This window comes from Sturnus vulgaris, chromosome 3 (genome assembly GCF_052056855.1).
Source record: "Sturnus vulgaris isolate bStuVul1 chromosome 3, bStuVul1.hap1, whole genome shotgun sequence".
Lineage (NCBI taxonomy): Eukaryota > Metazoa > Chordata > Aves > Passeriformes > Sturnidae > Sturnus > Sturnus vulgaris.
Window position 1 is genome coordinate 18515684 of NC_142245.1, and position 203604 is coordinate 18719287.

At 40.1% G+C, this 203604-nt stretch overlaps 6 protein-coding genes and 1 long non-coding RNA gene across 13 annotated transcripts; 3 read left to right on the plus strand and 4 right to left on the minus strand.

The window, feature by feature from the left end:
* Nucleotides 1-28761: 28761 nt before the first annotated feature.
* On the minus strand, nucleotides 28762-73613 carry CNIH3 (cornichon family AMPA receptor auxiliary protein 3). 2 transcript variants are annotated; one of them, XM_014877392.2, is made up of 6 exons: nucleotides 73411-73613; nucleotides 52608-52676; nucleotides 49656-49703; nucleotides 34298-34410; nucleotides 31717-31860; nucleotides 28762-30008 (listed from the first exon to the last, which is right to left on the minus strand). In XM_014877392.2, exons 1-6 carry the CDS (start codon nucleotides 73489-73491, stop codon nucleotides 29981-29983), a joined length of 483 nt encoding a protein of 160 aa, XP_014732878.1. In that variant the 5' UTR covers nucleotides 73492-73613; the 3' UTR covers nucleotides 28762-29980. The 2 variants fall into 2 exon arrangements, with proteins under 2 accessions (XP_014732878.1, XP_088017256.1); XM_088161130.1 differs by lacking the exon at nucleotides 73411-73613 and adding an exon at nucleotides 67309-67332.
* LOC148224207 (uncharacterized) lies at nucleotides 73376-75193 on the plus strand. Its single transcript, XR_015802181.1, has 2 exons — nucleotides 73376-73480; nucleotides 74350-75193. It is a non-coding gene; the product is annotated as an uncharacterized LOC148224207 (long non-coding RNA).
* Nucleotides 75194-106208: 31015 nt separating this feature from the next.
* Nucleotides 106209-109352, minus strand: LOC148224208 (uncharacterized; the record flags this gene model as incomplete). Its single annotated transcript, XM_088160715.1, has 1 exon — nucleotides 106209-109352. A coding segment is annotated over one exon (777 nt), but the record flags the coding sequence as incomplete, so codon positions are not given.
* Nucleotides 109202-136879, plus strand: WDR26 (WD repeat domain 26). Its single transcript, XM_014877401.2, has 14 exons — nucleotides 109202-109812; nucleotides 111348-111447; nucleotides 111564-111620; nucleotides 118165-118301; nucleotides 118878-118975; nucleotides 119786-119942; nucleotides 124577-124715; nucleotides 128199-128339; nucleotides 129607-129726; nucleotides 130495-130640; nucleotides 131146-131224; nucleotides 131824-131953; nucleotides 134569-134754; nucleotides 136154-136879. The coding sequence occupies exons 1-14, from the start codon at nucleotides 109451-109453 to the stop codon at nucleotides 136177-136179; spliced, it is 1878 nt and encodes a 625-aa protein (XP_014732887.2). The 5' UTR covers nucleotides 109202-109450; the 3' UTR covers nucleotides 136180-136879.
* A 7354-nt stretch (nucleotides 136880-144233) lies between these two features.
* CNIH4 (cornichon family member 4) lies at nucleotides 144234-152400 on the minus strand. Its single transcript, XM_014877404.2, has 5 exons — nucleotides 152273-152400; nucleotides 150946-151014; nucleotides 150050-150162; nucleotides 145893-146033; nucleotides 144234-145318 (listed from the first exon to the last, which is right to left on the minus strand). The coding sequence occupies exons 1-5, from the start codon at nucleotides 152339-152341 to the stop codon at nucleotides 145291-145293; spliced, it is 420 nt and encodes a 139-aa protein (XP_014732890.1). The 5' UTR covers nucleotides 152342-152400; the 3' UTR covers nucleotides 144234-145290.
* A 10-nt stretch (nucleotides 152401-152410) lies between these two features.
* On the plus strand, nucleotides 152411-189860 carry NVL (nuclear VCP like). Of its 6 annotated transcripts, none has more exons than XM_088161135.1 (23): nucleotides 152411-152520; nucleotides 154395-154468; nucleotides 155021-155068; nucleotides 155159-155255; nucleotides 156097-156151; nucleotides 156690-156956; nucleotides 157774-157897; nucleotides 158185-158261; nucleotides 158541-158675; nucleotides 160141-160242; nucleotides 162035-162152; nucleotides 162650-162794; nucleotides 165086-165356; nucleotides 167578-167796; nucleotides 168354-168458; nucleotides 169214-169276; nucleotides 170442-170561; nucleotides 171233-171332; nucleotides 178910-179016; nucleotides 182413-182489; nucleotides 183962-184050; nucleotides 187865-187935; nucleotides 189600-189860. In XM_088161135.1, exons 6-23 carry the CDS (start codon nucleotides 156702-156704, stop codon nucleotides 189642-189644), a joined length of 2223 nt encoding a protein of 740 aa, XP_088017261.1. In that variant the 5' UTR covers nucleotides 152411-152520; nucleotides 154395-154468; nucleotides 155021-155068; nucleotides 155159-155255; nucleotides 156097-156151; nucleotides 156690-156701; the 3' UTR covers nucleotides 189645-189860. The 6 variants fall into 6 exon arrangements, with proteins under 6 accessions (XP_088017261.1, XP_088017263.1, XP_014732882.2 ...); XM_088161137.1 differs by having other exon boundaries at nucleotides 152412-152520; nucleotides 187868-187935; XM_014877396.2 differs by having other exon boundaries at nucleotides 152416-152520; nucleotides 155016-155068.
* A 5431-nt stretch (nucleotides 189861-195291) lies between these two features.
* On the minus strand, nucleotides 195292-200211 carry DEGS1 (delta 4-desaturase, sphingolipid 1). The gene is made up of 3 exons (XM_014877403.2): nucleotides 200017-200211; nucleotides 198510-199252; nucleotides 195292-196286 (listed from the first exon to the last, which is right to left on the minus strand). The coding sequence occupies exons 1-3, from the start codon at nucleotides 200096-200098 to the stop codon at nucleotides 196140-196142; spliced, it is 972 nt and encodes a 323-aa protein (XP_014732889.1). The 5' UTR covers nucleotides 200099-200211; the 3' UTR covers nucleotides 195292-196139.
* Between the last annotated feature and the right edge of the window lie 3393 nt (nucleotides 200212-203604).

The window sequence follows — 203604 nt, forward strand, 5'->3', positions numbered from 1 at the left end:
TGGAAAATAAATGAAAATTGAGTAACTTATAATGCAGCTGTCTTTCACATAGCCATTTTGGCACCAGTGTTAATTCCATTTCTCCTAAATTATGGCTTGCAGAAAACTAGTGAAAGAATCAAGAAAAAAAATAGCAATCACTTTCAAAAAGAATTTGTCAAGCATTTCCAAACCTTCATTACCAAAGACTAAAAGTATGAATACTGATGGCCACAGTGGTGACAAAAAAATCACTGTTTTATTTTGCCTACCAATGCAGTTTTTGTTTTTTTGCACAAGCTTACAGCTGCTACACCCAGAGGGTGATCACCTTAACACCTTCTGGCAGCAAACTCCAAAAAACCTTTTCTTGAACCTCTGCCAGATCTTGCATGGCAGGCAAACAGCATCTGAGAACAAAATCAACAACAGGGTAAGAAAATCGAGTTCAATTATCCAAAGGGAATGTTCACACCTGTGTGAAAGGAGATTAAAATGACAAATTAAAGTAGCATCATTTTCAAATTATGGACTGGAGCTTGACTGGCAAGAATACAGTAAAGCAGCAATGGGTAGATGTACTTTTGTAGAAATCTTTCTTATCTTTCATGGCAGAAGGAGAGAAGACTGGATACTAAGCACTAATTAATTATTTTGAATGAACTAGCTCTGTCCTTTGGCCAAAACAAAAAGTAGATATTTTATTGCAGACATTTTGGAACACATAATTTTGTACTTAAATTAAGGCTGTACCTAAAATCCCTGTACTACAGTAAGCATTCTCAAGGCAAAGGAACAAGACTGTAGCCTTTCCCCCCCTATTCGGATTCCCAATATTTATTCTTTTCTACCCATTTAGTTTTATAAAAGTTTAGTATCTCCACTGGTAGAAAATAAGCTTGCCCCTTTCTAACAATAGTAATTGCAGCAATTTCTGAGCTATACCTGTGATTTTCTGACTTTCAAGTTAAGTATCTTGTATATATAACTAGAAGTTTAGCATCCAGCAACAATACAGTTGTGTAAATGATGCAGTTGTCACTTAATCTATGCGAGTTTAGTGTCATACTAATTCCAAAAACCATTGATGGACTTCAAAGTTGACTTGTCTTCAGAGACCATATTTTTAAGAGGTATTATTTTTATTGATTCTTTTAGTATTATCACAACTCTGAGCTTCTGGTGAGATGCCTTAGCTCTCTAATCTGACTGAAAACTAACCTGGCAAGGAGATAAACACACACAAAGTACTTTAATTAATTTTCAGCTAAATTAGTGAGATGGTCTAACATGCTCGCCACGAAATCACCAATATGGCAGAGAGGGTGTCCTACAGCCTGTTGTGTTCAGGGTATAGAAATTCAAACTTTTAGACCTTAAACTCTCCTGTGCTCCAGCTGGTTTTCAGAGATCAGGGAGCTGTGATTTCTGATCACAGCCAGTTCAGCACTATAACCCTGCTCAGTAAGGACCTGCATGATCCAGATCCACAAACAGCACAGATTATTGAAGGAACAGAAAAGCATGCTCAGAATTCCTGGTGATCAATGCACTAACTACAGAGATTGCCACAGAAACTATAGTAACAGAGATCTACTAACAATATAAATATAAAAATAAGTATTTCCACCTCTGCTCCAATGCAGTTGGAAGGACAAAGTTTCACACCTAAGAGTCCCTTCAGGAGAGGAAGAAGGACACAGTCTGTCAACTGATCCCAAGCCAAGATGTTTTTCCTCTCTATTCTTTTTGCCCCAAATTTCCCCTTTTATACTATTAATTTTGACTCTTGCCAGTGGGGTGGAACATTCACATCTGACAGCTGGAGTTTTGGGGACTTTTGTCACACATGTGTTACATGCCTTTCTTTTTTCACTTGCATTCTTAGGAGTGTGAAACTTAGTATGGAAATTGAGTTTAAGGAGGGTCTTGGTTACTTTCTGTCAGAGTTGATACTCGACCCAGAAGGTGGAATGAGCACTTTGGTCCTCTTCCACATGCTGGGGTGGCAGTAAAGGCTGTCTGACCTTCACCAGAGAGCCTTTCTGCACATCCGTATCTCCTTTTTGGACCAGATTTACAACAAGACTTGTTACACACAGTGAAGGGGCTGGTACAGATGTGCAGGTGCTTTTCAGTGCCTCACATTCCAGACATCCTGCAGTCCCCAGCCTTTGCTCAAGCCCTGCAAGATAAGGAAAGGGCTCAGCTCAAGTTTCCCTAGACCAGTCTCCTCAATTCTTCACCAACTTAAACTGTAGAATTCTGACCATTTACCACACCAGGAAAGGCTGAAGGTCCTTATGCAGCCACTGTCCCCTGCAGCCATCCATCCATCCATCCATCCATCCATCCATCCATCCATCCATCCTCCTTGCACACTGATTTTGGGCAGTTTTTTCAGAGCCCCCTAACTCACGGCAATGGAAGTGATTGACTTCCACTCAGAGCAGTGGAAATGTGTCAGCTCACTCTAAAAGCTTTTGAAACAGCTCCAACAGCAGCCAGTCTGCTCAGGCTTTTGTGCCTGCCAGTGGGATGCAGGGGATGCCCACAGTCTGGTGGAGGAGAGAGGAAGGATGAGCACTCTCACAGCTGCTTTGCTCAGTGGTGCATGAGTTACAGACCATGGGCTGAGAGTTATGAATTAGAGAACTTGTCACTTAGAGAGAGGATGAACTAAGTGGTGAATTCACATGAAAAGAGCCTTTGTTTGTCGTGTTCTTCTTTCCCAGCGAGCTGATGAGAAAAGTTTAATTCACAGAGTGTCTTGTCCTGCAGATTTGAGAGCTCCAAGCACATCATGACATATGGGCCTTTAATCTTTTCTCTTGGAAGAGGAGACTTCATTTGGCTGTGTGACAGAGGATCTGTTGGGGAACAACCTCTATGTCACATCCATGAAGGAGTTAAATTAATGCAACCTGAGCAGTGTCACTGCCTTCCCTGTGAAAGCACTCCAGCACTCCTGACAGGACAAGAACCACCTGGAGAAAAGCAGAGCCAGAGGACAGGACACTCAGATGGCACAGGTCTGGCATGTGAAGATTCAGCAAGACTTGAAGGTGCAGAGGAGCAGCCATGCAGCAAACCCAAGGGGTGTTTGGGCTGGCTGGGCTGGGAGACCCTCAGGAAAAAATTATCATCCATCACTTTTTTCCTGAAAATCAGTGTACAATTGTTATTGCCAATAACCACACACAAAGGTTTCTTCAAGAAATCTCTTCACTGGAGAAGAGAGGCACTGAAGCACGAGTTTTAGAATGTTTTGGCCTCAGAAGTCAGGCCTATGTTTGCACAGCCTTTGCTGTTCAGGGTCATACCTTCATCACCACTGCTGGTTTTGCTGTAAATATACACAGGATTTTTGAAGTGCCTTCATTTTGTAACGGTGAGGAAAACTTTGCTCCATCAGTTGCTATAGTAGCTGGCTCATAACTCATATAAATCCATAGATATTTATCTGTGTTATTCTTGGGATTACCAACACCTTGGGACCTTTATGAGTTATAGATATTCCTCCACATGAGCACAATACAAAAAAGTTCTGTGAAAATCTGTAGGATTCAGGTGGATCTAACAGCTTTGCTGCTAAATGTGTTCTAGGGGTTTTTTTTGTTATATACACTGAATGAACTATTTAAAGTTTTAAATACTTTTATTTAACCATATTTGAACTTATGTGTCATACTGGAAAACTGTCATTCCTCTTGACATTCCCCAGCCACTCCAGAGTGCCCCAAGATTAGATTTGCAATGTTCTAGGGTCAAAATTCTTCTGGAGACATTACTTCATGTCCTCTAATGCAATACATTACTTTAGGAAACTGTGCATGTGTTCATTTGGAGTTTGTTGGCTTTACTTGGTTAGGAGTATGTGATCCTTCAATCAGTTTTGCAGAAATGTGATTTACCTCAAAATGAATTTCCCATACAGGGGGAAATTACCCTGCATAAATCTACAAAACATTGTGTCAATACAGTCACATGTAACAAAAAGAGATGAAACATTGGAAGCTCATTTCAAAGCCACATGGAATGTTCCTAGTTACAGGTATTAACCAGATTCATTTAACTGCTTAAGCAAAAACTTCATCAAAACTGCTTCTCAAATTGGTTGCATCTGGATTCATAACAGCACTTATCACAGAATTTTTTATTATTGGATTAAAGTGGTACATTTTTAGTTGAATCTGTCCTAGAATAATAAGATGATACTGAAAGTCTCAGTTCTCAGGAGCTTTGTACATAAACCCAAAACTTTTATAAGCATAAAAATCTGCAGGTCTAATTTAAGACATAGATCTTAACAGCTGGAAAATACTGTTTTTTTCCCCCCTAGCATTTCAATTTTCTGTGTTCTTGTAAGTGCTTAATGTTAATTACAAGTAGCTTCAATACAAGCTTTGCATGTAAATTTCCTCTGGGTAAGTGGGAAAACAGACAAGTTTCCTGCAAGGACTTAATTATTTGTTATGTCTCTTGAGATTCCATTTTCTTAGTATGGCACTTGCAACCGATTCACCAAGCCAGATTTATTCATATTAATGTGTTTGAAGAAATAATATTTTATTTGAATGTAAGAATTTCAGATTAACAAATAAAGGCTTAGTCACCATTGGCATCTTCAGGGAAAGCCATGTATGGTCAAATCAAGTATGGATGAATTAGTCCTGAGCAAAGTTTTATTTTCCTTTTCAGATTTCTGACAGTCTGGCAGTTCTGATAAAATGACCCTACATTTCTTAAAGTATATTATGTTCTTTTAATGATGAAAAAGTATGATGATTAATAAGAAGCCAGTTGAAGGCTATAAACTGCATGCACCGAGACTCAAGAAAACTAATTAACAGATTTATTTGAAGACACTGAAGTATCAAATAGTTTTACATTTAAAAAATCCACTTTGGTGGATCATCACTTAGGTGAGGGGGTAGTAACATCTCATTATTTCAACTAAGTTTTTGCTTTATTAATGGCATCTTGAACTTCCTGTGGCTTGAAGTGTCTCCCCACAAGGGAGAGACATACTACAGACATTTTTGAAAGAAATTAATGAACTTATTTACTGCTGGCTTTACTCAGCATTGCTATGGAACAGTTTTCACCAAAAATTTACATTCATCTCTCAAGTGCAACTTTACAATGCTGCAATGACCACCCTCCAGTGATGAACCCAGGAGATAACAAGAGTTTTATGTCTTTGATGTCATGTCCCGCTTCATTTCAGCATCAAATGTGCATGTTTTGATTATGTCTATTTTTAAATTTTGACCTGCACAAACCAAGGTATTTACAATGCAGGTAGAGACTAAGAAATCGTGCATTTTTCAAGCAGACATGCATTTTATTATTTTCTCCATATTTTTTTTGCTGGCAATTAAACAAATGAAGTGTTTTGATTGACCATCAGCTGGATTTCTTGTAGTGATTCCTTTTAGTATTTGGTCAATTAAGTCCTTAATAAATTATTGATTATTTTTTAGACTTTGACTAGTCAGTTTTGATCCTTGTGCCTAAACAATAAGCAGTTTTAAACAATGTTTCTAGTCAAGAAAAATGAATGGTGTCTTCAGTTTTCTTCAGTTTCCCTTCGTATTTTAGCTCTCCCATCTTTCTGTGCTCTAAAAGTTAATGAAATGAGCGAGCCAGAGTCATCCCCTCTGTATTTCCCAACGATGTCACACCTCAGGCTTTAGCACAATGAGCTTGGGGTGTATCTGGAAGAAGTCTGTCCAGATCTGTAATAGCTGATTCTTAGCAGAGATGTGAGATACCACTGTTAGAGACACTAATTACTTCTGCATGGTCCTGCCACTAGAACTGCTCCTGTATGAAGAAAATGTTTTACATATATAAAATTACGAGTGAATTTGCCCCCTCTTGGCATGATTGAAGTATTTTTGGATCTGGATGGAGTGGGAGAAGAGTTCATTACTTCTCATTTGGAGCTTGACACTTCCACAAATGAGCTAACTCTGCCCTGATCAATTCTGGGGCACAGTTGCTTGTTGGATTGGTTTGAGCCATCTGTTCTATTCTAAACAGAGTGAAGAACATGCAGGTGATGTCTGAAATGGTGTTGATTGTGGGAACATTAGCTCCTGCTCGAGTGGCAAGAAGTGGTGAGGAAAGAGCAGCACATTGGTGTCTTGGGATGTGAATGGATCAAGGAGAGGTTTGAAGGGTCAGCATTGCTTTCAGCTGTCTCAACAGCCAATTCTCAAAGCTCTTCCCTGCAGAAACTGCTTCAGACTGTCAGAAACTTAGTTTATGAGGTAATACTACAGGCAGGGAATGTGCCACTTCTCAAAACAGGATGAGTGTCAAAAAAAGTAATCTTACCAACCCTTCAGAAACAGGCTAAACTTCCACATCAATGCTAGATCAGGATTCAGCAAAACTAAACCTCCACATTAATGCTACATCAGGATTTAGCAAACCCCTTCAGCACAGGGTGAAATTTAAGGTATGAGTGTGCTTGCATACCTTGCACTTCATCTTTAATCCAGTGAGCACAGGGACCTGCTGCCACTGTGGGAATACCCAGACCTAAAGAAGACTGTGGGTTTGGAAGATACCCCAGCCACTGGGAGAAGACAAGTCCTCTCTTCACTTGAGAGTTTCAAGTGCCCTAATTGTGGATCCTAGAGAAACAGGATAAGGAAACTGAGCTCAAGGGATCAGCTAAGTTTGCAGCCTCATAATTTTAAATTCAGCTGTTGTTTCCTTAACTCCCACAGGAATGAGAAAACCTGTCTCATTGACTTAGTACACTGAATTTCAAATCCCAGACAATGATTAAGCCTTTTGCAATTTGAATGTGACGCAAGGCAAGATCTTCACCTCTATTTTCTCTACATCACACTTTCTTTTTACATAAAATACAATAGAAACTAACACTTCAAGCAGCATTTATTCTTCTGGGTACTTTGTTAACATCACTGAAGATGTAATATGCAACACAGTTTCAGTGGTCCATTCTGAATTTAAGTTTGTCTTGGTTTGAAAGACAGGTGTTTGTCAAGGGAGGCAGGAGCCTCTCTTGAAATGGAAGAGAGAAAAATTATTATTATCCCTCCAAATTATTATAGTTTTGAAATTAAGGAGCTTTAGGGCAAAGATATGGGAATAGGAATAACAGTTCTTTACTAGGAAAAAATTAAAATAAAAGTACAGTAACACGAAAGAAAAAAAAAACCAACCCAAAACACTGACAGAGTCAGAATACAACCTGACACCCCATCAGTCAGTCAGGGTGTTGGTAGCAGTCCCATTAAATGGTGGCTGCATCCTCCTGGATGACAGATGTGGTTCTGTTGAAGCAGTGCTCCTGTAGAAGGGTGCAGTTTTCTCTGAAGGTCCAGTGATGATGTGCAAGGGTCTGGTTTTCCTCTGGAATCCAGTGGAAAAAGGCTGCTCTGATGTTCCAAACTCAGATTTTATCTAGGTAGGAAAGGCTTGGCTCCTCCCCCTGGGTGGAGCATCTCCCAATGGGATGATGTAATTTTATCAGTCATGCAGTGGGACTCAATGGCCCATTAACAGAAGATATTGCCCTGGAGGAAGGATGGGTTGTGGAAAAGATAAAGAACACTGCCCCACCTGGTTTAACAGATGGTGACAGAATACATACTTTTGGTTACATCCTGCATTGCAAGCCAAGACTAATTTTTGCCTTCAATAGTCCCCAAGATTTAGAATGGAATGCAAATGAACTTTTTTTCTTTTTTTTGCTAGAGAGAAGCTATTGGAACATGAGTCCCTTTTTCAGCGGGAAGTGGGATTATTTAATTTTGTGAGACATGGGCTGGAAGCTGGTAACATGAAATAAAGATGATGGAGCTGGAAATCCTGTCAAACCACTTCCTCCTATTGCACATCTGTCTCTTGTCCACCACGAAGGCCAAATCAGAGGAAGGAGAGAGAAGCTCTTCCTTGACACTTTTAACCAGATGTCAGCAGAGAGCAGCATTTGCAAGTGGTGGATACAGAACAGGCTGGGTTTTGCACTGAGGTAGCACAGACTGAGCCAGATCCTACCCCCACTTTTGCAATGCTGATTTGCAGTAATCTAATTTGATTTATTTTTAAAAATTTTATATATATTTGCAGTTCACAATGAAGTACATAACACCTGACAGTTCTACCAATTTATCTATTATCATGGTTGGGAGGGCTTAGATGATGCTGTGGTTTTGAAGCATATTAAGGAAATGGAAAAGGAGAACCTAGACTGGAGAACTAAGCAAATCTGATATCTCAGTAATACTTGCAAATCAGGATCGAAAACCTCAGTTCTTTCTTGGTTTTCAATGCTTTTTTCCCTCTGTATGAATATTTAGGTGGTTAAAAAATACAATAATCTTACTGAACTGGATTTTTTAGATGACTATTTTTGTCTGGATTTAGGATTTTAAAAAATCCTCAAAATATCTTTTCAGACTCCTTCATACTTTCCATAGGTAGTGTATATAAAATACAAAGATTAAAATACTCAGAAATTCTTGTTTTTTCTTGTTGACCTCCTTACAAAAATGTGTCTTCTTTTATCTAAATTGTGCTTATTGCAGTAGGTGCACTTGCCTTTATATTTCCCACTATTAATTTTTTCAAAGCAGATAACTGCTTAATTTCCCACTTAGTGCACAATTAACTGTTTTTAATTTGTCAACTACTTTTAATTTTCAAAGCTGCAGAAGCAAATACCCAGACACCACCTGATTTCTAATGAGGCATGCTGATCTCGAGGATGCAGCTCACACTGGGGGCATAGTGGGGAGACATTGCTGCAGATTTAATTCAATAATTACCTTTTTACTGCTAGGATGAAGGATATCTTAAATTAAAGAAAGTGCTGCTGCAGTTCAGGGCGGATCTCTGGGCCTGGGCAGCTGTGGCTGTTGGAAATGCAGCACCACTGAGAGGTTAGAGGCCTCTCTTTTGGGTTTTGTCCAAACCCAAAATATGGTAGTAGAGTATTGGAGCCTTTAGAGACCCTATTCAAGTGTTAATGTTATAGTAGTTTTTGCATAACTTTCTTTTTTGCCAGTGAGGCTTTGTGGAAATTGGGATGTTTTGTATGACTGAAAAGTTCATGTTAGCCTTTCGTGCAGGCAGGCAACCTTGGCTGGATGACTTTGGTATACAGATAATCCAAATTTACAGTATTTTTATGTAGGGAATTTTATTTTATTTTTGGCTGGCTTGTGCCTGGAAAAATGTTATATGTGTACATTTTGATTACATATTTAATGTCTGGAAGTATTTGATACTCAATAACAAAACATGGGCACTTAGAAGAAAAGTGGTTTTGCTTCAAGTCCAACTACAGAGCTGCCATCGTTGGTGCTTTCTTACAGGACACCTCAAGACTTGAATTTTTTAGATTGGGTTAAAAACTACATGTAGGGTATTTTAGTCTAAATTCTTTATTTAAAAGTTTGACGTTTCTACTTAATGAATTTTGAACTAATTGATCCCTTGCATCTAAACTTATACGAAAGCTGTAGATGTGAACTTCTCGGCTTGTGAAAAATCAGGTTTTGTGTAATGGAACCTCAATTTTTATCTGTTCTGAGCCATGAGAATGGTTTGCATGCCATATACAATAAAGTATTTGACCAGTAAGGACCTGCATTCTGGCTTGCATCACAACACTTGCTGCTAATAGTCTTGTTTAATCAATAGGTGACTTGAGAGGAAGCTGAGAGGAGGAATCCAAGCATGGAAATTGAAGATGGGAATATTTCTGGGGAGTGATTAGGGAGTATTTAAGCACAGTTTAGGAAACTGACAGTGTTAATTAGTTTCAGTACAACTTACTTTGTATTTGAGTATTTTGCTCTCTCACCTCTTTTCAGAAAGCAAAGCTCTTTTTAGCACAGAACTATACCATCCACTTTTACAGTCTCATTCTCCACTCCTTTTTTAGATTTTTCTGACAAGTTTCTGTAAGAACTCTAACTGTGAGACTGTGAAGAAGGGGTTTATGGAACAGTTAGCTCCTACTCCCAAAACCAACCTATATCTTTGAAGATAAATTCTCCATTCATAGACTCAAATACAAGATAATTGTTAAATACTACAGTCCTTTCCAGACAGGTTTGCAGTTGGATTATATTTTGGAATAACTTTTCATATAGGATTACATGTTATCCCACAGAAAATACAATTCATAAGGAATGAGGGCTATTACTGAGGAAGATGCTAGAGATCTACTGGGCTAAGTAAGATGACAGCAGACCAGTTGTACAGTGCTATGTCTATTTAAAAAAAAAAAGAAAAAAAAAGCAGTCCAGTCTTGACCCAGGGAAGAGTAAACATGCAAACATCAAGCTTTATTCTAATGCAAAAAATTGTAATTTACAGAACCACGTTAACATTTGGCCAATTTATACTTCTTCCAAGAATTCCAGATTTCAGTTTCTCAATGTGACAGATGGAGATGAGGACTTGCTTGTCTATTCTGGGCCATGTTGTTTCCTACATCTGTGAACTGCTGTGGGACAAATTTGTCCCAGATATGTGCAAGGAAGTTACTGTGGTCTCTGCCAGATAACCAGTAAATTTATTGATATCTAGATAATAATTGTACACTGTTATCTAGGCAGTCACTGGGTAATCACTGCTCTGTTATCAGCTCCTCTCTCACTTTCTCCCATCTTCCTGAAAAGTGGCTGCTGTTCCTGTTCTTCCTGATTAGACCCTGAATAAAAGCACGGAGCATTCATGGACAGCTTTGAGGCTGAATGTCTCTGAGAGAGCCATGCTCAGGATGCTGAGGTAGCTGTGACATCTGGCTCAGACTGCTGGCATGTCAGAAAAACTGCTTTTGTTTTGGTCAAAGACCTGAAATCACCCTTCAAAAGAACAGGCTGCTAAATGTGCATGTATTAGGAGAAAGAAGTTATGGCAAATAAATGCCAGGAGAAGAAAGAAGATAAGGAATAGAGTGACTTTTTTGCAATGTATTCTTTATATAACCAGGGCTCCCCCTGTCCTTCTTTTTGTGCAATGGAATTCTGGCCTGGAAGAGAAACTTCATGAATTGTGTCTTGATCTTTCCTGCTCCTGTAGGAAGTGCATTTATACCCTGTGTCTGCTGCTAGAGCAAAAAGAGAGTGGAAGAGATACAGAGACTTGCGAACAAAACTCTAAACCTGCTGCATCAGAACTCACAAGACAGTCTGTTCCCTGATCAAAATATTTGCCCTTATGGAAGTTTGGCAGTACTGTTCTGCACTCTTTTTCATTTTAACTAAATGTCATTATCATTCCTTTATTAAAGCTTTAATCAAATTTCAGTATGTCAGTGTGAAATTCATATAAATCCATTTATTTCTTAGTTTGCAGGTACCAGCAGCACAGAAAACGCCCTCAGAACTGGGCAACCTTGTCACCCTTGTGGTCAGCTGGCAGACAATTTCCTGCTGGGAACTGGAAGGCTGCCTAAACATTATACAGTGATTAGCAACAATTAGCACATAATATGGTAACTCTTATTTAAAAAAAAATTAAAAGTAGAAAGGGGGGAAACCATATAGACTGTGATTTTCAAAGAAGCATCACTTAGTGATGTTAAAAATTTATATCAAAATTTTCTATCTCATGAGAGCTGAGCTTTTGCCCTAAGAGGAAGAAAATTTCTTTTAAAATAAACTGTTATGGCTGTTGATGGCCTTGCCTTGTGCAGGATTCATTTTGTCTTCTGAGTTTTGTTTAAAATGTACCCACAAATGCTGATGTTCATCAGCTCTACAGACCTGAATCTGAATTTCTACTGATCTGCAGGGCTAATCTAGAACACATAAAAGGAAGTCTTAGGATGTACTTCAAACAATATTAACAAAAAAAGAAAGATGAGTTTTATTTTCTTTAAAAGCATGGATTTCACAGACTTTGCTAAACAAGTTACTAATGTTGGACTCCACTAAAATGTTCTGTGTTGGAATTTTTCAAAAAGCCAGAAGAAGCACATACTGGCAACAAATCTGCAGACATGTCCCTGGTCCAGCTTTTGGGATTTTTTGTTTCAGAAGATGAATGTATTCCATGTAACACAATGATATTCTTCACAGGAAGGTGTTTTGCCAACATATTGGGAAAATGTTGTAGGTCCACAGCTGACTATGGCTTTCTTTATTAGTGAAACATATTTAAAACAGCAAATAAAAGCAGACAGCTTTCATTCCACAGAACTTCAAGAGGTTCTGAAAGAGCAAAACTAGGAAAAATATTCAGGAGAAGAGGAAAATTTAATAAGTTGTTATCCCAGGATTTTATTTTGAGAAGACACTATTGTAATCCTCCCATGGATGGTTATGGAGCTATTTGCCTCTATCTCTCAGCAACTCCAGGGAAATCAATAGCTGTCAGAAAATGCCCTTTGCCATCTGTCATTACAGGTTATTCATAACCTGATGCAATGCTGGAGAGTCTGGGCAATGATGATGACTAAATGCCTGGTGCCTTGAATAGAAATATTAAAGAATAATTAAAACTGTCAGCCATTAATGCATAAATACAAACATGCTCATAGAATTTTTTTTCTCATTTTCATTTCCAGATTGCTGAAAAAATATTGAGCTGACAAAGATATATACCACTGATTGATTATTCATGCCCATCAATGTCCTCATTTCTCTGGACTGGAAGACTCGAGCTGAAAGCAATATCATGAATAATTTTTATATTCATAGTGCAAACTGTGTATTTGCAATCCAGTAAAAGGTTGCTGCTGTTGGCATAGATCATCCATAGGAAAAGGGAAGGGCCCAAGGCTATCTTGCTTTTATTATCCACATATTTGTCTCAGCTCTAGTCTTTCTCCCCCACGGTACTCAGTGCAGCTGACAGACAGGAAAATTCACCTAAAGAGTAACTAGCAGGTACCAGCAACTTTTCCCATGCAGGGTGATGATAAATAAACACCCACACGTGTTCTCTCAGCCAGAAACACCCGTGCATGCACAGGGTAGCACCAGCAGCCTCACCCTGCTCCCCTCTCTGGAGGCTCAGGAGGAAGGTCCATCAGTGGGAAATGCAAACATGCATGGCCCCAGCAGCTGGCCCTTGGATCCTTTCAGTCCCACTTTCCCCCCACACAAAGAAACAGACCTACAAATTGGTGTCAGCCAGCCCCAGACACCAGGGTCTCACCAGGAGCTGGCTTGGACCTGCTGGTCCCTACAGTGGCCACCGTGTGATGCTGATCTCAGACTCACAGCCACCACAATGCCTGGCTCCCAAACCCTTTGCCTTGCTTGCCACTGGTCCTGCTGGATAGCTGCTGGTGATCACACCTGGCACAGTGCACCCAGACAGCAGCTATGGACCCCACCCACTGTGTCCATCGTGGTCCCTGCTGTGACCCGTGGTCCCCACCTCAGCTGCTGGCAGGGAAACACACACACACACAAACGCAGAACAGCTTGCCCTCCCTCAGGAACAACAGTCAGAAATAGATTTTAGTGTCTGCAATGTGCCACACAACTCCCAGGCAATAAACCTTGAGTTATTTGGGCTTCCCCCATCTGCCATGGTGCTTCTGTGATTGGTTGTGCCATAGAGATGAGCCTTGGATCACATAACCTAAGACAACCTGTTTAAAAACTCCAAAATTTAATTATGATTAATGTATTGAGTAAACTCTTATTAGATAGTAAATGATTTATAGCTGCTTCCACTGGAAGATGTATATAAAGGTCACTGCCTGAGATACTGATATTTTAATGTAGAAATCTGACAGGTTCTCATTAATATTACAGGTATATTCTTAAAGGATTTCACCATTTGAAACCATAGAGAGGACAAGGAAAGGGGGGTTTTAATATGAGGAAATAATCCTTGAAATAGCATGACAGACCAGCTCTGCATAAAATCACCCAGTGAGAGAGTGATCATGGACTCACTTTTCTCCCAGGAACACTGAGTAGTAATTTAATTTCTTTTGCTACAATTTTTTAGTTAAATCCTGTCTGAATTGTCTCTTTTCCAGTCTTGATAATTACTATGGGCATTCCTAATATAAATTACATCCCAAATTGTTGAATGCAATGCCAAACTGTTGCTAATTAAGGAGCTTCAGACTCACAAAACATTAATTAATCATGAAGTATCTGGGCAGTGTGTGAGTGTGTGTATGTTCATGCTCAAAACAAAGCAGCTAGAAAATCTTCCCTTGGTAGTTGTTCATTTTAGACAATTCATTATAACTATCACTAGTTCCTGAGTGCAAGAGTCATTGTTTTCCTGGCAAGTTTGCCCAGACAAAAAAGATCCACCCAAGTGCTCTGCAGCATCTCATTCACATTTGCCAAGAGCCGGCAGGAGAGCAGCTTTGTTGGGTGGCAGTGTATGTTGTCAGTAATGTACACCAGAAAAAGCAAAATGTACAAGAAAAATTATGAACTGTAATGTCGGGGGGAAATAGATTGAGTGTGAAAAACTGCCTCTAGGCTAAGTTAAGCAGAAAAGCATGAGGGTTTTTGGGGCATTAGAAATAGAAAAGTAAATTTTCTAGGCTTGACCTGGACACATTTAACAAAGCCACTGTGCTAATTAGAGAAGAGTACAGGAGATGTGGCCAAGGTGGAAGTGAAGTTAGAGACAAAACTGAAGTTGTGCCTAATTTTGTCATTTAGTGTTGGTATTCATTGAAAATGATAGGTTTCTCATCCAAAATCTCATCCTTATTTTATTGTGATTTTGCTCACAAAGAGGACAATATATTACTGCAATTATGCAATAATCTTCATTATAAGATGATTAAAGGGGTTCAATAGCATGCTTTTCTTTACAAAACAAGAAACTTGAGTGCAAGCTGTAACAAATAATTTTGTTTTATGGACACTAGTTAAACAGAGACTACATTAATTAAAACAATGCATAGTCCTGTACTCACATCTCATATATAAATTGGTTTTAGCTAACTGAAATTGATATATCAGTGCAGTTAAATTATTATTAAATCCCAGTGCCAATTAAAATATGAACATGTAGAGCAGTAGCAGGGGTGTGACAACCTCTGTGCTGCCACGTGTTAATGAATTCTAAGAACAAAGGTTATTTTTACTTGAAGGACCCTTTGTAATTAAGAGAGACTGTATCACATGAAACCCATAAAATATGCCAGACCACCGTGAAACCCCTGTGTATTTCTCACAGACCATCACAAATTCTTATCAGCTCTTTTCCAATCAAACAGCTTTCGATAACAAACAGCACCAAATGCAGAGTAAGGAACTGGACTTAGGAACAGGACAAGGAGGAATGCTTTTAAACTGAAAGAAGGTAGGTTTAGGTGAGATATTAGGATGAAATTCTTTGCTGTGAGGGTGGTGAGGCACTGGAACAGGTTTCCCAGAGAAGCTGTGGATGCCCCATCCCTGGAAGTGTTCAAGGCCAGGTTGGATGGGGCTCTGAGCAACCTGGTCTAGGAAAAATGCTCCTGCCCATGGCAGGGGGATTGGAACTGGATGATCTTAAAGGTCCATTCCAATACAAACCATTCTATGATTAATATTAGGAAAGAGTTTTTACCACAAACTACCATTATGTAAAATTAATTTCAATTAGTTGATGTGTCAGAATGTATTTTGCTGGTAAAAGAAAAAAAAAAGGGAGTTTTATGAAGCCATGTACACATTAGTTGATAGTTTGCATTTTGTGTTAGGGAAAAAAGATGCCAAAACTATAAGAAGATTAAAACAATTCTAAGTCAGTCTAGGCAAAAGAACAATAATATGCAAAAGGTAAATTAATTATTTTAAAGAAAAATGTTGGCTCAACACTACCTCTAGGGACATAATTTTGGATTTTTAACAAAAGGGAAATCTGGGATGTTAAGGCTTCTCCTCAAGAAGGCAAGAAATGGCAGCATCTAGTGGTCCCTGATGCATAGAAGCCCAAACCCCTCCAAGTGGCCATTTTCACTGCTGAGTCCCTTAAATTCTCTGTGTAAAATTCAGACCATGTTGAAGTTAACGAACACGAAAACAAAGGGAGGAAAAAGGAAACACCAAAAAAACCCCAGAGGCCCGAGTCTGAGCAGTGGCAGAGCTGAGCCTAATTCAGTTCTCTGAACTCTTCTTCTGCCCCGAATTTTCATCTACAGATCTTTCTTGTGAGGTGCTTTTACATGCACGATTTCTGTACAGCCTCTGAGCTGTTAAATCTGAAGTCAGAAACACAATCCCCCAAGGCTGGAAATCCTGATAATTTTGGTACTGTTGCAGGTATTCAGATGCTCTGCACTAGTGGCTGTATGATTGCTTCCATAAATAGCTGATCAGACTCATTACACTTAATAAAAACAAATCAAAGTTTAAGTCTCCGTGGAATACTCAGCCTTTGGCTTCAATGCATGAATGAGTTTGAAAGGAGCAGGCTGTTACATTAAAAATAACAGATTTAGCTACTAGCTGGTTTTTCCAGGGAAGAAAGCATGATGAAGCAGTTTGGGCCTAGAAGTTTGGATGGATTAAAAGAACAATTTTGGGTCTTATCTTCAATGTCACATAATGCGGAATTTATAAGCAAATTTAGTTAAATAACAGATACAGAATGATCAGACTTCAGTCGTGACAGCAACAAGCTCATGCAGTGTTTATAATTATCATTTATTCTATGCCATGCACAGGTCTGATTAGAAATTGAAATGAGCAAGCTCCAATTCAGGATTATACTTGTAACGATTATTTCGCTCCTGTGCCCTGAATAATTGCAATTTTCCCAGTCTCCACACTTGGAATTGTGTTTTCCTGGAACTCAGATGAGCAGTGAGAAACATATAATGGACAATCAACAGATTTATTTATAATTTCAAATTCCCCCTGCTATCTGTTCTGTCCTTCTCCATTGTCAAGTGGATTTTTGCCTCTTCCATCAATTAATTTTGCCTGATTACCTGCCTGCTTCCCTCACCACCTTTATTCTTTCCTCCTGACTCCAGAGCACAGATGCTGAATAAATGCCTTTATCACCAGGTCCTTCTAGTTCAGTGAGACAATATGAAGACCCACCAAATATTTATGAGCTCTACTCAGCTATGGTGGTAATACATAAGTGTGACAGCAGCTCTTGGAAGCAGCAGCTGCTGACCCTTGCCAGGCAGCTCCGAATTCCACTTACACAGTTCTACATGCCAAGAAATCAGCCACAGTCTGGTGCACACGCTGGTTTGTGAACAGATTTTGCCATTCACACAAGTGTTCTGTCTAACAGTTAACTCCCTGTATCCATCACTGTATTAGTGATGCATTAAGGTATCCACTTAATATAGATCACAAACTTAAATTCCATTTCATCTGTGGTGTTTCCTAAATAATAAAAAAAACCCGACAAACTCTGATGTTTTGTTAAACATGTTTCCTCTTATTTGATTTACATTATAATAAAGCTGGCAGTGTTAGTGCAGCACTTAAAAGGTTTCCTGATCCCTCCTCCTCCTGGAAGCCTCAGTCAGGAATATGAAGCACAGCATCTGCATTAGTATTCACTGCATGTATGGCAACATTGACCTTGTGCCTCAAGTGGTTTTAATATTTTAGAGACATGAGGATTAAACTCCATGGGAACATGGAATGGAATAGTGGCAGGGCAAAAAGTGATGAATTAAAAGAGGTAAAAAAAAAATAAAAATCATGTCCTATGTGATCAGACATCTTAATGAAAGTAATTTTACTGTCAAAACAGTTAACTAAGCAACAAGTAATTAGGCAAATAGCGTCATTATTCTTAAGTCTCTCTGAGAATGTTTGATGTGCTTAGTGGATAGCTGATAGTGACAGAGTGATAGTGACAGCTCAGGGGATAGCTGATGGCTTTGTTTAGCTCCTGCACTACCTGCTGTCTAATGCACAGCGTGCCAAACGTCAGCACCTCAAGGGATGAGGGAGCTGGATCATCACGGTCCTCAAACAGGCAGCAAATATCTAATCAGCAAGGTGGAACTTTTAAAGAAGTTGGAGGGACATATTTTGAAGTCCAGAGTTTGTCCTTCACCCCCCTGACTTCCTAAATCTCCATCCTGAAACAGGGGTAAAAGTCAATGTGTGGTGTGGCAGAGACCAGCACTGCTCCTGTGTGTCACACCTCTGGTACAACACCAGCACAAGCTGGAAGGCCCTGAGATTCTATGAAGTCATGTACAGGGCATGGTGTGTTCTGGTGTTTTAAGCAACTTTTGATGCTTCAGTGGGTTTTAGAATGTTTTATCAGGTTTATCAGAGCATCTATAGCTTTTTTGTTTGGGGATTCTTTTGTGCATGTGTGGTTTTTTACATTTTTTTTCAATTTTTCAGTGGTTTTAGCAGTACAGCTTCTTCCTTTTGCCTTTTCCAAGCTTCTTAGAGGCAATAAAAACAGCAGGGAAGTGAAACTGTCCTCTGGCTGCACCAGGCTAATCATCAATTAATTCCTATGTGAAAATGAGCCAGCGTATTTTCCCCAAGATATTACCAAAGCAACAGAAAAGAGTAGAGAAAACATTTTAAAGAACAGCATATCTTTTAAATTTATAAACAGAAATTAACATTTGTTTCTTATTTTTCACCTCTTGTCTCTAGCAAATGTTTATAAACTTTTCCCTCTTTAAATGACTGGAAGGAACTTGGAAACAAGAAAGCCAAATTAGGACCTTGGCAGAATATTCTCAAATTACAAATAACCCAATGAAGAGTTTGATCTTGTTGTGAAACCAAAATTGTCTGAAAACACAGCTTGGGCTCAGACAGTAAATTTAATGTAGAAAACTAAGAGTAATTCTACACTTACAACTGTGTCAGAGAACAAGGTAAGTTAAAGTTTATAGATATTGCCTTTGAAATATTGGCTGCTATGGAGATAGGGACTTGCAATTCCTACAATAAATGAAATCCAAACCAAATCAACTTTAACTCAATTATGTTCTTTACCCCAGGATTTTAAAGAGCTCTGGAAATTCATGCTTTAGCACATCACTGGTGAGAATCACCCAGTCTCACCCTGGGAGCTGTGGTTCAAAATTCAGAGAACAGAACTAGAACATCTCCTTATGGACTTGTCAAGAGTTAAGCAGAACTTTCTGACAGCATAATAAATAGCCAGTATGTCATGGTTTTTTTGTTTTTAACTGCAATTTTTTTAGCTAGAAATATAATGGAATTGCTATCCCACTGTGCAAGCCCAGCTTGTCTAATAAATTAAATATCCAAATGAAAATTAATGGATTTTTGATCCACTATAAGAAATTGTTTCTGTAAGTCAGAACTCAACCTGCTGTGCTGCTGAGAGCAAAATGTGCACTTTAGTAATTGAGATGAGTGATCACTTGTCAGGCACCAATACTGGTAACGTGAGTTTCATTCTCAGACTCTCCAGGAAATTGATCTCACCAACCTGAATTACAGGATTACATGAGCACTATTTTACAGAGGGTCTCCCCCTTCCCTTGATGAAAGTGAATAAAACTAGGTAACTCTGAGAACAGCCAGCCAAGTATCATAGCCCTGGAGCCATCCTGCAGTCAGAGCTGGAAAACTTCTACTCCTGAGTGTTACAACCCACGTGTCTGTGGACTGCTCAGAGCACCAACAAAATGCACTGGTTTTCTTGCAAGCAGGATCTGAACAGATGAACTTGCTGGGCTATTATGCAAATAAGGACTTACAATTTCTTAAAAACAATGCCATCATTTTCACAGTGTCATTTTTAAGACTTCTGCTGCCAAAGCAGTTTTCATAAGAAGACATGCAATTTGTTAACCATTCAAAATCCTTTGAAGGGTACACAGAACTTGTGAGCTGTGATAATGTGCTTTCCTCTCTGGTATTTTCCATCTGGAAATTTCCTTATGCATTACAAAACAGGATGTTTGAACATTCAACTAAATTTAGAGAGAGGGGAAAATCAGTGTTCTTAAAAATGAAGTGATGCCTCATTGACAATAAGTCATTAGGGTAATCAGAAATAAACCGAGCTGCCCTGACAAGTATTTGAAATATTAAAATATGCTGCCTTTCTTCATTAGGAAAGGATTTCTTTTATTTGTGAAATGTGTCAGATGTCAGACCTGATGCATTCAAATTCTTCTACAAGCTATAGAGAAACCTGACAATGTGGTGTTGAGACACAGTATTTTAATCTCCCTGGCAGGGATGAAACAACAGCCGTGTAGAAATTTTTAGGCCGATTGGCCATGATCACACACTGAGCCTGTGTCAGAGTACAGTAGTTCATCTGCTTCTCACATTTGCAGCAATGACACAAAAAATCTACCCCAAAAAAGGTCTGGTGGGCCTGTTCAGATGACCACCTACCCATAACATTGATTATTAAAACAAAGTAGCCTCCTCAGGTTGGAGGAACAGAAGTGGCTGTTCGAGAAGAACAGATGTTTTGCTTTTGTCATACCTGTCCTGCTTCCCTTCAATGCTAATTTTCTTCATCCACTTCTGTGTGCCCTCCCTCCTCCCCCTCTTACAAATCTGTACCTCTTGGCTTGAGAAATTGGGATGAGCAGTATTTCCATTTGGGGGTGTACCTCTCTGCTTCTGCAGAATCACAGACCAGAGCAGAAGGTATTGCAAGGTATTCCAGTGCTAAAAGTAGCTGTTTTGAATTCCATATCCAAGTAAGGAATTGGTCCAACCTGACATCTCAGTTCAATCTGCCCAGCTGGATTCTGCCCAGCTGGCTATCAGAGTTGGAGAGCTCAGGGAACACTCCTGCATGACAGCTGCAATTTAAACATAAAAAAAGAGAAAACCACGCACAGTTGCATATGAAGTAGAACAAGGAATAACACAGAGAATACAAAAATGTTGTTCATATCATCCCAGCTAAAAATATATGCAGCTGTGGCATCTCAGAAAGGGAGAAGAGGCATAGAAAAATAGGTGTATAAGCACACAGAATTCTGGTATTACTCACTATGAAAAGATGTTGTTATTCATCACAGAATTTGATAATGAATACTGTAAAGGTGATACATCAGGATCTTCTGTTTTGCCAATCTCATAGCCAGATTACAAGGACCAACACTGTTTTCTGAACATTCTGGAGAAACTGCACACTCAAAGTCAGGCTTAAAAGAGAACAAAACACTTCCAGTACCATTTGATCACCTCTTTCATCCACTATTGATGAAGAAGTTTCCCCAATATATTCAACTCTGCCCATACAGTCTTGTTAAGTCATCAGTGACTGAAACGGAAACATTCTTATTTGGGTAGAATTGATAAATACCTGTCTGCCTTGAGAGGATTTAAGGAGTCTGCAGGCTCCCCACCAACCAGCAGAAACCCACTGAACAACCTGTATATTTTTGCTGCACCTCTCCAGTGTTACTCTATCCCTTTGATGTACAGCAGAACTGAAACACGGGAGAAACACAGCTAGAACTGGCAGAGTAGCCCATCATTTAACAGGGTAAGAGAGCTGATCCCAGCCTGGGCCAGCAGCTCCCTCTTGGGAACCACTCCAGCAGTCAGGATCAGCAAGGCAGGATGGAGTCCTACCAAGAGCACATCGCCCTCAGTCACTGGCAAGGACGTGGCAAAGCAGCTCTGCTCCGTGTGGGCTTTGCAGAGTGCCAGGAATATTTTATAGATCGGTTCCTCTGTCTTTTTGAAAGGCTTGAAACACGGCAGCCAGGCAGGTGTGCCTTAATTCACGAGAAAAAAATATATCCAGAGCTTCTGGAGGTCTTAAAGTTCCAGGGCAAACTTCTTTTTAAAAGGACAAGTTGTTTTTGTAGCCAACAATACTGGTGACTGCAAAGGTTGTGTTAAGAGTAAACAAATTTCCAGGTCTTTGAGTGCTCAGTAGTTCCGACTCTAGCCTCTAGCACAGCAAGGCACAAAAACAGGATGACAAAACAAGAAATGACAAAAGTAATGTCCTCATTTGAGAGCACACTGTTTATCTCTGATAAAACCTGTACCCTTATCTGCTGGAGATAGAAGTGTGTTTCAAGGGTGTCAAAACATGCTGCAGAGAGAAAACAGAGCCCTACAATCGAATGGAAAGAAGCATCATCAATTCATAATTAATCCCAGTGCTCCAGGATAAGAGATTGTCTCTAGATACTGTCAATAGATTTTATATATATATATATATAAGGATTTCTGTGGTCTGGCAGCTTTTATCGGGATTTCTCTGGAGAATATACTTGTAGCATATGGTACATAGGTTTTCATTTACACCAGAAACACAGGGACAAGACTTTCTAATCTGGTAATGTATCAGTGCTGGGCTGAGTGCTCATAGATTAAAAGAAAGTAGATACAGTCATAGCAAACTACTTCTGAACTTCTCTGAAGCTTATAAAACTGCTATTACAATCCAAAGGAAGCATGACAAGGTTCATCAAAGATTCATTGCTTGTTGTTGTAGACTTCAAATGATGAATGAGAGAGGGCACATTAAAATTCTGCTGCTGCCACTACCACTTCAGGAAGCTTTTGGAGGATAAATACTGCTTCTACTTAAAGGCAACAGGTTTTGAAAGAATGAATCACATTTTCCAATACAGCTTAACAATCTTATTTAATAATTAACATAAAGGGGCACTGGCTGCTCTCATAAGGCAAACACATTCTAGAAAATACAACAGATTCCTCTATAGATATTCAAATCCAAAGCACTGCGTGCTGCTGGGATTATGACAGTGCTCTGAGTGACAGGCAGGACTGATAAACTTTTGTTTTCTCCTGCATACCTTGCTAACTGCATCTTGGTTTTCAAGGCCAAAGAGTCACAGAAGGAGAACATTCAGGGAATATCTTTGACATCCCTTGAAAAAAGGCTCTCAAATGACCTGAGGTGGCATGGCTTACATTGACCCCACAGCAGCAACTCTGAACCTGCCAGCAGCCCTTGTCAAAAATGTATTCTAAATTAACATGCTAGAAATACAGCTTCCTTTTCTTGCTCAGTATAACCCCATAAGTAATGTTATTGTTTGGACCTGCTTTATGTGGCAGATAAGACACAAAGATACCAGAAGAGCACTTCCTTTGTTCAATATATTAACAGACAAGAATTTATTTAGCTTTTAGATGGCCTGTGTGGGTATGTGCATATCAAGGAGCACGTAGTTAAGTACTAAAGTATTTAAAAGCCTATAAAGAGACAATTAAGGGGGATACAAAACCCATTTTATATTCCTTTAGAGTTCATCTCATGCAATGTCTTAGACAACATAAATATGTATCAATATGTATTAAAAAAAGTCTGCTTCAGGGCTGAACTCGAGGATCTAGAACCAAAATGTTAGGTGGCAAAATTCTAGGGTGATATAATCTGTAGTGGACAAAACAAGAGTTAAAACAGGCCAAATGCCCCCCAGCCACCTGCACAACTCAACTCCACACCATGAAAGTTTACACCCGTGCCTGTAGGTGGGACATGCTCCCCCTGTGAGCACAGCTCTGCTGTTCTGCACCTGGGTTATGCCTACAAAAATACATCATCCTCTGCCACACTGAGGCAACTTCCATGCTGTTGATCTAGGTTAGTAACAAATTTGTGCTAATGCACCTTTAAACATCAAACTCCTGCATGAATGCAGCTTTAGTCACTTTCCAGGATGAAAAGGATGTCTATCAAAATAGCTAATTTCCATTTGCACCTAGTTACAACCACACTAGGATAAATTTATTCTCAAATAAATGTTCACAAGTAGATGAAGGATTTGGACTAGAACCAGTGCCACTGTTTTAGTCTGAGCTTGCACTTGGTTTGCTTTAAATGCAGCACTGAAAGACGAGTGAAATAGGATCCACTGTGTGATAAAGAGGAGAAATGGGTAAAGCCAAAACGAATTAGAAGGGTGCAAAATACTGAAATGGGGAGCAGTTTTGATCACTGTTCTTTAGATCTTAGTGCTTTCTGGCAGCATCAAATTACAGCACATGTGCATTCAGAGGCTGAAGCACACTTCAGTTTGTCAGTAGGGCCTGAGGCACAGCCCAGGTCAGGTACCAGTGGAAGTGGAAAAAAATGTGTTCTGATTAATTCCACTGAATTCCATTGTTTCCTCCCATGAGAAAAAGTATGCATTATTTAGGATTATAATACCATCTAGATGTGTAATTCCCAATTTCAGCTGTGCAGTACCAGGCACTACTCAGAGAGAGAAATGCCTCCATCTCACAAGACCTGACAGAACACAGAGAGAAATCCTGCTTTGCTTGTTCTACAAAATTTGTACTATGTATTACTTTTACTATCAAGTACTGGGACTTTATATTACTATAAAAATAATACAGCAATATAAGTAATAAAAGTAATAGCTCACAGGTGGGAGCTAGTCCATAAGACTGGATGACTCCTGTGTTATTTAAGATGTTTTCATAAATCTTGGGGTGGTCTGTAAAAGTTGTTCCTTCCAGTCAGTGTTTCCCACTAATGATCAGTGGCTGTAAATCTGTTTAAAAAGACTGAAACTGTCAGAACAGTAGGACAGGCAGATTTCTTCAGGTCTGTCAGAAGACTGGTGATATTAGGGATAATTTATAGGAAAAAAGGAGCAACATCTCTTTGAGATTCAGACTAAACAGGATATTTTGGCTTTTAATGCTTTATTCCATTGCCATTACATATTATTCAAATATGGGGTCTCATAATTAGAAAAAAAAAATTAAAAGCACTTTACATTCCTCAGAGTTTTACTGAGAGTTTGACTATGAAGAAAGTCATGGAGTTGGGCCACAGAAGTATATTTTCTCTAACATGGGAAGTTGTCCAGCAAATAGAGGTAGTAAAATAACTACTGCAAGTGTGCAAGCACTAAAAAATATTTCTAGACCTGTGGTTTATTAAATTGCATCAAAATACTGTCTGCAGCAAAGAACTTAATTCTTTGGTTGAGGTGTACCACTGAAACACATCATCAAAATTTTGTTACAGCATGTTCACATGTTTTCTGGGAAAAAAGAGGGGGAATATGGTATTTCATGGGAGAATTTTCCCTCCTTCCACCTACTACTGTGTTACTGAGCAGAACAAAAATAAATCAGAACAATGTGTTCATGAGCAATGGATGATCAAAAAACTCACCAGAGCAGGAATCTGGACTGAGATCATCAATGTAAAGTTCAGTGCAGCATGGATGGCAGCCCAATATTTGTTGCTTCTCAAAGAATAAAAAATCCAAGTTTATTTTGACTTTTTAATCTCCTGCTCTATTTGTAGAAACCCAAGCTTTATTGAACATCCAATAACATTTTTGATGAACTAAACATATTGCATTTGTTTGGGTTTTTTTCTATTTTTAATTTTCCACCAACCTCTTGGTAGAAATTGTGCATTGTAAAATGGGGCTCACATGAAACAAAAGGTATGAGTTCCATCAACTTCCATGTAGCCAGATTTTTACCAAGTTGGTATAACTTTCTGTGGTAGTTTGACATGAGCATTGAAATGTTACCCTTATCCCTCAAAAATGCAGGTTCCCTTTCCATTAACATAATTCAGTTAAATGGATATGGTATCAAGATTTAAAGGATGGAATTCCTACCAACAAAAATCTAGAGACTTTCCAGTGTGAACCTATTCTCCATGCAGAACGAATGGGCATTAAATGGAAACATTTTGTTTGTTTTCTGTTGGAAACAACAAATAACCTCCAGTAAATTCAAGGATTTTGGATCATGTGTTGTGATTTTTAATTTTTTTTGTCAAAAATATCTGTGTGGAGATGGAATGGAGAAAGGAAAAGCAATAGATTGCTAATACCCTTGCTAATAATGTAGGATTACTCATGACCCCAACAGCAGTGCCAGATCATAACAACCTCACAGCAGTTTCTGTAAGGTGTAGGTTGAAGAACTTTTTCTTTCTCTTTCAGGGGCTTAGTGCAAAAGGAAGAGTATGGCTGAAGGAAGCAGATGGAAAAACACTTCTGACAGCTTAAGTACAGTTAATTATTTGTAGGCGAAGCATTCTGCTATCAGCACTGATTTGCTGTACTTGAAACTGAAACAGTCAGAGCAGCAACAATTTTATTCAGCATCACTGCAATTACCTGACTATAAATAGGAGACCTTGCCTTTCATCCCTTCCAGGAACAAGCAGCTAAAGGTCAGCACACTGTGTAGATGCCTTTTTGGTAAGCAGCTCATGTAGGTCTCCTCCTCTCCCATTTTTTTCCATCTCTTACCTTTTTCCTTTAAGTAGATTCAACAGCTATTGAATAAAAAAAAAAGTACATCATGTATGGGAAGAGTTCACAAGGTAAGTATCACCTTTTTCACTTCACAGAAGGTGCAGTTGGGGAAAATGAATACTTATTTAAGAATGTTCTCATTTCACACCTGCTTCTGAAGGAGCAAAGGGTGATGATGTGTTTTCTTATGTCTTCTGGGATTTATCTATACCGTCAGACTTGTGAGAGAAGAGAACTCTGCTCCTAAATAATGACATTCACCCTTCTGGAAAAAGAGACGGGAAGAAAGCAGGTTTGCACAGGAAATCTCCAGCATCCACTAATCAACAAGGAGGAACTGGAGACAAAAACGATAGCACAGATTATTTCTCTCTCAGAAGTGTGACATGGGGAAGACACTTCCTTGTGACCAAAGACTACAGTATCGTTTTCTATTCTTTGGCAACAACTACACAGTTTACTTCCCTTGCTTTGGTTAAAGCAGGATCTCCTGAGCTGGAAGGGACCCACAAGGATCATCAAGACCAACTCTTGGCACTGCAGACTAAATTCAATGAAATGGAAAGTATTTTTAATTAAGTAATATTAATCAGTTCTTCCATCATCTTTAAGATTTATCTCGAAGACAAACAAAATGCTATTCAGAGCTGTGTGGTTGCTTTTTTGAGTAAGTATTATTGGACAGAACTGAGACTGTTAGCTTTCATTGTCCATTCACAGCAAGGACTAATTAGAGCAAGATACTCTCCAGAATACTCTGAGCAGCTGTGATAATCCACTCTTAAGAAAGATTAATTCTACTGGAAAGACAACAGAGAAACCCTTTAAAGAAGACATGGAGAATAGAGTTTTCTATGGGAGGACATGAGACAGCTCACTTTTATCAGAGTGGAGGGTGAAAAGGACTTCTTTCTCTATATATTGAAATCTTAAGTGGCATGAGAGAAAGTGTACTTAGGCTAATGTTGGCTCAAAAGCAAGTGGAATAAATTATCTAAGAATAAATTAACTCTGGAAATGCAAAAAAAAATTTCTAGTACCAGAGCAGTGAAATCCTGGAAACACTCACTCAAAGCAGCAGTGGGATCAAATAAAGTGTTCTGCTTTCCAGTGGAGTTTGGGAAGTGTATTGGTAAAGTTGCCTGAAATAGAGAACCTCTTTCAAATGACCAAGCATATCCACTCCAGTCCTTGAAGTCCCCTGAGGTTGCATTCAGAAGACTCACATATACAATTGCTTTTTGTGCAAAGAATTATAGGCCAGTGCCAGTTACAAAAAACTCACAGAGCTTCTACTCATCCCTGCAGGCAAACAATTGATCTGCTGGCAGTCCAGCTCACCCCCAAACCTTACCACTTGAAAACTGTGTGTTTTCAGGCAAGAACGATCATACTTTCACCCATCCAACCTCACAAAATTCCACGCTTTTCAATAAAATGGAACTTTAAAGCATGTATTTGGAATGTAGGGAACCTGAATTAATTTCTTTTCATCTCCTGTGAAATCCTAGAAGATGCATGGAAAGATTCAGTCACCTGCTCAGAGATGAAACTTTTATGAGGTAGCAAGACATCTAGAAGTTATTCACTGCGATTTGTTCCTGTGAATCTAGTTCCTACACTAGATTGCAGAACTAGAACTAGATGCTTTAGTTAGGATGCAGAGAAGAAATTCAGTTACAGACAATCACCAGCTTTTCATGGGTTGTGCATTACTTATTCCACTGCAGCAGAGCTTTATCAGTTAGGTCTGTAATGATCCAGTGAAGTTTCTTAGCTCAGGCTCACTCCAAGAGAGCACATCTGTATTGCATGCAGGGTCAGTGTGATTTCAAGAGCACTTCAGCCATCTCTGTGGTGTGTGCAATCAAAACTCATGAACCATCAGAGTCCAAATCAGCTTCCCAACATTCCACTTGGCAGCCTGATGCTTCTAGAACTGGGTATACACGAAGATAAATGCATGAAGATAAAACGTATCCAATAAAAACTACTGAAAATTCATGAATAAAACTATTGCAAATTAAAGAATGTCAACCCTTGCAACAACTTCATATAAATGTTGTTAGAATGACCCAGTATTGTGCTTGCACCTAGCCCCATTCCAAGCAATGCCCAGGCAGGATTTGGGATTTTGAGAGCCCAGGCACAGTCCAGGAGCAGAGTTAGCATGCAGCCACCGTGCCTTGCTGGTTAACAGGATTTAATTTTGCTCACATAGCCAGGCCAAAGCAGAGTGAGTCCTGGCACTGCAGGCACACAGTAACTCCAGCTCCATAGGGAACATGCCAGGGATGGGATGAGTCAGCAGCCAATGTGAGACTGCATGTCTCCTGCTGAAATGCTGTGCCCAGCCTAACAACACCTCAGAGCCTGGTACAGGATCAGTCTCTTGGCTCTCAGCAGCCAGACCAAACGTGGTGAGCAGCAAGCTGTGCTAACAGGACCAGCTGTGAACAAGCCAGGGGACAGATGGGCCTCTCCATGCTGTTCTCTGCCAGCCTCTGCTAGAAACCCACCTTATTAGCTCAATCCCAATGCAAGAGCCAAGGTGTTAGTCTCGAGTTTACAGCCTTGCTACTACCCACAGCACCAGTGACTTGGAGGGAATGAGTCTGGGTTCACCTGGATCAGCACTGAAATATATTTATTTCAGAAGCAGCAGTTCTGGACACTTGATACCTTTGCCCTGTCAAACAGATTAACCTAAAATGTAAATAGATTGTATTTATGCAGATGTGTATTTGTATATACATATATACGTATAAAGATATGCAGCCCATATAAATGAATTTGAATGAGAATTCTATGACAAAATTTTAAAACCTTTAAATTATAAAAAACTGAACATCTTTCCAGAGGAACCTCATACAAGACAAAGACATTTTGTGTATTTGTTCCAGCTTAAATTTTACAGCAGAAGTAAAACTGCAAAGCAGAATTACAGACCACAATTAGCTGGCCCAGTATTTGCTATCCAGCATTGTGATGAATATAATAGCTACTCTAAAATCCTCTTTAAATATATGCAAGTTTTTACCTGGTTTGGGGTTTATTTTCAGTCAGAGGAACACTATTTTGATAAGTGCTTGGCCTGATTAGGTTAAACTCAATGTACTTCTACATCTCACTGTATGGTGTTGGTGCATCACAAATGAAGTACAGAAACATACTGGATGTTTGCCTGCAGGAAGAGCATATAGTTAGAATACAGAACACTGAAACTGCAAATTCTTTTGTTGTTGTTGTTGTGGTTGGATTAAAAAAACCCAACAAACCAAAACCACTGAAGCAGTTCCATGAGATTTGACATCCCTGTTTGACTAGTGTCATGAGAACAGCCCTGCAGGACAGTCACACATCTTATCTGAAGTCCACTCAGTGCTCATTTTCAGAATGTGTTGTACAGCTCTTCTTTCTGTGCAAGATCATCTTGTCCTGTGCTTCCTCAGTCCAGAACAGTCCTTAAGAACAGAAATGTTGCTTCCTGGAAGACAGCAGGGACTGTAGGGATTACAGTTTTAATGAATCCACTAAACCAAGCAGCATTATCCCTGGAGAGGTGAATAGTTGTATAATTTGGCCCACGTCGTTGCAATTTTTTTTTTATTTGCTTGGATTTTGAAAATCATTTGCTGCAATACATTGAGAAACAGGAGACAAACACAATTAACTCAGCCCTTCTCCCATGGTATTCTGCTTCTCTTTGCTGGATCTCTTTCATGTACCGTATTTACTGCTTGGGTTCAAAGTTTTCCTCTTTGCTTTTTTTAATCATGCATCCCTTGGTTCACTCGTCCTTGCACCTCCAGCCTTTGTTGTTTTCAGTCTTTAGTGATGATCTTTCAGTTAAGAGCTCACCAGAGTGTAGATCATGCTGGATGTAAAAGAAAGACACAATATGAAAGTATCCCTTTGAAGCATGCAGAGCACTTTGATTTTTATAACCCTTTGCTGTCTGTTCCTCAGGTCTGACTGTATGGCCTGTGCTTTCCTTTGCATTCTTTCTATCTCTCTAAAGCATCTTAATTATGGTGTATTCAAGATGGGTTTCAAAAGGCACTCAAGAAATAACAAATTCATTATCGACATCCTCCTGCACCACAAGCTGTGTTTGAGCTTTTTAAAGCTCAGTCTGATGTCTGGATTTGAACAGTGAAGAAACAAAACCATTTTGTGTGTTTGATCTTTAAAGCTTCAACCAGCAACTCTCGGCAGGGCAGGCAAGGTTTTTCCATGGAATTGCATTGTTTTGATTCCTTTGGAAAAGAACTCTGTGCACTAGAAGAAACATAAAATGCAGCCACCAGCTGGACCGAATGCATACATATTAAATGCAACTCTGGAAAGCATAGAAAACTGAGTACGTTGCCACAGCTCCATTTTGGTGCAATTCTAATTCTGCCAATACCCAGGAAAGCATTGAAAAAGAGTCTGTAATTTTTACTATTTTATCTAGCACCAGGCAGTGGATTTTGGATGGTGGCCATGTTTCAGAATGAAGAGCTCAGAGGAAGCTGCACAGCAGTAAAGTCTCAGGAGAAATGCTACACCACACTACAGACCTGACTTTGATCCCAACACAAAAATGTGAAGTTAAAAAATGCTTTTCTCCACAAACCTCAGCAGCATTCAAAAGGAATATTGAGAAACAACGATGTGCAGCAGTGACTCCTCAAGATGTGGGGAACAGCAGAACAGGTAAGACACCAGTAATCAGAGGAGAAAAACACATTTTTCTTTCACCAGCACAAAAATCTGCCTTGCAGAGGGATTACTACTTGCAAGACTGGCTTGAAGAGGCAACTCTATGCAGAAACATCACCAGGAAGGAGTAGAAGAAAGACAGCTAAAGCATCACCTCCATTTCAAGTGTGTTAGAGTTTGCTGTCCACTGGTTTTTATGGTGTGATTACAGGGGTGACTAAAAGCACTGGGATCCTGGCAAGGCCTTACCTTAAATGATCCTGACATTTTTTTGCACTGGGCATTTGTGCCAGTGCACTGAGGACATGTGACAGCTGAAAGGGGCAGGGGGACAATGCCCAGTTGGTGTGCATATTTTATGAATGTACTTTAATTAGGGGTTTGGATCATGCACAGGCTTTCTCCTGTCATGAAAGGGAGCCTGTAGGAATGACTACAGGCATGGTGCATCCCATGTTCCCACCCCACACCTTCCTACCCATTTATTTACCATCTTGGTTATTACTACACCAGAGGTGTAGTATTTTTCTTATGATTCTCTTGAATTATAAGGAATTACAGTTTTTTATTTGATGTAATGCCATTAGCATAACATTTACTATTTCACCCATCCTACATCCTACCATACAGGGAAGCAAAAGTTATTTCCTCTGGTTGGTGCTGGGGCCTGGCTCAGGCCTTAGGTAAACACTAAATATTCTGTACTGAAGTGCCAGCAGTCAGTGGGAGTGGTCCTCTGAATCAATATTAACAACAGAAGAAGCAACATTTTATGAGACTAAGGAAATTGTCCAACTGGTTCCAACCATTCCTAAACGCAATTTCACAAGAGAAATGGAAAGCAGCTGCTATTCTCTGAGTGAAATGGCCAGACTTACCAGTAGAGATAGTAGAAGAAGGAAAGGAGGTAGAAGGCCAGCTTACACCAGGCCTCTTTTTGGCAGTAACTCAAGGTATCTGCGTTCATGACTGCAGGTGGATCATATGCCAGCTCTGAGCTATCTGCTGGGCAACGAAAATACCTGAAAGAGCAGGAGAAGACACCTGGAATGACTCTGTAATAATCTGTATTAAGTATGTGCAGATACACACCTGACTACCATCTTCCATGATATAGGAGGAATTCCCTTTTCTTTCTCATGCCTCTGTTTCCAGACATTGTAAAAATCAGGATGCTAGCCTAAGCACTTCTTCCTTACAGAACCAAGCAATTAATGAATGTGGATTTTCTATGTTCTATTAATTCTTCAGATCAAAACATTTCCCCTTCCTACAGAGTTATTTCTGGCTTATCCACTAATAACTTGCACGTTGTGAGTGACAATATATGGTGGTTTGTGATCACAGACTGGAGGAAGGATTACTGGGCTTTTACTGCACCTACACAACTGATTTCAGACATGATGAAAGGTGACAGTCCCAACCAACTGATAGCTAAGTTCCTCCAACTCTGAAAAGGAAAAATGCCAATATGGAGTAATGTAAAAAGTGGCTGACTAATGTTTTATACATGTGGCACTGCTCAAGGATTTATCATCCAAATAATTTTCTTCAGAAAATATTTTTCTCCTTACATAGGAGAAATTTCTAATTATTCTCAGCAAATGACTAAATGTTTAAGAAAATCATGACAGAGTAACTTCTTTGGCAAAGGAGCTTTTGTCTCAGTTCGTTTGCAGTAAAGAGCAAAAGCAAAACCCAAAAAAAAAGAAGTCCTCACCAAGGTAATAAACTGCTCTAAGATCAGCACAAGTCAGAGGAAATATTATTTCTGCTGCTTTGACAAAGTAAGCAGAAGATTGCTAATTGCTTACAGATGGATAAACAGATATATAGGAAGACATAAAAACACCAAGCAAGTGACCAGCAGCAAACTTTGAAAGGAGATGTTCTCAAAATAACTTTGCCTTTCTCCCTTCCAGAGTTAGTACACCCGCTTACAATCTCTAATAAGATCACAAGTTCTTTTATGGGGAATCACAGGTGAGATCTTGCTTAATTCTCTTGGATGAGGACATTACACAGTGTCTTCCTATGGTTCTGTGCAGAACTTTACACAATGAGCCCAAACTTGTCTGCGGTTAAAGCAGGAGTAATTATGGAGCACTTACAGCAAAGCATATGAAGAATCATAGAAAAAAAAAATCAAAATTTCTCTCCAAAGGTTGATATCATTACTTAGAATCTGACCATTTTCTTCTTGAAAAGTTTAGAAAGTTTTAAAAAGGGTCTCATTGTCACACTAAGGGTTCTTAACCCGTAGCAAAAGAGCAGCATAAAACATTATCATTTTTATTGCAGCAGAACAGTAGGGAGAAAAGCACTTGTAGCTTCATTTCATTATATTTCTGAGAACTATACTGGCACTCTAATTTCTGTATAATACACTTTATCATATGACTCTGCATTACTACCAAGCTTTTGCAGGAAAAAAAAAAGTGTAAAAAAGCGACTGCTTTTTAGTTCCTGGTTGAGATGATGATTTTGACTTCTTTACAGAATTATTATTCTGCTACCATATGTACCTTTGTAACACAAAGAGACCCTGACAGACAAAAATCATCTGTGCTTTTACAAACATTGCGAAAATGCAAAACTAGGGAAGTCTCCAGACTGACAACCACTGATGTCTCTTGGTTATTTTCAGAAGCAACAGAAGGCTGATCCTCCACTAGAATGCAGAGGAAGATGCAGCAGCAGCAGCTGCACTGCCTGTCTGGAAAACAACAGCAGGTCTTACGTGATCAATTCTGGAAGCCCCTCGGTGAATATAAACACAATTCAGAGATCCAGAGTGGGAACACACCCACTTCTTCATATGGGCAGTGTGCAGAAACAGTTCTTCACTTACTCCACGAGTCTCTAAAACAGAATTCCCTTGCAGAACAGAAATTCCCCACTTTACTACTGTTAAGAAACAACTTACTTTACACTGCAAAAAAAAAAAGCCAACAAAATGCTGCCAAAGAAGATGGAACACAAAAATCTGTCAACTCTCCCAGTCTCTACTTCACAACTACAATGGAAATGTTTCCTTGTTAGAACTGAATGAAGAGGTCCAAGAGAGGTCTGTCTCTTTTAGATATGAATTGTCTTACAACTCCCCATCTGATAAGTATTTAGAGCCTTACTAAGTTCCACATTCAGATTCCAGCCCATTTCACTTCCACGTTTTCACTCACTTGCAGTGAGTGGATCATGACACCCTTCAGAATATTCACCTAAGTAACTGAAAGCCACAGTTGTATTATTATATGTTTTCCTTAGCCATCCTAAGTTATAAAAAAATTTCCTTTTTCTCCAGGAATATAAGTTTCAGCTGCTCATAGGCAGGTGCCTCGAGGCAAGAGATGCTCATCTACACTCCTATCACTGTCCTTCATTGTTCACACAATCTGCATGTGTGCTGAGCTGGCAAGCAAGGCTAACAAGCAGTCAGCATAGAGAAGAAGGGCTTACCTCCACAAGTGATAAAAAAGCAAAGGAACATTCAACCCCAGTGTGAGCCACTCCTGAGCACATAAAAACATTATGCAGAAAAGACTGTGGATGGAGTACTCCGGCAGCACCAGCTAAAAGGAAGGAACAGAAATAACAGGAGTCAGTAAAACAAACACCTCTCTGATTTTAGTCACCTAAGTTTTTCAGGGAACAAATCAACTCTGCAAGTCTTGCAAGTGTCCTGTGTGTCTGTCCCTAGACACACCTCAGCTGGCAGACAGCGTGGCTTTGAGCAAGAAGCACAAGACCCAGGGCCAGGTTTGTTAAGGTTCCACCCAAGGTTAAACTCCAAGGGCTTGCTGAGAGACATGGGACAAATCACTCACTGTCCCATCTGGTGTTCCAGATTTATGTCTACAGAACACACATTACATTACTGCCTCCCTCACAAAAACATTTTGAGACCAAATGAATGGCAGTAAAAGAGCTTTCAAAAAAAGTGAAGTTTTATCACTGAAGCATTCAGAAAGGAAACAAAACTATTCCTGAAGCTTTGCTTCTGTATTGGAGGAGTGCCTTTGGAAAAACAAAGTGCTGTTTCTACCATTTTGATATGTTATATACACCATAAAGAGATCAAATCCATTTCCAAGTCAGTCTTGCAAGCACAAACCCACTAAGACAGGAAACTCACTTCCTAAGAAAATCCATGGCTCCCTACACTATTTGTTTCAGAATCATGACGATTCTTTCTATTAAAAGAGAAAATGAGTGGGCAGCTGGCAGAAGCAGAAATGTATGTGATGTTGATTCAGAGCAGTTATTTCAAAAGGCACTTTGCTTTCTTCTCTGCTTTCCCATTTCTTAGCTGTCTTTCTTCTCTTGTTTTCTTCCCGTGACTTTTCTCAGCAATCCCTGTTTCTTTACTTCAAGTCACAGAAAAGACTAATTTCCAGCAGTACATATTTCTCATACACAACTCATCTGCATCCACTGCTTCATTTTGGAGATACATCAACCAAAATTAAATCACAAAAGGCATTTGGGAGCCTTTTTTGATGACAATTCATTATCACCTGTCAAATAATTAAAGTGAGCCCTATTTTTTTTTTGAACAGGGTAAAATTTACTATACAGCTTCTCCAAATACCTACTCCTATACAGCTGTGCTGCAAGGAATTCCATCATCTTGGTTCTAGGAGTCTTTCCTCCTCACATGGAACATACTGTTTTAATTCATTTCACTTCAGTACTTGAAGAAGTTAACAGATTTGGGTACCTCTTTGACAGTGCCTTCAACTTAAACATTCTCAAGGGCTTATCTTACGTGGATGACAAATCCTAATACAATTATATAGTTCAGATTCCAGATGGTACTTATTTATCACTGCTGGATTTTTTTTTTTCAGTTTTAGAATGTGATTTACAACATGACTATAACCTTTTCCCAAAGAATGATTCATCTTCATAACAAATTGTAGACAAGAAAGGTCTTTATGATGTACGTCTGCCCACTAAACACCACAACACTTAAAAGCATTACATTCATTTTCACATATTTGATTTCTGATTCCAACACAATACATAAACTGAGCGAGACTGCAGCCCTGGTGCCTGATCAGTGGGCTGGCTGGCAATAACAGGGAAGGAAACTCACAGTGAATATTTATGCAGAGCTTGAAAAACAACACAAAAACCTGCAGTGAAACTAGAAAGGAAACAAAGGAAGCAGAAGACTCTCAGAAGCAGGCTCACTTTCCAGTCACAATTTCTGGTGTAAATTAAATCTATCTACACTTTTGGTAGAACAGCAAATGGTCATTTATGTCTCTTCACCCTTTTTGTGGAGTGGTATTTTCCTGTAGACATAAATAAAGGATCATCACTGTTTCTGGAGAGAATTCATGCAAAGAAGCAAACAAAGCCCAGTGCAAAGCCAGTTATATTCAGCTGATGTACTTCTGAGACCAAATCTAAAAGGAGGTGAGAGACTTTGAAGCATAAAGTATAGAAAGGCACTAACAGCAAGGCTTATGAGGTCAAGTAAACAACTAAAATAAAACAGTGCCTCAGTTCTCAGCTATAAGAATCATCCTGCAATTTGACACTCTATCCTCTGAAAACAATGAAAACTTAATATCAACTTCAGCAAACACAGAATTCAGCTCCTGGAGAGAAGAAAGCTGGCTGAGAAACAAGCAGCAGTCAATCCTTGTTGTTCCTGCTGAGGTACTCAACTGAAGAGCAACTTCAGTGATACAGATAACTGCAACAGGAATTAAACCAATGTCTTTAATTCATTCCTGTGAGAGCATAGGAAGCTGTCAGATGGTAAACATGTTAGGATATAAATAGTCCACTTCTATTTTGAACCAGGAACATCCTGATTCGAATAACGACCTCTGCTTTCTGACACAGCTCAAGATAAAGCCTCTGATGGTTATGAAACATGGGCAAGAAGGAGGAACTGGCATAGCAGCACAATTCTTAAGGGATGCCACTTGGTCACTTGGAGTCCCAAACTCAAATGACACTACATTTACCACCAGAAATTCAGCTGGCTGATATATCTCGGTGGAAAACCACAGGAAAGCCTGAAAAGGAAGTCAGCTTCTAGACAAAAAAAAAAAAAAAGGTGCTAATCAAAAATGCCTTTTGCTACAACATAAGCAAGGGAAAATGAAACCACTGTAACTTTCTTAGTTTTGCTCGGATATAACTGTGCAGTTAAGTAAATGTCCACATCAGTAAACCCTTATTCACAATTCATCATTCGCATTTACAGTGTAAAACCTAAGTTGGGTATCATACTCATTACCATCTCACCACAAGAATTCATTCTCATACAAAGTAGTACACACACACTGCACATGTAGATTGATCCTTCTCTAATTCCAAAGTAAATAAGGCAGGTTTTGCTATGGATAGATATCTAGGTTTGGCTGAACTAAAGAGCAGGAAAACAAGCACTGAATTTAAGCACCTATCTGCAGCTTCTTTCTGTTTATAGAAATATGAAGACCTCTTTAGAGAAGCTCAGTTCTCAATAATGTTGTTCTGTTTCCTATTTCCTAAATCCATTCTGTTGTTCTTATACAGAAGATAAATATGTCTTTTTCTGTCTGTATCTTTCCTCCTTATTCTGTTTATTACATATGGATTCCTCCTCCTCAAATATAATTTTGATTTTACAGGGCACTGTATCATTTTTACATGGAATGACTCTTGCAGTTTGTCTCACCAGTGAACAGGGCCCATAAAATACATCACAGAAAACAGAACTGGGAAAACAATATAGCAGGAATAATAACATCCCTTCATCAATGCTATTAAATTCTCAGTTCGAAAATAAATTGCAACAAGTGAAATCAAACAGTTTTCCCACTCTTAAGCCACAGAAACATGAAGATGCTTCTCTCCAGCGCTTTGCTTAGACCAATGCTCCTGCGTGCTTCACAATAATAATAATTCTCACAGAATTGCTGTCCCTTTCCCCAAAACACTCAAGAGTCTACATCAGTCTCCATCTGTGCATGTCAACCTCCACACTGCAACTGCAGATTTTACACTGCACCCAAAAATTGCCAGCCATTACACACTCCACCCTACCAGAGCTTCTGAGAGTCTTCATTACACTGCTAGAGGCTGAAACAACCACCCTTCCTAATGCCTGCCTTCTCCTCCTACAGATAGCAGGAAAATCCTGGAGGGAAGTGGGGGCTGAATCTCCTTCATGTAATGTGAAAAACTCTGGTGATTACCCCAGAGGAAGCGAGTTGTTCACCTTAAAAACACACAAAGCCCTTTCCATCCACCTGAAAGCAACAAAAAGCCTGAAAGCATCATGCATGTGTGGAATCACTCCCAGGCCCCACATTAGGTCTGATCTAAGTGCACGCTGCTTTATTGCAGTGGTTATTGCTACTGCATCTGCTTGCACTAGAGGATGACTGCAGCTTGTCTCTATAGTGCTCATTTGCTGCTTTTTCCACCACATCTCTCAAAAAAGCTGACAGAAACTGTCCTCCTCAGTAGCAGGGAAAGAGGGGGTGGAGGTGTACCCAAGGTTTTCAGGACACAGGAGTTATTGCAATAACACTTTAAAATCCATCCCTACAGAGCCTGCCAAAGCTAGCCAGGGTTACTGGGGAGTGTCAGCTGAGTTAAAGACATTGTGAGATCAAAGGGAGATTATCTAATGGCTCTGAAATCCCCCTAACTGAACAGCACAGACCAGAAAGATCAGAAGTGCAGTGCAAAAAAGTGAAGAAAAGAAAGCAAAACTACACAAAAATAGTAGTAGCATGTGCCTTAGCCCAGACTGTGTGTATGTACATACTCTGAAACAAATAATCTGTTTCCTCCTGCTGGTGCACGCACTAAGGAGAAGGGTCAACTGTGTGCAATTTAAATACACAGACCACATGTCTTGATAATTCCAACAGTTTTAAACATACTCTTTTCACTGATCAAACACACAAACCACTAAATTTACTCTTGAAATACATCAACTCTTTCCACTTTTCTAGTGTATCTTTCTAATCTACTTTAAATGATTTGAGTTACTTGACTTCCAAAACCTCTTCTGAAAGGCTGCCCTAGAGCCCAATACAATGCTGTCACAGTAAATATACTGAGGTTTTCTGTCCAAATATTCAGGTCCAATTTATTTCAATTCTCCTGTTAAAATCCACACTTGTTCGTGTCTCTACAGACTGTTTGCTAGTTGCTAATTCAGTAGCATCAAATTGTTATAACATAAACAGGTAACAAAACCATTTTAAGTAATTCAAAACCATGTTATGCAAACCTCTAGAAGTATTTAGCAGTTTGGTAGGTAGATTTGTGCAGTTCAAAAGAAAATGCCTGGGAAATGGATTCCAGATCATCAAAAGGACAACATGCAGTTGAACCTACTAAGTTCATATATACAGCTTTACATTTTATCTGGGGGAGAGCAGCAGCACACACATGCAAGACTTAATGTTACAAACCAAATGCAGGACACAAATTAAAAAAAAAAAGGATATAGCATCTGTGTTGTCACCCCTTCACCCACTGCTCAAGATCACAATGAAAGCAGCCAAAAAGCTTTGTAAATGTAATTCAATTATTCTAAAGAGCTATTGGAATTTCTTTAAACATTTCTTATAAGTGATGTGAATGTAAGTCACTCCACAGCACAAATACCAGACAATGAAATTAATAACAAAAAGAGCCTAATTACTATTCTCACTCCATATCCATCTGTGACACAGTAGCAGATCTAATATTAAAATATAGGATTTCTGGATGCTCTTTCCATCTCAGCCACTAAACACATTTATATTTAGACCTATCATTTCACTTCTCATTGTCTCTCTCTTCTGCAACATGGGGATAATTATATTCCATTCTATATATTCCACTGGAGCTAGTTTATGACTAGAATATTTGAGCTTTTTCTTAAGATCAGTAATAACTTCAACGGGAGTGACAGACGAGAATCAGGTTTTTACAGGACACTCATCAGGAATATCTATAAATATTTCGGTATTGCAGAGCCCATGGGAGGTCACAGCAGCCAACAGGTAAAAAGGTTATGAAACAGATTTAAAAAAAGACTGAAAGGTCTGCAGGGCACCAGCACAATTCAAGAAGCGCCCCATCCTTGGAAGGCACGTCATTAGGGCAGATGTGCTGTGATCTTACAAGTGCATCTCCTCTGCAAACTGTTCTTTTCCACTCAGCAGGGATCAGGAGACATCTTCACGACCTTCCTTTTTCTAAGCTAATTCCGAACCGTAAGAGAAGCTGGGTTAAGCAACCCCGGAGTGCCAACTCCTCTAATTTCCACAGCACCGGCAGAAAACAGGGTAATAAACCCCTTCTTGCCCTGCCTCTCTTTGGTATTTCAGGCACAAGCAGCCAGGCCACCCCACAGCTGGGCTGCTCCAGGAGCTCCTGCTGCCTTTGTCTGCTCACCCCAAACCAGGAGAGCGGCAATTAGCGCAGCAGCTGCTCATTAGAGCCACAGAACCAGCCCCCGGCTCACGGGCAGGGCTACCAATGCAGAATCCTCAGGGGTGATCAAAATGAGGTTCAGCCATCTGCACGGCTCAGCCAGGGCCTGGGGCCTGCTCCTGGGGGTCTGCCCGAGACTGACACTTCCATAAAATGCTGGAAAACAAGTGCTCGCTACAGGGCTGCTCCGTATGAGAAGGAGATTTGGTGCAGTGCAGGCGTGGCAAAGACATTTCCTTCCCTGGCACTACAACAGCTTTATAGAAAACATCAGCAACGAGAGGCAAGGTAGGACATTTAACTCACAGCAGAAAAAACCCGCATCCATAAACAGACGCGGTGTAAAATCACTGTGCTCTGCATTTAGGAATTATATTGCTTTTTGTAATTGCATAGCAGCTTTATAGGGTGTGATCCCAACTTAAACCCACATTGAACACTCTGCCAAATATAACGGTGACCTTTGGTTTAACTTCCTTCGTTTTATTAAAATGCAAGTACATACTTTATTGCATACTGAATTAGAGCAAATATAGGCCATTAGCAAGTCAAATTCTGTCAATATTTCAACACAGCTCTGAGGAGCAGATGCATACGTCCCATCACCCCAAGTGGCTGAGAAGTACACTGCTCTCAGGAGCACAGTACAGACAATATTACTCATCTACATTTTTGCTGCTGCATCTTCAGCTTATTCTGCTGTTACTCTTGATGTTCTCCCAGTGTCAGGACTTATGTTTACAAATCCCGCAGGACAGCACTGGGAGAAGCTGAATTGTAGAGCAAGAGGTCATCAGTTAGAGAGTGACACTTTGTTTGGCACTTTGATTATTGACTAAACACTCAGAGATGAGATTAGCGGCAAAATACAGTCAGTTAATCTGAAATAGTTTTGCACATAAATATTTTCATAAGCAATAACACTATGAATATCTCCCTGCAAAGGATATTCCAGTTTTCATCAGGCATCACTCTGGCAAATCCTACTTCCCCCTAGAGCAGAAGAGAGATAAGGACCAAACTGTGGCTGATTCACAAGACTGAACTTTTCACTCTTGCAATAGTTTTTATAACTTCTCCCCTTAGAAGCTCCCCCTGCTATGAGCACCTGGCAGACACAGCAGGATCTATCTTCTCATTATCCCTAGGTAAGCACACAGACATCCTCAGGCAATTATTGCTAAAAATAACAATTGTTATGCTCTAACTTTTGAAAAGTTTCAGGAACTTGTAAAATTGACTAAAAATAGCGTTGGCACAATTCACTTAATCAATGAGTGTCAGTAGTGAATGAATTGCTTGCCAGAAATACTACATTTCCTCTCAGCTCTTTAGTCCTATTTTAAGGACTTTCTTTCCAGATATGATACTGTACCCAAAGAAAAGACAAAAGAGATTATATTCAGTATTTTTACTGCAATGGTAATATTTTTTTAGTAAATATGAATGCAATCTCTTTAAAATAAAACAGAAAGTGTGAAGAAGAGATGCACCACTTCTAGTCAAGCGACATTTATGGGAAAATTTGTGTACAATGTATAAATACTGCCAGCTCTTTGATCCCAATTCTATTATTAGTTCTGCAAAACAGCTCCTGTGCCAAGTTCCAGTCTTTCTGATGAAATTCAAACTATGTGGGTGCCCGAAAGACTAACTGAATAGGGAATGCCCAATTTCATCCCAAATCACACCTCATAGATAGCAGATGTAACAAAGAAGTAGGCAGAAAAGACTTAAGAGAAGTGAAGAGAGAAGCTTTTAGATGATCTGTACTAAATTTCCTGTCAGAGTGCAGAATTGAAAAAGGCAGCTCGGCAACAAAGGTACTGAAGGCCCAGGTTTTGTCTGGAAATCTATTACACGATTCAGGGAAAATCATTATGTCCTTCATACTTCTGCTGCGAACAAAACCTCTACCAAGTGTGAATCACTGTGAATACATTAACTCCCTCCTCATTTAGGCAAGCTGCAGAAAACAATTAAACCAGCACAGAGCTAGTGAAAATGTGTCATATTTCAGTTACAAATATTTTGCTTCCTTTTCTTGTATCTCCGCTTCTCCTATCATCATTCTTCTTTCTTCCCCTTGTCCAGCCTAAGGATAGCCCCACTATTTACATGAACAGGAGATTTAGAATTTATTTCCTGTCTCTTTTGAGTAACGAGAGATGCTGTGTGAAAGTTGTCTAAAAAGAACTCCACCATAAGTAATGATTTTCATAAACTTAAAATTGTGTACGAATGTATTTTTAGCTAACTTCAGATTTTATCTCTGAAGTGTAAAAATACTCTTTCCTACTGTAAAAATATCTTGTCAGAGCCACTCTGAAGGCCAGAATAAAGTTGGCATTATCATGCAATAGAAGTTTAGCAGTATCTTTCACATAAGGATGGAGTACTGAAATACAGACCAGATTTGGGTTTCTCGCACATGCTCAGAGTCTAAGGTAGTTTTAAAAGTTTTGGAGTGTTTCAAACAAAGCAGAACTTAAATGAATTTAGTTTTATGAAGCTTGATGCAATCAAGTCCAACTCCTAATTACAAAGCATGTCAAGCTTACATCCTCCAAAATCTGCAGGTATAATTAATGCCTCGGAAACAGCAATATCCTTCATTCCAGTGGCTGCATGCAAACTCTGGAGTTTCTTCTGAGGCAGTTTGGAAGCTAATTTTGTGTGTGTATGTATAGCAGAGGGGTGTAGCTCATACTCAGTGTGATGTTGACAGTGATCTATCTCATTTTATTGCCTGTGTTTATCAGTATTTCTGCAGAGCAAACATCCCAAGCCTCTAAGCATGCAATACCAGATAATTTCACTCCCAGCAATCCTCAGTGTGACCACAGCAGTTTGAGCCTGACTCCAAGCTGGGCTGGATTTGAACAGCTGCTGTAGAGATTCAAGATCCCATGCAATTATTGACACAACAAAACATCAGACCTCTCAAAAGCAGCAAACAAATGTTTACCTTCAGTAAAAAATAAAATATTCAAGCTCTGCCTGCTAACAAGAAAACTAAGTAGGTCTCCAAAAACAAGATTTCTATCATCATAACAACCGTGCAACCTTTCCTTTCCTGTTCTGTACATGCCTTGTGAGTGTAAATAAATGTTCTTCGTATTTATTACCGTGTGGTTTTTGCAGCATCTGGCACAACACGGCTTTATTCTTTACCTGAGACCAAAAAGGCTGTTGTAACACAAACACCAAAGAAAACACTATGGAAAAGGAGAGCCAAGTCTTGCTGAAAGTCATCTTGGCTGAAACACAACACAACCTTTAAAAGATCAAAGTATCCAACCTGAGAACAGAATGCAAAATTCAAAAAGTGGGAAAATGTAAGACAACAGAACATCCACCTAAATACAACAGAAGCAGAGTTGCTCCTCTATCATATTTTCTTCCAGAAAGACAAATGAAGCGGCCTAAAACTATCCTTTTGACTTAAGACAATTTTAAAATGTGAAGTTTTCATCTGATAATGTTAACTCAGAATATCACTGTAGTCCCAATAACAGATCATATGTTTAAACCTCAAAAAGGATGAATGAACGCCTGTTTCAGATTCACTTTGCTCATCAGGCCACTTACTATTAAGTTCATGTCTTGACAAAACTCTAATGTGATCCACTCAAAAGGATTCAACTCTTCTGAAATTGAAGTGCAAAGATTGAGGAGAGGAAAAAAAAAGAAAGGCATTTGAGAGGATAAAAATAATCTTTAAAGTACATAGGATTTACTTAAATAGTTTTATACACTGCCCGGGTATAACCTTTCTATTGCACTGAGTCACAGGGAGACACTGAATAGCAACCTTGGTATCTGCAGTATTTTTTCTACACACAGAATTTTATATTCACTCTTCAGAAGATATCCACATTGCCTCTTGATTGGGGTTTATGCTCCCAGCCACTCTGTGGGAAGGATCTCCTGACAGTTTTCCTACTGCCCAGAAGATTACTCAAAGCTCAGCAGTTTCATCACAATGGTGAGGTGTGAAAAGAGAGAGATTAGATACATCAAGAAGCACATCATGTACTGAGAAGCCAGTAACAATGATGAACTCTTTGGTCTCTAATGAGAGTGGACAAAGTTCATGTGCTCCATCATTGTAACAATCACTATTAACAGGAAAAATGTCACACGCTGCCATTTTTTGTTCCCTTTTGTGATCTTTGTTTGAGCAGCAGTTAATCAGAACTCTGGAAACATCAGCCTCTTTCTCCTGCAAGGTAGAATATCACTGCTATTTCCACAGCCCAAAAATGCCTTATGATTAGACTGAAAATTCTGTTTTCCTCTTAGATAACATAAGCACCTAAGCTTCAAAGAGTAAATGTCCACTACCAATTAAGAGGAAACCTGGGATATATTAACCCTGCAGACTTAACCCTGTAAGTGTGGCTATGCTGCAACATTATCTTTTTCGGTTAAGTCCAACTTAATGAGGAATTAAAACATTTTTATTGATGTTGTAAAAACTGTACAGCACTACCAAGGTAAAACCATTGCTGCCATTCCCAGTTTCACAACAAACTAATTGTCTTGCTGCTGTAGTTTCCACCTGGGAGAATTCTCAGCCCCAGGGAGAAAGTATGATTCCTTCTTACAATATGGATGGTTGTACACCACTTTCAAAATTCCTTGTGATTATGCGTCACATTTGCTAAATTTGCTTATATAACCTCACATTAAGCATTTTAATGAGCCATGCTATAGGCTTACAGAAGTGCTCTGCTAATGACTATCAGCCTGCAGACTGGGTAAGAGAATGTCACACATCCATAAATCCCTAAATGCCCGACGAAGCAATCAACACACAGACCCAAAAACACACTCTTAAAATCCATCACATCATCTCAGTCTTGCCAGTGACTATGAAGCAGAACAACAGAGAGAGTGATCCTCGCAGTAACCAGCAAATTTATCAAGAAGAAAAGAATATGATCACTCACTGGGACACCTGACACCCCTCAAAGGAGAGTGGCCACTGTAGCTGCTGCAAGCAGGGAATGGTAGGAGCCACTGGAAGGTGAAGGTCTGGAGCCTATCAAGGTCCAAGTAAAAAAATTACTCCATATGGCAATTACTCTAGTGCATATTGGTCAGCCTCCTTCAGCCAAAATATGGGAGGAAAAAAAGTCAGCTGGATTAGGGTAAACAAGGAGAGATAGGGCTTTTTAACAAGGTTGATTTCACATACTATTTAGATACATACAAAGAAAAATATCCCCATACTCAAATAATCGTCTTCTGCTATAAAGGAAAAGCCTAAAAGCTAACTTGTTCCCTGTTAGCTGATCCAACGAGCTCAGTAATGTTACACTGAACGTTTTGTGGGGTTTTGTCCAAACTTTTGAGAGTCTCTATTCAGTGCTGACAAAGAGGCATGACACAGACACAGGACCAAGCCTTATGTTCATCCTCAGAATGCTCTGCCCACAGCTGAACCCGTGGTGTAAACCCATAACCCTTCAAGCTCCTGTTTGCTCATCTCTCTGGGTTACTGTTCCTTGCACACACGTGAGCAATTTTAACTTTTTTTTACAGAACACATAAATATTGAAATGTACCAAAACAAAACTGGATAGACACTCTGTGTCTGCCATTCTGTATTACACTCATTAGGTTTTACACTTTATTTACACTATCTCAGTCTGAATGGAATGGCTTCTACAATCACTCTTTGAGCTAATATGAGTTTTGGTTATTTACCAAAACCTGTAAATACAGTTAAAACATAACTATCACGAGTATTAGGGCATATACAATGAAATACAAATTTAAAATAGACACTTACTTTACTTTTGCAAAGAGGTAAAAAGCAGAATTGAACCTTGTAAATACCAGAACTACTGAATACAGAATAAATTTCCACCATTACTACAGCAGATCCAGCTCCACTGGAAACCACAGTGACAGAGGTACAAGACCAGACCAAGCACTGGCACTGCCCAACCACTTAACTAAAACATTAAAACTTGCTTCAAAAAATATTAGGTGAAGAGGATTTTAGGTTTGTTTTGTTTTAAACACCCCAGCTCCTGATTCACTATCTACTTTACTGCTGCTAGTACTGGAGTGCTGAACTGGCTGAGTTTGGTTACTCAAATACAATCTCTGCAGGGGTTTTTGTCTGCATATTTGTTTGTATTTTTCAAGACAGTTCAAGTTCATCTGGAACATCTTTGAGATTAATGTCACCTTGCCTGTGGTTAGAATTCTTGCTGAATTTACTCTCTTCCCATTATCCCCTCAGGAGTTGTCAAAAAAAAAATTAAAAAGCCAAAAAACCCCAAACAAAATCAAGAAAAAGGATTGAGCTCTGGTACAGTGTTTTCTTATATTTGCAGTTTTAGGAATTTTAGGCATAACTTAACTAAAATGCTGCACTACATTAGAAAAATGAATAAAAGCCTATCTTTTATCTACCTCAACTCCCTCGCAGTTAAGTTCCAATTCTGATGTTCAGAAATCACTCTTACTTTAGCTTAATGGGCTTTATAAACAAATGTTTGCTGATAATTGGAGAAGGGCTACTTAAATTGTTGATCAGTGTCTGGCATGAGCAAACTGAAATCTAAAATGTGTTCACTGAACAAGAAGTTCAATCAGCTCTCCTCCTTAGTAAGGATTTATTGAATTAATTCAAAAATTATGATGAATAATCTAATCAAAATTTAATTTAAATTTCCTCCAAGGTAAAGTAATAATATTACAGTGCTTGATTAATGAAACTGACTGTATTTTAATCTAGGAAATTCCTAATTGTCCTTAGTGTTAACGTAAGTATCAATTAGGTATCAATAAATAAGGAATCAATGGGTTAGATAGATTTCTTGAAATACAGCTGCAAATACAATTAAATAGTATTGCTGCCATCGGTAACTGAATATATTTTAACAACCCCACCAAAATATTTGACTGTAAAAATCCTGGTGGACCTCACAGGCACATCTTGCCTATTGCACCCCTCAGCAGGGCTGATAAGCACAAGAAGCCTGAGCTGCTCTGTACTGCCCTGCTCCCACCCACCACTAGTTTGTGTCCTCTGGGCAGCACTGCAGTGAGCCAGGGAATCACATCCTCAGGGAAACAAAGGCAATTTACAGCACAAGAGCCTCCACAGCATTTGCTCACACTGGTGTGTCTTGTGTGAATCACCTGGCACTTGTATGGCAACCAATGTCTGCACCATGGGATGTGCCACGGACACAAATCCATCCTGGAAAGCCTCACAGCACCCAGTCAAATGAGGCACCTGAGAGGACCCCACATGGTGCTGGGTTCAAAAAAGAAGCCTTCTTCTCGTTTACTTCAGGGCAGGAGAGGTCTGATTGTGGCTATAAAATGTTCATAGCTTCTTTATGCCAAATCGATCATTCTCCAGTAATCAGAAAATTTGAGCTTATCTAATCCTACAGCACCATAGAAACAAGGACCCATGTGTTCCTGCATGCCAGCATCATATATATCAGTTTCACACAAACCCTGCTTGCTTTAATGATATAGAAACATTTTCCCCAAACCAAACATCAGAAAATTCTGCCTGGCTGCAGAACAGTTGACTCCTCCATTCTGGTTTGGAAATAAGTTAGATAAGTGATATAATATCTGGTGAAATGTCACACACCTGGTCACAGTTTCTCAATAAACTTCTCAGAGTATTTTGGAGATAAACCCAAAAACACATCCTTAAAAAAGTCTTTGCTCACTGGGATCAGATTTCTATGACATATTTAACAATTTAACAATTCCCAAGAACTCCTTCTAAAACTGGCGTATAATGAAATTGAACATACTTTTATAGCCCACCTATAACCTCTTTAAAATAATAAAATTAAATCAGCTCTTAAGCATTAAGTTCTAATGTCATAAATAGCAAGATACCTCTATTTTCAAAGCCCTATAAAAGAACTTCCTCACTTCAAAACAGGTATGATGCTGTTTCAGAGAAATAGAAACAGACCCTAAAGCCACACAATATTGAAGGATATATTTAGTACTTGCTGGAAGAATCCTAACAGCTATTTTCCTGTATCAATATAGCTGGCACTCAATTCTTTACTGTTTTTCCTCAATTTTCCTCTAAACTACATAAAACACAGCTATTTTTAGTGGTTGTCAGATTTGAAGGCTACAAATCTCTGTAGTTATTGCACCCTCCTCTTCTTGCATATAATCTCTCAATTAAAACAAATGTGTCCCCAAAGAACTTCGAAGAAGAGGCTGAATTAACAAACCATTTAAGTGAACCAGAAGCAAGCCAATCCCTGATGAATACAGAGTCTGCAATTAGCCAAAATGCTCCATTTTGCCATTCACAACAAGGCCGAGGTGCAATAAAAATTAAACATTGATGCAGGCAAGGCATTCCCATGGGGCTCACACATATTATACCATTACCACTCAAGAGCTGCTTTATGTCCAAGAAACTGGGGCACAGCTTGAGACTGGCTGGCTGCCTATTTGATAAACTGGGAAGCTATTGGTGAAAAGTATTTTCCCTTATTTTCATGTTTTCAGGTTCTGACTGAGCAGAGGATGGCAGCCCATAGGTTCTGCATGGAGTCACAGTCCAAAATCATAATCCCCAGCACTGGCTTTCCCAAAACCTCTGAGGATGGTGCCACCAATTTCTTAAAATCCTATCTGAATTTAGGTCTTAGCTTGATTAGGGTGTGTGCAGCAGTCCACACTGCAGTGATGACCTTTTGAAGGAAAAATGCAGGATTTAGGTGGCTTCGTTACCACTCTGCAGAACACAATGTACTTCAATGAGACACAGTCAGGAAAAACAAAGATTGCTTATGAAAATCCTATTTGAAGCCACAAATAAGTAACCCACAATCTATCAGCTCCTTCGAATTTCTCAGAAGCTGAGGCACTCAGCATCTCACCTCTGCCAAGCTAAAATACATGCTGTTATCAACTTTTCTATTGAATTAACCATAAACCTTGAACATTAGCTATGTAACTAATAAAAATGTTCAGCATGTCAAATAGTAAGCCACTATTCAGAAAAAAGGGTATTTTAAAAGCCTGTACTACAACAATAACAGCAGTTTTACAGGACTATAAAAGAACCTCCAGCTGAACTGTAAAAGGACTCACCAGCTTGGAAAAGCTTGTTCCACAATAAATGGGCTGATGTTCTGAAGTTCAGTTTTTATCCAGACATCCTCTATTATGTCAACCTTTTATAATTTGTCTTACTCTGTCCTTACAAGGTCATCCTGACTTTCACTTCTCAGTAGAATCCAGCTTTCCATCAATAAAATATATGAGGATCACACAGAAAATAAAAGCACATTGCCACTGGATGGCTTTAATTCCCATAAACTTCACAAATCCTTGGCTGGTTCACGCTCACCTTTCGCAGGAGGAAGCAAATCCGCTCAATATTCCTCAGCCTCTCCCTCTGTCAAGAGAAAGTGGGAGAAAGGCAGGAGATTAGCTGGTGTTACAAATGAAGACAATATATTGCAATTTCAAGGGGTCAATGTTTTAATTAATGGCTGCAGTGAAGCAGCCCATGTCATTAATCTGAATCGACAGCATTCACTTCTTACCTACTGCTTGCAAACCCAATGATTTTCCCATTTCTTATTTCCCTATCAGTTATTTTTCATTTGTTTACTGGGCATAACAATATCAGCTGGGGATTCAAGTCTATGTTAGCCTTCAGCCAGAGGCTGCAACTATTTTTTTAGTCAGCATTTGTGGCTGTATCCAGTTGTGCCAATTTACAGCACAGAGACTTGGTCTTGCATTTTCAGGCACCCAAGCTCTGGCTTCAGGATAGACCTGAATGGGAAAAACAACAATGAAGTTTGCATGGCAGCTCCTCCTCTATCACTAAGATGGTGCCTGAACATGTGATACTAGAATTTAGCATATTAGTGAAAAATATCTGAGATGGCCTAGAAATGCCACTTTAAACAACAGATGCATTCATAAATACTGAAAATCGCTGTAATTAAGCATTGTGACTCAAACACGTTCTAAACTCAACTCAGAGAAAGAAGTCAAATCAAAGCCAGGCTTTCTTTTCAATGGCTCATAATGAGAAGCTCACCAGCAAAACCAAATTTCACTGCATAACCCCATGACTGGAGTTACTGTGAAAGATTCTACTGTTAATTACACTGCAGAAGGCAGAGAGTGTTTGCTGTCCTCAGATACGGCAAAAGTATTCCAAACAATGAACTTTTTTAAACAGGTAATGTATTATAACAATGTAAGAAGCAAACTTTCCCTAAGCTTTTTGCTTTTCAAATGTTTTAAAACTCAAGCTTGTGGCAAATTTAATTCTAGTCTCCAAATGTCTTTTTTGCTTTCCTGTCCCCAGGTTTAAACCATTTTAAAAAAAAGTATCAGCTTGGAAAGACAATGAGGCAGTAGCAGCTTGATAGGCACCAGAAAAATACTGTGCCTCTTTTTGGAGTGTCTAAGCTAAAAGAGAGTCAGAAATTTCAGACTCACAGTTGTGAACATGAGCATGGATGTGTGTGGATGTGTGTGTGTGGCCTGAGAAGCTGCAGAAAGCTCCTTTGCTTTTCAAAGTGGAGAGGGAAAGACAGATGCCAACTGCAGCTGGCCTTGGACAAGCAAGAAGTCTGTCTCTGAACTGAAGGTAATAGAGAGCAAACCAGGAAATTGGAATTAAATTCTCAGTACTGACATTGCTTTGCCTCTGATTTGTCTTTCACTCAGCCTTCTCTTGTCAAAAAGGCTCTACCCTGTGTCATGAAAACATTGTGGAGGACACACAGGTAAACTTCAGACACTCCTACAGTGCAATAGAGAAAACTACCCCACCAAATAAATGGAATATGGGCACAAGCAATGGAGCAGAGGGAAAAAAGAAAATACACTTGACCAAAGAGATAAGAAATCCCTTCCAAAAATCTTCCTTTTATGACACTATAAAAGGCATTGACCTGTATACTGTGCAGAAAAAAGCAATCTGAGATTATTGCTTGAATTATCACAGAAGGTTTCGTGGAAGTCAAGTATGTGAACCAACCCCAGAATACTCTGCTGTGCTTTACTTTACGATTCACTTTTTGATTCCTCGACTAATACGACTGAAAAAGGGAGTTGTTAACTTTTTTTTATCTTGGAGTCCAATTCCATCACCATTTTAAAATAAAATGAGATAATCTCCATAGAGCATCTCAAATTTTAGGAAGTGAACAATTTACTGGAATTTGGTACCTATAAATTCAGTGTGCAGTTCTCGGATAGGAAGTAAAAACAGATAAAGTGGATTGGAAATCAGATTACTTCCAGTAAATTCAAAACCAGATTACTTCCACTGATGTCCTCTATAGGATTTTTTAATATAATTTCTTTTCTTCTCATTCTTTTCTTATGTGCTAGTGAACAGTAAAAAAAAAAAATTTATTCTAGGATTATAAAGTTTATGCTTAAAATCATCAGTGGTCTAAGCAGTACAAGTCCTCAGCCGAGTTATGAAACAAGGTAAAGTACTAGCCACTGAATCTGGTTATCAGTTGTGGGCAATTAAAAAACTTGATACTCTGCAGAGATCAAATTCAGCACCTGTCATAATCGTTTCATTGCCAGTGAGGAGATGGGGAGCCAAGTTCTGCTCTCAGTTCTGGTGGTACAAACTGGCACGTGTAGCTTTAGTCAGCTAAATCACCCTAGATTACAGCTTTAATTAGCAGAGGAATTTGGATAGGCTTAAATCTAGACGGCCTTTCTGGTTCATTAGTTAAAACCGAGTTTACAGTCCCAGGTATTTAATGCTCACCTATAGCAGATGCAGCAGAAAATGATATTTACTCCTAAAGCATCAGAGAATCCAGACCCTGACATGGGACAGAGAGGTCAAGCCATGCACCTCTTAACAAAATCTTTCAAGTTTTTGGCTCATTGATACAGATAGTATGGGAGAAGGTGGTCATCCCATGCTTGAGAGCACAGAGAAAGCAAAGTATTTCAAAAAGGAAAACTTGTGCCACAGAATGAAAAAGTAAAAAAGAAAGCATTAGCATCACATGACATCCTTCGCTTTTTGAATTTCCAAATTACTTTCCTGCCTCCTCTAGCAAAGAGGAAAGCCATTAACATAAAAATCACCATCTGGCTTCCTAAGAATGGCCCAATAAATCAGTTTTCCAAACTGCAGCTGGCTTCACAAGAGAGTCCCTGCTCATTGCCACGCTGATTCCTCACTGACTGCTCACTGATTCCTCATGGATTGCTCACGGATTCCTCACTGACTGCTCAAGGATGCTCACGCTGATTCCAGCCCGGCGCTCCCGTCCCAGCCCCAGCCCCTGGCTGTACTCACTGCGTGTGCCGGGTTGCACTGGTCGATGGGGCTCTTGAAGTCTGTCCGGAGCTCATCGAAGGCAATTATCTGAAAAACAGTTTTTTTTCAAGCCCTGTCATGAATGCTCCTTCCAACACTTATTTTCCTTAAGAGACTGTTTTGGTTTAGTTGGAATTTTTTTGTTACAGTTGTTACAGTTTAGGTTTGCCAATTTTAATATACTTATTTTTTGTTGTGAGATAGAATTAGGAACAAAAGCTTAAAACTTATAAGGGTATAAAAAAACTTTATTAACAACATAAAGAAAATAATAAATTCAGAATAAGGTTTTCAGACTATTTCCTTCTTCCCCCTCCCACACTTTTTTAACAATAACATACAGAGACACTTTAGTCAATTTCTAACTTAAATAATTTTTTTCAGTTTACTTCAGGAGAGGAATTTCTTCTCGTCAGGCCATAGGGACTTTTTCACAAGAAGAAAAACAGTTTTCTCGTGGCTTTATTTTTACAAACTTTTCTTATCTTCACAGCTTTTCTAAAGCTGTGCTTATGGGTGATGTTAAACTCTCGGGGTATTTACTTTTAAGAATGAACTGTTTAAAAGTTTTTTTATTTCTCCTTCTTTCTGTTCATGCTTCCTCCCCAAGAACAGAGATTCCCTTCTTCCCTCGGGGTAAAGGATTCTCAACACAGGTGCTTTTGGTCAACGATTTATCAAATTGAACACTACAACACCCCCCCCCCCCCCCATGTCTTTTTTTACGGTTTATAGGAATTTTTAATGTAGTACAGTCTATTCTTAATAGCTTATAAAAATTCTTACAGATAAAAATTTCCTCCCCCCATGTGCCTTCAATGCCTAACCAGCACAGGGACTGATGAGGTGCATTGCCTTCCTTCCTCGCTTTCCGGGGAAAATATGGGAAAATAGCTTCCCTGACAAAGTCCCTTTAGAACTAAGTAGTTAAAACAAAACATGGGATACTCCTACGTATGACACCTAGAACTCATTAATCTGTCACTCTGCAAAATCACATCTAGAGCCTTTGCAGTGTTGCTACTTTCCATATTTCTTCCCTCATATCGGCAAGATTTCTTTTCTCAGATTTCCACATGACACAGAACTACTTCACAAACGAATACATTTCCAAATTTTACAGAAAAATTCATTAGCTGCCTAAAACACAGAGATGCATCTGACATAAACAGTCCATTTTTCTTAGTTGCTAAACCTACCTCAGTTACTAATTCTGAATTCGTATCAGCTTCACCATTAAGCTGCTATTCATTAATAAGCACATTCCTCAAAAGGTAAAGCACTATAGAGCAAATGTGCCCTTCCTAAATTCCAGCAGCTTTTAGAACTGTAGACCTCATAAATGGAGAGATGTCTCTTGTTCAGGTCCTTCAGTTTCCTCCTTTAACAGATGGATTGAGACACCCTGGTAATTTCTGGTGCTTTTAAAGTACAGCAGATAAATTGTCTATAAAAATAATAGTGTTTGATAGCATTTTCTTGGAAGATCTTGTGTTAGATCTAGTGAAGAGCTAGCGTTTTCTTGGAAAGAAAACAGCTGTAAGAATCCTCAGCACACTTCATTCAAAGATCTCAAAGCACTTTCTTAACTTGGTGTTTGCATTCTAGTAATACCTTTGCTGCTGCTTTTGTCTTGCTTCACCCAAGGAAGGGAAGCTCACTGACAGGCACCACATAAACGGATGTTAAAACAATGATTCCTTTTTAGACACTTTACGAACCAACGTGTCTGTTCTTAGTAAAAGGTGATGGGAGTACAAGGCAGGAGTCTGGTAATTAGCAAGTGAGTGCAACAGCCATTCCTTGCTGTCTAACAGCGTGCCTGCAGCCGGGCTGCTCAGGAAAGAACCAGCTGGGTGTTGGTCAGCACAGACCTGCTGCATAGCCAAAACACATCCATCTAACAGAGGTGGAAGGCAGGAGCAGGAAACCTGAAAATGACCTGTTCCTGAATCATCATAATCTGGTGAGAGGCTCGAGAATAAAACCCAGAGCAACAATCCATGCGTTTCAGCACCACTCCTCATCCTGCTCTAATGCTGCATTCATGCCACCAAAGCACATTTGAAAATCAAAAGTGTGGCATTTTACAAGAGCACTCCACAGAATTCAATTTATTCAACTATGACAAGTTAAAGTGGCAGAATAAACCACAAAGGGAACTATAAAATGTGATTACAAGTGAAGCATTTCTCCCTATGGATGCAGTATCTCTCCAAGTTAGGAATTAGATCTGCAATGGTAAAAGAGCAACTAACAGAAGCTGGGAGGGGCTTGCAGCACATTTGTGAAGAATAAGGCTCATGACACATCTGTATTTAATATTTCTTGGACAGGTCTTCATATCCTCCAGCTGTACTGCTAACAGGGTTACATGTGAGACACACATAGATTTCAGTATCTCTTTGCAACTGGATAATGAGCATCAGCACTAAACAGAAAGGGGGAAGGATGGAAAAGAGGTTAGCTTCAAATACACTGCACATTTATGTTTACTTGTATTTTTCTTTCTTTTTCCTCCCTTTTTTCTTCTTTTTCCACAACATTCCCAGCTCTGTAGCTAAACCTCTACTCTTTACGTGCTGGCACATAATTTATATTATGCTTGCATTATATGTAAGTGCATTGAAACACATCTGACAGGTATTTAAGCACATGATTTTCACAGAACCAGTAAGTGTAAATGCAACTGTCTCACAGACAAACCTTTTGAGATGCTTGCAAGTTATGGCAATGTTAAGAGACATTCCTGCTGCACCTGAAAGAGACTGAGGTCTGGTTTCAAGCACACATGACTGGAGGGAAGTTTCTTCAATAAAAGTTTCAGTGTCTCTCTGGAAGGAGGCTGACAAAAATTAATCCTCCTCAATTTATTTCAAAAAAAGTCCCATAATAGTTTGTATTTTGTTAAATCTTCAGAAATAGAAGTCTAGTGATGACATGAAAATATCTATTTTAATTTATGAAAAAGCATATTTCTATTTCCAATTTCTCAGTTACAGTGAAAAAATGTAAAGCATAGGCAGGCTCAGAATTAGAGGAATATAAAGAAACTCCCAAAGCATTTTAGGGGCATGGTTTTCTTCTGTTTTGTTGCTGGGAGTGGGGTGTGTTGACAGGATTTTTTTGGTTGTTTTTAAATCTTACAATGTTGTTTGTGCTAAATCTAAAGCCACAACTGAGTAAAACTGTAGCTTCTTAAGATTAGCAGTTGCTCACAACACACTGAGTAACTGTGCAACAGATGATATTATATTACTGAAAATACAGCTGGGCTGTGCTGCAGCAGTGTTTACATCATTAATTAGGAAACATTTTCCTCTTTCAATTATAACTCGCCTTCTGTAGCAGTTTAATGCCCTGGGGCATCGAGTGGCTGGAGCTGCCATTTTTCCATCCAGCCCCCAAATAACCAAGTGCTTGTCTCCATCAAGTATTTCCACAAAGCTCTCAGGGGAGCTGCAGTGCCCTGACCACAGCCAGAGGAGCAAGCTCCTGCCTGCTCCCTTTTCAGCTCCTTCCTGCTCCCTTTTCAGCTCCTGCCTGCTCCCTTTTCAGCTGGATGCATTCAGCTGCCTGATTCCCACACCTCTGCTGGGCAGAGCTGCTGAGTGCCCTGGGACAGCACCTGGACATGCTCGAGGGCTGCTTCACAGAAACTGCCACACTGACAGCACCTGGAGCTGAGCAGCTCATCTCACCTTGTAAAGAGATCCCAGTCAGGGCACTTCATAAGAAATTATATCCTTTCCCCTTTGTAAATGAATGTATTTTGTAAAGCATTCCTCATCTTTTAGCTATCCAGTCTAATCTGATGGGGGTGGCAATCAAGACTACAAATCATGCACAGGCATGGACTTCAGCAGCCCAGTCTCTCCAAAGGCCACACAACAAACACACTGCTCAAAGAAAAATGACCAGCCCCTGGTCATAAAGCTGAACAGAATTTGGAAACATGTGCTAGGGACTGGCCAAAAAGGAGAAATTTATTTCTGTTAATAAATATTGACATTGTACACAGCTTCATAGACAGAGAATAAGGACCATCTGACATTTATTTAGGAAGATGAGGGAAAAAAAAAAAAAATACCAAGGTAATTGTTGACTTGCAAAGCCTTATGAGAAAAAGTGCATCATATTAAGCAATATTTTTTATAACTACTGCAGAAACAGGCCAGGGATGGAATGGACAATGGATAATGCACTACCTTCTGTCCTGGGGAATTTTCCCTGTGAATCCACACTGCAAATCACTGCAGGAACTTTGTTCTGCCTCTGCCCTAGCCATGCTTTTTCCTGGTGAGAGAAGTGTACTTGTGTGTATTTTCCACCTAATAAAACTAAAGTTGTAAAAAAATATTGCTTGCTGTCTCTGGTGATTCACACCATCTGCAAATCTCAAAACTCCCAGTACAGGTCAGCAAGGAGTTTGCCCCAATTTATACACATAATGCATCAATGAGATCATGATGACAATACATGTTTCAATTGCAAGTATATTTATAATTTTTTTTTAATTACCTACACTCTCTCTGTTTACCAGAGAGACCATAACAGCTTTGAATTAGGAAATATTCACGTAAGATTGAACATGAATTTTGCTTTCTTTCTATGCTTATGTACCCACCAAAATGAAAATTTCACTTGATGCTAGAAATTAGCTATGACATCTCATTTTTAGGGAAGATACTTTTTTTTTTAATCACTGAGCTCTTACAGAAACATATTTTAATTGAGAATGTGGTGGTTTAAGGTGGCAGTGAAGTTGGTGTAGGTGTGAATGCAGTGACAGCAAAGAAGTTGGATATTATTGCCTACTGGCATCTCAGGAAAGTTAAGATAAAACAGAACTTGATGACAACCACACCAACCCCAGAACAGAACAGAAACACCTAACATATGCTTCCTTGCCACCACCCTGTCAATGCACCACCATCCCATATTGGAGGAACAGTCTTTAATGGTTCATTTAGGCAATTTGTCTCCCCCTCCCCTCTCCCAGGGGAGTCACAGGCTGGGCTGTGACTGCAAGCAAGCACATGGACAGAAGGGAGGAGCAGGCTGTGCTCCTAAAGGCCATGCCTGCCCAGCAACTGAGGCACAGACATATTAACTGTGTCAGGAAAATGTGTTTGAACCACGAGCTGATCCATTTGGATGCAAACTGGCTGAGGTACTTTGTTGGGTTTTGTTGGGAAGAGGCAGCAACTGAAAAAATGTCAGTCAGGTAAGAGTCAGTCAGGTAGGAATGAAAAAGGACCTGGAAGGGAAGAGGAGTCACTGCCTTGACATGAGGGAGTGAGGAGCCCATAAAAGCTACAGAGAACAGGGACAACAACAAAATGACAGATTGAGAGAACGGGTGTTTTTGCTACCCAATTCTTATCATGATATGAAATGAACCTGAACAAGAAATTTACTTAGGAGGTGTTCTTCATCTCTCTTTGTTCTCTGGTTGAATTGATCTGCTTAATGCTACTAAGCACAAAAGATAATTCAAAATTGTATGAATGGAGGGGTGACCTGCCTCAAATTCCAGCGAATTTTATGCTCTTAATCATTTGTATTTCCTGTCTATATCCATTTGTGAAGCATCCTCTATTAAAAAAGGAAGGAAGTCTCAAGTCTTGGTTTTCATGACACCTCTGCATGCAACACCGTAGCTTCCCAGACAGTGGATCTGAAATGCTGGTGATAAGAACCTTAGCAATAGAGCCAAATCAAAGGCAAAGAAAAAAGTGAGGTGGAAAGTATTCCTTTCTTCTCTTTTCTCTTCCCAAAGTACTTAATCTTCTGAGAATTACAGTTATTAATTCACCACATATTAATAAAAGTAAACAACAATAATAACAATGCTTTTCAGTTAAAAATCTGCCTCCAAGGCAATGAAGGTCTTAACAAAGGAAAATATATTGTCCATTTTTTATACAAGGGAAAAAATGAAGTTCAAAGAAATTAAATGATTTACAGAATCAGTGGCAGAAGAACCAAAGCCTCTGGATTGTTGCACCCTATAAAGTTTAGGAGAAACAGAGAATACTGTCAGTACACTAATAAAGTGAGAAATGAAACCATGCACTTGTGTCTAGATTATTTTGCTGTTGTTCATCTCTAGAGCAGAACACTGCTTTAAGCAGAGCCTTTTTGGATTAAGGTTGCAAATGGTTTTAAGTCACTCAAGGTAGAAAATTGTTCTATTTGTCAGATTTCACACTAACAATTGCATGGCATTTCCTTGCTCTACTTAGCTTGAACTCCACATGCTGCCACCATCAAAGAGAAATCCAAAATGTGGCTCCATCCAGGGCTGTACAAACACCTAAGCACCCAGTCTATATCTCTTTACTGAAGTTCTTTTTTCTGTAAAAGAATGCTACGTTTAGGACAACATGATTTAAATTTTTTAGGCTCTAACTGGAAGCTTAAGCTAACTTAAATCATGGAAACCTTAGTAATTTATCAAGTTTTTAAGTCAGATCCTAAAGCCTTTCCAATAGAAAGTCCAATACGCAAATTTAAAAATGCGTCATTCTAAAAACATGACTCAAAATTATTTTTCCTATCTACCTATGGAAATATGGAGGTGTAATTGTACTGCTCTGAGTAAATGCTGACAAAAATCCATAGAGGAAGGCTCTTCTGCTGAGAGCATGTGTGCACAAACATGCCAGCCTGCACTGCTATATTTACACCTCTGCATTTATTCCCCTGCATAGATAAAAACGATACGAGTGAAAATGTAACAAAATTTAAAAACACGCCAGCCCTATACAGATAGACAAAAGCAATATCACTGCATCAGCTACACAAAATCAGATTTCCAAGCCTGCAGAGAGGTGCAGGGGAAACCACTAAGAATTCAGTCCACACCCATTAGTACAAGCATTAAAAACTCCATCCACACGATGAAAAACACAGAAATTTATCTTCAGGAATACAATCACACTGTGCAGAGCTTTGAGTGCCTTGACTGGAAAGTTACTATGTCCATGGTACCTGTCATTATTGCAGCACTGCAGATCACGGTTTGGAAAAGCAACCTGATTCCTGAATGTAAAGAATTCATGTTATTAATTTTGACAAAACCACTCAAAAACCCTCAGCAACTGCAAAATTCTGCTGTGCACACGTTTTCAGAAGGATGATATGACAAGCATCTACTGACAGATTTCTACAACTGCTATGAAATGGGCTTTTAAAAATAATTTCATCTAACTGCAAGGTGAAACAGTTTTTACTGGCTAACAACAGGATTCTGGTCACAGATTTCACTTGCTCTCCAGAGATACTGAAATATCTTCCCTAGTCATCCAGAAACTGAGATGTCAACCCCCTCCTGCAGCAGAGAGACAAATGTCCCACTGATTCACCACAGACAGAGATGACCTGTGCTTTTATCACAACTTTATACCCACTCACTGTCTTCCAGTCTACACCAGCTGAAATCCAGCCAGACAAAAATCAGCTGTGCACATATAAAGTGCATTTTGTTAAGAAAAGGAAGACAAGCAGCAAGCTGTGCAGGAGGGATGATGCTAATATAGCTGTACAGAGCCTGTTTCTAAATAGGTTAATAGTTTTGCTCCCTGCAGCTAGAACACATTTCCAAACAGACCACAAGTGGAGGAGGAATTTTTAAGGTAAGTCCAGACTCCCACCCTTCTTTCCCTCCCAAAGGATTTCATCATTTTGTTGTCACGATTCTTCTTCTTTTTTTTTTTTTTTAACCTTACTTTACTGCATTCACTACAGGGATCCAGTTCAGAAACCAGCAGTGTTCTGTGAATCAAACACACCCCACAACTCACCCCTCAGTGGGACACAAACACTTGCTACCAACACGAAGGAAAAAAACCCACATTTTCAATTAGCACCTCAACTGGTGAATACACCACATGGTTCTGAACAGAATGGGAACGTTTTTCTACGTAGAGATGCAATACTTCAGTTTAATTACAGTCAGTGTGGTAGAAACAATTTCTTCTACCTCAGTTGACTGCAGACTCCATGGGTCAGTGGTGAAGTTATTGCCAGGGTCTGAACCAAAGGCAGCAGGATGGTTGGCATTCCCAAGCCTTGTATGTGTGCTCTTCTTTCCATTAAAATCTTACAGAGGATTTGACTGTTTCCCACCAGCCCCAAAGGCACAAAATCTATGCATCCTTGTAGGCTGGGGGAAATAAGGGTGGAATGTCTGCAGCAATAGGGAACAGAGTAGAAATCTCCCACACTCCTTGTACTTTTGACACAAGTACGCCGCCAATATTCTCTGCCTGCATATGGTCTCCTCCTCCTACATGCAATGGGGTATTTAATGTGGATTCCTTATAAAACAAACAGGTTTTTCGATTTAGACAACAAGACCAAAACCTTTTAAACATTTCAACATCTAACCACTTCTGATCTCCTCAGTTCAGCACCAAAACCACAAGATCAGTAATTCACAGAAGAGCAGTGACATCAAACTGAGACATCATTACTGGGAATGCTGTCACTTCTTAGTTAGGTATTAACTTGATTTGATGGCCAGGACTGGAAAAGCAAACACTCTGCTACAACGTGAGGATTCCCAGCCACAGCCACACATTCAGCAAACTAAGAAAAGGGATCACAGAATCACAGAATGGGTCAGATTGGAAGGGACCACAGTGTGTCCAACCTCCCTGCTCAAGCAGGATCACCCCAGAGCACACGGCTCAGGATTGTGTCCACGCGGTTCTGGAATATCTCTAGTGAGGGACACTCCACACCTCCCTTGGGCATTCTGTTCCAGTGCTCAGTCACTGCACAGGAAACAAGTCCTTCCTCATATTCAGGTGGAATTTCCTGTGCATCAGTTTCTGCCCATTGCCACTTCTCCTATTGACTGGCACCACTGAGAAGAGCCTGGATCCTTCCTCTTGGCACCCTCCCTTCAGACACTGACTGACATTGATGAGGTCCCCTCTGTCATCCCTTCTTGAGGCTGAACAAGCCCAGCTCTCTCAGCCTTTCCTCATGAGGGAGATCCTCCAGTCCCTCGACCAAAGCAAAGGTCATTGTAACAAAGTCATACAGATTCTTGCACGAGCTTTTTCTTCTGTCCTGGAAAGGATGTAAACAAGGACCACATCTGCAGATAAACTGAACAAGCATGTGGATAAAGTTAGGCCAAGACTTCACCCCTAGTCTTGATCTCTTTAATGGGCCAAGAGTTTGGATCCAAGCTGTACAGCTGAGGCGTCAAACTCAGATCTGTGGCTCTGATTCAGAGAATATCTAGTGCAAATGAATTGGTTTGCAGATCCCCCAGCCAAGCAGGGGGAGATGAAAGCAGTATTATTTTCTATCCATGCCCAGGAGAGGCTGGGAACTCTGCTTTCAGCACAAGAGCACTGCTTTGCCCTTTTCTTCCCTTTATACTAAATTCCGTATCAACTAAGAAAACACAGTAAGAAATTAAACAACTCTGATGTCTTTCTCACTGCCTCTGTATCACAGATACATCACTACAGATTTAGATATCTGCTACTTGCATAGGCCAAATTCTTCACTATCCAGTTTTTTCCACATCAGCCTGGGGACAGGCTAGACATGAGCTGGTGAAACATTTGTACAAGAGGCTGGCCAGGAGCAGAAGGTAGGAGGAAAGGTGGTCTGGTTCCAGTGGACCAATAGCTGGTTTATTCTGTCTGGAAGCAAGATAACTGCCTACCTATAGATGTGAGAGGATTTATTTTTCTGCCCTTGTTTTTCATCAAAATTACAAATAATTTTAGTTTTTCTCACCTTAAATTCAGTGTGCTCCAATGCAATGTTTCTACTTGTCTTTTTATTCTCATCAGAATTACAGTATATGCAAGGAGAAACACACAGATGCATTACAGGCACAAAGCTCCATGTTCATAAATTATTCTCAAAATGAACTGAAGCACTTTTTCTATTACTTAACAGCCCAAAGCTGGTAATCCAAAGCTAGGAATAAACAGGCTGTTTCTGCAGAATAAATTCAGAGAAAGGGTAGTAAACAGATGGGAGAATGTACCAAAATAGGTACAACTAGAAAAAATATTTGCCCCAAAGAAGACGGTAAGAGAATGAGATCAAAAGAAAATATTCTTTTTGGTATCAGTAGATAAAAGTCATGGGTGGAAGACTGGCCAGCTGGCTGGTGCTGTCTCTAAGCAAGTATCCAATCTTATCACCACAACACAATTTGTTCTTTTCTTGAGCTTCCAAAGACTCCTACATATTGCTACAAGTTATTATTTTGATATTTTAAAGTTCTGTTATGCATGTTATACATGCCCGGGAGAAGCATTACCTTCCTTTCCCCCACACACTCCTTAGTTTTCCTCTCAGGTTTCTCATTGCTGCTGATACTTTTTCCCCCGCTCCCGTGTTCTCCATTTGTACCAGAAGCAATTTATGCACATTCACCAAAATCCAGAAGTCACATAAAGGAATCTGGGTTCTGTCACTAAAAAAGCTGTTCAAGCATGTCACACATTTCACCATACCCACACACAAGACTCATGACACGGGCTGTCCAAAAACATCCACCACCTGAATTAACCATACCTTCTGGATTCAGGCAGCCTCTTCTGCTCAAATAATTGCCTCCCAAATGAGAATGAGAACACAGCAATCTTCCCTCGTTAGTCCCTTGTTCATAGGCGGATTTTCTTCCTCTCATTTCCTCTTTCCTTCACATTTTTCTCCCTGAAGTCCTCCCTCCTACAGTTCCATTTTCCCCCTTTCCACGTCATTTTTATTCCCCATTACCCACTCAACAGCGGGGGTTCTACTAATGCTGTCTCAGAAGCCTGTGGCAGGCAGAAATTCTGCTGGATCTGTGTTTCCTGACTTTCAGTGGCACAGTAGGAGCCCAGCTGGACCAGCAAGAGGCAGGACAATGGAACAGGGGCTCTTCTAATGCAGGCAGCATTAGGCAGGGGTGACCACATTAAAGACCTTCCCAAGTTTTCTTTCTTTGCCAAAAAGAGGCCAGGCAGAACTTGGAGGAAATAACTCCAGGGCTAAGACACACATACACACACATGTGAAATAGCCTTCAGCCACACAGCTGTGTTTGCAGGGCTAAGGCAAGGGGAAGCAATAAAGCAGCACTGGAGCTGTGGTTGCAGAAAAGGAGAAAGGGAAAGGGACACAGCAATGTGTAGAAGTGATCAAAAATTGAGATTAAAAGAACAGCAACCCAAAAAGCATCCTCATCTGCTCAGCCATGTTCTCATAAAACTCCTTAGCTTAATTACAGGAGCATGATTAAAGATAAGGATACATTTCAGCATAGCTCCAAACAGGCCTGTCACTTGGATGATCAGCAAATCAATTTTCTAAAGGATCTGCTAATAGTGTTTATATAATACTGAGGGAAGAACGACTCTGAAGTACAGGCAATCAAATTGATTTCAGTGGTGCCTTCATTATGTTTGCTTATAAATGCCCATTCTGTGAATGTATAAAGAAGTTTCTAGTTAGATGGTGATAAAATGTGAACTATTTAGCCCAAACTCATAGCGTGATAAAATAATAATGCAACAGAAGATTGACTAAACAATTACACACTTGAAACTGTGACTCACACACAGCGTGAAGATGGTTGGCATTTAAATGCATTTAAAAAATCATTCTATTAAATGTCATTCTATTAAAAAAAATGGTGCTTGTATCAACAATGCCTGGCACTTGCACACTATCTGGTATGAGATAATTGCAAGGGCTATAAGTTACTAATTATCACCATTTCACTGTAGGTTTCCTTAATTCATTAAGCTTTGGTTTCTCCAGCAACGTGCTTAGCCTTCCGGATGTATTTCAAAAAACCCAACCTATATTTGACAGCTAGAATATGACATGACCTGCAAAAGCATAGAAATACAAAAGGACCCAAAACCAACTCAGATTTTTCATGACCTGTTACATTGGTGAGGGAGTTGCAAGCCGTGTACAATGGAAGAATTCAGTGATGGGACTACTTCTTCATCTCCCTTACATTCTGCTTCATGTGCTCACATTATCAAAACTGGAGCCACAAATTCAGCACTCCTGCAGTATCTTGCTGAGAAAACCTACTTCCATTGTAAATGTTTTGTGATTTTAATGTAACTTTCCACAATGACATTCCTAAAATAAATCCTCGCTTTATAGCAATACCTTTTCAATGGGAAGTAGAAAAAGGTAAAGACTTCTGTCCTGCTTTCACAAGGTGCACTGGTGCCTCTCTGAATTTAAACCTACCCTCTGTTTAAAGCCATTCCCTCTTGTTCTTTCACTACATGTCCTAGTAAAAAGTCCCTCTCCAGCTTTCCTGTAGGACCTGTTCCAGCACTGGAAGGTGCTACAAGGTCTCTCTGGAGCTTTCTCTTCTCCAGGCTGAACAATTCCAATTCTTTCAGCCTTCTCAGGGTGCTCCAAACCGCTGAGCATCTTTGTGGAACTACACTGGACTCACTCCAACAGCCACGTTCTTCTTATGTGGATGGCCCCTGAGCTGGACACAGAACTCCAGGTGCTCTCACACCTGGAATCCCCTCCCCTGCCCTGCTGGCCATGCCTCCTTTGATGCAGCCCAGGACATGTTTGTCTTTCGGGGCTGTGAGCACACATTGCCAGGTCATGCTGAGCTTCTCACCAACCCACACCTCTGAGTCCTTCTCCTCAGGGCTGCTCTCCATCCATTCTCCTCCCTGGCTGTGTTTGTGCTTGGGATTGCCCTGACACAGGTGCAGGATCTGGTCCTTGGCCTTGTTGACTGTCACGAGGCTCACACAGGCTCATCTCTCCAGCTGCCAAGGTCCCTCTGGATGGCATCCCTTCCCTCCCACGTGTTGACCACACCCCACAGCCTGGTGTCATTAAACCCACTGAGGGTGACCTTGGTCCCACTTTCTATTTCACCAGAAAGGTTTAACAGCACTGGTCCCAGTTCTGACCCCCGAGGAATAACACTTGTCACTGGTCTCAGCAATCCAGCTGTTGACCTCAACTCTTGAGAGTGCAACTATCCAGTCAATTCCTTATCCACTGAGTTTTCCATCTTGCTAATCTATGTCTCTCCAGTTCAGAAGCAAGGATGTCATTCAGGACAGTGTCAAATGCTTTGCACACGTCCAGGCAGATGACACCAACACTGAAATCCTGTTGTAAAAGGTCACCAAATTTCTCAGTGTGATTTGCCCTTAGTGAGGCCATGTTGGCTGTCACCAACCATTTCGTTCTTTTCCATGTGCCTTAGCACGGCATCTAGGAGGATTTGCTCCATGATCTTGCATTCAGTTTTTCCTGAGGTGGGTTCCACAGAATTCAGCATAAAACCTTTCCCAGGGGAATGCATCGTGAGGATGACATAAAAGTCAGAAGCTGCACCACAGAAATTCCAGTCATGTGTAAGAAAACAATGTTCACAGTGCAATGAGTAAAGTACTGGAACAAGTTCTCAGTCTTGCAGAATCACAGAGTGGATCAGGTTGGAAGGGACCACACTGGGTCAAGCAGAGTCAAGCCAGAGCACATGGCACAGGATTGTGTCCACATGTTTCTGGAGTATCTTCAGTGAGGGGCATTCCACAGCTTTGTACTGAAGAGCCCAGAACTGGACACAGCTCTCCAGATGTGCCTCACCAGGGCTGAGCAGAGGGGCAGGATCACCTCCCTTCACCTGCTGGCAACAGTTTTCCTAATGCATCCCTGAATACCATTGGTCTTCTTGGCCACAAGGACACACTTCTGGGACACTTGTCAAACCAGACCCCCAGGTCCTTCTCTGCAGAGCTGCTTTCCAGCAGGTCACCCCCAGCCTGTGCAGTGCCTGGGGTTACTCCTGCCCAGGTGCAGGACCCTGCCTCTGCCCTTGCTGAACTCCAGGCTGTTCTTCTCTGCCTATTTCTCCATCCTGTCGAGGTCCTTCTGAAGGGCTGCACAGCACTGGGGATATTGGCCACTCCTTCCAGCTTGGTGTCATCAGTGAACTTGCTGAGGAAGCATCTGCTCCTTCATCCAAGTCATGGATGGGTTAATTAAAACAACATTGGGCCCAGGATCAACCCTTAGGGACACCACTTGTGACAGGCCTCTCCTGTGGCATGGCTTACAGCCCTCTGAGATCTGCCATTCAGCCAGCTCCAAACCCACCTGGCTGTCCACACTTCCTGAGTTTGCCTACGAGGATGTTGTGACACACAGTGAGGAAAGCCTCGCTGAAGTCGAGGTGGACAATATCCACTGCTCTCCCCTCATCCATCCAGTCAGTGTTTCATCTCTCCACCCATGGAGAGTTCATAAGTGATCTGGATAGCACCTTGAGCAGCCTGGCTTATCTTTGAAATTAGGCCTGCCTAGAAGAAGAGATTTGACTGGATGATTTCCTAGATTCCTTCCAAACAAAATTATTCTGTGAACCTTTTATTATTTCTTGTAACAGGAACAGGACATTTCTGAAGTTGTAATTACTATCAAGGAACACAGGAACCATTCTGTTAATAAAATTTCTTCTTGCTCTCTGCACACCATCACAGTTACAAGTTGAATTTTTAACGGGGAACTTCCAACTGTGAAACACTGGAAGGTGACATAGTAAATCAAACCATATTTGACATTCTTCTGCCTTTACCCCATCAGCTGACTCTACCCTGTGACTTTAAGTGACTCTTTTCAGAGTGGAAATAACAATAATTCTTACCTGTTTCATGTGAGAGAGATACTTAATTTCCACAGAAATTGGAAGCATTTTCCAAACTACCATGGCCAGAAGAGTAAGCCTACCAGTATCCCCAGTTTACAACTTAAGTGAGACCTGGTTCCATTGCCTGGTAGAGTCACCTCCAGCTGTCAGCAGCCACGCTGGCTATGAATGAGGGGCATGTCACAGGCACTGACAAAGAGGAATGGGTCAAAGAGATGTCTATTATCTGTAGGGAAAACATTCTCTGCCGAGCTTCTTCCTCCTTCTGAAAAATACTTTGCTAAAATGATATTTATGTTGGGTTGAGGGTAATCCACTAAGCCAGAGGTCTGAGGGCTGAATTCAATGTTTTAAATGTGATTTAATGTAGTATGTGGTGGCTGAATAAACAAATACATGTAATGAGCTATAAACTCATGTCTCCAACTCAAACTAAGAGTTTTATTCATGGTCTAATAAAATATGACAGCTATATTGCCTTGCTTATTAACAACCCTAGCAGTTATCTAAAAGCACTAGAAATACATTATTTACCAATTTGGATACAAATCCCTTTAGTAAGTAGATTTTACAACTAATCCTAAGACCAAAAACCCCTCAGACATGCAACAACCAAATAACATTTAAATAGCACTCTGCACATACTGTGGGAGGCATGAGACTCCGCAGAATAATTTATTTTACACAGATAATGGAGTCACGGTGACTTGTGAGGCATCCAGAATTACAGCCAGTGGCAAACATACACAATTTAAAAATCTTTCTCCAAATAAATCTCACAGTGAGAGTTCAAGCATACGCAGAGATCCTGCTTAATCTTTCCATAGCATTTAAGCTTGTATTGGAGCCCATAGACTTCTGTGATCTTTTAAATTATTATTTGAGCACGGCAAGGTTACTAAACTGAGATATACCTCTTTCCCAATATATAAGATAACAGTTTGCTCCACAGCCTGTGCTGCCTGGCCTAATATCTGTCTGTCAGCATTAATGTGACAAACTTCTGAAAGAAAAGTTGTAAGGGAACTGTCAAGCTATGTTATAGCCAGGGCAATCTGTGCTCTGTCTTTAAAAAGAGTGGAAATATCAGACTCATTCCTTAAACTGTCTTGACTATAAAACCTTCAGGGACAATGCGCTTAGCTGCTTAGGCAAGAAAAGACATTTTCAAGAAATATATAAAATATACAGCAACAGCATCTGTGCTCCCCTTCATCAAGCCTTAATCTGATTTTATTTTTAAGCACCTAATTATCCAGTATCCTCAGAGAAATGCATTAATGACTCATTAAAGAACAGCACTGAACTTCAATATCTGAAAGAAATTCAGGCTTGACCGTAAGTCTGTAAGGAAATTACTTTCCTCCAAAAACTTCTTTCTAAAGCATTGCAAAGAGGTTAAATTGAGATGACTGGTAGATTTCACCAGGGAGAAGTGAAGGTTCAAGCTGGATCATAAATCTCTTCACAGGTTTCAGGTAAGGCAGAGCTCTCCTCCAAACCTATGTCACAGAAACAGTAAGACACAGATACACAGAGAACATTGATAGATCAGCACACAATTTGTGACCAAACTGTTTTGCTCAACTGAATTTGCTATCAAGCCAAGCTTATTTGCTTTTTATGTATCTTCACAATTAAGGCTGTACAATTTATCAAAACTTAGGCTAGGAATTTTATGAGGAAGCCTAAGTAAGTCAGAAACCAAATACTCACCAAATTCCACATCCGTAACTCTTTGAGAGCTTTTGAATTTTTTACTTGAGCTATTGAAACTTGAGTGTTAATAAAACACAGTCCACATCACCCGGACCGTACAGTGACAAAAACCAGAAGTGGCAACATGTTATATGTGTATAGCACCTTCTGTCAGAAAGCAAAGACATTTTAGGGATAGCTCTTAAATAAAGTGACAGACAGTACTTGCAGTTTAGTTCCATTATTCAAACTTAGCAAATGAGAAAACAAGGCATAGATAACTCAAGGTGTCTGATAAACATAGCACACAAAGCCATTAGCAGAAACAACACTGAATACAGATTCCAACGGCTTCATTCCCTGGTGTTTGCAAAAAAAGGATGCTTTGATTAAAACTACAAGTCAATCTTATCCTACATTACTCTGTTCAGTCACTGCCTACCACTGTTTTTAATTATACTTGTGAACTTTTAACTGTTAAGTGAAGCCAAAGTTATGTTAAGGTAGTTTATCAAGATTAATACTATCCTCACAATTCAAAAGAAAAATAAGGTGGTGTGGGGGCCATAAACCAAAAAAGCTCCATCTTCTGCTGCTTTATTCTTCTTATGCTTGGCTCAAGTAGCTGCCATCACTTTCAACACACACCGCTCTTGTTATGCCAAAGAGCTGTTCCTGGATTCATCTGCACTCACAACTATATCAAAACACTCCAAAACGCATCCAGTGTGGTACAACTTCTCAGGCTGGCACTGACAATTTTTTCACTGGCATGATACCCCTGATACCTTCTGGCAATCCTTAGGTTACAAAGCAGTCACATGCAAAGATTTGCTTGTATGACTTGAAAAAGAGATGGCCCACCATGGAAATTCTTTTCTTTTTAACAGTAATGTTCTTGGTATTTATTAATTGTTTTGACGTGGTATTATAAGATGGACCACTTTGAAACGCTCTTTTCTTAAAGCTTTCCTTTAAATCACAAATCTCAAAGCAAGTATTCTTATCTTAAAATATCACCAGAAGGGAAGGACTCAGATTACTCCAAAGCAATATGCTTTAAGATAATATAGTGCTGCAGGACTCAACACAAGCATATCCCTTTTTAGCTGAGAACAAATAAAGCACAACTTGGTCAACTTTAGTTAACTTCACTTGAGACACAACTTCGTGGAGCTACACTAGAGATGAATGTGGTGTGTCAAGCCTTGTTGGGAGCTCAAACAGACTTGACACAGCTCAGTCCAATATTAACTAAACTAAACTAAAATCTTAGCTCAAGATCGTTCAGGAATGGAATAAAACTGATCAGTAAAAAGCTGTATATAAAGAAGAACAAGAGCTGAGGACGCCAAAACAGTGTCTGTGATAGTTAGTAGGAAGACTAACCCTGTTCTTGAGCATACAACAAGATCAGAGGATGATACCAAGTTACATAGTTAGTAGACAAAATTCTGCTGATAGTTCTACATGGTGTTTCTAATACTGTGACATTACAGCTAGAGGTAACGTGGTCACTGAATAACCCAAATGCTTTAAAAATTCCTCTACCACCGAGTGTCACATTGGTTTAATGTAGTACATGGAAGTTTTCAAGTCCTCTTTTTCCATTTAATATATATGTGTGAAATTACAGCAATAATACATAAAGATAATTCTTGTGCAGAGTTTAAACAAATGTTTCTGGGAATATCTGATCTGGTTTTGTTGGGAGGTTTTTTATTACAGACACCTCTGGCTACCTATACAAGAAGATCACTCAGAGGCAGGAAAAAAATTATGATATATTCCAGATATCTGGAGAACTGTGTGCATTTTGTTTACAATTCCTTTAAAATGCTCTGACCAGCTTCATTCTATCTGCTTCAAATGAATAAGGAGCACAGGAATGTATAGACAGTCTTTAGCTTCCTAGAGGAAAGGCACCAGATAAGCACAGTGTCCAAAAATAAAAATCCTCATCTTACTCTCTTGTTTTGGTTGTACAGCTTTTATTGAACCTATTAGATCAATATGAATGAAAATTATAATTCATCTGACTTGCCACCAGGAAGAAAATTAAGTTTTATTTGCTCTGCTGTTAAATCATTCCAGATATATGCCTCAAACCTCACTCAGCTTCAGGTTAGAACACTATCAAGTCCAAACGCTATAGTTTTTTCTTATCCTTTAAAATAATTTACAAAATATAAATTCTCATTCTCAGAAATCTTCCAAAGTGATGAGACGTTCAGATTATTCACTAAATTACTCTTAGCAGCAGAATGTCTTAAAAAAAATAAACAGGAAAATATAATTATTGAAACACTCTTCTGCCATTATTAGAACCTATGTACAATATATTCATTGTCCCTTACCAGTATATTATAGTGGAAATAAAATCAGGTCACAGGGAAGGAGTAGGAGTTTTGTTTCTTGGGAAGATTTTCATAACTGAGATGTTTAAGGTAAAAGAAACTCCTATGACTCAATACATAACTTACAGAAGAAACCAGACTGTACCAGTTCTTATAGAAAGGATAATAAAAATCCTTGTGTTCTGTCTACATGGATAGCATGGATGCCTAAAAATTTATTTTGGCAGGGTGTTAAATCTGTTAATCTATGACTTTCCTTCTCAAACATTATATTTTAATAGATTTTTTTCCTATTTATTAGGAAAGATAGTGCCAGTTCTTCCTCTCTTACAACAGAAGGGCATTTCCAGCCATTTTCCGTTTCAATCCCTCAACAATTTTTTAACAGATGTAAGAAGCATGCAGCATAGACATACAGGTATTGAGAAAAGGTTTTCTTTCCTAATTGCCTTTGCAGAGCTCTTGTACTGAGGGATTGCTCTTCATGAGTTTATAGACTGGAAGTTTAAAAAATGTTTCACTAAGAGTAAATTTGCAGTAACTGCACTTATTTATGGGAGAATAATTTGCCAGATTTGCTGCAAGTCCTTTATGAATTCATATGATGACCACTCCAGACCCAAATAAAGAGGACACAGTGACAGACTTCAAATACATCAAACAACCATTAAAATTGCTGCAGTTTAATTTGTAGCTAGAGATTCAAAGGAGAACACACTTCTAACTCTAAGCCCCTTGAGGAAGCTGTGGAATTCTCACTTTCAGAGACCTAAAGGTTTGCAGAAGAGGAGGAGAGAAAACATGAGTAATAATCTAAATTTTACTACTCTTTTTTTCAGAGTAGTGCAGTAGCTGGCTGCAAGAGATCCTTTCCAGCTTTGCAGTACTTGACATCACAACAGCACTTGGCACTATCATCACACCTTTGTGGTTTCCTTAATTTAAAAGAAAAAAACAAACCAATAAATTCGTAACAGTCCCACAAAGAGTACAAAATAATTACATTTCAAAGCATTCTCATAACAGAAGGATTTCTTTCATAGTGCTAATACAACTAAGCTACCAGCTTTACTTTCATTTCAATAAAAATAAATTCTGCATCTCCCTTGCTTGTTAGTCAAAGGAGGGTTTTTCTTTTAATCATACTCCATCAGGTAGCTGTAGAAGCATCCATGAGACTTGCTCTATTTTCCAACTTACCCTGTTCCATCCTGAATGCTTACAGCATGGAGTTATTGTGTAGCACACATAAAGTGGAATTAATTCTAAAATATGTAACAGTTCAAAAGACTTGCAAGTTATGCATTAGAATGATCTCATCTCTTCTGACTTACACACTTAAGTCTACCACAGACACTCAGTGAACAGGAAGGAACGAGCACCAACCCCGTGGAGTTCAATTAATGAAGGTGGACCACAATATGCGGGTCACACATCAGCAGGACGAGCGAGTTTCTCATTCAACCCCGACTTTTTAGGAAGTTATTAATGTAGTAATAATTGAAGGGAAAACACCGTATCTGCTCCATCACACACGGGGCGGTTTCCCCGTCTCAGCGCTCTGCTGGCAGCTGTGGATACCTGGAGAGCTCCCGCCGGGCACGGCCGGCGCGGAGGAGCCGCGGGCAGCGCCCAACTCGGCCGGCAGCGCGGGGCTGGGGCAGCGCTCAGCCTGCCAGCGCTCCTGGAGCGGGGACCGAGCTGCCACAGAGCCCAGGGGTCACAGAGCCCAGGTGCCACAGAGCCCAGGTGCCACAGACCCCAAGTGCCACAGACCCCAGACTGTCACAGACCCCAAGTGTCACAGACCCCAAGGCATCACGCACCCGCGGCCACGGCTCCGTGCGCTCGCAGCAATGTAACAAACACCGGTGCCCCACGCACAGCTCTCACAAGCTCCGTCTGCCCCGGCCCCGCCGCGGGACGCTGCTCCCCGGCTGCCCGGGCTCAGGGCTGCCCGGGCTCGGGGCTGCCCGCCCCCGCCTCAGCCCCGCTCCTTCACGGCCCGACCCTCCGCACCGGGGCTGCCGGCTGGGCTACTCACATGCCAGATGGCGAAGAAGATGAGGGCGGCGCAGAGGACCAGCGACAGCATGTAGCAGAAGGCGGCGAAGGTGAAGGCCATGGCGGGGAGAGCCCTCCGCGCCCCCCTCCGCCGGGCGGGATGTGCCAGCGGGCGAGCGGAGCCCCCGCAGCGGCGGCGCGGCGAGCGGGGCGGGCAGCGCCTCACGCACCCGGGGCCCGGCCCGCCCCGACCCCCGCAACGCCCCCGGCCCGGCCCCTCCGCCGCGATCCCCTCCCCGCCGAGGAGCGGCGGTGGGCGGCCACCGGGGGCGGGTCCGGGGCTCGGCGGTGCGGGGAGGGATGCGCTGGGGGTCCGGATGCGCTGGGGATCCGGGGCTCGGCGGTGCGGGGTGCGGGATGCGCTGGGGGTCTGGATGCGCTGAGGATCCGGGGCTCGGCGGTGCGGGATGCGGGATGCGCTGGGGGTCTGGATGCGCTGAGGATCCGGGGCTCGGCGGTTCGGGATGCGGGATGCGCTGAGGATCCGGGGCTCGGCGGTGCGGGGTGCGGGATGCGCTGGGAGTCCGGATGCGCTGGGGATCCGGGGCTCGGCGGTGCGGGGTGCGGGATGCGCTGGGGGTCTGGATGCGCTGAGGATCCGGGGCTCGGCGGTGCGGGATGCGGGATGCGCTGGGGGTCTGGATGCGCTGGGGGTCCGGGGCTCGGCGGTGCGGGGTGCGGGATGCGCTGGGGATCCGGGGCTCGGCGGTGCGGGGTGCGGGGCTCCTGCCGCCGCTTGAGCGTCTGCAGCCAGAGAGAGCCGCGTGTTCCTGACTGAAATCCTGTCACGACAGCGTGAGAGGAAGGAGCGTGGGCTGAGATCAGTTCAGGCCAAATCTTGAGAAGATAATTGTGTGCCTAAACTTGAAGTGCTTTGATGCGGTTTTAAAAAGTTTTTGTTTTATTTTTTTCCTCTCAGGGTCAGTTAAATCGGGTGAAACAGGCTCAGTGGGTGGAGTGTCCATCCTCTGATAGAGAAGGGACAGGAACCCAGCCCAAGAGCTCATGAAGCAAAGCGGAGTAACTTAGCATAGCAGGATCAGTCTGCCTATTCCCATCAAGCGAAAAAGACATTTACTGTTGGAGTAAATAAATAAAGCCTTTCTTAACAGTTACTGCTTTCACGTATATGCAATATCCAAATTGCTGAAGTACATATGTAAAATAGCAAGGGAAGAGCAAGCTCCTGGCTTATCTTTAATGGATGGATCCCTTCTTACCTTGTCTTTAATGGCACCCACAGTGTCTCCAGATACAATTTAGCCATTTCTGCAGATCTGGTTTAGATTTACTGTCAAAAGTTCTTCCACTTCTTTGGAGCACATCAGCTGGCACGATACAGCAGGCTTGCAAGCAAAAAGTTTTCATGAGAAAATACCAGAGAACCATCAGAAGTCCCATTAAAAAATATCTTGAAAACCACGGATGAAAGTTATGTATTTGAAACATCCTTATAAAACTGAAACAGAATTTCAGCTCACAGCATTTTTTCATTCCTTTTATGATTTAAAGGGATTCAGTAACAACACTGTTCAGAAATTTGCCAGTGGCCACCTGTGAAAGTCAGATTTCATGGCACAAGAGAACATAATTCCATCAAAGCCAAGTCCATTGGAAGCTTTCTTTGTATATGTTACCAATGTATTTTTGTTTAAAAGTACAGTATATTATTTGTAACATAATATGCACTTTTATCTTGATACAAGAGTGTTGACTTGAATCAAGAGTCAAGGCCAGTAATTAATAAACCAATCAGGAATAAACTGATGGATCTAACCTTTCATAATTGAGCTGCTCCAGACTGTACGTGTGGTCTCATATTTTAATTAAGAAGGACAGGACATGGCAAATAGAAATGAGATTCATGTTATACAGGGATGCAGTAAACCTATTTATTGTAATTCTCTGACCTTTTAATTTTTTTGTATCACAAATCCTGCAGAGCATATACTTGTGGAAGTAAATGGTTTATTCATAACCACACATTTTGAAAAGAGCAGTAAATGAGGTACAGGAGTCATCTTCGGAAAGATTTATTTATTTATTTAGCCATGGTTTCTTTAATATCTGGATATATATTGCCTATGCTAAGATTCAACACAGAAAACACCTGATGCTTCTAAGAAAATGAAAATAAAACATTTCTTTCTGGAGAACTAACATTTATACACCTCCACAAATATATATGCATAACTATGAAAAATATAAATTTACTGTAGCTATCATAAATTACTGAAACAGAAACAACCCTTAAATTTCAGTTTAGCACCACAATCAAGGTAAATACTCCCCTGTTTTTAACTCTCATCTTCATTAATATTCCAGCTATTTATTTGGAACTCTTCAAGGAGCACACAGGCAAAATACTTGTTTCTGATTTTGCAAGGAGACAGTTCCACAGCCAAAGACTTCCCAGATCACAGAGGCTTTCCTGATACTGACTTTGAAACATACATTGCCCCTAGCCATATTGCTAGCCATTAATCACTGTTAGTGGCTGTCAAATTACGAAAGTTTCTGACATACACCGAAGGCAAAAAATCCATAAAGATGCATTTAGGACGTTTTTGTCTTACTGAGTTCTTCTTACATAATACCATGAGAATACCTTAAGTATCCTCAGATGTTTAAGCCATGGAGGGTGATGGAAAGATATACCCCTCTGATTTACACTCAGAGATTTATCTGAGTAATCACTAAAAATCTTTCTTATCTCCATCTCGTTACAAACTCATTACAGCTCTCTGTGGTATGAGGACCTCACAGCAGGGAGCTGTTTCTTTGTCATTTATAAATGAGACTACTGCAAATTGGGAAGCACAAGGCGAAATAATATGGATGTGCCTGACTATTTTCTCCCTGGTTTAAGCCCCTGTGAACACAACAGGAACACCAGTCTGTCTATTAGCTCCTCATGCACTTCTGTGGTCTTCAAATAAACTAATGGACCTGATCTGAGCTGCATGAGAAATTACAGTCCAGCACCCAGCTGTGCTCCTTTGAAATAATGTACAGCACAGTGGCCAGGATGGAGGGTGAGGGAGATGAGGGTGGAGGGTGTGAGAGATGAGTGTGCAGCATTATCTGCTCGGGGGACCTGCAAAGAGCAAACCAGATAAACGGAGAGCATAGGGTATATATTTTATATATATAAAATAGATTTTTGCCTTTATGAAAAACTGCTGCTTTCAAAAACTGTTATTTTAACACTTCTTGAGACCCACATGGATTTCTATTACTAGAAATAAAAGGCTCAGAGGTTCTGCAGCACTCTTAGGAAATGCAGTAATTCCTGCTCTCTGATGTTCAGTAGCTCATTTTAGCAGCCACAGTCTCAGATTTAGCACCTCATCTTTCACTCTTTCCTCTTCAAAATCCTATCAATGCTCCTGCTTCCTCCATGGTATTCCCAAGCCATTTCCAGAAGGGATTGCTGCTCTCTCTCTCTGTGGCTCCCACCTGTAAGCCAGGAATGCAACAGAAAAAAATAGAAAGCTGAACCATGAGATGAATTGCAGACTAAGCAGAAAGTCAGTAAGAAATGGAAAGTAAATTCTGTTCATTTAGACTGATTTAAAAAGGGTTCATATTCTCTGCTCTCATATTTAACCAGAGGCTCTTTCTTTTAAATATATTTGATGATGGGTACACAAGGCATTTGAAGCTTGACAGCAGTTCCCAGCACAATGAGCTGGCTTTGTCCCACAGTACCCACAAACAGATCGTGACGATGCATTTGTAAATCCTGCGGAGAAAAGGGTTTTACAAAAGATTGTGAGGGCTCTTGATTTCCTTGAGCAGATTAAATTTTGGAATGCTAGTTATCCCTCTTTGGATTTAGTGATTGTAAACAGAAAGAATTTCTCTCTATTTTGCATATTTGTTGAAAAATATGATTCCAGTACAGTCTGATCCCAATTTCATAGAGTCATCACAAGAGGATAGATGGTGGTGCTGCATTTGTACAAGTAGTACTGAGATGCTGATTTTCAAAGCTATCACTCTGCAAATACGACCATATCTCAAAACACAAACAGGATTGGGAACTTTTTTACTTAAGGATGGTTTTTTACTTTGTGAGGACCTCTATGAAGGGACCATAAAAATTCAGTCACTAGGTAAATAACGACGAGAGTACATCTCGTGAGCAGCAGACAGCCCTCAAAAACAAACATCCAGTTGTGAAAACAGATTGTGAAAACAGATTTAATAGATTCACGAGTTCAGGACGTCCTTAGATTAGCAGGTCTCAGAGCACTCGATTTTATGTGAAATGACCTTTTGTGCTAGATAATGAAAGAATTCGAAGGTACTTAAATTTCCAGTGGCTAATTTACAGAACGGCATCAGAGATGAGAAGGGACTGCTAATGAGTCTTTCAACTCCCAAATAATTACCACAACTGGATAAACCTAAAGGAGAAGTCCTTATAAGGCTTGTAGTCCCTGAAGTGGGAGGCTAAAATCGCAGTAAATCCACCCACAAGGTGATACACCCTCAGCCAAAGTAGTTCATAGCTTTAAGATTTGTACATTATTGCTACGTTCTTGTTGTTTAAGTGTAACATGTGAGTGTAACATGCATTCTGAAAGGCTGTTAGAGAAAAAGCCATTATATTAATTGTAGTAGAGAACTCTCATTCATAGATTATTTTTTAATAATACACGTGACTCTCTCTTTTGTGAACCTTAAGTAATACTAAATTATTAACAATGCTTATATAAAAATTGCCATCATTGGGCTTTACTGCTAATATCCCACAGAGATTAATAGAAGCATTTCATGCCCTTGTGCGTTATTATTTCAGATTATCTACAGATTCTAGATGAAATTACTCTATTATTTCATGGTCAGTTCATTTTCAAAAGGTTACCTTCGCAATAATAAAGGCAAGTGACATTTTGTTAATGAAGTCTCATTTTCAGATACCAAGAATAAGATAGTGCACAAACCCACTGACAATAATCTCATTTTACTGCCAGCTGTTCCCACTTTTTTTGGTAGGACCTGGATGAATAAATTTTATGTATATTATCATAAGATCACAGGAAAGTTTATGTCAGAAGGGACTTGAGGCCATCTCTAGTCCGACCTCCTGTGCAAAGCAGGGACAAATGCGAGCTCAGACTAGGCTATAGACTCCATATTATTGAAATCCACTTTTAAAAGCATGGATTGATATGCAATACAGAAATGTTCCTAAAGAGCAAAGTAAGACTGTTCAGAGCATGACACCATAGTGCTTTTCTTCTGCTCTTCCCTTGCCAGCCCATATTAGAATTATATAGGATCCCACTCGTGTCCATCGTGGCCACTGGCAAAACTGGGGCTCAGGTTTGCAGCTCAGATCACTCTCCTGAACTCAGTGATCTCAGTACTGTTCTGTGCCATGCTCTGACAACCAGCACCACAGAGGCAGGACACACATGTTGATTCTTCATGTCACCAAAGATCTCCTAGCAAATAGAAGAGTGTTTGTCATCAGGGAATCTGTGACTTTTTCCCTTACCTGCAGGGTTAGTGGAACAACTTTGTGAGCATATATATCATTCCACGTCTTAATTCTTAAGATATGCTTTTCTCCTCTATTGCTTCAGCCACCTCTGTCCCTCTACTGCATAGTTCTTTCCCATTAGCCCATTTTTGCCTTTTCTTCTTGTTAGCTCATAGTCTCAGCCTGGTCCATCTACTGCCTCTCACTTCCATACATCTTCCAAATCCAGCTTTTATCTCCTGGGAGCTCATCAAGACTGCTTCCTCACCAGTGATGAAATATCTGACGGGATATTAATCCCCCCAGAAAGACAGGATCTCTGCCCTTAGTTCCAGGACAGAGCAGAAAAAGCAAGTGGAAAAAGCAATTGCAGGGGAGGTCCTGCTTTAAAGTGAAATGGATTGGGGAAAGGATTTTCTTAATTACAACACATCTCTAATAACTATGTATGGAATTTTCAGAAGGATTAGAATTAGACAAAACCATAGTTATTCGTGGCAACAGTAGAAGTCACCTTCATCATACAAAAGTTACCTCCCTTCAGATGTGAAATCCTTCCAATATATGGAAGGGAGGAACCTTCCATAAATTAGTAACGAGATTTTCAGCATTGGCAAAATAGCATCTCTGTGTTTTTCCCGAGCAGATTTTTCTGAACTGGTCAAGACCTTTAGTCTGAAGGGGAAACCCAATGTAGAATGGGAGCCCATGAAGGGAAGAGAAAGTAAGATCTTAACATGGAATATCTGAAACAGTCTTAATTGCTTATTTTGCTTCAAATCAATACATGGAAAGCAAAAAGAAGTAATTCTTGCTAACATTGCTTAATCCTGCCAAGAATGAATTTAATTTGTGTCTGTGCTGGGGAGAGAGTGGGTTACAACTTCATCAATTCTGAATAACTGAATTCCATCAAATAAATGAAAAAGGAATAACAATTTTTCTGAATAAGCTTTTTCATAAGAAATCCTTCATTAGTCACTGAAGACCCTGTAGACCTCTAATAAGACAATTTGCATAATATATGCCTTTTTCCAAATTCTGAAATAACATTCTGGGACAGATTCCTCTGATTTTGACAATGTTTCATTTTTTCCCACCCGTAATACTCCGCTAATCTCCAAGACCTGCTGGTGCTCCCACCCACTGCAGGCTGTATCAGATCACACTCCATGGCTCCATCATTCTGAACAGAGATGCCAGAACAAAGTCAAATATGCAATGCCCTTCAAAAGTTCTCCTTCTCAGAGGATGATTAAATTATCTCCTATTAAACCAAATGCTCTCCCTCCTTGTCTTTCTGTACTGCGATTGATACTGAATGCTCATCCCTGCTGTCCCAAAAACAACAATCTGTTGCAGAAAACCTAGACCTGGTGTCTTTGCTATAATTTAGGAAAAAAATCAGTATTTCACCAAACTGACATATGTGTTCTCAGTGAATTAATGGTCTTAGTCATTTTTAACTTGCACGCATATGTGAATAGCTACAATATGGTCTGCATAACTAACAGTGTTGACTAATGAATACATAAACATTAAATTATGGCTTTATTTATTCAGAAGAGTTGTTTTTGATGCAGTTTTATGAGAGGTGAGCTCATCTGTGGTACAAAAGGAAGGTGAGGCCATATATATATATATATATATACATATATATATATGTACCTGCCTGATGCTGCAGGTACAGCAGCATGTGCTGCAGTAACAGTAGGAATGATCTGGTTGTGATCAGCTCAGGACCCGTATAGCTCTGTCTCCTTGTCCTCTAACTCATTAAATTAGTATCTGGTTTGACTGTCCTCTATTTAAAGGGAAAAATAAATCAGTTGCCAAAAAAACCATGACTTGTATTATTAGCGCATCAGCAACGCAACTCTCTATCAAGTACTGAATTTAAACCCTCTCCAAACTGATCCCCTAAGCTTTTGTAACTTTGAAACATATTCCTCATGTTAAACCAGAGAAAATAGAAGACCCATAAATAGGGATATTTTTAACTGTAGGAGTAAAACTAATGATTATGGCACTCTGTATCACTTAGAATTTCTAGTCACTTCAGCTAAAATCCCTTATAAAAACTATTTTAGCATTTGACAACAAGTACTGAAGAATTCATATTGTAAATTGGAAAAATACCAGAAGAAAAGGTTGGAGGTGGCAATGGAGGAGTTGGGAACACGTTTAGCAAGAAATCTCATGAGAACGCTGTGCTGAAAGATCATTTTTATTCTAAATATAAGTCTTTAATATATTAGCAATCATGGCTTTAACATCCTAATATATTTTTATTGCCAGTCTGAAGAAGAAAAAGCAAGACAAGGTGATTCTCTGCAATTTACCTATCTCTTACAAGGAAGAGAGTTTGAAATACTGGTTGAAGGTTCTAGTGCATTTTGTACTGCAAAAATATTTAAATTTCTGGTCTGCCTTCTACTGATGCCAAGCAATAGGACAAGAAGCAAGAGGCAGAAACTGGAACACAGGAAGAGGCAGAAAGTGGAACACAGGAAGGCCCCCTGCACATAGGGAAGAACTTCCTTACTGTGCAAGTGACAGAGCACTGGAACAGGAGGTTGTGCAGTCTCCTTCTCCGGAAATATTCAAAAGCCATCCAAACACAATCCACCTGCTCTAGGTCGACCCTGCCTGAGCAGGGAGGTTGGACCAGATGACCCACTGTAATCCTTTCCAGCCTGACCCACTCTCTGATTCTTTTTCTTTCTGTAGCCTTGAAATGCCTAGATAGACTTGCCTAAACTACAAGATAAATTTGGGTCTAGATCCTTAATATATTCAGTATGCCCTCTGAAATACTCAGTTTAGGAGTAGTAAGGAGAAAGAGTTTGTGATGTCATAAGTAAAAAACCTGCCCTTGTTGCGCCTATTTTTATTCTGTGTCATTCAAAGTCTTCTTTTTCCTAATCCCGTATGTTTTGTACCCACATTAAACACTTAGTACAAGCTTTCTTTTGTTAAACCAATTGTCACTTTTATGTGACAAAAGTGCCTGAGCAGTGACAGGTTCCAGCTCTAGTCATCTATGCTCTCCAAATGGAATGATCTGTGTTGTTTCATAAAGCTTTCACTTGTCACTCAGAGCTCTGAAGCAGCTGTTCACTGCAAGATCAATGAAACACAGATCTCAGAGATTACTAGAGAAGTGGAAGAGCTAAATGTGATCTTAACCACTCATTACCTGGGAAGAGAACAATGACTCACATCAACTTCAGAAAGTTAAACAGTCTTTTAGAAATTATCATGACTCACAAGTACTGCACACACACGCACTCATACACACAGAGTCTTCTTCTCTGCTCAAGGCATTTAGTTCTTCTATAGAGAAACCCAGCTCCCATCTCCTTGAACCTACAACAGCCTTATACCACTGTAATGACCTTGGCATCAGCCAGCTCTCTGACTCAGAGAAGTAGATGCTATACATATGTGTTTCTTGCTGACTGGGCTACATAAATTGTTGACCTATAAACTTCTGTGAAACAACACATAACAGAAATTAATTTTTCTTTTTTCTTCCCGAAGAGATTTTGTAAGAGTTTGCTTTGTTTTGCAAGTAAAGCAACTCTCAAAATCAAATGAACTCCAGGCAGGTTTTCTTTGAGGACATAGTGTTCTACAAGAAAAATATTTTTCAACAATTTTTCCAGTGAGGGGTTATTTTGACAATAATTCCGTGTCCATTGAAGGAATTAACACAAGCAAAGCTATTGAGTTAAGCAAAGCTAGACAAGCTGTGGGACTCAAGCTTGAAATGGGAGCAAATATGACATTTTAGCAGTACTGTTGTTTCCAATCCATCAGTTACTGTTGTAATTTACATGCTTGCTGCATTTTGAGAGGTACTTTGAACTTTCAGGTAACTGAAAATCAGAAAGCACTTTTGCTAATTTGAACTGCAAAAGGGTTTTCCACCCTGATGCTCTCAGTATGACCCACGTGCACTCAGAGATCATCCTGTAGGAAAAGGCAACACACTGGACAACCTTCTTAGTTTATTCACATATTTGTTCTGGCCTGGATGGAGAAGCTAATTTGTGATAATTAGGGTGTCAATTTCCAAGCACTGCAGCTTAGCTGCCCTAGTTCCCACTAAAGCCACTTTGTCTTGCTGGCAGAAAGTAGTCTGTCTTTGAAAGTACTGTAAGCTATTTTTCCTTTAACACTGAAGTGTCCCCAGCAAGAATCGTGTGAATTAGTGAAATAGAAATTCACACCCAATAAGAGTTTCTATTAACTTCCTTCTGTTAAAATGCCCATAAAGAGGGCGGGTGGCTGGAGCATACTGACAGGGTAATAGATGCCCAGAAAGGAAAAAAATATATATCACAAAAGTAGCATATGTCACTAGGAAAATAAATTAGGATGAGCTATGTCCACAGATGGTGTTACTGAGCTCATTTCACCTTGAAGAGGAGGGAGGAGTGCCTCCCAAGGAAGGAAGGAAGGCAGAATGACTGCAAAGGACCTGAAGTAGCTGAGTAAAGAGTTTGATGTGCCTGCTAACTGACTACTCACCTGAGGAGCCAGGAGAGCTGAGCAGGGCAAGGTGTGCCCTCCCTGCCTGACACAGTGGCTGGCAGAAGCTCTCCTCTGATGGTTGTTCACCAGACTGACTGAAACGAGCAAATTCAATTCTTATCAGAAAAGTGTCTGCCTTGCAAAACTCGGAAGCATGAGATTCCCCTGCTAATCATCCTGGTGCAAACGAAGAGGAACAAAATCCTAATTATCCTTCTGCTCCAACAAATGGTACCTCCACACTAAAATCCAGAGACTGCACGTGTATGCCTTTGCCCATTCCAGAATTATCCTACAGGGATTATTTCATCCTGCAGGGCTGCCAGGCCTGAATTGAACCCAGACACATTAGACTGTTTGCAGTTCTTCGTTTGTATTTATCAATATTCTTTGTTGTCAGCTGTAGGACTTTATTTTAAATCAATAAAAATACGCTGTTAACTACAAAACCACATGGAAATTGCATGAAATCTTCCACTGTTCCCCTCTACACAGCCAGGATATTCTTTAAAAAGATAACTGTGAGTTTAGAAATTCCAGTTGTAGGAACATTAATTTAACAGTGCTGCAAGGCAAAGATACATTCAGCTTGTTTGAATTCCTAGGCAAGGTGTGAAACCAAACTGGAGGGAGTCTCCAGATAAACCAAGAGCAATTTCCTGACTGTATTTCAGTCCAAAGCTGCACAGATCATAGTTATATAAACTCATTTTATGCACAGTCACTTTTGTTAATTTATTTAGTGTGTTCTGTCTCTGAATTCTAAACTCTGCAAATCTGAGGCATCTGAATTTACTGTCATATTATGTTGTGAAAGTGCATTGCCACACAACTTCAGTCTGAATATTTCTCAAATTCACAAGTGCTAACAGCAGATATTGTCCCTTTTGTCCATACAACTTCTTGAATGAGATTCTGCTTCAATATGCAAGTTTTATGGCATCTCTATATACTGTGAAAATGTGCTTCTCTACAAAAAGTAATATTTTACTATCTTTGACAGCAATAAAAATTTTTCTTACATACTAGAGAACATTGTGAGGCAGTCTGAGATATGCATGAAATGTCCCTCCAGGAAAGCAAGTTTATTTAAGGAGTCTGGCACATATTTCTAGTCTGGTTTATATTTTAGAAGTTGCTGTAATCTCAGACTCACTACATATTTGAGAAATCCTGAAAGACAGATGAAGTTCCAGAAGACTGGTAAAGATAAAAACCATCTTAAGAAAAAGGAATGGCCTTGGAATGGTCAACATTTTGGCATATTTAATTGTTTATTCCATTATTTTCCTCTTGATTTAAATTAAACAAGTATCCAGAAGAGAGCAATAAAAAAATAGCAAGGACCAATGATTAATCAGATGAAAATTGTAAACTAAACAAAAAACTAAACAAAATTCTTTCTATAACAAAGTAAAAGGTCTTGGGAAAAAAGAATGAGCAATTAAAGCTATATATGCTAGCTCTGCAATCTGTTTCACAGTGCTGCCTGATTGTTCCCACTCTTACTATTGTGTATTTAATTATTCCTACCTAAATGAAGTAGCTCTCAATTTTAATTTTTTGAGTTGTGTATACCTTTCACACTGATATCTTGAACCCTCATGATGATTCTCAATTTACATCCTCCCTTTCATGGGCAATTAAGGGATCCTCTGCAGCTGATGCCTGGGTGCTATTTAATAATCCTCTCTACTGTGCTATCCAAAATATTAATGGAAGTCTTGACTAGTGCTAGACCTGAGGTAAGATCCTACACAACCCCATGTGCAGAATCCTTTCATTTTGATGATGAATCATGGTTAGCAAAACCAGCTGCATTTTCCCAACACGATGCAGCACTACTCAGAAAAATAGCTGCATGTTTTATCACAAATAGAACAAATGGAATAATATCAGTCCAGAATGAAAACCGAAAATATTGTACTGAGATGCACCAGCCAAAATGTAGCACTGAAAATGCAAAGAAGTGATATTTCAGGACATTACACTTTTGAAAGCTGCATGCACATGTTTGAGATAATTCAGGGGATATTAGAGCTATTGGCCCTGGAGATAAGGCAGAAAGAACTGAGCTCATTCCACCAAAAGAAAACTCTGGAGACACACATGAAAACATAAATGTAAAGCAGTAATGAGTGTGGAAATATAATATTCTCTATCCACCACAGAGAGGGTAAAATGTAATGCTCTGAAACTACAAAAAGTGATTTAAATTAGGAGTTAGAAAGACTACAAAGAAATGGAAGTGAGAATACATCACTAAACTTGCACGTTCCCAACATGACATTAATGGTAATGTAAAAATGCCAACCAAACCATGCTTCTATAACCCACCTTTGAAACTGTCATGCACATGGCATCCAAGGTCTAAGACTACATGTTTAGCTAGATTTTGGTTATAAATTACAAACCAGAGATTTGTTACCTTACCTAACACATTTAAGTTATAGAATAATAGAAAGGTTTAGGTTGGAAGAGTCTTTCAAAGATATCCAGCCCAATCCACCTGCCAGGGGCAGGGATATCTTCTGCTCCGTCGGGTTGTTCAAAGGCCCATCCAGCCTGACCTTGGATGCTCCCAGGGATGTTCCAGCTGACAAGGTTTAAGAGCTATGGAGACAGAAAAAACACAGCAGCCCTACAGATGATTAAGGAACCATCCAAATCTATTATTTATAGTCTTACACAGTTTTTGACAGGTGACTGTAAAATATGGGTTTGAAATCATTATTTTAACCTGCTATTGTGAGAAGCCAAAAGTTCAGGGGTGTAAACTTTCCCTAAAGAAATCAATCGTAATGAAGAGTCTACCTACACAAGATATTTATGCAATCCCCATTATGGCAGTATTAGTACTCTTCCCAATATTTAATGTACTTCTCTTGGGGGTTGGTTTTTTCCTTTCTTCTTTGCCTGTGGAATTTTTCCCATTGACACGCTAAGAAGCGCTGATGGCTAGGTCTTTGAGACAGGGGAGGGGAAACCCCTCTGGTTTTTGGGAGTTTCTCTCGGAGGGACAGAGACACGGCAAGATTAGAAGCAGGTAAAAGGGGAGCAGGGTCAGCTGCTCTCTCTCACTCACTCTTGGCTTTGGAGGAGGAGGGTCACTGCTACCACCGCCATAGCCCAGCCAGGAGCCGCCTTCTTCTTCTGCTGCTGGACCTCGCAGCCCAGCCCTGCCAGGACGCCCTGCCATTCCAGCTTGCTGTTTCCGTGCAGCCTGCTGGAGCACCGGGAGCGATCCCGCCCCAGGGTTGGTGAAGCAAATCCTCACTTTTCCATCCCTTCCCATTGGGACACAGCCTCCATCGCCACAGCGCCCCCTGCAGGCGTGGAGGAATCATAGCACCTGCCCTTCCCGCCGGCAGCCACCAGCGCCCCTGCTGGATGTGCCGGGAACTGCACCGAGGGGAAAGGGCCCGCGGCCGACAGGGCTGAGCTGGGTTACTGCTCTGTTTGTTATTAATTCCATTGGTGGTGGTGCTTGTTTGCCTTGTTATACATACTGGGAAAGAACTGTTATTCCTACTCCCATATCTTTGCCTGAGAGCCCCTTAATTTCAACGTTAGACTAATTCAGAGGGAGAGGATTTACAGTCTCCATTTCAAGGGAAGGCCCTGCTTTCCCTAGCAGACACCTGTCTTTCAAACCAAGACAACTTCTCTTCACAATAATGCTGTAAGGTCAATGAATCTGTGAAACCACACAATTATAAATACAAGATTTGCAAGCCCAAAGAGAAAATGCCCAGTAAACCATACTCCATAAATCAACCATAAGAGTAATCCAAGTGGTATCTCCTTGGAGGTAATCACACTTCTAGCTCCCGCTTTTAAAATTTCAGATCTGCCCAAATCACTGAATTCCAGTAGATTGGGCGGACTGTACATGCACAGATCAGTGGAGCGTGTGCCATCAGTTCAGCACAGACAGGACAGGTGCTGTTAGACACTTACCAAGCTGTTAATATGCACATTAATTGCTCTCACCTGAGAGCATCTTGGTCATCTGACAAGATGTTATTTTCCTGCTGACTGAAACAATAGCAATTGCCTGTAAGAACATGCTGTTCTGGAAAGCTTAGCAGGTCTGTTGTTTGCCTATTTTATCCAATGAGTGATTACATTTAAAGTAGATAAATTAGCCTGGAAATGCTACTTATTTAGGCATGCACCTACCTAGCTTAACTTATAATTCAAATAACCAAATTATTTTATGAATCTGACACTAAAATGACTTACCAGAAGCTACAACATGAACAGTCATATCTCAGACCTAGGTTCTCTTCTTGGTCGTATGACTCGTTCTCTCTCTTTATGGTCTGATTTTTCAAAGAAGGATTTTAGATACAGGAGAATAGAAATCCAAGACTGGGCATGCAGGGCAGAAAAAAAATCATGTGATGACCATTTCAGCAAGGCTTGAATGTGTTACAGAAATACACTATTAGTAGCTCACAATTAATAGATTTCTCAAAGTGTCTGTCAAACTGCAATGTTACTTTTCTTTGCATGTTATCAACTGAGGATCCAACCCTGAAGCACTTCCAAAATACAAATAATACTTATGTGTTGCATACACAAATAATAGGGTTTACTTCTTTGAGTGTACCCACTGCTGCTTCATGAGTGTGAACCAATCAATTTAGGAAGGCTTTTGAATCAGATCCATGCTCACAGATTACTTTTAAACCAATACTCAAAGAAGAATGAGAGAATATATTTTGTGTTTCAGCTTTATTTTTCAGAGGATTTTTTCTTAAAAACCTATAGGACAGTTGAGTTCCAGCTTCTCCAAAAGAACAGAGGCAGCTACATTGCTTATTCTAGGCTTGAAAACATTTTGCATGGCCATTGAGATGTCCTTTATGTAGTCCAACACTGATTTCAGCACCAAGTCTTTTCACAATGCCAATATCAGGATACTTTGGAGCTGAAAAGCAAAGCCTTCAGTTAATCCAATTTTGCAAATAAAAACAGCTTCCTGAATTAAGTATTAGAGACAGTATCTTCCTGGGCATGAACTCTGGAGCCTGCAGCACTAAGTAGGGAAGGAAATGGGATGACAATGGCAGGAGAAAAGTCTGCTACTGGCCCAAATGTGTACTTTTGTGGAAATTCAACCCCAACATCCACCACTGCAACTCTTGAGAAGCAAAGAGGTATCTTAGAAAATATCAGTGCTAGAATGAAATTACCGATGTTAAACTGAAAGTATGCATAATAACTTAAATTTTATGAGCATGGACCTAGATGTTGCAATTTTAACAGAATTATGCAGATTTGGTGCCCCCTGCTGTCTTTTACTACCAGAGTGACCCATGAAAAATATGAGTGATTAAACACACTGAACTGCACAAAACATCCCCAAAGGGCAAATTAAGGATGCTGTTCAAAAAGGCACATTTAAACTGGAGTGTGAGTTCATAGACTGCTTTGGTAAAGCACCCAGGAGCTGAGAAGAGCAGAGCTCTTTGTTGGGAATGATCACAAAGAGGAAAACCTTTGAGTGCACCATGGCCAACAGGAACCACACAGGGAGCTGAGCTTCAGCCTTGGCACATCTCCATTGCTTCAAACCAGGACCACAGAAAAGACTCCGTTTCTTGTGGGGATAAAACCACTTGAAATCTCTGTGGTCTCTCTTTTCTTGCTCAACACTGGCTCTGCTATATTGCTGCCTCTCACCCCCAAACAGGAGAGTTTAAATAGATTCTAAATACTTTTGTATGATGGGAGCATCTCAAAGTCTCAAGAACTATGAGTTCCAGTGATGCCCCCAGGTACACACTGGATGCATCTACACAAATTTGTGTTATCAACTGAAGTGGAAGACACGCTCCAGGAGCACACCAAGTGCAGCAGGCTCCTGCATGGGACAAGCCCATAGCTAACCTGGAGTATCACCCCTCCAACACACTCAGCACCACTGCTGGTGGGGCAGCACAACCCGCTCCTCTCTCCAGAGCAAACCTTCTTGGGCCACACTGCATGCTAAAGGGACTTCAAATGAGACCCATCTGCTGAGTCCCACTGCCTCAGAGGTGGTTGTCTCATCTCTCCATCCCCCTAGCTGTTTTTTGCCAGTCCACCCATTTCATAAGCCACAGCAACCTTCTGGCTTCTTGCTTAACATTCTGGCTTTAAAAAGTAATCTCTCCCTCTTTTTCCCCTGCCAGGGCTGGTTTTCAGATGGATCAGTTTATTGCATGGTCATGTGGGTGCCTGGTCTGATGTAAAAGGGGGAGGAATGTCCCTTTGGAAGCAGTACAGTCTCAGATTAAGCGAATCATGGAACTTGTGTCCTAAATCAAACAAGGCTATGAGGTGCCAATGGATGCAATGGCTTGTCCAAACTATCAGAGCACATTTCCAGCACAGCTGGGTTGAAATCCTGCTATAATCAATGGCTGAGATATTATATCACTAACTTTAAAAAATTTCTGTTGGTCTCTTGCCCGTTCTTTGCACTCCTATAGGAGTAAGTGATGATGAAGCAAAGCACACTGCTCCATCTGAGCTGCTGCAGAGCAGCAGACAGGACTTTTCCAGGAAAAATATCTATTTAAGTAATTTCCTACTGCAAATCAACAGGCTATCAAGTGATGACTTTGTCTGCCTAAGCTCAAAGACATTTTTTTATAGGGACCTTGATTCAGTAGTCACAAGTAATCAATCAGTCAGTTACTTCCTCCCTTGTCTATCTGTGTTTGAAGATGGGGAAAAAAAAAAAACAAAACCAACAAACCAAACCCCAACGAAAAACTCCACAGAAAAGAGAGAGTCCTGTCTTGCCACAACAGAGGTGTTCAGTGGCTTGAGACTGGTGTCTGTATTCCTGAAATCAGGGGTGCTCAAACAGCACTACGCTGTACTTCCAGCAGATGTGCAGCAGAGGATGCTTCATCATTTCATATTCTCCTCAGGTTGGAAGGCTTTTAGGACTGACATTGAGTCTGTGAGTCACTGACTGCTCTGGAAAGGCTTACCGGTGAATAAGATTAAATTTCTGTCATTTGTAGTGTCTGAGAAGGTTTTTCGACTTCAAGAGAAGAGAATGTATTCAGTTTCTCTGACACTTATTTATATACACAATTTTTAAATGGTCATTTTTAACTCTTGAACTCCTGGGACTTAGTGAGATGGTATGATCTGTATTACATCTGCTGTAGCAGTATTTAAACATCCTTAATAAAATCCTGCTCACTCCCACCATCTAGAAATCCTGTTTTGTACTTCACACATTTTATTTTCGTACCTCAGAATTCAAAACACCAGAAGGCAGGAGTTTTGTCTGGTAACTATTAAATTAGTTGAACCCTGATACAAAATCAACTTGCTTACTACATCCTTTATACTCGTCAGTTTACTCAGTGAACTGGCTGCAGGGACTGTCCAAAAATTCACCTCTATCTCCTCTAAATGTTGTTTAAGTCAGCAGCCTGTCCTCTATTCACCTCTTTTCAGCGTGAAACACAGCCACACACAGCCATGTCAGGGGTTGTGCAAGAAGAAGATTATGAGGGTGGATCCACTTGTTTTGATCTCCCGCCAGAGCACTGTGGCTCACCCTGCTACCACCAGGCTGTGGGGCTGCTCCTGCAGCCACCTTCTTGCTCTTTTTCCCCTCCTAAGCTCTCTTCTTTTTCCCCTTTTCTTGTTTTTCTCTCTGAAATTAATAAATTAATGTGCATGTCTAACAGCCACCACTCGCAAAGAGACAGACCTCAATGTTCTTGAGAGCAAGGAGCCAAATTTTAACTACTGAAATGAACCTGAGTGCTGGAAGAGCAGCTTTGACATAGAAGGGAGGCATGCAGAGGGATGAGTGTGGAGGTTTAAGTCAGATCTTATTATCACAAGACCTCAGGGCACTGGCTAATCAGCAGGGGTGTAGCTTTATTGGGAAAAGTGTCTTTTATGATATTCATGTCTGTATCTGAAACATTCCATTTCAGTGAGACACTAGAGACACTCCATGAGCCACTGCAGTGCAGCATCATAGCAATTAATAACAATTACTGGGAGAATTTCTTCTAGGGCATGCCAAGCCCCAGTGTGTGGGAAGGGATAAAGCACATCACTACTCATGTCTTTCAAGCATGCTCTTCCCAACACAGAAACTAAGGTAAATATCAACATACATGGCAGACTTCTTTCTTCTCTCAGCATACTCTTTTTCCTGTAATCCAAGTATTGGGACACATTTCTTCCATCTACTACATATCTTTTACCTAAAAACGCAGATTTGTGCACTCTGAGTTGTAGTTTTCTCCTCATAGGATAAAAAATCACTTTTAGGATAAAGAATCCAGAACAGGGAAGCAAAAAACTCCAAACTCAGTTCACAGTGTAAACAAAAGACTGCATTTACTCCACTTGTTGGACATCCTGTAGAGAATAGGATGGCAAATTGCCCTAGGCTTTGTTTATGCTGGCTAGCAAAATATGCTATAAACAAAGCAGAAGACAAACTGGTTTCTAACATTATTTGTCCAGTCTTTGAGGAATAAAACCAAACTTTTTAAGGCTTTTTAACCCAATACAATCAACCAGCCAAACTAGTGGAAGGATTGAAATGAGCTGTGTATAATTCAAAATACCAAACCAAGAGTAGGCATCAGTGACCCAGAGTCAGAATTCAAGTCATTCGAATATAGAATAAACAGTGGAGGGACACCAAGCAAAACCAAATTTCTGCATATCTCTATTTCAGGGCTAGGTTAAAGAGCAAAAGATCTGCTCACCATCTCCTTCTGGAGACTAAACCAGAATTGAGCTAAGTGTATACATACGTTAGTATATCAGTAAGCACCAGGATATATTCTTATGTTAGAACAACATTTTATCACATACATTTGCTCTTATCAGAAGCTGGAAGACAAAAGAACTCTTCATCCAGCAGTTAACAACAATGGGTGACAATCTGTTAGCAACAGAGTAAACAGTGCACTTCATCAAGCATTACTTCATTTTCACTCTTCTGTTTCCATCTTTTTGTGTCCTTGTAAAGACTGGAGCAGCATGTGTGAAACAAGGACTACTAAATGCTACAGAATTCCAAGTAATAACATCCAAACCCTGCTCTTTTCATAATAAACAAGTTTAGCTCCAACATGTGCAGTTGTTTAAAGGTATTTTTATCCTGAACTCAGTATTTAAGGATTTTAAGACAATTAGATATTTTATGTGATCCTATTAAATATGAAACACTGATGATCATAAAAAATAGTGTGAAATAGGTAATATTGATGTCCTTGCAAAGTGATGCTGTAGCACAGCCATTCAGCTTGTGTGTGTCTGTGTGTGTGTGTGTCTCGGTTCTCTCCTCACCCTGATATGGCAGGACTTGCCAGAATGTCTCATTTCTCCCTTTCTGGCTGTAGTTTCCCTGCATGAAGACTGGGTAGGGTAGGGATGAATAAAGGGTGGGAATACAAGTGTCACCCCAGTTCTGGATGACGACAAGGCACACACAGGGAGCTGAAGAGCACTGCTGAGGCATGCAGTACAACCACAGCTAATGCAGCCAAGACAGGGCCTTAGGCAGCAAGTGACTTTGCAGCTCTGTCTCATCTCCAGGCTTATAAGTGGATGCCTTCTGACATTGCTCCTTTTGCTATGTAACTCTTCTTACCTGCAAGAAAAAGCTTCAGCAGTTCCCTGAGACATTCCCAAACAATACATATAGTAATCTATTTATAATGGGCACCTGCTGCTTGGTCCACTGCAATTAGATATTCTGAATTTTGATGGCATTCCTTTATTTTAAACATACCACCAAGAGTAAATATTTAATGGTCAGTGATCCCTAAACAATAGGGTTTAATTTCTCATTTACTAGGTATATGGGAGTAAATCCATGTTCAGTGCTCTGTAATAAAACACAGCTCATAAAGTAATATTATGCTTTGGAATATAAATATGAGGCATTACACACAGCATATAACTTAATCATTCTTGACTCTGGCATAAACGGTCGCAGGTGAATGCCACCTAGATTAATACTAATTACACCTTGCACCTTTATGAACACTGACTACAGCACTTATCAGCCATGCACACAAGCAATTTGTTCTAAGCCACACAATGAGTCAGTGGCAAACAAAGGAGAGGAAACAAGGTTCCTTTATCTCCAAGACTTCTTCTGAGCCAGCTTCTTGCCAACAAGAAATAAAAGCCATTTCATACTTCATAGCTGCTTCTTGTCAGTGTTTCGCCAGATTTATTACCTCAGCCTCACAATGTATGAAAAAAGCTTTGTACAAGTAAATACATAAATATATGTGTGTATATATGTGTGTGTGTGTTTTAAATATGGCAAAACATAAACCTAATGGAATAAAGCCTCACAACTCCTGAAATAGCTTGTATATAGTATCTGTACACATTACCAAGGAAAAGAGTGCTCCTCTAAAAGCACATGTTTATTGTATAAACCTCATTTTGTGCAGCCTTTAGGTTCACTGCAATCCTACTGTACATTTTTATACTTCTTTAAATAGCCACTGGGTGTCACAGTTATCAACAGAAAATGCTTGGGGGACTTCTCCAGGTTCATTTCAATTGGGATTCATATTATCAGAGATAATACCTGTTCCTATACCTGTAATGTTAATTCCCCACTCCCATTTCAAGATGAGAAAATGGCTTCCTAAAAAAAAAAATTCAGAGTTAATACAAACTGTTCTTTTAGAAAATGTAGCAAAATGGAGATTTATCTTTCAATTTTAGCCTACAGGAAAGATTTTTTTCATACTGCACATTTGTGAAGTTCACTACTGGAGTCGAATGAGGCAATTCTAGACTTCATGGACTTGAGGAAAAATTTCTATAGGCTTTCTCTTTCAAAAATTAAGTTATGTGAGATACAAGTATTTCCTCTCCACTTCATAAGAATCCCATTCAATCGAAATATTTTGGCGTTATAAAATAGCACTATAGCCTTATGCTTCAGGTCTCAGCTCTCAGAATCACATAACTAGCAGAAGAACGTGAGTTCTCTTAATTTAAAAGTACATTTATGGTCTTCATCACAGAAAAGGTGACCCCAGTGACTAGCCAGGTTTGCAAACAGCTTAAAATCATGCAAACTGCTCTGTGTCTTTGTTCAGTTGTCAGTCCCAAAGTAACAAAGCATTGTTCTTTGGGAGCCCTGGAACCTGCCCAAGGGGCAGAAGCTTCTGTGCCCTGGAGAAAGAGGCCCTAAGCTGTTGGAAGGACATTTAGGACATGGAGAAGAACTCCTTCCTCCCCACAGTGCTTTGCAGTTTCATGTTAATGTACCCCAGTTCTGATTCCCTGGTTGGCCCATTGGCCTCTCCAGCCCTTTTTCCCCTCATATGTATGTTCCCTGGAATGTTCTCCCCTCCCTGCTCACCCATTGGCCCCATTTTGCCACAGTGCCCCGCCCCCTTTTAGCCTATTGGTTGTCACCCTTTGCCCTGCCCCTGAGCCCTCAGCCCATTGGCTCTGATGCTCTGCTCCACCCCCTTGCTCCTCCATATTTAAACCTGGCCCCTCAACTGATCCTTGTTCCTGGACCCTTCACTTGTGTGTGGGATAACCCTGCCATGTGGAACCCCATACACAGACCCTTCTTGCCTCTCCTGGATTATCTGGAGTGTGTGGTTTTGTTTTTCCCGTGAGCGAGCCTGTGCCACCGGAGCGGCTTCCCTCCTTTCCTAGAGACGCTTTCAGGAGGTTGTGGCACCTCACCACCACTTCATTGCAACACTGTTCACCCCACAAAATCCCAGAGAAATGAGGATTTCACCCACTCAGGTGTGTGCCTCACACCTGGCGAACTGGAGAGCTGCTCCGTGCTTCCACAGCAAGTAAACCAAGCGCCAAGTAAACTTGCAATTTTAGAGACTGCATCACCACATACGTGATGCAAATGATTCATGAGGAAAGGCTGGCATGGCTGGGACACCTGGGAGAAGACAGAGTGGACAGCCAAAGGACTGGTGCTCCTAAGTGCCCGGGAATGTCTGCAGGATACTTGGGAAACCTCTGTTGTACTCATACTAAGGGAGTCTGGAGCAGATGCTAAGAGCAGTCAGGGATTCATGTTTGGGATAATTCTGTTTTGGGGATCTTTGCCAGGACCTGTAAAATGTGAAGAAAGAAGGACGAAGGTATTTCATGGATATCTCCTGTATCTTGGAGTATGACTTTTGAGGGCTGAATTAAGGAGTGTGGGCCAGTTACCAGCTGCAACATTTCTCATTCCCTACTCATTCTTACTCAGAGATTCTGAGTTTAAAAATGGAGACAACTAAAAATGGAAGTAGAGACTAACCTAATCCCTGAAAATCAGACTCCACAGAAGCACCTATGGTTCCTGGCCACAGTTCAGGTGACAGGTGAGAGATGCAGGCTGAGACATGGGCAGGTGAGACAGAAATGCCAAACAGGCACTGTCATGAGAGATGTGCAACACATGGCAGGCATCAGCCTCTCTCTCATGCACTATGTTTAGGGCCTCAGATCGCCTTAAGCAAATCACCCTGCCCTGCCCAGCATTTTCTAACTCCTCCATTACAGCCACTTGCTGCCTGAGCAGCTAAAATGACTGTCTCAGCCAGAAATTTGATTTTTTTTCCTTTTTTCCCCCTTTAATCTATATTCATCCAAGTCCAGCTGCACAGAAAAAGGCACATGCAGGAGAATGCAAGCATTATCTAATATATAAAAGATGGATGCAGAGAGGAAGAGAATTAAGCTGTTCTTCATGCCCAGCATGGCATGATAAGAAGTAATGGGTGTGAACTGCAGGTGGGAGTTTTAGATTAGACATTAGAAATGGCTTCTTTTAATAGTAGGCATAATAAGGACTTGAATAGATTGCTTGAGGAGGCTGCAAAGGATTTCAAAAACAGATTAGACAAACGTTTATCAGGAATCATATTGGTATACATGTTTGCAGACTGGAGCAAGGAATGGATTGTTCAAAGTCCATTTCAGTTCTGTTTTCCTGTGATTTTTTGATCCAAAGATGCCTAATGACCTATATTTTTTGCTAGGGATTCATCTTAAACAAATATCACAATCTTAAAAAACTTGTCAACAAAATAATAAGGAGGATTTCTTAAAAAATAAACATTATTCCAATTTCTTCTCTTAGTCAAAAAGCCCTCCCACTCTGCAACACATCCAACTACAAAGCTGAATACAGTCAGTAAAATACTGAAAGCATTAGCAGCACTGCTAACACCATAGCAATAATAAAGCAAGTGATCTGAAATCCCCATTTCTTTTGACCAGCTCCTTGCCACTTGTACCTTTCTGTCCTTCTTGGCACCCCAATACAATACATAATTTTCTAAATTACTTGAGCTTTTCTGCACACTTTCATTAACATAGCAGGTGCAGTTATTTAGACCATTAATGTCCTAGCAGTAGTGGAATTTGGGAGTGACCCCACTGCAAATTAACAGTTCAGACACAAGAGGCAAATGGTGCTTTAAAATACAGCTGGAAATCTTCCACTGTACCCAAACAGGACTTGGTCCAAGGTCCTTGTCTGAAAGCTGCCCTCTTAACACAAGTCACTTGAGTTGGAGGAGAAAAGCATTACAGATTAATTCTGGTTTGTGGAGAAAAGAGGCTCTTTTCTTCCAGCTGAAGTTAAAAGCTGCCAGCAAACATCAACGACCTATTTGGAAATTTTGGACTGACTCCTCATGTGATTTGCCCATGGACTTTTTTCCACTTTCTATTCTATTATTTCTATGAAGTCAGTCACCAAAAGCTTCTCTGAGTCAAATTCATTCTTTCTGCCCTTTCCCTTCACACTACTGTGCCACTATTTGTCTTTCCTTTCCCATTCCCATCACTTCTCAGCAGTAACTTCCCTTCCAATAGTTTGAAAGACCGATAACAACGTTAAGAATAAACCTTCAAGGGAATTCCCCCTATTCAACCTCTTCTGTCCATGTTACCTTTCCATTTTATCTCCTCTTTCTAAACTGTAAGCTCGCAGGGGCATGGATAGACATAAATTCAAACTAAGTAACTACAAAAGTAGGGCTCACTTTGCCTGGGCCTGCTGGGATTACTGGTACATTAATGGTTAAAGGCATTGCATTTATGTGTTGTAAATAATGTCAGGTTGTGGCTACTACTGCATACCTCAGGAAACAGAGAAAATAACCTCCAGGAATTCTTCTTGAAATATTACCAAAAAAAAAAAAAAGAAAAAAAGGAGATGCAAAAAAGGGACAGCATGATAAATCATATTGAGAATGTGCTGGTCACAGGTCAAACCACACTGACAATTACTGAATACAGAACTGGCCATGGAGTGGGGTCCCACAGCGTGTGTTTGGTAATTGCATCACCTGTGATACATATTCGGAATAATTTTGGTTGAACTACCTACCTCATTACTCATGTAACCCTATGGTTAAATGCAGGATATGGCTGCACAGCTCAGCGCAGCACCCCTGCCAGCTAACTCCAAAACAAGATGCTGTAGAGGTGTGTCACCAGGGCGCTCCACCCCGGATAATGAGCACAGCAGCCAGCCGGGAAGGCAGGCTGAGGTGGGAGACCTGCATCTTCCATAGCCCCAGCCCACAGCCCAGTGTCCCTCTGGGAATGGGAATGAGGAACAGGACAATCATTCGACCTATCTCACTTCAAAGACTTTAAGAAACAGCCTTTTGATGTCTATGTAGCACATATGGATGTAAGGATAAGATCTGCTTCTCTTTCAACTGAGAGACCTCTCTAAGTCAGATTCCAGTCCTTCTTGTTCACAACCACCCAAATTGCTCTTCTTCTGCAGAGCTAAAATGATGGCAATGTGGTCAGAAGTCACAGCAAATTGAGCGTTACTTTGTTGTTGATTAATTACACCATTAAACATAGCCTAGTTTGTTTCAGTGGACCCTATGTGGCCCCACATAGGTAAGAATCACAAAAAACATGCACTGAAGCCAGCAGAGCTTACACCAGTGTAAGCCAGTCTTAAAACAATGTAAATCTCATTTAGGTAAACAAAGAACAGGTCCAATATATCATCTACCTGAATTTATTAAAATAGCAATCTGTACCAAATATTACTTGGGTTAATGAGTCACACCCCAGTGAACCTCATTCTGATATTCCTTGTTCTTCCTCACATAAAAGTTCCACAGTGTAAAGAGAGCAGGATTAGGCCAAACAATTCCATGAGCTCATTAGCTTCACACCACAAACACAAATCAGACACGCGTAAGAATAAAGAGCCAGTTTGGCAAGATACCATGATGCCAAGTCAGGTCAGTCAGGTTATAATAATTTTTAATTAACACTCTTCCAAGTTTCAGTGTTATTTATTTGCATGCCAGTGTCACTCAGAACAATACAATCCTCTTTCCTCCCTATGAAAACCTTGGAAAAAAACTGAAAGAAAAATTTTCAGCCTGATCTAGACAAAAAGAAATCCAATGTAATGACAAATAAAAATGATAGGTGAACTTGAAAACCCTGAACATAAACATCTCTAGAGATGAGAAGACTGGTATCAGTCCAATATCCACTGATAAAGAAACAGAAAGCATAAATCAGCACAGGTTGAACACCACAGAAGACATGATTTCTACTGTTCTATCTATTTTTGATTATGTTTATCCAAGCAGCAAAAATTCCCCATCTCAGAGGCCTTATATTGCCTTGCCCCTGAAAATGCTCCCTTTTGAAATATCACTAACGTTATTCCCTAAAGAATACAAAGGTCCAATGCAAAATTCAGCAAGTTGAGTATACTAGAAGGTTTCATTAAAAAAAATTAGTATTTAAATTAGGTTTTGAAAATGCTTGATAGTGCAATAACTATGCAATATTATTCATCAAGACTTGTTTCAAAAGCCAAGTCATGGAAGCAGTTGCTGACCATCTGAATCTGCCTCAATTTACTGTCTTTTAGTTGAAAAAATCCAGACTGAATATCCATGGGCTTTGTTCCATACATTAAATTATTTACAATTTAAATTAATATTTATAGGTATTTGTGTCATATAAGTAAAATAATAAAAACCATTAAAGGTGTTGAAGGGCATAGTTAAAATTTCTATTCCTATGACAAACTTCAGAACAGATGTGAAGTAGCATAATCTCATTTTTCGCATAATATTTGCAAAGTATTTCATTATTAGTATTTTGTTAACAATATTGATAAAACACAAATATTTAATACGTTATGAAAGATGTAGAGTAATATATTAGTTCTGTGTAAAAGACAGATTAAGGATATTTTAGCATCATATAACTTGTAAGATTTCAGGGAAATCATAATGTGTTTATACCAGACATTTTGGGATATCTGCATGGTCAGACTTTTTAACAATGAAGTAGATGATCCTAAGTCTCTTCTCAGTGTTGAAATAAAGCTATCAAAGTACTATTGAACAAGGCATGCACGTATGTGTTATGGGGTAGTTGACTTCATAAAATACAAAAATTAATATGAAAAATGAATGGGTTTAGTGAACAAAAGTGCTTATTTTAAAGTTTTGTTGAAAAGGTTTTGTTTTCAAGGTGGGACACTTGTATTTCTTTATTTTTACAAAGGATAAGAGATGATGGGAAGAAAGAAACTGCTGGCAGTTCTGTATACACAGAATGCTTACTGCATTTAATCAGGAAAGGTTTTTAAGCTTTCACCTTGCTTTTTGTTCCTCTGATAATATCCCCATAATAATTTTAATAGTATATATATTTTTATAACTAATTAAGCATAAGTGACTACCCTTTACTATCTAATGAACTGCACACAGGCTCTAGTTAGGCCCAAGAGTCACAAGACAAATACCCTGAGGAATCAAGAGGAAGGAGAGCTCTGGGAGCAGCTTCAAGATAAGATGTGGTACATCCAGACCTTCAGAGATCCCCAAAGGTCATCCTCAGATCCTTCCTGCTAATGTCCTTGGAGACCTTCTGCTTCTTCAGGTGACCTGTCAGTACTGGCCTGAACATCCCTGTCTGTCTGGTTTCCTCCCACAGCTGGGTCTTAGGAGCCATTATGACCTTGAGGCCAGACGATGACAGATCACCAAGAAGGGATGTGATGGTACAGCTCTGTGATCCATGAGCCACAGGCTGGCTTCCCAGTAACACGGGAGTAAGTGCTCCACTGCCACACCTCACTGTGGCTGTCAGTGGCACCGTTTGGATTTCCAAATTTACAATCACACTGGTAGAATGTAGGCCAGAATTCACCTCTTTTAATCCTGCTCACCTATGAGTGAGTGATGTACTCTAACAGCGCTGAGCTAGGCTCCCGCAGTGTCACTGCAAGACACCAGAAAGTGGCACATCCCATCCTATGATAAGGATCTGGGATGAATCACCTTTGTGGCTGCCTCCACTTATTCAGAGGAAGCCTAGAAAAATAGCTTGGGCCAACTGCTTAACTTAGAGATGTACAAAGCCAGGCTAGATTAATGCCATGAACTATGTTTTTCTAAAAGAAAGTTCTATCGAGGTTTTCCTGCTAACGCTGTTGTTACAATAATAACAGCAAAGCAGATTTATCAAGCTACCTACTTTGCATTTGTGTCAATGCTCCTGGCAAAATGAAATTAGTTCTGTTCAGCTGTGTCTTTGGCACTGCACATCTTTGGCAGGGGACTCCTAACAACACATGGGTATTCTTTTAGCTTCAGGGAGAGGAGTCTTTGTCTTTTAGGGCAGAAAGCTTGAGCTCATTTCAGGATGCATTTGTGAGGTTTTGAGATGCCATGGTGTGCAATATAATTAGTTACTCCAAGGTGATAGATTTGTTATAATTCATAAAACCACGTTCTAACTGTGAAAACGCAGTAAACAGTACTGCCCACAGAAGTATGCCTATGCATGCACTGAAATATTTAAAAGACCAAGCCTTTGATGCTAATTTTAGAAAACTCCCCTTTCCTCCTTCCAGCTGGAACTATTTCCCACCATGCCTCCCAGCACTGACAGTATCCAGCAGGACACACTTCTCTCTCAGATGTGGTGCTCTGAAGAAGTGCTATTAAATCAGAGTTACTGACAAAGAAGGTGTTCGTATTTATAGAAAATGAGGAACTACCTTGGAAATTCTACAGATGTAATTGTGTGTATTGTATCAACTTGTCCTGCTGGATAAAAATAGGAATGACAATATCTAGGGTGTCCTGCCCATTAGTCCAACTGGTGATGAGTAATGCAGCCAAATGCATGTCAGTAAATCCTCCCTACCACACCATGCTTCAGAAACCCTCTTGGCACCCTTCTTTAAGAGAGAAGCCATGAAAGCATAAAGGTTTAATCTGCATGTATTTGAAATTATTATGTTATTTATGAGGCAAAGATTCAAATAAGGTATATTAGTTGTTCCAAATATGTCTCAGTAAAAAACTATCTCTGCCTCCATTCCAGAGATTGTACCCTCTTCAAAAAACCCCCAAGTATTATAGAAAATTTGGTGAATATTACACTTTCAATTGGAGAAATCAGGAAATACAAGAAATACATTAGTTAAAGACAAAAAACCGAAACTGATACTAAGAGCCTTTGGAAAAGGATCTGAAGAAACTCTCCTGGAAATCAAAATGTAATGTTTAGAGGTTATTGGATCACATGAACTTAACACCTTACAGCCTGGTGTTAGTCTCAGACAGAACTTGTGTCTTGCATGAGTGTCCTCCTGAAAGCCTGAGTGATCAGTCTTCAGTACCATGCAATCCTCTTGCCCACTCCTGCATCTCAGGCCAATCTAGGTTTGGAACAACATCCTTTTTCAAGCATGCAGAGAAAGTATTTTTGTGCTAGACTAGTGGTGATGTCTTGGGTTCTTCATCAGAGTAGGTATTTGAAACTTCCTGAGGTCTTCAGTCTGAGAGTAAGTGCCAGAGCTGATGTACCAGAAAACATTAGATGAAGCGGTGAAAACTTTTTACTACAAAAATGTATGGAGCCACACAAAGGAATCTTTTCTCTAATTTTGTGGCTCTTTATTTCTGATGTAAATACTACACACCAACAAGGAAATAGGAGCTTGTACAGGAAATTGCATTTTAAGTAAAGGTACAGTTACAAAAAAACCTAATGATTTCCCTTAAAATAAAGGGCACTAAATAGTGCAGTGACATTCTTGTGACACTAGCCTTTAATCTCTTGCCCAAAGTAAGGTGGGTCTGGTTCACTTGCTTTTTTAAACACGGATTTGGAAAACCATATATTCCTGATTAAGAAGGGGAAAAAATTCGTAAGTAATCTCAGGGCTCCAAGGAGCTATTCACAAGCTTGATGTTAAGATGTAATCTTCTGATGATTACGTAATAATTTCCCCTCTGACCGTTCCAGAGTGCATATGAGATACTACAGTCTGCATGCCTGGTCTTGAATGTTTAGTTCCAGGTGTGAGAGCTCATTGCAGTTGCTTAGAGAAAGGCCAAGTATACATGTCATTCTGGGAGAGACAGGTCCTAATTCCAAGGATAGGCAATAGAAGGTGGTGTCACCCCACTGAGGGTTAGGCTCTAGGAGCCATGTGGGAGTTGGCAGACACAATTAACAAGCCTGAAATAACAATTGCCTTGAGTGCCAGCACAAAATAAAAGGCAGGGGAGCAGCCCTCAAGTAGGAAAAGTAAAATAACTGCAACAATAGCAGGACAAATCTAATCTCACATAATAACCCATCTGAGACCTGGGCATGAAATCGACACGCTGATATTAAGGAACAGAAACCACAAGAAACAACAAGCTTGGAAACCTCCAGGGAATAAAATCAGTGATTGGCTTTTCTGTGGAATATCTGCCAGCTCCTGCTGCACACAGTGGTCAGAAGGGGATTTCATAAGTGTTAGAGTGAACATTTGCACCTATCAAGATGTGGAGAGAAAAAAAAACAAATCAGAAAGATCCAAGCATGCTGCTATTCTGTCCATTGTAATTCATTGAAGCACTGACATGGTGGCCTACTGTCTTTCCAAATCCTGGCTACACATAACTTCTGAATATATCTGAAAATGCCTTATACATCACAGCATACATAGACAAATCTTGCAAGGTGATATCTAGGATAGTCCCAGACAGGTAAATCCCTAATGCAAAGCAAGTCTGACATGTCAGATTCACAGCATATGCAATATTGTCTTGCTCAGAGAAGCTGCACCCTGAAGAAGTACCCATCTGCCAGCACACCCCTTGCACATGCATGTTTTATCTGTGCTCACAGGGAAGTCTGAATTCTCCCAATACATCGCATCCTGCACATCCAGAGACAGCTGTGGCAACGGAAATACGGGGGAAGCCATGCCATGTATGCTCTTCCTATGAGAAACTGCACTGACCATGTAACAATATGACACACCCTGTATTAAACAGGACGTTCTGTACCACACGGGATCCTCGGCCCTTTCTGACATTTATTTTTGTGACCACACAACGCTGTGCTTATCCAGGAGAGTGCAGAGGTCAACATCAGTGTATGCACATGAATTTGGTGGACAGAAGACACTGTGTGATTACCTAATATTTAATTAGGCTGCAACAATAGCACCAATGCAAGCTCAGCTACAAAGCAACAGGATGGCTGTACTGAAGCTTTGGGATATAATATCAGTAATCCCCAAGACATGATGATTATCCAGTCACCAATACTGTTCTTCCCTAACACAAGAATAGTCTTGTAGAAAGTATATTTATAATCACATCAAAATTAAAGTTGGGCAAAATAGTTTGCAGGTCACTGGTTCACCCTCCTGCTCCCTCCATAGCTAGTCAAAGATAAACTAGGTTGCTCAAAGTATTTTCCTGCCTAGTTTTGTTTCCAAGGATGGAAAATCCACAGCCACTCAGGGAAAGTGCTCTGCTACCTGACCACTCTCACTTTGAACAATTGGAATATCTCTGGGTGCAGCTTCTCACTTTTGTCTCTCATCCTGCTGGTGATCATGTCAGAGAGAAGCCTTGTGCCATCTTCCCTATAATTCTCTCCGGGAAGGTGCACATTGTAATTAGATCCTGCTGTGGCCAAATTCACTTCCTCACACAGCATGTGCTCCAGCTCCTACCACCTCAGCAGCCTCTGCTGAACTGGCTGTTCCCAAACGGGACAGTGTGTATCCAGTGTGGCCTCACCAGTGCTGCACACAAAGCTTGTAACTGCTGGGTATATGGATAACGCAGCCCTGCAGGTGTTGAAATCCCATGAGGAGCTCCTTTTGTCCAGCAGGATTGCCAGGCCCTTTTCTGCTGGGCTATTTCCAAGCCAGCTGGTTCTCAGCCTGTAGCGTCTATGAGGATAGTCTGTCTCGCATTCAGGACTTTGCCCTTGTCTCTGTTGACCAACACAAGGCTCTCACTGGCCTGCTCCTGCAGCTTGGCAAGCCTGCTCTGGCTGGTGGCCTCCTGTGTATCAACTGATCTCCCCAGCTTGGCAAAGGGATCAGCTGAAAACTTGCTGAGGGTGCACTCTGTACCACCCTCTGTGTGGTGACCTTGTCAAACAAGACTTGCTCCAGTACTGATCCCTGACCCCTCCTAAGCGGGCATCAGTCAAGACTTCAAACCATTGAGACACAACCTCCAAGCCTGGGGGTACAGCCAGTTTTTCACACACACAGTCTGCCCAGCCCACCCTCATCTCCTCAGTTATAAGGTTATTGAGGAAGTCCACCAAAAGCCCTCATAAAGGTAAGCTTGAATGGCATCCTTTGCTTTTCCCATGCTCACTAAGCCCAAAGTCAGTGACAATGGGTCAGACACAACTGAACTTAAACGTGTAACATTAGCCTTTGTTCAGTCACCTGCAGTCTTTTAAATGCCATGGACTTTCAAATGTCACAGGGTGTGAGCACAAAATAAAAGTGGCCAGCTCCCTCAACACTCAAATTAGTGTCATGTGGTCCAGTGGACTTGTATATACCCAGTTTGAGAGAGTGGACTTTCTGTGGGTAGTTTCCCTCCTCTGCCCAAACCCTGCTACCACCCACAGAAGCTTGGGAGATGTGGAAGAGCTTTTTCCCAGCAAAGTCCAAGACAAAAGAGGTCTCTTCTTTTTCTTGACCTTCACGGTCAGTTTAATCACCCAGATCTGCAGCAGGCCCACATTTTCCCTGGTCTTCCTTTTGCTGCCAATTCACCTGTAGAACCTCTTTATGTTGCCCTTCATGCCCTTCAGGTGCAACTCCAGCCAGGTTTTGGCTTTCCATATTCCACTCCACTACTAAAATAGTAGACCATCCTCCTCTGCATGAAGTAATGGAATCTCAGACCAGTGTAATTTGCTTACTATCTGCTGAATAACTTATAGAAATGCTGTTCAAAGAAGGTGCTTATCTTTCATCCTTATCTTGTTTTTTGGAAGTTGCAAGCATATCCAGGTGCCTGTTCAAGCATTTATTTAGCTGGTACTGTGGAGAACGCGACTGTTCTAAATTATTCTTTCTTTGTTCTTTGTTGTTAGTTGGTTTGTTTCCAGTAACCTCAAATTTGGTGCAGAAGAAGAGGGAAAGTATACACACCTGATAGAGAATCAAAAAATTAATTACCTTCAGCATGCAGCTTTGACTGCTAATCTATCTCTCGAGGACTTTCTCTAATATTTTGTAGTATTATAGCTCTGCTGAAGCAGCCTCACATGGTTATTATCAAATAACCCAGGCCCTTAATGAGAGTTCCTTCCTATTATTCAGATCTGGACTATGTGCTCCATCTCCTCCAAAGCAAAAAAAAAAAAAAAAACAAAAGGGGAGGGGGAAGAAGTAAAAAAACAATAAAAACTTAAATTAGCCAAAGTTTATTAGTTCTAGCCAGCTCATAAACAATAAATTCAAAGGTTGTTTTTTCTGACTTTACAGACAGAGAAAATTGAAGTGTTTTTTGCTTTTCAAGCTTTTTTATTTAGTCTAGAATGTCCCAAGACAGGTTTCTTACACTTACGAGATACCACTAATTCAAAATGTTCTACATTGGTAATTTCATTGGTTGCTCTTGACAGGGAGTGATTGGTCTCTTCAGTTTTCAAAACTATCACAATAAATGCAACGTTTTTGCTATTAAAGATGTGGATCTATACAATAGGAAGTTGTCTGAATTACAATAAAGTCAGAATTGTACATATTCTGCACAGTTATGTATGACACCTCTGTTTCAGTAACACGGCTGGTACTACAACTGTATTTAAGGTTGTCAAATTTCTCTTCAAAATTCCTCTTCTGGGTATTTATAGGTTTGTCGTTTTTTATAGCTGAATTGTTCAATTAATTCTCTATTTTTGGGAAACTTTAAAGATGCCTGAATATTATGAACTCACACTTCTGATACTATAACAGAGTAATCTGTCACAAGTGAGACATGTTTTGTATTTACCAGTTGATTCTCTAATTGGTCAAAAAGCTGCACACTTATTTGGATTATTAAATTTGCCCTCTCTCATCTGGCTGCAGAATAGAATCGGATCCAAATCAGGGCTTAGCTGATGAAAAACTGACAAAGCATGGTGCCATCCCCCCTTTCACAATTCTCTTTTTTTCCTGTGGCTGTGCCAGCCCCAGACCTGTTTTCCAAGATCCCCTCCTGGTGACTAGGGAAAGCCATGGGTGACAAAGGACCACACGAACAGACGGTGGGAGGGGTTTTACCATCCCCTTCCCCTGGACACTGAGACACAGGGCAGGAAAGTATGATGAACAACTTCACCTGCCTAAAAACCTAATCTTGATCTTTAAAGTTCACTTTCAGGTGCCTTCACAGGCTCTGTGCTGCTCTCTGTAACTGTTCCTGCCATCTTTACCCAAGTATTTGTATTACAGATCCAATGATGGCATCTAGGGAAGATCAAGAAAGAACTCAAGAATGCTGAAAACACAGAGCAATGGAGAGTATATACAACAGTTAAGTGGCTAAAACACAAGCCTTGTGTTCTCCAGAAATGGCTGGTGAGCTAAAAACACATAATCAACATTCCCCTCTCTGGAAGTCCAATGTTGAATTTAACCCTACAGCCACACCTGGGCAGAGGTCATGGACAAAGCTCTTTCCAACTTCTCCCTCTGGTGCAAGAGTGCTTTGGCTGTTATCAGCCAAGTATATTCTGCAGCCTCTAAATAGGACCAAGGTATCTACTTCAGCTGGCCAGATCTGCATGAGGTCTCATCTCCTCTGGTTTCACTCTTTTCATGCATTTTGTCCCTCCATGGAGTTCTCCACTGGTCTTGGGCCTGTGGTTTCCCTCAGCTGGACTTTTTCAAAGCTCCACTCGAATCAAAGCACTGTTGGTCAAATTTACTAGTTTAACCTAAGCCAGTACTCCTAAAACCTCAGCTTCTGAAGGAGAAGATAATTAGATATTAACCTCAGCTTTCAATAAGGAAAAAAAAAAAGTTTTGTTATTTCCCTTTGGGTTTCGGAGAAAAGTTCGAGCATACCAAAGATAAAAATTCTAGGCTCTAAACCAAATAACATAAAATATATTATTTCAAGATGCTATTTTTAAAGACCAAGATTTCACTCATCTCATGACTTTTGACCAGAGGCTTGGCTCAGGATTTGAGTTTGCCTTCCACCACACAGGAGGGTTAGCAGGGAGAAACCATGGGGCAGAGACTGGGACACTCATAATTCCCACTGTCTTCCGACAGCCTGTCCTGACAAATGTGCCCCAACTCTCAACATTCCTGAAAGATCTACAGCAAAACTGCCATTTCCCCCCTTTTTCCGTGCCAAAGCATGCAGTAACTACAAAAGATAAGGCTGTCAGCAGGTCTGAAACCTTCCAGTAACCAACCCGTGCAACACCAGAATGCAATTTCATTAAGCATTTTCCTCTATTAAAAACTCCCAAACACAGAACGACAGAATCAGGGTTGGAAGTGACCTTAAAGCCCATCCCGTTCCAAACACCCCTGCCACGGGCTGGGACACCTTCCACTAGGCCAGGTTGCTCAAAGCACCATCCAACGTGGCTTTGAACACCTCCAGGGCTGGGGCATCCAAACCTTCCTGGGCAACCTGTGCCAGTGTCTCACCGCTCTTACATGAAAGAATTTCTTCCATGCACCCAAGCTAATTTTCCCCTCTTTCAGTTTGCACCCATTTCCCCCTGTCCAAACTGCATCAGGAAACTACCTGAGGCCGCAAATTACCCGGTCACCTCCAGGGTGTCACAGGGACAGCCGGTCCCACCGGGACACGCCGGGGCAGCGGGCGCCCACCACACCTGCTGTCCTGCGCCACCACCCCGGCCTCTGTCCCACCCCGGCGCTGCCAGGCGCGGGCACACCCCGGGACCCTCGGGGGACCCTCGGGGGACCCTCGGGAACCCCTCGGGCACGGCGGCCCCGGCCCCCGCAGGACCCCGCGCGGCCGAGCGGGCGGCGACCCGGGCGGTGCCGTTGGGGCGTCCCCGTCCCCCCCGGGGGCCGCCCCGCCACCGCCCCCCGGCAGCCGTGGGGCCGTGCCCACCGCGGCCCCGGGCGGCGGAAGTGTGTGTAGGGGGCAGTGCAGGAATTTCCTGTGACGTCCCGGCCCGGACTCCATTAGGTGCAGCTGGGCTGAGAGGAGACAAACCCGGCGGGCAGCGAGCGGAGCGGGCCGGGCGCCTGGGGCTGCCGGGCGGGGGCTCAGGGCAGCGGCGGCCGCCATCGCCAGAGGGAGCCCCGAGCGGGCGGCGGCGCTGCCTCCGGGACCCCCGGCGGGCGCAGGGCCCCGCTCCGCCTCCCCTCGCCCCCGCCGCCTCCCCCTCCTCGCCCCCCCGGCTTCCCACCACGGCCGCTCTCGGCGAGGAAACTCTGGCCTCCGCTTCCTCCTCCTCCGACTCGGACACCGGCGGAGCCTCCCCGCCCCCGCGGAAGAAAGCCCGGGCCTCCCCGGCGGCGGCGGTGGAGGGAGCAGGAGAGCCCGGGGCTTCCGCGGGCAGAGCAGGCCTCACCTCGTCCCAGTCCCCCTCGGTGCCCGCCGGGCTCGCCCCCGCCGCCGCCCCGCTCAGAGGCAGCAGCAGCAGCGGCGGTATCGCCAGCAGCGCCATGCAGGCCAACGGGGCGGGAGGGGGCCAGCAGCAGCAGCAGCCGCCGCCGCAGGGCCCGGAGCTGGGCTGCCTGGGCGCCCAGAACGGCGAGGCCTCGGCGGGCACGGCCGCCACTGACCAGCTGGCCCACGCCAACGGGCTGCTGCCCTCGGCCAACAGCGGTGGCCCCGGCGGCGGCGGCAGCCCCGGCGGGCTCGGCGTCAACAACGGGGTGCCCGCCGCCGGGGGACCCGGCCCGGCCGCCGCCGAGCTGGGGGGCAGCGGCGGCGGCAGCGCCCTGAAGAAGAAGAAGCGGCTCTCGCAGTCCGACGAGGACGTGATCCGGCTGATCGGGCAGCACCTCCACGGGCTGGGGCTCAAGTAAGTGGCCGCGGTGGACGAGGGGCAGCGCGGCCGGGATGGGGGGCAGGCTCCTTCCTTCCTTCCTTCGTTTTGTACGGCGCCTTGAGCGGAGAGACCCCCGAGGCCGGGGCTGCCCCGCACACACGCCCCGCCGTCCTCCGCTCTGTCCGCGGGGAGAGTCCGGCGCAGGGTCCCTGTGGAGGATGGGCAGCCCGGAGCGGGGAGGAGGGGAGAGGAAGGTAACCCTGGCGGGGGGTTGGTGGCCAACACTGCCCCGTCGCAGCCCGGTGGTGTCCAGAGAAGGGAGAGCAGTGCCCGGCTGCCAGGCAAAGGCATTGGGGCAGGCCCGCTCCCGGAAAAATGGAGCCGGAGCTGTGTTTTCCGAGCCTGTGCCGGTGTCTAGCGAAGGGACAGGACAGGAGCTTCCCCTGCCAGGGATGGCAATATGGAAGTCGAGTTGCACACCGATAAGGGTAGATCAATACAAATGTGTTAGTGGGAGAGAAGTTATCTGGTAAACATAATGGAGCCCGCAGCTGGGCGTGGGGGGGGGGCGGCTTTTCGCAGATGAGCTCCAAGATTTGGCTTGTCAGCTCGGAGGAAGCGACACAAAGTAAACTGCCACTTTAACAGGCTGTTCGGTTTCACTCTGGAAACCTTTGGCCCTCTAAATGGTGAAGGCCTCTCTAGATTTGTGCTGGACACGTGTTTTTGCTAATAATCTTACTTGTAAACAAGAAATGAGAATGTTGGCCCTTTCTTAAAATCAGAATAGAGAAAATAATTTCCCAGTGGAATAGGGGAAGTCTTAAGTATTTAATCATAACGCTTTGTGAGTAAAGCTAAAGCTAGCCAGTATGTCATCATTTTGGAAGGAGGGTAGAGAAGACCTGCAAAGTGCTTATGTAGCCACAAAATAAGTCTTCAAAACACTGCAGAATGGGTCAGCTATAAAGAACATATTCTATAAAATAAATTGCCTCTGACACAAGAGGCAAGTTTACAGCAGCAGACAACTCGTGACTATTCATAGACGACACCACAGTAAATAAGCTATTTTTAGTATAAAAGGGGGAGGGCTACAGGTTCCTGAGTTTGTTTATTTTTTTTTAAGGAGCCAGTCTTTTAAGAAGTGATGAAGAAGTAAAAACTAGGCCTGTGCCAGATGTTGTAGCTCTCCTTGTTCTTTTAGGGGGGAGGTAGGGAGGGGGCAGGGGATGGCAGCCAGTAGCTAACAGCTTTCTAGACTGTATCTTCCTTCATGAAGTTTATCTTCTGTGCAGGGCTGGCTGTTTGTGGTGGCTGGTAAGTCACATACTTTATGGTACTTCAGCAAAGCTTTCAAGCTCCTTGACAATTTGCTTTAGGTATAGGTAGCTTTTTACATGTCTCAGGCAACTGAGATTGTCTTCTTGAACAAGCATCTGAATCTGGTCATCGTATTCTTGTTTTATTAAAGTTACTTTAAAGTATGGTAAACTGTTATCATGGCAGGCGGTGTATTTGTGAGGGTGAAACTGGTCGGGTTTTTTTACACTGTATCTCTCCTGCAGCCAGACTGTTGATCTCCTCATGCAAGAGTCAGGATGTCGTTTAGAACATCCTTCAGCTACCAAATTCCGCAATCATGTCATGGAAGGAGAATGGGATAAGGTAACGTAGGGCTTATAGGACTGTATTAACCACTGTTGAAATTTATAGTATCTATGAGAGAATTCAAAATTCATCCTCCTTATATACTTTTTTTTTTCTTATACTGATTTCTGCAGGCTGAGAACGACCTGAATGAACTTAAGGCCTTAGTGCATTCTCCGCATGCAATTGTGGTAAGAGGCACGCTTGAACTCTTTCAGAGCTGTGTAGTTGGACTACTTGTAGTGGTGTGATCTTTCACTATGGAGTTGGATGTCCATAGTTCTTGTTTTTTCTTTTTTGTTTACTTTAAGATGCTTGCATGCTATCTCAAATGTCATACTAATCTGAACTTTTTTTATTCTGTTGTAGAATGTGAGATAGGCAGCCCAAAAGGATTGAGGCTAAGATTTGGTGTACTGAATGTTAAAACTCTATTAAGCATACCTAACTGATAAAATATAAATCCTGTCACAGACTAAAATAGGTCAGTTTCTGTAGAAACTGCCTATGTTGAATACTAATTTCAACCTTGAAATACTTCTTACAATCTCTGTGTTTATGTGAGTTAGGTTTTCTTGAGGGAAGAGAAGTTTATAAATAAAATGCACTAATACTAATGTGGAGTTGGCATTGTAATAGCACATTACAAGAATATAGAGGCTGCTGTAGACCATGAACAATACTGTTGCTTTTCCAGATGGCTTTTAAAGAGAAAATGCATTTGTATTGCTGTTTGTGATTTTATTTAGAGCTTTTTCTCTTTGGGTGGCTTTTTTTTAAAAAAAAAAAAAAAAGATAAACCTAGAAATAGAAGGTTGGTGGATCCTGTGACTTGACAACTACAATATGTGTTGTTATAATTTCAGTTGCTTTGAGTGAAGTGTTTCTTGTTTTGATTTTTGGATTTCAAGATGAAAATCATCACTTGGCTCTTCAAGGAGCTTGTTCTCTCGTGTTTAAACGTTTATTTTAATGAGGTGAAGTTAGAACAGCTATGGTCACTTAGGAAGTAAACAGTATCAAGGCTTTTTAAAGTGTCTGTGACTGTAAACAATGAGGAATCAGCTGATGGCTGCTTAGTTCCACTTCTAGCTGATTCATTTGTTGTCAAGACAATTTCCTGTCTGGTGGGGGAGGGAGAGAAAGAGAGAACAGGAAATGAAGTAGGAAAAACAGATGTTTAGCAAAACATCAGAGGATACTTGACAGAAGTTTACATTTAGTTCTATTAATTTGGTCAAACCATAGCACTTCTTAATTAGACCAATTGTTCACTTTCTCTTTTGTCAAAGACCTGAAGGAGTTGAGACTATTGCATGCAGCTTTCAATAGTTTGTCTAGCCTGAAAGTATGGAACTGCCATATGGGAGTATGAATGGTCATTTGAAACAAATTTTCTCATGTTTCTGAAGTTACAGAGTTTGTCGGTAGTATTAAAGTGTTTTGCGTGTCAGTCAAATGGTTTAATAGAGTTGTCAACTTTGTACTTTTTGGATAACTCAAATTTAGAAAAAAGAATGTTTTCCTTCTGTTCTGAAGGGCTTCGAGAGCATTTGCTAGTATTGCTGTCTTAACTGGTTCCATAAAGCTTGGTGCAGTAAAAATACTTGGTTTAGACTGAACTTTTAACCTGAACTAATATTAACCGTTTTCTTTTTAAAGTTGATCTCCTTTATATAAACTTGATATAATTTAAAACAGGTAACAGTTTTGAATGTCTTACACGTGTAAGACAGCATTATTTGCAAGGATAAGTTGAGCTTGTGTGTGTTCCGTTGTGTGCACAGTCTCCTCTTCCCTCCCTGTCCAGCTTTTGTGCACATGGTTGATGTTCTGGGTCGGTGTTAGTGCTGTCAGCAGCTGGGAAGCTAGAGAAAGATCTTACAGGTAGGGAGGGTTGCTTTATGCTCTGTGGGTATTCCCCACTGCAGTAAAGTCAGAGCTAATGAAGCTGATAAATGTCTTGATCGGGAAAAGTCCAAACAAGGCGCTGCTGCAGGTAACTCTTTAAAAATAGAAAATTGGATATTGAGTTTCCTGACTTGTGACTCACACTATGTGACTAGATGTTTTAAAAATGTGTGCATACAAGAAGAATGGGTACCTAAAAATTTAGATGACACAGAGTATTTAACTAAGTAGGGTGTGTGTTCTGTGGTTTGTTTTTGGTTTGTGGTTTGGGTGGGTTTGGTGTGTTGGTTTTTTTTTTTCCATATAGTTAATAAGAACTGGAGAAAATAACCTGGATACATGGTTGCTTTTGAAATGTCTGGTCAGTGAGGGAAATGCATATGTATTTTTAAAATCCTACTCATATTTAATTTCCCGTTTTCTGCAAAGTGCTTTAAGGTCTACAGGTGAAAACACTAAATATGAAATGGCTGATGTCAATTTTTAAAGCTTTGATGCAGTGTGTTGATATGGGGGGGAGGAGGGTGTGGCAGCACACGGGACAGTTTGCTATTTCTATTTGTGTCAACACAACTGAGTGCTGTACAGTATGTGATTAGTCATGTTTACTTTTCCAGCATATAGGATACATACAAGCTGTCTCAGAAAATCTGTAAGAAAACTTGATAATTGAATCAAGCATGATGTTTTTCCTTGAGTAACAGTTAGAAAACACCAACTTCAAGCCACCCTAAGGTTTTGCTTACTTTGGGGCTACTCAAGCATGTGATGGCATCTGTTTTGGGTACTTAATTGCACCTAGGAAGAAACTTGGAGATTATTCCTCTACAGTCATCTAGAAAATACCTTCAAATTGTTCTCTTTATTTATTCCAGAGGTATACAGCCTGCAGCAGGCAATACAATCTAAAAAGTGAGTTAAATATTATCATTTGAGTGAAGTGCTCCACCTGCCTGCATGGTGTCCCTCTTGCTACCAGCATTAAGGGCAGTTCCCTACTGGAGTTAATTACTCCCTATGTGGAAGGACTTGGTATGGTTGAAGCCTCATTAAATTCCTTGCTGAATTCTGTAGAGCAGAATGTTTTCTGCCCTTTACATATCAGGGCATTTAAGTTTTGGATTGTTTTTTAAGTGCTTTCATCAGTATTTTACAAAACAATCTAAGTAAATGACTACAGGATAAAGAAAACTGAGATCTTAGTCCTGCAGGCTGTAAGTAGATAGCTACTGTGTTCAGTTTGTTTTGAAACATCTGCTGATAATTTCACCATGTATTTTAGTTACCTATTTAATTTCGAAGAGCAGTTGTTTCAGCAATGTTTACTTATTTTGGACTCGTAGTACATTAATAAAACTGTTGTGGAGCTTGTTAAGATATGCAAGTTGAAAATAACACCAAAATCTAAGACCTAAACTTAGGTTATTTTGCATTTTGCTCATTAAACTTCTGAAGATTCACTGCTGGTTACTGATCAGAATGGCCCAATTTCTTGTCTGTGGCAGTATGTTTGTCCTGTTCCTTTCACAGTTTTGTTTGCTGAGGTTTTCACCTTTGGTTATGTGGTGATGGTGGGTTATGGTACATGCCAGACTTCCTAGAATTTAGGATTCTGGAAGGGGCTTTCCTAACACTTAGGACAAGGAAAGAATACTGTACTAAGCATTCGTGTTAGTAATCGAAGGCTGTAGTTTGAAGAAAGGGAAATGCTAATAGTGCATACATTGAAACAAACAAAGCCTTGGAAATCTGCTAACTCTTAGTTTTGCCCCAGGGTAATCCAGGTTCAATTTACACTTAAATAATAGCTTGTAGAAACAACAAAGTAATGCACTTTATCCTCATCCTTTCTGTAGAGGTGAAAGACAGGGTGAAGTACTAATAACTGAACAAAACCAGCCAGAGTGCAGTGCTGACACTTGGATTGGACTTTTCCTCATCCTGAAGGACCCTTGGAACTTTAGCTATAAGCTAAGCAATGGTGGTGTCTGAATTTTAAATTGTTCAGCTGTAATGAGTGTAATGATGTTGAATTTCCTTTGCAAACACTGAGATGATACCACATCCCAGGCACTTGTGTTACTTCAGTATGGTTTTGATTATGATAATTTTGATTTCCCTTCTTTGTAAGGCAGCTAAAATATATGGAGAAAGAATAAGCTACTTAATCAGTGGAGTTTGTGCTTTTGCTTTACAGTTGTCAATATTATAAACAATTCTCTTTACTTCTAGAAGAGGTTGTTTGGTTTGTAGAAGAGATGATGTACACAAAATGTTCTTGGATTTTGTAGAAAGTGGCATTGGAAGAAATTATAAGTACTTTTAGGATGGCATAGAGGAGTTGAGAGAAATCTGTTTGTCAGCAAAGTCACTAATTGCACAAAAATGGGAAGTAGGAGACAGTGTGTCCCAGTGTTTAAAAAATGACCTGCAGTGTGATGTTACTGGAGTGTGACTCTTGCCTTAAGGAAGTTCATGCCATTGTTTGAGTATGCTGTAGGGCAAGTTTTGGAGCAGTTATCAAAATAGCTTAGAAATTCAATTTAACTTCCCCATCAAGACTTTAGTCCCTGCCCTCTGCTATTGATAAGTGACTATTTCTAGTTGCTTATCTCTTATTCTAATTCTCCATTATGGGAACACTAGATTGCTGCATGAAATGCGTAGTACTTGGTTTTTCTGGAGGCCTTTATATTCCTGATATGCCTAAGTCATACATGGCACTGATGACTTCTTCTTTTTTTTTTCTTTTTTTTTTTTTTTTTAAACTATACTTTTTAGCCTAGAACTGAAATTACACCTCTTTGACAACAGCATTCTGAGTAGTAATATTCCTGTAATGCTTTCATGGAATTGCTGGGACTGATGTTATAAAACCCATGTTATAGGATTTTTCTGCTCTCTTTAATTTTTCCTGTAACAAAATGAATTTAATGTGCCAAGTCCTGGAAGTAAGGAGGGAGAAAAGGTAGGTTATCACATTTAATGGAAATATAATATAAGTTGAATAAATATTTTATGCAGTGAATGGAGAAGGCAGATAAGGAGGGTTTACAGTTTTTATTACAAACTGGAAATATCAGGCTGTTTTTAATCTGGTGGTAAGCATCAGTGTGAGGTGACCAAGAGCAGTGAAATATAGTGTGTGCCTGCTACCTGGGCATCTCCATGTATCCTGGAGAGCATGTGCACAGCTAGTGGAGGAAGTTCTTATCCCTCCTGCTGCTGGTATATAAGCAAACAGCGTGGGGTCTGCTGGCCTGCTGCATGGAGCCAACCGCAGGGCTTGTAAATAATTGGGATATCTTTCATTTGGTTTTTCACATGTCAGAACATAAAAAAAAATTGTCTCACCTGGAAGAACTGTACAGTAATGATCTACTAATTCCAAATTCAAATAAACTAAAGAGCTGGATTGGGAGTGCAATGCAGGTTTAGAGTGCACTACAGACAAGTTTGAACATAAATCATCTTTACTGTGTCATGCTTTATGCTTCACAAAGCTGTGTGGTAAGTTAATGGTACTGTATGTGGAAACTTCATTCTTTAGAAGAGCTGAGTGGCTCTGGAAATGAAAATGCTTTTTATTTTAACTTTGGATTTAACATCTAGTGAGCCTTAAACTTTCATGTGAGCTTTAATAGGACAGGAACATCTTAAACTTCCCGATTATCCCTCTACTTAAGGAGGCTGGCAGTGTGTTTGAAACTAAGTAAACATTGACCAAATATGAGCATGAAAATAGTGAGGTGCCTGAGGTCTGATGAAAGCAAAGGAAACTGGTGATTGAACTGGTGGTATATTCATTAGAAAAGCAAATGTAGTTTGCTATGCTTTATTTCCAGTCTGTCTCACCAGCTTGTTTGAGCATGTACATTTTCCTCATTTTCCTCTTCAACCTGGTGAGTTTTGTGGACTAAACCTGTCATTTCTGTCTGATAACTGGGAGCAGTAAAGAATGTGTACAAACCACAAGATACTTGATTTCATCCAGAAACAACCAGTGTGTTTCTACTAAAATTAGTATTAGAAGTTTCTAGGCCTTCAGGTTTGTTTTTTTTTTTTTTTAATGTAGTAACTTAATGCCTAATTTACTTTTTCTTTTTAACCAAAGATATTTGTTGTTAGAATAGCAGGCTTGATTTTTTTCTTTTTTGTAAAGAAAACAACCAAGAACTGTATAAGTTAAAGGAACACTGTGAAGGAACAGCACTTAATTTAGAGTATTGAAGTAACTCCTAAATATAGGAAACTATTATTTTCTGTAATCCTGAAAACAACCCCCAAGGAAAACAAGTTAACATGGAACTACAAAAAAAACCCCCAAATCTCAGGCAGTGTCAGTTTGTTACAGTTATGTTATGCAGCCACACAAACGAACCCTGTCAACACCTATGTAAGCAGTATGAGAACTTGTTGAGTTGTCCTGTTGTGTTCTGTGCTGTCTTGCAGTCTTAAATATGTGAATAGCTGATTCGGGGCCCTTTTCTTGATAGAATGTTTCTCTGAAAAGCCTGTCTAATGCAGGGTTTGAAGGATGGTGACTAAAGAGCAGGTAAAAATGGGACCAGTTGCAATGGGGATCTGAGGAAAGAGATGGGAACGTACTTGGAACCCCATCAGGCAGGGAGGAAATTCACGGATAGCTTAATTGCTGCAGTGTTGTTGAAAAGCCAGCAAAAGAAATTGAGTAATGAAACATTACTTAGAGCTGTGTTTCTGAAGGGCATAGTAGAATGGTTTCTACTGTTCTGTTTAGGCTCAAACGTTTTCTGAAACTTCAGTCAACCTTTTTCCCCTGACTGCTGCTTTCTGTCATGTCAGAGGATGAAGTTTTTGCTGCTGCAGCAGAAGTACCTGGAATACCTGGAGGATGGCAAGGTCCTGGAGGCACTTCAGGTTCTACGCTGTGAACTGACGCCTCTGAAATATAATACAGAACGCATTCATGTCCTCAGTGGGTAAGTGTTTGGACTTTGAGAGCTCTTGCAGAGAAGTTTTTTAAGGAATTCTGTAGCTTTTGATAGCTGATGTTGTAAAGACTAAAGCTGTATTAAAGCTACTATCCTGGTGAATAATAAGCTGTACTGACATGTGATAAAATGGTGTTCAGTAGACAATATTTTGTGTCAGATGCTTGAAAATAACCTGATGGTGATTTGGTGATTTACTTTAATACTACTAGAACTCAAATTAATACATAGGTATGGTCATCTGTTCTTGAGAATTATTAGCCAGTTACCTTATAATTTAATTAAGTGGGTATAATCTGGTTTGTTCTTAGATGAAAATAAGACACTTCTTCCTCCCTAAAATTGCATGTGTTTTGTTTTCTTTTTGTATGGACAATTTGCAGACATTTGTTCAGAAGATGTGCAATTGTGTGAAATAGTTCCCTGCCTTTCTCTCTGTTGGTCTCAAGCTTAAGTTACCTGTTCCCACTTATTAAAAATGTTATGATATGTATCATGCTTAAAAGTGAGAAGAACGATTCCAAAACGACTCGGTCTGTTGGTGTATGTGCACTTTTGAAACAGGTACCTGATGTGTAGCCATGCAGAAGACTTGCGTGCAAAAGCAGAGTGGGAAGGGAAAGGAACAGCTTCCAGATCTAAACTTTTGGACAAACTCCAGAGTAAGATGTTCTAGTGTTTAGAATTTCTTCTCACCTCTGTTAAATCCAGTATAACTTGCACATTCCAGGGAATTGGCTGTGCTTGCTGGTTGGTTGTGTTGTTGTTTTTTTTTTTTTTTGTATTTCTTGGTTCATGGAGATACTTTTAGGTGCCTTTACCCTTTGGTCTTCTGTACCTAACCTTTTGCTGTCTCTGATAAACTGTTTGTAATAAGAACTGTTACTTCTTAGCTCTGCTGCATGCAGTAGTGATAGAACGTGGTGATTAAATGTGTGGTTTAGGGAGGGGTGTGTGTGTGTGTGTAATAAATCCAGCCATAGTGAGTGGTGGAAACCAAGTGTGGCCTATAACCAGTAGTGATACTGGTACTGATTGACAGTGGTCTCATACTTTGCTCTGAATTATAGTTTCTCCTTTGTGGCTGTTGTACTCGTCTGTACTAGACGTCTGTACTAGTTATGAAACCCATGGATAAGAGAATTCCTTAAAGGAACACAGCTGATGGTGTTGTATAACAACATTACAGATTTTGTTAAATACTGAATTTTGAGTTAGCTTGTGTAAATGGTACTTGTTAGCCAGGACAGCATACTCTGTAACAGCAAATACCTTGCATACAGCTCTGCTTTCCAGAAGTTCATGCTTCTAATTCCAAGTGTATAGCTGTAAATTCAACAAGCTGTGTGCTATTCTTTACTAAGGTCTCTTCCAAAAGCACTCAAGTCAAAGTATGCTCTTACTTGACACTTGCTTTTGATAAGTCTCTTTTTTCTTCAACTGTTTGTTTTTTCTTCCTCACTCCTCTGAAGCCTACCTACCCCCATCGGTGATGCTTCCTCCGAGGCGTTTACAGAACCTGCTCCGCCAGGCTGTGGAACTCCAACGGGACCGGTGCCTATATCACAACACCAAACTAGACAGCAATCTAGATTCTGTCTCGCTGCTAATAGATCACGTTTGTAGTAGGTAAGAAGCCTCCCTGACTTCTGAGATGGGCAGTCTTTTCTTGGTCTTTTAAAATAATCTGATTGTTAGCAGAAATGTGAAAACTGTTCTGAGCTGTTTTAACAGGACTTTACTGGGAAAAAAACACTTCTCGCTTAATGAGCAATGGAGGTGGGGAGTAAAGAAGGTGTGTAGAGGAGATTTTGGTATCTGGATATGGGGTAATGGGATCAGACTGAAGCTTAAAAATTTTCATCAGATTGGTGTAGAAAGAAGATACTGCTGTGCTAATCCACTGCTGTTTGTTTCTGGTCATTTTGGACAGCCAGTCTGTTTATTCATCACAGGATTGCTGTGATTTTAAGCTGCAGAATCAGTCGTGTGTTCTTTATCCAGAGTCTGTCTTCAAGCCTGCTGAAGCATGCTTCCATGAACTCAACTTTCACCTGTAACTTTTAAGAGTAGACACAGGTGCTATTATACGCAAAGGTTAAAATAGAGGGGAAATGTGCAGTGGATTTTTCTGAGTTACATAATATACAACATGAATACTATAAAGAACCATTTTCTCAGATTTGTAAGGTGGCAAGAATTGAGTGTCTCTTATGCCTTTGTATTAGCTCTTTAGGCTGGATAACTTTTTTTGGTGACAAAATGGAGGCTGCTTCTGAACCTTCAAAATGCAATACTCTTACATAGACATGAAATAGGAAGATGTTTGTTTTTAATAGGCTGACTTGAGTAGTTTTTCCTCATCCAGCAAAACTTGGCTAAGGACCTAAAAACTGAATGTAGCTTTTATGGAAAACTGCTGTGCTGTGCATGGTGGATTAAGGGAATAAGGGCTGGAACATAAGGGCTGTATGGGATATCTTTATGTATTTGTCAATATATTCTTATATGTTTGTCCTTATATATGTAATGAGGTAACATTTGGGCTTACAAGGGAATTGTTTTCAGTTAAGGTTAGCTCATCTAAGGAAGTTAATTAAGAACTGATAAACTTGCTTATAGAAATTTTCTGTGCTCAGCTGCTTTGACTTGCATTCTTGGGTTACTTGGAATCAGTTTTTAAAGATGCAGACTTCCATAGTACTTCGCTGTAGCCATCTTAAGGTTGAAAATTACTGTCTTTGGCACTTTATGTATTCAAGTAGCCTTATAGCTTACAATTTTTCTGCATTGCATTGTTTCAGCAACTCTGTGTGTGTGTGCACAGACATTTGAGTGTTGCTGTTTTAAGAGCTGTTGGAAGTGATCACATACTGGTATTGTGGCTTCCCTCCTTCAGAAGTGAGTCTTAAAATCAGACTGCCTAGAAGAGATTTAACCTTTAAGCAAGTCCATGAGTAGTACTGGGTGTTGTTCAACAGGTTTGATATTACTAATCAAATCCCAAGGAGCATTCAAGATCAATTTGAAGAGCTTGGTTTACTGAAGCCAGGCCACAGAGAGCCAGAAAGAAAAGATACTACATGCAACAAACCTGGGTTTGAATTTTCCCCATCTGAATCTCTTTGCTGACATAAGTTTGGCCAGAGTTTGGGTTTTTGGTTTGTTGGTTCCTTTTTTCCCACTAAAGTAGTATTTCCTAAACCTGCGTATTTGCTGTGTATATACATGTATAGATACTCATGGCTATTGCAATTTTACAACCCCCAACAAAAAAAGTATCCAGAAATCCATTTGAAAAGAAAGGCTTCCATTCTGTCCTCATCCTATTGTAGTTGCCTATTGCAGGGGTCTGAGTGCAGTTTGTGGTGTGCTGCCATGCTTGGGCATAGTGAGGTGAGTTAGAACAGTGGAAGCCAAATTTTGAGGAAGGTGACAAAAGTAACAGCAGTGTAATAGCTTAGACAATTCAACTCCTGTGCTATTTAATTGATAGAACACTGGTAAGTTTCCCCTTTTTAGTCGGAACTAATCCCTTTTGGACTTTAATGGCAATATTTTGATTAAGCATGCTTGAATTGCACTAACAGGCAAAATGTTTAAGCAAAAAGTCACTTGATAAGAGTAGGAGATGTGAGAGAGGCACTACTGGGGGTGAAGGTGAAGGATTTAATTTTATTGTGCCAGAGTTTTTTATAGAAGAGAATTGATGCTCTTGAGGATGATTTCTGGTTTTGAGAACCTTTGGCCTAGTTGGGTGTGTTGGGATTTTTTTGTTCATTTGCTTTTTTGATTTTCTTTGTTGAGGAATAAATCTCTCATTGTAGGTACAGGGAATAAAAAGGTAGCTGTTGTGTGTTGTATTCTATGATTTTGAACTTGTGTAAATACAACAACAGGAAACTTTATTAGATGCTTTATCTCAGTAAGTGAATGACATAGTTCAGGTGTTTTGTGCTGAGCAGAACAACTTGTAATGAAACACTTCAAAAAAGATGAAGAAAAGCCTTTGAGCTTCAGTAATATCTAATTACCAAAACTAGAAGCTGTTAAGACAACTGGTTCTGGTTTCTTGTTTCAAGACTGCTGCTAGTTCCTTCTACAGCCAGGTTATTTATGTGGTTTTGCTATCTGTGAAGTCAAACTTGTTGAGTTCTGTTTCATTAGTAAAGTGAAAAGGACTTTGTGGGAGCATTCTGATCCAACTGAGTTGTGAGCAGCATAATTCAGTGTTGGGATGTGTCTGCAGCAGCTCTAATAACCGTGTGTCACCCCTTTTAGGAACCTAAAGGTATCTTTCTATGAAAACTGTGTGTTCCAGCATTATCACACTTGCTTTTCATGTCTACAAAACCTTGGCTGCTTTTCTTAAGCTTTAAGCTTTTTTATTGTTGCCTAGAGTACTATTTTGAAATGAAATGTGCTGAAAACACTTTCCTGGGACACAGCATGTCCCCTGTACTTGGTGTGAATTATGGATGCAGCCTCACCTCCTAGGGCAAGTTGCTGCTCTGAGCAAAAACATTAATTTATAATATTATGGCTAAATAATAACGAAACACTGCTCCTGTAGGTGCACAACTCTGTGTAAGGGCTTGCCTGCTGCCCTCTAGACTTGAAGGAAAAGAAAATCTTCTTAAATGAGTGGGGCTTTTTACCTTGGGTTCAGTGTTCTTCCAGGGGCAACCAGGCAGTTCCTGGTCAGCTGAAAGCAGGAGCAGAGCACACTTGTGTTTCTCTATAAAAAAGTAAGTATGGACATACCCAAGGAAGCCAAATATATATATATATATATGTACATTTTATCCTTCTCTACCGTAAGACAGAAAATGAGACTGCATGGTTGTTCAGTGTGCTGCTTGATAGTCCTTAAGCACAGACTAGGAAGCCTCTTCTAATAAAAAGACCATGGACTGTGAGGGTACAGAACACGATGTGAAACAGAACTTTTCCTAGCTTCAGGGAAGTAGTAGTTTCTTAGGTGTCTGTCAGCGTGGCTGCCACCCAACTGTATTTGTAAACATGAATGTGAAGGAAGTAAGTTTTCTGCTTAAATTAATGGGGGGATTAATGAGGGGGGTTGCTTGATATTTTTTTTTTTTTATTTGCTTTGGTGACTGGGTTGTGATATGTTTTTGTTGTTTTCTTGGCTTTTTTTTAAGTCAGTTTATCTCCAGTGATAAATACAACTGTACATTCAAGGGCACTGTCATTTCCTTAGTGCCACTGTGTTCCATCAGAGTGGTGTTGCCCTGTTGCACTGGGTGGTATAAAGACTCAGCCCACAACTAAACCACTTCAGGATCTCTGCAGTTGAAGAAAAAGTGTCTGTGGTTAGAGACTATCTTTTAGTGCATCTGAACAATGAACTTTTACTTCTTGCAGTATTACTTCGAAATGAAGACATCTGCTGTAAAAGCCTACATTTATTTTATCTTAGCTCTGAAATTCTTATTTGAGAGCTTGTTGGCAAGATTTAAATCAAATAAAACTTGTCTCCAGTTCTCACCTAACTTAATAATTTGACTTAGCTTTTTTTGGTTTGTAGCTAGAGTATTAAATATTAGCTCTAGAGGAATGTTTGAATCTTCTTCAGTAGTTTATCATGTAATACTTCATTTGATAAGCACAACATTTTACAAAATAGTTCAGGTTTTGTGAGGTAGAACTATTCAAGTTGAAAGCTCAATGCTCTCTTGCTAGTTATACTTAGATATTGTATGTGGTACAAAAGTAAAAATGACAAAACAAAGGCAAAGAAACATCTAATTTATTGCAAGATCACATTCGGGAAAAGGAACTTTTATGTAAAAATCATTTCTTAGCAACATATAGCTAACTGAGTGAGATACCTGCAGAAACCTCATGAGTAAAAACATTGCACCTGTGGTTCAAAGAGACCTATACTATAGTGTTTTCTATACAGTACAAAATTATATGGTAATAAACTGTTAAACTCCTGATGATGTCAGTTTAATTCCAAGTTACATGAAAGCATAACAAATTATGTGAGTGAAATAAGATCAGTTCTGTGTTCTTGTGGTTAATTATGACTTGATGGTGTTAATTATGATGACTTGTATCTTGTTGCCAGATAAGACACTTCATTCTGTACTTACTTGAAACAGCTGTTAATAGAGAGGTTTTCTAAGTTGTCTGGTCTTGCATTTAAATAAGGTTTTTGTTTTTTTTAATAGCTTGACTTTAAAAAAAATCTTACTGCTTTCTTACTAATCTGTGAATGTATCACTTTGTTTTCCCAGGAAACAGTTTCCATGCTATACCCAACAGATCCTAACGGAGCACTGTAATGAAGTGTGGTTCTGTAAATTCTCCAACGATGGCACTAAATTAGCAACAGGATCTAAGGACACAACTGTTATTATATGGCAGGTTGATCCAGTAAGTGTGAAAATGTGTATGACTTGTCTTTCCTTTCCTCTCAGCTCTCTCCTGCTAGGATGGTGTGATCCTTGTAGGACAGGCTGACATGGACTGTAGCCCTGTTACATCCCATTCCCTGGGATGTAAAAGTCTTGTAAGTCTCGTAGCTGTAGGATGTTTCATACATCTTTCCTACACATATCTATTGGTATATATGTAAAGAAGTTGATTGATTGATTGATGAATCTAATCCTGTTTTGACTTGTAGAAGTAATTGTGAAAGTATGTCCATGTATTTTGTAATAACTGAAGACTGGGAATAAACTTGAACATATACACACAGCATTTGAAGTTGCTAATGCTTCTGAAACACTATCAGAAATGAGATCCTTAGGGTTTTTTTACCCACACAGCTATAGGCTGGTTTGTGAGGTGGAAAATAAAGGTTTCTCCACTTCCATACTGGTGTTCGATAGGATTTGAAAGCTGAGTTCCTTTTCTTTCACTTCAGGTTAGGAAGCCATATAATCTGAGTCCTTTCTTGCTATTAAAACGATGGGAGGACTTTAAAACTCTGTTCCATGTGCATAATTGTTATGTAGCCCCAGAACTAACAGCAGGCACCATGGCTTTTTCAGGCATAAGACTCCTGTAGTTTGTGTCTTACTGGGGCCAGTGTGCTCTGGGTCAAGAGTTGCATAGCAGCAAAAGTGACTTCTGTTATTTAGTTTGGAAATTACCTGTTTTGTTTGTTGGTTTTGTTTTGGGGTTTTTTTTTAACAGTAATTTAGATGAATTAAGGATCAAAAGTTTTTTGCTGTTAACTTGTCGCTTGACTGTAGATGCACATCTTCTCATCTTCTTTCTGTGTTGATGGGTTTTAATACCAAACATCTTGATAAGTACATGTTGAAGTGAATTGTTATCTAACAGCTGCTTAGTAAAACCACATAAATGTTTTGTGAGTGTTTAGATTAAGCCTTTTGACCAAATGTTGCTGGAGAATAAAAATCTCAAAAAAATAGTGGGAAAGTGGTTTTGTAGAGTTTTATTGGTTTGTCTCTTTTTTTTGAGTGCTTTAAAAAAAATGAAACCCTTTCAAGTAGGTAGATACTTAAATAGCATTAGACCACATCAAGTGGTTCATTTTCATATTTGCCAGAACATGTTTCTTACATTTCCTGTAGCAGTTCACAATGTCTTTTGACCCGTAAATTTAATCTGTTTTTCAAGGCTTTAGATATACAGAATTATTCTAATCTGTTTGCATAAACTGCATGGAAACAAATGTCCAGCAATGTCTGGGCAAGTGGCGAGGGAGCCCTATTTTAAATTAACAGTGTTTGATTTTTCCACACACACTTCACATGTGTGAGAATCCTTCACTTCTCCATCTCTTTCTTCATCATCCCCCCTTGAAGTGTAAGGACGCTGCTGCAGTGTGCTGTCTTAATTTCATACCTTGAATTTCTTAGAAAAGACTAAGACCCAGCCACATGTCTAGACTGTCTTAACCTATGCTTCTGTTGTCATTTTTGTGTGCTAATTTCAAAGTTCTACCACAGACTCAGCAGCATTAAATAATGTCTTGAATTGACTAGGTTTGTGTGGGATGCATTATTTGACTGTCAGGAAGTGTGGCAGAATCTCTGTGGAGCACAAAGGATGAGCACACTGTGCATCACCTTGTCTAACATGCATCTTCTTTGTTAAGAGTTCTTCTTTAACTGGCTCCTTACAAAAGTCTCTTCTGCATTTTCTAAAAATGGTTGACAGGTTTTTGGCATTTCAGCCAAGGAGTTCAGCTACTGCAGACTTGAGTTGATGCCTGAATAGTTGCTTGTCATACTCAACAAAAATTTGGGAAGCTGAATGTAAGGGATAGAAGTGCTGAGATTTCTTTTGGTGGTGAGTGGGAGGCAGGTTGCCTACATTTGGGGATGTTTGCCTGAAATACCACTGACTGCTGTTTTAGAGCATGGTATAGCAGCTTTATGGTATTTGGAGGGAAGTATGAGAGCAGTATGGAAGATAGTAACAGCCACACAGTGCTATCATTAGAAGAGGAATATCTTATGTATCTTATTTCTCATGAGTTTCAAATATGCTGAAGTGACAGGCTACTTTAATCTTGTTGTAAAAAGAAATATATCTGTTCCAGACAAGTTCCAGGATGTGAGATGATGTCAGACATGACTCAGTTGCCTTGAAAATCACTTTAGCTATAGACCCAAGAATGTCTAATGCAGTCCAGGAATAATGATTAGAATGGAAAAGGGATTTTGAGGAGGTCCATTCACTTGCCTCTCTTTCTCTGCACTGTGAAGATTATTCTTAGCTCACTTTCTTTTGAGGAATTTACTTTTTCTAGCCAGCAGAACCCCCAGTGCTGCAGGCTGGCTGAGAGTCACCAAATCCCTTGCAGCTGGTCCCAGGAAACGATTCTTCATGTTACTCTTCCTCTGGTCTTTCGCTTTAGAATCAAGAAGTGCTTTGTTGATTAATACTGAAAAAAAAAAAAAAAAGAGAAGGGACAATTAAAGAAATCAAGCTAGATTTTCAAACTAGTCACCCTTTTTGAAAAGACGTTGGAGATATAAGCATCTGCCATGCATGGAAAAAAATGGGAGTGGGTGGGTAGAGGGAGGACAATTTGATTGCCCTTTCCAAGAGGCTTCAAAATAATTATTTTCAGCGTTTTAACAAGCTCTGTTCTACTTGTGTTTATGGATGCTGTTACCAAGAATCAGTGCTAATACTGTACTGAAGCATGTTTCTGTATTTAGGAAGCCAGTGTGTGGTTGTTTCGCAGTATCTAGCTGTACTATTTATTTTTACAAGCTTCCTGAAAAGTTAGTTCCTCCAACAAGGCAGCAGTAAAACAGTTGTAATATAGAGATGATACAAGATGCTGCATGTGCCAAGTATGCTTCATTCACTAAATCTGGCAGAAAACAGCTTGCTGTAGGCAACACTTCTGAAATACCTCTCAAGGAAGTTTTTAAAAATATTTTTCTGTAAATCTCTTTCCTTGAGCAGCACACACAAGATACATGCAAGTTTATAAAAATACTGGTGCTACAAGGTTTTTCCTTGTTGGTAGCTGTGAAGGTTTTGGTTCTCTATTTAACCATAACAGGACTCCAACATGTCTTTCCTTTTAAGAAAGTAACTTAATTCTATAAAATACAGATAATAGTGCTTTCGTATTCCAGTAGATGTAGAAAGACTTGACACTACAGAAATCGTCTGCACTAAGGCAAGTGTAATGTAATGTAAGTCTTTGTACACAGTGGCATTTCTTGAGTTTTATGTTCAGAATCACAGAAGATTAGAACAAAAATACTTGAGTGTTCTTGTTTTGAAGGTTGAAAGTTAGGAGCCTTCATTTTCTGGCCCTGTAAACAAGCAAACCTGTCATGCTGTAGATGATTGCTGTGAAAATGTGAAATGTGGTGGGAGTTTATCTGCATTGTCTCAAGAACACCTCTCTTGTTCCAGGACACTCACCAGCTAAAACTACTTAAGACGTTAGAAGGTCACGCGTACGGGGTCTCCTACATTGCCTGGAGTCCAGATGACAACTACCTTGTTGCCTGTGGCCCAGATGATTGTTCTGAGCTTTGGCTCTGGAATGTACAAGTAAGTGGTGGCTAAGAATGAGAAAGCAAATTTTGTGGTCAGCCTGCTGCTTTTGTTTCAATATCTAAATACTGCAGGCGTGAAGTGACTGCTGCAAACTCGTGCCAAGGTGGGAATGTAAATTGCTGTCCTCCTCTCAGTTTGAAAAAATAATTATGGCAGCCTGCAAATGCTCTTTGCACTTTGGACGGAACTGAAATTGGAGTTCAAGTGTCTGGGATTGTGCAGCAATTCTGGTGTGTGTGGTTGCTATAATTTCTGAGAAGGGATGGCATAAATGAATAGGATGTCAGAGAGCTCCTGAAGAGAAGGACAGCAAATGGATCAAGAGAAGCAGAGGGCATTATCATTGAAGGGAATTGTCCATTGATTATTTTTAAAAGTAGCAGAAATAAAAGATGCAAACTATTTTACTTCATGTAACCCTCCCAGTGATGTTAGTGAAAGAGGCTTCTATTTATGATTTCAGAACTTCATCTTTCCATCAGGCACTTGGGCACTTTGCCATTCCCTCTGTGAATTTGAAAATCACTTTTTGCTGTTGAATTTTATGGGCACTTGAGTTGACATAAAAGCTTCCCTTGCCTCAGTTGAGAGCTGCATAAACTTCCTTGTGCTGTCTTGGACTCTGAACTAATTTAGTTTCCTAAAACAAAAACACTCCCTTTCTTCACCCTTGGAACACTTTTCTTCTGTTTAATTGACTAAATTGGCTCAGTGAAGAGCACTAGTGACAATGCCACTCATTGGTGTTCTGTCTTGTGAAACGGTGGCTTTATACACTAGGCATGAAAGCTAAAATTTGGCATGGAGAACTTCAGCTCAAGGAGGAAAACATTCTAACTACTGTTATATTCCTAACTTCTTACTATAATGTAAAACTGTCACCTCTTTTCTTCTAATCTCTCCCTGCCTCCTTTCTTTCAGTGTTTTGGGTTTTTTTTTCATTTAATAGTGCTTGTCACTCTCTCGGCTTGTTCATGTAATTTCTTTTCATTCCACTCAAAATCTTTTAATTCCCTAACACACCAACTATTCCATCTCTCTTGATTTGAGAGACAAATTGTTCCAAATCAAGTCCAGATTTGCTGGATATGCTAAAGTAGTTCTGTCTTTTCATTGCATTATTCATAAATGTGCGTTGCTTTTTAATAAACCTGTTGAAATAGATACACTCCCAAACACTATTCTTGTCAGATAAAATTACCAGTGCCTTTTTGGGAAAGGGTTCTGGTATAAGGCCCTGCTGCCTTTGTTTATTTTCCAGACTGGGGAGCTGAGGACAAAGATGAGCCAGTCTCATGAAGACAGTTTAACAAGCGTGGCCTGGAATCCTGATGGGAAGCGTTTTGTAACGGGAGGGCAGCGTGGACAGTTCTATCAGTGTGTAAGTTCTCTCCATCTGTCCCTTTGAAAGCAAATAAGAAATTAAAGTTTGTTCGATGCATTTCAGGTTTTGTGTGTGTGTGTACACTAAAGCTTCTGATCCTTTGTAATTCAAAGAAGCAATACATTAATGCAAGTATTTCAGCAGCACTTTTGTATGGAACAGTTTGAAGGGTTTGAGCATCTTTGGTCTGCCTCAAGGAGGATTTGTGGTCTGGATTTTTTTTTTTTTCTTAGCTGCTTCAGAAGAAAACCACTAATAAAAATCAGTACCTTTGTCCACAAGTGTTTTTATTCCACAGAATTGTGACTACATCTTCCTTAGTTTTTGCATGCTGTCTTTGCTTAGTGAAAACAGAAATGTGAAACCCTCATTACTTGACTAATATTGATTTGGGGTGGTGGTCCACAGTTTCACCATATTCTTGATTATTTTTTCAACTCGTTCCCAGAACAATAATGTAGTTTGCAGACCTCACTGTGGAGGTCAGCTCAGTGATGGGGTGCAGGTGGCACTTGTCGTGCATGAGGAAACAAGTGACAGAAGGGCTTCTCTGCTGTCCAGAGCAGACTCCTACAAAAGCCCTTGTTTAAGACAACCAACTCCTAATTGACTAAGCCCTCCCTTGTAAAGGGTAAGATTGCATTCTGTAGTAATAGTCTGAATAGAAAGTGAAAAATATTTTTATTTGTGTCACAGCTTCTCAGAAACCTGAGACTAATGATTTAATGTGGTTTTTTGGTTTTTTTTTTTCTTCCTTCTGCTCAGGATTTAGATGGTAATCTGCTTGACTCCTGGGAAGGGGTGAGAGTACAATGCCTTTGGTGCTTGAGTGATGGGAAAACTGTTCTAGCGTCAGACACACACCAGCGAATTCGGGGTTATAACTTCGAGGATCTCACAGACAGGAACATGTAACTACCTCTTTTTTTTTTTTTTTTTTTTTTTTTCTGAATTCCTGCTTCTTAGTGTGAGAGGAAAATTGAGGGAGGGTGTATGGAACAGGATGGGAAACGATGTTTTCAATATTAAAAGATGAGACAAGAATTAGTGAGCAAGTTTCAGCAAGCAGCATGAGATCAAGTATTAGAAATACTTTCCTAAGCACTAGAATAGGTTTCTGGTGATGTTTTGCAATTTTTATCATCATGACTACTTGTAGTCCTCTCAATTCTTGGCATATTTTAGTATATTCTGCCTTGAATGTAGGAGTTGAGGTCCAAAGTCCATTTTGGTCTTGGTGTTTGGCCTAAGTATAAACAAGTATTGCAGACCTGGCTTGTATTGGTGTATAGAGTCATGCCTAATTTTAGATTTGGAACTGCTTTTCCCTAATAATACTGCAGAGACAGGACATGCCTGTTGCCTGGTGTTGCATCGTTATCTGGTTATCTTGACTCTCATGTCTTATCATTTCAGAGTACAAGAGGATCACCCTATTATGTCGTTTACTATTTCAAAAAATGGCCGTTTAGCTTTGTTAAATGTAGCAACTCAGGTGAGTTGGGGATGCTGAAAGGAAATTAAAATAAACTTGCTTGCAACTGCTGCCTGGTTTTAAATATTTAGATGCGAGTTGGAATGTTTGATATTAACTAGTTGTATGTCGTGTAATATGAAGGCCTTAATATTCATAAATATAGCATGGAATTCTCTAACAAGAATTCTTATTCTTGAGACCTGATTTTATTTTTCTTTTTAGACTGATTTATATCAGGAAATGCATACTATTAAATATTTGGAAATGGAAAATAAAAAATTTGGAAATGTTTTCTATTTGGAAATACTTACTATTAAATATTATTATCTGGCTGCTGATTGAGAAGCCAGGTACAGCAAGAACCATGGCACTTTACATGTCTGGGGGCATAGATTTTGTGTATCTATTTCTGCTTTTAAAACATTGGGTAAGAATAAAGCTTTTAGAGTGGAAGTTGAGTTTAATAATTTGATACATCTTTACTCTTTTCACCTACTAACGACCAAAGCTGGCTCTAAAGTAGTGCACTTCCATGTGTAATTTTTTTCATTGTTCAGAGGAATGCCATTAATAATATTTAATGATAAAATGACGTTCTTTATATTTCTTATTTCCAGGGAGTTCACTTATGGGACTTACAAGACAGAGTTTTAGTGAGAAAGTATCAAGGTGTTACACAAGGATTTTACACAATTCACTCATGTTTTGGAGGTCATAATGAAGACTTCATTGCGAGTGGCAGTGAAGGTAACACCATTCTCCTTTGCAGAAAACTGGGGCACTATATCCTTCCTATACCTTCATCTTATAGATGACAGTTGCTAACAACAACATTATAAAAGCAAACCAACTGGCTCATGAAATAAATTTGAGGTGTGCTGAGGTTGTGGCATACTTCAAGAAGTAATTGTGGGCTGGCATAAAGAATCTTCTGAGAGGATGGCAGAGGTAGAACGCATTAATTACTCTTTTGTGTTCCTCCTCTAAAGCAAAAGCATCTGCACAGTTTTAATTAGAAGTGGGTGGGGTGTTCTTGAGGATTTTTCTTTTTGTGGTATGATATTTAGACTTCTGGTTTGAATAAAATTTACTTCTGGGGAATAACAGCTTCATTTGCCTGTTGAAGATACAGGTGTGGTGAGGTTATTTTGATTTCAGTAGAATCATTTTAATTACAGACAGCGTAGCCTCAAATTAGGCAGTTGTTGACGTAGTCTGGTAGAGCTTCTTAGTGATTAAAGACTGTGGTACGTTTTTATTCAGCTGTCTGTGGCAAGAGTAGAAATTTGTTAAAGGCTTATGTGTTGAATTGATTCAGTTCTGTCACTGGTGTAGTGCCATAACCTGCCACGGAGGTCACTTAAAATTCACGCTTATGCAGGGCTAAGAATTTACACTTGTAATATGTAAACAAATTACTGTGAGTACTGTGTAACTCACAGTTCTTAGGAAACAAGGTTGGCAAAGGCATTTCCTACCATCTGTTTTTGGAAAATACAAAATATGTCTAAAATAAAACCGAGTTTCACCCTCTAGCTATATCTAGTGGAATATGACTGAAGGACAGCACCTCCAGTCCTCCAATCCACTGTGAATCTCTTTTCATGGTTGGACAAGCTTCTTGGTTTGAGACCTGAGTGCCTGAAAGTTCAGGATTTGCTTAGACATAACTATGTGGCTGTGTAGGTGTAGATACTGTCGTGCACCAGTCTTTTTTCCCCCAGGTTACTGGCTTTCTGTTGTCTTCATTGTTTAAAAACCACTGTAGTTGAACCTGATGTTACAGATTTCAACTGTCTGCAGCTGTCATCTTTTTGTAAATGTGGCTACTGAGACTATTTTAAAAAAACAAGCAAACAGTAATAACAGGTCACATTCTCATAGCTGGCTTTAAAAAGTAGTTGATCACGTTGTCATTACCCCTTAAAACATCAGCTGGGTAGGGGTTTTCCTAACAATTGCATCCATAGGAAGAAAAAAAGAGAGGTCTCTGTCTCGGGGGGAATTGACTGCTGCCTTAATGTAGCTATCTTGTTTTTTCCAAACCAAAGTACTGCTTTGTCTTAAGGCTTTGGTTATCTGACAGAGCAGAGGCTTGTGTGTGTCCTGTGTGAATTGTGTTGTTTGGTGAATGGCATGGATGCCATTGAAATCCTGAGTGGAATGGCAGCACAGCCAGAGCATTTGCATCAACACAAGCACATGTGAAGGTGGTACCTTCAAATGATCTGGTTCAGCACAAGACAAGGGAGTTAACATATGGGGAAAAGCCATGAGGGCTTTCTAGCAGGGAGGTCAGCAGTGTTTTATAAGGGGCTGAGAGGAGGAATAGAGGAAGATTGGTTTGTTTGCTGAGCCTTCACAGTGACAGCTATGTCAAACCTTTCAGACAGATCAAAATGCTTTCATTTGATTGCTAGATCCCAATACTAGGCTTTTGTGTAATACTAGCCATACGTACTTGTCCAGTTTATGTAGCTCTCTTTGGACTATTCCACAGGCATTCCTAGACAGGTAAACCCACAGACTTGTTACAAGCTGTTGGTCTACAGCTGGAACAGCTCCCCACTTCTCCCCACCCCCCATTTTATTCTTAAATATGGTTGGTTATAAAGAATGACTCTTCTCTAAACATTGCAGTAGAGTATCTAACCAGTTCCCTATTTTATATTTAGCATGCCGCTAGAAGTAATTAAAAGCTTGCCATCACAAAATAGGATGTCTAGGGTTTCTTTGCATCTACTTTAATATGTACAAATTGATATCTTTAAATACCACACAATAATTGGTTGTCAAAGACAGTAATAGCTCACAATTTGAGCCATTAAGCTTTGCCCTTCCTCACTTGCTCTGTTTGCACTTTCACTGGAGTGTTACAGATTTTTAGTATTAAGATGTTTTTCATAAACTGTAGAGCTGTGATCTTATCTGGTACTCAACAACAGGAGGTGGTTAAAATTATTCGTAGTACTCATGACTTTAATTTGAAAATACAGTTATTTGAGGGGGGAAAAAAGATCTGCAAGTCTTCCTTTTGAGTAAGATTACAGCTCCATACCTGTAATAAAAGAGCAGTTTAGTTTCTCTTTTTAGCTTTGTATTGTCTTATTTGCATTGCAGTCAAATGTTTTTCTTCAAATACCAAATGTAGTAGACTTGCAGGTGTTAAAAAAGAATGTGTCCCTTAATGGAAGGGCTTTGCCTGCGTTCTTTTGATCACTTTTAAACGAAGGATTTTGTTAGTGCTGTTCTGCACCGGGCACTCGGGTTTTTGACGTGGGTTTCAATGAGAGCTGTTGGTTTCACGGGTGGCTGTGTGCAGAGCAGTGCAGCTGACGCTGCTCTCGGTGTGTTTGGCGCAGATCACAAGGTGTACATCTGGCACAAGCGCAGCGAGCTGCCCATCGCGGAGCTGACGGGGCACACGCGCACCGTGAACTGCGTCAGCTGGAACCCGCAGGTCCCGGCCATGATGGCCAGCGCCTCCGACGACGGCACCGTTAGGATATGGGGACCAGCGCCTTTCGTAGACAACCAGGATATTGAAGGTAAAGTAAATGACTCACTGAAAAATCAGTCACTGCTTTCTTTGGGTTTTTTTCTGGTGTGTGACTGTTGGTTTTTATCTGAGTTACTCATTTTGTGACACAACCAGTATTTCCGACATTATTCTGATGTGGCCCTATAGGATACTGTGGTGTCTCAAAGACCTTGAGGTTATATTAACTTATTTATTTAGACTCCATAAAAACTTTGCTTTCAATGCTTAGGTTTAGTAATGTACAATGTTATTAAAATTTAAACAGTGCATTCTAACCGCATTGTAAATTGAGTAATGGTATCGTAATGCTTACAAAAGGAATTTCCAATGTCTAGAGAGAGTGTAAAGTTTTACTGGAGAAAATCTGTACAAAATTGAATCTTTACTAACCATCAGTAACCATATGTGTCCAGGGGAGACAGAGACAATGCTCATTCTTTTTGCTGCCAAAATGCACCCAGGTGTTCCCAGCCCTTCTTGCCTCCCCCAAGATTGTTAAAGGAGGTGACCGCTTGGGAGTTGTTGTGCATTTTATATGCTTCTGTCGTTACATATTCAACCTTGCAGTAAGAATTCACAGGGGACATTAAAATGATATCTAGTATATCCTGTTGCCACAGGACCTCATGGATGTGACTTCAGGGGGAACCTGGGCAAAGTAATGAAAGAGAAATCCATTAAGTGCTGGTAGATAAGTAAACACCTCTAGTTCAGAATGTCCCTTAGGTAAAAATGGCTGAATGTTGGAAGGCTATTAGGAGGAAGAATTGCCTCCTCTCCCTGCTCCAGTGCTTTGATACATCTGCTTCTAGTCTTGGACTAGGTGGACCAGCCTGGCTAATCTGTAGCACCCGGAATGCCCCCATAAGGAGTCAGAGCCTGTCCTCCAGCTGGTTTTACTCATGGCTTTGTTGTTTGGTTTTCTCCAGTGAGCTGCTTGCTCACTCTTTCTTAGTTCCTCCAGAAAATGAACCAGTAAGTGCCATCCAAACCAAACAAACCGCAAATGGATTTCTCACAGCAGTGCTTTGGCAAGAGGTGTGGGTGCATGGAATAATACCTAACACTTAGGAATCCTAAATGGGTGACAAGACAGCTCTGTAATTAGCACACTCCCCATGAACTTGTATGTTAACGTGTGTTACTTCTTTTTGGACCAGATGCTTTTTGAGTACCCACACCTAACATGCTAAAATAATTTCGAGATTGTTATGAATAATTTTACCTAAAATAAGTAATTTTAAGCATGGAGTTTAGCTACAGTATAAGACCCATTAACTAGTGCATGTTCAGTTAAAATTTATGTAAATACACTGTATTAATTAACTTATGATAGAAATATGAACTGTTGCTAAGATCTTCAAGCTGTGATTTCTTTCTTTCTCTCTGTTTTTGTTTTTGCTCAGAGGAATGCAGTAGCATGGATAGTTGATGGCGAATTTGGAGCAGACGACTTCAGTTTAACTTAATTAGTCGTATTTTAAATGGCTTGGGATTTGGTGCAAACAAACATGATTGATAGCTGGACAGACATGCTCGTCATGAAAAAGAACCATTTCTGAAGCCCGGTTGGGGCCAAACATTTGCCACCTTTGCTTCATAGTAACCAGTCGAGATGAAGCACGTCTTTAGAACTTTGTTGGACACCGTGTTGAAATTACCCCCCCATCGGTTGTGAAGAACTGTGCTACATTCAGGCTAACCATTGAACTCAGTATATATATTTTTCCCTCCTGCCTTTTTGTCTGGCAGGCTACTGTTCTTGTTGCTCTTCTGTGTAATGAAGTTTAAATGCTTGTTTGGAACACTTTATTTAACAGTTTAGAAGGCTTGATAGAAAGAGTGCTTTAGTCTGAAGAGTATACATTGGATAGGAAAGTATTTCCTTCTCTTGTTTCTCAAGTCTCTCTCCGCCTTACTTAGCTTGAGATCTTTGCAGCTTGGTTCATGGATTCTAGCCTTGCCCGTTGCGCAGTATATCTATCAATTGAGAGGATAAACCAATGAACTATGTCAAAAGCACTCTCAGTATCACATTTGACAAAAAGTTTTGTACTTTTCACATAGCTCGTTGCCCTGCAAAGGGGTTAACAGCACAATTTTTTAAAAATAAATTATTTATAGGATTAAAATGACTTCATTTGTATACATTTGGAATTAAAACAATGCAAGAAGTGTCGTGAAACACGGTATCACTGATGCTTTTCTGGAGTGTCCTGAGACCCAATCAAAAGCAGTGGCTGGAAGGAGATTAATGTAGGCAGTAAAGCTTGTTTTAGATGGAGGAATTCACTATCCATCTTAACAGATAAACTGTATTAGTTAGGAAAAAAAAGCATTCAGACTACACCACCAGTCTAAGAGTTGAAACAAGAAGAGGTCTTTTTGGTTTTTTTTAATTACATAAATATATGCAACAATGCTGGTGTAAAAGGTAGACTACACTTTGAGGGAAGAATGTGTTGAAAGAGTCCTTTCTTCACAAAGTCAACACTTTGTATAAGTAATTTACATACAAATCATAATTAAACACTTGTATTATGATGGAAATTTTTTTCTTTATTTGATAAATAAGGGTGGGCAGATTTTTAAACTGAGAATATACTTTTAAGTTTGCAGATAAAAATGCCTCTCCCAGACCTTATTGCAAGCTGGGGCCGTGAATATCCTGACACATCTAGGAGTAGTTCCACTAATGTCCCGTGTTAAAGAAAAACAAAGACATTTATAGTTTAAATATTTATTTTTTTTTTTTAATGTAAGCAGATGGCCTGGCATCTCTGCTTCTGCACTACACACAAATCCATTATGGGATGGCACTGGATTCCCTTTTGCCACCTTGGGTGGAAAGGTAGTGTTGGTACTGCTGCAAAGTAAAGAAGGAGCAGGGAAGGGCATGCCACCAGGAGTCATGTGAGCAGGAGTGTGGACTTCATCCTTTCACGAGATAATGATTTAGTGTCCTTATTAGTCACGTGTAGAAGAAGGGTGGGGGAAGGTGTGCTGGAATTCCTGGGAAGAGACGTGTAGCCACTATGATGAATGGGAGTGTGGTGTTTCCCACAAAAACAAAGGTTAGCAGGTTCGATTTTTATTTTTTCTTTTAGATTCCAGCCATGTGTGTATATCTTGCCTTGTGTGCAAACTAAACATGAGCTAAGATTCTGATACTGTGGTTGAGACCAGCCCTGAATCTGACATATGAGTCTTCTAATACCTCCAAAACCAGGTAGGGACTTAATGTTCAGCCTTAAAACTAAGGTGAATGCTTTCATAGCAATTACTGTTTCATAGCACTGAGAATAAATGTCTGATCTTAAGATTATATATCAGTTCCTTCTTCCTTTAATCAGTTCTGAAGGAAGCTCTTTATTTCCCTTCCTAGTTCAAACAGTGGAAGATGAGTGAGGCCTGTGGCCTTAATGTTGCAGGAAAACAGACAAGTTCCCATGGTCAAATTCGAGTATGCTAAACCTTGGGGTTTAAGGAAAAATTAATTACCTAAATTGTAAAATACTTCTACAGTTCACTGTTTACATGTTCAAAACATGGTATAATTCATAAGCAGTGCCAGCATATGAATCTTTGGAAGTTACTCTAGTGTTGTGTTACTCTGGAATTTAACGTTTTCAAACCTAACTTTGTTTAGGGAGAATAAGGAGAATAATGGTTTTGATGTCTCTTAATGTCTCATACAGTGATCTGTCACTACATACTCATGGAAATAAAGTGGGAACTTCAGGCAGGTGGTGAAGGCTGGATCAAATCTCAAGTGTAGATTTCAATTCTCTTATGCACTTCAGGTATTTCTAATGTGGTGGCCATAACTAACCAGAGTGAGACTGGTACAGCTGGGGGGTGTGTGGGCTGATGCCTGCTTTCTATGGCAGTGCAATTAGGAATTTAAACATAGGACCTCTGCCAAAACACTGCCCATCTCTTCTGGACTTGGTTTATCCCTCTGAAGGACACTTGAGGTATTTAGAAGCTGAGTTAGGGAGAAGCATGTGTGGGATGTCCCTCCCTTAGTGTCCTGGTGCAGCCATGCCATGTAAAGACAAGTTCCAAGCAGGTGGCACTGCTTCCAGAGTGTCTCAGTGACAGCCTGTTTGCATCTCGTGGGCCATGAGCAGGCAGGACAGAAAGGTGAGATTAATCTACATTTTGCCACACTACTCAGTCCAACAGCAGCTGCCATTAGAGATGTAGCAATGAGTACCATCCCAACCTGGAGATGAAAAAGCAACCTAAACTATTTCCAACAAATTGCATATTCACACTATGTGGATTGAAAAGTACCAATACTTTTTGTGCATAGCTGATAAAATGAGACCAGGGTGGGGTGGGGGGGAAACCCAAATCAGTTTGCTCATTTGCAACACATTTGTTTCCATGTGCTTAAAAATGTTCATAGGCTGGAGTGTAAGGCTGGAACAAGTACACACCCACAATAAATTACTGTATTTCCAGTCAGCAGGCCCATGGTTTTGGAGAGGAAAATACTGTAAGTGTGTACTCATTTTGTAACTTCCTCTGGTCACCTGTTGGCTTCAAGTATTCACAGTAGCCCCAGGTTATTATCAAGGCAGATCTCAAAAAAAAAAAAAAAAAAAAAGTTGAAGCATTTTATTATCTAAATGTTCTTTAGCTGTTCAGGTAAGTAATTTTGAAGGCACAATGGAACACAAAAGGGAAAATGGTAGCTCTGTTCATGTTTTGGAGGGGAGGGAAATTGGGGAAATGACACCTTTTGTTTTTAAATTCCCTCTGTCTTTTCTAAAGTTCTCCAACTTTAAAGTTAACTTCTCTTTATGATTGGAGCAAAGATGCAAGCTAGAAATCTGCCCAGATCTTGCCAGTTACTTCTCAACTTGGCTTCAACCAGGTAATGTTTAATAAAACTGTCTGCTGTTGGGAGTTGGTGTCTAGTTGTGTATTTTTACACTGCTAAGTGATACTCCCACCCAAAATCAGTTGTAAAGGCTTCCTTAGCAGGAAGCCAGGACTTGTACAATTAGTTGTAGCTCGAGGGGATATGTTGTAGATCCAAATGGGGAGGGAGGTAGAGAAAAAAGAATGGACATAAAAAGCAGGATTTACTGACCAACAGACTACTGTAACTCAAGGGGGAGGAGGAAAAATGCACTTTCAATAGTTTGTCCATATTTTTAGCTACAAAATACACTTGTATCTAATTTCTTTTTGAGACGACTATTAAGAGGAACACCCATCCCATAAATGGCTAATCCTCCTTTTGCCCTCCTCCTGTCTTTTCCACATTGGCTTGAGTCTATTTTCAGCTGCCATACTTGATTTTTGAAAACTGCTACTTTTGACAATGTTTAGAAAGCAAAACCATTAACTATGACACTTTTTTTAAACAGGGTGGACTTAATTGAAGTATGCAGTGTTGAACTACTGCTGCAGTAGCTGCCTCTAGTTGAAATAAACTGTAGCCAAGTTTTCTGTCTATTCATCCAGATAATCTGGATTCAGTAAAACATCTGTGAGAGTGTTCCTCCCAGCTGGTATGAGTGTGTGTGTGCATGTGTTCCATGAACAGACAGAGAACCAAATGTTCTAGGTACTTGTCATGTTTTATTGCATACTTTAAGTCGTGTGTATGTGAAGTGTCCTTTGACCAGAAGGTTTTGGTTAATATCAGTATATTTTTATAAATTTGAAATTCATTGTGCCCCATCTTTTTTCATAAACATTTTTTCATTCTTAGGGTATACGTGCTAGATTTGAAACTTAACATTTTTAGGCACAGATGGAAAAAGTTATTGGCTCCTTGAAAACATATGGGACAAAATGGATCCTCAAAGCATGTATGTACTTACAAACCAAGCTGTAGAGATCAAGAAAAGAACTTTATTGTTGATCTCAAGATTTCTAAATTGTCAAGATTTATATGGAGTTGTGGTGGAACTAGTTAACACTTAGAGCTTTTGGTATGTAATGACTATTTGCTATGGACTGATATTAAATGTTTCAAAGGATTGCGTTCTTAAACTTTCTGGATTTTTGTTACTCTCCTCAGATATTATTAAGTAGTTAAAAATTTCTTTGCTATATTACATTAAAAACATAAGAACTTTGGGTCTCGTATTTATTTTCACTTGTTTTACTAATTATTTTAAGAACACCGTTTTAACTTTTTTATTTTATAAATGTGTAGTATTTTAAACATATCTTTAAAAATTGTTCAATTGGAACTACATTAACTTCTGATTTGTTTTTATTAGGAATTTTTAAAAAAACACACTTTTTCCATGTTGGTGCACAGCACTTAACAGAAATGTTTGTATTCCTTTTCTTTCAATTCAATAAACAATAAATAACTGGAATGAATAGTTCTTAGTTTTCCTAACTTCACTTATATGACTGACTTGGATGTTAATTTCTTGATCATTAATTGTAGATTTCTGCCATAGTATTTCACTTCCTTGCTAGGAAAATTAATTTGTGGCAGTGTAGCTGCAGCTGCACAGTCACTCAGTGCTGTGTTCAGGTTCTCCAGGCTCTGCTGTCTGGCTCTAATCCACCTCACCCTTGTGTTTGTGCTGCACTTTAGCACTTGACTTGCCCATGTCCCAGGCTGTGCTTATCTCACTTGCTCAACATCTGCTCCCTTTGAGACTCTGTGAAATACATCATTCCTTAATGCTGCAGCTGGCTTAAATACCAGTCTGGTTGCTGTGCTGTAGGTGATCTGTGAGTTGTATGGGGTTTTTTTTTGATACTTCATAGCAAGAAGGTGCTCCTAAAGTATTTGGATCTCCTGCCTTTGTGTTCCCTCCAACTGATCCCGTGTTCTTGTCCCTGCTTCCTGGGCGTGAAACCAGAACCTCATTTTTGTCCTGCATTTTTATTCAGCTCTAGCTTATGTTGTGTTAAAAGGTTGTGCCTGAATTTCCACTCCCTGTAGCTTTTCCAAACTCAAACCTTTTGCTGATGTGCCTTCCATATTTTGAATTCTTTTAACTTATGTATTGATTAGAAGTCTTCACTCCCTCTAGTAGCACCTCCGTATTTAGCTCTGTTCTCTCCCTTACAGTTTAGGCAGTACACGCCAGGTAATTATGGCTTAAATGCAGCTGCCAAGAGAAGGGACGTGCCTTATTCCTCTGCCTGTCCTCCTTTGTGCCACTTCCCTCGGCTACTGGTATTTGCAGGAGGGTTCTTGAGTTGCAGGCCCACTTCAGCCATAAATTATTCACACAGCAGATGAAGGAAGTTACTAACAACCCCAGCCAAAAAAGCTGTGCTTCATCTGCCATCCTGTCTGCCTTTAATAGGTCAGAAGAGTGCAAGAGAAACAGGTACATGAATTCTATGGGCCTATGACCTTTCAGCCTTTGTAAGATTTAAGTCCTGTGGATTTGAGGTTTGTTTTTGTTTTCTAATGTGTTTTTTGGTTTTTGTTTTTAAAAATAATTCAGATTATTTCAAAGAAATTCCAAAAGGAACCTGAAAGTAGATGTGCTTTTCTTACTTAGCTTAAATCCAAACTCTGCCTGAGGAGAGCCCTTCCTTACTTGTCCCATGCTCTCTGTGCTGCCTGCTCACCTCCCTGCGTGTCTTCCACGTGCCAAGGCTGTCACCTCATCCCAAAAGGATGGCAGGGCCAGTTGTCTCCTCACTTTAAAAGATCTATAATGCTCTGAAGGGTAACCACTGAGGCTTGCATGCCTGTGTTCCTGCCAAATATAAGTGGTGAATGTGCTGATAACTGCGTGGTGGTTCATAACATATAGCCCAAATTTTCCTAGTGCTACTCCATTGTCCACCATACTCTATACTTAAAGGCATAAATGGTCTTTTGGCACTTGTACAAAATCCTAGAGAGCTTCTTGTGAGAAGAAGGAATTAGAATAAAGCTCTGACAATCCTGAACAGATAAAGATATGCTTTTTTGGGCTTATCAGGGTTTCTGGTTGATTGTTAACCTGCATATAGAATTGTTCTTAGGTCCGACCACTGATTTATACCATGTTCCATAATAAAGAACCACTGTAGAAAACCAAACTAGTCCTTTACTAGATTGAGGAGGCAAGTATATTCTTTAAAAAACAGGCTCAATAACCAACAGACTAACTAATGACTAATTAGGGGGAAACATGCAATTCTACACATTTTAACTAACCCCCCCCCAAAATGCAGAATTCTTAACCGTTATGTAATCTCTCTGAAAACTGATGCAGGATGATCATCTTTGCAATCTAGCCAGGCTGTAGACTGTGGGTGAGGAAAAGGGCTCAGTAACATCAGTTACAAGTTGGAATCCCTGCAGGACTTTTGATTTATTTTCACTGATTAGGAGTTCTCTATCAATCATAGCTAATGGTTCCTCACAAAGTTATACTTGGGTACCTCAAGTCCAGAGGGAAATAGTCTGAGGAAAGAATCTGTATTTGACCTCACACTAATTTACAGTGATATCAGATGAATTTTTTTAAAAATCAGTCTCAAGTTTATAATTGTCTTGAAATCTTTATGATGAGCTTGGGTTTACATTACCCCCCCGTTCTCTGCTGGAAACTAGGGGTTTTTTTAAATTTTTATTACCATAAAAATTTCCATTCTCTGTGGGTTTCCCAAGAGTGACATAACTACAGTATTCCTATTTCTAGCTAATTAATCATGTTTTTAGCTATTACAAATACATTTTTTTTCTCTAGGTGACACTGAGCTCTGAAGATCTTTGTTGAAGCAGGCCCTGACCCTGTACAGTAAGAAGGCTTCAGCATTACCAGTGTAGTTATTCAGCAGAATTGTAGTCTCTGAAACCTGCTGCTGAGGTTTTTACAACTCTTACAATCCATTGTTGGATATAAATGAGCAGAGAACTTACTTACCATGTTTTTAGAATAAGATATCAAGTTGCTAGTTTAATTAATGGACTTTAAATTAGGTTAATGCTCATGTTTCTCAGTGGGAAACAAGTTTAGGGAAATGTATTTACTGTCAGCAGTACAGCAAGGACCTGACTTAGGCTCTTTCTTCTAACACCCAAAATATGTGTAGTAGGCTTTTTTCACACATGAATAAAATCATTTAATTGCCTACCGTAATCTGCTAAAAAAGTTACTTACTTTCTACTCTTTGAAGTTTTATTTGCTCTCCTTTCTCCAGACCTACCTCCTGTCTGGGTTTTGGCTTTATAGGGCAGAGGTTGTGCTCTCAGGTACTCAGTGGCATCCAGCTGGGGTAGCTGTTTCCTTAGTTATTTTTTTAATGAGCACAATTTTCAGCAGTTTTTCATCTTTAACACAGCTGAACTTGGACTCCATCCATCAAAAATTTAAAGCCAAACTTCTCCTAGAACAAACACTGAACACAAGGTTATCTACAGCAATAAAGCATCAGTGTTGCCTCTTCATGGCTAGCCCTGAAAACAGTTGTTGACTCCAGCTGTACACTGAAACCCCAAGTACTTAAGAAGAAAAAGATAATAAATTTTTGGACGTAATGACATAAGTGTATCTTTTTAAAAGTGTTTTAATTGATGTGTTTGTTCCAAGAGACCTGTTTGCAAGCACATATAAAAAACTTAAAGACAGTTATTGGACAGTGAGGGTACAAACTCAAGTTTATACACTAATCACCGATGCAAGAGCTGCACAAAAAGAACTTGCTGGTATCACTGAAGCAGAGTCACATCAGAATTGGGATGAGGGAGGTTATGGGTTACCAGACCATTTCCCTGAGCTAGACAGACTCAAGTTTCACCCCACTGGCTCTGCAAACAGCAGGTTCAGGGAGCAGCAACTGCAGCTAGTCTTCTGCTCTATAAGCAACTCCACCCCAGTGCAATATGTTCGTTATCTGGATCTCCATGATGTACTTCAGTGACAAAATAGGAGTTGAAGGGAAAAAGCAAGTATTAATCATGTTTTTTGTTTATGTGCACTCTTACAAGTGTCATGTCCTCCAAAGGGGTCTTAATCCATCCAAATACAAGACTTCATATAGGTTGCTGCGGGTTGGGGGGGGTAGGGAGGAAAATGTAATTTTTATTCCATTGATTTTTGTCTGGAAAGAGTACCAACAGAAAGATGCAAGCTGTGCTCCTGTTCCACTTCAAAATCTGTTCCAAGTGCTGCTTCAAATTAGGCTCTGATAGGACAGCTTGGCAGCCAGAGTCTTATCCTGACACCTCTCAGCAAGAATCAGATAGCATTGCTGCACTTAAATGTTTTCTGGAACTACCATCATTACCAGCTCATGCTGCTGAAACAAGTTTCCCTTATCACCTTTTAATTCCTGCAAGGTCACTTCTGTAAGCAAGGATTTCATCTTGCAGAAACAGCAGCTCCAGCAGTTTGGCTTGTAAAGGAACAAAAACAACTGCTACACAGATCCAACGTCTTTTGAAAATATTTTATGTTAAAAATACAGAAAAATATTTCTTGTTCAAAGAGGAAAATATACTGCATGACGACACTGATCTGGGTGTGTTCGGGAGGTGTCTGTGGCTCCTCAACCAGTCACTGGAGTGATGACCCAATTTGGCAGCTAATGGTTCTCTTTCAACTTCTCAATCATTTATCAAAGCCAGAATCATACTGTGATAAAACAGAAAACATGATACCAGTGGATTACTGAAGCTTATGCAAGCAGGAGCAGCTCTCACTGTCACGGGAGAGCTGAAATAGAAAGTCAAGGTACCCTGCTGTGTGCTTTGTTTAGGAAGACAAGGCTGCAGAAGCAATACTGCAGCAGAGGAACAGCAGCTCTGCCACCTTGAAGTAAGTGGCCTTATCACAGAACACATCTGTTTGTAATTCCACCAGATCAACTTCGTTTTTTAAAAACAGAACTTGTAAAATAAACTTGGTTCTCAAGAGTATATCCTTTCTAAACAGGCCACTTACTGTAGGGGCTGAAAACATGTAACTCTTTACATTGTACTTGTGGTTTTGAGATTAAGGAATAGCCTGAGTTTCCAAACAGTGGTTGATCAGAATGAATAAAGGCATATAATGAGCCCAGAGATAGCTGTCAAAATATATTACTGAGGCTTAGCCGGATGCAAAAAGCTAAGACATGAATACCAGCAATTACACCAGTGGATTAGAGGAGATAAAAATAGCTGGCAGACAATCCTTTTGTTCCTTGGGAGCAATTTTTGAAACTAACCTGTAAAGGTACATGAAGAAACAGAGCAGATGAAAGCCCAGCTTAATCATGGCTTCTTTCATGTGTGATTTCAGTTGTCCTCGGTTATGGATCTCTGTGGGATCAAATACTCCCATGTTTCCACTTGGCACCATAATGTACCTGAAAGTTAAAGAGAGAAAAAAAAACAAAACAAAAACCACACAACAAAACCCAAAAATGTAATCACTGAAACATTAGGGAGTGTCAGGGCAAGAAGCAGGGGAAATCTTGCCAAGAAAGGCCTTTCATCTGAAGAGCTGTTTCACAATTCAAGGTAAGGGAGTTCTGGATATTGCAGCTATCTCTGCCACTACAACCCACAAATAATAAGAGAACAAGAAGTACTAAAAACATCAGCCCAGCCTCCCATGTATAAATGAGAGAGATTCCAGGTAATAGCCAATTCCAGTTAATTTTAATTGTGTTCACAGTTAGTTCCTGTCATGGGGAAAACGCCCACCCACAGTGGAAAGATGCATTAGATGAAAGGGACTGGAAAATAACCTAATTTAACTAAGAATCAGTAATTTCTTTAGCAAAAAACCTCACAGAGAGCATCACAAACTCCAGTGGTCACAATGAGATGGCAAAAGCTAAGGCAAAGGATGTGTGCTGTTATTCCTGCCCTTGTCACAGCCATCCTGGGACACCTCAGCACAGACACTGAGGCTGACAGGATGAGTTGGGCAGAACTGAAGGTGTCAGGTTCTGAACCCCCATGAGAACAACAGCTGAGTGAAGCCAAGTGGAATGTAAGCCAAGGAAGCATAAAAACAGCAAACCAAATGTTTATGTCCTATGACAATTGAGCCAACAGCGTGTTCTCTTGTCAGAATTTCTCCAGGGAGCACATGAAGTTCTTACTCCAGCTGAGCTCAGGCTAGAACATCACTGAGATGTTATACAGGCTCTACTTTCCTGGAATCAGACTCTTTCTATACAGGATTTTAAGCCTTTTTCTTAAAGCTGGAGCAGAAACATGGTCTCAGAACAGAACACTTGTTCAATTTTCTTCATTTACTCCAATGGCACCACTTGTAGTCCAAAAGGCATTTCCCCACCACTTACAACATTCATTTCCATAACAGGAGAGGAAGGAAAGGGAACAAGCAACAGCGGGGTTTTCTAGCAGCAGTAGGACATTAGGAAAGAAAAAGTTCAGCCCACAGTAATTGTCTGTCACAGAGGCACAGGAAAGCACTGCAGCATATTTGACTAATACCAAAGACAGCTGTGTCCCATTAAAAACAGTTCATGTTAAATAATTCCAGTTTGGAATTGTCTTCTAAATTTGAAGTTTTGAATGGTTGTTCTGTTTTTTAGTGTTATAAGACAAATTATTGTCAATTTCCTGGCAATGTAAAACATTTTATTGGAATAAAAGGAGGAACACGTTTCCTGTACCATTTTATCCTACAAACAGAATGCATAATTTTCTTACATGTCTGGGATATGAGTGTCATAGAGACAGCATGCATTAATTTTGCTTTTTTTAAAAATGGTGACACTTAAATGATGCAACTTAATTGTGTAAGCTGTGAGGCATTTCTTCCAAGAGGCCCACAAGGCAGGACAACCTATATTTTATTATTAAGGAACTGAGCCATGGATTCAATGCTGCTGGATGCTGACAAGCCCAGCTCAAGCCAGCTGTCATCCTCTACACAGCAAAAAAACTTCTACAGCAAACAAATAAACTGTCAGCTTTAATAAATATACACCATGGTGCCTCCAGGATTTACAATCAGTGGAAGCTGCTACCACAGCAACAGGACACTTCCCTCTAGACTTCCCAATTTTTAAAGGGATGTAGAAGTTCTGACCAGAATTTTCAGTGAATTGTAAAGATTTTTTTTTCAACTTTTTTTTTACTCTTTCAGTTTTGTTTTCTTAAAGGCATGGCAAGAATCTCATTATTTGGACCTACTCTCTCAGGGAGATCTATGTAACAAAGAAGAAAAAAAAGGTGAATGCTTCCCTTTGAGTTTTAAAACAAGGAGAATGTAAGCAAAACTGTCTCACTGGAGACAATACAAAATTCATTTTAAAAAGTTAAATATCATCTGAGTGTGCTGAACAAGAAGGGCCAGTAGGATGTTACAATAAACATGTGGCAAATTTAAAAGTCTCTCTTAATGCTGTTTTTGACTAATCTATCCTTCCCAGGACTTGTTTCTGATACCTTTCCAGCACAAAACCCCTTTCCTCTCACTGAAATCCTTGAGAAAATTACTAAATTAAGGCAATACTGCTGATAGCTGCCATGTAGTCACTGGGATTAAGGAGGTTTTAAAGAAAAGTGAATAAAGGGAAGAGTTTATCCTGCTTTTCCCTCTATCACTTACACAGCAAAGCTGGGACTTCTTCAATCTCAACAGAATTCTTTTTCTTCTGTATTTCTAATCTAAATTTCCCCTCTTTTACTTTGAACCCATTATTCCTTGTGCTATCATTACGGTTCCTAATGAGCTGGAAATGCTAAACCCTGCACTTGCTTTTGCAGGCCTCCAGCTCCTTTACTTGAGATGGGATAGTCCAGGCTATTAATGTGGGAGAAACTCCTCCATCCACAGAAAGAAGGGAGAGTTAGTGATACAGGCCTAATATTTTGACTTCTTATTGCCTACACTGCACATCTAAAATTCGGAAAACAATCCTGGATTTTAGGATATTCAGAATATTTATGCTATGTAGGACATATATAAAATGAGAGCTGTCAATACAAAACAGCAATCAAAGCTTACTGCCTGACATGTAGGAATAGAAATAATTTCTCTCTTTAAAACTCCCTCTGACCAGTTTTAGAAGGGAAAGCAAGTTGCTACTTTAAAAATTAACACAGGTACACAAAATGAAGCAGCAAAGTGGTAACCAGCACAAGAAATTTTCACAGTTTCAAAGAAAATGCATTCTGTCTGTGGTGTCTCAGCCTATCCTAAATGAAACATCACATCCTAAACTTGCCAGCAGATCCCCAACCAAATACTGGTCATTGTAGGTCACAGCTGTACATAGGGAAGGGCAAACAAAACCAGGCAAAGCCATGCCCTATGTTGTGTATTTAGGCAACATTTCTTTATTAAGCATAAAGTTATACTGTCTCATGTTTCTCCAGCTTAGAAACATTTGAAGGCTTTTCTGTTCTGTAGAAAACAAGGGCAATATTTATAAATATTTAAATAGCATAGCTATTTTGTCCAAAATCAACCAAGTTATCAGTACAGAGATCCTCAGCTTTGTTTTAATCAGGGCTATGAAACTTCTTGTTTAATCCTACCAGCAACTCAACCCATCCTTGCCAACAGTTAGAACTGACAGGTTCAGGAAAACAAGAATTACAGCCAGCTTTCCATACCCATTTAATATTTGGGCTTTTGGGTTCCCTCAGTATAGTGACTGGAGATAATTTGTGACAAATCCACATCCAGTTTCCATCAGCTAAACACCTGTGAAGGGTCAGTTCTCCACACACCAAATGATATCAGATAGAAAGAACATGGTTTGAACTGACAGTCCCAGTGTTGCCACATGGAAAGCCCCACTGGTGACTAAACCATTTCCAAGGGTGGCAGCCCAGTGTACACAGAGCAGTAACACTGACAGCTCTCCTAGGGTGAAAAGGCTGCAAACGTTCCCAGACACAATCCTGCAGGATAGAGGCCCAAAAGCAATGCAGATGAGAGGAAGGCACAAGTGAGTAAATGAAGGAGGGTGCAGGGGACAAGACCACAGCCCCATGGTTTAACACCCATCAGCCATGCCAGCCTAAGCACTGTTATGCTGATAGCACTATCAGGAACAGCATGAAAACATTATTAACTCTGCTTTCAGTACTATTTCATAATCCCAATTAATCAGCTATGATTTCCTATGAATTTGGGAGTGACCCACAAATGGAGATTCCTGGGAACTAAAGAGAATGCAAGCAAAGGCTAAAGTTTCATGTCCTTTGCACTGCTGGGTTTCTTGTCATTAAAATGACACATGCAAAATTATGTCAGTTTGATCAATGAAGACTGTTAGCAGCTGAAGAACACAACAGAAACATCTCACCATGACATATTATTCATCTTTACACTTAAAGCTAAACTAGGAGCAGTGCTAAAGAGAAACCCCACAAGCCCTTGAGCACTTACCTATATATATTCCATGTGGCCACTGGCAGGTTAAGGAGAAAGATGAACCAGTGCAATGAAATAAGCATTAGGACTGTGACAACAGCATGGCCAATCACCTCAGGCACCACCCACTGCAAAAAGGAGAAAGAAGAAAGAGTTAACTGCACAAATGTAAATTCCTTTATGAAAAAGGCATCTATTTGGGATTATAATCTGATTATAACCACGTCAAATCTGAAGAACTAACAGCAGAGGCATGTGGTTCCATCACAGTGTGGACAAATTAGTACCTTCAGGCAGATTCCACACAAGTAAGCAGAAATCAAGCCTATGTTGTAACAGAGGTGCTTTTTCCAAATGTTACAAACATTTCTAGAGAGCAGCACAGTCTGAACACAACTATACTACACAAGCATTCAGAAAAGAGAACTGAGAAAGTATACAGAGCTCATTTGAAATCACTGCAGAGAACAGCGGGTTTGGGAATTCAGATAATTAAAACCTGCACAAACAGCCCCAGGCTTGGAACAGATAAGAAAGCTGATCAATATAAAAACTGGCATCGTTAAACTGGGTCAGACCCTGGCAATTACACGTTCTTGGCTTGACAGGATCCTGTACCACTCTCTCTCACATTAAGGAAAAATACCTTTGCATCAAACTGAACACACATGGGAATGCCACACTGATTTAATTCTAAGAGTTTTAAGCAGATTAATTTAAAACGGTACTTTTGTGATGGAATTGGCTGAAAGATGGACTTCCAAAAAAAGACAAGCAGGCTGAAATAAGGGATACATGCAAAATACTGCCAATCAAGGCTCCTCAGATACCCATCACACCCCAGTTATTTGCAATGCTCAGATGAAGGATGTGGTTTCCTCAAACCACAGCAAATGCAAGGAGCAATTTACTTTATTGAGCTTGGAGCAGCACGATCTAGCGTTGATGTAGTCACATTCCAGATCTGATAGTGTGATTATCTGAAGTTCAGGATAAGGAAACACTGCATGGTCATTCAGAATACACAAAGCTTTACTTTTAGCCAATAAACTGGGGAAAGCCCTCTGCTCTTAGCATTCACTGCCTCCCCCTACCTCGCTCTGTCAAAGGCAGACTCCAATTAGACTCCTACTTTAGATAGAAGGCTTGGCTACATTTTATCATCAGGCCAAGTGATTTTATTACATATTCCCAAGGGCAACTGTTGCACAAGTGCTAAAGTTCAGTTCAGCCCTTAAAACAGACCAGGGAGGCAAACTCAATATTTTTTAGTATCAAAACTGTTACTACAACCCTTGAAACCAAAACTTAAAGGGCCAGAGAAGTTAATGCACTCCCAAACTCTCTTCACGAAATTGTGCAGCTTTAAACAGTGAATGTACTTTTTTTTTCTTTTTTAACATTAACAACAACATTGAATTAATTAACACTTTGCAAGGAAATAATAAAGTAACATCATTACTGAATGAACTTTCTGACTGAAATACAAATATTTCCGACAGAAAAGTCCTCTCAAAAAAGGCTTAGGATGCACATGTGCACCTCACCATCCTTTCTCCTGTACAGCTCAAGGTTCTTTTCTCCAAGGAAATGAACACTAAGAGATCTTTCTCTTATTCCTAAAAATGGGTAAAGGCCGTTCATTTTTCAACAAACAACTTATCCTTCTAGGATGAATTTTTTTCGAGTGGTTTTTCTAACAGAACCGGGTAGACCCTGAAAAATCCCACCAGGACTGAACGTGAAAGCCAGTTCTCTTTTATTGAGAAAAGTAAGGGAAAGAAGTCAAATCCGTGCCTTTACACCGCATCAACGCCAGCCAGCAAACGCGGCGGGCCAGCCGCTAACAAAAGCGCACGGAGATCCTGCTCGCCGAGGATCTCGGAGCCCCTCAGCCACGAGCACACCGCCAGCCCAGAGCACGGCGTCCTTGCGGTAAAACACCGCCGGCCGCGCTCCTCAGGCCCCGGAGCTCCGCAGCACCGCCCGCTCCTTGTGCCGCGCCTCTGCCTCCTCAGCCGCGGCCTGGCCGGCCCGTGGAGCCGCGGCCCCGCAGCCGCCGCGTTCCAGCGCGCTCCGAGCGCCCGACCCGCGCCGCCGCCGCCGCCCCGCAGCCCCCGGGCCCCGCGGCCATCGCCAGCGCAGCCCCCCCACCCCGCCGCCCTCAGCCCGCCGGCGCCTCAGCGAGCCCGGCCAGCCCCGGGGCCACTCCCTCCCCGCGCCGGAGGAGCAGGATACGAAGTAGACGGAGAGGAAGATGAGGGCGCAGCAGTCGATCAGCGAGAAGATGAAGACCACCGACTCCATCCCGCCGCCGCGCCCGCCGCGCTCGGGCCCTCCCGGCCGCCGTAGGCACCGCCCCGCCTGGGCGGGCCCGCGGAGCGCGGCACGCTGGGAAATGGAGTTCACGTTCAGGTGGGGTGGCGGCCATGCGGTGCCGGCCCGGCCGCGTCTCCGATCCCCGGCTGAAGCAGCGCATCAAGCAGGTACCGCCCTCCTACCGGGGCACCCCCAGCAGCCCCGGTACCACCGGCACCAGCACCACCGGCACCGGCAGCCGGCGGGAGGGGCTCGTGTATCCCCCTCTGGCTGAGGAGCCTTGAGCCTCCGGCCCGCTCAGTGGCAGGAGAAAACCAAACCCCGGCCCTGCCTCTGAGGGCTTTCGAAAAGCCTTAAAAAGGCTTTCGAAAGGTCTATTAATTTATTGTAATTTATTTTAATTTTCTGTAAAATCTTTTTTATTTTTTCTGTCATTCTGTCCTTTTTAGTAGTCCTGGTCTTGAAGCTGGCTGCTGCTGCTTCACATGTGAAATGAATAGGGCATGTGTGTATATATACACACACAGTGTGTATATATGTGTATATATGCATATGTCTGCATATGTAGATACATAGATACGTGTGGTATATAGGTATGTGTATGTAAATATATGTGTATATATGTGTGCATATACGTATATATTTGGACGTTAGGAAGAACTTCTTCAGAGACATTGGAATGGGCTGCTCAGGGAGGTGGTGGAATCTCCATCCATGGATGTGTTTAAGGAAAGGCTGGATGTGGCACTCAGTGCCATGGTCTGCTGGACACGGTGGTGTTCGGTCACAAGTTGGACTCGATGGTCTCAGAGGCCTTTTCCAACCCAATTGGTCCTGTGATTCTGTGGTATTGACAAATGCTGTTTGGATTTGGAAACAAGTACAGTAATTTTATTGAATAGCTGGGAAAATGGGATTGCTTCCCAAGTATATGTGGGAACAACAGGGAAGACTGTGATTCCTTCAAGTGGCACAGTGCTGTGTCACATCTTACAATAGTTTATAATGACTTTACACCTTGAATACCAGGTTTCTGAGCCTCTGTATAAAGGTACTCCACTTCTAATTCCTTAAAATGAGACAGTGATTGATTGCTCAAGGAAACTTGCTTGGTTTAATTCACAAGATCACACTGAGTGTGTCTCGACTATTCCAAAGTGGAAAACCCAGCTGGATTTACGGTAGTCTTGATGTTTCGTGCAGAGCAGGAGCTGCCCAAGGGTGATCTGAAGTGCAGCATTTTAAAAGCTAAATATGTATTCTATTTGATTGTTTTGTGTAGAGTTATTAATTTAAATGAGGGTTTGAAATCCTCCTTGCTGTGACATTTGTGATACCAGATCTTTTAGGATGATTCTGTATTTTCTTCTTCTTTTTAAAGAAGGAACCTATCTTTATGGTATCAAAAGGTCTCGCTGCTCATTTGGAGAGTGGGGAAGAAAGCAAGTGGAGTACAGCTGTACATGAAATTTAGTACATTTTCTCACACTTTCATAATTGGGGTTTGAAAATGGGTTGGATTAACTGCTGCCAGAGCAACACAAAGGCTTGAGAGAATTCACCTTATTAACATAGTTCTCTATAGTATTCTCAGAATTGTCTTGTAAAGATTAAAGTTGTTCTTATGCGAGTATCCATGCTGATTTATAGAGATGGTTTCATTTTTAGGGCAGGAGATCTAAACCAAAAGGAGGGTAACTGAGAGGAACCAAGACAATAAGATGGTGTGTGGGCTACAGAGTCAGCTTTCTTGGTAAATAAAAGTAACAGAGCTGACCCAGCAGAAGCCATCAAAGCCCCCAGATGTAAGATGCTGCCTTTCCCCAGGAAGCAGAGCTGCCCAGTAATCTGTGCTTTAATAAGCATTTCCCATTTCGTTGGGAAATACTGTCTGATGTGTTGCAAGGCAGTGAAAAGCCAATTCTGATTTTAATTTCAACGTTTATGGAGGACATAATTTAAAATAGGCATATTTGGTCAAGCTGTTCTGGTGAAGTGATTGACAAAGATTTTATTCCCTGCTTAAAATTCTTCATTTCAGTATCTTGCAAGTAGTAAATGCGGGGAGTATGTTGACATTGGAATTCTAGCATCTGATTTGCAGAAAACCTACAGGTGAGCCAAGATTTGTCTTCTTTTATCTGTGTTCCAAATGTAGAATTTATCAGTTTGTTCTTTTACATTCATGATGAAAGTTGTCATTTCTTTGTGTTACCTTCATTACCAGGTGTTGTGGTTGATTGAAGCAATAAGATTGTTTCCCCTGTGCTGATATATTTAATGGCTCATATTTTATTAATACTTTGGCATTGCAAGATCTAGTTGTGGTTTGTTTTTGTTTTATTTGTTGATTTTTTTGTTTATTTTAAATAAATAGCTGCAGATTCGTTGCAGCGTGTTGGTGTTTACCCCAGTGAGTTTAAAATATGGGGAAAAATAACACCTCAGTGCAAACTTGGGGGCAGATAGAGGATCCAGTAAGACACTGATACATTGTTCAGTTGCTCAGCAGGATGATCATGTTTTCAGTAGGTAATTTTTAATAAGAACGTCTGTGGAAGCTTGGAATCAACTTCCTATGTACTTTTTCCACTGGGAATGACACCATGTTGAGGGAAAAATCAGTTGGTGTAACCTTTTTTTTGTTTTTGTTTTTTTTCAGTGTAGATTATGGACGAAGAAAAAGAAATGCCTTTAGAATACAAGTTGCAAAAGGTAGATCTGTTAATATTGTGTCCAAGATGCCAAATTCTTTGATTATGCTTTAGCTGTTAACTCTTAACACGGTTGAACTTTTTCTTGCAGTGTTTGAAATAATCAGTAATGAAAAAGAACGTGAGGATTTGGCAGTTTTAGAATCTGAACATGTGGCAAAAAGAGCAAGACAACAAGAGAAAAATGAGTAAGAAGAATTTTTACCACTAGGTTAATAATGCCATTGCTGTTACCATTTCTTTTAAGCTTTCTGGGTTTGGTTTATTTCATTTTGGTTATTTCAAGGGTGCAGGTGGATCCTTGATTTCCCATAGGCTTGTCTTCTTCAGAAGTTACCTGTAGTTGTTGGAAACTTTTTTGGCACTGAAGACAAGCAGATATTAGAGCCAATCATGATTTCTCTGTGATGGGGAACATTCAGCCCTGAGTGGACAACCTTATGGCTTCCTTGATAGTTTTCCACATAAAACCTCATGTGTTTCAGTTCCTTTGTTTTGCTCTTAATCGGTGGCGGGTGTGAGAGATGCTGGGCACATCTGAGAGATGAGACCACCAGACAGGCTATTCAGAGTAAATCACCAGTGGGTGTGAGATTGGAGTGAAGATTTCCTGACTCCTAACCCAAAATCCATAACCTCATGGAGTGTTCTGCTTTCTCTAACCTGGGATAGATATTAAGGATCTCATGGGAAAGTAAGACACTGTTGTCAGAGGGGTTGGTTTGGTTCAGCAATTTCCCTTGGTGAACTGAATCAGGATGAACCAACATCACTTTTATATAGGTCTGTCTTTCAGACAGGTTGGCAAGTTGATCCAACTCATCACATGCTTGGAAAGGATGCATTTTTTAACTTTTCATGGTAAAAGATTATGAGCACAGGAGTCAGAAATTTCTCTCCAGCATTAGGCTACATACCATGATTATGGGGATCCACATTGTGGAAATTGCTTTTGTTTTATTTTACAGATGTCTCACTTGCAGTTCTGCTCTGATAAATTAATAGTTTTTGTCTTCCTTCCCTGTTAAGGACTACTGGAAGTGGCACAGATGACTCTGACTATGATGATTATCCAGAAGATCTAGTAAGTTGTATTTTGTTATGATTGTATTTGTATAATATATGATTCTATGTTGTGAAATTGTACTTGAAGAGTTTAAAAGGGGAGATAGAGATAAGGTCTAGTCAGAGGTAGCAATTCCAACTGAGAATCTGTGGAGCTGGAAGGAGGCTATTTTCTGAAGGGAAAAGAGGAACATGTGGTGGGGAATCACTTTTAGGAAGGCACACTGAGAGCCTGAAGAACTTGGCTGTCAAATGGATGAAGTGATTGAAAGAATTGGCATCTCCAACTACTGCCAAAAGAGATGCCTGCCCATTAACAGGAGTCATTCCAGGGTAAATTGCAAAGGCTACTGCCCTTTCATCCAGCACATGTAGGTTTATATGCAGGCATTTGGTTTGCAGACAAGTGGGTTGGAAGATGCATTGCCCGTTTTCTTCATCAGGGATAATGCTGAATTATGTTTATGAAATAGTTTTCATTGACCTCTAAGTGTAAATAATCCAAGTTAAAACCTGTCCTGTGTATTTTCTTTTTGTATGAATGTGTAAATCTGCAGTCTACAAATCAGATGAACAGTTCCCTGCTAAGCTTATACAAGAAAGGAAATCCTGATTCTGTTCCACCCACTCCAAAAAGTGACCCGGTGGAGACCTCTCCTTGTGTGAGAGCAGCACCTCAAACAAGCACCCTCACGCCAGGATCCAGAGGTGAAAGATGGATCTCTGATGGTGGCTGGTTCATTGATAAAACTCCTGATGGGAAAGACTTCTTCATTGACCTTTCTGAGGATGGGGAAGGAGAGGAAAAGAAACTGGTTTCTGAGGTACTTTGTGTTTCACAAACCCAAGGTGTTCTAAGTAGATGCATGGATAAAATTGGCCCATTTCAAGCATGTTTGTATGGAAGGTAGAAAGTCACCAAATAATGAGTTGCTTCCAGATTTTTTTGAGGAGAATGTAGTTCTTAGTATGAAGGAGGCCCAGATTAGTGCCCACGTCGAGAGAAGGATGAGTGGAATGTAGCTGTTATTTATTGTATTTGCCAGTTACCAGCTTACCTGGCCTTGGCTTGCTGCAGCCACAGCGGGTGGTCTTCCTTAGCCAATGGTAAAGTCTTTGTGACCCTGGGGAAAACAGGAAACCTCTTTTTATTTCTTTTATCCTGTAATACTTCTTCTCTCACATGCACTTAACTTGTGTTAGCACTGAATAACATTTTCTCATACCCCCTCTTTTGACTTACTAGAAATAAAAATTGTTTCCAATGGAGTAAATACACTTGTATAGTTGTATTCATCCCCAAAGTGAATTCCTCCATGGCATGCAAATAACTGGTGTCTGATTTTGCTTAGTAGTTTTGAGGGTTTTTTTTTTTGTTTTGGTTTGGTTTTTTTGCTCATTTCTATGCTCTCTTAACAAATGAAGTGACTATTGTAATTAACCCATTTAAAAGTAAGGCAAGTCCTAAGTACAGAAAAGAGTTTCTGCAAAAAAAAGGTGTAAGTTCGTCACTTGCTTGTCTTTATTTATATAATTTGTCTAAGTTAAGCATCATAGACACACATTTTGTTCTTTTAAGCTTTTGCAGAAGTTCACTGATTTGATAGGTTTTGTGTATATAATTCTGCTTTGTTATCCTAGAAATCAACAGAATTTTCTGTCTTGGAGTGTGAAAGAAAGAAGACAAAGGGCAGGAGAGCAAAAAGAAAAAAAGGAGAATTTCCAGATGTAGATGGAGAAATTGAATCCATGTTACTTAAGAAAGGTGAGAAGTTATTTTAGTGTGTTACTCCAAACAAACAGATGGTACTAGACCATGGAGTCTGTTACCAGAGGAGTATTTTCTGATGTGTAGAGAAATAACCCCAGGCAGTTTTTAAAAGAAATTTAGTCTTAATGTTGTACTAAAAAAATACTGCAGTCCTGTGTCTACTAGTTAAAAATAATATTACTCTGTGTGCTTAGCTATTTGTTTAGGCTGAGTAAATTTTGTTCAGTATTAGAAAATACATTTATACCTTGGCTAAATTTGTGTCTTTTCCTCCTTAACAGTAAGAAAGAAGGGTTCAGAGCTTTACCACCCTTCAGTGAAGTTTGAGGATGTAGGAGGCAATGATGAAACGTTAAAGGTTAGTTAAAATTTTATTGGTGGGCTACAGAATAGACTGAATAAAATGTGTTCTGAAAAATGACAGAGAAGAAATATTGCAGAGTTCCTCTGCATGGCACTGAGCAAAGCTGCTTATACCAACAGTAACAAGGTTGTTGGTTTTTCTCTGATTAATCTTTCTGTAATCAGTCATTGAATTCAGATTATTAAACAGAAGTTCTTTTATTTTGCCCTTTCTATAAGAATAGCAAATACTAATTTCTGCAATTTAAATGGAGATTTCTCTGGTTCTTAACAGGAAATATGCAAGATGCTCCTTCACATCCGTCATCCTGAGGTTTACACCCACTTAGGAGTGGTTCCACCTCGGGGCTTTCTTTTGCATGGGCCACCGGGATGTGGGAAAACACTGCTGGCACAGGCAATTGCTGGGGTGAGATGGCTTCACATTTACAGCTTCTTCCTTTTTTTAGTTCCTTCTAGAAGAAAAGAGAATAATCTTCTTTCAGAACAGACCTGAGCTTTTCATTGTATCCATCCTATTACAGTCTGAAATATGTTAATCCTTACTTCCTTTGCAGTCCATCTGAATCTTTACTTGATAGAACCTCATACATAAAAGAGTCCAAGTGACAAGGTTTTATGTGTGATTTAACTGTTTTGAGACATTCCTAGAGCACAGCAATATAGGCACAGGTGTTTGGAGAAGGGTATATATGAAAGATAATTTTGGTTAAATTTACCATACTGTTTCAAGTCTAGACTCAACCTTACCACCTTTTATGAGGCATTACATTGATTCTGTTGGGTGACACCTGTTAAACAGCTGATTTCTGAATTCCAAAACTGGACCTTGCCTTGCCTGTGTCATACTGATGTTTTCAGAGCTACTGTTGTTAATAGTTTGGGATGCTGGTGAAGTTGCTGTGCCACTGTTCCTGTTTTGGATATAAAGTTAAGGACTTTTAAGGGATAACCCTGCACATTTCTTTTTGTTTAATACAGTTGCTCCTTAAATGTTGCTGATTAAAACTTTAAATTTAGATGCATGTAAATTACTGGCTTTTGTAGTGCAGATAAGGACAGATACTGACATCTATTCCTGAAGTGTTGGTTACACCCTTCTGACATTGTTTCAAAGGTTTCCGTTAAGAAGATTTAGATGTTTTCTTTCTAATGCCTTATTGTAAAATGGAACCCTTTGAATAATTTGGTGATATTTAATGCTTCAGTAAGTATTTGTATGCTGGAAGGGTACTACATTTGAGGAAAGAAGCATGTCACAAGTGAAAAACTTCGAGATGAAACAAATTTAATGACTTAATTAAATTTTTTTTTTCTTAAATAAGAAATTTTCAGTAGTGCTCTTTCAGGCAAATTATCTTCTTTGAGCACCATAAGGTCTCTGGTGGCCTTGAGTTGCATAAATTAGGGTTAATTCTCTTTTATATATTAAATTAGGGATAGTTTTCTTTTATATGTAATTCCAAGAGCTTGAAATAGGCTGCAACAACCTGTAGCTCTACTGTGCTACAGTTTATTAAAGCTGCAGTTGTATTTATTTATTTTTACTAGCAAAAAACTTTGAGCCTGAGCTTTACAAGTATCTTACTGTACAATCCTGCACAGTATTTCTGTGCAGATTCTCCTTCTGGAGATCCTTCTGGAACAGGATCTGGGAAGGTGGGGGATACCTTACACAGTGCTAAGCAATGCTTTGTTACCCATTTTAAGTTGGAGGATGCTCCTTATCTTCTTAAAAAATTCCTAAATATTTGATTTTTTCCTTGAGTAATTTGTAGGTTTAAAACATGTCATGTTGAAAAATATTTGTCTTCAAGGACAACCAGCATTTCTAACCTCTGGATATATCATAAAACGTTCCTTATTTCTTCCAGGAGCTTGAGCTGCCAATGTTGAAGGTGGCAGCAACAGAGATTGTGTCTGGAGTGTCAGGGGAATCTGAGCAGAAACTGAGGGAACTGTTTGAGCAGGCTGTGGTAAGACACCCACTGCGAATAGCTCTGTGAATTGTTTGTCTTTCTTTGTAAAGATTCCTACTTTGTTGCTGTAGTTTGAATTGGAGTAAATGTGAGTGAGTGAATCTTTATCCTGCTACACACATGACTTGTCTCCCCTTCTGTGGCCAGAATTCCATTGTACCCTCATGATGTCACAGAGCACAAAGCTGACTATTCTGAAGCCTTGACAAAAGATGGTTCATCATAGCACTGTAAAGAGAGCAACATAAATTATTTACATATTTGGATCTGCTTGGCTTGGTATATAAAAGACAAAAACTACGAGCAGTTCATTGTGCTTTTTTGTTACAGGAGGTTTTTTCTAGTTTTGTATGACATGGAATTGGAGTGAATGTGAGAGATTTTCGGCTTTGGCAGTCTAGGTAGAAACCAGGAAATTTGGAGCAAACATGATAAAAGCAGGAGAAAAGTTAAACTCTTGCTTTGGTGTGACTTCTGGATGTAGTAGGAAGCAAAGAGAACGAGATAGGTAGAGATAATTTTAAATTAAAGAAATGTAGATTTTTCTGGTTTTTAGTATGGGGCTGATGTTTTATTTCATGTCAGTTTTCTGTTCCTGATCTCTGAAAATGTTCTGATTTTCTGACTATTTCATTTTTCTACTCTCCCCTGAAACTGTATGTAGGTATTTAAAGTATACCCCTAAACAGGGCAAAAAGGTTGATTGCGAAGCTGTTTGTTATGTTTCCTGTTCATACTAAACTTTAATTTTTAGGGATTCTTGTTAAGAAGTTGTTTAGAATAAAATTACATAGGTTATGGCAAGGAGTTTTTAGAAATTACATATGTTTTGTATATGTAGTGATCAAGGGGAGATTGCTCTAAAATACTGTTGCAGAAATAGCATGTATTGCATAAAATAAAATCTCTTGCCTTTCTGATAGTCTCTTAAAATCCCTTAAGTAGTTTGGAAGCTAAGGGGAAAAGCCGATTCCTGTTTTTTCGGGGGGCTGTGGGATCCGTACGGCCTTTCCCGCTCTGTCCCAGCGGGACAGGGAATGACCACGAGGTGGCGCGGCCGGTGCCTGGGAACACCCAGTGCAGCGGGTGTACCACGCGGGTTTTTTACGTCGGACTTCTTTGGAACAAGATTCCAGTGTTTTCCTTAAGTGTCCCTCTGCACTACTAGTGCTTTTCAGGAATATTGATGATCCTCCATCAGCTAAGCACCGTTATGTTAGTTAGGCTAATTATTAACCCATATTATTGTTGGCTTTTGACGACGTTCATGGAATTTTAGAGCACTTGTGGGAGTTTCTCGCTGCTCGTTTTTGCTCTTTGAACATGGTGGGGCTCTGTAGTAGTCTTGAAGTTCCATGACCACCCACTGCTCCTTTTGTTTCATTCGGTGTGTCAGTAATGCTACTCTTGAAATTCCACAGCTTTAATGTCACTAACAAAACAAACAACAAACCAGACCAGACCTTTCTTATGTGATTTTCATTTATGGACTTCAGCAGGCAGTCACAATGGAATATTTAGGCAAAACATAAGGAAAAACAGAGGTATGTTTAAATTTTAGACAATGTGTAGAGACACTTTAGATCTCATGCCTTAATTATTCCATAGCTTCAGATCAGTGAAGTTTCATAGTCTGGTGATTATCCAGCTTGTCAGCAAGAACACAGAATTGATCCAGGAGTTGATCCAGGAGCAGATTTACAGTAAGAGTTACAGATCAGAGAACCTGAAACATTCCTCTCTAGTCCACTCTGTGATTTTGTAATTGTGAATCCTCCTTGTTCCTTAGTCCAGCGCTCCGTGTGTCCTTTTCATTGACGAGATCGATGCGATCACCCCCAAGAGAGAAGTCGCATCGAAGGACATGGAGCGGAGGATTGTAGCTCAGTTCCTGACTTGTATGGATGGTGAGTTTCAGCAACAGCTGTGCTAAAACCAGGTTGTAATTATCAGGCTCACTGTCTGCTTCCCTTCAGTAGTGACTTGTGCTTACTGTGGAGGAGATAGTGGCAATAATTTTTCTTGTTTTGACACAGTTTGCGTGGGGAGTGGTGGGGAGATCATAATAAATTTGAAGGGGTGCTACTAGAATATTTTCACAGTGGTCTGGACATCATTGTATAAGCTTGTCTGTTGTATAAACAGAAATAATGGGGGAACCTGTTAAATTTATTAATAATTAATGAATCTGTTAATTTTAAAATTTTTGCTTGATTGCAAAATGTAAGTTTTATGTGGTAGAGATAAACAGCAGTTCAGTTTCACTGTTGATTAGTTTATTTCTGCTGATAAACTAATCACACTACTATCATTGTGCTGCTAGTAAAGAAAAGAGAGTGAGTCCCACAGATATGGGAACAAAGTTTGGACAGTGAGTACTGACTTCCTTCCTTTTTTCCCGTAGACTTGAATAATGTGGCTGCCACTACCCAGGTCCTTGTTATTGGAGCAACAAACAGACCTGACTCCCTGGACCCTGCACTGAGGAGAGCTGGGAGATTTGACAGAGAAATTTGTTTAGGGATCCCAGATGAAGGGGCAAGAGAGAAGTATGTGTTGTGAATTTAAACTTTCTTCTTGATACGTTGATAAATAAGAAAATAATGTGTAAGTTGCCATATAAATTAAGGAAAAGTACTTCATTGTGTTTAGTTCTATTTGTACCTGTAGACACCTGTAGGTCAGCACACACTGAAAAGTTGCAGAAGACATTAAGTGAGCACCTCTTTGTCTTGGCAGCTGTGCCTACATTTGGAGAAATTTCCTTTCTTGTGTGCAGATCTGCTTTTAACATTATGTTAATGGCTTTTCAAGTGCCTTAACAGTACAGATGATGGAGTCAAATATATCTTTTCTAGTGTTCAGGAAGTTAACATTCTATCTTTGGTGCTCCCTATGTAACTATTAAATTAGGAACATAAATTAAGTAAAGCTGTACCTTAAGCAGCAGGCCTGGATTCTTCCATCCCGTTCCTCATGGAAATACACCAGTCCAGGCGTGAAGCTGAGCTGCAGTCATCCTGTGTTGTGTAACTGTCCCTTTTTACTCCAAAGATTTATGACTGTTAGACAAAGTTAAAAGAAATAAATCCATTTTTGCATTTTTAATTAAAAAGGAACTGCTACTCGTTTCCTCAACAGCAAAAAACACAGGAAGTGAAGTTTGAAAAACATAGGTTATCTTGTTATGGAAAGGAAGGAAAAGTTAAAGGATAAGTTTCTTATTCTCAATTAATCATATTTCTAAGTTGAAGAGGCAAACACTTCTGCTTGCAGTATTGCCCACTTTGCATTGTCAGCACTCAGGCCATTATTCCACCCTAGGGTTTTCCCCCCTCTTTTGGCCATACCTCCATTTATTTTTTTTTTTTCTCTTCCCTCCCTTCTTCCTCCAGATTTACTGCCCTATAGTAATTGTGTTCCTCTTGGCTATGGGCAAGGCATCAGGTAGCTGGAGATAGAACTAGTAAGTCACCTGAGGAGAGTTGTGATTCTCTGATAGTTCCTAGGAGCACGTTAAAATTATGATATTCCCAGAAACAGCAGTGTTGAAGGACAGGAGTTGTGAATGGAAGACCATCGTGGTGTGTAGAGGTCATTCACAGGTTGGAGTGGAGTCACAGGCGTTCATATTACTGTTTGTTTGTATTTGTGTTCCTGGAGGTGTAGGCTTACAGGGACTGATGATTTTCTTTTTAAAATTCTCGTCTCCTCCTACTTTCTGTTTTGTTTTGTGGAAGGCATGGTGGTTTGTTCCTTTATTTTAAAATGGAAGGGTTGCATAGACCTTCTGAGTCCTCACAGTGTGCTGATTTACCAGGTGAGTCTTGCTGAAGGCAAGACTTGAAGTGCTTAGTTGTGGTTCTGCAGCCTTAGAGGGTGGAGTGAGATGAGAAAGTGTACGTGGAGATCTTGCTTTATCTGGTGTTTCCTTGTGAAAATTCAGAATGAGCCATTTGTCGTTCTGAACTGTTTACACTTCGACTGGATTGACTACAGCTCTTGTCAGACAGGTTGAAAAAATCTTGAGAAACAGGCTATTAGCCCTAATAAAGATTGAAAGGAAAGATGATGGAACTTGCTACTGAGGAGGGAAACAGATAAAATATATTATAGAGTTTTGAAGAGTTTAATCACTTGTTTTTTTCATAACTTTTCTGTAGCTACATTATTTGATCTAGAAATAATTTGAATTCGTTTTTATTGGAATTAGAAGTATGTTACTGATCTGGACTTCTTTGGTTTGTGCTGCCTTTAAAAAATGTTTTCCCAATGAAGTGGTATTTTGCTATTGTATTCTTTTATTCTGCTTTCAGTGGTAAGGGAAAGATACTGAAGATTAAACCAGAGCATCTCACACAGTCTCATTTCATTTGCTTCTTGCAGACTAGCTTGTTTTGGATGTTCTTCAATAAATAAATTTTTAATAAGTGGCATGGAACAGGCAGTGCAGGCTTAGGTTATTCGGAATACAAGGTTAAATGTATCAGTGGATAACTCGTGGGCATCTCTGTGGTACACTGAGACCTAACCTGTCAGTTTTGAATATAAATTAGGGTTCAAAGGTGACCTGTAATACTTGGGTGACCAAAACCACTGATTAGCAATGCTTGGTTGAGGCTGTTGGTTTTTGTTTAAGAAGTGTCAGGAAGTTTATAGCACGTTCTGTGGGTTTCAGTGTTGGTTACTTCCTTCTTGAGCAAAAACTTGCCACTATGCTACCTCAGTTAATGTGGACTGAAAGAGACATTAAATGCTGACTGTTTTCATAACAAATCAACCAAGTAACAGTTTTTTCTCCAGCCTTATCTTTTCTTTTTTCTTCCCCTTACTTGATCAGAATTCTTCAGACTTTGTGTCGAAAACTGAAGCTCCCGGAGTCGTTCGAATTCCGTCATTTAGCGCGGCTGACTCCGGGCTATGTGGGGGCTGATCTGATGGCCCTGTGCCGTGAGGCAGCCATGGGCACAGTCAACAGGGTCCTGATAACATCTGAGGAGCACGGGAGGAAACTCACACACTCTGGGGGGAGCTCAGCTGAAGGAAGCCCAGGGACAGGAGCAGACACCCTGGTGGAAGAGGGCACCAACCAACCAGAACTTCCACCTAAGGTATGTGTTCCTTGGAGCGTGTTTTTAACTTCTGAAGAGTTGAGCCATTTTAGACTTATGAAAGTCATTACTCGTAAATTCTCAAATATCCACAGCCAACCTAATATTAAATTTTGATTTAGAAGTGTCAGCTTCTGAGGCAGGAAGACAACTCCTAATGACCCATATAATGGGTCTGGAAAAGTGGATCCCAAACCCCAGTCCTCCTAAAAATTATGTTCATGTTTTATACAAGGTGTGTTTTTTCCCTGGGATTTTTTGTTTTGTTTGTGCTGTGTTGTTTTGTCTTCTAGCAGAGCAGAGTTTCAGAATGGCTGTATCTCTCTTCAAAACTGTATTGACTGTAACAGAATTTTAAAAGTATTAGACTTGCACTGAGTATTTTGCACTAGCTGTTTGCTGTACCCTCTGTGAAATGTGGTGGTGCCTGGGGCTCTTCCCTGACCTGGTAGAGTTACAGTAAGAGCTATACAAGTATTTATGCAGCCTTTGTTTGCCTTCCAGCTATGTGATTACTTGAGGTAAAGTCACATGAGGTGTCTAGTACCTGTAACAGGTTTGAGGAAGAGAGGAGCTGTTAATGTGCAGCACAACTTGAACTCTGTTGCAGAAAATAGTATTTCCAGTGCCAGAATTATTCTCTGGCCTAAGTAACACGAAGGCTAGTGAAGCAGAACAACTTTATATAGAAGTCCTTGGTCCTACTTCTCAAAATTTGGAGTCTGTATATGCCTTCATTGTGTGCAAGCCTCCTAATGATTTGTCTGGAGATAAGAGGGCTTAAATGCACATTGTGCTCAGATTCTGTTTTTATGAGGGCTGTCAAAGAGCACTGTTGCTGTGATGACAAAAATCAGTGTAAAAAGCTGTGGTAAGCCTTTGTACTAGTGTAACATAAGCATGGTGCTTATACCTCCCGGTGCTTCCTGGGGCCTGCTGTAGCCAAAAGAAAGTGGGGAGGGGCAGGTAGTTGGAGCTTTTATCAACATCACCATGATCAAAGGGGTCATTGAGAATGAGGAAGTCTAATCCTAGCAAAGCCATGTTTTGATAGCTGGCAGGAGGTTGACATAGTCTGATACAGGGTATTGTCATTAGAACCCTTGTATTATGTTTATAATGGAAAAATAAACATACAAAACCTTTAAATATTGTTCACACAATTTGAGTAAACAAACCCAGTGGTCTTGGCTATTTCAGAGTTTCTCTCAATGGCTCTGTTAGGAAGAGGAGGCAGGACTTAAATGGAGTATCAGGCATTCTAAGCACTTGTATTTCTTTGTGGTCAGTTGTAGAATTATCCTAGCTGAAATTGATATGAAGTGATACTTTTTCTTTATACTCCTGTAGGAAAAACGTTGAAACTTAATAGAGTTTTTACATTTATTTTTTCTCCCTCTATCTTATAATGAAAATCCTAATACAGTTTTACTTGTAGTACAGTACCAGTTTACTTTGATATTGCCTTTCTGTGTTAGTATGGGGATGCATTTATGTTGTGAAGATCTAAAATTATTTGATGGAGTATTTTCTCAGTTCCCAATATGGAACTGATTGGAGAAATTGGAATGTACCTCCCGTGGTCACTGTGGTCTGCAACATGGGGCAGTGCAGAAAAGCATTACCCTGCATCTCTGTCCTGTTTGCTCAAACTTTATCAGGGTCTGATTGCAGGATCAGGTCCAGCCAGGTTGAGGAGGTAAGTTGTCTTGAAATCAGATGGTGTTAAATGAAAGTGGGTGTTCTAGAGTGTTTTTAAGAGTTTAAACAATTTATACAAAACTGAATATTCTGCAAATTACTGGAATTGTGCTGTCCAGCAGTTTTTCACTTTCTCTTGAAAGGAGGTTCTTATTAAAATCAGAATTAATACATATAAATAATACATATTTTGGAAATTTCAGCATGGAAATACATTTGTCCTAGTCAGTGTGGGAGAAGCAGTAGGAAGAACTAGAAGGCAAAATACATGTTCTAGCTCATTTTCTGTGGCATCTAAATCAAGATTTTAGGCTCAGCTCAGTGCTTTCAAACCTGTTAAATGTGCATGAAGCTTCCCTGAAACATTTTTATAATGAATAGTAATTGACATATTTTATGTGTATTGTACATAATAAAGTGATTGATAGTTGAAGTAGGGCTTTTTCAAAGCCCATTAAACAGTTCTGAAAGTCTAACCCAGTTGCATCATCTTTTTCTCTCCCTTTCCCTGTGCCTTAAGGATGAATTGCAGAGACTTTTGGATTTGCTGAAGGAGCAGGCCCCCTTGCCTGAGGAGCAGCTGCAGAAGCTGTGCATTGAGATGAATGATTTTATTGTTGCACTGTCATCAGTGCAACCCTCTGCCAAGAGAGAAGGCTTTGTCACAATCCCTGATGTGACATGGGCGGACATTGGAGCCCTGCAGGATGTTCGGGAGGAGCTGACTATGGCAATATTGGTATGTCCTCACCTTCCTTCCAAAGAGATTTTGCATTGCCCCCTATGCAGGAAGTAAAACTGTCTGCTTTCAATATTTATTTAAGGTATAGGGGGATTTTGCAATATCTTTATTTAAAACAGTCAAGCTTGTATAATTCACTTCAGAATTTGTTTCAAGTCTGGCATTTGTATTTAATATTTTGCTTTTTGTATTCATGTTTTCAGTGTTTGTATTGATCAATCTTTAAGTATTCTAGAAGTTGTGTTCCAATAACCTTGGTTATGCAACTGCCATACAAAGAGCTGGGGACTGCTTAGCTGGAAGCTTAGCAATCTTGTTGCCAGAGGGAAACTTAACACCTTTAGGTAACTTTTCCATCTGAATAAGGATTTTTCTTCCATTTAGGGGTAATTAGCAGTGGAAGTTACTAAAGTGCTGATTGAATCTTTATTCTTTTAGTCTATAAAAAATTGGAATAAAGAACTTGCTATGAATGATTTTTCATGCAGCTGTAACTAAAATGAAAATTTTCTTGTTTTCTTCATGCCAGAGATAACAATGTAATTTCTTTTTAGGCACCTGTGCGAAACCCAGAGCAGTTTAAGGCTCTGGGCCTGACTACTCCAGCTGGTGTCCTGCTTGCAGGGCCTCCAGGGTGTGGCAAAACACTCTTAGCTAAGGTAATGCATTTTCTAAACATCATTAAAGTCACTGGAGAATCTTCTCAAAATGGATGTTTTTGTAGGATGAGTCTGGATCATAGTGCAATAAGTTGGCCTTTTGCACCACATTTCATCAGAAAATTAAATTTAGGCCTTTGTGCTTAAGTTATTTGATTTTTCTTGCATAAAGTTACACCAGCACTTCAATGGAGAGGGAATTCCTGCAAAACTTGATGGAGTGAAGCTGGTTAAGGAAAAAGTAGCAAAGATGAAACTCTGTTGGATAACCACTCTATGGGATATTTTACTGTAACTAAATTATATCTTTGGGAGTACTGTGCAACTCTTACTGAATAGACTTTTGTTTTGTTTCTTGAGCATTTCAGTTCTTACCACATCTCCACATAAATGCAGATAACCATGCAAATTTCAGATTGTTTCTCATTTTGTCTTCAGGTGCTCTCATGGAGTTGAATATCTCTTTAACTCCCATGATTATTGGACATTCTTTAGCTGGTGTCTGCAGTGGGGTGTGAATTTGGAGCTACCTCATCAGAGAGGGAGAGAGAATACATTGCTAAATTCCCTGCTCCCCTCCCACTCTTAATTGCATATAATTATACTTTGTACTTTTTCTGTATTTTGCAAACAGTCGCTAACTGTGTTCCTCCCCTTATATTTGTTTGTCACTCCATGGACAGAACTGAAGCAGACATGATAAATCTTTGTGTGTTTTATATATCTTTATCTATATGGCTTTCCCTTTTTCACAGGCCGTGGCAAACGAGTCTGGGCTGAACTTCATATCTGTCAAAGGTCCTGAGCTGCTAAATATGGTATGTGCTAATCGTGGGGACTTTGGTTATTTATGGAATTCTTGTCCAAAATGTGGGGCAAGCAGAATTCCTGATAATTACACAACTGGTACTGGTGCAGCTGAAGTTGTTATTTAACCTCTCTTTCTCCTTAAAGTTTAGCAGAAGTTGTTCTTGTGAAAAGAAAAAAGTCACCTCTGTAGCTTAAATATTTATCTTAGTTTAAATTACCTGGCAGGTGGAGCCTTCTTGACTTGAAGTAGGGTTTCTAAATGACCACATACATACATCACTGCTTTTCTGTAGCATGGAGATTTAAAATGTCAACAGATAAAAGTGCTGTAGTTCAAATTTTTGAAGCCCTGGACTTAGAAGTGCTGTGATGTAACTTCAGTCCCTTTCAGAGTCAAGAGAATGTGTTGAACTGAGCAAGGTGGCTCCAGCTCCCATCTGGGGAGGCCATTATCAGTAATGTAGAAGTTGAAACCCACCCACTGGATATCATTGATCTCTTCCCAAACATTTTTATATGTCTCCTTCAAGTACTGATACAGGCAGGAAATGCACTTAAATTCATGAGGAGCCAAACTTCTTTGTGGAATACAGAGAAAATGGTTGGCTGTGGTTCAGAGTCTGTGTTAACATATAAATGTATCAAAACATGTTTGTTTGGAAAAAATTAAGTGTTTGCATTTACAACTTCACAGCCCCTGTTCTGACAATTCAGCATTCAAAGTGAAATTCTGGCTGACTTTTCAGTTCCCTACCACCAAGCCCCTGTCTTCAGGCAACAACTCTATGAACTTCAGATGTTCATTGTGTTCACATTGCTCACTGGGTTTGTTTATTAACTGCTGAACAACAGGGTCCTTAATTAAGACTGTATTTGTTAATTCTCATCACCAAAATGATGGCAAGTTAGAGTTATTGCCCAGAAAAAAGGAAATCTGTTAAACTCTTAATGTACTGCAAATTGTCAAAAGTCAACTAGTGACAGTTCCCATGTAAATCACAATAAGTAAGGAAACAGAGGTAAGAGACTGCTGTCAGGAAAAAAAAAATATTAGTAGGCTGCATTTCTCCCTTGCAAAGTACCTTAAATAGTGTTTAAAACTAATGATTTTTTTTTCCCAAGCAAAATCTTCGTGTCTTACATTGAAACAATGTTGTTTCTCTTATTTTTTAGTACGTTGGTGAAAGTGAACGTGCTGTACGTCAGGTGTTCCAGCGTGCCAGGAATTCAGCCCCCTGTGTTATATTCTTTGATGAAGTTGATGCTTTGTGCCCTCGGAGATCTGACCATGAAGTGAGTCTGCCTTGAGATACATCCACAAATAAATACTCTCAGTCACAGCTTTTGGGACATTGCAGGCAACAGAAGTACCCAGAAGGGTGTCTCCCAAGAAAATCAATCTACTAGGCTTTTATTTGAGGGAAATATGTTGGTCAGGTTTTATAAAGCTTAATACTTCTTTTCATATGCATATATAGAAAAAATATCCAGAAAAATTCAGGTTAAGCTATTGAGTTTGGTTATAGGATGTCACTACTATGGAATTACTATTTACTTCTCAGTAACTCACCTGCTTAAAATGTTGTTTCACAGGTTTCGATATTTAAGAACTCTTTTCCCTCAAAAAACTAAATATTGAGAAATGTTGTGTCTTCTTGAAGAGGTAGATATCCAAAGTACAAGTATTTATTTGTACTGCTTTAAGTGAGTCCTTCAGTTTTGATGGGAAAGAAAAGGTTTACCACATGTTAAAATACGTGGGAAGTGTGTTGATAGCATGAATTTGGGGTGGAGGCTTACTAAGAATATGAGAGAAGGAATCCACAATGCAGCTACATTGAAAGTGTGAAAAAGAAACTTTTTCTCTGAGTGATATTTCAGTGCAGGGAATTAGTAGTCTTTTATTTAGAAATGTTCATGTTCCCATTGTTTCTTTGACTGTTGACAAATTTCTCCTTCCAAAGTCAGGAGCCAGTGTGCGGGTCGTGAACCAGCTCCTCACAGAGATGGATGGGCTGGAGAATCGGCAGCAGGTTTTCATTATGGCTGCCACAAACAGGCCAGGTAAGCACCCAGAAGCCAGAAACAAGAAATCAGACATCCTTTGTTCTCTTTTAATAAAATCATGTGTTCCTAAATATTTGAATTCTGTAACTAAGCCTGTTCTGTACTTAAAATTACAGAGTCTGCACAAAATCCAAAGCTTTTCTGATCAGTTTATCTATTCCATGTTCATGTGGTATTGTGAGATAAAGCAATCTCTTTAAAATGTGTCTCACTTAGCACCTGGTACCATTGCTGTTAAAATGCTTTGAAGGACCTTTGACTGGTATGGATTATCTCCTTGCAATGTAGAAGCAGAAAAGAGACCTAAAATGTTTTTTTTTTCTTTTTTACTGCTTAAATTGGTTTTGTATCCAAAGCAGCCTTACAGTTTTCTGCTATCTGTTTTTTTTGCCATTAGACATCTGTCTCATGTTAAGTCATTTTTCTATATGCTTATCTTTTGCTTCCTGGGCTCTATGTTCCGTACTAGACTCTATTTGGAAGTCATTCTCCTGTTTCTTCATGTTCTGTCCAGCTTGGATATTGACAGCTGTCTTTGCTCCCTCACTGGCTTTTCAGTTTTTGGTAGCTCTTGCAATTCCAGCAGCATCTTCTCAGTTAATAGCCAAACACTGATGTCTGCTATACAAACATCGTGTTTTACAGGCAATTTTCTATCTCTGTTTATCAGTTTGTTTTGCATTATGGAGAAGTCTTGTGTTTTATACATAGCAAGAAACTTGTCTTTCCTGAATTTGAATTCCATGTAGAAGCTGTGGTTTGTAAAAAAAGGAATTTGTTGTTGGTTTAGAAGGAAACAAGCATGAAAGTTTGCACTTGCTTGGTTATGAGCATTTTCCTGAATATTGCAACTGAAATGAAATACAGGGTTACAAGTCTGTCTTGGTAAAACCATACTGGTGTGGGTACCAGCATTCTGGAAAGAACATTTGCAACTAGTACAGGTATTTGGCAAATTCCTACTTACAGTGAGACACAGTTATTTCTTACCTGCATGTATTAAGTAAGGACAAGATGCAGAGTTTTGCTGATAAATGGCTTAACAGGATAAATAGTAGCATAACTATTTTGGATATAATTTGGAAGATGAGAAAGTTAAAATACTTGATGCTACTTGTGTTCTATAAAATAAGGAAAATTTGGTCTGAAATCATCTATCATAGGCAAATATGAGGCGGGTTTTTTTTCCCCAATGATCAAAAACTCCAAAGATTTGGAGGAAGATTTTCCTATATCTTGAATTCTTTGCACCATGACAGACTTTCAAGCCTTCCACGTGGTAAAGTATGAGCAGTAGGGGCTGAAGTTTCTACCTGCTTGTACAAACTCTTTGACCTAAAGTGGCAGGTTTTCCTGGCATGAGCTTGCTGGTTCTGAGCTATCTAATGCAATGCAGAATAGAAGATAAGGTTATGCTATGTATGGATGCAGCTGGATGTACCAAGAATGTTGGTGGGAGTGCCATGAAGTTGCCTTAGGAAAGAGATCTCTCCCCAAATTAGTTGTGCTATTGCAAGCATTTGTATCAAGCAGCCCTATTTGGAAGTGTTTCTCAAGGGCTTCATATCTAATTACTGACTTGTCATTATCTCTGACTGGTAGCTTGGGCTGGGAATTCAGCACTTTAGAAGTGAGGACACATCCAGTTGTACTTCCTGCAGTGCCTCCTCAGCCAGCTGGGCACAGGGCCAGTCCATTTTTGGGCTGCTCTGTTTTGTCACTGTTTTGAGCTAAGGATTCCTCTCGTGGAGGCAGCTGAGTGCAAGCACTCCAGCAGCTTCACCAGGGCCAGGCTAGGGTAAACATTGCTCAGATGTTAATTGCAAAATATAAATATTTATGTGTGGCAGGTTTGTCCTTATTCCCTGATTTAGGTTTACACTGATTCAGTGCTTGTTTACAGGTCTGCTTTTCATGCATATGTGAGATAGACTCAAGTGCAACTGTTAATCCCTCTCTGTAGAAGCCTTATATTGGATGCATTTTTACTATTATGTGGTTGGAAACTTACCTCTGGAATTGAGGGCAGCTGGGAAGTGTGTAAGGCATGAAACCAGCAGTGTATTATTAGTGACATTGGTGAAAAAAGTGGATTTGATGTAAAGATGCCACATGTAAAGAAAATGCAAAAGCAGGGATAAAAAATACAATTGATTTCTATTTAATGAATTTGTAGATAAATTTATATCCTTTGATTTGGTATTTTTATCTTGATAAAGATACAAGAAGTTGTTTTGCCAACATTAATAAAATTATTTTTTTCAGCTGGAAGATTAAGTTTGGATAGGATGGATGTCTTGCTTCAGAAAGACTGTGTGTATGAATAACATTTTGGATAGGTTTAGACCATAAACTTTTCCTGTGATATCTGCATTTGTCAGTATGAACAAATAGAGTTTCATCAGAACAATTTCTACTAAAATTGTGTTAATGTTGGGGAAACTGGTTTGTCTCTCCTGTAGTTAGTTTATTCACTTTTCATAGGGTGTAGGAGGAGTTCACCAAATGGAGTTTTGCTGCTGTGGTGTCTGAAAGGAGCACAGTGAAGTCTGTGCTAGTAAAGCAGTCCTAACCACCTTAAGAATGCAAAGCCAAAGCAGAGACCTGTAGGACAGGCATAGCTTAGACTGGCTACTATATTGAACTAGTTCCCCCAAACAATTAAAGTTGTAGTGCCTGAAAAGGTTTTTAAATCTTTGTAAGAAAGATTTTTCTGTCATAGTTTTGGTGAGTCGAGGTGCTGCTGGGGAGGGGAGTTGTGTAATATAAATCTAAATAATATATGTGTCCCCAGCAGAACTTCTGCAGTCTTCCAGTGAGCCAGTGCTGTGAAGTGTGAGATCTCATGGTTTTTAATCCATATTAGTATAATTTATTGGGAGAGAAAATGGCTTTTCAAGATGCTTCTTTTTTTAGAGTGATTGCATGCATGGTAGCTTTGATAGTTGGTGGCTGGTACTGTTCATGACTGTTGTGTTTGTTGTCAGCATTGTAGCCTGAAATCATTATGCAATAGGAAAAGCCTTCTCTCATAAGTTCTTATTACTGTTGTTGTTATTGTTATTATTATTGTTGTTGTTATTATTTAGGAGTAGTTGCAGTTAGGATAGCCGTGGCTCGACCACTTTTGGCATCAGGGTACGTTCCTGGCACGTTGTTCCAGTGAAGTGTTGGTACCTGGGACAAGGTGTTACTGTGAAATGATGGTGATTTATACCCCATGGCTGAAGACTGCCAAATTCTCTTTTATATAGCCTTTAAACACTTGGAAGGCTTTAATTCCCATTTTGGCAAAAGAGTAGGCACAATAGATTGGTTCCTTTGTTTTTCCTCTGCAATCCGAAAATAGTAATTCTTATTCTGGCAGTGCTGAACAAAGCCTTTGATGTGCCCTAAAAAGCAGGATATTTATGGTTTTTTTGCACTTACTCAATGACTTTGAATGTCCTCTGCAGACATTTCTTGATTCCTTCTAAATTAGCAGGGATGCAGTATTCCCAACTCAATCTCTTTCCACTTAAATGCAGAATCAATGTCAGACATTGTCTGAAGAGGATTAAACTTTTGAAGCACTCAATATCATTAGAGAGAGAGGGGGGGAAAAATAGAGGCAGAAATGTCATGTCTTGTTAGCACCTTTATGGGTCTGAATTATTATATTCTTCTCCAGCCTTCTTCCTTCCCCAATTCAAGAGTAAATACTACACAACTGTCAAACACTACTGGTGAATTAAATCTATGATTGCCCACAATTTGCTAGCTATCAGTTTGATACTGCTGCTTTCTGCTTTTCTCTTACTTCCCCAGGCTTTGAACATTTATAAACTCCTTAGAGAAATGCTGACCAGGGCATCAGCAGCATTTCCCCTGGGAGCTATGGAACTGTGTGTAACGTGGGGAAAGACAAGACAGTGATTTTAAACTGGGCATAAACTGTGATGATGTCTTGCTTTTATTCATGGCCTCTTTCTCTAGATTTCTTAAATTAATTCTTGCAACATTCCTGTTCTGCTGTTACCTTTGAGCACAGTCCTAGTTTCAGTGAGTTCTGTTTTTGTTAGCAAGTTTATTTTCATTTTTTTTAGAGCTATTCACCTGAACCACGTGTTTTGAAACACAATAAAAATAATCACCAGTCTTTAACAATAGTTACAGTTTGGGTTTGGGCATTGTTTATGTTTTTACCTGTTTATACATGTTGCTGAATTAAAGGCAAGATAAGATCTAAGAAAAGCACTTAATACGTGAGGCATGGAACAATTTCTTTCATAATAGTTCTCATTCACACAAATGATATTTCTGCATTTCAGCAGCCTTTGAGTGTTGTGTATCTTTCACAGTAACTTCAGTTGTTAAGTGCAGCATTCAGCTGGAGTCTCAGAAAACCTTTTTGGGCTTCTGAGCCTGCATTTCAGAACATGACAAATGGGAGGGCCTAGATCTTGTGCACTTCAAATATATTTTTAAAAGCTGGAGTGAGAGAGTGGGAGAAGTTTGATGGACTCACACAACAGCTGTCATTGTTGGAATGCACTGACCTTCTGTAAATGTGTTTGGCTCGTGTACAGTGGAGATAAGACATAAATAATCAACTGGAAATGAATGTGGAACTAAGAGATTCTAAGATAGAACAACATAATGTCACTGTATAGGAATTAATGCACAGTTACTTTCAATGGAACGTAATGATTCTGTAAAAATTTGCAGTAGTCTGAAGAGCAGTGTAGCAAACTGGAATGTGACTTAATTCTCTAGAGGTTAGTGCCTGTTTGTACCTTTAAAAACAAAGCAGGGAATGGAGGTACTGTAAATATCTTCTCATGTAATTTTGGCAAATCATTTGGCAAATTATACTACTGTCTTCTAATGACAGTCAACACCATTGACCACCTCAGAAAGGCAGGAAATTATTAACTGGACATTTCTCCCAATAGAAGTTTATTCTATCTGTGAGACAACTGCTTGGAAAGGGAGTGCTGTGTTTTGTCACATTTCCATGCTTCACTTTTCTTCCAGCTTGAGGGATAATAATAGGCTTTGAAAGAGGTATCTGCAATAACTACCTTAATTTCAGTAAAATGGTAAATGTATCTAAAATGGGTTGACTCTCTTCTGTTTAGGTAAGTTTTAAGATAATAGATATGAGAGAGTGTTAGAATTTACCAGGGTGGAATGCTTTGAAATTCTTTAAGAGGGTAACTTACTCAGTTCTTTTAAATGGATATGAAGAGCATCTAAATGAGTAAGTTTGTCCAACGAGTAAATACTAATTTTCTGGGTTATGTGACCTGAGTTTTCAAGAACTTCAGGCCCAGGTCTGAACCAGAAGAATGAAATGAGTTAATTCATAAGGAGGTGGGGAGTGTAGATCTGTGTTTCACATTTTGATGTGGGCTTCTTGCTGTAAACCAGCATTACTGCAGCTTATCTAGTTCTGTCAGTTGTGGTAACTTTTTGAATGGAGGCAGTGTGATCATTTACATACAAAAAGATGAATACAACTTCAAACCACATTGCTGTCTTCATATTGTTGGACAAATAGCAAGTACCGTGTTCTCAGCATGCAAAATGGAAAACAGTATTTTTCATAGCAAGCTTAATATTTTAAAATATTATTTAATATTTTATTTTTGGAATGTTAGAGTGGGGAAATCAGCAAATGCCTGGTGTTGTAATGCAGGCCCTATTAAGAGTATTTGTTTTGGTGTTTGTAACAGATCCTTTGAGTGAACTTTGTCATCTATTAATAATGTGACAAGAAACACAGAAACAGGAAAGCACACTTATGTCAAAAGCAAGACAAAGTGTCATCTGGAACAATGCACAGATGTATAACTAAAATATTTTTGTCTGTGCCTGCCACAGCAGGGATTCTGTTTAACCCTTGTTTCATCTGGTCTAGATTAAATTAATACAACAAGTCATTCCTTTTTTTTTCCCCCTCACCATTCTCATCACATTTACAGTAGCTGATTTTTCTTCCATAGATGCTTCTGCCCATGACTGTTGCATCCTAGGGGAAAAAAAATGCTTTTGTCCAAGAAAAAGATAATAGAGTTGTCCTTTAAGCATAACTGAGAGAGCAACTTGAATAAAACCATGAGCATCTTTAAAAAGTGGAGCAAGACCATACTGTGGTAGGATCAGGTAGTTCAAGTGTTAACAGAGCAAACATTTTCATTTGCAAAAAGCAATAGTTCTACTTCCCTGCTGCTGCTTTAGGGCTTGGGTGGTGTCTGTTTTCTTGAAAACATCTGTACAGTAAAGATTAGCAGCTTCACTTTTCCCAGTCCTTCACCTTTAATGTACAGGAATGCAGTAGTTTGTCAGCTCTGTTTTGTCGGGAGGGCAGAGCCAATGCAGGGTGTTGGCAGCTTCATTGGGAGGCTTGATAATTTCCAGCTTTAGACTTAGATGGAACTATCAACTGTCACTTTTGGGAGAGGTTCTTGCAGTAGCTACCTCACACATTCATGTAATTTATATACTTCAAAATAGTCTGTTATAGTAAAAGTATAGATTTCTTAATATCTTCTGTGAGTGCTTCTGTGACTGCTGCTCACATTACTGTGGTATGTAGGATATCAGAGAATCATAGAATCATTTAGGTTGGAAAAGACCTCAGAGATCATGGAGTCCATCAGTTAACCTACAACTACAGGTCTTTTTAGTACCTCCAGGGATGGTGACTCCACAGAACTCCTTAGTGAAACAGAGCCATTGATACCATTATTGGGTTTTGGTAGCTGGGGAAATAGGGCATCAAGAAGCATTGATAAACATCATGCAGGCAGTTTGTGCTGAAATACAGACAGGAATTGAGGCCTTTTTCAGGTTATATGCCCTGCCTGTATCTCTTGCTAAACCAATAGCCAGTATTTATATCCTGACTTACTTTGTGTACATTCGGTGTTGAAGCCTGTGGGACTGAAAGGCAGCTACACATTTCTGTTACACTTAATCTTGAAATGGTTTTCTAGAAACATTTGTGATAATTTTTGCTTTCCTACTTCTCCACACATAATAAATTCGGAGTCTGTAGCTCTCCCTGGGAACCAAATTTTCTACTTTGCAGCTATCTTTGGTATTTTCCTGGGTTTCCTGTTTTACTATTCAGATGACCATTATGCAGTAGAAATGCAAATTACCAATGAAAGTAAGTTTGCATATGGATGGTTGTGATTGGCCCCGTGTGTTTGTTATGTTTGACTTATCATTGTCCCTTTGGGTAGAGTTCCTTCCAGTAGAACAAACTGCTAATAATTAATGTGGAATTCCCCAGCAAAAATGTTCTAATTCTGTATTGCCAAATATCGAGTTGTTTTCTTATCTGAAGAGATGAAACTGGTATTTATGAGTCATCATTTATCAGATGTGGCTTAATTGTACTGGGTGTTAGAAACTTGTTGACAAAAGTGAAACTTTTTCAATCGGCTCCTTTAATGCCCAGACCTTAAGTCACAGCACAAATGCTTCTTTGAGTCTTGGTACATGTGTTCCTTCTCATGTGTAGGTGTTCCTAAGGGTGCATCTCATTTCTGTATTAATTCTTTTCTATTTTTCCCCTCCCTAAGATATCATTGACCCAGCTATCCTGCGTCCTGGTAGGCTGGATAAAACACTCTATGTGGGTTTGCCACCACCTGAAGATCGACTTGCTATTTTAAAGACCATCACCAGAGTGAGTATTTGGAAATACATCCTTAATCTTGAAGCTTGGTGGAACGATGTAAAACAAATCACATGTTACAAAGAATGTAACATGTAAATTGTAGGATCCTGTCTCATGAAACACTTTCAGCTATTCCATGAGGTCATCAACTCATCTGCTGTTAAATTTGCTCTGGGACTGGAAAGGGCTAATGAATCTTGAGTAAAGCAAACCTGTTAAGCATAGAAGTTGCTGCCTTTTTTAGTCACAGTTTGAACAGATTTAATTAGAAGATTCCTATCTGAGTGAGTAATGGGCCTAGAAGTGTTTTGTAAGCTTTTTTTGGGGGGTTCCAGACATTCAGCAGAATGATTCACAAGCTTCATCTGCATTTGCTCAACAGTAGTTGTGACATCTAATTGGCTTTAGTATTAAAAGAAGCTTGTGGTGATCGAGGTTGTAGGTCAAAGTAAATGTGAAAATGCAAAATCTGTGCCTTCGTAGGTCCTCCCTGTGGTGGACAGCATAATGTGCCACTTCAGAGATTTGGATTATAGAGTTCTGTGTGGGTGTTTCTCCAGGTGTGGCACATCAGGAATCAAGGCCTTAAGAAAGAACATAAAAAGCATTATGAATTACTTGGATATCTCCTACTTTTTTCCAGTAGATCAGCATTGATGCAAAATTGTTAAGGCCAGGTGTTCTGTCAGACCTTTTTCTGAGCTGCAAAGGAGACAAAGTCTTTACTATAGAGGAAAGATAGCATTATGAGAAGATGTTAGACTTTCCTTCATTTCTTCTGCACATTGCTTCATGGATGAAAATAGATTAGATATTCCCCCATTTGCTATTTGCAGTAGATCAATTTGTTGTTTCTAAGTTTTACAGAAATAGTTCAGTTAATACTTTTTACAACCCTGTTCTTAATATTCTTCATGAGATGTTGAGAGGAATTGAGTGTAACGTCTGTGGATACTGTAAGGAATCATGGTTTATATTTAACCAAATTTATTTTTAAAGGTAATTAGGGGTGTAGGGGAATAGTGCAGCAGAGCTTGGTGCTTTGCTCCCTTTCTCTCACTCTCAGGTTTCCCTTGCTCACAGTCTCTGCCACATGTAGCTACCAAGATACACGAACCCACCTGGCAAGGGCAGGATCACTCATGGGCAACACTGGGGACAAGGAACTGTAATGAGTCCTTACTATCTTTGAGCTTTCTCTTGTCTGTCAATGACCAGCTGGTTGTTAGGGAGAACTGTTTGCAGTTTCCTGTCAGGAACCAAGTGCAGAATTGTGTTTACTGCTGTAAATCTTGGGTGAGGTCTTTGAAAAGTGTCCTTGCTCCCTTCTTCTGGGAATCTTCGTGCTCACAGTCCTATCTTCCTCTTGGGATAATACCAAGAGGAGTGGCAATGGGATGTGGTAACCCTGTTATTATCCCACTGCCAAAACATTTTTGTCTTCTGCTGACAAATCAGCTTTGATGTGACCTTATCTGCTTATGGGCCTTCTTGAAAGAGGAATACATTGCACAGTGTTTATCAGCTTGATTTCTGTGGATCCTGTCACTAGTTATCATGTTGCTTATGGTAATCCTTGTGGTGAATGAGGAGTTAAATCTTAAAGATGTTTAGGAGTTACCTGAAAGAAGAACATGGAGTAGGAAGAGGGGGAAATGTGTAAAATTAATTTAAATACTTTATTTTTTGTTAGATTTCATCCATTGAGAACACCTTTGCTCAAGGGCAGAGAAAACAAAATATTTGGTGCAGATGTGAGTGGCTTCTGAATGATGGCATGCATTCCCAAAAATCTCCCAACAAATACATGCACAACATGTGGAAACACAGTCATTGCTGAATGAAAACATGGATGCCTAGAAAGGCATGAGGGGTAGAAAAGGGACTTGGGGGAGAAACAGGTTGTTAGGAAGACAGACAGCCTAAATGTAGGTTGCAACTTTGTTGTGAAAGACTTTTATTTCAGTTAACTTCTACCAATCAGTCATTCCCAATTATGAGTATTATGCAAGAGAAGCCTGTCTTCACATGTTTCAGTTACTACTGTACTTAAACATTCCTGCAAGCTCCATCAAGCTCTTCTGCTGCACAGAAATTGGCACCAGAGCAGGGAGAGCAAAAAACCAACGTATTTGCTCCACAAAGCAATTGGTAAAACATTTCTTTTTAGCAGAGGAGTCGCCTCTCTGGCTTGCAATTTCCTATAAGAATTACTAAAGTATCCCATGTGAAATTGTATGAAGCTTCCTCATTTCCAGGTTAAAGTCTCTCCTTTCTGGATGTTTCCAAATCAGGCTGCTCCTTTATCTTTTTGTTGCTGTGTTATTCCGGATTTTTTCCCTCTAACTGATAAAAGATTCATTCAAGATTGCTTTCTTACTCTGCCTAGTCCTTGACTGTTCCACTGTCTGTTATGTATTCAAGTGTTTTAACTTGCCAGCTACTATATACTATACTTTATTTTTTTCTCTTGAAGGTATTGTAGGTATGCAATATATTAGTTCCTCTAAAGGAGTCAGAAAATAACTATGTGAATTTGAGCATTTCTGTCGAATGAGTATGTGGCAGAAATTTATCATTGTATCATAAGTGTTCTTTCCTGTTAAAACTCGGATATTGTTTGATCAAAGACACATCTTGAATCTCTGTACTATCATGATAGTACTTTATTGTTGTCTAAGCATAACAGGAGAATCTCCAAGCTTACAGTGTTTGGAAATTTTGTTGGCTAGTCTGTTGACCATTTATGTCATTTAAGACCTTTGCTGTTGGAGATGCAAAAATAATAACAAAAGAAACCACTTCTGGGATCTTTGTGGAGGAAGCAGTAATAATATGGAAGAGTGTATCTACAGTATATATATTTTTAAAAAAATCTACAGTATATCTAAACTCCTTTGAAATCTAAATGGAAAACTTCTAAGTTTGAAAATCAATATCTAGAATATAGAAGATACACAATTAATTTAGTCTTAAAGGTGATAAGACTAAACTGATGTGCCTATTGCTAAGCTGTTTGATTTCAACACACAGTAAAACTAGAGGAAGTTCAGCTAAACAAAGCTGCTGAAACAACCAACTATTATTAAAAATAAGTCCACATATGGAATAGTGTTGATGTTACAATACCCTTGGGCAGGCTGGCCATCATTTCTTGAAAGAAAATCTAATCTGTGGGTGGCAAGTTAAAATTTAACATTTGTAAATATTTTCTAATTTAATGATTTTAAGGCTGATTATCCTTCTTGCTAGTTTGAGATTTAAAGTATTTGTATTTGTGTATTTGCAGGAAACTTGTAGGACCCCTATATGATTCCTGATTAAAAAAAACTTAATCACATCAGGGAGATGTATTAAAAAAAGTGTTTTCTTACCTTCTCATTTTCCTTACCTCAACTCCTTTAGGATGGTACCCGGCCTCCCCTAGAGAGTGATGTGAGCCTGGAGGAAATTGCTTACAGTCAGCACTGTGATTGTTTCACGTGAGTATCTTCTAGTTTTGACTTTCATACTTAATGTGCAGTGCCAGCAGTCTTTGATGCATGATCAGCTGTGTTTTGCTGGTATTATTAAGAGGGTTTCTTAACTTTATAAACCTTTTCCCTTAGGGTATTTTTCTTTACTTTCCCTCAGGCTTTTTTCCATGAAGTTGGTAGGAATATATGGATGCTCAAGTCTTCTTCATCTGGAAAAGTTTCACGTTGCAAATACAGAACAGTGGAGGCCTTTTGTTTTTCTTTAGTTTTATTTTACAATTCTTGCATCATCTGAGGACCAAAGAGCCCTCTTTAAGTTGTGTGCCCATACAAGTGGTGATGAAAACAAATTGGTTAAACAGCCATAACCAGCTTGTTCTGTCACAGAGCTGAGAGCAATCTGACAAAGTAATGAGGGCCCATTTCACCTTGTGCTTTGGGAATAGCAAGGTGTGGCTTTAGGGAAAGCTTGTCAGAATAATTTGCAGTTATGGTCCATAAAACAAAGCTTTAAGCTATTCAATAATTTAGTAATACTCAGTGTTTGTATGGAGTTCACAAAAGATAAAGTTTATGACAGGCTGCTTGCCACAATATTACTTGGAATAGATAAGCAGTTTTTCTTTCTAGACCTTTCACTCACTGGTTTATAGTATAGTGGTTTTTTTTGATCGGTGTGTGGGGGGTTTGGTTTGTTTTTTTTTGCTGTGGAGTTTTTGTGAGTTTTTTGTTTGTGGGTTTTTTGATGCTTTGGTTTATCTGTATTTTGAGTTTGGGGGTTTTGTGTCTGTGTGCATGTGTTTGGGTTTTTGTTGAGAGTTTTGATGTATTTGGTTTTGGTTTGTTTGAGGTTTTTCTTTTATCTGGATGGGTTTAATTTTTGATATTTAATTACTTTATGCCTGGTACCTCCAAGTGAAGCATAGGGAGTTAATTTTGAAAAAATTTTTGGTTCGATGATTTTCACCAGCTGAAAGACCTGAGAAAAGTTCCAGCTGTTCCAGTTCCAGGAAACTGGAAAGAAATACTTAAACTGATCTCACCATGTTTTGTGGATACTGTTATTTTAAAAGCATGTTAACTTTACTATTGATGCAGCTTTGAGCAACTCCTTTTTGTAATGGTGAGGGATTTCATTTGAATCTTTCATAAGATTTATAAAAAAAAGAAGTTATGTTCCCGAGAAGTGGCACAGAATTAATTAACCTTTTGACATTTTCAAAAATGCTGAATAGGGGTTTTGCATCTTTTCATGTTTCTCGTTAATTTGATCCTAATTTGTGGCTAAAATCTGAAGGGCATCACTTTGTAATGGAGATTGCAGACAGTGTAATCATCAGGTCTCTTTCCAGTGTTCTTAAGATGAAACTTTGTGACAGCACAACCAAATTTTAATGTCATTTTTAGTGTCTTGTCTTTCTATATGCCATCAGTAAAAGAGAAATTTATCCCCATTGACCTGTTGTTTGTATCCCTAGAGGGGCAGACCTTTCAGCTCTCGTGCGTGAGGCTTCCATTTGTGCCTGGAGACAGGAAATGGCCCTGCAGAATACTCAAAGCAAGAAAGGTAAGAAAGCTTTAAAAAGAAAATCTTAACTAACAGTGACAAGATAAATGGAATAGAAAGTAAAGTGGTTAAAGACAAGCATAAGGCTGTGAAAGCTCTACATCATTGATTGATTGACTTCTGAGTGAAACAAAAATTAAGTCACATAAGGGGAGACATGGGAGGGTACAGGAAAAAGTTGTGCTAGAAGTCAGTATAATCCTTATTTTTAAAGAATTGAATGTTGCAATGTTAAAGAAAAGTTGCTGTTAAATGGTTATGTAAACTGATTATTTTATAGACTAAACACCCCTTTGCCAATTTTCCCTGTCACTACCAAAGACTAATTATGCTGACGTGTTTGGAGGAGGGCTGTAAAGTGCACATTCCCTCATTTCCTACCTTTGGCACCCAGCTGTGTTGTGTAACTGAACACGTACATCCAGCACTGATGGAGTTGGGAAAATCTCAGTGTCACTTTTGATCTTTGGTGCTTAGCTCATCAGTGCTTCTTGCCAGAACTTTAACAGGGAGCTATAAATTGATTCAAGTACAATCTCTGCCCTTTCATTATCTGTCTGAACTGCTGGTTTAAGCTGTATTTTCCTGGGGATTTTTAAATTATAGATTGCAACTTTTATATAAAATGCCTGTCTGTTTAGATTTTTTCCCAGTATTTTGTTTGTTATTTTACCCTTAAGTCAAAATGCAAAGCTAAGATGAAATTGTGACTTTTCAGATTATGCCTTTGGAAAATATCATAGGCTTTCATTATGCCTCTGATTTCTAAGAGCAACACTGGTATTTTAATGGTTTAAATGATTCTTTTTGATCTAGTACCTATCCAGTCTTGTCTGGTTTTTAGGAATAGTAGGTTACCAGAGCACAGTGTTTGTATTCCCTGTTCTGAGACAACAAGCATGTTCAACTAGAGGAGGAAAAAACCCTGAGCTATAAGAACCTTCCCTGTTGTATGACTTGATTACCCATTTTGCTTCCTGTAGCTGGTTAAAACTCTTGATTTGGGATAGAAATACCTGAGTTTATCCTGGTCATTTCTATAATGGTTCAGAATACATCAGGCTTTATTCAAAGCTGTTCATCCATTGAATTCAGCCTTCACTGTTAGGATTGCAGCCAAAGCACTGTGTGAATGTGTAGGCAGCCAGCAAGTCCATAATGTATGTGCAGCTTGATTTGTGTGTTATAGCAACTGTTTGCTTGGACTGTCCTTGGGTTTCCAAGATGTCAGCCCTGATTGGTGTGAGAACATGTGAGGTGGTTTCTGATTTGAGACCTTGTTAATTTTTATCTTCAAGATAAGACTGGGGATGTTCTTCCTTCAGTTTTCAGCAAGCCACGCTCAGCTGCTTTACCTCCCACACTCTGTTTGGCTGTGGATGGATGCTGAGTGTCCTCCTCAGTCAATCCTTTGGAATCAGGGCTGCTCCTTTCTATTCTGGAGAAACTGTTGCAACTTCTTGTTATACCTGATATTTTCCCTCTGGAATAAATTCAGGGGTGTGGCTTTTTTAATCCTCAGCAGTGGTTTGCTTGAAGGTACTTTTAGAAAGTGAAATTGAAAGGTATCCTTTTTGTGATATTTCTTAGGAGAATTCAGAAATTCTACTGCCAACCTGAACAGGCTTAGGCAAGCTGATCATGTTAGTCACTATGGTCTGAGAATTGGCAGATACAGAAGTCTGACGGGGAAATTCCTAAAAATTGCCAGATTTCCACTCTTATGAAGTACTCCTGTATTTCCTCACCATTGGCCCAGCATTGACTGCTCAGAAAGGTTCACTGTCATTTGCAAACTTGGAGTTTCACTTCTGCCTCCATTTTCCAAACCAGTGAAGATGGTGCATAAAAGTGGTTTCAGCACCACTGCCAGAGACCCACCCTACTGCAGCAGTTTTGCAACTTCTCAGTCAAGTTCCTCAGAAACTTTGAAATACCATGTGCTCCTGGTGACTACTTCCCCTTGACATCTTAACTCACCTGTTTGCCTGAATCTTGTATATTTATTTCGAACAGATCTAGTTACACAGAATGTACAGGGTGTGAGAGATAATAGGAGAGATTCTTACTCCTATTCCAGCTGCAGTGACAAATACAGACCTTCAAAACTATGAGCATTTTGGTGCATTTTTATAAAAGATAGCCAGTGGTCCCATATCACCTGCAGTCTGTAAGGCTGATCCTAAGCAGAGAATCTGTGAGACTTGTTGTTGGAGCAGTTAAGAGCAAGTGTGGTTTAACAAGTGAGAATAAAGTTTTGCATCTTTGCAGTCGAATTTGAAAAGCAAGATCTGGTCCTTGTTTGATAGGAGCCACCTATCCCTCACTCATCTATGTAAACAGGAAAACACCAATTTCATATTTACAGTTTTCAGTACAGTCATATCTTTTAAAGATTGTACCTATTGATACACTTACTTCTTTTAATTTAACAATATAAATTGTTTTAAACAATAAAATATTTGTACCTGCTTATTCAGACTAAATTTTTTTGCCATCAGAAGTCGAGGCAAAGCATGTTAATGCAAGTAGCCGAGGTCTAGATTACTCACAGCTACATTGTCTACACGATCAAGCTTTGGGCAAGCTTTTATCACATAATAAGCATGAAGTAGTCTAACTTAATTGCAATGAGAGATTTTCTCCCTCCCTATAGCATTGTCACAGTTTGATTAAAAATTACATGCTTTAAAACAAAAATGAAAGCAAAATTAAATTCTCGTAGCTTCATTTTATTGTTTTATGGAGTTTTAATGATTCAGTCTAAAAGTAATCTGTCTTCTGGGAAAGTCCCAAGTTGAACCTTTTTCTTACTGTAAATAGCATTTCCTTGGGGAAGTAGGTTAAATTCCTGATATTTTAAACTTGCACCTTCAAATTTTCCAGGTGTAACTTTATCTGGTAATAGGAATGTTGAACATGAGCTCTAGAGAAGGTGGTATGTTTAGTTCAGTGAACATTAACCTTCATCTTTACCTTTAAAACAGGTAATAATAACTGTAGGCTATTTGCTCTTCTGCTTAATACCTCTGACAAAGTATACTTCATTTTTAATTTAGTACCTTCCACTTTCTGTTTAGTCTTTTATTGTATCAGCAGAAGATTTTTATTCAACTCAGACTCAAAATATATTAATGCTAGGAGCTTTTTCATGTTGGCACATCCCATTTCATGTGGCAGAGCTGGAAATAAAAGCAATAATCATCCTAATGAAAGAGATGAAAAGAATGCACCAAACAAGACTACAGTTTGTATTTCTGTCCTATCTGATACCTGTGCACAGGGTTAGCTGGTAATGAATCTTTGTGTAGTGGCATCCTGGGATTCTTAAATCCAGATTAAACAAGGTACTTGCTTGTGACAGCAGAGGAATCCATCATTTATTTGAGGTATGCTTATGTTTTAACATACTAAGAAAACCTGTTCAAAAGGTTATTATTAGGAGTAATTACTGTGGATAGCTGCATTAAGGTCCAAAAGGCAATTTGCATAAACTTAAACAGCAGTGAAAGCTTTCATCACTTCTGGGTAATGCAAGAGAAGGCAATGATATGAAGCCAATTATTTAGAAATTGAGTAGAATTGTAATGATAGCAAAATGTTTTCTAGGTACTTCTTAATAACAGGGAAGTTTAATACTGAATTTATGTTAAAAAATCCAGAACTGGAATCAGCAGAATTGGAGGGATTCACTTCCAGAAAGGTTAAGGGAATTCAGTTAGTTTTCATGACTGCTGCTTTGAAATACACACAACAGTCACTTGAGTGTCACTTGTCTGCAGTTTTAGTAATTTATTATGCTTTGTTCTTTAAGGAGAAATCAGGATTTCTCGTAAACACTTTGAAGAAGCTTTTAGGAAAGTGAAGTCTTCAGTGTCCAAGCAGGTAAGATAATACTCCAGTATGTAAGGCTCATTATTCCCTTGGGAAGGACACTCTTCTGATGCTGGAGACTGGTGGGAATGGTTAAGGTTGCAGCATACTTAAATGGATTTCAAACTGACACTACCTGTTTCTGCATCAAACAAACCTGATGTTTGTCCTAAGGTCAGAAATTAAAGCCTCCCTTTTCAGCTGCTGATGATGCACTGCATGTAGATGGCTTACCAAGATATCAAGGTTATTTTTCAGTGTGGTGCCTTGGACTTCACTGACATTCCCAGACTGATTATTAACCTGGCACTAAGCTCTTATGTCTGCTCAGTTTTCAGTTAGAAGTCCAGGCCTTTAGAGAGTGCACCACATCCTGCCACAACCCTTCCTCCCCCCGATGATAACACACAAAGATGCTCCGCCCTTTCTGCTGATGTTCAAGAAATGTAAATTTGAGATGGGACATAAAGCACATTTCATTATCTTAGTTATTTCCTATCACTCTTTTCATTACTTGGATTTGTTAAGGAAGTTTGTTGTAAATGTTAATGACTGAAAGGAAAGCTGTTCAATCATCTTAATGACTATAATTATGAAGTTTATATATAGGAATTGCTATTATTGCAGAGCTTGTGTCTAAGGTCTCCATGTGTTGGCAAGAGTGTACTGCAGCCAGAATACATTAATGTACTCATATGTAACACTAGCCAGAGAGCTTTGTAAACTATTTCCTTTCATTATTATTGTATTGTGATGGTCAGTGACGGTTCATAAAATGTAAAAGTGATCTGTGGCTCCAAGAACCTTTAAATATGATGTTGGTTGTTGTTTTCCCTTTGCTAATCACTAAGCAACCAACCACAAAAATGTAAAACATGGCAATGATTGTTAAGTATTAGAACATATTCCTTCTGGTTAACCAGAAATGTTATTCTGCATCTCAAAGGCAGCTTAAGTATCATGTGTCTGAGAGCCCTATATTTCAATTATATTCATCTGAAGACTTTTCAGTTAGGTATTTTGAAATATCTATTGCAGTACAAGATACTTATCTCCCGTTTCCAGCTGCTACTTCCTAGCTGCTAGGTAAATCCAGTCTGACAAAAACTCTACAGATCTTGCTATGAATACTGGAAAACTGGAAAAAAAAGGCTAAAAAAGCTGCATCTTATGGATGTTGTGCATCTCCCTCTCCTACCCCATACCCATCTCTGTTTGGTTTAATTGGTTGACTCAAGATAAACAAAAACAATTCTTAAAGCTGTGGACAGGCATCGCCTTCTGAAGCCAGTTATTTCAGTGGAAGTATTCTGTTCCTCAAAACTCTCATTTTGAGTAACCAGTGAAAAGGGTTAAGGAACAGTTAAGTTAGACTAGCAAAGGATGATCTTGTCTGTTCATTGTGCAGAACTAGATGGGGAGGAAAGTGTCAATTCACCTGCTCCTGTGATAAAGATGGCAGTGCCTTCTCAGTTGGTGACTCTCCCTGGAGAACATTTATGAGCCAAGATAGTGGGGGTTTGCCTTATTTAGTTTGGTTTTTTTTTGTAAATGTTTTAAAATGCAGCCAGTGACTCATAGAGCTGGTTTGTTTCACTTGCTTAAATATTTTAAAAATATTGAGTAATTTTTTTTACCACAGTCTGAGGTATTTTTCCTCTTCTCTTGGCACTTAGGATCAAATAATGTATGAAGAACTGCATCAGTCACTGTGCAGGTGATACATTTGGACAATTCCCAAAAGATACCTTACACTGGTGAAGAGTTCTGCTGTTCCTGTGCCTGCTTTCAAGAGCCAGGTTGGAAAGAAGCTCTACTAAATCCATCTCTCAATTTTTTATACTGCACCTGGAAAAAAGGTCATCACAACCTACTGCTCTAAAGCATCCTTAATTTAACTGTCTCCAGAATAAAAGATACATGCTTCCTTCTTATAACTATTTGCATTTTCCAAATGAATGCTTTTGGTGCTAAAAAGCTAATAGTATTCTCATCTCTTTGGTGCCCTGAATCAGAAATCGTTGAGGCACAGGCTAACCCTTCCAAGTGTTTACACTGCTCAAATAGCTGTTTTCAATCATCAGAGAAAATTGCTGTTTTCCAGAACAAGGACACTGAAAGAAGCACTGAGAGGACAGAGCTGCAAAGTAGGCTGGGAAAGTGCTGCACTGGATGTTATCACACCATTAATCATGCATTTTCCCAGTACAGTGACACATGATTGTGCCAGCACAGGTTCTCAGAGCTGCTCACAGTTTCCTTCCACCTCACCAAAATAAACTGCCCACAGAAGGCAAGCTGGGAGGGTTACCTAGGAGAGAGTAAAGTATGGAAATTGGAGAAGTGCTATGATACTATGATTCAACCTAGGAAACATTTGAGTTAATAGGAACTAACAAGCTGGTTCTTAATTATTTTTCTTAAATACATAAATCTTCAATATCGAGAAGTATCCAGATTAAGACAAAACACTGTAAGGTGACAGAGCCTACAACCTACAAGCCTTCAGGGAAAAAAACCCCATTAAATAGTTTTTGTAATCAACATCTAATCTGTAAGCATCCCCACTACCTATTTAGACATGTAAGAGTGAGATCATTTAATCTCCTACTTGAATTCATTTAAACAAATACCCTGAACAACCAGATCTAACTTTAAGAGTGACCTTGATAGAGAATAGTACCTTACATCTTAAATTCTCACAAGAAATCCTGCTGCACCTTTTTACCTGAAGGCCCATGTTGAAGGTTATCACATATAACTTACCACAGACTTGCATTTAGAAAATATTGATGCTCATGGTGTCGTTCTTACCAGTGGGATTTTTGCTCAACATGGGCTGACATTCCCTCCCTGTCCTAAGGAAGCTGGAGCCTCAGTGACTCAAATTCTGACTCATAAGACTAACAAATTAAGTCCCTGTATATAAAGCAGATGAAGATGATGATGTGCCTGCTTTTAATTGTAAATCATGCTTGAAACTTCAGCTATGATTCTCAGAAATCCAAGGTAAGCACCATCATTTTCAATACCGGGTTGGAAGGAAACCAATGATCATCTGGTTCAACCCTGCACAGCTAAATCGTACAAGTGTAAGACATTGGGGAATCCACCACTTCCCTGGGGAGATTTCTCACAGTGAGAACAATCAACTAGTGGAATAGTTTTCCTCATTTCCAAGTGGAAGCAGCCCTTACCCCTCATCTTTTCCATGTCACTCTTGTAAAAAGGGAATCTCCCTCATCTTCTTTGTAACCACCCCTGGAACACGGTGATAAGTTCTCTCCCTAAGCTTTGTTTTCTCAAGACTGCACAAACACAGTTCTCTCAGCTTATAATACTACAACAGTATAATAATGATACACTCAATTCACTTGAGTGGCTGAGTAGACCAATGAAAAGAATAAGTGATTTCTCCTTTATGGATATACAGAGAAGATTCCTGCTACTGTACTTGAAGACAGCTGCAAATGATGAGCTTAGGCAGGAGTGGAGTCCTCAAGTCCTGGCATATCCACCTAAGAATTTTCCTTTCCTTTTATGATGATATTCCTGTGGATGTATGGAGCAAGAAAGTGAAGTAGGACTTGCAAGGCAAGATAAGGGAGGAAATGCTATCAAGGAGTAGTAATAGCACTACAGTCTTGTCAAGAGTGCCAGCACAAAACATGTTTATTATTCAAGGTGTCTCATGCTTATTCTTCATAATGGATGGTAGAGGAAGTGGGATGCAGGAGGGTTTGAATACACAAGAAAATCTGAAGTTAAGGTGAAAGGTCAGTCAAGTGTGTGGTCACCTTGCAGCAAGGAGCAGGCAAGGGTAGGCAGCTGAATTCCATTTGCCTGCTCACATGCAAGTGTTTCACCCACACTGTCCTTGTGGGAAATTCTGCTTAGCCTATAGTATGTATCACTAAAAATACAATGATCCTTTGTACAGAAAAAATCCTTTGTACATAGAAAATGGGAACTGCTTTAAGGAACGAGCCTTTTCACCCAAAAGAGACAAATATTTTGTGCTGCATATGCAGCTGCTGCCCCTCCTAGCAGACATGCCTCAAGGTTTTGCCTCCAGTCATCTTGTTTCTGTTGTGACAAGATCGAGAAATTGTTCATCATGCCATTCTCCCCTCCCTTTTCCTGAGGCTAGCAAGATATCAAAACCACAAGAATGAGCCTGTCCCAGGGCATAGTAGATGCTAACTTAAGCATGGATAGGGGGCAGAGGCAGTGCAGAGGACTGTCAAAAAAAGAAAAATGCTGTCTTCATTCTAGACTCAATAGGAAACTTTTTCCACACCTTTGTCCTGACTAAAGTCCTGTATCTCACTTCAGGTTTGATTGTGAAATAGATGATTTGCTAGAGACAACACAGCTGCATGGACTTGCAGGTTGCTGTGCTGAAGGCAGATCCACATGATGAAGGCACACACATTTATCAGATTGTTTTCCTAGGACCTTACAGAAGCAATGTGGCTCCTGTGCCTTGCAATGTGCAAGCTCAACAGCAGAACTTGCTTTGCTCTAAGTCTTTTGAGACTTCCAAATTACAGAGTAGTTTCCAAAAGCTGTGCCAGACTACTTACACAAGGTTGCTGCTTCAAAGTCACTTTCCTCCTCTCAGTCCAACAGGAGTAGGGCAGCCTGCAGTCTGCAGCATTGATGTTATCACCTGTTGAACCTCATCATTAAATAAGGAATGAGCAGTGGCATGCCACTTCATCTGACAGAAGGAATGAATGCCATGGAGGCAGAGGTGGGCCATGACCTCAGCATCTGACAGTGGCCACTTACCATGAACAGATCCACATCTCAGCACCTGGAGACCTTTGTCTTGTGTGCTCACTTAATGAGTTCACCAGAGTTCCCAGACAAAAAACTGGAAGTCTCAACTGCTTCAACTGGCCTCTGGTTCCAGGGAGGAAACCCTGCCCTGGGCTGAAACATGGAGCTCTGCAACCAGACAGATGCTCCCATTTAGCACGTTAATGTTGGGAAGCAGACAGGTTCAACAGCAAATCAGGAATGCCGGAGGCAAGGGCTGTTCTGAAAGAGTATACCCACGCCTGTCCTGTGGGAAAACTAATGCCTAGTACAATCAGATTCCAGGATGCATTACTTACTCCACTTAAGCAGCTCCAGATAATTGGGGGCAGGGAATGTTACAAGTCATGCAAGGAAATTTATTCTGAAAACTACAGATTATTTTAAAAGCTTTGAAGGGGATTCAGAACTCTGCACAATTTAACTGCAACTAAAACACTTGGGTGACAGTCCAAACTCCTGACTCATTTTACATATGGGAGATGTTTTCCAAACGGAAAGGAACTAACCCTAATAACACATGTAGGAATATCAAAGTTAACTCATTCCATCTGAAAACATTTAGAAAAAACAATACGTTTAACTGTCAGGGTTCTTGATACTCTTTAGGTTTAATTTGTTCTTCACCAGTGAGTCAAAGCCCCTTCCAACTTTCAGATAAAATGTTTCAAAGATTATACTAACCCTTTTCTGCCAGATAGGTTTTAACTGTATTAATGAAAACTATTATTTAATTCCTTAAAACAATAACTAGATGGTTCATGTGGTTTTTTTTTTAAAAATGTTAGTGTTTCATATTTCTATGTCATGCCTTTGGAATAAACACCATGCTTTCTCCAGTCATACTTAAATTCATTGTTTATTTAGAATATATCAAGTCAAGTAGGGCCAGCTGGTCCTAATTATTTTACCAGGGGTTCAGAAATGCTTCTAACTTTTTTAAGGATGAAACTATGCTGAATAATATCTTGCAAATTATCTGCTTTTGGCAGTTCCTATTATTTATGTTAGCTGCTAAGACTTTTTATATATTACACAGGAATTCTATGCCTAAGAATGGTTGCTACCAATGAATTGCAAGAATCAGACCATTGTTTAGATCCAAACTTAAATCTCACTGGCTCAGATTAACCTAATAGAGTAAATTGTTCTCCCATAGGTAGTCAGTAGCAGTTGTTTCAGAAAGACTTTGGCAAGCACAGATACCTGCCTCAGAATTCTCCACTTTTCAGAATCTCCTGAAGTGAAAATAATGTATTTATAATTTGAGTTGGAATGGAAAATCATAGTCAGAACACCTTAAAGCAATACTTGCAATTTTAAACAAGAAAGGTGGTGACTTCAGCCCTGTCTAAAAGCAGGAATTCCATGAAGTAGGTAACTAAGACTAAGTATAAAATTTTTACTCTGAACTCTCCTTATCTTAAATATTCATGTAGGATAACTGAATTTCTTAACCTTAGCTCTTAGCCATAAAACTTTATAGACACTTTCCATCCTTCATCCAGCTATGATAAATCATCAACACCAAAGATAATTTAAGAAACAAAGAGTGATATTAAGTGGCTTAAAAAGAAACTGGTTTGCAACTTCTTCAGCCTTTGCAAGTATTTCAACCCAAGCCAGATTTCCTTTGAGTACTATCACCACTCAATAGAAAAAGGTCTCAAATCTGCTTTAGAAATATCTGATTTCTCTAAAGCTTAAGTCCTTCAGCATAAGGGGACCAATCAAAAATTCATCCAGTATTACTTTAATCTTTGCTTTTTAATTACATATAAAAATACTGGATAAACTCCATTTTGACATTACACTCCACCCTGAGCAACACACTGGCTACCTCACAGGTTATGGGCATAATGAAGTCGCTGCAGGTGGCTGGCAGACGTCCATACCACTTCTATTGCTTAGCCACAGATAAGGCCCACACTTAAACAAACCACACATTTAAACAGCACCACAGTTGAGACCGAGTTAAGATGGACCAGTACAATCTTTTCAGGCACTCACCTTTTCAAAACAAAAAAAAACCAAAACAGCAAACACCCCAAAATACAGGAGTTAGGGCAACTAAAATTCAGTTACAACAGCTACAACTTCCACCTTCCTCAGCTTCCATCTTTCAGATTAATGAAATTAATCAGAGCCACCAATTGAGATTTAAGGGTGATTTGTAGCCAGTTTTGACTGCTTAAAGCCATCATCAATGCATTAGAGGGTAGAAGACAAACCTACTGCTGAGGTATGGAAAGGTTCTTTACTGCCCAGCAAGTCTATCTGTTCCCAATGAAAAATTTCCTTAGCAGGAAGTTTGATATCACCACCTCTCACCATATTTTAATATGTAAGAAAGACAAGTATTTATGGAGGGTACTGTAGGTTTAGGGGGAAAAAAACCAAACAAGATTATTTAATAACCTTTCTGTGTACACAAATGACTAATGTGCTAATAGGTAGTATTGTCAGTGGTTGTAGCTAGACTCGTTTGCTAGAATAGTATCTGTTTCAATACATTCACTTTTCAATAAAAGCCAAATTTCCAAATGAGTGTAAATACTTATATTTGAAACCATAGTAACATGGTAATAATTTTTTCTTCAAAGATCAGAAAACCCCCAAACTCTGTAACAAGATTTTTCCAACATGAAACCCCACATCAGATATATTAAGTTACCTAAATGCCACCTGTTCACACTACATGCCAACAGAAGCAGCTCAGGAAGTAGGTGGGACCCTTGGAATCGGCAATACCTTTGAATTCCCCACCTTTTTTTTTTTTTAAACAAAGAAGTCACAGAAGCCGTCTCAAAGATACCAGATTCATTCTCATAAATTGCTCCTTTAAGGTACTCTCAATAGAAAAGGTGGAACTTTAAAGCATTGCTTCAAAAGACACATTTAAACAAAAGCAGACTGAACATGTCTGTGCAAATTTAGTTCTTCCAACCATCAGTTCAGAAACATTTTCAACAGAATGTTTAAGTTAACAAATCATGTTTGTTTAGAATTAACAAATAAGTACAGCATTTTAAAACTAGCCATCTAAATAGCACGTTGAGGGCAGTATACTACATTGAGAACTTTTAAACTGTTATGAGCCAGACATTTTATATAGATTTAACACCTACCAAAGTAAATTCTGTAACAAAGTGATTTTGCATTATATGTATAACACTGATCCTTAGGCAAACAGAGACACATTAAACCAATGAATCTGAGGGCTGTGAGGAATGTTATAGCTGGTAGGAGCCTGCTACAAAATCCTTAAGGATGCATTGCTATGTTGCTGTACATCTTAATTCAGGACACAGGTGAACAGCTTGAGCAGGAAACCTTTATACCAGCCACTTTAAAGCAAGCAGACATTTCAAAGTTTTTTGGTTGCCAGAAGTTTAATCTTGCTTCACTTCACCCTTTAATTGCCTTTTCATGCGTGAATATGGGCTGATTGTGTCATCCATCACGAAGTCATACAGTACTTTTATCCAAGAGTTATATTGGGGCAGGTTGTCATAGTATTCAGCTGCTATTTTCTTCACCTGAAGGAGAGATATGAGGTTTATTTACTGGTTACATTAACATCAGTTGTGACAAATTTACAACCCTCAACGTGTAATAGCACAGGAAGTTTCATTCCAGAAGTTAGATCCCACAGAAAATGTATGCCATTTATGCCACAATGTGAACATTCCTTGAAAGAAAAAGCAATTCCCTAGTTATTAAGTAAATCTCCTGTGGAGTTTTTGGAGCTGGCCAGAACAAACTCATCTAACTCTCCTAAGTCCCTTCACCATGCTGCCTACAGGACGATGGGAGCTCACAAAGCAAGTGGTTTGCTTGCTATTGAAAGTGTGTGACTCAGTTCAGTGCTGACTCATAGATACACAAGTAACAGTAAAAAGGATGTTTTAAGTTCTAGGAAGAGCTGTTTAACACAGCTATTTTTACATGTAGTTTCAAATCTCATTACTCAGAAAACAAAAGGCATTTTATTTCCGAGGAATATTTTGTTTCTGAAGACGGGCATCAAAGAACAAAGAGAAACTGCTTCGAAAGACACTATTCTCAGTTGTACATGTTAACTAGACCATTATTTAAACTGAGAGGTTTAAAAAACCTCCCAAAAGCAGGTTCAGTTAGGTGCCCATACTGCTATTTAGGGCCAACCACTTAAAGCCTTAAAAACATGAACGGAACAAAAAGGATTTTTCACAAAATTCCATAGCTTTAGTCCGAAGAACAGTATCAATCTGTATAAGCAACAAATTCAAGGTATTACACGGCTGGTTTGAAGGCACAGCTTGCTTTGACCCATCATCACACCTATAGGATAGTGCAATGTACTTTTACTCAACAGTAGTAACTCTCAGCTCAGCAGTGCTGAGGAATCGAGTGTTCAGTACTTAGGGATCTTTAGCACACAGCACAGCAGAGTCCAATCCAAACAAATTAACTGCACTGTTCCAAAAGAAGGCTTTGTTTTCTTATCAGAGCTGTGGAAAACGAGTCCGGCAGCAGAACTGGGTATCTACTCCTAGAATTAAGTATTTGGAAAGATTCATAGCTTTTAGCATTTATAGCTAAAGTACCTGTCCAAGAAGTAAAATGCTGGTTCACAGCACACACCCAAGTATCAAAGGGGAGTTAACGCAACTTTTGCTGTATTTGAAAGATTTAAATCTATGAATAAAAGCAATTATCTATCTTAAAAAAACAAACAAACAAACCCCCCCCCCAAAACAAAACAAAAAAACGCAAACCAAACCAAAAAGAAAACCACAAAGCCTCAACAAACCAACTTCATGATCTACCTGCCCTGCTAAAAGTGCTGGCAGTTATTTCAGCTGCAGTCCCACCACTGATAACAGAAATACCAATCAAGTTTAGACCTCACCAGAGGTATGATCTTACAAGGTCTCACTATTGCCAAAGGCAATAACAAAGCTGCAAGACAAACAGCTGCTGTCAAATTGCAAATTTAATGTCTGATGAAAAACTGAAGATTCAGATGTAACCCTAAAGCCTGTGTTCCCATGCTTCAATTGGGAAGCACGGATGCAGTGAGACAGAAGCTCCTGCCTGTAAGAAGCAAAGGTTGAAGTGAGGAGAAACGTCACCTGTGCTACTCATGCAGGCATAACAGGTCTAAGTCCTGGTTTAGAACTCCTAATTCTGCCTGTCCTACACTGCCAGTGTACATCTGATACTTATTTAGGGTTCAAAGGCTCTTGCTAGAGAAACTGAACTGCTCCAGAGTAGAGAAGTAATTAAACATTTGTCAACAGCATAACAAACATTAACAGTACCTCAAACCCTTTCTTTTCCCCCACCAGAGGATGTCCCTGATAGAAGAGACTGAAGGATACACACACATTACAATACTGCCCTTAACATTTCAATGACAGGGATAACAAATCTCCAGAGTTGCCTGCAACCTCTTAACTAGTTCTCTGCATACTTACAAACAAGAATTCAGAAGACAGGTTGTAATTACAGAAAGCTAAAGTTAGTGCAAAGCATAAGACATGCGTTCCCTCCCCTCTCCTTTTATGGAAGAGGACTGAGCAGCAGCAAACTGGAAGCTTGTTCAGGGTACCACTAAAATGCTGAATAATTAACTCCTTCATCACTCAGCTTCTATTTTGGGGATTTTTTTGTTTTTAATCTCCCAAATTCCATTCTTCTGTCAGTATTCTGCCTGATTTTCTTGTTAAAGAAGGCCTTAATTTAAGAAAAAGTAATAACCTTAGAAGTCAACTTACCAGTGGAAGGCTCTTGCCAGGAATATTTGGGAAGTCATGATGTTCATTGTGATAGCCGACATTAAAAGTGAGCAAATTAAGTGGCCCATAGTAGGAATAGGTCTCATGTCCTTTTAAAAACATGTAATGTTCAGCTATGAAGTGTCCCGAAATTGGGTGCAACCCAAGACCAAGTACTGAACCAGCAAGCATGTAGAAAATGGATTTGACTCCCCATAAATAATATATCACCACATCAAAGATGAGCTGAGCCAATAAATTGATTATTTCAAGTCGAGTAATGGGTTTAGGATTGATGCAAAGAGGTCTAATGGCATAGAAGAAAGGCTGAAGAACAATCCATATGAACTTCCTAAACGGGGTGCAGAAAAACCAGCCCTCGAAGTTGGTGGGAATATCCACATCGATGCCGTCACCGCCTAGGTAACGATGGTGATCCATGTGGTATCTCTTGAAGGATATGGAGTAGGGGAGACCAAGAGGGAGGTTGGCAAATATTCCAAACCATCGATTCCACATGGCTTTGCTGTTGCCAAAGGCACTGTTGTGGGAGATCTCGTGAATAGCCAGAGTCATGGAATGGCTAATACAGCTTCCAAAAACGTAAGCCCAGAAGACCACCCATTTCCAGTCCAAGTCTTTAACCAGATAGAATGCAGTCAACTGCGCCAGAACCATCAGCACAACCACCCAGATCAGGTTGTAGTCTGGCTTCATCAATGCTTTTATCTCTGGATGTTTAGCTAGATGGGAAAAAATTAAATTAAAAAGAAGTTATTTCAAAGCCCTCCTCACAGCTAACTATCCCAATTAGATTACGCTTTTTTTTTTCCTTTTGTCCCAATTAGGAGTTGTCTGCAAAAGTAATAAAAACGCGTGACCTTTCCACTTATGATATTTACTGCTATAATAAATCATTTGGAATCAACTCATTTTAGCACTTTTACGTTGCTCAGCAACTAGACACGTACATGGCAAGCACCAGTACCACATCCAGCCTTCTCAGGAAGGGAATGGCTCTGAGCCGACAACCCATCCGTAATTCAGACGGGCTCGAGAAGGCTCAGCCCCGGTTCTAGCGCCGCGCTCGACGCCGTTATCCGCCACCCCGGGCGCGGGTGCCGCGGTGACCTCTGCGCACAGCGGCCCCAGACACGACACCGCCTCATCGCCCGTCCCGCGGGCAGGGGAGCGGCTCGGGGCCGCCGGGGAGCCCGGGCTCCGCTCCGCCGCTCGGGATGGCAGCCCGGGCCGCCGCGGCCGCCCCGCGCCTCGGGCTCGGCCCCCCGCCTCCTTCCCCTGCTCCTTCCCTTCCCCTCCCCCGCCAGCGCCGCCAAGGCGGCGGCTCTCGCCTCCACGTACGCGGGCCCGGCCCGACTCCGGCCGCCCCGCCGGGAGCCTGGGGGGGCCCCGCCGGCCCCCGCCAAGGGCGGCCATCTTGTGGGGTGTCCGTGTGCCTCCCCCCCGCTCCGCCACGGCAAAAAGCGGCGGCACCGCGGCGCCTCACCCAGGATCTCCTTGCGGCGGTCGGCGTGGGGCTGGTCCGTGTAGACCCATTCGAAATCCTCTCTAGCCACAGTATTCCCCATGGCGACGGCAAAAAACCCCCTGCCCGGCTTCCCGCCCGCTGCGCGGAGCCCCCGGTACCACGCTTTATAGCGCGGCGGAGGCGGCCCGGGGCCACGCCCCCGCCCCGCCCTCGCCGCCCATTGGCCGCCGCCGGCTGCCGAGCGCGCTCCCGCCGCGAAGGCGCCCCCTGCCGGCGGGGCGGGGCGGCCCGCAGGGGAAGGAGGAGCCCTCGGACTCCGCAGAGCCCTCAGGGCCCGCAGAGCCCTCAGAACCCTCGGAGTCCGCAGAGCCCTCGGAGTCCGCAGAGCCCTCAGAGCTCTCCGTGCCCGCCGAGCGGGGCCGCGGGAACGGCGATGCGGGCTCCTAAAGCCGCGTTCCCGTGAGCTGCTGTCCTGGTGTGACCCCGTGCTTACAGACCCCTGCCCAACGCTACTGAACTCCAGCTCCAAACGCCTGCAGCAAAGTCTCCGCTTCCTTCCCTTTTTGTGGAAAGATATTTGAAGAACTTCTTTGACAAACTCCTCTGTAAGAACTTCATTTTATCTGTCACTGCATGTATTTGTCACAAAACACAGACTGTGGGCAGTTCAGTGAGAAAGATTACCTTATGTAGAAACTGAATTATTACTTGCCTGGAATTTTAGTTGTCCACTCATAATAATCTTAATCAGTAGATCAAAAAATCCACTCAAATGAATCTAAATCAGCAGTAGTGATAAAAACAATGGAGGCTATTATCACAAAGTAAATTACACCTTATCTCTTCATATAGTATTGGTATCTCAAGGTTATGATTAATCACTTAAAATTTATTAGCAATAATGGGTACAAAAGGCTTATGCCTACAAGCTGCTGGAAGCCCCATGTGCAACACGGCTATTGGAGGGGAAATTCAATCCCTACCTGGAAATGTTTGCAATGTGCAGTAGTGGACAAAGCACAGGATCATAAAACATAACACTTTTGTGAATAGTTTGGTTTACATGCATTGTAATTAGTGCACATTAGGGTGGGATTTTGAAGTGAAAAGTGCAGCCAGGAGCTGAAACACAGAAAAGGTTTTGCTCAGCCTTTTCCTCCTCAGTCACAGAATTAGCATTCTGCAGTGTGAAGACTGGTGCAGCGTAAGAGGCAAAGCAGATGTCTAGATTTCATCGAGGCACTGTGACCTTGCCAGGTTTACTTTTTGCTCAGTGACCATTTCACAATAAAACAGGAATCTTTGGGGCTGCCAGTGCAGCAGCTGGCTGCAGAATTGCCGGGGTCACAAGTGTTTCACTCAGCAGCACTCCAAACACCACATGTACCATTTCTGACAGTGTTCCCCTCTGGCTGGAGTCCAAATACTAGCACTGCTATCCATCTTTGTGCTGAAGACCTCCTCATCCATGAGAAGGATCCTGCCAAGAGGAGGAGTGTGGCAGCCAGTGACAGGAGCACTGGAGGAGTGACAGCACATCAGGAGTTCGGTACACAGAGGCAGGTTTACAGCACTACAAACATATATAAACTTGTAAATGGTCACTGATTTCAGTAAGGCAATTAAACAGAAGATCCTAGGTTTATAAACTAAACATTCCAGAGCAGTTAAACAAGGTTTAAGCATCTAAAAATATATATATTTCAAATAGGAAGCTTTGTAAAATTCAATTGCCCAATTGTACTGGAGAGCAAAGTGCCTTTCCTATGTAATCATTGCATTTAATCAGTCTGGTTCAAGCAGTCTGGGTAACAAATCCAGATTTATTAGGTCTTCAGCAAGCCAACAGTTTTTGTATCTGATGTTTTTCTTTCCAGAGACAGGGAGATCCAGTACCTACTGTACCTATTGTGTCTTCAGCTGGCACAAAGCTTGAACAAAACTCCCAGAATGTTCACTTAGGTGTAAACCAAAGCCAGGACTGCATCCTTAGAATTGGGAAGGTGAAATGCAGAAAGGAGAACTGCAAGAATGGAGAGCACATGGACAAGCGAGCTGGCCCAGGTACAGTGCAAAGTAGTGCAGAAATGCAACTGGAGTTGAACAGAAGAGTTCACAACTAGCAGACATGTTGCTGTAGAATAGGCCAAACTGAATTTACTTATTCATGAAGTAACAATTTATCACTGTAATTTGCTAGTTACCCTCTTAAAACCATCAGGAACACCAAGGAATCAGAATCCAGTGCTGAGACACATTGCACTATATCCTACATCATCTTATTTTCAAGAGGCTCTTGATGTTGAAAATTCTTTGGCAATCCTAATGCTCTCCACAATTCACTGTTAGAAGATCTGAATAAGAGCAACTAAGTTTCTGTTCAATTCTGTCTTACCTTTTACCTTAAGAAATTACACGCAGGCATCCTTTGTAGCGTTAATGGATTTGGTGATTAACGTGCAATGCTGAGTATCAGGAACTGACGAAATTCCATTTGTTTCCATCTGTTTTTTAATCTGTGAAATTCATCTTGTTAAGCAGGTAGTCTTTCTTCCTTCAGCACTTCCACCTGTTACATCCCTTAGCCCAGGTTTGGAGGGTCCTTACATACTGCATAGAAGCTGCTCAATTTGGGAAGACCTTGTTGCAAACAGCTTTTCCCTCAAATAAGTACCATGATGGTATCTTTTGATCTCATTTTCATCATGTTCACTAAGTACACAAACTTGCAAAAAAACCCCAACCTTACTAAGAAACAAAAAGCAGTTTCTAAGCAAGTGCTATTTTTAGAAAATCAGTAAAGCTGGCCTCAGTAGTTTTAAGAAACTAAATACAAGACACTTAAAATTGCTTTCCCTGTCAGCTCTGACCTTTCTTTCCGTTTCAGTCCTTGATACAAATACGAAAACTGAACAGCGGCTGAAAGTAAATCAAATTTTCATGTAATTTTGCAAACTACATCTCAGTCTCACTGGTTTAAGGTTCTCCCTTGAACAGATGATACAATCACTAATCACTACCACCACTACTTCAAGGCTGATACACCAACTCACATAAATGTGCACAGGCAATGAGAGCAAAGAGAAATTTAGTTTTACTTTGGGTGATTCATCAGCTTGTTCATATATTGCAAAATTCATCCTTTTTATTTAACAAGGGACAAAATGGTGGCAGAAATTAATGTTCCAGCTATTTTGCCCAAACATTACTTCATTCTGTTTTTACCATGTGTATATTTTTCTGGTGTCCATTCCAGCCAAGAGCCATCTGACGTTTCCCTCTCGGGGATGTGAAATAGAAAACACCGGTGTACGTTTATAGGGAATTACCCAAAGCTGCCTTGTAATCATCCCCTCTGCCCCTTAAGTTTCACTGGCCTCATTCCATTTCATCACTGTCAGCACATGGAAGAGCAGGATGCACCTGCAATCCTGGAGCACATGATACTTCCTTGAGCTGAAGGTTCCAAGTTGGCACTGTTCCCAGAGAACATTTCCCGTAACAACTGCCTGTTGTTTCCCAGCTCAGTCTATGCACAGCCAGAGATTCCCCAACACATCCAGAATTGCTACTCTGCAGTAACCTGAAGCTAAAGTGAAAAATACT

Bases quoted from the DNA above. Each gene is read 5' to 3' on its own strand.
- WDR26 (XM_014877401.2), top strand. From the start codon at position 109,451: ATGCAGGCCAACGGGGCGGGAGGGGGCCAGCAGCAGCAGCAGCCGCCG. The intron at 119,943-124,576 runs GTAAGAAGCCTC...TTGTTTTCCCAG, and splicing joins ATAGATCACGTTTGTAGTAG to GAAACAGTTTCCATGCTATA. The intron at 131,225-131,823 runs GTGAGTTGGGGA...TCTTATTTCCAG, and splicing joins TGTTAAATGTAGCAACTCAG to GGAGTTCACTTATGGGACTT.
- DEGS1 (XM_014877403.2), bottom strand. From the start codon at position 200,098: ATGGGGAATACTGTGGCTAGAGAGGATTTCGAATGGGTCTACACGGAC. The intron at 199,253-200,016 runs GTGAGGCGCCGC...TTTCCCATCTAG, and splicing joins CCGCCGCAAGGAGATCCTGG to CTAAACATCCAGAGATAAAA. The intron at 196,287-198,509 runs GTAAGTTGACTT...TCTCTCCTTCAG, and splicing joins CTGGCAAGAGCCTTCCACTG to GTGAAGAAAATAGCAGCTGA.
- CNIH4 (XM_014877404.2), bottom strand. From the start codon at position 152,341: ATGGAGTCGGTGGTCTTCATCTTCTCGCTGATCGACTGCTGCGCCCTC. The intron at 151,015-152,272 runs GTATCCTGCTCC...CCTGAACTTCAG, and splicing joins TCTTCCTCTCCGTCTACTTC to ATAATCACACTATCAGATCT. The intron at 145,319-145,892 runs GTTAGTTTCAAA...GTTTTATCACAG, and splicing joins TTCTTCATGTACCTTTACAG to TATGATTCTGGCTTTGATAA.
- CNIH3 (XM_014877392.2), bottom strand. From the start codon at position 73,491: ATGGCCTTCACCTTCGCCGCCTTCTGCTACATGCTGTCGCTGGTCCTC. The intron at 34,411-49,655 runs GTGAGCGTGAAC...CCTTCCTTTTAG, and splicing joins TTTGCTTCCTCCTGCGAAAG to CTGGTGCTGCCGGAGTACTC. The intron at 30,009-31,716 runs GTAAGTCTGGCC...TTTTACATCCAG, and splicing joins TTCTTCTACTATCTCTACTG to CATGATCTACACTCTGGTGA.
- NVL (XM_014877396.2), top strand. From the start codon at position 152,464: ATGCGGTGCCGGCCCGGCCGCGTCTCCGATCCCCGGCTGAAGCAGCGC. The intron at 154,469-155,015 runs GTGAGCCAAGAT...GTTTTTTTTCAG, and splicing joins GATTTGCAGAAAACCTACAG to TGTAGATTATGGACGAAGAA. The intron at 156,957-157,773 runs GTACTTTGTGTT...TTGTTATCCTAG, and splicing joins AAAAGAAACTGGTTTCTGAG to AAATCAACAGAATTTTCTGT.